Source organism: Anastrepha obliqua, chromosome 2, assembly GCF_027943255.1.
Source record: "Anastrepha obliqua isolate idAnaObli1 chromosome 2, idAnaObli1_1.0, whole genome shotgun sequence".
NCBI classification, from domain to species: Eukaryota; Metazoa; Arthropoda; class Insecta; order Diptera; family Tephritidae; genus Anastrepha; species Anastrepha obliqua.
In genome coordinates, this window is record NC_072893.1 from 91,862,285 (window position 1) to 92,150,642 (window position 288,358).

General features: G+C 36.2%; 12 protein-coding genes across 28 annotated transcripts; 7 read left to right on the forward strand and 5 right to left on the reverse strand.

The window, feature by feature from the left end:
- Window positions 1-2,314: 2,314 nt before the first annotated feature.
- On the forward strand, window positions 2,315-29,297 carry LOC129239671 (troponin I). Of its 4 annotated transcripts, XM_054875365.1 has the most exons (9): window positions 2,316-2,449; window positions 8,994-9,036; window positions 10,059-10,187; window positions 10,270-10,393; window positions 10,943-11,043; window positions 22,338-22,381; window positions 23,438-23,579; window positions 26,905-26,946; window positions 28,685-29,297. In XM_054875365.1, exons 2-9 carry the CDS (start codon window positions 9,022-9,024, stop codon window positions 28,709-28,711), a joined length of 624 nt encoding a protein of 207 aa, XP_054731340.1. In that variant the 5' UTR covers window positions 2,316-2,449; window positions 8,994-9,021; the 3' UTR covers window positions 28,712-29,297. The 4 variants fall into 4 exon arrangements, with proteins under 4 accessions (XP_054731339.1, XP_054731338.1, XP_054731340.1 ...); XM_054875364.1 differs by lacking the exons at window positions 10,943-11,043; window positions 28,685-29,297 and adding an exon at window positions 16,385-16,485 and having other exon boundaries at window positions 2,315-2,449; window positions 26,905-27,093; XM_054875363.1 differs by lacking the exons at window positions 10,943-11,043; window positions 28,685-29,297 and adding an exon at window positions 17,449-17,549 and having other exon boundaries at window positions 2,315-2,449; window positions 26,905-27,093.
- Window positions 29,298-30,900: 1,603 nt separating this feature from the next.
- On the reverse strand, window positions 30,901-81,024 carry LOC129238267 (E3 ubiquitin-protein ligase highwire-like). The gene is made up of 13 exons (XM_054873306.1): window positions 80,846-81,024; window positions 44,485-44,598; window positions 44,286-44,394; window positions 40,445-43,403; window positions 40,050-40,370; window positions 39,819-39,985; window positions 35,646-37,091; window positions 35,036-35,435; window positions 33,944-34,974; window positions 33,537-33,878; window positions 32,238-32,702; window positions 31,969-32,162; window positions 30,901-31,909 (listed from the first exon to the last, which is right to left on the reverse strand). The coding sequence occupies exons 1-13, from the start codon at window positions 81,022-81,024 to the stop codon at window positions 31,426-31,428; spliced, it is 8,211 nt and encodes a 2,736-aa protein (XP_054729281.1). The 3' UTR covers window positions 30,901-31,425.
- A 10,551-nt stretch (window positions 81,025-91,575) lies between these two features.
- On the forward strand, window positions 91,576-154,318 carry LOC129239680 (uncharacterized). Of its 2 annotated transcripts, none has more exons than XM_054875381.1 (8): window positions 91,576-91,649; window positions 92,267-93,324; window positions 142,279-142,555; window positions 142,653-142,795; window positions 145,668-145,853; window positions 145,923-146,026; window positions 146,093-147,360; window positions 152,805-154,318. In XM_054875381.1, the coding sequence occupies exons 2-8, from the start codon at window positions 92,560-92,562 to the stop codon at window positions 153,377-153,379; spliced, it is 3,318 nt and encodes a 1,105-aa protein (XP_054731356.1). In that variant the 5' UTR covers window positions 91,576-91,649; window positions 92,267-92,559; the 3' UTR covers window positions 153,380-154,318. The 2 variants fall into 2 exon arrangements, with proteins under 2 accessions (XP_054731356.1, XP_054731355.1); XM_054875380.1 differs by having other exon boundaries at window positions 91,582-91,800.
- Window positions 151,884-221,504, reverse strand: LOC129239679 (E3 ubiquitin-protein ligase highwire). 4 transcript variants are annotated; one of them, XM_054875379.1, is made up of 21 exons: window positions 221,180-221,504; window positions 218,739-219,735; window positions 218,235-218,618; window positions 217,707-218,154; window positions 217,052-217,652; window positions 216,270-216,992; window positions 216,062-216,201; window positions 215,457-215,998; window positions 215,265-215,401; window positions 214,878-215,047; window positions 214,085-214,819; window positions 213,779-214,021; window positions 213,590-213,717; window positions 213,059-213,511; window positions 212,659-212,991; window positions 211,637-212,593; window positions 210,963-211,567; window positions 210,684-210,831; window positions 210,518-210,620; window positions 206,012-206,147; window positions 205,829-205,953 (listed from the first exon to the last, which is right to left on the reverse strand). In XM_054875379.1, exons 1-21 carry the CDS (start codon window positions 221,248-221,250, stop codon window positions 205,929-205,931), a joined length of 8,079 nt encoding a protein of 2,692 aa, XP_054731354.1. In that variant the 5' UTR covers window positions 221,251-221,504; the 3' UTR covers window positions 205,829-205,928. The 4 variants fall into 4 exon arrangements, with proteins under 4 accessions (XP_054731353.1, XP_054731354.1, XP_054731351.1 ...); XM_054875378.1 differs by lacking the exon at window positions 205,829-205,953 and adding an exon at window positions 151,884-152,029 and having other exon boundaries at window positions 213,779-214,819; XM_054875376.1 differs by having other exon boundaries at window positions 213,779-214,819.
- Window positions 169,683-205,860, forward strand: LOC129239681 (uncharacterized). 7 transcript variants are annotated; one of them, XM_054875385.1, is made up of 7 exons: window positions 169,683-169,740; window positions 197,059-197,566; window positions 197,691-197,900; window positions 197,982-198,149; window positions 203,503-203,662; window positions 203,970-204,101; window positions 205,011-205,860. In XM_054875385.1, the coding sequence occupies exons 2-7, from the start codon at window positions 197,213-197,215 to the stop codon at window positions 205,562-205,564; spliced, it is 1,578 nt and encodes a 525-aa protein (XP_054731360.1). In that variant the 5' UTR covers window positions 169,683-169,740; window positions 197,059-197,212; the 3' UTR covers window positions 205,565-205,860. The 7 variants fall into 7 exon arrangements, with proteins under 7 accessions (XP_054731360.1, XP_054731359.1, XP_054731357.1 ...); XM_054875384.1 differs by having other exon boundaries at window positions 169,689-169,740; window positions 197,009-197,566; XM_054875382.1 differs by having other exon boundaries at window positions 169,739-169,755; window positions 197,009-197,566.
- A 1,525-nt stretch (window positions 221,505-223,029) lies between the features above and the next one.
- Window positions 223,030-231,191, reverse strand: LOC129237130 (dosage compensation regulator). 2 transcript variants are annotated; one of them, XM_054871606.1, is made up of 5 exons: window positions 231,025-231,191; window positions 230,425-230,920; window positions 226,096-226,417; window positions 224,812-226,038; window positions 223,030-224,664 (listed from the first exon to the last, which is right to left on the reverse strand). In XM_054871606.1, exons 1-5 carry the CDS (start codon window positions 231,101-231,103, stop codon window positions 223,123-223,125), a joined length of 3,666 nt encoding a protein of 1,221 aa, XP_054727581.1. In that variant the 5' UTR covers window positions 231,104-231,191; the 3' UTR covers window positions 223,030-223,122. The 2 variants fall into 2 exon arrangements, with proteins under 2 accessions (XP_054727581.1, XP_054727582.1); XM_054871607.1 differs by lacking the exons at window positions 230,425-230,920; window positions 231,025-231,191 and adding an exon at window positions 229,813-229,916.
- A 1,885-nt stretch (window positions 231,192-233,076) lies between these two features.
- On the forward strand, window positions 233,077-236,909 carry LOC129237862 (PP2C-like domain-containing protein CG9801). 2 transcript variants are annotated; one of them, XM_054872824.1, is made up of 3 exons: window positions 233,077-233,185; window positions 233,242-233,390; window positions 233,452-236,909. In XM_054872824.1, exon 3 carries the CDS (start codon window positions 233,694-233,696, stop codon window positions 236,208-236,210), a length of 2,517 nt encoding a protein of 838 aa, XP_054728799.1. In that variant the 5' UTR covers window positions 233,077-233,185; window positions 233,242-233,390; window positions 233,452-233,693; the 3' UTR covers window positions 236,211-236,909. The 2 variants fall into 2 exon arrangements, with proteins under 2 accessions (XP_054728799.1, XP_054728800.1); XM_054872825.1 differs by having other exon boundaries at window positions 233,082-233,109.
- A 977-nt stretch (window positions 236,910-237,886) lies between these two features.
- On the forward strand, window positions 237,887-242,306 carry LOC129239563 (nuclear pore complex protein Nup93-1-like). Its single transcript, XM_054875152.1, has 12 exons — window positions 237,887-238,128; window positions 238,187-238,367; window positions 238,432-238,611; window positions 238,687-238,934; window positions 239,000-239,233; window positions 239,293-239,434; window positions 239,489-239,849; window positions 239,907-240,153; window positions 240,244-240,367; window positions 241,524-241,650; window positions 241,721-242,025; window positions 242,090-242,306. Exons 1-12 carry the CDS (start codon window positions 237,968-237,970, stop codon window positions 242,207-242,209), a joined length of 2,430 nt encoding a protein of 809 aa, XP_054731127.1. The 5' UTR covers window positions 237,887-237,967; the 3' UTR covers window positions 242,210-242,306.
- Window positions 242,282-245,543, reverse strand: LOC129239564 (LIM domain-containing protein jub). The gene is made up of 7 exons (XM_054875153.1): window positions 244,273-245,543; window positions 243,811-244,210; window positions 243,609-243,749; window positions 243,387-243,556; window positions 243,261-243,323; window positions 243,030-243,195; window positions 242,282-242,974 (listed from the first exon to the last, which is right to left on the reverse strand). The coding sequence occupies exons 1-7, from the start codon at window positions 245,263-245,265 to the stop codon at window positions 242,724-242,726; spliced, it is 2,184 nt and encodes a 727-aa protein (XP_054731128.1). The 5' UTR covers window positions 245,266-245,543; the 3' UTR covers window positions 242,282-242,723.
- Window positions 245,544-247,582: 2,039 nt separating this feature from the next.
- Window positions 247,583-250,370, forward strand: LOC129239565 (protein SPT2 homolog). Its single transcript, XM_054875154.1, has 5 exons — window positions 247,583-247,827; window positions 248,072-248,422; window positions 248,493-249,636; window positions 249,704-249,827; window positions 249,897-250,370. The coding sequence occupies exons 1-5, from the start codon at window positions 247,768-247,770 to the stop codon at window positions 250,066-250,068; spliced, it is 1,851 nt and encodes a 616-aa protein (XP_054731129.1). The 5' UTR covers window positions 247,583-247,767; the 3' UTR covers window positions 250,069-250,370.
- Window positions 250,371-255,520: 5,150 nt separating this feature from the next.
- Window positions 255,521-265,378, forward strand: LOC129239566 (histidine--tRNA ligase, cytoplasmic). Its single transcript, XM_054875155.1, has 6 exons — window positions 255,521-255,897; window positions 263,034-263,462; window positions 263,535-263,747; window positions 263,824-264,252; window positions 264,322-264,921; window positions 264,983-265,378. The coding sequence occupies exons 2-6, from the start codon at window positions 263,178-263,180 to the stop codon at window positions 265,184-265,186; spliced, it is 1,731 nt and encodes a 576-aa protein (XP_054731130.1). The 5' UTR covers window positions 255,521-255,897; window positions 263,034-263,177; the 3' UTR covers window positions 265,187-265,378.
- Window positions 265,379-271,641: 6,263 nt separating this feature from the next.
- On the reverse strand, window positions 271,642-273,450 carry LOC129239567 (UV excision repair protein RAD23 homolog A-like). Of its 2 annotated transcripts, none has more exons than XM_054875158.1 (2): window positions 273,254-273,450; window positions 271,642-273,163 (listed from the first exon to the last, which is right to left on the reverse strand). In XM_054875158.1, exons 1-2 carry the CDS (start codon window positions 273,351-273,353, stop codon window positions 271,986-271,988), a joined length of 1,278 nt encoding a protein of 425 aa, XP_054731133.1. In that variant the 5' UTR covers window positions 273,354-273,450; the 3' UTR covers window positions 271,642-271,985. The 2 variants fall into 2 exon arrangements, with proteins under 2 accessions (XP_054731133.1, XP_054731132.1); XM_054875157.1 differs by having other exon boundaries at window positions 271,642-272,825; window positions 272,889-273,450.
- Between the last annotated feature and the right edge of the window lie 14,908 nt (window positions 273,451-288,358).

Below are 288,358 nucleotides of genomic sequence, written 5' to 3' on the forward strand. Positions count from 1 at the left end.
GGATGTTGTTCTTGAGCTCTTCTATGGTCTTTGGCTTATTAATATAAACCTTTGATTTTAAATATCCCCACAAGAAGAAGTCAGGTGGCGTTAAATCGGGCGAACGCGGTGGCCAGTCAAGATCACCATTTTTCGACATCAAACGACTAGGAAACAATTTCTTCCAAAAATCGATTATGGTGCGAGCTGTGTGTGGTGGAGCGCCGACTTGTTGAAACCAGAACTGCCTCTTACGCTTTCGACGAATAATTGGCATCACAATTTTCTTCTTTTATTCTTCTTCTTCTTCTTTTCACAATTGACTTCTTTTGTTGAATGTAAATTTCAACAATTTGGGAGCGCTCGCGTGGCGTGTACTGTTCCATGGTAAAAATCCGCTTCCAACGCGGTATGTCATTAAGCGATCTGACATCTCTGTCAAAAGATACAGGGTTGCCAGATGGGCCCATCGAATATGGGCAACCCTGTAAAAGATTAGTGGCAGTGCAATTTACTGGACGAGATATCGATGTTGAAGGTTGTTCGGCAACACTTTGCACCACAACAGCAAAATTCTCAAGAGAACGTCCAGTTTTTGGTCTGCCAGCCCTTTTTCCATTCTCGACAAAACCAGTTTCTTCCATTTTTTCAACCAACCTTTGAATTTATTAATTTATTTATTTAAGCCTATGAATTACAATCCTTCACACTATGATATAGAAATAACTTAGATGAACCTATTGTTAAATTACATGTAGGTAAATATTCAAAAACAACTATAATATAAGTTCAAGAGATTTAAAAAAGTAACTCTTGAAAGCGAACAACAACATTACTAAAGGAATTTAATTCACGCAAAGTACGATTAATGAGAACATTTCTATGCCAGAAATTTAGTTTTAAAGTTTTCCCCATGTAAAGGGTAGATGTTCCTCATAGGTCGCTATGGATTATTAAATCGAATCGGTCTATTTCACAAATAGCGAAAATAACATAACAAAAAGGAACCGCCAGGAATTATTCACTACTGACATCTTGGCGTCACTTTTGAAAGGCCCTTTATTTGTAATTGCGGCGCACACTTCTGTTAGGTGTTTGGTCGAGCTCCTCTCCAATTTGTAGTTTACATCTTGATGTTTCCCCACATATGGAGAGACCTACAATTTTTTGCCTCCTCTGAAGAGCAAACGGTTTTTTTGCGGTAGAAATGCACTTTTTCCATTGTCTGCCGCGAATCGACCGCTATTAGAAAAATCCTTTTTCTATCATTTAATATTTCGAACCCAGGCCATACCGAAATACCGAATGATAGTCATGAACCAACCCATTCAGCCGCGGTGGCCGCCTGGACTAGTATAGCGTTTTAAAAAAATTCAAAAAAGGTCGGATTGTTTCGGACGAGAGGGTTTATTTTATTGCATGTACATATGTATAGGTTACTATGCAAATATATGTATGTAGCATGTTTATTATGGTTTTTTTATGTGTCAATGTGTGTGACCACGGCAGTCCTTGTTTTTTTTTTTTTTTTGTCTTTCAATATTATTTATTGTTATTTTTATACTTTTTCGCATTTCAGTGCACCTTCAATTCGCACGTAATTATAATTTCAAGCAAAGAAAATCTGTAGTTAGTGTAATTTACTATTTACTTAGGTCTTAGATATATCAATACGTGTACATATGTATGTATATAGCAAGCGTTTTTCATTGCAGAATTTTCATTTTTCATGCGCGTTTTCTTTCATTTAAATGGAATCACACAAAATAAAATGTTCAACATCTATTTCGGTTTACTCGTATTAGCTATATTTAGCTGCCGTGCCCAGATATCAAACACACATACTGTGTGCATCCTCCGATAGACACTTAGTGCTTCGCACACATCATTCGTGGTACATATATATATATATGTATGTGTATGTTCATATCGCTAAGATACCAGAGGCCACATTCTATCGAAATGAAGAAATTCTGCAGAAGATACGAATATGCGAATATGAGCGATCGGCTCAAGTCTAGCAGTAATCGTATATTTATTTCTTTAGAATTCGTATTCGTACTCGCATTATTGCACTGTGTGCTTTTCGACATTTCCAAAGATTTCAACACAACCTGAGTAGTGGGTATATTCGGCTTCCCACGTATTTACGTATTTTTTGTCTACAATTGCTTATGCCATCAGTCTATGTGGATCGTGAGAGGCGGCGAATAAAATTCGATTTCGCCTCAACATAAAATGCTGCAATCGGCTTGCACACGAAAATTGTTCCGTATATCGGCTTTGTGTGTTCGTTCCGACAATCTTGGCTAACGTTAGCCAAGCCTACGCAGGAAAAATGATCTGGTGAGCGAATTTCGGCTAAAATATAGTCTGCCGTGGATCGTCGGACCGTTCAGTCTTTTCCCGTTCGAACAGTGTTCTCCGATCTGTGAGGTTGCTCGCACACCTATTTTTTAATTCCTTTAAGGTGAGTGCTACCAACTGCTGCTGCGAAGGAGTGTGGCAGGTGCAAATGCTGGAGTCTATATATACATTTGTTTTTTGGTGTGCCAATACAAATAAAAACACTTAACGAATATTAAAAAAAAAAAAAAAATATTGTACATGAACAAGTGCAATAACTGTTAAAAAAAGAATACTGTAATGTTTTTGGATTACGTGAAAGTGAAGCCTGGAAATTAAAAGCAAAAGACCAAAGACTAATTACAATAAAATAACAATTTTTGAAGCAATATAATTAATAAAAATTGTTAAAAATTTAGTGTATTATATGTATTAGTGTACGTTATACGCGTATCACGGGCGTATGCCACCGCAATTACATAAGTCTTGCTCTGTACTCATACATACACACGTACGCAAATACTTACGTAGACTTGTTAGTAGATCGGTTACCTGGCGTTGAAGGATATGCAACTAACTACATGCAAAAGCGCACATGCACATACACACAAAAAGATTTAGTCATACTTATAATATTTATTGTCTTATACCAGAAAAATAGACATACACGTATACATATGTGTATGCTCATACTTATCAAACGTCCATACATACATCCACACATACATACATATCCATTAGATACAGTATCATGACACACTCTCATCTATAACGCACGCAAGTAATGGTGTGAATAAAAAAAGTGAGAACCAGCATAGCTTTTCTTTTTCTAAAAAACTCGAATTCCTTAGCGCTTAAGTAAATGTAAAGCAGTAGTAGCAGCAACAGAACTGTGGTGTATTGAAAATTAAAAATATATATGCAAATACGAATATCTGAAAATAGAAAATTTCTCTATACGCCAGAAAAGTGCTTGAAAGCAACAATATTCGGTAGACGAAGAGTGATCGAGTGTGTGCCAGCAAAGCAAATTGTGCGGATATGAGCAAGTGCTAAGATTTTTATTTTTATTTTTCCAACTCGAATATGTATTTTGAAAATGTAGTATATTTTAAAATTGAAAAATTTACACACATGCACCAAAAGCTCTGCATTCCTGATCTTGAGATAACATCAACCTATTATAATTATATGTTTTAGCAAAATACTCAGACTGGAATTTTGAAATATTCCTCAGCATACTAACGCTGCAAGAAAAATTTAGCGAAGATATTAATTAAAAGCAGTAAATGATACCTCGGGCCATAGATTTAAGAAATGTATACTAGAAACGCCGTTTTGCTGCAAAGAATTTAATTTTTGAAAGAATTAATTAACACCTCGCTGGAAACTCGATCTTCCATAAAATCAATTTTTAGATGCTTATAATCTTTAACGTTATAAATTAAGTAATTAATGGAACACATCCGCTGTGAGAACCCATTGGGTATCAGGAATGCGTACGTATTTAAATAATAGGATGACCTTCAAAATTATAGATTGCCCGTAGACTATGTAAAACGCTTATGTTATAGTACTATCACCCAGAGTACGCTAAATAGAAGGATTTCTATACTTCGGCCACTGCTAACCCTCCATTGTCACATAAATACTATGAGTGTTTGCAGAATCCTATGGCATGCTTGTCATTAATCCATAGTTGACGGTCTTAATCTTAGAAAAATAGAAACTGCTTTTTCACTGATATACTCAATATACCCAAATATGCCCTGAATACCCATTTAGTAGAAATAAAGGGTATTTAAAAAGACGCACTATTACTCAAAATACGGCTCTTAACAATTATAAGTGAACAATTACATCATTTCAATGTCCACCATGAGCACGCCTATAAGTAAAATCCGACAAACAGTCGTTTCATAAATGCCTAATTTTATTTGAAGATTGCTCAGCAAAACTTTACTCTACAGCAGCAATTTTCTCAACAGAACGTCCAGTATTTGGTCTGTCAGCTCTTTTTCTATCCTCGGCAGAACCAGTTTCTTAAAATTTTTTCAACGGCCTTTGATTTGCCGACTCATTTGGTTGGTTATTTCCACCAAAAAAATCACACATTTTGCGATGAGCTGATCTTACAATTGATCATTGTCATAACAAGTGTCAATAATTTTAACGCGTGGATCTATTATTTAAAATTGTACATCTCTTTTCTTGGCTAATGTCAAAGATGACATAAAAAACGTAGCGTGTAGGAATTATTAACTGCTGACATCTTGGTGTCACTTTTGAAAGACCTTTTACAAATATTCGAATTGACTTTTATGTTTATAACTTGTATGTATTATACTGTCATGTGCACTATGTCAGTTTAAATTTTTTTTTCTATACAAATTACCGAGTACGTACATATAAATGCAACTGCAATCCCTTTTCTGACATCAGATTATTATAAGATAATAAAGTAATTCGACTTGAGTGTAACTGACCGAAAAAAGTTGAAAAACGGACACGTTTTGATGCTGTTCCACAATTGAATAGATATATAGGTTTATGCCGGCTTAGAAAGTCCTTAAAATTTACAATTTGTCATTAACAATTTCACTGCAACAACTGCCACTTGGAGCTGCACTGCTGATGAAGCATACTTTTCGGCGTAGTATTTATTAACTTCAGAATGCCATCAGCGGTTCCAGAGTAATGCATGCAACAATTAGCATTCAATTAATCTCTATTTTTTTCTAAATAGAGTGTTGGGCAATTAATTCGAAAATTTCTAAAGATTTTAACTAAATACAAAGGCAAGGGGAAGTAAAGAACTCATCAGCCAATGAACGCTTCATATATTTTATGATCTGCACGGATTTCCCTTACAAAAATTCAGCACATATTGTAATTAAAATATGAGGTCCGTCTCATAACTAATCACTAAGGTAGAGGAAGGCATTCCTCAACCCAAAAAGGTGTGAGCTTATTGGCATTTTCCCTCTGGCTAAATGCAGTAAAACCATATACTACGTCGGAATAGTTAATTAAGTTAGTCTAGTCAGTCAGCTTTCTGAAGTGTTCCGCATGTGTGATAAAGTAAATTATGCAGATGGCTTTTCGACATTCACTGAGTGCACTTAGTACACATAACTAGTTAGAATGCCGTAAACAGTAAGTTCGTCCACATATAATAGCATAGTATAGGGATGGTATAAATATCCCACATATATTATTCGTGTGGGTATGTATATGCTAGTATAAACCACAAGTAGCCGAAATAATGTATAACCCGTTTTATGACAACAGGCAAGGAAAATTAAATTAAAATAATGACAAAGACATTCAATAAATATTTTTGGCAAAACAATTGCCTTTCCTATTGCCTTTCGTAGCTACGCTACAAATGTATTTCAAAGATTAACTTCTTCATATATGCACATATGCGAAAATACTACATTTTCCCAGTCAAATTAATTGCAGGCTCTGGCAAAATAAAATATGTACAAACAACATGTATGTACTACATACAAGCATACTAATGCGCGAGTCGGTTTTGAGTGACGTTAGCAAAACAATGTGGCACTAACGGGGGCGAAATTGTTTTCTTCAAAGAAATATGCAATACTTATTTTTGGATTGTAAGATACAAAAAATTATTCCCCTGAATGCGGTTATTCAAACAAAAGGTTTCACAATCCGCTCCCATGTGTGTGATATTTATTATATTTTCTGTCTTTTGATGCTTAAATTATAACATTGTACTTGTGCTATTAAAATTTTGTTCGCAGTTTATTCTTATATGTATGTGTGCATATCATACGACTTACGTGCACTGTCATGAAATTGAATTTAGGGTTTCGAAATAATTTAGGCACTCAAGAGGTTTAAAATTAAATCAACTAAGTACAAGCCTACGTAAAAGGGAAAATTCATCTTGATTGCATTTAATTTGAAAAATTCTTTCTTGTGATTTTGGCAACTTTCGCTTCTGTTCATAATATAAGTATGTAAATATGTACATATCACCTATGAATACATTGTGATATATATTAAAAAAATTTATTTCATTTTACGGTTTTTGAGAAATTCGAATATATCCCTAAATTTTGTAATTCTTCTAAATTCTGTTGATTTTAGTGCTTTCAATCTCAAGTAAATATTTAGACGCTATGTAAACAAAATGTTGTAAATATTTTACTTTGCATTTTCTAAAAAACTTTCTATCATTATCAACATTTTCTATGATTTCCTCCTAAAATTTGAACTATGTTTTAACACGACCACTGAGGCAAAAGCTAAAAACAGGGGAACAAAATATTTTGTTTATAAAAACTGCCAGTAAGTATAAATTTATGTATCCGGGATACACATACATACATACATATATCAACTAGTTTCTGTGAAATAAACAACTATGATACACTCATACCCACACACCCACTCTTATTACGGCATAACTCGATCGGTACAAGGACGCGACACACATATGTATGTAGCTATTAGCGATTTTGGCCTTTTCATAAACATATTTGTACATAAATACCTCAATTTTTCTTTATAAAAAACAACAAAAACTTCCAGACCCATGTCGTTACTAAGCGCCGTAATCATTTGAAATTGGATATCACTGCGACTTATTTATTCTTTTCGACAGCTACCAATAAGCCGTTACTTCTACACTCTGCTCTAGCAAACACTATTGTGTTCTCTCTTACTCTCAGCTGTCAACAGCTTAATTGCAAATTAGTGGGTGATTGAGTGAATCGCATTTGCTATTTCAGCAAACACGTTGGTATGTAGTTGTGCACCACATTACTCCCACACTCATTCTTACTCACCCAAGTGCGAGCCGATACATACATGTCCCATAATTATTTCATTCTCGTTTTGGTGTGTGTTAACATGTATATGCACACAAACATGCTTTCATGAACGTTTTTATGAGTGAGTGATCGCACCACACACGGCGTATACATTACCTCCATTCGGTTGATCACTCGGCTTGTCAGCTCGCTCGTCTTTTATAGCAGCGTCCATATACGGATTGCTAAAAAAGCTATGAGCAGAGCAGCTTCGATAATGCCGTTGTTGTTATTTAGTACTGAAATGATGCGTGGAAAATTTACGTTTGGAATGGACTTTAGAATATGGAGATATATGTGTGTATGTGCAGTGTATGCATGCATGGACGTACTGAAAAATACATATATATATGCGCGTATATGTACGGATAGGAGTATTTTATTTATATTAATGAAAGAGCTGTTTTTCTTTATTACTAAACATTTGTAGGAAAAAGTTTTCCAAAACATTTACGAAAATTTGCATACATCCTTGCATATATGGTGTATGTACGTATCTGAATATACATTTGTATGTATATGCATATAAACGTATGTATGTATGCATGTGTATCAACGCATTATGAGAAGGTGTCTGTATTATCGAACTTGACTATCGGCAACTTTGACCTGTTTAATTTTATTTGGAACAATTTGTAATTAAGTCTATAAAAGCATCACAGAATGTGTTTACATTTGCAGATAGCCTATGCATATATAAGTATTATGTGTACTAAGAAACTATGCATTAGTACCAGTGTTCATGATCTTCTTCATTCTTGTTTCCTGCAATGAGTCAAGTGACTAAAATTTAATATTTTTAAGAGTACATACTTACATATATATAATTCGGGCTCACGTTCTTTCTAAAGTGTTTAGCCCAGCTTATCCTCCTATTTGTGGTGTACGTCTTGATATTTTTTTCCGCAAATGGAAGACCTACAGTTTCAAGCCGTCTCCAAATGGCAGATGGCTTTTAAGAGAAATTTTTTCGTGGCAGAAATACATTGGAAGGCTTATCATTGCTTGCCGGGTAGCGGCCACTATTAGAAAACACCTTTTTTCTATCAGTTGGAGTTTCATGGCTGTAGTGGGTTTCAAAACAAACCCCTTTCTGAATGATTCGCGTAAACCCACTCGGCGACAGCAGCAGCCATTCTAAATTTGCAAATAACTACCGCCAATTTAATAAAGCGATAAATGGGAAAATTTTACTGAAAGTGCGACTTTTCTAAGCATCTCAAAGTTTTATGAAACATCAGGTTCTATCTATCAGCTTGAACGAAAGTAATGTTTATTTAAAGGACATTTGGCAAACTAAGTTTGGTCTAAACCTTTCATGTTAGGATACAACAGTTTATTATTTTTATTATTATTATTGAGAAGATCGTCGAATATTATTCATTTACCATACCTCATCCAATAGCACCTAATTAAGCTAAAAAAGGAGCACAAAAAATTTTCAAATAACGTATAGAAATATTTAAATATGATATGTACGTACATGTAGCTATATTCTAATATTACTCTGCTAGATAGTTTGATATTATATATGTATATAAAATATACCAGAAATTAAGGACATTCTGCTCGAATGACTGCAATTCATATTTTATTTTTATTCCACAAATTCGGCCCTTATATATTATATCATTTACTTGTAAAAATATAGACAAAAAATGTAAATATGATATGATATCATTATTAACATTTGACTGTTAATTTGGATAGATAACTGAAATAATCGTTGCACCAATGTTTTTAACAAATTCGGTTTATTCTAATTATATAACTTTGTTAATTTTAAAACTATATTGAAATATATAATCTCTCTCCTTCCAGTTAATAAATCCAAAAGCACAAATTCAAAATGGCTGATGATGAGGTGAGGTAAGTATCGCTAATAATGCACCCGATATTGCCCTCCAAATTGAGTCAGCAACTCATACTTTATTTTTTCTTCTCACTACAGTAAATACGCGTATTCTAAATGACACTTTGGCCGTTGACACATGGACACATCGAAGGTGAATACTTTGGTTCCCTCATACTTCGCTTTTTAGCTTTCAATTTACCATTTTCTAAGCTGCTATTCTAAAGTTTGCTTTTAGCTTTTTTCGATCTCTTTGGCTAAACAAAAATAAAAGTAAAAACAAAATTAGTGACGACAAATGTGCTACCAAAATAGCAAGGCTAATGATGAAACTAACTGTAAAACGCTAAACAAAATTCTAAGCGAAATTATTGAAAAAAAAAACGCCTAACATTTACTTCAAACTCTCTGCATGAAGCTTTTTCAAAAGAAATTACTTAAATTACAAAAAAATTACTTAATCAGCTACTAATAATTTCTTTCTTCTCTCCATACTTTTTAGAAAAAAGCAGCCGAAGCAGCACCAGCTCCAGCACCCGCAGCTGCAGCTCCAGCGCCAGCAGCTGCACCAGCAGCAGCGCCTGCACCGGCGGCTGCGCCAGCTGCCGCACCAGCGGCAGGAGCAGCACCAGCTGCTGCCCCAGCGGCAGGAGCGGCACCAGCTGCTGCCCCAGCCGCCGGAGCTGCTCCTGCCGCAGCACCAGCCGCAGGTGCCGCGCCCGCAAAAGGCGCTGCACCAGCTGCCGCCGCTGCACCCGCCAAGCCAGCCAAGCCGGTCGATCCCAAGGAGGAGGTACTCAACTACGTGTGATCTACATACATAACTGCATATGTACCACAAATGTGTGAAGAGTACGAGTACTGTGATGTCATCGTTAATTGTCCCAACATTGGGTGTTCGATGTAAAGTGCAATTGTAATGCTGCTGGTGTTTCGATCGATGTGTTCATGTGTCTGTGTTCAACGTGTTTAGTGTTTCATACATTACGTTGGCAAACGACTAAATGCTGAATTTTTAATGGAAATTATTTCAGGCAAAGAAGGCTAAACAGGCCGAGATTGAGCGCAAGCGTGCTGAGGTGCGCAAGCGTATGGAGGAAGCCTCCAAGGCTAAGAAGGCCAAGAAAGGTTTCATGACCCCAGAAAGGAAGAAGAAGCTTAGGGTGAGTGGAAAATCATTACATAAGTGATATTCAATGAACATAAATGCCTAATTTACAATATATTTTAATGCCCATTCCACAGTTGTTGCTCCGTAAGAAAGCCGCTGAAGAGCTGAAGAAAGAACAAGAACGCAAAGCCGCTGAGCGTAGACGCATCATTGAAGAACGTTGCGGTAGCCCCAGAAATCTCAGCGACGCCAGTGAAGGTAACAATTCTGATTTTACGCATTTAGACCTTTTTTCATTTTAGAATCACAACAAAAATTAAATTCTTTGAGAAAGTTTACAAAAAATTTATTTTCATTAAATTGATTCAAATAGTTAGCAAGAATTAGCGAATCAGCACATTTACCCACATTTTGATAAATAAAATAAAACACAAACCCACATTCATATACACACAAAAACGCTCACGCATACAATTTACTGGCCTGTAAAGATCTCAAAAATTTCATATAGGAACAACCGCCATTTTTGCAATTGAAATTTTTAAATTTTTTTTCTAAAAATATTGTCCCTTTTTTCATAGTAGTTTTTAGCCCATATATTCCCATATAAAGATTTGTTTTTTTTTTGTATATTTTTTTGTATATTTTGTTACATACGTATATTTTTCTTTTCGTTTTAAATTTTTTATTTTTGTCATACATACATACACACATTCTTTGTTTTAAGCACGCAAACAAAAAAGAATATGTGAAATTGTGTTAATTTTTGTTAAAAAACGCAATTCTTTCACTTCCACTTATCTGCAGACACACTTAAGAGTTTAATCAAGCAACACTATGAAAGGATTTGTAAATTGGAGGACCAGAAATATGACCTTGAGTATGTTGTTAAGCGCAAGGATGTTGAGGTACACACAAAAACAAAACTTTTGATTTTTTTCGTTTTGAAAAAATCAGCAAGCAACACAAAGAATACTTCAAGCACTTAACTGCGCTAAACCAAAACTAGAAAAATGAAACAAACAAAAAAACGCATTTTTCTCGCCAAATTTAACTCAAAAACTAAATACGTGCGTTCGCACCAAATTAAGCAGTTTAATTTTTTTCACACACACACACACACACACTCCACTCCTGTTAGCTGTGCGCCGAGCTTGCCAAGTGACAGCACAAAATTAAACTTAAAGCCATTTAAAAATGTTTCATTGCAATTTTTGTTGTAGTTTAGCTGTAAACTGTCGCTTACGAATTCAGCGTCATCAGCCAAGGAGCGGAGTTTTTGCATTGCCGCAATTAATACGTTTTGTATAAAGAAACACTCGAAGCGAAATTAAGAAACACTAAACCAAAGCTTTTGAAAACTTAAAATTTTAATACAACACTTCTCTATCTCTTTCTCTCTATTTTACTTTTATACAATATTTAATATATACAAATATTTTTACTCTTACTTTTACTCAAACTCAACTCACTCACCAACGTTTTTTTAATTCTCACGTTTTTGCACAAAAATTTCAACAAAAAGTACTTATAATATTTATGTATTACAATTTTAAATTTGTAGCTTTACAAATTTATTACACTTAGCGTATTTAAACTGCACCCACTCGCCTGAGTACAACAACTTGCAACAACAACGATGACTATCACATCGAAATGCCCATACATATATATGTATACATATGTATATTTCTAGCACATAGTTAAAAGATCCATATTCTTTTTTTTTGGTTTTTGTTTTTGTCGAAACGCACAACAAATATTTTTTATTTAAACTCAAGCCACTTTAACAGTGGCATAAAATTTACGCAAATCACTCTTTTTTACACCCTAAAATTTGTTCACTCAGCAGTTAAAGAAATATATTATAAAGGATCCAGCAAAGCTGGCTTAGTGTATGCGAATTTATATAAAATTTCTAGTAAAAAGGCTTCAACTGAATTCAAAATTTTTAGTAAACGGCCTACTTGAATATTTTTGAGCAGTCATCCAAAAACAAAGGAAGAAATTTAATTTAAAAGTCACAGGCCTATAAGTCGTAGTTTAGCGACACAAGGCAAAAAATGTGTATGGCGGCATTCTTACTGAGCGCCTTTTGATTGCGAAAATAGTTACACTTAGCCCAAAACTGATAGCGTTGCCACGGAGTTTGGCGTTAGCACACTTTTATGACCATCCGATTCCTCAAAATCAGTCGTAATTAAGGGCGTCAGTTTTAGAAATCCTCTGGAGACGTTATGCCTCAAAATAGAGGAGAAGTGATTTTAATAACGGTCGCTCCGCGTCATGCAATGCTTCTCTTAAAAACCATTTGCCGTTCATTGTCGGCAAGTCTCCATTTGTAAAACAACAGCAAGCCACGAACAACATGCGTCTGTTGCATATATACGTATATTAGGGTGGGAAAATTTTATTCCACATATTACTAATTTACCATATTTTCATATACTGATAAAATAACAGTTGTTATTTCTTCGGAATTCAATTTGAAACTTTTCTTCGGCAACCAAAACACGCAGGGTGGATTCAGTGATGGGCCGAGCTTAGAGTAAATATGCACATGTGTGTATATATTTATTCACATATAAATGGTTAAATTCAATAATTAGCGTATTTCTCTGTCAGTTAGCTTTGAACGTTTATTAAAACTCACATTCGCATATTTTTAATTTTATTTAATTGTTTCATAAATTATTCGTATTTGTAACTTCAAAAGTTACAGGTATTTCACATCATATCAGATAAAAACACACACAACACAAGCCGTTATTTTCGCCCCCACCCCACACAACTCAACACACACTCACCAGAGGTTGGATTTTGTTTTTTTCTGCTATACATATGCCCATTCTTCACCCCTTATTTACCATCGATGGTAAATTTTAATCGAAAATGGCAAATATTATTTTTGTGGAATTTCCGCCCCTCCTCCTTGATCCACACCCATAGCACCCACACTCATACACATACACATACACGCGCGCATACTCTACCCCTGCACTGGTACAACCAATCGAAATCAAACGTTCCGTATTAACCGTTTTCTCAATTTTTAATTGCACTTTCTGCCCGCAGAAACACTTAAAAAAATTGTTCAGGATTATTACAATAAGATACTGAAATTGGAGGATCAGAAATACGACGTTGAATATCAGGTTGCCAAAAAGGAATTAGAGGCAAGAAATGAACAAATGAACTACATATATGCTCAAATATTTTTCTTTCATATTTTTTGCGAAACTTTTGTACTGATTGAGAGTTTCTTTTTTTGCGCTTATGAAGTATATTACACAATTTTTGGTATTATTTTGTATTCTAAAAATCTCTAAAAGCAACTCATTTTGACTGTAGTTAGTTTGAATTTTGTTGGTAATATAAACATATACATATTAAAAAGTCTCACACACAGTTGCATACACACACACACATTAAAAAGTAGCCAATAAAGAAACCTTTTTTGGACCAGGCTTGATAGCTGACAACACTGCTCTATTATTTTTGTTCAGTATTTATATTGTTTTTGTAGTTTTGTATTTTACCGTTTTTTTATTTTTTTTGTTGTCCGCTAAAACAACTATAAGTACATTGAAGTAAAAAGGAGAACCGAAACCCCTATATACTGTAAAGGTTCTCGTTGTTGGTGCTGACCCTGTATTACTTGGTATACAATACGCGTACTTTTATTTGTACTTAAACAAATACAAAAACTGAAAATTAAAACAAAAAATATGTTAAAGTAATTTTCAAACGTGTACGTGTAGTACTTACAGTTTTCTCTTTCAAGTTAACACTAAATAAACTATCCACTTTTTGCATTCAAAAAACTGTAAATAAACTTTGATTTTTGTATTTTGTACTTCGAAGCATTCCTTTCGAGTAAAGCTAACCAAGTAGCAAGTTTTTCTTATCTTTGCATTTATTTCTCACAAAAATATAAACTAAGTTGCGTATGCAGTTGAAAGCTTTATTCATTTTTGTAAAGAATTTAGGCTCACGGTTTTTGCGCTAATTGTGAACTGCACAAGAAAAACATTTTTTGAGAGAAACTGCTTGCCGCATTTGGCTTTTTTGTTACATCGTTCGCCCACTGCTTCTCACTGCAGTAATCTTGTTTTTATTAACCTTCCCGTTTACCAATCCTTTATGTACAAGGTAGAATCCCACCATAGCAAAAACAACTATTCCTAGAATTTAAAACATTTTTCAATTTTTTTTGGTTTTTTTACTTCTTTTATTTCGTTTTTTTATATATATTTTTTTTTTGTTTTTCATCCTGGTACAAAATTTGATTTTTGCAAACAATCTAACTTGTCTACAACTGCTAAACATAAATTAGATATTAGCTGTACAAGCATTGTATAAGCCGAGAATTTTGTATTTTGCCGAAGCTTTTACTAAATAAACTTGTACGAGTACTTATAATAATCTTTCTCACATCATTTTCATGGCTCTTTGTCATATCTGACAAAACTATTGCATATCATATAAGAAAAAAATAATTTTTACACAATTCGGTGTTTCCCACTGATTGTAATCTGAAGCAATGAAGGAATAAATAAAATCGTAATATACATATTTACCCATAAAAAACTAGACCTAAAAAGTCTCATTGTGCAATACAAACATAAATCATATTTTTGTCCAAACACACTAACAAGAATGATTGGGAGGAGTGCATATTAAAATGATAATTTAGACGAAGTAGAATATAAATACAAAAATATACAACGAAAATTCTAGTTTTAAATATATTTGTGATATCACACTTCAATCGTCGCTTCCATGGTGTAATCAGATAAGATGAGGTGAGATGCAGGAGCGTCATGTTTGTTGCGATGCGGTTTTGACGCGCTACGTGCTTTCTCCGAAATTATGCCAACCTTATTTCTGATTGCAGTTACATATATTGAACTTTTACCCCATCTTAACTCTTCATTAACTGGCACCAAAGAAAAGTATACTCTTCGATATTCTTAGTTCTCAATTATTGAAAATTTGTATGGACGACTTTGCAGAGTACCCCAAAATATTTCCACTTTCCTCCTGATGCATACTGACACAAAAAACGTATACCCAATTTGGGTATAAAGCTTGAAACTAAGATTTATTTATATTGTTTTTGTTAGACCAGAAGCTCAACCTTTTCAAATGTCGCTCTCTAATATTTGTCTTTCCGTTTCTCATATCAGAGTTCGCCCCTATATCTGCGCTTAGTATTCTCAACACAGTACTGAGCAACTACAACTGTTATGGGAATCGTTTATTCTCCTCCCCAAGCAATATCTCTATTCGTTTATGCATATTTTAAGGAATATATGTATTTTTTTCTATGAGCTTTCACATTCTTTGTGTAAAGATTTTACCTGAGAATACCCCTAGTGAAATTTTCCGCCGAATAATTTTGTAGGTCATTTTAACTCTCTATCTATCTCTCAAATAATATTTTCTACACTTCCCAAACGAGGGGTCTACCTACACAACTCTTTCGTGAAAGAATTTATGGGTTAAAATGTTCTACAAAATAAGTTCTCGCAAAATTCAGCATGTAAAAGGATTTGGATGTTTTACTATATGGCTCTAGTTATTTCATCCAGCTATGCTATTCAAAACAGCTGGGTAAATATTTTCAAATTTAGGCCTGCTAATGGAGCAAACATAATGTATGTACAATGTTTCGTTGCATTACTCTTTTGCCAGCAAAGATTGTTTCAGAATGCAACCATTGCTGAAGGATTATAAAACAGTTTCCACACTTAGGGTTGATCCCTAGGCTGTTCCACTTCTTATTCCTTGAGCCTCTCCCGCGTTATAATTTTCCTGTAACGACGTAAGAGCATATGCGCTTGATCTAGATAAACTGTGCAACTAATAGATACTCGATTAAGCATTTAAAAGTTTGTTGAAAGTGAAAATATGTCCCCCAATTTATTGTCCCCTTCATTGAACAAAGATATTATATCTAAATAAATTTTAGTATATAAATAAAACTTTTTAATCGTGAGTTTTAAATCAAACTCCCAGGCAGGTGGTTAGAAAAATTGTAGTACAAACGGTAGTAGAAACATGAAGCCGATCGACTGCTCAGGATAACACAACACTTGCATACATTTCACAAATCAAAAACATTAAATTTAATTCTCTTTTTTTCAAATAAACAAAATTACAAACAAATCAATTACATTTGCATTACAAATTTATCTCTATGTCTGTATGTATTGCATTGATTTATGTAAATGTCACGTGATTCAGCCGAACTACAAACAATTTGCAAACAATATTGGCAACGCCTTTTCAATTTGGAGGGGGACAAATTTGATTTAGAGCATATAGAAAAAGTCAAGGCACAAGAGGTAAATAAAGGCTGCACTTTGAAAACAAAAAATGCAACAACTATAATACGAAATTAAAAAGAAACAAAAAAACATACGCTGAATGTAAATTTTTTTTGAATAATTGTATTTATTATTTATTTATAAGCAAGCTAAAAAATTTGAAATAGAAAAAGAAGATGAACGTTAAACAGTGTTTATTTGTAAAAATATTAAATTTAAATTAGTAAAAGAAAACGAATTTAAACGAAAATCGGTTGTTGGTGCATACTTGTTTTTATTGGTTGATTGGTGCAATTCTTGATAAACAGAATTTTATAAAATTAATCGGCTTATATGCACACAACCGTTTTTGTTTTGGAAACTTTAAATTTTGCTTATCTTTTTGCGTTTTATGAAAACTATATAATTTTACTCTATCGAAATTCACTTCTTTTAATTTTGATTTAAAACAGTTTTTGAATTTTTCAATTATTTTTATAACGAATACAATTAAGTTAAGCATAAACTTTAAGCAAAGTTGAATTAATTTTGCAAGCAATTAATTTTTGTTATTGCTATCATTGCCACCTGGAAAAAGTGTTTAACCAAAAACAAAAAGTAACACATAAATTGGTGCAACTGAACCTGGCGTGTCCTCCTCTTTTCAAAAACAAATATATATATTTATATATAATATATATATATATATATATATATATGTATATATATCCATATACATACTTAAAAAGCAAACTCACACTTGAACACATAACATCATGAAGATTTTTTGACATTTGCTGATTGATACTCGTAAAAAGGTCATAACGAAGTTTGTAATGAGAGAAAGAGACTCATTGTAGCTTTAGCGTTAGTTCACACACGATTTGCAGCACGCTCTCTCTTTCTCGATCACACTCAATCACTCTCTCTTTCTACATATGTGTGTGTATTTGTATATTATGGAAAACTACAAATTATATATAAAAAACAAAATATTTACAGGCGAATTACAAGAGATTTGTGAAGAGTATTACGAGCGTATGTATATATGTGAAGGCCAGAAATGGGATCTGGAATACGAAGTCAGGAAAAAAGACTGGGAGGTACTGCAAAACAAACCAATTCGAGTTAAAATATATAAAATCAAAACGAATGAAATACAAATTCTTGTTGTTTGTTCTCTTGCAAAAAAGAGAGTAATTACACAAAGCAAAAAAAAAAACTACACAAACACAAGCATAAACAATACAAGCCGTGTATGTGGTTAATTGCATCTGAAATTCACAGTTTTGTTCAATGTATTTTTTTTATTCGACCAAAAAAGTGTAAAGTTTGTGACACCAAAAAAATAATAACAACAGCAATACACATTCATAAAACACAGAAAATATGATGCCTCAAGGAGAAACATTAAACAATTAAAACATCAATAAGCATTCGTCATTTCAAGTCGCCACATTACTCATACAAGTACTCTATGTAAACCCTATGCGTCATCTATAGTAGTGAACTCCTGCAGTAGTTGGCCGACCTTTTCCCATTTCCAACCACTCCTTTTGGCTTTATTATTTACAAGTAGTTGGTGTAAACAGCACTCGCTTTTGTAGCTGCCTCAAAGTATGCTATAGATTTGAATAAATACTTAATATAATATTTAAAATTGGAAAGCATCAAATTATTTGCGCATTCTTCAACGTGCATCTTTAGATTACTATACAATAGATATTTCCTCTCTCCCTTTGGCATTTCGCACTCTCATTCACCTTTTCTCACCTTCAATCACACATATTTACACCCAATTTTATATTAATATCGCAAGCACAAGCACTTGAAAAATATGAACACAATTCACACCCTTGAACACTGTTGAATTAAAAAATCGACACCTACACTTTTAAAATTTTCAAATTTGCACATTCTTTACTCTTTTTTTATTAAACCACAAAAAAAAAAGAATTTTTATTGCAACTCCACAATGATCATTGCATACGCACAAAGATTATTTTATATTAATTATTTGGTATTTCTGTCTATTAAAAATGCAAGCTGGTAAAATTAATTATGTTTTGTGTTTTTTATTTGTTCTACCCAACACTATTATTAAAATTATACACAACCAAAAATTCTAAATATTGTTTAAAATATGCTAAATAGTTACTAAAACCACACCCATCCGAAATTAGTCTCTTTTTCACTGGTATTGTAGTACACCTGGCTCTTATATCCCTCTGTCACACATAACCGCTAAAACGCACCTCCCCACACACGATGTACTCCAAACTACTGATTCCACTCTAATTAACTACATAAGTTCCGCTAAAATGTACCTCTACTATGCTTGAATTGTCACAAATATTGTTTAAGCAAATTATTCCTACTACGATACAACACTAACATCTAAACATGCAAAGGTTCTCCGCACTTACATCCAAATATGTATATACTGGCACTCCACCCTACCGCACTCTGTTAGCTATTTCTCTCTCTCTTGCTATCCCTTAATTTATATTCCACAGTCCACACCTCCTCTACTTAAACCACCCAAAATAAAATGTGTAGAATTGCGCTGAAGCAGCGCCTGCATCTGTAAATAATGTTCAAACGCAAGCGCGATCAAATTCAAATAAAATCCACACAAAATTCATGGCGTACGAAATTAAACGTGTGACTTCAAATCTAACGTTTTACAATTAGTACGTTATAACAAATGGAAAATATAAAGGAAATGGTTCTGAACGCAACATAAATTACAAAAAGTCGTTTTTGGTAGAAAAATAAAAAAATATCGAAAAAAGATTTGTAATATTCGAAAATAAAATCAAATACCATTTTAGTTCCGAATTCGACGATGAAAAGCATCAGTATGGCACATTCAATTTGTAATCGTATCATCAAAAAATTAGCAACACTCTACACTAAATACAATAATTAGAAAAACAAATTGCGTTCTGAAGTTATAAAAAGAGTGTACCAAATCATTGAAAAAATTTTATAAATTTAACAATTTACCATATCAATCATCATTCAGTCACAGAGGACCCGGTTAACTCGTAAACGTCAGCGGATAATTCAGCAGCAAACAACTAAACGATAAAAATCAAATACAAAAAATAAATTAACTAATTTTTAACTTTGCTATAACAACAAAAAATTTAGTAACCAAACTTTAATCAAGTTGTCAATTCGAATCAGAAAAAAAAATTGCATAGCTAAATGTACAACAATACTAAAAATATAAATAAATGTGTTACCCATTTCTTTCGCTAACCACTCGACAAAGAGTATCCTGACATCCATAACTGCCATTTTGTTTTTGTATTATTTTATAAGTCTGCTCTCGTTTTTTTTTTTTTTTGTTACTATAAACTTTTTTTGCGGCTCTCTTTTCTCACTCTCTTTTAAGACTTTTCAAAGCTTTTGGTTAATTTTTGTAAATGACAATGAACAATTGCTTTGCGTGAAGGCATTGGGTGATTTCACTCTTGTTTTTTTCCTTTTGTGTGCCAAAGACACTGGACCAATTGGAAATTTCCAGTGTTGCAACACTAATTTTCCAACTTATTTCTACCGAATTACTTCTATCTTGCTGATAGCAGAACACATAAAAATCGCTACCTTAACCTCTTACCCATGCGAAAATAAACCAAATAAAGTCGGGACTACAATATGAATAATTCAATGTTTCAACATTTGTTGTTTTTAGTGAAAAAATTGTATGTACAATACAGATTTTGTATAACGAAAAATAATAATTTTAGTAAACTTTGCTTGAAATTAACAGCAAATAACAACAAATCAGTTTGTGTATAGCAAAAAATATTTAAATCATTAGACTGAGAAACTGTTTTAATTATGGATATGAACTGTACTATTTTAGAAAATGAAGCTACTGGTTGCTGCAAATAAATACATTTTTGAAGAAATCTTCATCAATACAACTAATTTGGCTACTCATAACTCTTTCGTTCTTCTCACAAGTTTCTTAACTAATTGAATAAAACTAATCGATTATGTATTTGAAAATCTTCAAATTTTTCTTCAACTTCCTTTGATTCTATTGTACACCCGGCTTTAATTGTATGCATACAACCATTTACTTAAGATGTTTTTCTCGTACATTTATTTACATACTCGCATATTTTCTACTCCCACCCATATACACTCAAAATATTTACAACAAATAAAAAACACAACATTTTTAATGCAGTTATTATTATAATTGATATTGTAAAACACTCATGCAATGACAATATTTTTTTTTAGTTAATTACATTTTTTACATATCTAAAATCAATTATTTATCGACGCAAAAACACAAATTGTGTGCCATACTGTGTGCAGTACCTCAGTTTGACTACTTGTAATTCGAATTAAAAATATTCGCATAAAAAGTAAAATACAGTTGTTAGGTAATATTATAACCTATTAAAATAGTACACAAAAATCGAAAGTATTGGGAATAAAACGATGAGAAGCGGTCTGGAAAATTATTCATATCCTAACTGAACAGAGCGATGAGCGATGATTATTTAAAAGAAGAGTATTTTTGTTTCTTGTAATTAATAAAGGATATAATTTCTGTTCTTTTTTTTCGAATCATTAATATTTTATAATTCTAAATTTTTATGTGGAGGAAAGCCAACCGAAGTAGCGACAAATACCATACATTCCATACCATTCATTAAGCGCCTTAGGGTATGCCTTACCAGTTTTGTTCTGCAGACTCACTTCGAAATACATACTTCACGGCCCTTTTCAACTAAGAATCACCGAAAATTATGTGCGCTTTCATTCTCTACGCATGCTGTTTAACCTCTGCAACTAATTTCTAGTGAAAGCAGATATAATTTTCGAGTTTAGCTGAGAAGCAATTTTTTTGCGTAGTTGCACAGCAGAGATATTCCCTTTTCCATCTGGTATATAAATGTCTGCTCTTCCAGGTAGAATTGATTGGTTTTATATGATTGATTTATGTCATATTTATACAGTTAAAACAAAACAAATGTAGAATTAAAACAAAAAATTTTATTTTTTTTTAGTAAAAATTTTAAACCTTTACCACACAGATCGCTCTCTCATCGAAATTAAAAGAATCCCTTGAGCATTACACCTGGCTCACCGTTCGTAACGAACTTTTAGATGTTAAAGAAGAAGATATTAGAAATTTACAATAAAAACAAAAAAAATCGACATTTGGATGTTATGTTGTTCAGACGCTTTCTAAAACCAAAAAAAAAATGATATTTATCAAATTTCGAAACTATTTATTCGTAAAGTAACTTTACTACTTATGACCTTAGCAAGGAATCAGCTATAACGGTTCTGAACTAAAAACTCATATTTTTCTATTTCACAAGCATATGACTAAGTTTTCAAGCAATACAACTTAAACGCGCTAACAATATTAAAAGGCAAAAAACAAAATACTAAGCAAGCAACTATAGAAAATTTCATATAAGCGAAATGCTCCGCCTTCTTGTGGATTTTTACTTACTAAAAAACAGCGAAAGGGAACCCCTTCGTATAGCCGGAAATGCTGCCAACTAACGAGCGGTCTTGGTATTTGCTGCCAAAAGCGCATTCAAAGTATTATTGTTACTAACAAAAATTTATCTAGTTATATAAAATAACAAATAATGCGAGTCGTTATATATGTATGTATGTGCGAATATTTGTTATGTGTCAAAATAACGATATTTTCTTCCATCAAAACTAACCAACTTATATGGCAAAGCGCTTCCATGTTTTTTAAAAGCCATTGAAGTGATATTAATAATTTTATTTCATTTTTTTTTTTTTTGTAATTTTGAAATTTTTCCACCACCTAATATTTACTGGTTGATGCATTGTGGTTTGATTGGATGATATGATGAATCTGCGACGCGCTACAGATTAACGATCTCAATGCCCAAGTTAACGATCTGCGTGGCAAGTTGTAAGTACAAATGTTAAAATATTTTTAATTATTCACTAAAATATTTATATCCATTATGCCATAACATTCAAACAAAACCATTTGCCTGAGACCATAAAAAAGTGCAGTAAAGCAGCAAATAATAAAAATGGGATTTCTCCTTAATCGATGCACCCACCAGTGCTTTTAGGTAATGCAATCAACGTGACTTAAAATCATTGCAGTTCCATTAATTGAATAACAGTACCCAACGGCAGTACATATTTCAATCACTTTTGTGAATAAAGGCAGCAAAATTGTAGTCACTAGTCTTTCTTGTTATTCATGACTGGAAGGCCATTGCGCAGTCACATGTGAACACCGATATTTTGTAAGCAGACATTTGCTGCACTTGCCATAAAATATTTTGCTTCATAATTTAAAATACTCATACGAGAGTTGCTCTTTACATTTCGCACTCCTTTACATTCTCCTTGGAGAATTCACTTCTGCATTCGCTTGAATGAATTTTCACTTGCACTTTTGCCACTCAAAAGTGGATACCAGCAAAACGAGCTATTCAAAGGCATCAACAGCTTGAATGCCAAATCAGAGCTGTAAGGCACATGACACATTAATTCGATCGATTGAGTGCTTAAAAAATACTTGCGTGAGCCAATATATGACAGCTCGTATTGTCTTGGTGAAGGATAATTCATCTTCGGCGGTTAGTTTTGCTTAATTCTCAGAAAACTTCTGATAAAGAAATGATTGCGTACCACTCAGAATTGACTGTTTTAAGTTCCACTAGTGATACAGTTGCGATATAACCAGATTTTCCAAAAATTTTAAAATTTACTTTGAGGTGCTTCTTCCACGAACAACTTTTGTTGAATTAAGCTTGTCTTGGAACACCCATATCTCTTGATTACTGTTTTGTTTCCGGTTCATATGCATAGATCCAAGATTCGTCACTTGTTACGATGTCATAGACATAGTTTGAACCACCGCCGCTTTTTTCGACCTTTTCTTACACGATATCTTACGATATTTTTTATTTCCTTCATTAATTTTCTATGTTCTCTTGCCAAACTTTAGCGTGAAACCAGCCTTGAAGAAGGTGTCCAAGTATGAAAACAAATTCGCCAAGCTCCAGAAGAAGGCCGCTGAGTTCAACTTCCGTAACCAACTTAAGGTTGTAAAGAAGAAGGAATTCACATTGGAAGAGGAAGAGAAGGAGGTGAGTTGGAAATTTTGCAAAAATGTATGTTTTATTAAGGTTATGTGCGTATGAAAAGTTAGTGTAAATAAGTATATTAACTTATTTATTTTATTTATTGTATTTAGTGAAATAGATATTTAATTAAGATTTTATTTCAAAGTAGATATTATTTATTCAAATAAGCACAGGTGTTTAAAAAGATTTAAGGGAATAACTAAGTGCATCCCGGATAAGGGAGACTAGCAGTTAAAAGAATGGTTATATATATAATATTTTTCTTCCATCCCAGCAGATGAAAAATTTAAAGTCGAACAGCTCCTTCGAAATGATTTTGAATTTTTAATAGTTCTCAATTTCGATCATAGAATTCTGTATATCACACAGAGTTTTGAAATATATTCTGCTTAAATAGTTAAGTAGTAAGAATACTACATCAGACCATTTCGAAGTTAGAAGAATATTTCAAAGCCATGAATAAAAACAAAATCACATTTTATATACCCCGTTTGAAGAAAAAGCATTCTCGTTACGAAATTTCTTTTTATATTAGTATAAATTGTGTCTCCTTAGAGGATACCAGAGAATTAATTTCTAGGCTATTTTAACCCTCTAACGGCCCACCAATTCGCGTTTTCCAGACCGCTCAAAAACGGGCCAAAACGATACTTTTGTGAAGCAGTGAATAGATTGAAATAGCCTGCAAATATATTCGTACTCTTAATTTTACTATACACACGTATGTATATGTCGGGCAGGCATTTTAACTGCTTTCCCCTTTTTTTCGAAGTTATCGAAACAGACTCGGGGGTAATTTAAAACTTAATTAGGTCATACAAAAATTAGAACGAGTATTCAAAAACCTTCCGAGATTTTAGTATATCGGTGTAGAACGTTCAGCCTGAATTGCGGTCATTGAGTCCCCAAAATCACTGTATCACTGACAAAAAACAAACACAATTTCGAATAGCCCGGAAAAATGAGCAACGAGTATCCGCATACCCCGTTCGATGCTTTTTACTGGAAAATTTTCGAACGCAAGTTCGTGTATATCCAGCTTTTTCAAGTAATTCTTTAATTTTTACTTTTTTGTCAGCACTTTTTTTAAGTTTCACAAATTATTTATACACAATGCTAATGCCTTTGGAGAACTAAAAAAATGCTGATAAATAAAATTGACAATTTTCGTTCAGCTGCTGAAATTTTTCAAAATATCGCACAAACATTTGAGCAGTTAAGCAACGAACGAATTCAGAATGCGTATCGAGTTACTCGCACTGTTCGATGCCCAGGTATCTAGGGCTCTAGGTTAAATACATATATATTTTTGAGCGTGCAAGATATAATCGAAGCTTACTCTTTGAAATTTCACAATTCGGGTGATTTCACATTATCCTTCATTGGAGCTACACTGAAAGTTTTCAGTTAAATGTGAAAATATTTATTAAAAATATGGATTTTTTTAGTCTATCATTTTCATGCATTTGTTATTTGTCTTTTATTTATTATTCTAATAAATAATTATTTGCCTGTATATTTAATTAATTTTTTATAAAACACAATTGGTATTATAAAAATTTAATGCTTTCTTTTCTAATGCTAATCCCACTTCTTCGACGCTACATAGAAAAAGATAAAAGATGCTACATTAAAATCAACAGTAAAAAAGTGTAAGAAATTTGTGTAAATTGTCAAAAAGAAAAAAAAAACAAAAACGCACAAACACACACTCATAGTATGTGTAACATAGATTATTCGTGTGTTGTGGAGAAAATATAGAAACGAATTGTGATGTGGAATTTTTTGTTCCCAAAGTGCACATTCATTGGCATTACCTTTGTGCACCAAATTGTGAATGAAACCAATTTACAAATTATGTCATACACATATGTATGTTTATATTTTTCCCAAAATTCATTCTATTCCCTTGTACGGCATGCAACACTAGAAGCCTGTTTCTCAGTGCGGAATTAACTATCCTTTGTGACTACACTAAATTCGTTTAGGGTTTGGGGTAAAACTTAGTTCAAAAATTCGGCCGTGTTTAAACGGTACTGAAATGCTAAAAGTAAGCTCAGTTAGAATTCGGTTTCCAGTACAGCTGCGTAAAAATTCAATAACAATAAAAAAATCTAAGTCTACTTTTGGGCGCAGATTTTCAAAGTATATACTTAGAAGTAAAAAAGACACTGAATATTTATTGCTCAAACCAGGCCTAAAAAGAGTAGCGAATAGTTGCCTGAAAATTAGAATAAAGGATGCCGCCACCTCGAATATAAAATTTTGCGTTTTAAGCAAAAATGGTCTGTCATAGCATTGACAGACTGCGGCGTTAATTCGGATCACTGGGGCAGTTCAACTGATTAAAATTGTAAATTGAGATACTAAAAAGAAGTATTTATTTAAAAAAATCTTTAATTGCCTTTTGTTGAAGTGATGCGAAATGTCAAAATAATTAATGTAATTTGGCACGTGTGTTAGTGCAAACTAGCATTTCATACGTACTATCTCAGGAGAGAGAACGAGAAATCTGGAAAACTGGAAGCTTGATATTATACAGTTTTTTATATGGTAGAATGGATGACGGCAGATTCAAGGAGCACTTTCGCCTCGTATTGCTCCAGAATATTAATGCTGCAATGAACTTTTTTAGTCTGACGCAAATACTTATATATGTATATGGAATTGGCAATTACATATTTTTTGGGTGTTTGCCGAGTTTCTCCTCCTCTTTGTGGCGTGCGTCTTGATGTCGTTCCATGAAAGAATTGCTTGTATTAAATTTCGAATTTCTCTCTCATCCTGCGTATTACCCAGATTTAGCTACTACCGCTTTTCAAATATGTACAATATAAAGAAATGGCGTAGAACTTAGTGTCAAAAGAGAATTTCATCGATGAAGCAAACGCTTATATTGAGCACCTCTCAGGGCAGTACAAAATTTTACAAATATTTAATGGCATGTACGAGTATTAAGCTAGAATGGCTTTGTTTATAAAAGGTTCTTTATCCTATTGAATGTTACTTTTTCTAATTTTCAGGGGCTTATTGATCCACCCTAGTTTAATTCTATCTATTTCCAAATTTTCTTGTGTTATCTCACTACTCAATCCACCATTTTGCACTTCCTCATTCAAATCGCAAACACGCATATTACCTTCGTATGTAGAAGCACTCTTTTTGTAAAATTTTTATGTATTCCACAGTTTTTCTATTATTATTTTTTATTGTATTTACATACTCGTACATACATATATATGTATGTACAATAAACACTTTGTGTCTATGTATTATTCAGTGGTCACAATTTAGTTATTTATACACATTTTACCCTCTCTCCCCACAGAAAAAACCCGACTGGTCCAAGGGCAAACCCGGTGATGCTAAGGTAAAGGAAGAAGTTGAAGTCGATGCCTAAGTTCGTCCCAGACCTGTGTGTGACTCCCGCCCTATTATAAAATTTATTTAATTTAATTCAATTTTTTAATTCAAACAACATCAGAATTATGAATATATTTCATTATTTACAAATACATATTTTTTAAAAAGTAATTTTAATGGTCGCAAACCAAAATCACCTTCTCTGAATGATCAGCAATTCAAAAAGTAAAAAATTGTATAAAAATACTGATTAACAAATTAGACACAGCAATTAAACTGAAAACTGTACAGTTCTTGAGTTAATAACAACAAGAAAACAAAAAAAATCCAATCAATGAAAGTAAACTTTTTTAATTGTAATATAAACAAAAACAAACATTTTATTAAAAAAGAAAAACACAAAAAAATTTAAAACACAATCTACCTTTTTTATCATTTTTTTTTTTAGTTTTTAACAATTTTTTCTTTTTTATTTTGCTACTACTTTTTTTACCTTTACTCATTCACATTATCCTCGGTAGCATTTTTTTCAACACTCAGCTACAAGTGTAAATATTCTTATTTGTAATAGCCTATTCCACCGAATCCTTAACTGCAGTTAACCCGCGATTGCTCGAGCGGCATGTAAAAAATGATTTACCTTTTTTCCGAAATCCAGACCGCACCTATTCTAATATTTGGTAGATATACCGAAATTAAAAGTGGTTCATGTACTTATAACTCTCTATTAATTAGGGGTTTTTCAACAGTTGTGAATAATTCCTGGACGGTACCTTATCTTTACGTCATCTCTGACATTTGTAAAGTAAAGAGATGTACAATTTTCCACTATAAAACAACGCGTTAAAATTATTGAACCTTATTAAAAAAATGTTCGATCTTTAAGAACAACATATCGCAAAATTTGTAATTTTTTTGATCTAAAGAATTGTCCGAATGAACAAAGGTTGGTGAAAAAATTACGAGAAACTGGTTCTGTCTTGGATAGAAGAAGGACTGGCAAACCAAAAACTGGACGTTCTGCTGAGAATATTGCCGCTGTAGCGCAGTGTTGCTGAGAAACCTTCAACATCGATATCTCGACTTTCTCAAAAATTAGGCATTCATGAGTCGACTGTTAGACGAATTTTACTCGTAGACGTGCTCATAATTGTCATTTAAAGCATGTAATTTTTCACATAAAACTGCGAAGAGCCGTATCTTAAATAAAAATATTGAAACCTGCATTTAAATTTTTGCATATTTTCTTTTAAAACAATATCTAGGTTCGTTTTTTAAAATACCCTTTATTGCATAAAATTTTCTGTTAGGTCCTAAAGCGACTCAACTTCTTTTGAAAGTGGGTTAATGTGTTTTGACACAAAAGCAATTTGATGTAATGATTAACTGCAACTCAGCATAAACTGCAGTTAGGATCTGGTGGAAATGCCGTTTAAGTGATTTTTACCTCCTTCAGATTTTCAAGTTTTTCGCTGATTTTTCGTTTTTTACCTATAAATATGTTTGGTTTGAAATGAGTACGCAACACATGTATAGATATTACCTGCACGTATTGAGTTGAGTTTGTGTACGCGTATTTTTACATATATGTATGTATGTATATACTCGTGCATATGTTTTCCTATGCCATCCCCAACCTATGGAATGTGTATGCGCATCTACGAAGAAGTCATCCACTTGCCCGTAAATCCGCCATCTTCTAAGCATTTTTTCACTTAAAACTCACTTCTAATCGATTATTTTAGGAACACGCCCCCGAAACACCAGCATAAATGGGCGTCAACTAATATTGCATCATCGCCTCGGATAGTGTTTTTGGCATTGCGTCTGTTAGAAAAACACCAACTACGAGCAATACATATTTATATTTAAAGCTAAATGTTTATTAAGTCAAAAGATAACGAAACAAAATATTAGGAGAACCCTTTTTATTATAATAATTTATCAACTTTACCATCGAGCAAGAATGGAACTGGCAACTGCAGTGTACGAGTAAAACAGCGATTTCGTGGGAAGGCTTAAAAACGAGTCATTTTTTCTGTGGCGGGATACGGAGCTGAGCTGAAAAGAGTTTACCCGTGAAAATAAAATAATAAAAAAAAAACACAAATACAAAAATTCTTATTTAAGTTATAAAGAACTAAATAAATTATACTGTTACTTAATAATATCAGTTAGGTATCCTAAGATCAACAGAAGGAATATTGGCGTATTGTGGATTTTAAATGGTATCACACATTACTATTCAATTTCTATTTGTATGCAATTGTGTTAATTGTAAATTTCACTTTAATCAACAATAGAACAACTGAATAGAAAAAAGATTAAAATAAAGTAATAAGAACTTATTAAATTGTTGGCACAAACTGGAAAGCCAAAAATAATTGTTTTTATTTCATATACTTCTAGACTGGGGCGATAATCGCTGAAGAGATTTTGGATTAGTTTAGTAAAGCACACCAGTCCATGGGATCGCCGTAGTCGAATGTGTTGGTGTATGAATACCATTCGGAGGTGCGCAAGTTCAATTATTAGTGCAAGAGACAGCAACTGATAAAAAAGTATTTCTTAATGGCGATCGCTCCTCCTCGGCAGGCAAACTTCCGAGAGTATTTCTGCCATGAAAAAGCTTCTCATAAAAACTCATCTGCCGTTCGGAGTCGGCAGGAGGAAAAGCTCGACCAAACACCCAAAAAGGGTGTACGCGCCAAATATATATATGTATATGTATATGTATAGGTATTTATAAACAGCTTATCTTCTCGATAACGCCCTCTTTCTCTTCAATAAGCATTAATTTTGTGATATATTTCTCAACCAACAAAAATCTCTTTATACACAAAGAAATATAAAATTTGTTTTCCCGACAAGAACATCTGGCGAATCTATAGGGTTTTTCAATTGGCGCGGGTCGATTTTGGCGCCCTGTGGCAGCCATTTTGTTTGGTGACATCTGTCAAAGCTTTTGTTTATTATTCAGTTGTTTATGCCAAATCATCATGGCAAGTTACACGATTAAACAGCACGTTCAAATGATAAAACTTTATTGTCAAAGTAGGAATCTTTGGTCGCATCGTCCTTCTCTACCTTTGGGGCGTGGACGCAAATAAGCGAGATGTTAAAAAATCGCGCTTTAATACGGAGTATTGCGAGACGCTCGTACAACGGAGTGAACGACAATACTTGGCGACAAAGTCTCTCTCTCTCACAACAAATCCGACACCGAATTTGCGCTTCTTTACATGGCAGCTGTAGTATACGTGGCAAGGTCCTATAGTTGCCTTGCCCCATTCATCGCATCTCTTGGATGGCAGTGATGTCAGCCTTTACACTCACGAGTACATCAACCAGCCGGGCAGAGGCACCTCCCCCATTAAGGGACCGGACATTCCAGGTGCATGCCCTCAAATCATAGTCCTTAGTTCGTTTGCAGGGGTTATCATCAATGTTGGAAGTTTTCATCCGAGCCTTTGTGTGTTTTCATTGGGGGGTGGGATTTAAAGTAGCGGGTCCCAAACCTAGCGCACAACCAGCTATCCTTGAATGTTTCGCTTTCTCACGTTAGCTCACTCCCGAACGGGTGTTCGGAAGCTACCCAGAGGATACTTGGGCTAATCCCGGGAGTTGTGAGCTGCTTGAACCATGTGCAGAAGAATCGTCCTGGCTACTCCCAAGTGAATGGCGATCAGTAACTTTCCCCACTTGCGTGGACTTATACATATGCAACCATCCATGTTACTTACTTATGCGAAATGTTAGAATATTGGAACTGCTTATTGTCGGGAATGAGACTTCAAAACTTTATGCAAAAGCAGATTTGGCTGAATTCCAGTTTAGTTGGAAATTAACACCACTTTGCATTGAATCGCACTTTGTTAATTCTCCGAAGAATCCAAAACTCATATTTCATTTTCATATCGTTTGGGTGTAAATTTTTAAATGAATAGTGGATGCCTTTATTTATATTAATTTTATTAAAATTTTGATAAACTATTTTCCCATTTGAAATGCGAGTATTGTTATATATGCATGTACTAGTATATGTATGTGTAAATACGAATATAATAAGTATGTGTAAGAGTATATACTTAGTGGTATTTTAGCACAATTAATATTGCAATGTTGCACGTTCACATGTGAGTACTTTAAGTGCAACATAATTTAAATATATGTATGTATGTATGTATGTGAGTATTTACGTGTGTTTGTATGCAATTCTTAATTTAACGCTAACATTCAGATTAATTATAAAATTCGAATTTCGAGATCAAAGTAAAATACTCTACGTACATATGTAAAAACAAAATTCTACAAATCTTTTAAAATTTTATTCATAGCGATTCCCCTCGCGTTCATCGCGTTCATCTCGTTCGTCGGCCCGTAGTACCACCTCAAAACTGCGTTCATTGTCCAAATCTAACATTTCTACTTCTATCCACTCCTCGAGCGGCATTAAACCGCCTGCCTCCACCCCAAAAGCATCATGCTAAAACGTTTGCGCATTACGACACACACCACACCCCAGCGCGAACTCCTCGCCAGTAGCAGGATGTATGACATGCAATGGACACTCATCGCCCATTAGTTGTTTAGCCTTTGGGCCCGCCGGACATTGGGGCAATTTGGTTTTCGGTATATTTGTGAGACGTTGAAAATCATCGTGACACGTGTCGCAAAAGTGTGTAGTGCCGAAACAGAAAAACACCGCGACAGAGCAACAGTAACGACATTTATACTCCAGGAAGTCGGTGCCGTGTTTGGGACACATTTGGGCACGAGCGACATCCGAACAGCCACCACAGACAAGCTCTTCTGGATCAAATTTTTCACCGATTTCGGCATCGCAACGCGCTTCACCGCCATAGTAAGCCTTCTGGCATTTGAAGCACACATAGTAGGCATAACGATCCATAGCCAAGTTGGTGACATCCTTGGAGTCGGTATCCTTGACGATGCCCTCATATTTGAGACTGAAACAAATTAGTTCCCGTTATAATATATACATTTTTCTATATTATTTCATTTTTACCGCATCAGTGCTTTGCGTTTGACATCCTGTTTAAGTGAGTTAATTGGCTCCAAAATATCAGCGAGCAGATTGTGTTGTATGTCTGCTTTGCAAATGGGGCATAAAGAGAATCCAAATGTGATGCGTGGTCCAATCCAGCGCTTTTCCAACACAGCTTTGCAGCAGTGGTAGTGGAAAACGTGGCCACATTCGAGCTAAATATTCCAAAAAAAAAAAACGAAATGTTTGTTATGATTAAATAAATTAAATTAAATTTCCTTCATGCCCACCTGTACGGATGGCGCGCATGAGAGTGCTTCCACAAAACATATCATGCACATATCGTCCGCATCCTGCGTCAACTTTGGCTCATGCAACTCCTCGGCGATTTTATTTTCACGTGCATGGCATATATGTTGCAGACAAGGCAAGCATTTCTTCTCGTTGGCAACACCACCGCATGGATGATCGCACGATTTAACCTTCATACACGAATTGGCCGCATGTTCTTGGCACTGCGCATCGGCACAAACGTTGCCAATTTCAAGCAGGCCCGAATTTCCAGTAATGCCACAGAAACGACAACGACCCACTGCCTCTTGGGGTCCGGATATTATAGTGTGGCTGCCATCGCGGAATTCGACCATCGCTTTCAGGGTCTTCGAATCAGCCAAAGCCAGTAGCCAGAAAAGCTTAGTGCGGCCACAGGACTCATGCAGCTCGACGCGTATGGCTTCTTCTTCTTCTTTACAAACCTAATATTGGAATGGAATGTATGGATAGTTACTGAAGTACGAATATAGCATAATAGTTATGTAAGGAATGAGAGAAGTGCACAAATTCTATGTCCCACAATCCACAAATTTTATTTGTATATCAGCACTACTATTCAGGTTGTTGGGACTGACAACTGTTCTCATAATTAATTATAATTAATGGCAACATGCTGTTTTTGAGGTGGTGTTTGGTAAGAACTGTTCACATATTCATGAAATTCAGGTGAACCCCACTTCTGATCTGGGCATCGAGCCGAACCCCGGACCTGAATTTTAAACTACGTTTTCTCAGTGCAATGGATTGAACTATCTTAATACCTGCTTTTGGCTTACGGCACATAAAGAGTAAGCCAAAGGGTATGTATTGCGTGCAGTTCTCACCAACAGACATGCACAACCGCCAACGTCGCGCTATACGCCAGTGCTTTCACCTAACAAGGAACTTCCAGGTATGTCAGAAATCATATCTCGTCATAGGAGTCCAATCACCACCTATTCTAGACGAACAGCTTCAGCTGCCTTAAAGCTTAAAGTATCCAAAATTGACCACGATATACTCAATATATATCCGGCACACGCATATCCAGTACCACGAATGTCACTAGCCATCTCTTCAAATGCCTGCTTAAACCAACTCATCTAACACCACTCATCGGAGCTACGTCGAAACAACCGTCTTCCATAAGCCTACCGTTAGATGATATCGACGACGCTCTAGAAATAGTAGTTGGCCCTTACCCAAGGCAATTCCTCTGAACAAATTTTTCTCTAAAATTTTAATTGAATATCGTCCTTTCCCCTATTTTTACTAACCGTTCGCTTATGCATTCTTGTTTTCCGATTTAAATGCAAGAATCGATCACAATCGCCACACAAAGAGCCACAAGTCTCGCACTGGATAATGGCAGCAGTTTCGCCATCATCGTGATTTGTACACATGGGACGGGTATCGGAAACCTTTGACCACTGACCCGACGATAGCTTCTCTACATGGTCACGATCGAGTACACAAAGACTAGCAAGCGCTAGCCACAGAGTGGACGTCTTGATGCAATATTCTGGACTGCGAAAAATTTCATCCAAACGAGTTAAATTCAACACCGACTCAGCAATGGCAGCCTTGGTGATCTGAGACCATTTTTCGCTCAATTTACCCTAGAGAAAAGTAAAAGTTCATTTCTACATGAAAAACCAGCATTAATAAAATATTCATTACTTACGCTAGCCAAATCACGCACTAGACTGATGATGCTTTCCGCCTGCTTAGTTGAGATTGAACCATTCAAGAACCAACGCTGATTAAGATTTTTCTTATTGTCCTTCTTACTTATCTTCAACGTTGAACGACCTAGCTCATATTCAGCGGATTCCACTTGTTGATCGAAACGAAATGGGTGTGTTTTCCCGGCGTATTCAATAGCGTCAGCATTTCCACTGTTCTGCTCACACTCAGCATTCAACTTTGGTTTCTGCGTCGGCTTCAGAAGGTGCACCGATAAATCAAGCGAATTGCATAGACGTACAAAAGACGGTGTCTTCTCGAGACTCGGTTTGATCGAAGGGGACTTGACTTTGACTTGCAGTTGCAAAGCCTTAGCTATTACAGCCAAAAATATATCCAGCAAACCCAAGCGATTCATATCAAAATCAGCGGCATTCTGGTGCGCAATATTATAATCCGCCGGCGGCAAACGCTGTACGCCCATCAACTCGGCAAAACCCTCTGGCGAAATTTCAGGCAATATACGTCGCAGCAGCGCAGTTACCTGACGCTGGACACGATCACTGCCTGTGTGCAGCAGCGTCAACAGATCTTTAAGCAGCCCATATTGGTGTGAAAGATATGAACGGCCTACAACACTACCAGAGAGCGCCAACACCATGCTCAACATCTCGAAACAGTAGGTGTCCGGCGCTCGATAACGTTCTGAACTAGACTCACTCTTCGGTTCGCCCGTTGAGGTGGCAGATGTGGTGTTGGCATGTGCGTCCTTGAAACAATTCGCCAAGTTCACTATTTCCCAATCTTCTTTAGCGCGATGTGCTTCCTTCTTTATTGCGTGCACAATATGCACGATCACCTGCTTTTGCAAATGCGAGAGCTTGCTACGCGAGAAGAGTATACCGACCATGTGTTCGCGTAAGTCCAGCGAATCGGCGAGCATCGAATTACTGCTAGAATCCATGCCAAGTATGGATTGATGGCCTGCATCTGGGACCACGGTGCTGATCAATTTGCCAAAGACTTGACCTGTAATCAAAAGTGGTAAATTTTGTAAAACTCTTCATAATATTTTACAATAAGAACTCACCTGTTATTAACCGGAAGACACGTAACGTTTCGGACTCACAGATTTGTTGTTGTATTCGTACAGCATTAGTAAGCTTCAGATTAGATTTGAGTGACTGTATATGCCCTGGCCCCATGCCACCATTGCCACTGATACCAACTGCCGCTTGAAATTCACCGTATTGCTCATTAAATTCCTCATCCAATCCACTCATAACACTCGGAAGGCCAAGTAATTTGATTTGTCGCACACGCAAAGTGTTCTCAGGACCATGAAACTCCAAGCGGAAATGTGTGTAAGACTCGTTCGTGATCTTCGCGGAGATCCAGGCGCACGCTTTTGGATCAACATCCACGGATTTTATTAGATTTGTATCACCCAGCGATTGGCCAGCATAAAATACCACATTTAGAACTTTATTCTAAAAGGAAAAATGTACAAATTGGAAATATTTCGTCGCAAGAGATAGATTCGAATAAACAAAGTGGGAAGAGAAAGCTTTAGGGAGATTTAAAGGCGAACATAAAATACAAAAACATTTGCCTCATTTATCGAAGTTTCAGCTTTTAAAGATTTCGTACTATAGTATACTAAAAGTCCATTTTAACAAAAAGTTTAGTACATCACTCACCTGTATGTCCCGACTATTATCTATGTGCACCAAAACCACTTTACATGTGTACGTCAACTTATTCATCGATACCTCAATGATCTTGCATTTGTTGCGATCCTCCTCATCACTCTCCCAGAAGGTCTCGGTCGAGTTGTCAGTCAACGATTCGGCCATGGCTTGACGCGATGACACAGTTACTTCAAACATGCCATTCAAATCAGAATAGCATATAATTTTAGCACCTGCCGGCACGCTACCTGCAACTCCCACTGTCACGCCACTAACACTCTGGAAATTGTGTTCCACATCATGCATGCCCGTGGAACTGACATTCTCCGCTGCTACCGCACCAGCCGCGCCCATGTTTGATACTGCCATAACATCATCTTGCTCATCAGATTTGGAGAGTATCTTCGAAATATTACCGAATACATGGGAATTGTGTAAAAATTGATGATCCGTTTGGCGAAAACGTATACCGAAGCAATGTATAGCGATGCGTTGCAAAGGCGAACCGAGTGGCAAGTACAGTGTGAGATCGGCAACAGACTGTAGAAAAATATGCAAGTTTTGCGTAATTAAGTGCGAGAATCGACCGCTGATCTGTGTGTATGTAACGGGATGCTCCAATGCCGGCTCTACATCTTCGTACTTTCCATCGATCATCTCAATCGCAGAAATGGTCAGCGAACTAACGAACCACCACATCAGATCGTGCAGACAGATACTCTGTGTCACCGAACGTAGCAGCCAATTGAGCGCTTGCAGCGAGTAAATGCGGCAAGCGGCAATGCGTAAACTGCGCTTCATAGCGTAACGCAATTTTTCCAGATCATGTTTTTGTGTAATGAACGCCATGGCTGGCCGCTGCAGCAACACATTCACTTGTGTTGACAACTCTAAATCGAGAAGTGTAGATGATGAATCCTTATCGCGCACACCATTTGATCTTAAGCAGGCATTGCCTGTAGAATAGTCATATTCTTTCGTCTTAACACCAACAGATTCGGCCGTCTTTAGCCTCTCGTTATTTTCATTACTTTCCTGCTGTTCGGCTGACAGCGGTTTTGCAGTACCCATACCGCCCTCTATATTATTTAGCCGCTGAACAGCTGGGTGCACTATGGAGCTGTTCAAAATGCTTTCTGGCACTAGGCGCCGCAAATTCTCCGAAGGATAGCAGATGAGTAATGCTCCATCACTTTCGCTTGTGGAATTATTGCGACGCCTAAACACGACCTTGGTTTGCTGCGCTTCGTCAGCATTAGCAGCAAGGTTTTTCAATTGGAGTGTACCCTGCTGCTGAGCCATAGCCCAACCTTGGCCCATCGAAAAACTTCGATGGAATTTAGATAGCGTACCCGTGTTAGATCCACCGCCGCCTCCTGCCTGTGTATTCATTGAGCCCGTCATTATTTCGTAGTTATTTGGATCGCAGGATTCGTAAGACATTTCAGAAAGAGGCTGAAAGTAGGAATAAACGTAGGCATAATAATTTCCTTCCACAAGCCAATTTTCAGGGCTGATCTGTACACTACTGGACATATTAGGTGAAATAAAAAGTTCTAGATGTCTTTAGTGAGCCATGCAAAGAGAACAATTTAAAAAATAATGTCTGCTGCTTATGGGCCCAATACAGTATAGCGTGCAGCTATGGTTCTCTGGACTCCATTCTGGGAGCCCATAGTCGACAATGTTAATGCTTATCATATAAATCGTCGAGGCGAACCGGTGTGCGGGTACTTATACCAGAGTCCACGAATTGGAAATTAATCAGAAAACTGTTTAGAATCATTTACATAATTGCAACGATGTTTATTTGATCGTCGAAATAAAGCGAAAAAACGTTGAGATCTTTTTACTTCTTACCTTACGCTATTACATGACAAAAATCTTATAAGTAGTCAACTGATGGTGAGGTGAAAGCAGCACTCGAAATTGTAAGCCTACCTAGATAGAAAATCTAGAACGGGAAGCTGAGGCAACAGCTGCAATAAACCGCAACCGAGATCCTTAAAGAACAACAAGAAGGCTGACGTCACATAAAAGTTCATTCTCACCACCAATAAAAGACGCAGCAGGCGCATTCGTGACAAAAGTATACTAGAAGCTGTCCATTTCCACACAATCAGGCGCAGACTACAGATCAAGCAGAAAAAGGTAGACTTCCGGTCTCATCGTTCTTGCACTGACCAACAGCAACAGTCCCCCCACTTTACCTTACTTTTACGACTTCCAAAAAGCACCTGACACAATATACCATGTTGCTATTCGTAAAACTCTTGAATGCAAGCGAGTTCCACGTAAGCTGATCAAGCTCGTGCTCGGCATACACTCTACACTGAGGCAGAAAATCGCATATTGCACGAAAAACTTCTTGGAGAGAGAATAAAGTGCTCGTTAAGACTGTATACTATCAAAACTGTTTTTCAACAACTTTTGTCTTGTTGTTATGAAAAACTTTTCAAGCGGCTGAAGTCGGATTGCGCGGAGCTTACATTCCTAGTTCGACATGGCAATACAACTTGTGCAAGAAGCCGCCGTTACTAAAATAAGACATTTTCCATTTATTCTTGATTTATGGCTGGAGGGGTATCAAAAAACTCACAAAAGCTGACAGCATTCGACTCTCTACGTCCAATCTGGAATGTATCACACAATTAGCGACGCACAAAGTTAAAAAATTTTAATTTCAATGTCAAACCAATTTACACTATGGCTGCGAAACGTAACACGCAACCGCGCCTGATGATCTCATACATGAATGAATTAAGTCCTCATTAATCTCTATCTTCGTAAAATTTTCAAAATTTTCCTATAAACATCATCTCGAAAGGCAATTTTTGAAATTTGGAAAAGAAAATAGGGTTGGATGTTACGTAGACAAAATGACGGTGTAGTGGGAATCGTCAGCGACTAGAACCTCCAAAACAGCCGAAAGCAAGGCTGGCGTAAAACAAATCTGAATGAAGAAACTTTGTTACTGCCCTTTATTCCTGACTTGAACTATATGATTTATACACCCCTCGACAAACCGATACAGCAACACATTAACATTTTGACCAGTTTTTAACGAATTTTCACCTTTTTTTATGTTATTACTTTTGTAAAAAGATGTCTCTAACAAGAACCACTTAAATCAAATCTTATCCAAATATATGGGAAAATTCTACAAGATCTCCCTTTTCATAAAATTTTTGGTGTGTAGTTATATAGCTTATTAAATTTTAATAAATTGCAAACTTAAAGTTGCTAAAGAAATTCGGAATGAGATGCAGTGGAACAAGCCTTCTCAGCGCCGGTAACTAAAGATCCCACATATGAAAAGAGAGATATGAAACTAGCAACAACACGATATTTCTACGCCAAAACGAAAAGGATGGATAAACTACATCCACCACCCCTATACTACCACAAACCGAGAGCCTGTAGCCGCACAATACCCCACCAGTTTATGGAAAATACAGATAACATATAACATTTCGAATAATAATAATAAAAAGTTTCGTGGATTTTTTATAACTTTTTTCCTTGAAGGTGTTGCGCATTTTCTCGATATAATGAATGCCTGACATTGTACTAAGTGCGTACAAAAATTCGAATCGTTCCTTCATAACCACGTCGATGTACCATAAGTCATTTTATAAAGTTGTTATGCCCCATCAGGTATCACGACATCGTATTCAACAAATCTGGAATATGTCTTTAACCCCTCCCTGCTCAGAACAAGTCCTGTGCAAATATAGAAAATTAAATATCTCCGCAGCCACAAAATATAGTTGGAATTTCGCTCGCGGACATCATACTTTTTATTATATATATAATTGGTGCATACACCCTTTCTGGGTGTTTGGCCCAGCTCCTCCTCCTATTTGTGGCGTGCGTCTTGATGTTGTTCCAAAAAATGGAGGGACCTACAGTTTCAAGCCGACTCCAAACGGTAGATAATTTTTATAAGGAGCTTTTTCCAGGCAGCAATACACTCGGAGGTTTGCCATTGCCTGCCGAGAGGCGACTGCTATTGGAAAAAACTTTTTCTTCATTTTGGTGTTTCACCGAGAATCGAACCTACGATCTCTCTGAATTCCAAATGGTAGTCACGCACCAACCCATTCGGCTACGGCGAATAGTCGTTAAAATTTCGTTGTTAAGGGTACAGAACAGACCTGTTTCAATAGAAAATCTACTCACCCTTTCAAATCCATTGTCAGTTGTATTCAAGCCAAACATTTCATAGGGTAGATCCTCGTTATTTTTGACTCCTAAAGACTCTAAGCAAGCAAACGTTTCTGGTGCTACCCAAATGTGTTCTGGTGATGCAGAACTACCAACAAAACTCTTACGATACGGTGTCGAGCCTGAAACATTTCAAATTTGGTATTTAAACTTCTAACTCCGAAAAAGTTACTTTATATTACTCACTGCCAAATTTTCCACTCATCCGCAAGCCGATTCGACTATTACGCGCCGAATCACCACGACTAGTGCTCGGTTTATTCAAATCGGGCATATTGAAGTGCTGATGCTCGACCACAACGGGCATTTGTTGGGGTGATCGTTTGCTCGATGTCCCCAAATTGAGTGGGTTCATGCCAGCAGCGACATTACCCCCTGTAGTATTCAGAGTAGATGCGCTAGAAGAGAGCTCCAGCAAGAACGAGGCATTCTCTCGCATTGTGGTATAAATTTCAGAATTCGCGATCAGTGTAGTGGTTTTTACGCCAAATAAATTCATTTCATTACCTATGAAAAATATATGTGCAGATATGTGCTATATTTGTATGTATCTTTAAAACCACATTGTATTGTTATCTCACCTGAAAGTGTCACGCCCGGTGCACTGTTTACATTGCTTACATTCTTATTCGCTGTCACATATTTTTCTCTACATTCGTCACACATCAAAAACCAACTAGATGCACCCTTACCTCCTTCACCACAATTGCCAGCCCAACCTTCGCAAAAAATCCCCACAGAATTATACCCCTTGCCTTTAGCCGATTTGCCACAGCCAGGATGTACGATCCTCATATGATATGTCACGGGTATCGGTAGAAATACCTCGCAAACCTCACACCATGACCCATCATCCTTTTTCTTACGTCGCGTCTTCTTCGCTAACTCACGTTCACTCGATTCTTGCTTTTCTTTAGCGTCGATGCTTGGTTCTCGCGTCGGAGTACCACCGCCTGCCTTCTCTCGTTCGACTATATTCGATTGCATCACTTGCACACAATTTGTGCACACCTGCTCCCACAAATAGACGAGACAGCGCAGCGCGGGTGGCAGCACAGTCACCACTTCGGGTAATGTATGTAATTTCTGTTTCTCTCCACCTTCCGATTCCTCACCGTTACCAGTACCAGAAGAGGTTGCCAAATTTTTACGATGTTTGCGATTATTCAACGACGAGTTTCCGCTTTTTGTGAGTGTCTCCAACGTTGACGGTCTGATGTTCAAGTAGGTGCCCGCATTTGCCACCTCCACAGAGTGCCGCTGTTGTGCCTTTTGCTCGCGAGACAATTGCAATCGACTGTCCTTCGAATCTCGTCTAGTCACAACTGTGGCCCCCTCTTTGGGTAGAGATGGATGAAACTTCAGAAAACTGGCACATGCCATTGCATCGTGTACGAGTCCCTCGTGCCAAAGGAAAGCAGCGAAGACGGCACGTATACTCTCGGCAAGTGACGGAGGCATAGCGCGCTTGATTGGTCCAATTACACCATGCTTACTGGGCGACGGTTTAGGAGCGATAGTTGTTGTATTAAAAGAAGCGCCAGTTTGATTTAATGGTGGTGGCCAGACAGGCGGGCTCGAGTCGTCCGTACTTGCGGTAGTGCTGGCTGTCTTCATCTCGCCAAATAAAACTTGATCTTGCGTGGTCACACCACCACCAGTTGTAGTTGTTGTAATCTGCAACATACTCATATCATCTTCGAGTTGTGCCAAATCAGGTTCCTTAGGCGTTGCAGTGGATTCAACGGAACGGTTCGATGGGGATGTGGTACGACGAAGACTGGTTACCAATTTTCTAGGCGAGTGTTTTGGTGTTGAAAGCAATGCTGCCGTCTGCGATGGCGTGAAGCTGGTGACTCGAATTGTAGATATATCAAATGTGGCTGCAGAAGTTTCTAGCTGGCCCCCCTCTTCCTCCTTCGAGCTCTTGTGCGAATGACTCGAATCCTGAGTAAGCGAGCTGAGTAGACCAGATGTCTCTGATGTCTCAATTGATTTTACGCTAGCACTTGGGGAATCTGCAAAACCCCTACCGGCGGCTGGTATTTGCACAGGACTAGAACTTTGCGGCACACTTCCGTGAGTATGTGCATTATTTCCATTGCAACGTGCATCCTGTCCGCCCATTACACGCACTAACTCGCGTACCGACACCGAGGACATTACCTCCGTGACGTCGGAGCATTTACGTTGATGTTCCTTAGCGGGCGAAAGCGGTCCACTACCAGCTACGGAACCTGCACCCTCCAAGGTGTCACCTTTAAACCACTTCTGCAGCGCTTGCAGTTTAATAGCTCCACCGCCAACAACGCCCGCAATGGCCGAACCGATCTGTGAAGGGCTTGTGTTTTGTAATGAATGTAAAGATAAAATATCGGATTGTTGTTGTTGCGACTGCTGCGCTTGTTGCTGATGTTGTTGGGATGATGAGGTGACACTGGTTTGCGTCGAAGATTGCATGTCAAACACCCTTTGTAATTCACTATCTTCCGAGTCTGACTTTTCAACACTCGGAAACAAAAATGGATTTGTCGAAGCGTGTGAAACATCCGATGATTTAGGCGGTGTAAAGCGGCCATGCGAGAAATCGAATATCTTCTTGCTAGGTGATGTAGATTTCGATTTCGAAGGTGATTCAATTGGTACCGGCGAAACGGGTGGTTCAGCGTTGTCTAGCAAATTTTTATGACGAAGCTTAGACATCGACTTACTGCCACCACTACCACCACCAACTAACATAGCAGTTGAAGTGCCAACACCTACCGACGTATCCGTTGTGGATGTACCAGTAGCGGTAGTGCTTGTAGTCGTTACCGCTGTGCTTGTTACCACAGTCGTAGTACTCACCTCAGAGACTGGATGTAACAATGTCTTCCCAAAGTGCTGATTATATTGCAAGCACCACGCTTCAGTCGGATACCACCCCGTAGTACAATGCTGACGTATAGACTCTGTCGAAAGTCGCAGCCATATTCCATCATCGTTCTCAATCTCATCAATGAAAGAAATAATGCCATTCAGCTTGATAATGCCCACCTGCTCAGACTGTAGTGTTGGATGTGAGCGTATGCGCAAGCCCGCCGTGTTCTTAGTGAAAAATTTACGCAACTTATTTGGCGGTTGTGGTTTCTTCAACGCTTGTTTGTGGGAGGGTGGAGGCAAACCACCTTCTTTCACTTCTACCCGATATACTTCCTCTAAGAGAATTCCATCAATGTTAACTGTAAGGCAATAACTGCCAACTGAGTTGGGCGTCCAGTGAACGCTGAATGTGCCATCTTCCATGTCTTGGGCATAGAGTGTCTCAGTGACGCGCGTTTGTATGGGACTGCTAAAGCGCAGCTCTTCAAACGAGTAATTGCCGTAGGGTTTCATAAATGTTATGGCTTTAAAACACATTTTCTCTTTAATTGTCGGTTCGTAGTTTAGACGTGGTGGCGGAGATACGCCACCATATGAGGTGTTGTCGGTGTACGAACCGCGCCTCATTTTTATGTTGCCATTGCCAGAAGCGCCGGTCGGAATTGCTTTGATTTCAACCTGAAGGTAGACATTAACAAAATAAAATACACAAATGTACGTAGCTAAAATAAATGGTATTATTCTAAAGCTAGGAAATGGCGTAATTAAAAAAAAACCAATTTCCCTCAAATAATAGTTTGAGGGAAAAGAAATCCATTATTTTCTCGATAGATGGCTGTAATCATCGATATTTTGCAAAGTATTGATCAAACAATATAAAATATATGCTCGTTGTCAATGTGACATTTCACATTTATAATTCACACAGAACAACGCGTTAAAATTATTGAAGCTTGTTATGCAAATGGTCGATCTTTAAGAACAACATAACGCAAAATTCGAAATTTTTTTGGTAAAAGCAATCATACGAATGAGTAAACACTTCAAGGGTTGGAGAAAAGATTTCAAGAAACTTGTTCTGTCTAGAATAGAAAACGGACAGGTAGACCAAAAACTATACGTTCGTTGAGAATATTGCTACTGCACCGAACTGTTTGGTGTGGTTTTTATACTCGTTTTTCTTCGAAGATGAAAATGAAAGAGCTGTTACTGATTGAAGACTTTATGTGGCCTGAGCTTAAAAGAATAGACATAGACGATCTTTATTTTCAATCGGATGGAGACACAAGTTACACACATTGCATTATTCCAATCTAAGTTTCCCAGTCGATAAATTTTATGTAATCGTCGCATAAACTGGCCACACAAATCATGCGAACTAACTCCACTAGACTACTTTTTGTGGTTTTTTTTTTAAAAGTGAAGTCTATGTAAATAAGCCAATAACGATTCCAGAGCTGAAACACAACATTCATATCGAGATTGTTGAACTCAATGAGCGATTCCTTGAAAATTTTAATGTTTTCATTTTTCACATATAATTGTTTAAATCCAACTCACCTTCAATTCAGGCACCAGCACAGCATCACCATATTGATCGCGTATCGTCACCGTAATCTGCGTTGGCCAGCCATAACGCAGCGGTTCAGTTATTGTATTCAACTCGCATCTGATTGGAAGTCGCGTTAGGAAAAGAAACATCAGAAGGAGAAAGGATTAAAAAACACTAACAAAATGCAAGTGTATCAAGGTTACTTACTTATTGGGATCGAGGCGTGATTCCGGTTGCAGCCAAGCAGCCAAACGAGCACCGGACGAACCTGGTGCGCCACTAATGAAATCTTTAAGAAATTGGCGTTCATTTGATTGAGAACTGAAATGCATGAAACAAAAAAAATATACAAATCAACACATGTTGGAAAATGCTTCACGCAATCGCTAATGAAATTTATTTGTTAAGTGCATTAAGTAGTCTGCTATTAAGACCGTAGCGAGCGCGCATTAAAAGAAAAAACAACAATACAGAAATGGAAAAAAGCTATTAAAAATGCGTGCTGATATTGAAAAATATTCGAATTAGAAAATTCATTTATAATTCCAAGCGCGACTGGACCGCTCAATATGGACAGCAATTTGAAAATCATTTCTCTAACTGGCTTTTAGCGGTACTCGCCTTTGTTCTTTATGGTTTTTTTTTTATTCTGAGACTTAATTTTAATTTTTGTTTAAGATATTAACTACCTTGACTTACGTGTAGATTGCTGTGAGAATAACAAAGCCAACCTTTTTAGCCCTATCTGCGACATGATAACAATACAGGCAGCGCATTCGCCTTCACTTCACCGCCAAACTGTCTGCTTGCCGATTAACTCTTTCCAGACCAACACAAACGGCAATTAATAAAACTGCGGTGAAGCCATCAGCTATGTTACCGCACTTGTAGGAAATGTGTACATACGTGCATATGTACATACATTCATATATGTATGTACAATACATCAACAAATTGGTAGTTATGGGTAGCTTTATGGCATGTACGTCACAAAGTCAGTTCAGTTAAAGCGAACAATTTCATTGAACGACGTGCATCCCGGTGTGCGCAGGCGCTATTTGCTTTTCAGCCTATTTTGGCTTTGGCTCATCACCGTGGTGCACAACAGTGCGTTATTCCTCAAATGATCAGTCTGCAATGTGGGAACGTGTCGTACGTGCGCTCACAAAGCCAGTAAGCAGTGGGAAAACAGGGAAGAACGACGTGCTGGCCACAAAAGCAGGAGCAGTTATCTTGTACGCTATACACACATCAATATATATGTATATGTATGTGCATAGGCCAGACAATGAATACATGAATGAAGGGAGAAGAACGCGCGTGTGCGTAGCTGAAGCTGATCTCAGCTGGATACGTGTCCAACAAATCTGTTTTTATTTACGACTTTTTGCTAAAAGAGCAACTCTATGGCTACAACTACACATACCTATAGACATGTAGATATGTACTTATACATTTATTATATGATGGCTTATCGTAAGTAGATATTTGCGTTGTATTGTGTCGAAAAAAGTTAATATGAAATCATAAAAGAAGTTTTAAATTCTCCGAAAAGAATAAATGAAGTCCATAGATAAATTTGTAGGTTAGGTTAGCCTTGCTTTATCCCTATGTCAAACTCTAGTAGTTAAATTCTGTAACAATTCTTCTAGCAAAACGAACACTTACTTATCTAGTGTACATACACTATTTTTATTTACAGGGTGGTTCAATAACCTGTAATAATAGGCGTTAACAACCGTGCTATTAGTTCTGCCTTTTCCAAACTGGATAAAGAAGCAAAGCGAATGAGTCTGGTGGTGAACGAGGATAAAACGAAGTACCTCCTATCATAAAACAAACAGTCGGCACACTCGCGTATCGGCGCCCACGTCTCTGTTGGCAGTTATGGTTTCGAGGTTGTAAAAGACTTCGTTTATTTAGGAACCAGCATTAACACCGATAACAATGTTAGCCTGGATATCCAACGAAGAATTTTCTTGCCAACAAGTGCTACTTGGACTAAGAAAGCAACTGAATAGTAAAGACGTCTCTCGACGAACAAAACTAACACTCTACAAGGCTCTCATCATGCTCGTCCTAACGTATGGTGCAGAAGTGTGGACGATGACAATATCCAATGAAGCGTCGCTTGGAGTGTTTTGAGAGTGACAATTGTATTAAGAAAATTGACGCTCTGTGAAAAGTGTTCATCGCGCGCTCAGGTCAACAATTTTGTGGTTACATTAATAAGCAAAATTGCCGTATTTGGGCTGAAGAGCAACCTGAAGCCATTCAAGAACAGCCATTCCATCCATTGAAAACAACCGTTCATCCGCCCATATTTCTTCAAAGAGCAGGCTGGCGCCAATGTATAGTATCAGTGAAAGGCGAACGCTAACGCGCCATGAAAAACGACTTTCTGATGCTTGAAATTGAAGCCCGTGATCTCCACAACATTTGGTTCCAACAAGACGGCACTACTTGCCATACATCCCGTGAAACATGGGTTTACTGCGTTACTTCGGTGAGCAATTTATCTCTCGTCTCGGGCCAGTGGATTGGCCACCAAGATCGTGTGAAATCACACCATTGGACATTTTTCCACATTCCAGAATTTTTCTCAACATGCCACATTTCTCAAGTTACTTAACATCTACGGCCTTCAGAAAATTGAAAATTTAACAACCTGGCGGATAACAGAGCAAATACGAAGTTATTGCAAGAAAAGAAAGCAGCATCAGTCTCAGTTCATCTAAGGTGTATCCACCAAGATTCATTAAATATAGTAAATCATTATAAATACATTGCCTAAAAGTGCTCATGCAACATAACACAAAAATTTACCCTCCGTCTTTTTAGGCATATGTTCACATACATATGTACATATTGGCGGCCTCCGCAGCCGAATGGGTTGGTGCGTGACTACCATTCGGAAAAACGGAGAACGTAGGTTCGGATCTCCGCGAAACACCAAAATGAAGAAACAGTGTTTTCTAATAGTGGTCGCCCCTCGACAATAGCGAACCACCGAGTGTATTTCTGCATTGAAAAAGCTCCGAATAAAAAATATCTGCTGTTCGGAGTCAGCTTAAAACTGTGGGTTCCTCTATCAACACGCACACCACAGATAGGAGGAGAAGCTCTGCCAAGCACCCAAAACGGGTGTACCCGCCAATTATATACATATGTATATCACATGCATACATACATATACATACATATACATACATATGTGCGGATATGCGAAGCTTAACATTCTTTAAGTAAAGATCTAACTCCAAATCTCTAAAACAAAAGAATTTTTCAAGGGTTCATCACGATATAAAATCACATCAACAAAGCTCAGTCGGCCAGTAACTAAAATAAAATTCCTTAGCTGACAGATTTAAAAATTGTTCGCGGCTCAAACATTCATGCACAATCGCAGTCATACACATGTAAATATTTTTTATAAATTTACATATTCATATACACTCGTCAGAGAAAGTTAACGTACCCGGCCCGGTACGGACTTTTCTTGGCTCTGAATGATAAGATTCTTTATAAACAAAACTTTTTTTAATTTCAATACCATCACATAATATTGAGTAATCATTCAAATGTAATTTTAATAGAAAAACTGTGGCAACTCTTGATTTAGCGATTAATATTTAAAAAATGTGGCATTACCACCGCAGAAAAAGTTAACGTACAGCACAAAGCACGGGGCTTCCCCTATTACGTTTTAAACAAAATTGAATAAAAAGCATTTAAGGTGTATATCTAAACTATTTTCTAGCTAGTGCGTGTAATATTCAGCAGTTTTGTAAAATGGCTCCAAAAAGAAAAGCAACAAGCTCCGATGAAAGGGATATCATCATAAAACTATGGAATGAAGGGAAATCTTTACGCGAAATTGGAAAAACTGTAGGAAGGACTCATTCTACAGTCCAAGGAGTTATCAAAAACTATAAATCGACAGGCTCCACAACTTCCAAGCCGCGTTCAGGACGCCCTAGTACGCTTACTGATAGAGAAAAACGCCATATTATTAATGAAGTTCAAAAAAATCCAAAACTTACGGCTTCAAAAATTGCAAAAGACGTTGAGGAAAGGTTTCGAAAAACCATTTGCAGTGATACTGTGTGTAAAATTCTAAAGAAAAGTGGCTATCATGCCCGAGTTGCACGCAAGAAACCGTTTGTGTCATTAATAAACAGACAGAAACGTATTGCTTTCGCCAAAGAACACATCAGCAAGCCCCTAGATTTCTGGGAAAAGGTATTATTTTCCGATGAAAGCAAATTCTGCATATTTGGAATTACGGGACGAAAACTGGTATGGCGAAAACAAGGAACAGCTCTCGACAGACAGAATCTTGCTCCAACTGTTAAGCACGGCGGCGGAGGCGTAATGGTATGGGGGTGTATGGCATATAACGGAGTGGGTAATATTGAATTTATAGAATCAACTATGGATAAGTACAGATATTTGGATATTCTGAAATCGAACTTGAGGCAGAGTGCTACCAAAATAGGCTTAGAGAACGGATTTGTGTTCCAACAAGATAACGACCCTAAGCACACTGCAGAAATAGTTAAGCTCTGGCTCCTGTATAATGTACCCAAACAATTGCATACACCTCCACAATCACCAGATCTCAATCCTATTGAGCATCTTTGGGATTTATTAGAACGAAAGATTCGGCAGCATAACATAACCTCAAAAACAATGCTGAAGGACGTAATTACTGAAGAATGGGGCAAAATTACGTCAGAGGAAACGTCAAAGTTGGTCAAATCTATGCCAAAACGTTTAGCAGAAGTTATAAGACGTAGGGGATACCCTACAAGCTATTAATAAGTTTTATTATTTTATTTACTAATTTTTATTTTAAAGTTATGTACAGTGTACGTTAACTTTTTCTGAAGTATTTTTCATATGATTTTTGTTTTTATTATTACTTTGAAACTTAATTTAAATTTATGCTTTTTAAATCATCTTGTGCTAAATGACTGAACTCTAACCTGTAAATAAAGTACAAATTTTTTTTATTCAATCCAAATATAAATACATTTTTTATACTTTTTTAATGAATGCATGCAGTGTACGTTAACTTTTTCTGACGAGTGTACATATGTATGTACGTATATATGTATATAGGTAAGTAGTACATATTATATGTACGTACATATGGTATGTTCGTATGTACATATATATTTAGGTATATATTTATGTAGGTATGTATGTATTTTTGTAATTATGTACAGATACCTATATTCAAATTTTTGTACATACATGCATACATACATACGTAGTTATGATCTGTGTAGCAATCACAAAGAAATTCCTCCATAAGTTATGCAAAAGAAATCAATTCACTGAATAGTTTCCGCATTTACCATAAAATCTCATTAGATTGCATTGTAGTAGGCACCTGTTATCAGGATAACTCGTCAGACAGTACGTGAATTGAATTTTTATGAAGCACAAAAAGAATAATAACAACATACCATACATACACACATACATATATGTATTCGTATGTATGTAAATACCTAATAAACGCTTTACCATAAAAACATGTTAGGACAAGAAAGAAATAAGACACAAACACAAAGAGTACTATCAGCTGAATCAGTAAACAAACACAGAGAGAGAGAGAAAGAGAGAAAGAGGAGAGAGTACTTGATATTCGAGTAATTGAGTTTTTAAGTGAAACGTTCTTTAAAAGTGCTCTTCTCTTTTGCTCAATTTCTGCATACTCTTCCTTTTATGATCATAGCCGATCTCTTGCGCTCTTCAGCACACGAGTTTCAACATGTAACTTTTCACATGTATATATATGTACATACATACATTAAATAAATAAAGTTTAGGTACTGCAATAATTTGCCCTTTTTTTAATTTACTTTATTTTAATTATTATTTATTGCATTTCTGCCAACATGCCTTGTCTCTGACTAAATGGAACTACTCCTTGAAACAGTTTGAAATATTTTCCATATTTCACCCACATAAATTAGAGTTAAATGTTATTAGGTTTTTAAATTGAAAATAAGTGCTGCAATTGCTGGGGGCTTAATACTTTCGCTCGCGGTGCTTAAGAAAACAAACTTTGCATTGTGTTCAGAAAATAACACTTAAGATATCGTAAGACACAAGATTGCGCACAAAAGATCATAAAGTCGAAGTGCAGACCTCGAAAAAATCTTAGAAAAAATCTAAGTCACAAGAGGGTTTATAAGTGTCGTATTGTTGTAACTATAAAAATTAAATGGCTAAAAATAGGTATACATACATACCATAAAAGTCATATTATGAAATTTCACTCAATAAAAAAATAGTTGATTGTGGCTTCAAGTCCTCTAAGCATTTATGAATTTAACTGTTAAAAAAATGTGTAACACGTAAAATGGATAAACTTATACATTCGAAATTTGTATCCAAGTGGGCAACAAATGGGACTCGAAAATAGCCGCTTCGTTTTCGGAATAGTAACAACAGTAAATACATACATATATTCTCTATCCGGTAAATGAATTGTAAGTAACTATGAATAGTTCCATACTCTACCACATAAGGAATTTTTTGGAAAGGAGGATCCGAAAATATGGCTATTCGTCTAAGGAAGCATTGAAAACCACTAGAGCAACTGAATGAGCTAAAACTACTAAGTTTGACACAGATGTGCTGGTAAAAAGCATGCCCGTCGCTCACAAACAATATTTGCAATCAAAGGTTGAACCAAAAAAAATTAATTAATATTTAATTTTAACTCCGTATTCTTAGCAAAACATATTTGATTTAAGCTCATTATTGCATTTCACGTTTCTGTCATGCAAATACAAAAAAAAAGAATCGTTGTTTTGATAAATATTTATTCAAAAATTTACCTTCACTGATTTTGATGTAGAAATGGCAACCTTATTAAGAAACATTTTTTTGAAATTGTTTTACATTTCCTTTTTAGGCACGCCCATTGCGCATATCTGATTGGAGTACTGTTGAAGTGCGTAGCGCATATGTGTGGATTCAGTTTGGGTACTTAGTGTGGAAACTTGTTGACTCTATTTGAGTTGTCATAATGAATTTTCTATCTTATATTACTTTCTATTTTTATATCTAAGATTTTCTTTTATACTCTTCGTTTTTATTCTAAGAGGTTTCAAGGAATTTCTCGGAGAAACCATGTCAGTGATACACCACTGACATTGCAAGTGCTTTAAATGCACACACACATATATACATATTTATATAAATTTAAAGCCCCATAACCTAGGTAGGTTTGCCAGATCCACAGTGATATATGAAATATGTACATACATACACACATTTAAGTGCATTTTATTTTCGAAGAACAATTAAAGCGAAGGGGAGAATCAATAAAATCTACATACAACAACCATTGATAAAGCAGTCATATCGCGCAGGCGATCACGCACAGGTACAAACATACTTATGTAAATACAGATACATAAACAATTGAAAATTTTTATATGGGAGCGGGTGGTTAATAACTGCGGTTCGGATATGAAAACATGTGCGTGTATCTATATATGCATGTATTTATGTGTGCGTATATGTATATATGTCAGTATTTATGTATGTATGTATGTATGCACGAAGGTATGCCTAAATGCGTGTGTCCACCGTCGGAAAAAGTGGGGAAGTCAACGCCTCAATGCTCGCTAACAACTGTTACAATATTAAATAGAGCACTTGGGCCCTTCACTTTGTTCGGAAGGGCAAAATAATGAGATTCTAAATAATATAAAAACATTATAAATCGACAAGTATTTCTTTATGCCAAGTAAACCGTATTCTGTGTTTTGGTTTTTTGTTTTTTGCTTTTTGTGATTCAAAGCATACCACTCACGCAAACTTACACACCAAAACACTTGATGCAGTCAATGTGTTTTAGTTGGGGGGAAAAGTAGAGACAACGCAGCAAAGTGGACCCCAGCCAGTATGCGCCATGTGCAGCTATCGGACAGTGCTCCCGTACTGCAACACACACAACAGATAATTTTACATGTCAGTAAATATGCATGAACGCTTTTTTATTATTTTTTATTCAATCGTTTGGCTTAACAACAGCAACAGAAATAATATTTGATACGATTGTGGCAAAGGCTTATGAGTACCAGCTCTGCTTTTACGCTTGTTGATAATTATCGTAACAACTAAAAATTGGGGAGTTTTTCTTAATTCCTATGTTTCACCCATATGACAGTAAGAGAAGAGATTTTATTTCAGTTTTTATTGTACGAATATTTAATAAAATCAGTTTTGGTTTGAAAGCAACGATTCCAACTTCCCTGAGGGCATATATTCCCCGGTTTATAGAAAAACTAAATATCAAGGAATTCTCGGTACTTTTAAACTCAGCATCACACGATTTTTGTCCTGATTTTTGTCGGCTTAAAACTGTAGGTCCCTCCATTTGTGGAACAACATCAAGACGCACGCCACAAATAGGAGGAGCAGCTCGGTCAAACACCCAACAGAAATGTACGCGTCAATTATTTATTTTATTTTTTATGGTATAATGTTAAAATATTGTAATCTTTTATGGTGCATTATGTTTACTGGAGTTTTAGATTAAAATAAAAGAAATTCATTAAATTCAATCATTCACAGTTTCCTATATGAGAGGAAATAATTTTCTTTTCTTTTTTTTATTTATACAAATGTTATGTTTTTGAATTATTAAGGATTTATAAAAAACATTTACATTTTCTTCTTAATTTACGCAAGAACTGACAAGTAATAATTTAACTAAAAAATTTCCACCACGAATTTATGTCTTCTCTGTTTTAATTGTTAAAATAAGTTCAACTTTATGCATTCAACTTTAGACTTAAAGACACGGCAAAGGTGAAATTAGAGAAAACAATATTTTTTTTATTTATTTGATGATCTCAAAATAGATTAATTAAATCATTTCTGATAAGTGAAAGTGACTCAAAAATCTGCAACCCCGAAACCACCGAGTAGCGAGTTTCAATCGAATTCGTTCCTTTAAAAAAATTCTTCCCCCATACCACACTTGTGCTATATAATTAAGTTACTTATCTTTTTACAACATTTGCAATATTTTTCATTAATTGTTTATGAAAATTCATAACAAATTCACTAAAAATTAACAAATTTTAAAAATTTGTCCTTCCATAATTTTCAACTTTTTAATCAAAATCTTTAGGAAACTTCTGAACATGCAGTTTCATTACCTATTCAATTTTATTACAACTTACACTTACACTTTAAGTTCGAAATCGCTCAAAAATTGCGTCGATTTTTGACAATTTTGTTGAGCTTTTTCTTCCAATTGGTGCAGTGATCGATCAAATGCAGCTGCATGCAGTCGAAAATGTGCTCAAACATCGGGTTCATCGTATTGCATGCTGCATAGCCAGCCTTGGAAGCAATTTGAAAGAACTAGTATTCCATAATTAACCGTTAGGATTGCACTTTTCAAACAAGAAAACATTGAAAAAAATGTTTCGTTTCGTAATTGAAATTGTTTCAAGTTTAAACCCTTAAATGGCCCAAGCTGTATATGAATTGGAGATTTCTTACCCAGATTGGTTCGGCCGTTGTAGCCGATTGGGTTTGAATGTGACTACCTTTCGGTAGAGCCCAGATTCGAAGAAACCTACTGGGGACGTGCAACACTAAAGCATGGAAAATGTATTTTTTTGTCGCCCCTCGGCAGGCAATGAAAAATTTCCTCATAAAAAACCATCTGCCGTTCGGAGCCGGCTTAAAACTGTAAGTTCCTCTTTTTGTAGAACAACATCAAAACCACAAATAGGAGGAAGAACTCGCCCAAACATCAAAAAAGGGCGTTGGCGCCAATTATATATATATAAGGAAAAGTAAAAATTTTTACTAGCAAACTGAGTTGTGAAATCAAACTCTATGCCACATCTGAACTTAAATTAGTATTTGATCTGGTTGGATGGTGCGTCCGAAGCGACGCGTGCTCAACTAGATGGATGGCCATCTATTGTGGCATTACTTGTAACAGAGATACGACAGAGATGTAAAAAATCAGATAAATCTGAAAGTCATATAATCTAAAAACGTAAATTTAAGGTACTATTAAAAAAAACAACGCCGTCAAAACATACCAAGCTCTTGACACATAATTTTATAATTGCAACTGATTGAAGTTTATTGTGCTATTTGAGAAGTGGGCTGAAAACTCATAAACTTCAATATAAACATGCTCGTGTGCTTCAAGTTTAAACCAAACAATTGCATAATATTTCACAACGAATATTAATGAAATAATGTATATGTTTGTATATATACGATAAAACCGGTTGTTGCATGCAACAATATAAATATGCATATGTATGGGCATATATAAGTGTTAATTAACCCATTTTCAGCAGCGTAAAGCTACAACTGAATAGCACCAACAAAAACTCACACTTCGTAAGTATGTTAATATGTACATTCATATATACATACATACAGACATTATATTTGTATACATACATATATGCAATTATAGTTTGTAAAACATCTTCATACTTACAACAACATATTTGATATTCACTACGTCACTGTCACGGTCAATGTACCATCCCAACAACCCACCGAAGAATAGTTGAAAATTCCAGCCCATGACCAGCAACAAGTACATACATACATACATACGTTCATGTGCATAGATGCAGAGAAATAAGTATTAATTCACATTGAATCTCAGTTGGAATGAATGAAATCCATTGTCATAGGCAACTAACGAATTTTCAAATAATTCAATGCGATTTTCAGCTTGGCATGACGGGGCAAACTCTTCATCTTCATTGTCAATAAATAAGTTAAATGATTTTATTATATATGTATCTATTTAAGTTATTGTTGATTTTTTTTTTTTTTTCAATTACGAAACAACCCTTAAATGACACACGTCTTACAGTGTACCGCTGCCGTTCCAGCTCGCTTCGTCTTATCAGTCAGTGAGTCCAAACGCTACACTCATAAAAATTGATATAATTTCAATTAAAGTTAGGGTTCATTCATAACACACACCCGCTTTTACCGCATTTTAATCAGCGTGAGTTTAGTAATGGAAAGCATACAACAAAATTTACCAATTAATTCAATTGAAAAATTTTAATATTTCAATATTGTGCCCCACAAAAACCACACTAAAAATAAATTTACATGGCAAATGAGAAGAAAAATGTTTTCCTCCTATTTATTACTTTATGACTCTAACTCAAATAAAACAGAGACTTTTGTAATAAATGAAATGTACATTTCCATATTTTTAACAGATTAGAAAAAGAGTATGCTCGCATTGGTGTTCATTAACCTATACTCTAGCGCATAACTTAAAATATACTATAACGATAAAGTGTACTTTAACCCACACTTTGGTCAATACTACAAAGCAAAGATACATCAAGATATGTACATCAATGCATCGAGATGATTAGAGAATATTGGATCGGCAAGATACTACGACAGGGTCAAACTCTACAAAAGACTTTGGCTATCGCCCATAATGTTAGCAGGAAAAACCCTCCTCCAACAACTCTGGATAGAAGACACAGATTGGGACAAAACTGTAAAACCCAATTTACTCCTTAAAGGGGACTCTTTCCGGAAAAAATCTCAAGGTAATCGAGGATATTACGATTCCACGATAGGTACAATTCACTTAGGATAAACCAATCCAAGTACATGGATTTTCTGACACCTCTGGACAGGTCTACTCTGCCTGCGTATACTTGAGGGTACAACAACAAAACCAATACGGGCGAAAACCCAAAATATTCACTGCGAAGTTCAATACCGACTTCGAAAAATAGTAAAAATATGAGTTTATTCTTTACGAAATTTTAAGGAATAGAGCAAAAACATATATTATAATTGTTCGATGTTCATGTACATATATGGCATTGGGTACTTATGAAATAAAATCTATACGTATACATGTCTGAATGATATCAGCAAACACAAGAAAAAATATGATTCATATTTTGATAACCTAAATCAAGTTGAACTTCAGCATTCCTTCTCTTTTGATAAAAAACATTTTCTCAAACCGTATTCCTTGTGCCGAATGTGAGGAATATTTGAGCAGCACTTTTATTTTCGTTGAAATTTTATTTTATATACAAAACTTTTTTAAATGAAAGATTAAATATAACTAAATTTAATCCAAATAATTTGTTGAAAGTATTGTGAAAAAACAAGTTTAAAGTATTATAGTTAAAAATTATAGTTTCATAGTTAAAAAGAAAATTAAAAGAAAATTAAAATAAAAAACAAAAATTATTCCATTCCATTATTCCTATATAGTCAAGTGGAATATTGTTTATAACATACCTATGATCAGAAAGTACCGGGAATATATGCATATTTAAATGGCGCTTACACACTTTTTGGGTGTTTGGCCGAGCTCTTAATAATATAATAATATCTCAACTTGATATCTAAGAAATGATCCATGTAAAAATAGTGCATTGTGACATAAGTTCAGAATAAAGTTCAGAATAATATAACTTGTTGAGATGCTGTTGAAAGTTAACGTTGGAGACTTCTAGCCCTCTGTCTTCGTAACAAATGCTTCTTTTGGGATATGTCTAAACCTATACTTAAGCTTATAAGATTTAGAAAATGTACTGTCCTATAATTTAGTTGCTGCTTTAAGAATCCTCTATATCTGTTGTAAGTATTAATTAATTTACAGAAGCGAGAAGTACAACAACCGCAAGACGACACTTTACGCCAAACAGCTAGTACAAGTAGCTGATAGCATTTTTCCCACGTGCATTTCTACTACAGCCGCGCCAGTTTCGTTATTGAATAACCTCATCTCGCATTGGATGAATAAAAAGAGCACTCCCAACATTTGAATTATTATTTCACGAATTTACTCTTGAAGCTACAAAATTTGTTTTACTCTCTATAATTTAATTTGCAACTGCAATAAATAAAAAGTAAAGGAAAGAATTCGAGAAAAATGAGCATGTGCACTTTCAAATGAACAGAAGTATGTTATGTATACATACATTAAAATTTTTGGGTGACATTTTATTTGTTAACACAAATAAATGAGTCAATGACCGAATCACTGGCAGCTGTATTTGTCTCAATCAACACTTCAAGCTGACAAATATCAGTAAACATGTTTATATGATTGATATGTACTGGCAAATAGTAATAGTGCATTCGTTCCAACAAACAATTCTAAACTAATAATTTAGATAAGCGTAAATAAAATTTTGGTACGATGGATATTAATTCTGGATTGTTGTAGTTCTTCACACGCGAGTACTCAAAGTCCTATTAGCGTGCCATTTTGTTGCACTTCTCTCTAGTTAAGATTTCAACCTTTAATAATTAATAATTTTGTATCTGTAGTGTACCCAAGGCCGACACTTCGACCTAAAAGATATTTTTTATCCTACTCCATGTTTAAAAATAGCTAATACTAGAGCTATTGACTTCAGATCAGATTCTATTTAAACTATTAAATGTCCCCTGCCTCAGATTGGGAGTTGGTTGAACGCCAAATTCTTTCAATAAATTTTTCGCCTTACGGGCAAATTTCTGAATACCTGATCCAGGAGGGATCCATTTGATCTCGATGAAAGACATGCAGTCTTGTCTTTGCCAATGAATACAGTTATATAAGATATGCTCTGTGGCTTCATCATCCTCCAGATAGAGTCTGCACTCTGTCTCATTCCCAATGTGAACTTTTGAGAAATCGTAGTTTAAGTGAGCCCTCAAAAATTTTAAAAATTTATTTTATCAGCTATTTCATATCAAATCTTAATAAAGTAACATAATCTGAAGAGATTAAAAGTATTCCATTCCAATTAACTCGATAAAATGTGTTCATTTTTTGGTTGGTAAACCAAATACGGTTACTGTTTTTTTTTTTTTTGATAGTGGTATAAGTCAGTCTGTTCACAAAGTTTGGTATATGGGATATGAAACAAAAGAGTCTAAGCATGTGAGTGGTAAACTTTTCGAAAATAAAGATTGCCTTTAATCCAAAAAATTTATAAATGGAATCGGATATGAAGACAGGAAAGCTAATTTTGATTCTTTTTGGAAATTAGCAAGTTTCGAAAAACAGAATTTGTTTCTGTATGGTACATCGTACATCGGTTGAAAACTTGCCTTATGAACGTCGTCCAGCAACATCAGTAAACGACGAAAACATCGGAAAAGTATAGGAAATTGTGCTTGAAAATCGCACAAATCGCAAAATCGGTTAACGCTAAATATTATTTAGACGTTTTAAAGCGTTTGCGCGAGAACATTCGTCTTAAAAGGAAGGAATTGTGGGACAACAAGTCATGGTTCTTGCATCACGATAATGCACCAGCTCACACATCACGTCTTGTTCGCGATTATTTGAACAAAAATAATGTTAATATCGTTCCTCAAGCACCGTATTCGCCTGATATGGCTCCATGTGACCTTTTCCTGTTTCCCAAGCTCAAGTTGCCACTCCGTGGAAAACATTTTGAGACAATTGAAGTCATAAAAGAGAATTCGAAGAACACACTCGAGCTTGACTTGTTTACAGTAGCACAGAAAACAAACTATGTGACATATCACGCTGAAATTTGCCATGTAAGCTTATAACAGTCCAACCAAAAAACAAAAAATTTATTTTTGCCATATGTCATCCGCGGACCGTTTTATTGATACCGTCTCGTTCATATTTGAGTAGAAGGTAAATCTAATTTTCTACCGCAATCAGCCAATTAGCGCCTGTCTCTTTTAAGCGAGATTGCAAAGTTGAGTCAAACTTGCACATACATACATACATATAAGTATGTACTTGTATATGAGGTCGTGCATTTAAGGGGTTAGGGGTAGTCAGAGGCCCGAAAAAATGATGATTTTCACGAATTTTTTTTTGCTACTTAATTAATTTATTTAACAAAAATAAAAACATAGCATAAAAACATCATGTTTTAACTTGACTTCACCAAAATTTAAAAAAAAAAATTAATAATTGCAAAAGTTATCGCTGTTTGTGTGAAGCCCGTTTCTCCAGAAGTCCCTTGCGGTGAACATCACAAGTCCTTGCAGATTCATCTAAAACCAATCGGATAAGAAAAATTAGTTTTATTAATAGATAATCTTGTGCCTGATCGAAGCTTTTTTTTTTTTCAAAATGAACAAAATGGCGGCCTCAGAAATTTTTTTTCCAGATTTAAGAGCAAAAAACCAACAGTTAATTGTTAAAAAAAATCGAAATTTTTGAAAAAAAAAAAATCCTTCGATCAGGCACAAGTTTTTTATGTTTTTCAAAAGCTGTATAAATTTTATTGAAATCTACGTAGCGGTTTTTAAGTTACAGTGTTCACCAGTTTGAAAAACATAGTTTTGAGAAAAACGCATTTAAAGTTTTGCTATCGGCTCCGGAGCGGCCGAGCGCCCTTTGTTAATTGTTGAATAACTTGAAAAGTATTTGTCGGATTCACTTCAAATTTTTACACAATATTTTTAAAACATTATACTTTAAGAAAATGCAAAAAAAAAATCAATTTTTTGAAAATTCTGACTACCCCTAACCCCTTAAGATATTTAAGCAACTATTTATTTTTTTATAGAAATCTGTTTTCCGCCTTAATGTCAATGGCCATGAAAATTCTCAAGACACATGAAAATCTGTTTTTGCCTACGAGTGCAGCGGGTTATTTTCTCTACTGGTCTAATGCGATCTTCAGCAGGTCTTTGATACAAATGTGAGTGCATATGAAAATGAAAATGCGTATATACAGTAGTGGCAATATAATTGAATCTGAATTCCATAATAACCAACTGCGTGAACTTTTTGTATGTACCACCTTAATTATTATTATAAAAATTTTATAAATTGCGGTAGTTATAAATTATATAAATAGCGGTATTTAGCGTATTAGCCCAAACCAGCTAAGTGGATATTGCAGACCTTTTGACATACTTTATTCAGAAATTTAAGGAAATAAATAATGTCGATGTTGCAACATGAAATCTTAAAAGATGTCTTTGATAGAATCCAATTGAACAATTAGCAATTTGACACATAATGATTTCTTTTTGTTTCCGAGCATCTAAAATAAATGCTAGAGAAACGTTTTTCAAGGTTTGAAGAAGCCTTTGAAGCCTTCAAACAGCTCGTTCTGGCGGTATCCCCCTCTGAGTGGCAAATGTGCTTTGGAAATTGGTTCAAGCGAATACAGAAGTGGATTGACTTCCAAGAAGAATATTTTGAAAAGCAATAAATCTATTTTCATTATTATTTTACAGTGCTCTCCTTTTTGGACGCAAAATGAAAAGGCAACCCTCGTAAAATGATAAAAATTAAAATAAATTCAACGATAAAAAATGTGTATAGAATACGAAAGGATCATACAAGTGGCCAAAATATTTAATTGGTATAAGAAATAAAAATTACTCCCTTAAATTTTAAGAATAATCAAAATATTTTTATTTCCAATTGTGTGCCACGACTGTATGTGTATCAATGCAGCGGAATTTAGCAAGGCTTTTCTTATAATACAAAATCAACTTGCAACTGCCTTCTTGTGCCACATCAATTGACGCAGCAACAGACAACAAGGCATTCGTCAGCCACTGAGCCTTCATTACATAGGTCGACGGTGGCAAACGGCGATGGCAACAATATGAAGGCATCGAACATTGGATGATGGAATTTGAAATTCATAACACGTCAAAGTGTCATTATGCGTGTTGCGGTAGTCAATCACGCAGAACTAAAGCACGATGCACACGTCCGATCGCAATCGTACATACAAATGCACACACCCACCATACAGGCACACGCAGGCGCAACGACATTTGCTATTTATTTATTACTAAATTTCAACTAAAATAGTTGAAGACACCATTATATATATTTTGCAACAAAAAAGGCAAAACGCCAGCCAGACTTAGTAAATGGACAAAAACAAAGCGGCAGACCCTACGTCAGCAAAAAATAAAATAAAAGTAATATAATAATAAAAAGCCACAATAACCACTCAAGCCAACGCATTGCTGTGCATTTCCAGCGAAATTCAATTGACTTCCCTAACCAGAAAATTGACAGTTGCAATGAAACTGAACTTACTAAAAATAGCAAATGCACACTTCGCGAAACCGCCAACTTCAAAAAAAGAAAACGAAAACAAATAAAGTGAGTAAAAAATGTGTGTTTTAAAGGGTTGGAATTGTTGGGTACTGGTATCTGAGAGTGGTGCTACACGCGGAAAATCCACAGCCAATACGCGTGACTATGACACTATGCATAGAGACAGAGACCGAAGTAGTGACGCACCGAAATACTTTTAGTGAGTTGTTTAAATTAATTGTGAGTGATTTACACGCACTTTGAGACAGAAAAATATTTATAGTTTTTCTTTTTACATGATTGGAAAGAAAATAAAGGGGATGCCTGTCAGCTGGCAAGCCACCATACAGAAGACACACTAATGGTGGCCCCCCTCAAAGCATGAGAAGTATTCACTTACAGTGCACGCATAAATCTATAAAAAAGATTGGAATGCAGTATTAAGCAAGCGCCAGCTAAACGGCAATTAGATGGTTTTTAAAAGAAAAAACAATTGCTATTACAATTAAAAAACGCTTAATAACTCACATATGTGTGTATACACTCGTCGACAAAAAAGGACCTACGCACGTCTTTGTATTATAATATAAATTTTAACATCTAATTTTTTTAATATAATTTTAATTAATTTTCTGATGCTTTTCAAAAAAAGTCTTATGAATCAAAACACATTTTTAAATGGACGAAAAGTTCAAAACAGTAAGCAATAAAGAATTACGCAAAATCAGCGTGATTTTTGAGGCACTCTAAGCGCTCACTTTATTGCACTAAATTTGAATGGGCTATAAAACTGCATACTCTAATGTTTTCTAAAAATTATGATGAAAAAGATGAACATTTTGATTAATTATCGCTTTTCTGTAAAAATAAATTCAATGTCGAAATTTGCAATCACAAGGGGTGCGTGGATTTTTGTTGTCGACGAGTATATGTTCCATTTTAGTATTTCGAAATATAAATAATAATATATATACACATAATAACTACGTGAAAAGTGAGCTGGTGTACCTCATGGCAATGTTATAGGCCCAATCCTATACTTGCTATACACATCGGATCTACCAGCTTCTGAAGAACGAAAAGTCGGAACGTTCGCGGATGACACTACCGTACTCACAATTGACTCCCACCGCCATTTGGTCTCCCAAAAACTGCAGAAAGTACTGGATAAAATAACTCATTGGTTGAAAGAAATGCGCATTAAACCAAACGAGAGTATTGTTTACAAGAGCGCGGAAGCATTTTGCCGAGAGTAAACGCGAAAAATGAAAATCACAACCATGTTCGTGAGCACGGGCACCTTAAAGGAAATAAAGTTTTTGTTCATCGCAACATTACTCGTTACAATGATAGTGGTAGCATCGCGAAACGTTATGGAGGTGGTCATCAAAAGACTGCAACGGTCAAATGGTTCAAAATGTGAAAAAGCACCTTGAGCGAAATCCCCAACGAAGTGCCAATTAAATGACGAAAGAACTGAAAATATCTGGCCGTAGCATCCGCCGCATACTGAAACTTTGATCTCAGAGTCGAGCCTTACAAGATCCAACAAGTCAGACTTGAGAGAGTGAAGGAGTTGCTTCGCTTGGTCAAAAGCGGTCAATTTCCGAACATTGTGTTTTCTGACGAGACAATTTTTCAAATTGAGCAATTCGTAAACTCCCAAAACTATAGGGTTTATTTGTCCGACCGTTCATACGAGAAGGATTGGCCACTAGGATGCAGCGCTCTCCAATCGTTTTCATCGAACCTCGCGTCAAGGTGAATGCGAAATATTATCGGAGACGTCATGAGGTTGCTTTGAAGCCGTGGGCAGACATTTCGGTGGCAGACCATGGACATTTCAACAGGACTCGGCACCGTCTCACAAAGCTCGAATGAATCAAGAACGACTAAAAAACGACGTTCCGAACCTCATAAGGTTCACACAATGGCTCTCAAATTCAACAAACGCTGGATTCTTTTCTTTGGCCCATTTTGGAGAGCAAGGTCCGAACTAAAAGATTTACCAGTCTCGAGGCCCTGAAAAAAGCCATTGCCCGCGAGTGAGCCAAAATAACTGTAAGTCACATTTGGGCAGCTTTCGATTCGTTTCTGAATCTTCTCAAAGCCATAGTCAAGGCAAAAGGTGGTTATATCGAGCAAAAGCAAATTGTTTCTTAATTTTGTATTATTTTCACACATTTTTTACTTGGAATTGAATAAAAGTAATTTTCCAAACTAAATTTATAGCCTTTTTAATTGGTTAGACTTCGAGTGCCGGACAGTGTATAAATTGATTTTGAAAACCATTATGCATGTTCTATTAAAAATGGAGCATCCGCCGAAAGTTTCGCAAAACTATTTCTGGGTACTAGAAATGAAATAAAAATCAATTAATCTTTACAAAACATTGTAAAAAATACTTTTCCAGGTTCGCTTCCCAGATGAGTCGCCATTTGAAACTCAAGACGTTTGAAATTCTAGCTAACAAAATTAAATACTTTCACCATTTGGATTGGTGTGTTTTAGCTAACGCCATTAGAGTGTTTTAAGCCCGAAGTTGGACCTTTTATCTATAAGGCGGGGATAAGAACGATTCCAACTCTGAAGGTTGCATTCGCAAAAGTTTTCGCTATCTCGCAATTTCTTATTTTTGTGTGAATTCAAATTTTTAAATATATCACATTATTTTTAATAGCGTGAAATTTCTAGTTTTTTTTTAGTTTTCTTTTTTTAAATCTTTAAAACCTTTTCAAAATTATTAGTGTTTGTTTTTCAATACTAAATTCAAGCGTAATTCATACAATTTTTAAGCTCATATCTAAATTTAATAAAAAATAGTTTACTTATACGTTTTAATTATTTTTCATAGTGGGGAATATACCCAAAAAGGATTTTTTATCATATATTTATTAAAAAAATGTGCAAGTATTTGCCGCTTTAATAGGCGAAAGAGTAACAAGTGTTTTATTTTAAAAGGCACACACTTCCAATAAGGCAGCGTCTAATATTGCATGCAGCTCTTACTACTTCACCTGTATAATCCCACCATGATGCATATCCACACACACTCGAATGAATTAATATAATTAAAAGACACTTTGAAATTAAGACTATTGAAATGCACAAGTTTCAATAAAACTGGCACAATGTTTATTGAATTCCATGATTACGAGTTTTTTCGTAAGCTAGTAAAATATATCGGTAATGCAAGAATGCGTAACTACGAAGTCACAGTGATACTCTAGCAACTACTTCGTATTCGAAACATGGCGGTGTCCCATGAAGCGTCAATGGCCAGCCTCTGTATTAGCATTTAACTGGTTCAGCGTTTTACTAGTTAGCCACTGCATCAGCAGTCTATCAATTGATGAATTAGTTCGTTATAGACACAAAGCATACCAACACAATATGTGCCGAAAATCACACTACGGAAACGAGTTGGAAAAATAGATAATACATGCACGATTAAAAGATATTTTATTATACAACATGTGACGCAAATTGATCACACAATTTTGTTTTTGAATAATTTCTTTTACTAAAAAATAGGATTTTGTATGATGATCGCTATATGAACAAATCAGACCGATTTCGTAAGGTTTGCCGCGAAAAAAACATGTGGAACGTTCTGACATCAGAATTTATTCAACAATTGCAAGCGATCATTGACGATAACCTTTCAAAATCAATGATGAAACTTTGTTAGGGAGCTTAATGTTTCTGAGGGACTTTTCCGTCGGATTGTTCATGAAGATCTCCGCTATAAATTCTACGTTATGCGCAAAAGACAGTTTATGTCCGAGCAAACACAAGAACAGCGAGTAATCTGATCAAAACACCTTCTAAAACAATATTAAAAACCCTAACACCCTGAAGCACTTGAGATGCTACTACGGTTTTGTTGATGAAACAAGTTTTGACCTGTAGGTCGATCAACCGCAGAAATCAGAAATGACAGATGGCGATGTTCCAGTCCTACAGAGGTACTGATTTGGCTGTGCAAAGATGTTATTATGAAGTATGCCTTAATGAGAAAACGTTGCCTTCTTAAAATATACACTAGAAACCTGACTTTTAGCAGTGTGGTGCACAACAGAAATTAAACCCAAAATTGAGGTTTAATAGCAACACAAAAATATTTTATAAAATTTTTTTATTTCAATTAATTTTAAGCTGACACTATAGAGAGCTGAATAATACGATGGAGATTATTCCCAAAACCAATTATATAAATGCATATATGTATTTACCCGTGGAAGGTTAAAAAATGATTGAAAGACTATTTGGCAAACATTTTCGCATTACATAACGCAAGCAGAATGAGTACTGCATACACTTATCTTAGGAAAGCATAATGTATGGGGTACTCATATTAATATTAGGGTGAGGAACTATAACATTTAGTATATCTTAAATCTTCCACCAAAATATTTGGAAAAATATTAGGATTTAAATGACGTGGGCCGAGTTTATGTTAGCGTAATTTCATACAATTTATTTGCTTTGACTTGTAATGAAGCGAATCGAATTTTTTACATATAATTTGGTTTCAAATCTTATGTCTCTGCGCTTGTGCCCAAGTTTATCATAAATTTGTTCACATCACCGTTGTGATACCAAAAAGGATTCAAGATATATAGATATAGACATATGTACATATGTTAAGTAAAGTATACTACATATACCAAAAAACTCAGAATGATGCAAGAAGTCGAATTGGGCATATCTGTCTGCCCAACCGTTCGTCCGTGCGCACGATAACTCCAGCAAAACTAAATATATTTCAATGAAACTTGGCACAGGCATTACTCTTTGCCCTACACTCTTTTGGGCGATATTAATCAATAACCACGCCGCCTTCCCATATAACGGCAATTTTCAAAGAAAGAATAAAAACGTGATATATTTGGAGAAATGAAGAGCTCAAATTAATGCCCAGGAAAAGAAATACGAAACTCATGAGTAAACTCACCCAAACTTGAATTACAGACCGGTTCACTTGATTAGAGGCAAAGATTTTTATAGAATGAAATAGTTACTAAAACAACCGAATTTGATTTAGTAACACAAAGGTTTCTGATAATTCAAGTGAAGGCTGTACTTTGCACGAAAATAAACATGCATCGAAATACCATTCCATCTAACTGTATTTCGCAGCCGTAATACTTCAACAGCTGTATGATTGTACTGGATTTATGGGTTCACTTGTATAGAGGCACTAACCAAGTAAGAAAAAATATAAGAAATTTGTCTTTTTTTTAATTTATTATTTAATGCTTACTAATGCGTACTGTTCTCCACCTTATTGAGATCCGATATATGAAAAATATTATATCGGGTATGGGAATAAGTTTCCGCCTTTTCTTAGCCAAAGTTACGAATTATTTAAACAATTAAATAATAAATGATATTATGTGAAGTATGTGCCATTGGAAGCTATAACTTTACTCCATGTTTCAGGCAGCATACGGATTCCTCTGATAAAATATTCGAGTTCTTTTGACTTGATCCATTCATTGAGCCAGTTTGTAATGCTCTCGTAAGAAGTGAACCGCTCTCCAATAAGGGCTGACTGCATTGATCGGAACAGATGGTAATCCCATGTGTCTGGGGAATACGGCGGGTGGGCCAAGATTTCGCAATTTAGTCTCTCTAAATATTTCTGGACCAATTGTGTGGTCTGACGTTGTCATGCAGCAAAATCAGTTTGTCATGTCTACTGTCCCATTCCGGCTGCTTTTCTTTGAGAGCTCGATTCAAACGCATTAGCTGCAGTCGTTAACGAAAGCCAGTGATGGTTTCAGATGGTTTAAGGAATTCGTTTCTTTTGTTCAAGAAGCATCTCACACTTCACCAATCGATATCCGTTTCCCTCAATTGATGTGGTACCCAGTTACCTGCTTTTTCTACCATTCCCATCGCGTGCAAACTTTTACCGACAGTTTATCTGTCAACATCCAACTCTTTAGACATATCATCCAATAATTGTTGTAGTTGAGTATCTTCGAATTTTTTCGGTGCCCCTTCGCGATTTTTATCACTCACGTCGAAATTACCACTTTGGAAGCGTCGAAACCACTCTTCACAAGTTGTATTTGATGGAGTGTGATTGCCGTAAATATTGATCAATATACGACACATTTCAGCCGCACTTTTCTTTATAAGATAATAAAACAGGTCAACAACGTTTTGTTCTAGGAAAGTGTAGGGTCATTTTCGAAGTAATTTTTTGCGTAGAATCCGAATCCGGGAAATTGCTCTATCACGTCAGGATTTTGAGATATCCTAACCTAAAAGCGCAAAAACGCTGTTTTTGCCCATTTTTGAGGTTATGTAGCTACGCAGATTTTGCTCTTCATAAAAAAAGTAAACATAGTATTTAGTATTTAACATAAGTCTTCCTCTTTTAAATGCCGTTGAATTTGCTTAAATATCTTTATTTTTCACTGAGATATCGCATTTTAAAGTTTCCATGTTTGTGAATTTTTCGATATTCGAAAATCCATTGAGATTCATCGATCAAAAATACATAGGGATATATGGGTCTAGTTGGCTATTTTTTTGTGCGACTATATAATCGACCGTATCACGTCTCATGTTATCTCAATGGATTTTCGTTATCGGAAAATTTCGATAACGAAAAATTCACAAACATGGAGACTTCAAAATGCGATATCTCAGTGAAAAATTACAATATTTGAGCAAACTCAACGGCATTTAAAAAAGGAAGACTTATAATTTAAAATACCACGTCTACTCTTTTATGAAGAGCAAAATCTTCGTAGCTACATAACCTCAAAAATGGGCAAAACCAACGTTTTTTGCACTTTTAGGTTAGGATATTTCAAAGTCCTGACGTGATAGAGCAATTTAAACCCCGGATTCGGATTCTACGCAAAAAATTACTTCGGAAATGACACTACACTTTTATAGAACATTCCGAGCCCATTTTTTTGCAGACCTGTGTAATGAGCGCATGATTTCCCGCAGATGCTGTTTTCTCGGGACGAGCGCAGACATTTACGTTTCACGTTAGATAACAAAGGATCTTTACGCGTCAAACGAATGTCAACTACTGCGATCGCGACCTCACATATACATACACCTTCAAATCACCAGTATGTTACTAGAGCGAATACAAACATAAAATCAGCAGCGACACCTCTTTTACGAGGGCGAAAACTTATGGGGAATAATTGGGGATAAAAGCCACGCCCACATTTTTACATTAAAACTAAATTTCCGTCCGCCCGTCTATCATCTTCCTTACTTGTTCCTCACAAATTTGTTTTTTGTTATTAAGCTGGTTTTAATAATTTTATTCCAGACATTCATTTTTTTAAAGCATAATTTTCAATTGAAAATCGTAAAATCGATCACCCTAATACGCACGCACGCTCATGCACTTAAACCTGCGCTTAATTAATTCATTGTATTTTCATTTTGAGATCAAACTAAATAGCCTAACACAAATCACTGCCTGCTGCAATCGACTTAATAAGGCTTTTCCTTTCATTTTCCAACAGATTTTGAATGAATTTCAACCACGACATGGTTTTACTAAACACAAAATGTTTGTCTATGGACGAATTTGCAAAACGCAACAATAGAAGAAAACGCAAGTGAATCGCATGTACAGATGTACATACATACATACATATTTAAGTATGAGTACGTCCATTCATACATATATGCCTGTATAAATATCTATGCTTCTGCATAAGGGCCATTAAACACAGGAATGAGATGAATTAATAATAGGTTTCAACACAACAATAAAGTCAAATAACGATAAGAGCAACGGGGATCTCTAAATGTATAATTATGTTTGCTTAGTTCAAGCGTTGTCTGCTGCCATATGCATGTGTATCCACACATGCACGCATATGTATGTAAATATAGTACTGAGTATGAAAACCGATTCAAAATGCATTGATATTATTATTCTTACTGTTATTGTTGGGCCCGTTGCTAAGGACGTTCTGGCTGTTGTATGAATGTTTTTCCTAAATATTGTTGCTTACTTTAATATTTAACTTCCCCGTAGTGAAAAGTTAAACTACATAGATTCTGGGTCATTAAAAGATAATTGATGGAATAATCTATACTAGTTCGAGCGTGGGTAGATTTGTACCAGTTGCAAAATTACCAGTTAGAGTTTTCTGCAAAACAAATATTTTTCTATTAGTAAAAATAAGAACGATTCAAACGTTGAGGATGCACGCTAAGTTGACTAGGCGAATATAAATGTTAGTGCATTCAATCACCTGCTCTTTTTTGTCCATTATGAACGATACTGATGAATATGCTAACTAATAATATGTACAATAATACTAAAGCAGAGACTGCTTGAAACGAAATGGAATTGAGGATGGTCGAAGTTTTCCAAATACTCAGGCGATATTGGTCACTGTACTTAAGTCCTAGAAAGAAGATTGAAAGGATGGGGAAAGGCAGCGTCTTTTATAAATCTTAGCAGTTCGCCAAAGGAAATCGTCCCAAAAATGTGCCATTTAAGTCTGACGAAGGCCGGAAAGCGGCGCAGAATATGTTCTACACTATCCTTATCTATTTGGAGGATGCATCAAGTGGATTGTCTATGAAGAATATTATAGAGACCATGTATCGTCCCAATGGATTGTGCCCCGTAATTACTTCCACCAAGGCTGGTAGATTACTCCCTCTCTGTTTGAGACGAAATTTTGCTGCCTCTTCATCAGGCCTTTTCGTAAATCACTTGGTTACTTTGCAGATTTTGGTAATACCCCAACGGCTATACCCGCTATGTTGATCCCGAATTGGATCCGGTCCGATTCGACACTTCCAAGAACCGCGATTCGTCAATTCGCCGCTTTGAACATCACTGTGTGTGCGTTTAGCCTCAATTTAGGACAGGTTAGGTTGAATGGTTGCCCGAGGACTTACTTGGACGAAAGAAAAAAATAAAATATAATGTACCATATACGCGTATATAATATAAATAAAAATAAAAAATTTACGAAAAAAAACCAAACAAAAAAATGTATTAACTTACATTCCTGGACTATTTTTAAAGTATTATGAGTGGTTTTTAAAACTTTTAGCGCAGTTTGGCTGCCCCTGCAGATCCTGATTTTATGTCCTCGCCACGTAAAGCGTTTTTCAGTAAGAGCGCTTCAACTATTTTTTGAATAAAACACAAACGGTTTTACTTTTTTAACTATTTTTTTTTTATTATCGAGTTTGAACATATACATTTAAGTTTAAATTCGATTTCTTTTGCATGACCACCGCGTGCACGTTTTACGAAGTCCAATCGTTGAACCCAATTTTCGACCACTCTTTTGCATAAATCGACCGAAATTCCAGCAATTTCGCGTTCAATATTGGCTCTGAGCTCACAAATCGTCGCCGGCTTGTTACTGTAGACCAATGACTTCACATAATCCCAAAGAAAATAGTCTAGAGGCGTCAAATCACACGAGCGCGGCGGCCATTCGACCGGTCCATTTCTGGAAATAATGCGCTCATCGAACTTACTCTTCAACAAATCAATTGTAGCATGTGCTGTGTGGCTTGTGTCCCCGTACTGTTGAAACCACATGTCGTCTAAGTCCATACCATTCAATTGCGGTCAAAAATAATCGTTTATCATGTCGCGGTATCGATTTCCATTCACAGTAACGTGGCGATCGTTCTCGTCAACGAAAAAATATGGGCCAATTACGCCGCCGGCATGGAAACCGCACCAAACAGTCACTCTTTGAGGGTACATTGGTTTTTCGGCAATCTCTCTTGGATTATCTTTCGCCCAAATGCGGAAATTCTGCTTATTGACGAATCCACTGAGGTGAAAATGTGCGTCCTCACTGAAGATGAAGTGCGCGATATGCATTTTGATTTGAACGCCCGTTTTCATAATAAGCCTGAATAACTTTAACGCGTTGCTGAAGTGTGTAGCGTTCCATGATGAAATGTATACTAATGAAGTTTACAAATGACAAGCGAAAAACAAAAAATATTGCGTCGTTCGCCCTCCCTATCGGAAAAAAGTTGAAGCGCACCTATTGAAAAACGCTTTATTACCAATTACCCAGTCTAATTATTTAAGTATTGCAAAGACTTTCAATTGAAAAACCATTGTTAATATATCCGAAGCAGTAAAGCATCTGAAATTACTGTTGACATCTAGCTTCACTACCACTTTCAGTAATGGAACAATCAAACTTCCCAAGAGAGTGTCTGGAGTTCGCCATAGCTTCCTTGTAGGACATATGCCATTAGCTAGTACATCCTTTGTTGAGCGTTTGGACGAGACCGGGCTCCTCCCCCGATTTGTGGTGTTCGTTTTTACGTTTCACAAAGAGACCTAACGTCTTACCCCGCCTCCGAATGACATACCTACATATGGTTTTTTATGAGGAGCTTTTTGATGGCAGAAATGCTCACGGAACCTTACCATTGCCAGCCGACAAACAACCGCTATTGAAAAAACATATTCCATAATTTTGGTGTCTCGTTTCGCTAAATAATAAAATGCTGATGCAAAGGTTGACAATTGACATTTCGTAGAATATCGCCATCTTTTTAAAGTATGAATTGGTGGCATAGCACTGCAAAACTTTAAAGGCGAACTACTTCAGCTACTAAGCAAACTGTTAGTGAGATAGTCCAGAGCTACTTAATTGGTTTGACTGCAGAGTTACTATTTGTACACACTCATACAAGTATACATATATGTACATGTATGTATATGATATAGTATATTGTCCTCAGGTCTCGACAAGTTCATACATACATATATATATGTATGTAAATGTTTGAAGTTATCAGCAACTCTACGATAACAAACAAAGCCACAACATTCCATTTTATTTACTTGTACAACCATTCACCGATATTTGCGGTCATATACATATAGTACATATGTACATATACGAGTACAGCATACAAAACTATTGCTCTGAATTCTTCTCGATTTGTCATGATTCTGCTGTGGAGCAGTATATGCAAGTGCGATTATTGTTTTTTATTGAAGGGAAAACTTCTTTAGAATCGTTGGGAGTGATTTGAGACTCGATGAAACGAAAAAGCGACACTAAAAAGAGACATACATATAGATCTTATAGTATATAGCCTGCGAGAGAATGAGATAGAACACAGTTATACGGCGTTCCCTATTTTCCGTCTCCTCTTTGTGCGGTGCTTCGTAGCCTCCCCACTCTTGGCTACGAAGCGTTATATGTTGATATACGTATATGTGGGTGGCTGCGTACTGCTGAGCCACGCTAGTATAGTGAGTATTGTAGTATGTATACTACACTGCCTATTACTTGCTTTGGTGTTTAGTTCAAGCGTCATACGTATGTATGTTTGTATGTATGCTAGTACGTATGTGTGCGCTCCTGCGTATTACGGAGCCACGGTGAGCGAGAAGGCATTATGTATACCTATACTACACTATCTAATACTTGCTTAGACCAAGCGTCCTACGAATGTTTGTGTGTATGTTAGTACGTCTGTGCAATATACGCGTTACGATGCTCATAATAGCAACCGCGTGTGCTGTATTGCGTCCGTATTTTTATATTCGTAAATATTTTCATTTTTAAATATTTACCGCAATTATGCCGAAAAATAATGCAGAAAAGTGTCGTGAATATCGACAGAAAAAAAAAACAAAAAGAAAATAAAACTAAAAAAACCGCAAAGGTTCAACTTCTATCGCGTCTAACCGTTAGACTGGTATTTTTCTTAATACTAGCGGACCCGACAGACTTCGTTCTGCCAAATAGATTTCGAATCATCGCCAAATAGATTATCATCATGCTCACGGTTCTGTTCAGGAGAATTAAAGAAAAGGGTCAGCTCGGGTGACCTAAGTATCTTCGCTTCCACGAACTTTGGCCACCCTTTTGGGGCCCACTAAAAACCCCGACTGGGATGTTTGCCAGAGGCCTTCAAACTAAGAGGGGAACTTAAGGTTCAAACCTGATTGAAAAATAATCTAAAGGGATAGTGGGGACCTAGGTGACAAATATTTTACTAGGAAGATCCTGGGGCCTCAGCCCTAGCATGGCCCTCTGGATATACACCCAGATGGTTAGACCAATCATACTGTATGGGGCACATGTATGGTGGAGCAAATCTATCCAACAAACAGCGATCACCAAACTGGGAAAAGTACAAAGGCTTGCTTGCCTATGCATCACAGGGGCTATGAAAACTGCCCCAACAGCTGGCATGGAAGCACCCCTTAATCTCCCACCACTTCATATAGCAATCCAAGAGGAAGCAGCTACGCAAGCACTCATGCTACACATGAAATAAAATTTCAAATTAGGCAACCTTACCGGTCACCTAAGTATCCTAAATAAAATCAAAAGCACCATAAGCATGGCTCAAGTTTCAGATCACATTGACTCAACCCTCTGTTTCACAAAAGGATACACAGTTACCTTTCCTGAGGGGATCGAGTGGAAAACAAACCCGAAATGGATGAATGATGACTCACAAAAATGGTACACTGATGGATAAAAAACACCTTATGGTGTAGGAGTAGGAGTAGTGGGGCCCAGAATCCACAAATCATTCACTCTCACCAGGGACACCACCATCTTCCAAGCGGAATTATACGCAATAATGGAAGCAGCATACATCATGCAACATAGAAACCACAAGAGAGTAAAGATTAAAATACTCTCGCACAGTCAATCAGTTCTAAAAGCTTTAGATAGCTATACCTACAACTTAAAAACTCTCTTAGAATGCCACAAGGCACTCAATAACCTGGCATCCAAAAACAATGTCTCATTAATTTGGGTACCAGGACATGAGGGATATGACGGCAACAAAAAGGCAGACTTTCAAGGCAAAAAAGGGGCAGATGTAAACTTCATCGGACCTAGTCCCATGTTTGGATTCAACAAAAACAGCCGAAAACAAAAAGTAAAATACTGGGCCAAAACTCTATTAAATCAGCATTGGAATAACGTAGAGGGTCTTAGACACTCCAAAAAGTTCCTAAGTTTCAACGCTAAAAGAGCTAACATGGCCCTCACGTTAAACAAAAAGAGCATTCGCACTCTCACACGCGCCCTCACGGGTCACTTCACCTGCAACAAACACTTACATAAATTAGGCATAACTAACACCAGCACCTGCAGATTCTGCTGCGAAGATGAGGAGTCTATAGAACATGTCATTATCGAATGTCCGGGGTTAACGCATAGAAGGAAAAGGTTTTTAAACAAGTTCATGCTTACAGATGAAGACCTTCAATCACTCACTCAGAAGGAGCTGGTACAATTCATAAGCATATTTAACAGTCAATAGACAGCATAGGGTGCACAATGGATCAATATGGCCGCAGTGCTAAAAGGCCATACCTTAACCCTTTACTACCATTAACCATTAGGTGACAAATATTTATAAAGTGGGCGCTTCAATGGCAAAACATAGAGATAATTAATTATTTATTATTATTAACATAGGGTTAATAACCGATATAATAAAGAGTAATGAAATAAAACGTGTATAAGTATTTTCAGTAATCGCTTTATTGTAAATCAAATGAATCATAATTATTAACGAAAATCTGTTTTATTTTTATTGTAGTTCTTTTTTTGTTTGATTACCTGGTGAATATACAAACAAATCTGATGGTTTTCCAACACGGGAACAGGCAACATACAATTGACCATGTGAGAAACATGGGCTTTCTAAATTAATTAATAATGTTCTTCTTAAAATATGTTTGTCTTTTGTTCTAAATTATTATATGTTTATCTGTTGTTATTCTTTAAATATGTTTGGATTTGTTCAGCCCTGCATGATTATTCTTAGAATTTACTTAACTATTTTTATTTATTGTTTGTGAATGAAATCATTCTTTAACTGGTTCTAAACTAAAAGAAAAGAAAGAATATTGCGAGGCCAATCAAATCTATAGCTCTAACATTTTTTTTACTTTTCAATTTGGTCGGGTTCACGATATTATCACTTTTGTGTGAAGGCATTAGATCCTCCAACGCGAACACACACACGAACGCGCTATATTTCTATGGGAAAAAGAAAAGGGCTGTTTTAGGGTTTTCCCGGAAATTATTCAAATTTTTCTCGCCGTAAAAACCATCTTTAGACTTCAAGGAACATTTTAAAAACAGAATTGTTAAGATTGGTCCATGCGTTGTTGAGTTATGCGCTTACCAACACATTTTGCGATTCATTTTTGTATTATAGATATGTACATAAAAGTAAGTGTTTAAAACTAAAACAGCTCATGACAAATTATGTCACAGAATAAATGTACAATAGCAAAATAATTAAATATGGGAGACTAGCCACTCCCCGACGTTTATTGCTACGGTTACAATTGTCTTGTTGTTTTTGTATTTAAACTTTTCAGACCCTTGGAACACATTTGCACATTTTTATTTTTCCTCTAACAGGCTTGTTTAAATGGAATGTTAACGACTTCAAGTAATTTAAACATTGTCGTCGATATTTCTGAAAATTAGTTTATATGAAAAGGGTTGAAAAAAATAATTAATTTTGATATTTATTCAATGTTGAAAATTTCGGTATATAGTTTTTAAGGTGAAATATTTTTAGTGCGTTTAAGCAACTTAAAATATACTTTTTCAAAAACAAAAAAAAATGTATTAAGGCTACAAACGGAAAACAAATCCTACCAATCGGTAGAGTGTTCAACAGATTGGCGCGTGTGTAGCGCAGTTGACAAACCGATCAAAAATTGACAAACATTTTTAATTTCTTTCGAAATTTTGAAGTCTGCACATAAGCGGACAGATGGCAACATTAAGCAAAACATTTATTGAGGCAGACCCATAGCCTTATCTACTTTATTACATTTACATTATGAGTACTTATATTTTTAATAAATAAATAAGTACATTATTGAAGAACTTAAAGATTTGTCCAAAAGCTAGCCATCTTTGTGGAGAAATAAGAGCTATGAATATAAAGAAGAAATGTAAAGTTAATACTCTACCCTTCTATTCAAGCGCAAATAAATACCATACATGACAATAATTTCGTTACGTTTCCATGTTCACTCAGCAACGAACAGCGTGAAACCAAAATCATCAACAAATTCATACGTGTGTGGCAAAATGAGTTTGAACCGATTGTTCCGATTTGTTTTCCGGCTGTGGCCAGCATAATGTATAATGATTGGATCGGTAGAGCAGTATTTAATCAGTGTCACTCTGTAACTATTATATTTTGAATTTATGTTTTGATGTCTTTCCACGAATGGAACGACCTAGAGTTTTAAATACATTCGCAGGTTTGAAATTGTCTGCCGAGCAGCGACCGCTATTGCAAAAAACTTAAGATCTGGCTCTGTAGCTAAAAGTTAATGTGGAGGAGAAATCAACTGGAAAAAAGGATGTGGAAATAAATAACATCCAAATTAAATAAACTCAAAGGATGACTAAAATATAGCAAAAGGAAACCAACCAACGCTTTGACCACAGACGACAGGCACTCACGGTTTACGGATATTTTCGACCCTCGAGATTCCAAACAAACACACAGATTTTTTATTATTGTAACTATTTTTGCATCCAGTTGTCGGACATTTCTTTCTAATTCCCATATGTAGGTATTTGTTAGAAACACTCAAAAACTTGGAATGCAGTCGCGAGCGAACAATGGAATGGAAACAAAATCATAAACTTCAGAAACCCTACCATTAAGCTCTGGCGTATTTTGATCCAAAAACTTCTTTCCATGGGCTTATAAGTAAAAACGTTTCGGAACTGTCAATCTCATTTTCAATAATCCACAGAATACATGTTCGAATCCAGTTTATTGCATTCACAATCCGGTCACAATATTGACATTGAATCCTGCATTTGGAAACAGGCGCTCTTTTAAAGGAAAAAAATTCTTGCTCATAACGCCTTCCTAACTTTGCTGAAGTATAAAACAGTACTGACACTCCAAAACAAAACAAGTTGGAGCAAAACAACGAAATGTTTACTGAAAAAGTCTGATAAGTCTGGTCTGGTAGTCTTGATAAGACGAATCTATGGGGACGACATATGATCACCATCTTTCCGGTCATTCACAGTTCCATCCCATTCTATTGCATTGGATAGAAAGCGAAACTTCGGATTATTTGCTGAATTCGTTTTCATTAAATTAATTTTAAAATCCTGTTCCAAAATTTTTAGTGATTCCTGGTATATATATTTTTTTTCATGGTAATGCTGTTGAAAAAACCGATTGAAATAAGTTGATACGCTTGAGGCGCCTCTCAAGACTTTCTATTGATGTCCCATTCATTGACAATAAACTGCTGCGGTAATGCAGTTTTAACAGTCAAATTACATTCTGAGCCATGGTTTGGATAACTGAAGTGACATTTAAAAAAATAAAATGCATTACCCGAACTGTTACCGTCATTGGTGAAAGGGTGAATTATCGTTGGAATGCCAAAAACACACAAATTTATCAGCTATCACAAAAAGCTGAAAGACACAACCCAAAAGCCAAATAAAAAAACCATAGAAATATAACAGCGTTGCCATTTTTATGGTTTTATTTTTTTGCTTTTGAACAACCTTATTATGCTATCCTTCAATTACAAGCATTAAGTATTTCTATGTAGATAATTTCGGTGACAAAAAAATTGTACATACAAAAGCATTTGAACCTAAGTACATAATTATTATTTTTACACGAGATTGCATGCCACGCACATGCACATACATATATGTATCTCATAATACGTTCACATATGCATTAATCACCTATAAATCCACCAAATTAATCTACCCGTTCACATATGGCAGATTACCTCCAAAATCTACAATCAGCTGTCAATACTGCTTTGAGAGGTTTTTCTTCATAAAAATTATTTTGGTGGAATATTTCGATGTTTTTGTTTTCTTTAATTATTATTAATGATATGAAGAAAAACAAGGACAAGGAATAGCGAATTTAATTGCGCATTTATCTGCTAATAATAAACAGTTGGAGGAAATCCGTATGCGACGTTTACTGAGGTGGCAAAAAATTATGGCAGTAATACGCATTCGAAAATCGATATTATATTTTAAAGTAAGTAACAAGAGGTCGAAACTTTTATGGACACTCGCTTTTTTCTGTAAAATGAATCCCTTATTAATAATATTTAACAAAAATGTGATTAGAATTATGTTTACAGACCTGTTTGCTTTGCCGGCATACATTTCATTTAGTTTTTATTTTGATTTTTCCTCTTACATTCGTAATCATCATCAATCATCAAACAAATCAAATAAATTGAAATTATTTTATAATCTCAGATTTTGGGAGAGAAATTTTGTATGGGAAATCGTGCTTTTTAATTACGGATTTTGAGTTAAACGCGAAAAAGTAGATCATCTACTTATATGTGAACATATTATAAGTATTTGCCATTTGTACATTATTCGTATTAACATCCGCATGTATGTATACGAGTAGGTACACCGAGTGCGGTCAGTCAGATTAAGAAATCACTGCAGTGGATGTAGAATAAATCGCCGCCAGTTCGTAAACAAGCCACTACTTTCATTTTCAAAGTCCACAGATATGAATAGTTCATACACACATGCCTTGATGCACACACATATGCCAGTTGATGCAAGCATATTCCATAAGTATGTACGCACATGGGTATGTTATTTGTTAAGCCAGCATGCATTGCCTTTACATTCCGGTACAGACTATCTAGGTAGACGATTTATTTATTTTTTTGCTTTCCATTGTTAAGACTTTGTGTCCCCATACTAGCGAATGTTTATTATGCCACACTCTGGGTGCTTATGATTGTAACCCCTGTAGTGATATCGAGTTGCTTCTCCATCATCAAAGGAAGCTAATGCAACCTTGCAGATTATTTTGGACTGATTCTGTTATATCGTAATCGATAGGTTTATAGACCTCTATTTAAATAATTTTAAATCAATAGCTCGTACATTTTGCGTTAACTTACCTGACACAGAAAGAGCTTTCCTTGGACAGAATGGAGAATGAAACAAAATTTTCCTTAGACAAAATTTTTGTATCAACTCTGCACAATGAACACCACCAAATAAATATGAAATATTTTACTTTTAATTCTTTAAAACAAATGTAGTTGTTTATATACAAGGTGGCGCAAAATTAATTATCCTATGGGAAGATTTATAATTTTTCTTGTTTGACACTTGTGAACGAGACAGCTGCAGTATACAAACATGCAAGTCAAAATAAAGATTTCCATCACTCAAAATCTTTTATTTTTATTCAGTACAAAAACTGATTCAAAAAACAAATTGGATGATTAAGTTTACGCTTACTTAGTTTATATGAAATCATTTTTGTTAGTTTCCATTACAAGAAATTGTTTACATTTTTATTTTTCCTCAAGTAACGATTTTAAGAGATATTAACCGTTAACGCTTTACCGCATATGAGCCCATATATGGTATTGCAGTTTAAATGCAATTTTATTTCCAAATTAAGCGTTATAAAACAATTCAAACTATTTTAATCTATCAAATATATATTTAGCAAAAGTAAAACGCAAAATGATTGTCTCTGATTTTATGACATTTCGAAATAACCTCACTTTTGTGCCAGTGAGTGAAAAAGCAGAATTAGGTCCAAGTGATTCATTTTCAAAAAACCATAACAGAGTAAAACGTAACTAATCCTTGACAAAAACAACCAACTTTTATATATGATTCCGAAAAAAAAAAATTTTAAACTTTTTTATTATTTTTCTTTTAATATGTCTTATTGATAATTAAATAAAGCTATTTCTGCCATTTTTCTTAAACTCTTTATTAATTTATGCAGTAAAGGGTGAAACGCTTTTTGCCTATATTGCAGTTTCAAAATTAAAATGTTTGGGTTAAAATAATTACGTTTTTCCAAATAATATGCATAATTAATAGTCGCACATTTTTACTGACCTAATTATTTCCGAAACTTGCTAAAAAAAAATAAAAGGTGTTTTTTTTTCATTTTGAGGTTCTCCCAAGATTGTAAAACTGCATATTTCTAAGAATGCAATACGACGATTAAAAGTGCATTACATAATTAGCCACTATTTTATCAAGTATTTATTTTCGATATTAAAAAAAATTGTTTTCGAAAACTTTATCTCGGCCTGTTAATAACCGAGAACGGGCAATCGTAGGTCCAACAGTCTGTATGAAAGAAATATTCCAAGTTTCAGTCTACAGAAAAGTGTTAATAATGTTAATTTGCGCCATACCATTTTTTTAATAGATACTAGGGTTACCTTTTAATAAGGTCACCTTTCCAACACTACGTGTGATGAGCTCTAACTCGATATTTTTATCGAAAAATTTGATAGATTTTAGCGTTCCCTTCCATACACCGTTTCCACTTACGAGCTTTATTTGTTCTTTTTCAGTGAGTTGAAAAATGTATCTCGCTCAAAAGAAGGAATTAACTCGTGAAAATTTTTGTGCGATGGTTTATTAGGACTTTCGAAGTAGATTATCGAGACAGGATTGATCAACTTACTCTGACATTTTGCGTTGAAGCACCACACTTAGCCATTGTGAGACGCTGATAACAAGAGTTCTAACGTGACCGTCGATCATTGCAGCATGAATTTCGAGAAAGACGCCCAAAACCGCTTTTTCTTCCCGAAACAATCGACACTTTACGTAAAGTGATAACGCAAGATCATCATGTGACATATCGCGAGATAGAGTCATGACCGATTCTTTCACTTACATGATATTACTTAGCAGGGAGACGTCTACAGTGACAGCGCTTTCGAACGAATGTTGAACTTGGCTTGATTGCTACCTGCTTCTTTAGCTGAGCCTTTCGCAAGTTCTGCGGATATTTTTATCCCGATGTCACTGCAAGTACAGCTTCTCTGTTGCAATAGTCTGTAAGTGGACGAGAATCGTGTCGAATCTATAGGATATACTACAGTTGCTCCCCTTGATACATTTTTTTGAGTGATCGTTGATGCCCATTGTTAAGTTTCCCAGTTTTGGGCTCCTTCCATCTAAGTACTCTCCACAAGTGTGTACACAGACGCCTGTTTTGGGTGATGATGAGGAGCCTCGTTGTTTCACCCTTGCTCATGGTAGTTACAGAGTCGTAATATGCACATACGGTATATTGCCCATGTTATGTCATATGATCCTAACTCTTCCCAGCCGAACAATTCTGGACGGATCCACGCAAACAGTTGACAGCTTCCTCGGATGCACAATACTTCGAATTTTGGTTTGGATCAACATCCCTTATGCATCTCTTCTACGAGGAGTTCCTCAACCTTTCCATACCATGGGAATATTTACGTAGAGAAATATTTGGGTAGAACAGCTAGTCTTATAGTCCTAATGATATCAGGATAGCTAAGTTTCCTGGAGTCTTCTGCGCGGATTTTTGGACAGACTTTATAGCTGGTTTCAGTAGCACCGCAGTTCCAAAAAAAATGAGCTTCTGAGAGAAAGTACTTTGAGTAAAATAATATATTTTTATTTTTTAATAAATATTCAAATTCAGGAAAAAGTCCTTCAAAATATATACATATGTATATATATGGATACATTCGCATCCACATTGCAAACCGCAAGGTGGCATAGAGCTTTGTGCTCAGGCTCTTTTCGACGAAAAACTTGCTAATACTGCCGGAAGAGGGAAATACGAGGGGTGCCTTTTATATGTCGGGATTTGGCAACCCTGGTGTTGCAATCTGGCAACTGACAGCTGTATCGCAAAGTTTGACATTTTTTGGCTTCTACGTACTCAGAACGTTTTGTTTTTGTTCTCTAATCCCGAAATATAAAAGGCACCCCTCGTAATATTTCAGTTTAAAATCAAATTTTAAACAACAGTGAATCAGGTTTTCGACGACGGTATGAATTTTCATTAAGGAAATTTGATTAAAAACAAATTCACGTTCCTCGATCAGAAAAGATGTCCTATTCACTAAAAAGGCACCAGTTCGAGATGTTCCTGCAGGGTATGTACTTAGATAAATATACATATGTGAGCCTAAGTTCAACTATCTGTATGTGAATTATAATGATGCTCCAACTTATACATAGGTCTTTTATGCTGCCTCAAATTTAGTCAAGCACAAAATAGATACATATGTAAGTGTATTATGAAATGTACGCACATACGAGTTTATCTTAACTCAAGCGTATATACGACAGCGTAGTACGAATGCACATTGAACACTTTAAGATTCGTATACGAGTAAATATACATATATACATATGCAGGTATGTATGTATGAACATTCAGCCGATTTTCAAACTGTGGACAACCGTGTCTATTTGCATGCACATTTTAATGAATATCCATACAAAAATCTCTAATAAACGACGATGCGGCCTTCGTATCTACGCGAACATTGTGAGTTGCTAAAATTTTCACATTTCTTATCGTTTATTTTTGTCCCTCTGGTGTTCACTGCCTTCCAATGGATGCGTGTTGATTGGTATTAAGTGCTCCAGTGCAGATTAGCGATGTAGGGAATTTGATTTTATCTGAAATGCAGCAGGCAGAAATATGTATAAACACCCGACATGTGTTTGGTTCGCCTTTCAGCAAAAATAATATTTTTATTTACTATATTTACTTATTTTTTTCAGCTCTTCGACTTTTACTGTGCAACGATAAACGATTGCAAGGGGGTAGGCCATATCCAAGTGATTTATGCGTGACAACCTTTCAGTTAGTTATAGGTTCGGTGTCCACTAGAGACATTAAAAATTAAATAATGCAGGTTTGTCCATATAGTTTTTTTTTTTCTATTTCCAAAATTCAATTGCAAAAATCATATTTCTTTTTTCATTTATCTTATTCATAATTTATGGATCACGCTTTCATTCACGTGGCACAGTTTCCCTAGTTATTGGTGACGGCTCCTGGCTCTATCTCAAAAATGGCTTGTTCGATATTCGCCATAATATATAAGATCCTTAAACTCCTAGTTGGAGCATAGGTCGCCAACAGCCCCTCGTCGCTTTCGAACACGGTTTTGTGCAAGCGCTCTAAGTTCATTCCAGGTCGTATTCAATGAACTCATTTCACCCTTCCCTGAACGACGCCAGATGGTTCGTGTACTGCATACATTTCGTGATGTCTGTTGGAAAAGCCTCCATCGCAACGCCAATTTGGCGATGTTGTCACTCTTCTTCTGGGTGTGGCCAATCCATTGCCATTTCCTTGTGCGGATTTTAGTCACCACGTCGGATTGATTTGCCTTTCTCTGTAATTTGGTGTTAGATACAGTTCGAGACCAGATAATTTGAATTATGCGGCGCAGGCAGCGATTAATGAACGTTTCGAGACGGCGGTGTGGTCATTGCGGGCCTGCCATACCTTAAGGGGGTCCTCTAGTTTCTCGTCTGTTTTTTTTTCGGGTTATTCAATAATTTTTAACGGGCAAACGATCAAAATAATAAATCTCATTGTGTTCACATAATCTTTAGTAACATTTAAATGAGCTTTACAAATTTTTTGAAGACAAAATATATAATAGAATAAAAGTTATAGTGGCCGACAAGAAGACATAAAGTAAAAGAGGTGCTTGACGGTGACCAAGATTGCGGCTGTTTGGCTTATCTGAAATCGAAAAACCAAACGACATTTTAATCTTCATATTTAAGACTAGCGATTGAACTAGAATGAATTCTTAATTACAAAAATTAATTTTTGTATACACTTTTGAAAATTAAATTCTATTTTTTACTTATTTTTTCTTAATTTTTTCGCTCATAGGAAAAAAACTATCGAAGCAATCATGATAATCCTAGTTCAATCGCTGGCTTATAATATATTAAAGATGAGGTATATATTTGAACAAGATCGGTTCAGTAGTTTTTGAAATATCGTGGTCACTATTTTGAAAAATAGTGTTTCGAGAAAAACGCGTTTCAAAGTTCGCGCAGCGTTGAGCGCGCTAAGTATACTTGCTCCGTTCAAGGCCGTAACTTGTGAGCCACTTCGAATATCGAAAAATCCTTCAGCACATACTTTTAACACATGTTGTAAATGTGATTTATGAAAAAAAAAAAATTCGATATTTTCGACCCAAGAAACTAGAGGACCCCCTTAAAGGCGTACGATTTTTCGCATTACATCGGTCCTTCACGGCACCTCATAAAAAAGTCGAAAGACATTAAATCGCAGCTCCAAGCTGTCCAATTAACATAGTTGAGACGATTTTGACGCGCAAAAGGTCGATTGTGGCCTGTAGGCTGTGTGGCATGGCGCACCGTCCTGCTGAAACCAAAGATCGTCCAAGTCCATATCTTCAATGTTCAATCACAAAAAATTACTTGTCATGCCTCTGTAATGCTCACCGTTAACTGAAATGGCTTTCCAGCAGCGTTTTCAAAGAAAAATGAACCAACGATGCCATTTCTCCAAAATCCGTACCAAACTGTCACCCTCACCCGATCACATGGGGGTTTCCAAACCTCAGCTTTGGCAGTTTGTGGCTTGTTAGTAAATTCGAAATGAGAATGCCCTCCGTCGGAAAAGATGAGATTGACTAATTTTCAATAAACGCATTGTAAGGTCCACACAAGATTGAATTTGGAAATAAGTTTGTAATATTTCCCAGGGTTGTTCAAGCGTAAAGCAGTTAATTTCACTCCGCAAAGGTGTAATACTGATTCTATTACCAAGATTTCCAGCGGGAAAGAACTCCCACTGTTAAAATAACATATGATTACAAAAATACTATATTATAATAAATGTATATTGACACAAGTATTTTTTCTAAACGCGATCGCCGGTAGGCAGGTAACGGCAAAAATTCGCAGCAGCGAAGCAGCTCATAAAACTGGCCTTTAGTTCGGAGGTGACATAAAACTGTATTCCTCCGCATGTTGCAAAACATAAAAATGCACACAAAAATTGGAGGAGAAGTTCGGCCAATCATCTAACAAAGAATTTGTACGCCAATTGAATACATGCATACATATGTATGTGTAAATGCATAAGTTTATAAAGTCTATTTATAGGCATCAATTTTTCTGCTGCATAAAACTGAAAGTGGTCGAGCTGCGATTTGGAATTTTCGATTTAAAATCAGGAACTAAAATTGATTGTGTGAAATTTTTATACATTACACAATATTTATTGAACTACTAGCACACCTCAATCTGTAGTGGTATTACACGGTTGCTGTTGTTCCACAATTGGATAAACCTTAGAACTGTAGGTTGACTCCAAAAGGCAAATATTTTTTATGAGGGGCAGAAATACACTCAGAGGTTTGCCATTGTCATTTTGGTGTTTCACTGAGATTCGAACCGACGTTCTCCGAATGGTAGTCACGCACCAACCCATTCGGCTGCGGCTAAAAACAGTTAGTCAATAAAAATTTTTAGACATTTTAAATACTTGCTAAACATGAAAACAATAGCAATAGCGTATAAAATTTTTTTAATGAAAACTGAATCTCTTTACTATTTACGGAATAAACCGTACAACGGACAAAGTAACAGCACTTGTAGCTTTTACTTTTTCACATTTCCAAATAGCGAAAAATTGATTGGCCTGATTTTATACTCAGCAATAGAAGGGGAAATTAATCTTATTAAAAACAAAATCTTGATTAGTTTTAAAGTGGAAACCGTCGAATGTTTGATATCTGCAAGAAATGTAATTAAAACAAGTTGGCTTACCTTTAAGTTTTAAAACATTATAAATATGTGTGAAAAAGTAACTTATATACGGGTTAAAATATGTAATTTATTTTTGTTGTGCTATTTGTTGCTTTTTTTAAGAATAACAATAAAAACCTACTCTCCAAATTTCATTTTTATTACGATTTTTCGAATTATTTACTATGTTGCGCAGGTTAAAATTTTTAAATCAAGTTATCTGAATTATGCACAGGTCTTTATGCATAGATCTTTTAGGAAATTAATAAAATTTTTAATAGTCATGATATCGATATTGCCTTCCCATATCCCTATTTTTACCTAAGCTAGAATCAAATTGTATACTTTTAAGTCTTGTCTCTAAATAGTATATGTGTTTAAGTCATTTTGAACCTATAGCCTCCATGGATAGGATTAATAAATGAAAGCAAAATGAATATGAAAAAATTAAATGGAATCGAATTGCAGAGATCTGAACCGTGTGCCTGGTCAAAACCTTAACTTAACAACACCTTAAAAAATTTGCTAACTTAAGGATATTCCACATAGAGATTTTCCATAATCGTATGTTATTTTGACGGTGACAGCTCTTTTCCGCTGGAAATGTTTACTGAAAGTCAGTGTCATATCTCTGCGGAACGAAATGAACTGCTTTACGCTTGAACGAGGTTGAGAAATTCTGCAAACTTATTTCTAAGTCAGTGCTGTGTAGCCCATACAATGCGTTTATTGAAAAGAATATCAATACTAGTGTCATCCCCTCTGACAAGGCTCATTTACCTCTCGACGGCTATGTTAACAAGCAAAACTGCCACATCTTGGAATGGGAATGTTTGCTCTTTAGAATAACCTAATAATATACCAAAAAACAAATTTGTTTAATTTTTTAAAATAATCTACATAGGATATGGATCCCCCTGTAAATATCTCTTTATTTTGTTTTATTTGGTTGCATTTTACTTTGTTTAATTTTTTTAACTAACTTGAATCAAATTGAATTCAAGTTAATTTAATTATAATTAATTGTTTTTTTAATTTATTCTTAAATTTTTTATATTTTATTTTTGATTGAATTGAATTTTATTTTATTTTATTTTGTTAAACTTCATTTTATTTTATTTAATTTTTAAGTTATGTTTTAATATTTTTGTTTTGATTGAATTTAGTGTATGCATTTAATTTTACTTTAGTGCATTTTTACATTTTTTAATATTTACTTTTAATTTAGTTTAATTGTATTGGCGGCTTTAAGTTAATTTATCTTAATTTATTTTATTATATTTTATTTTATATTTCTACTCTTTTTTAATTGACTGTAAATGAGTTGAATATAATTTTTTTTATTTTTAGTCTAGGTCAATTTAATTACATTAAATTTATTTTTCTACTTCATTTTATTCTACGTAATTTTTTTTTTTTTAATATTTCTTTTTAATTGAATTGAACTGTTTTGAATTTAGGTTATGTTAATTTAATTTAATATATTTTGCTTTTTTTATTTTATTTAAATTTAATTTAATTTTTTTATTGTACTTATTTTAAAATCTTTTTTGAAACTATCTTTTCAATCGAATGGAATTGAGCGTTGGTTAATTTAATTTATTTCTCTATTTCATTCTAATTGAATGTGATATAATTAATGTTTCTATATTAATTCATTTGACTTTAATTATTATAATATTTATTTTTTACTTTTTAGAATTTAATTTTATTAATTTTATCCAGTTTCACTTAATTTTATTTAAATTTTATTAAGTTATTTAAGTTATGCTTATTAAATTTAAGTTAGCTTAATATACTTTTATTATTTCATTTTCGTCTTATTTTTTAATTTTTTAATATTTCGTTATTTTAATGAAGTCTCATTTTATTAAAGTATTGAATTTTTATGGCCGCTTTCTTTAAAATTTTAGTAAAACTAATTTTTATTTTGACTTGCCTTTAATAAATTTAATTTGAAAAAATCTTAATATAACGCAATAGATTATCGTATGTACATATTTAATTACAACATACATATGTATATACATGCATGTCTATGCCGTTATATGACTGAAACTACACGTGTATGTGAACTTCTTTTGTATTCTTTAATTTTTGCGAACATTCAGTTCCAATTATCGACACTCAAATGTAATAAATAATAACGAAAAAGAAAACTTTAATTGGATGCATCCATTTTTAGTTGCTTGCATTCAATTAAATCGTCGATCATTTCTCTACACGACTGCACGTTTAGCTGCACTGCCGTGAACAAAGGAAGCAAGAAGTCAAGTGAACCTCGTTACATTGGATTGCAGTCGCACAAATGCAATCAAATGTGTACATATGTATGGTATACATGTACATATATACACAAGCAAGCATTTGCACATATCTCGCTCTATCGCGTTGCCCAATGCTAGTGTAATATTGGAATGGAGTGAGGCGCTTGGAAGTGGCAACTAACCACTAAAATTTACTATAAACTTGTAAAGTGTGTACAAAAACAAGTTTTCAAACTTGAATAACGAAGAAGCAATGAAGTATAAAACAACATTAATAAAAAAAACTATTCAAAATAAAGGAAAGCAACCCACAAATAGAGCGTAAACAAGATCAGCTGTAATTATGAGTTTCCAACTGCAGCAAAGGTTGCCCCAAAGAACCCAAAACCAGGCGAGGTTCATTAACAAGATTTTATTTAACTAAGCATTTCCCAAAGAGCAAAGCATAGCTGGCTTTAGAAGAGAAATGGTCATGAGTGGAGTGAGAAACAAAGAAGCAGCAAGAAGAGAGAAGGCCGCTGGTTTGTGTATGAAATATATAAATGTATGAAACGGGACGGAAAGTGACGAAAAGAACTGTTACTTAATTAACTATTGCATGTAATTCATTTGGCGGAGATCGTAAAGATATGTTAATTTTAGATTCTTGCGATTTCTTACGCCAATTTGGCAGTTCTTTGTTGACAAAAATTTAAGACACTTCAAATGCAAAATTCAATTTTAAATTGGAGGAAACTTTAAGTTAATAAGAAAAATTTAAGATTTAGATGAGAAATGGATTAACGTGGTGCGTCGTATGTATACACTATGCATTTGTAGAAAAACATAATATAATACTAACTAATTAAATGAATAAACAACTTTCATACTATTTAAGAACAGGAATGCATACATGGGCGAGCCTACGTGATAGGTTCGCAAGAGAGTTGCAGAGCTGGGAAACATCGACAGGCACCAAGGCCACCCAAATGGAGATATGGACGCACCAGCGCCACACTTGTTGATTCGTTGCTTGCATTATTTGGAAATATAGTGTACAAGTGTATGCAAACATGAAACTACTAACTGATTCAACTTTTTCAGTACGTAATTCTTTAAATAAAAACATATCTTCAAAGAATAACTGTTTTTACTTAAGCTCTCCAATACTTTTGTGGCTACAAATGATAGCAAACACAAACTTTGAGAATTATTACAGATGTCAGCGGCGGAACGGAACGTGCCATTATAACTGACTTAAATTTGTTTCCGTTTTGTTACTCCGTCCTGTTCTTTCCATTATAAGCAGCGATTAAGCAGTACATTGATACTTAACTAAAAGTGCTCAATGCTGAGACAAAGAGAATAAGAAGAAGTGGCAGTAATGAAATGTTGTTGCTCTTTGCTTAGGCTAGATCTCTTACTTTACTGAATTTCATAAGTACATACGAATTGTCTGATGTAAAATTGGGTAAGGTGAAGTCAACTTAATCAGTTAGTTTACTCATCGCTAACCCATACTGGAAAATTGTTATTATGAATAAATGAATGAGCCCAGGTGGGGCGTATGATATACTACTATGATATATCGTATGATATACTACTTACATATATATTGTATTATAATAATTAATCTGTGTCTCGGAGCTATAAAAAGTTTTACTTTTACCCCACATCTACACATTTTACTAAATTTAACATCTATCAAATTTTTGTTTTAGCTTTCGACAAGTCTTTTCATGTGGGATAATGGATGTAAATGGCGCGGTAAAATGAAAATTGAGCTGTCAAACTACGAAACAGCAGCCGATGTTAAGACAGTTATGGCCAAAATTCGGTAAGGCAGATTTGGTTTAATAGTGAAATTGGCGGCCCAACCTCACATTTCCATTTTAACAGAGCTTTGTAGAAGGTGCAAAAGTGAGGTTACTGAACTTACTTAAATCCATCTGATAATTGCTTGAGAGTCTCCGGACATACATTTTTGATACTTAAAAAGAAATATAAGGTCTCTCCTATTCGCCATTTCCCCGCTCACTACCTCTATTAACTTGAAAATTTGCATGCGAAAGCAATAACAAAGTTATCGAGTAAAATTCGCCGCTACCGAGTACGGCTATAGCAAAGTAGTAAGCAGCTCTCTTCTCGCGTTGCAGACATGCATATGTTCATTTGTACCAGTTGCTTCATCTATTCGACACTTGCTAACTCTTGGCAAAAAGAAGAGGCCTATAAGAAAATTCTTTAAAATAATCGTTGTAATCGTACACCGAATGATTCAAAACTCATATGGTGATAATCGTTTCTCCCATATGCAAATTTACGAATGGTACAAACAATGTGAGACGGATAGAGAAACTTTTAACAACTACGAAAGGCCGACCACAGAGTGCATTCCAACAGAAAACATAAATTTCACTGAAAGTAATTTAAGAAAAAAATATACAAAAATCATTTAAATGGAAATGAAGCTTTCGCGCTTTTGTAGTGCTTTTTAAAAGAGCTGGCAGGCGACGTTAATGCACCATCTCATCGGTAAAGAGTTGTGACTAAATTTCTGAATAAATAGGAAACTTATTTCGTTTCATCACTCGCCCTATTCACTAGACTTGGCAACCTGCAACTGCTACTCGTATATATTCCCGAAACTGCATTTTACAACAAGAGAAAAGCCTCATTCATCGATTGAAGGTATTCAAGTCGCAATGGCACAATAATGATATACATATGTATCTGTATTCTTTAGTCCGTGGCTAAGATACTGTCTCAAACAGAATTCCAAAACAGGTCATAGATATCTCGCTTGATAGCTTGAAAAAGGGTGTACAGCTGTCAATCAAAGCAGAAAGCGAATATAGAACTTAGTAAAAATTATTTATCACAAAATATAGACAATTTGGTTTTATTGGAAAAAAGATCGCTTTTTATTCAGATAGACGAAGTACTTTGAGAATCTGCTTACTTATAAAGAGGATGACTTCAGTGAGTGATGAACTTCCTGATTAGAACCGTCCTATTATTTATCTGCATAGAAAATTCCGTACATACTATTACAAAGTGGAGCCACTGCAACTTCATTAGCCTGAGCTAATACTGTGGTTTCATTGAAAGATACTCGAAAAAGAAAAATTCATATTATGGTAAATAAAAAATAATATCCGAAACGCATACGCTGGCATCGCCATCGGGCCAATTATAAAAAGAGAGCGTAACTCACGATTCATGAGTGCATTGCGCACACACCGTTCGGCTTACTTTGCTCAAGAGCGTACCATTTTGGTGTTGATGAGTGAGAATTATTCCCACTGATCGTGTAACGTCAGACAGCAGTGTAGCTTTTTCAGATGGTGTTTGCCTTTTGTGAAGTGCAGTTGAGCATTAATTAGTTGAGTGTTAAAGCTGTCGGGTACGTGCGCGTGCGACTCATTGGTAGCGACTTAAATTTTTTTTACATGTATATATATATTTAAAAGTGGTCAAAGAACCGTCACAAAAAATCAGATAAAATATTTATGCCAAAATTTACTTATATACATATGTACATACTAAGAGTGCGCAGTTTGGACAAAATATGTGAAAGGTAAACTTAGTTCTGAAGAACTGAACAAAGGAATCAATTAGCGTAAATTAGAGCGAGATAAAATATACAAAAAGTAGCGGAAATTATAGTTACTAATGCAAGAAGATTTGAAGAAAACAAATTAGTAGAGGAAAAAAGAGTATGTCAAATAAGTGAAAGCAACTGTTGCTAAATGAAGAAAATGTAAAAATCGTCTGCACTACTGTTAGCGGCGAAATGTTAGCTACTGCGATGATGATTGAGCAGTAAAATTATTTTTGTGCTTAATAAATGAAAATTTAATGCAAAGGAAAATGATTTAAAAAATACACGCGGCAAACCAACGCAGGTTGAAAAATTAAAATGTTTGAGTGCAAAAATTAGATAATAAAAAATGTAGTGTTTTTACTACTTGAAAATTAAAAACAAGCAATCAAAAAGTGTGAAAAAGTTTTAAAAAAGTTTAAATTTATATTTTATTGTTTAGTTTAAAGCCAAACCGGTGTTGGGCCTAATACAGTGCAAGTACTCATAGCAAGAAAGAAAAAAAAAATAAATAAATAAAAGCAACAATAATGTGCAGCACCACTTAACTCGGTGAATGGCCAACTGAAATCAAAAATCAACCGACCGATGAAATGAAGTTGAAAAAAATGTATTTTCAAGCAATTAAAATCTAATATTAAATTAAAAAGTGCAAAAACAAAATATTTTGAAGCTCAAATGAAGAAAATTTGTGGAGAAATAAAACAGTTTTGTAAGCCAGTTTTATAGATTCATATGCAGTATAGCATTAACAAAATGCCTCAACAAAATACTGAAGCCCTCCGCCACTACGTCACCGTAACACCAACCACAACCGTCGTAACAACCCCAGCAACAGAAGCAGCAACAACCCAAATGCACATCTTGCCAACTGCACTATTATGCAGAACACTTTTAATACCCCTCGTACTTTGTTGCCTACTCCCAATTGTGCATTGTGATCTTGCGTCCGCGACTTTGTTTGCTTCTGAAGCAACACCCGCGCCGAACTTTCCACTACCGCATGCCTTGCAGAGTATGGAAAATGATGATCGGCAGGCCTTTATGCCACCAAATGGACGTCTTAAGCGCACGCCCTATACTAAAGCCAGCAAGCTCACAGATAAAAGTAACACTACGCCAATTACTGACGTCGATTACGACTACTACTACGAAGATGAGGAAGTGGTGGACTCCGGAAATGGGAGTGAAAATGTGAGTGGACGCGCACGCCGCCATCATTTGGAGTCACCGCCTGCTCGCTTTGGTTATGATGGCAGCAAAATCCAACCACAACAATTCTATACGCAACAAATGCTTGTGAACGAAGTGGGTGGAAGTGCCAGCGAAACACATTTAGCTCAACCGCTCAAATCGCCGGTGGCCGTACGTGTTAATAATGATTTGTCCATATGGAGTTTTATGGACGATGAAAAACGCACGAATATCTGCGATGTATGCAGTTGTAGCAGTATTTCCTTCGTTACGATAGTTTGTGATTACAATCAACGAAATCCGAGGGTGAGTTAGTTGCTTAGTTTTGTCATTGTTTTTGGTTGGGAGAAAGAGAAAGGGGGTGGTACGCTAGATAAGTGTGCCTCTTTGACTTAGAGAAGGAAAACTGTTATACTATGTAAGTTTTCAATACTTACGCCCTGTGTAAGCGAAATATTTGAAGTACTATATTTTTATTATATCGAAGTTGTGATCATCTACGAATTAATGTTTAAGAATTACTTATATTAAACTAATGCAATTATACAGCTAAAGATCCCTTTAACTGCAAGCACCTGAATACGATCGACATACAGACAATCATAGCAGATTTGAGCTGTCTGCCTTAAAGAAAAAGAAACCTATTCTATGCGTCTGTCCTGCACAATAATAGTTGTAAATATACGAGGCTTTTGAGAAGATTATGATCTGAACTCTTCAGATGAGGATCATTTATTTTAATTAATTCATAATCGGGTTTAAATGAATGAAGTGAGCTACAGTAAGCTATAGTGGTAGGATATTAGACAGAAATCAACGCACAACCCGTAAGAATTACAGTTACTTGCGGATTAGGCATAAAATCAGATAATATTACTATTTGGTGGGGTCCGGGTTTGAAACCCGCCGTGAACCTGAAAAATTAAATCATAGAAAACATTGTTTCTAACAACGGTAGCCTTTCAGTAGACAATGGCAAATCTCCGAATGTATTTCTTCCACGAAAAAGTTCCTCATAAAAAACCATCTGCCGTTCGAAAGCGCATAAAACTGGAACAACATTAAGACACACACCACAATTATATATATTACACATAGATACCATGTATACATATTACAAAGTGTCAAGTGAAGGATTCTTCTATGAAGGACGCGAAGGTGCAAACTAGGCAATATTTCCCAAAATGCTTCAGATTCCATTCTCGTTTCGCCTACCAAACAGAATAACGGAAGCTAAAATCTTAAAGCAGATATGACCCAACAAAGACAAATCAAGAACAGTAGCCATTATTCAAAAGTTAATAAGCATGTATTTAGCCCATGATCATGAGATATTATGCAATCACTACTTTAGCTAAATCTTGAAAAATATCTGTGTTAGTGTCCATCTTAGGTGCACAACTGTCGCAAGACATTCAATTGCTTATCAATGTGAAAGTAAAGGAAATCTAGATATCCGTAACAGGAGCAGCTTAATCGAATAGTCCCATTGCAATCCAAGCGCTAATTACATCCCAGTTCAGATACTCCGATGACTTTACCACCAACTAACGAACTAGATTTCTATACTATGGTTCGGGCGATATATTCAACTTTCCAGGTCGGATTAAGTATAATACCGCGTGGGCAATTTTAGGCTAAGTATAATGATTTATCTAAAGAAACTTGGTGGAGAAGTTAGGAAGTAGTTCATGAACAACCGTTACAACTTCCTAATATTCCATAAATAATAGTTTTGCAATTATTTGCCTTCAAAGTGGCTTCAGCAGCTATAGTTTGCCACATTGTAATATATTTTTTTCTAAATTTCAATTCACTTCACAAAATATACAGTCACACACGTGTTTTTAATTGTTTGTGTACTTGTATTTCTATGAAAATTAAATGCAAATGCATTTATCAATATGATCACTTTCCAATTTCAAACGAGAATAACAATTCATTGGAATTGATAACAATATTGCCATAAGCCTCCAAATGAAAATAGAACTACGAAGAAAAATTAGGTATTTCAGTTCGGTATTGGTGATGGCGGCCGCCGTAGCCGAATGGGTTGGTGCGTGATTACCATTCGGAATTCACAGAGAGGTCGTTGGTTCGAATCTCGGTGAAAGCAAAATTAATAAAAACATTTTTCTAATAGCGGTCGCCCCTCGGCAGGCAATGGCAAACCTCCGAGTGTATTTCTGCCATGAAAAAGCTTCTCATAAAAATATCTGCCGTTCGGAGTCGGCTTGAAACTGTAGGTCCCTCCATTTGTGGAACAACATCAAGACGCACACCACAAATAGGAGGAGGAGCTCGGCCAAACACCTAACAGAAGTGTACGCGCCAATTATTTATTTATTTTATTGGTGATGGAAATGGGGGTTACCGTGCCGCAATACTGCATACATAAATATGATGTTTTGATTTATGAGGGCTATTTTTTTGAAGCGTGGGCGAAGGCCGCTTACGCGGAAAGGAGTTCTATGCAAGCATACTGTGGATTGCGTAGCCGGAGTTGGACTGATGAGGGTTACTTTTTTGATACGCGGCCGAAAGCGGAAAGGAGTTTTACGCAAAAATTCTACAAATTTACAAACACCCTTCATGTCGAACGTCTCTGTAAAATTCTACCTGCCTACAAATTTCATTCAGTTTTGAGATGTCTGGCAGCACTAATCTTTCGCTAAATTACACAACTTTAACAATAAATTACTTAAAAACTATAAGCCTACGGAGGGCGCGGTTTACAGTTTTCGGATGGGGATACAGCTCTATATCCCCCCATTACATCCTTTTTTTTCAAAGCGTGCGGCATTATACTGAATATTCCCCAAGTTTCCAACTACTGGGGAGTCCTGTCAATGCTGCCTTATGACACATTTTACTCGTACCAGAATATAGGCAGCAAATCGTATGGAAAATTCGGTCCACGTATTTCTCAACAACAATTAAAACAAATTGCTCAAATTTTATAGAAGGTATGATCTCTCAAAAAGAAATATGATTATTTAAGAACTTTGGATAATGAACGGAACACCGCCCACATTTAAGTTAATTGCTTAATCAATCAATCAAGAAGCTTGGTAGGAATGATAGTCTTGTTATAGGGTCTATAAGTAACTGTCATTATCAATACGCTAGGACACATGCGAGGATCGTTGGAAATGTCTGTGCAAAGTCAGAGATGACACTACTGTGCTATCGATGTTATGTTTAGCTAGTAGCATCTCTTGGAAGAACACACACCAAAGTCATCCAAATCGGTATATTTTTTTCTGTTTGACATTCGTTTGAAACGAGGAAGTCGAGTGATTTTCACAATCATTTCACAATTCCACCAATTCCCTAGACTTGGCTCCCTCGGATCCCTCGAACTACTGTTTGTTCCCCAATTTGAAGAAATGGCTGGCGGAAAAAGATTTTATTTAAATGAGGAGTGATTGCAGAAACGAGTGGCATTTTTCAGAATTGGTCAAATACTAATATTCGGAAGAGACCAACAAACTAGAACAGCGTTGGACGAAGTGTATAAAGCCTCAAAGAAGACTATGTCCAAAAATAATAATTGTTTACCCAAACAATTGAGTAGTTTTTAATTTTACACGGACTTTTCAAATGAGCCTCGTATATTATACATATTTCCAAAAACAACAAGTAAGTAATAATGCTAGTAATAAGAGATAGCTGCTCCTTCTTTAAGCGAAAAATTGGCAAAAAACAAGTGTCAGATATCATAGTTCAATTCCGTCGGAACACAGTTTTTTTTTGTTTTTTTTTTTCTAACGGAAAATGTTATATGCAGTGAAACCTTCCATAACCGAACTTTCATAATTCTATAGTTTTTGCATGCTTATGCTATGTGGTTGTAGGAAAGTGAACGTTAAATATGGAACTTTCTGAATGAACAGACCTGGTGTTGTCCTAAAAGAACAAAATTCTCCTTTTGCTCAAAGCTGAGCAAAGACTTCCTCCCTACGGTTCCATTGTTCACACTACAGTAACGAATTAAAAATTTGCCATTTACTAATATCAAATGTTTTTTTTTTCAAATCCCACCAAACACACATATACTTTTCCGACCGTTAATCTTGGCATACCCAACGTTTTTGCCTGAAGTTGTTATAAATATTCCACCCTTCATTACTAGTTACCATCGGCTTCATAAATGCGTCGGCGTTAATGCGAAAAAGTACTTGCATGACGATAGAAATCGACGATTTCCATTATTTTATCGACATTTTCGACAATTAGCCCCGCGTCGCTGAGCGTGGTGCATCTTTGGCATCAAAATTGCGCATAATTGTCTCTGCTCTTCAGGCTCAAGAATGTAAACACACAACAATTGCAAAAATATATTTAGTACGATTGAGTTTTGTTTATTTTTATTTTTTAATTTATAAGCATTTTTTGCTGTTTTTTGTTTGGCAACTCCGTTTTTGAAACTTCAAATTGAACAATCATAAAATGGCAACAATCGATAAATATGAGGCAACTAACTTGTGACCTAAAAAGCACAATTATGACGTTTAAGAAGGTAAACTATTCCTTTATTAGTTCCTTTATTAATTATATAGGATGCTGCACGTCACTCTTCTTGAAAAAAAAAATAAAAAAACTCAGCTGAAGTTTATCATACGCCCTCGTGAAAAATGCGGGTATTTTCCCTTTTCACTAACTACTTAGATGTTCACAAGCAACTCTTTTTTTGTTAAAAGTTCTAACTTTTGAGGGCACTTGTTAGTAATTTAGAAAATGAATGCAATGGCAGCCTCTCTATCTGCTCAGTTCTTTGTATTAACTCACATCATAGCTTAATATGTATACATATACATACATATAATTGCATACTCATACATGTATATACACATACTTGTATATAAAAGTTTCCTATGAATTACCACTTCAATTACCCACCTTCAAGGTACGAATCTCTTTAGTTGATCATCGCTGACTAATCGACAGTTACTCTGTTTTAATCGAAACAATTAATCAGTCGAGTAAAATGTTCTTTATTTACATACTCGTACAAAGCGTGCATATTATTTCACAAGCAAAGATTTTGCAATTCTTTCGAAGAAAAAGTTTAAACAGAAAGAAGAAATAAATTCACGTCAACTTTACCGGCATTGGTGTTGTTCTTTACTAACTCACACTCACACACACTAGTGAGTGAATTGACGTATTTTTTATAAAACGAAAACTGTTTATAAACAATTGCGTCGCGACACGACCGCGATCATACATACATATGTATGTAACATGTGTGCACATATAGAGGGTGTTTGTTTAGAAGCATAGCACTTTCAAAAGAAATCAAACAGATTAGATGGTATTCGCTTTATTGTTGTTTATTTTATACCATTTCAGCTTAAGAATAAATCTGCGCTATGGACGATAAAGGCAGTGTAATCAGGAGGTCTAATCGAAATTTTTTTTCTTCACTCATCTTATAGTAAATCATTTCAAGAATGTTGTGTCGAAATTTTAAGTGGATCGGAGCAGAACTCTCAAAGTTATAGCCTTTGTAGGCACTCTACCTCGAATGCGGAGCATCGATAATTTCTCAGAGTCATTTTTTCAAACGCGTTTTTCCCGAAACGACTTCTTAAAAGTCGGTGCCAATCACAACTCCGAAACTATTCAACCGATTCTTTTCAAATTTGGCACACGTTTTCTAAATCAAAAATACCTCCCCCCTATCCTGTTTTTTTTTTTATTTTTTGTTTTTTAAGGTTGTTTTTCACTTACAAATATGGCGAAATTTTTCGCCAAAAATGCTCGTTTTACGTTTTTTTGCCACCAAAACTACAAAAATGAAAAAAAAAAAATTTATTAATGTAGGGGGGAGCATTACGTCATACTTTAACTGAAAAATTCGACTTTTTTAGTTTCAGATGATTCTACGACGAATGCCGATTGGCACCGCAGAGCACCTCTCGAAAAACATATCTCCAAAAAAACTCTGTCATGGGCTTATTTGTCAAAATTTTATTATTAATATTTTTTAAAAACTTATTGAAAAGATGTACAATAACATGTAACTGATTTTATTAAAGTATCTTAAGCCATATTTCTGTAAAAAATTCACAAAAAAAGTGTTTTTTTTTAGCGCTAAACCCTACCTCCCCTTAAGCGCATTTTCGTAACAAAATATGGGTAAGCTTTTAAAGCACACCCGCTTTTACAGCATAACTATTTGTTCAGCTTTTGTGGTTATAACGGCGTCAAAGTAGTGCCTTCTGGAATATCTCCACTGTCATTGCCAGTGGGTCAAAGTTGAGGCTCATCACTGAGAGCATATTGAGGCAGTATAAGTTTCGAGTACTAAACCGTGATTTGGGAAATAACTTTGTTGTGAAAAATCAAAACTTAATAAGCACAAACTAATTGTCACTAAAATCGCTTCTGTCAAGTCCAAAATAAACCACTTAACAAGAAATCAAGTCCAAAAAAACCTCTTAACAATCAAATGATAGAAATAAGTGTTTTCCAATAGCGGTCGCCCCCCGGCAGGCTATGACAAACCTTAGTGTGTATTCCTGTCATCAGCTCCTCACGAAAAAGACGCTCCTGAAACAAAAATTGGCGGCCATTTATATGTTTATCAGATATAGTGGTTTATACACAACCTCTTTAGTAGTTACTATAAAACTTTCAGAATTTTTTAGGCACTGCCTATTTATTTTTAATTCCAAAATAGCCACCCTATATACATATGTATATCTGCAGGTACATGTCGTGGCTTGCTGAAAGAACTTCTTAGCCCAAAAAAAATCTAGATAAGTATGCAGAAATTACCACCAGCTTTTCTTTTACGCTCGTGACGTTATCTAATAACTAACTAACTTACTTAGACAAGCATAGTAAATTGAAACCCTTGAAGCCTTTTTTCTCGAAATTTTGATTTTTGACTTATAACGTTCTCCCACCAAACGAGCGATATGTGTCATTTGTTTTTCGCACGTTTTAGGCGAGTCTACAGCGTGACCGTTTGGCTTTCTTTGGTGTAGATATGGCAAATTGGATTACATTGCATGATCAGCTTTTCATTATCACTTTTTAAACAACCAAAACATTTGCGACTGTTCACTTCTACTTTTTCCATTGTTTTTCTTGTTGAGGTAAATTGCAAAACTTGCATTAAGTAACTGCAAAGCAATCAATGTAATGAATAGTTGTTAATTTGTTAAGTGAATGAAATAAAAGCAGCTGGCAATAAAACAAAAAATAACAACAAAAGCCACTATTAAGTAATATAATAATAAATAGACTTTTGGCGTACCAAAAACGGCTATTGAGTTTGGCCTCAGTAAAAACAGAAGCTGATCTCTGTGCTAGCACAGCCATCTGTTGTTACTGTTGGTGTAATTCCACTAACTAAACAACCACACAGACAGTCAACCGTCAACTAACTCACTCACTCACTAGCCGGACAATCAGAGAACAGACTCAACCAGTTTGTCAGGTATGTTGACTGACGAAATTAGCATCGGGGAAAAGTGGCGTCAGCAACACTTAACAAACGTGAAAAATGCACATACATACATACATACATTTGGGTGGATGGACTTATAAATAAAAACAAACCAGCTATTGCCGGCGAATATATGAATGGTCGTTAATGTGGTAATGTATGTATGTAGTTATTTTTTAATTTATTTATACAAGCATTTATTTTTATACGGTATGGACACATATTTGCGTATGTATGTGTGCGTTTAACATTGAAGTAAATGATAATAATACGAATTTCGAGGAGTGGTTCCACTTTGCGTGTAATTGTTGGAGCTGAACGTGAAAATTGCAGTCGCAAGCGGAAAAAACAAAGCAAAAAGGTAAAAATTATAATACTCACATGGGGTATTCAAACTTCGATATAGTACATAGAAATGTTCAAAAATGATTACAATTTTAACATATATTCACTTTAGCTCGATATGACCACCTTTTTCCTTGACTATAGCCTTCAAACGTTCAAAAAATGAGTTGCATGCTGCACGAATGTGATCTTGAGGTATTTTGGCCCATTCTCGTATAATCGCTTTTTTCGGCGCATCCATACTGGCATATTTTCTAGTCCTCACCTGGCTCTCCAAAATGGACCAGATGGAATAGTCCATCGGATTTGCGCCTGATGAATTCGAAAGCCATTGTGTGGACGAAATGAAGTGTGGAACATGATTTTTTAATGATTCTTGGTTCACACGAGCTTTATGAGATGGTGCCGAGTCCTGTTTGCGTGTCCACGGCTCTAAAGCAGCTTCTAAAACATTTTCCCGATAATAAGTCGCATTCACTTTAACACCAAGCTCGATAAAAACGATTGGAGAGCGTCCATCAGCGCTCACTGCGGCCCAAACCATTACTTGCGATGGGAAATTGCTTCGAGTGGCCATACGTAGGCTCAAATTCTTGTATGAGCGTTCGGTCAAGTAAACACGATCGTTTTGAGTGTTTATGAACTGCTCAATTGGGAAATTTTTTTCATGAGAAAACGCAATGTTAGGAAATTCGCCCCGTTCGTGCAAGCGCAACAACTCCTTTGCTCTTTCGCACCGAACTTTTTTTTTTGCTGAGGTGAAAGATCGTGTGCTTTTTGGAACTTGTAAGCCTTGACCTTGAGCTCATTTTTCAATATGCGTCGTATGCTGTCTTGCGATATTTTCAGTTCTTTGGCCATTTTTCTTCCACTTCGACGTGGATTTCGTTCAAGTCGAGCCTTCACTTTCCGAACCATTTTTGGCGTTGTTGCGGTTATTTTCGGTCCACCTCCATAGCGTTTTGCAATGCTACCAGTATCATTGTAACGTTTTATAGTGCGATACACAAACATTTTATTCACTTTGAGGTGACTGAGCTCACGAACAATCGCTGGTTGTGATTTTCCAGCCAAATATAACGCAATCACACTATTACCTTTAAATTCCATCACAGAAAAAATAAAAATTTAACAAAACTGAGACGCAAATGCTTTTGATGGCTTATAGACAATATATTGAACTGTCATTAGAACAATTTTGACGTTAACGTCATGAGCTGTTTTACAGATACAAGCAGTGTGAAGTTGGTAACACTTCATATCGTTCACCCTATACAGCCGCTTTAATAAGTTCAAAAAAGGCATCTAGTTAGAGCAATATATTAATCTTGTTTTCTCATTTTTGAATACCTTAGAAGTTTGTTTCTATTTTTATTTCTCTCAGTGTAAGCAAAAATTAATTCAATCTTGACTAATTGTCGTTTAACCAAAAACAAAATTATGTTAAAAATTCTAAAAAAAAAACAAAGTTACAGCGGAAATGATTTCATCATTTTTGAGTGAATATGTGTACAGTTTTTAAAAAAATTATCTTAACAAGAGAAAATATCTTTTTTTTTTGATAATTTATTTAGCGCAGCGTAGCCCATCATCTAGCAATTGGAATTTGAAATCTCGATTTTTCGACTTTGGCATCGATGCATCGATGTTTTTTACGGTGATACACCGATCACTGTCAATTCATCGAATGGTTTTCGATATTTCCAAACAAATATCAACAAATTGTAATTTCACAAAAATTTAAGTGCAAGTTCTCAGTTCAACAATTTAGTTAACTCCTCATCTGCACCTTCTACTAAATGTGTCTGAACATCTGTGAAATTTCTGTTTAAGCTTTGTCCTGCTTTTCCATATGGGCAACTTGCTGTCTTCATAATTCAATTTTCGAAATGGCATCAAACCAATCAGTACTTTGTAGTTGCGCATTCAACTAAAACAATTGAAAACTATAAAAATAAGACTATTAAGTAATAAAATATTCACAAATTTGTTTAAATTGTTCTGTAATGCAAATAGCGCAGTAAAATTAACCCTTTCGCATCTTTGACGGAATAATCCGGGAAAAAACTCTCTCTTATCACCAATAGTGGAATAGTCCGCGCGAACATAAACTCTCTCTTATCACCAAGAACGGCATAGTCCGCAATAAATTATTTTTAGTTCAACTTTGAAGAAAGTAAACAATTTTTGTAATCCTGTAACATTTTTTTTTTTTTCATTAGAACAAACAGTAAAAATCTTGCCGACAATTTTTGTAATCCTGTAACATTTTTTTTTTTTTCATTAGAACAAACAGTAAAAATCTTGCCGACGCAAGAGATTATGGACGCAAAGTATCTTGAGTACATCGCGCATTTCGAGCAAAAGATGATGCAAAAGGGTTAAAATCGAGTTGTAAAACCACAAAATGTGAAACTATATTACAAATGTGATAAAACAGATACAGTGGCCGACAGAAGTCTACATACACCCCTCCCTTTCGTTGTTTACAAAGTACAAACAGTTTGCTTAAAAATGTATTTATGCAATTTCATTTGAAATATTTTTCTAATCGACTTAACTAAGAAAAATCCATTCTTTAACATAAAACAACATAATTATGCTAAAAAAACGCAAAAACAGCGTTGACAAAAGTGTACATACAGAAGCGGTTTCCTAGGTTGTACTCTGACATCCTATGTTGTCATAACGGTAAAATACAGTTTGCCTATTTCTTTTCTTTTCTTATGTTTGTTGCTTTGCTAATATTGATTTTAGTTGCAATTTGAATACTTAAGCATCTCCTCGAAAAGAAATATCAGTTGACGTTAGAAATTTAGTTATTCAGCACAGGAAAGAAAAAAAATCATATGGCGAAATTTCAAAAATCTTAAACTTAAATCGTGCAACAGTCCAGACCATTGTAAAAAACTTTAAAAATAGTGGTTCCGTCGAAAATAAGCCGCGAAGTGGCCGCCCGAGCAAACTATCTCGCAGAAACTTCAGCTTGATTATAAAAGTAGTGGGCAAAAATCCAAAAGTTTCTGCTCCGAAATTGGCCGAGGATATAGCAAGCTCATCCAACAAGGGTATTCATCCAAGAACAATTCAAAGAGCTTTGAACAAAAACGGCTTTCATAGTAGAACACCACGAAAAAAACCTCTTATTTCTGAAATCAAAACCCTAAACTTCACCTCGAGTTCGCCAAAACACACAGGGAAAATGGGATGGATTTTGGCAAAAAGTTTTGATTACAGATGAGTGGAAGTTTAATATATTCGGTAGCGATGTAGGAAAAAAATACTGCACTGAGTCCGAAGAATTTGGTATCAACAGTCAAGCATGGTGGCGGCAATGTAATGGTTTGGGGAGCTGTTGCTCCATCTGGAGTTGGAAGATTGGTATTTATTGAAGGTAATATGGATCGTTATAAATACAAATCACTATTGGAAGTCAATCTGAAATCTTCGGTGGAGGATTTGGAGCTTGGTCCAGGTTAAATCTTTCAGCAGGATAAAGATCCAAAGTACACAGCAAACATTGTGAAGGATTGACTGCTTTACCATGCTCCAAGGCAATTAAATACACCACCACAAAGCCCAGATTTTAATATTATTGAACAAGTCTGGGAAATTTTAGGTCGAATTTAGAAAAAATCCGATTTCAACCGCTTCAGTACTCAAAGAACGACTAATAGAAGCTTGTGAACAATATAACTTCTGCAGAGTTAACAAATTTAGTCACCTCGATGCCACGCATAAACATTTTCAGATGAAGCGCGCTCATTTCACCTCGGCAGTTATTTCAACAAATAATTGCATAGGATACCATGGACAGCTGTGATTACATTGCATTATTTCAGTATTCATTGGCTGAGTAGCTTAACCTTACATTCGATATTTTGCGCACTGTCTTCAAAAATCTAAGAAAACGCAGCCGAGGCATTGGTGTCAATTGGTCTCTAGAAGCTGCGCTTTGGCTCCATTAGACTATTATTGTAAGACACAAGCGCACAAAAATGTACAGAAAAATTGTGGTTAATGGCCGCCAGAAAAGCCGGTCACGGGAAATTTAAATGAAACTGTGTGTTACATTTTTAATGGTAAGGTTTACTTTTTCCTGTAAAGAAAAATTTATTGAAAAATACTCATGGATATTTTATTTAATTATATCCGAAGTGAATTTCAAACTTTAGATGGACCGCCCTGAAAATTGTTTTTTTTTATGAAAAATTAGTTCTTTTTGAAAATTCTTATAATTGCTTATGGTATTTAGAATTATACAGTATTTAGAAAATATTGGCTGTAGTAAGTGGAATTATTTAAAGATTTTTAAAAATATACTCTCAATTCAAATTTTCAGGAAAGTGTTTTTACAATGTTTTTTAACTAAGAAAATTTATTTAATACTTTATATCGTTTCCCTTGGCAAGTCTACTATTCTACATATAATAACTATTCTATATAAACTATTATATATCGTTAAAGGTGCTTTTCAAGAGCTTGTGAACTTAAAATAATAATACAAAACAGAAATATTGCTGGAATGAATTTTTTTTATTATATTCTGGTAGATAATTTCAGGACATTTATTTTCTTAATATGATATCTGGCATATGTTCGCCGCGGATACGAGTAATCAGCAAAAATGCAACGCAAGCGATGTTTGGCTTAAATTCTTGCACAAGCTAACTTTTATAGGCACGTAAGCCAATATCCTTATGTTCCACGTAGTCGAAAAACAAAGGCCAAAAAGTTGATAACGATGACAAATCGCCATTTCGGCATCTTCTTCAACATTTCGCTCTAAGAAACTTCGCGAACAGATTTTTCCAAATTAATTTCCACAATTTGGAAGCATTGTTCTGGCGTTAAACGATTCATGATGATGTGCCCAACTTTACTGGAGAGAAATGTCAACACAATTTGCCATTCTCAGCTCTCATAGCTATCGCAGCTAAAAAACACCCGATAGTTACTTAGAGTCGCTGATATTGCAGTTTCATTTTTAGTCACTTGTTTTTTCAAGTGGCGCCACACTATTACGTTCTTGTCAGCCTTAAGAATAAAGCCGTCATATTGGAGTCTGGGCTTTTTGTTTAAAATCGTTATTTTTTCGAACTCAAGAATTATCTGCTGACTTAAAAAAGCACAAATTATATTGCACTCCTTCTCAAACGGAATTTTGCCTTATACTGTATGCATATATGGCATTCATGGTATATTTAATAAATGTCAACTTCTCAGGCCCTCTGTAATGTAAATAAAAGATCTTGTCCCTAATCAGCACCGAAAGTTTGTCATATTTAACAATTGGTATTATTTTGCGATTTTTCACTGATTTTAAATGTTTTCGCCAAATTTTAGTTGAGCCATAAGACAAGCCTACATCGATTTTGCAGAATGAATTCGACATATGGTAATATTTTTGAAGGGGACTTTTGTGATAAATGAAAATGTCGAGTCCAAAATACTCCATCTTGTAAGGTTTTGAAAAATTCTACGACTCAAACCTGACTTAAAAAAAAAACTATTAAGAGAAATTAAGTCTTAAGTCAAATCGTTGCAGGGGTGTTCCACAATGCTTTGAAGGTTATAAGACGAGCTCGTTTGCCACGTTTCTTTTTTTTTATTTCTTCAAAATCAGTATTGCATTGTTTCCAGTAAAGAAGAGATTTCTTTCAGCCACAATGTTAAGTAACATAAGCAATCAGAAGTCATCTTTGCGGATGCATGGCTCTTAACATCTACTAGTCTTCCATCTACACTTGAGAGTGTCAACAATTAGTTGGTGGTGTTTCCGTTATATGAGCTTATCTGATTGTGGCAATCATACAAAGCATTAAGGGGGGAGCCTGGTTTATGAGGTCTAAAAATTGCATGTCTTTGCGATTTTTTTTTTAAGGAAAAAATTAATTTAGCACTGCAAAGTTTTTTCTATCTTTTAATGAACATTTAAAAAGTATAAAAAATGTTGTACTGGTTAAAATAAGTTGAAAAAAATGTTTAACATAGAAATTAGTAGAGCGCTGCAACGCTGGAGTTTCCAACTGGCGTACAAGATACAGCTCGTAATTATTATCTAAAGCAAAAAATTCAAATGGATTTCTAATTATCATGATTTTTATTCTAGATGAACTAAGAAAACTGAGAGAAATTCCAAAATTTCAACTTTTTGGAGGTTTTAAAGAAAAAAATGCCTTTCTATAAAAAAAAAAATCACTTCAACTTGGTATAAAAATCTTGAAAATTTTTTTTTTTTATCTATTTTGTTAGTTCAAATAGAAGAGAATTTAATACTGAAGGGAACAAGCTATACATAATTCATTTGAAAAAGTTCATTCGTTTTTTTTCATTCATGTACGCCAATTCAAAGAAATCATAAAAATGAAAAGTCGAGAAAAGAAGATAAAGTTTGTACTATAGCTGTCCGGTCACAGCGTAACTACCTAACGCTCGCCTACCTTTGGCTTTGTATCTACGGAAATATTGAGAATTAGGCTGTGTAACTTTGTGTGAATATTCTGAAATATATTAGGAATCGCTTAAAACGAAAAAAAAAAATTGATTTTTTTGACCTTATAAACCAGGCTCCTCCCTTAAGGGGGGAAGCTGGTCTAGAGCGCAAAAAATAGGCATATTTTATGAATTTATTTTGACTCAACAAAGGAATCAATCGAAAATCTGTGAAATAGGTTTAATAATATAGCTTTCATGGTACAAATACAAAATTTTTCGTCTGAATTAATTTCAAAATGGCCGCTGTCCAGCAGTTCTCCTAAGGCGCCTTTTTTTCTAGTGGGTCCATTGCCGAATACGTAAACTCCTTAATTTTTGTCCTGGATCAAAAAATAAAATTTTTTTAGTTTCTATATAACAACAGAAAAACCCTACATTTTTTCGATATTTTGTTTTTTCGCGAAATGGTGCACGTTTGAACAAAAAGTTACAATTTTCACTATAAAGAACGACATAAAATTGTTGATTAAAAAAAAACTATGTAATATAAATAAAAAATCCTACGTACGTCTCCGGAGAAAGGTATTTCGAATGTATTGTCAAAATTTCGTAAGAATCGGTAAAGATTTGTTCAAGTTATGTCTTCGGCCAGTTTAAAAAAAGTGATTTCGAGAAAAACGCGTTTAAAGTTGTAAGTAGCGTTCGGGGCATACCTGCGAGGCACTGCCGTCGAATGAAAAATTTGGGCATTTAGACATTTTTGCTGGCATCCCTCATTTGGTATATTATTTCTAAGACCCTAAAGCACCTTTTAAGACAAAAAAAAAATTTTCGATTTTTTCAAAATTCTAGACCAGCTTCCCCCCTTAAGGTATTTGTCTTCGATACCATTACCGCAACAACCTGCATACTAAGATAGCCGAGAGAGGGACAGTTTTAAGTTTTCAGTTTCCCAAAGTTGCTCAAGGGTAAAGAGACTGTTTTTTTGAATGACTGAACTACAAAATTTTGAGCGTTGAGAAAGGTATCAATATGACATATGATTCAGGAAGATATCTTGATTTGAAGCACATTGTATATATACTTCTGTATATACATACATATATATAATATATACAAAGCATGAAAAACAAAAAAGTTTTACTTGACTTTAAGGCAAATATGAGTTTATTTGCTTTGAAATGACGGGTTCAACAACTGATAAATAACTTTTTGCGATTCTATTAATACGAGTAGGAACGTAAACTCCATGTACATAAGTATGTATGTGTATACGTATCAGATAATTGTGTAACGCAATGGCTGCTAACAGCGGTTCAAATAAGAGCAGCAAATAATTTTTCGCAGATACTGCGGTACAACTTATAAAACGCAATGCTTTGGTGGAATGCAGCGCTAGTCACTTCGTATTTTTGGCTAATTATAGCACAAAAACTCATCATCCGGCGGTGAGCATTTTGTTATGTGTGAAACAGATTAAAAGAAAAATGAGTTTTACAAAACTTAATGAATTTCACTTAAGTGTAAGAGGAATTTGTTTATTCATATGGCTTGCAACACAACGAACATTTTTAAGGGAATTTTCAAGTAGTTTTAGCACAGAACTGTGCATTTGTATGTGAATTTGTTTGTCTAACGACTGTGTGGGCGCATATTTATCATTATTTCATAACGTTGTGTCATTTTTTATGTTTTATTATATTATTTTTCTTGTATCTTTTTACTTGTATCTTTGTGCTATACACTGTTTATGCCCTACTTATGTATGTATGGCTATATTTACACACACTCATATACAAATGGTGATACGGTGAATGACGAATCAATGTAAATAAATGTAGAAAAAAAGTTTAAATGTTAGCACCTCTTTGTAGTCACAGAAAAAAATTCGAGCATTCATTATATGGAAAAACAGAATAACACCTTCTCCAAAACAAATATTATAGGAAATCAACGCGAACTTTGAGCCACTTTAAATTTACAGTTTATTGTACTAAAATTCAATTAGCTATAAAACTAATAATAATAATAATAATAATAATAATAATAATTGGCGCTTACACCCTTTGCCTTGATGTTGTTCCACAAATGGAGGGACCTACAGTTTCAAGCCGACTCCGAACGGCAAATATTTTTATGAGGAGCTTTTTCAAGGCAGAAATACACTCGGAGGTCTGCCATTGCCTGCCGAGAGGCGGCCGCTATTAGAAAAATGTTTTTCTATAAAACTACTTACACGAAAAAGTTTGAAGTGTTAAAAACACATTTTTTTTTAATTTATTCAAAGTTTCGGAGCTTTAATTTATATGGTTTTTGTCGCAGTATTATATCTTTATGACTAAAAAATTTAAGTAAATTAAATTAAAAATATATTGAAAAAATTAAATAAATAAATAATACCCAAATTGAATAGGCTACAAAACTTTTGGCCAAAAAATTTGAAATTTTGACGAACATTTTTTGAATTTTTTTCTTCAATTTTATACAAAGTCACACAATTGCCTTCTCTATATCTACACATAAATTTTCCGGGTCCAAAAGACGTAAATTTCACTTGCCAACGTAGCCACCGAAACAGCTTACAAACTTATTTTCAACAAAGTACACACTTATTCAGCACTCCCTTCGAAAGAAAGTTGTTCAAGCATTTCGTACTGTATAGATATAACACTGAGTTTCCTAAGCCACAAGACAACAAAATTTCCGTTTTGCCGCCTTCTTCTGATCGTATGAGCTCTTTGATTTTTCATCGCCCTCCAAATTAAGGTGATCAGTATAGCCTCTTACAAAGAGTATTTCTAATTTGTTCAATGCCTTAATTGCAGCTCTTTTATTGCTTCGAAATTGTAACTACTAAGCGAGACGTGCTTTCCAGGATCCGAACGGTCTAGTGTTGTTGTCAATAAATCTTCCGCGACCGCTGTAGATGAATGGGTTGATGCGTGAATACCATTCGAAAGTGCACAGGTTCGAACCCCGGGCACGAAACACCACTTCATAGAAAAAGTTATTTCTAATAGCGGTCACTCCGCGGCACACCTGAATTTTTTCCAATAAAAAGCTCCTCACAAAAACCATCTGCCGTTCGGGGGCGGTGTGAAACTGTGGGTCCCTCCATATATGAAAACCAACAAGACGCGCACTACAAATAGGAGGAAGAGCTCAGCCGAACACCCAAAAAGGGTGCTCCAACGCGGAGACATGCTGACTGCTTGCTGCCGTTGTTTAGACGTGCGCACTAGTCGAGAACCTAAGATCAATTCGGCTCATTGTTTTGTTGCTATCAATATTTGACCTTGAAAAACTGCAAATCCAAGATACAACTAACTAATTTGATTGACCTTTCATGAATGGTAAAATACAGACTCCTTTAAAAAACAAACACTGCTTTGTGCGATCAACCAACAGTTTAGCTGATCACAGATGGTTTTCCGGAAGAAGTTCCGTGTCGGTCAATGACATGCTGGCTAAATGTTACACACTCGTACAAGAAGGAATTAGCAGAAACTATATTAAAAACTTAAATTCTGTATAGTATCAGGTGTTTTTTTAGCTAAATGACAACTATTGATATCGATAACTATCGTTTGGTGGTTGAGAATAGCAAAATGTGTTGATATTTCTGTTCAGTAAGGTTGGGCAAGTCATCATAAATCATTTAACTCCAGAACAAGGTTCCCAAATTGTGGAAATTTACTATTAAAAAAATAAATCAGTTCGAGAAATTATAGCGCACTGGCGGTATAATTGGTCCTTATTCTTACGAAATGAGAAAGAAGCTGCCGTTACGGAATGGCGAGCGCTAACGAGCCATGATCACTGAATTTTTGTTTCCAAAAATTAATCAGCTAAACATCGACGACATAGCCGCGGCGGACAAATTCCGGATATCATATTCAAAAAATAAATACATACATATGTCCCATCATGCAAGTGGCGAATAGATGAAGCAAATGATATAAACATATATTGACAGCGCTGGAATAGAGCTGACTGAATTACATTTGTTTGTAAAATAGTAAGTCATGCCAGTTTTATGAGGTATAGCCATACTCGCTAGTGGCGAATCTTGCTCAATAACTTTGTTGTTGCTTTCACATGCAAATTTTTCGTCAAGTTAGGCGATAGACGAATAGAAGAGGTCTAATATTTCTATTTTGAATTATCATTTTAAGTTCTCAAACTCTTAAAAAAAACACCCAATATTTACAAAATTGTGCTTTGTTGAACTAATAAAAAGAAAATAATTGTTTATTTATAAATATGAATTATAATTTTTTGCCAAGTTGAAGTACGCCGAAATGATTTTCAATACTTTCCAGACAACGAGCGTCGACTGTTCATTGACATCGACCTTCAATGCCCGGTTTCATGCAACAGTTGATTTGCTTATTTCGTTTTGGTTTTTGTTCGCATGCGGCACCCCGCGTACAAAGCGTACTTCAATACACATACGCATATAAAAATACATAAACAAATGGGGAAATTATTAAAATCGAAACAGCGAGTTTGCATTGCCGACAAAGTATTTCCTGTTATGGTTTTAGTTTTACTTGCACCAGCGACGAGTTGGAAGTGCACTGCTTTACAAACAGAATATAGAATCAGCTAAGCAAGTGCATACATACGTACATACATACAAATACACACATACAGGCATGCCCATGCACAAAATCTAAAAACGAAAGATAGTTGCACGCGGCACCCAAGCAGCTGGCATCTGAAAACTGCCAAGAGCAAAGTGCATAACTTGCTGCGATGGTCTGTGTGTTCGTTAGCTGAATTAATTGTTCATTGCAAACTTACGCAACCAATCAACGCTTTGACGCTGTGGCGGACACATTCGTCATATCGTCGGTGTCATTTGAGAGCATATTTAAAAAAAATAAATACATACATAAAAAGAAACATAGTATTAGGCGCATAGCGTGGGTGGGTGGGTACGGCACAATTGACGATTTTCAATGACACTTGAAACTATTGCGCTTCCTTTTCCCACCATGAAAACGCATGCTTTTAAGAAATTCTAAATGCAAAGCAAATTTAGAAGAAGAAAAAACTAATCACAACCAAATAAATTTACAGTTCTCTAAGAGCCACAGCAGTTGCGGCTGTAGTAGTAATAAAAAGAAAAAACTTATACAGGAAGTGGCTCACACGATGTTGTTTACAACATCGCGCGCCGCCAACAGCTGAGCGGAGCGAGCAATAATCAATGCAATGGAGGCGCTGCCGCATGACAATGTGTGAAGTTGTAAATTACGCATCGTCACCGCTAAAAGCAAATGGAATTGTGTATGTATGTTTTTATGTGTGTATATGTATATGCATGTGGCAAGCGAAACCAGTATGAAAATGCACCAATGGAGCAATATAATTAGAGGATATTGGTTCGGCAAGATTCTACGACAGGGTCGAACTCTGCAAAAGACTTAGTTAAGATAAGTGGAAAGATGGTACTGGATGGTACCATACTATGACAGTGAGTATTATTTTCGATCACCAAAAAATACAAAGTTAAAGTAAGGAATCTGTCGAAATATACAGAACACGAACTGGTTGAGCTGAGGAGTGAATTGGTAGTATTCTGGTTCTCACGTAGTATTTTTTCCTGCAGGGCATCTAAAAAGTATGCTTAAAGAGGTGTGTATGTGTATCTCGCTGTGTGTATATATGTATATACATATATACATTTGTGAAAAAAACGCAGCGCGACAAATCATTCAGTGTGACAATCTCCAAGAATTTCTCAACTTTATTAAAATAAAATCTTCCACATGGCCCCTCTGCGCCCCTTTTCTCCAACTTCTTCTACTTATTTTCCTCCTTGTCCCGCATTACACGAATATTCCAGTATTGTTGTCATCTCACTTCCGTAATCTTAAGCGGCAGCCATTAAAAAGCTAAGTTGTTACTTACTACGCCACTTGCCTTAGCGATCGGTCGCTTGTTTACTCACACTATGTCCTAATTTTCTTGATTTTTATTACTGCATATATACACATACATACATACTAATATATTGTGAGTCGATTTAGCTGAAAATTTCAAACCAAACTTTGTTTTGGACATTTATAGATTTTTATGTCATTTATAAATTGTGAAATTTTTTAGTATATACAAAAACAAAAATGCAGCTGTTTTAAAATGCACCCAAATTTTTGAAAGATCTGCTCTCGTCTGCTTGGGTATATACATATGTATGTATGCAAGTGGATATGTATGCACGCATTTGGAGTGATTGGGTGTGGTTTGTAAGTAGTTTTCATTTTGGCCTGCTGATTTTATTTGGCATGAAATTTTCATGAAAATGTTACCATATGCTTGCTATTTCATAGATAAAAGTTGTTGGCCAAATATTTTATTATTTAAATATATTTTTTGTGTTCCATTCAATTTGTGTATTATCTGTGCCGAATATGCTTATTTTTTGGTTTGCTTACGCAATATTTTCGAGCTAATGTAGCATCAAAAAATGATACTGGAGTTTACCTTCCTCTGTATTTTACAAGTGTGAACCACCCAAATCCTCTGAACAGTTAAGTTTTTTAACGGACTTTTTAGTACCAACATTGTATCCGACCCGAACAATGGCCCATCGTGAAATCTGGTTACCTTAAGCCCTCAATGATGCAAACTGATGCATTGCTACTCGCTCATTAATCCATTAAAGGTAATCTTTAATTATTCGCTTTTTTCTGGACTACTTTTGCGGCACTGGAAAAAAAATCATATAGACAATGAGGTAAAGGAATAAGCTAGGAAAAACGTTGAGTTGAAGATTCAGGAATCATAAAATACTTCAATTATAAAACATCAAAGAGTTATCATTTGATGAAATACGAACCATCTGAAAAAGGCTTGGGCTGTAAAAAAACATCCAACTGTCGCACCTTTTTGACACTTTTCACAGTCACAAAACAAAAATTGGTATTATCGCTTGATTTCTTTACAGAATTCAGGTTAAACCTAGCAACAGGATATTTCCTATAAGTTTTATTTCTGTCCAAGGGACGGCGAGTTCGGAGAGGTTGAATTTCAGTTCAATATTTTCTTGAAAAAGAGGATCAGTCCGATGGGATAGAGCCTCAGTTATATGGATCTAACTAATAGAAACCAGACCTTTGGACTATTCGAAAGCTGTGATAAGGCCACTTCAAGAGAAGCTCTGATAAAGTACTGATAGCATTAGAAGGAATTTTATGTAAAACTTTAGTATCAAAATTACTATGAAGAAGACTTAAAATCACTTGACGATCAGCCAAAAATTTACTCTTGACTACAAATAAACGTCAAAGCAGCCTGCGGAAGAGGTCTGCAAGAGTAGGCATTAGCGGTTATATATATGTATATAAATGGCGCTTATACATTTATTAAGTGTTTGGCCGAGCTCCTCTTCCGATTTGTGGCGTGTGTCTTCCACAAATAGAGGGACGCACAGTTTTAAGCCGACTCCGAACGGCAAATGGTTTTTTAAAAGGAGCTTTTTCCTGCCTTTAATTCAAATGCAATTATCTCGAAAATACGTCTTAAACATAACAAGGCGATTTTTAAAATATAAACTGGAATTTTAACTTTTTTTTCCATGGGCATATATATCACTTTTACAGAGCCCAATCGTAGCAGTTTCGGCGCTTCAAGTAATCGTGTAGACTCATTTTTTAAAGTAATATTTTATTTTATAATGGCATAAGCCTTAAAGTTTAAGCAAAATTCGCATCGATGTGGGCTGAGAAATTACAATTCCTGTGATGGAATGGAATCAACTGAATTGGAATGAACTGAAGGCGAGCTCTTAAAAGATGACTGCGGTGGAGCAACAACAACATTTACATACATGAATTTTGTTTTTGGAATTTGATTATTTTGCAATTGAAAATTTCAAGGGTAATGTAAACAAACAAGCAAGACAGAAGCAAATAAGCTAATATATTGAAACCACTTTGTGTGGATTTGTTTTGAGTGAACCTTTTGGTTAGCACTCACAGCTACCCTTTTTGGTGCGACGACTGAAATAAACAATCGAAACTAGGACCGCCAACTCGGAATTTTTAATAATTTTCAAACATTACTCGTTCTTGAATTTCGCAATCACAAAAATACGAACTTTCTATGAGGTTTTGATACCATCAAGTCATAAATATAATCAATGCTTAATTTTCATATAACTACAAAATTGTTATGTCTCCATTGAGAACCCCGTTGCTTTGAGAACTTCTTATTTTCCTCCTTTTAATAATTTAAGAGTAAAATCATTAGAAGCAAAGTACAGATAAAGAATTTCGAAAATATTTGATGGCAGTAATTGAAATTTCTTACTGAAAAAGAAAGCGTCGTAGAACCAACTGAAAAAATAGCAAAATCTATAATTTTTAGAGGCCCAGATTTCAATATTCGCAACTGTAGGTAATACCAGGTGATAATTTCCAGGTGCATACTTGAAAATACATTTATGTAAATATTAGATTAGCACGAAATCTCATGTGAATATTACGTAAAGATCGCGCTACAAAGTGTTAAATGTCAAATTACCATTTTTGTATAATAATGTGTTGGTTTACATAAGTCACATAGAATTTTGATGCAAACTTCACGAATAAAAATTCATATGTAAGTATACATGAATGTGGCTTGCTTTTTCCACTAATTGTGCGCATGTCACGTACCTCAAACATAAGTTTTCACTTTCTTGTGGCCGCTTAACATTCGTAGAATATACGCCTCTTAGCAATGAATGGCAAAACCTTCGAGTGTATTTCTGCAATATAAACTGTAGATCCCTCCGTTGGTGGAGAAACAACGATCCGATAACAACCAGGGATCAAGTTTGTTCTGGGAACGATTTACTTTAAGGGGCATAATAATGAAGTCTTCTACTTAATCTACACTAACCTAGGAGTTAGAACCTTGTTAGATAGTTACAGCGGACTTATGTATATTTAGATCGTTTTGGCATTTTTCTTACAGCTGAAAGCTGCTAGACTCGAATCTTCATGCCGGTGACTTTCCATTTTATCAACGAATTTTTTTTATAAATTTAGACCAAAACGAAGTTTTGTGTTTGGCTTTTCCCATTCATTGCTATCGCCGTAGCTATTATAGAAATAGAACAAAACTACATTAGAATGCAATCACAATGTGCGTATGTATGTATGTAAAAATGTATTTTCATCTTGTTAGATGCGGTCGATGAATTTACAAATTTCGTAACAAAGTCACGTTTCAACATGATGAATATGTGCTAGGCGTATTCCAGTAAATCTTAGCACCAAGGAAGCAACAATTACCTAGAGATTTTTCATAATTAGATAAACGTCAGCATAGAGCACGCACTCGCACCCGCAGCGACATTGTCCACATCATCAGCATTTGGTATCGAGAAAGAAGCCAAGCAAAGACCAATTTCGTTCGTAGCGAAGAAGACACTTGGAAAATCCTTTCTTCTGCACTGCGACTAACCGGCGACTTCCTCTGGCTTCCTCTTCAGCAAATGTTTACATTTCAAATACTTGTATGGGGTCTCCTCCTCAAACACTATGAATGATTTTTGTTGTGGAAGTGTGTCTTCTTTTTATTGTTTTTGTTGTTTATGCATTTATTTGTTTATTTGTAGTACGTGCATGCGTCGCGTATGCATACATTTTCACCACTTCTGGTGGGTATGCGACGGCCAAGGCGACCCGTACTGGTACTTACATTGTGGCATGTTAATCACATGTTGAAAGACTGTGGGAAAAGCAAAGCCAAAAGCCGTGGGCAGACGAAAAAGAACACCAAAGGCGATAAATGCCGAGTGCAGAGATCTTTCAAATTGTTGGAAAATGCGCGTAGAATGTTTTAGCAGGTAGCCATAATCTTTCTATGCCGCTATACTGAGCATGAGATTAGATAAATTTGAGCTAGTATGTGTCTGCATGTACGTACATATGCATGTACATATGCACACATGTGTAGCTTTGCAATCAACTTTTATGAATGATTGCATTCACTTCAAACATTCTTTCGTGTCTGCTCACTTAGTCACAAATGGATTTCTAATTTACTGCGCACATTTCATTGCCTCTCTAATGGCATTTATAGTATTTGCTAAGCTATTAGTCATGCGCAAGCATGGATACTGGCTGAAAATGCATTAACTAAAAATCGTTTTAATTAAGTTTCAATTGATGTTCCGAAAAATCAACATTTACGAGTAAAGTGTAAACGATTTTCGGCTTGTTAAGAGAATCAGTCAAACATACACACATACATATGGTTTATAAATGTAATAATTTTCATACTGTGAATCCCCCAGCAACAAAATAGACTTATACCAACGCCTTTTCCAAGTCTCGAAACAGTTGTCAAACTGAATTTCTAAAGTGACCTTCAGTACCATCGATTTGCTTTGAATCTGGTCAAAACCAGAAGGTGCCATACGTTTTTTGCACTTAGTCTCACGCAGAGAATTTTTTTTGATAAAAGAGAAAACAAGTGCGATGATCAAAGAACGCTTGTGCTCTAAAGTTAACTTTTTCTCGCCAGCCTGTCCCGATTTTTCACTGCAAGGAATCTCCAGCTTTCCCCCACTAAATCCACGGCGACTCTCTTTACCACCTGAACGAAGGAGGTCAAAATGCAGCGAAAGATAAAAATCGCTGGCACACCAATATCGACCGTTAACGACCCGAAAATGTGGGATGTCACCTTCGACAGTTTGCTCTCCTTCCCGGCGCATAAAACGGCAATTGCCATTAAAATCCAAAACAGCAACAAAGTCTTCCAATCGCTAGCCGGCAGCACTTGGAGCAAAGACAAAGAAATGTTGCTGGTGACATTTAATGCAATTGCCGGTCGGTTCTAAATTACGCTGCTCCCGTCTATTCCCCTGATACTAATGATTCGCAATGAACAAAGTTTCAGACTTGTCCGAATACTGCTTTCAAGACAGCCATGGGATGCCTCCGGATCTCTCCCCTGCAACACAATGAGGCTTCCACACTCGAGCTTAAGGAGCAGAATAAGATGTTAACCAAGCAATTCATGCTAGGGTATTACCGTAGGAACCAGGTAAGCAAGAAGGAATATCTTCAACTACTGGATCGGAAAGTATACAAATAGACTTTAAACAACATTCATCGCGACTCGCTTTCCACCTTGCTAAACTCCCGACCCCTGAATGCCGTTATCGGAGTACAACATCTACGCATTGCAGACGAAGAGTTTCAGCTGCCTCGTGAGACCCCCGTTATTTTGATTCAATCCCGTTCTGGATATTGTAGCAGGATAACCTCTTACTTATTCAGAATCTACACCGACATACTCAATATACGTTCGACATGTGAAGGTATCCCGCACGATACTAACCAACTATGCACATGCCCTCTTAAGCCCACTCATCTAACACCCCTCTCCCTCTGGATAATTGAGTTACAATTCGGAAAATGGCAACATTACGTTGTTCGTAATATCTGGAAAGAGGAGATCTTTCTGTAGTTCCAGTCGAGGATCGAAATCGTTAGCAAGTTTGCGTCCTGTTACCGGCATCTGTTCTTTCATAGATCTACTTTTTACCTCGGGTTTATTTTCAATAAAAACTAATTTCTGTTATTGATTATGTCATTTAATAATATTTATATGCATTTTTTTCAATAAGCACCACCATCCACCACTGCAATCCTTTCGTAAATAGAGACAATGCAATAGCCACACAAATCGAGGCGAACCAGCCAGTCAATCAGTCAATTAAGAGCTTTTAGCTCTACAAATATACTCACAGCACTTTATGCTAATTTTCTTTCAAATACTTCTAATTGATCTTTGAGCGAGTGAAAGCAAAAACAAAAAATTGATTTTCACATATCAACCCCAGCCCAGCCAGCAGTCAAACAATTATCCGACAAAGGCAAATATGTTCAATTGACTCAAGGCATAATCGTGCTGGAACGCATTATTGGAAGCATCATTGAAAAAGTTTCCCCAATACATATGTAGGTATGTATGTATGTATGTATGTATGTGCATATGCAAGCGAACGATCAAGCGCTCTGCCAACTGACGTCTCAGGGCAGAGCGGCTGGCCGAGAGTTCCAACGTGTTCCAAACGAACTAATCCATAATTTATTTTTAATTATCTGACAGCAGACGACAGACGTGCGACCATGTTTTCGCGGCGTTCCCATCTACAATTTGGAGTGTGAGAGTGTGTTGGAGGCATTCTGTGCTCATAAATATTGCTGGATTTCTCCACATTTGTACAACTTTTTGGGTTTTTTCTATATTCCTGTTGGCTTTAATGTTTCCGGTGTATCTGATTTTGTGTTTTCTGAATTCTGAATGGCATCAAATTGTTTCCCAAAATAGTTATTAATACGTGCCGCTGAAAATTTCTCAAAACATCTGACTGCTCAAAAGCATTAGACATCGAAATTCGAAAACTCAAACAAATGCACACCCCACACAAGACCGCACACATTATATGTATGTTACATACGCGTATGTATGCAGTTAGATACGCGACAACTTGAAGGTTGCACCGAAAATTCTTACTTCATACATCACTTTTGACAAAGCGAGTGCCTGGATGAGTATGTATGTATGTGTGCGTAAAGTACGGCATGCATTTGCCATAAAGTTAAAAGCAACCAAAATAGACTTTCAGATTTTTTGAAATGCAGCAGAAAAACCCATCAAGATCTTTTATAGCCATACAATTGCTGCTGCCTGCGCTAAAAGTTCAAATAATCTGGAAACGCTCGTGTGCACACTTAGAGTTCCCTTCAGCTTTCGACAATGGAAATATAAACCATAAGCATTTGATAACGTTAAGGTCAAAACGTAACGCCAAAGTGTGAACAACAAAACTGGCCTTGTAGCGCGAAAACAGAGCCAGAAATGTTCCTTCGACTCTGTACGTTACCTTGTTTTTGACTTACAGCTGCTGTCGGCTTTACTCGAATTGGATGAAAGCAATTAGTGTGATGTCCATACCATAAATTTAAGGTGAATTATATTGTATTTGAATATAAATTCGTAATTTTTACAAATGTTCTAAAAGCTTTCATTTGGCTTCCAAATAGTCAATATACAATATATCTTCCGCAAATGCATCTAAATCAAAGCAGAAAAAGTGTGCTTGTCATCGCTTAATATATTAAAAGCTTATGCACGGAAAATGAACTAAAAAATTACTCCCCTAAAGTGTTAATTGTATGTCTTGTTTATTTTTCTGGGTCATATAAATAAATCGTACTCTGAGAATCATAAATACATTTAGTTTTTGCGTTTGTTTGGAAAATATTTCGAGGTTACTAAAACAGCGGCAAATAATTGTTTTTAAAAGCATACAACGCTTCATATATTAACTTTATAATAAATGAGGTATGGATTTTACAGCTCTTACATTATGCACTTAATTAATATTTTACCACTTCTTCAAGGCATTTAGTCATCCTACACACTCCAAAACCGAAAGTTCTGAGGATTTTGCCGCCACTTTTCTCAAACTCGGATGTGGTAGGCACTGACAGCGACTGAAGAACCCCCCAGTGCTGATGTTTAAGAACTTAGCTTCATTTTCGGAAGTTTTGTTCACCCTATTCGATCTGCCATTTTGAGTTTTTTAAAAAAATTAACTTCATATTCATAATTAGGTTAGGAGAAGTGGCTGTCCTTCGACGCATCTAGGCCAGGTGGAGGCCCCTTGTGATGCTACTGGAACTATCCTATTCTTACTCTACTTAGCCCCCTCTAAGCGAGTTTAACAAAAAGCGCCAGTCGTTTCTTTCCCGTGCTAACCGACGCCAATTAGACACTCCAAGTGAAGCCAAGTCCTTCTCCACCTGATCCTTCCAACTCAAAGGAGGCCTTCCTCTGGTACCACTAGCTGGTACCGCATCGAATACGTTTAGAGCCAGACTGTTTGTGTCTATTCTGGCATGACCTAGACAACGGAGTCCCTGGATCTTTATTCGCTGCACTATGTCTATGTCGTCGTAAAGCTCATACAGATAATTGTTCCATCGCCTATGATACGGGCCATCGCCAACGTGTAAAGATTCAAAAATTGTTCGCAGAATCTATCTCTCAAACACTCCAAGGGACGCCTCGCATGAAGAGAGCTTTATAGAGTATTAGTTTTATTCGTCGAGAGAAGCCTTTACTACTCAATTGTCTATTTAGTCCCATGTCGCACTTATTGTCAAGACGGACTCCCCGTTTGATTTCAAGGCTGACATTATTAGCAGTATTAATGCTGGTGGCTGGTTGACCAGTTCAATTCTGTTTATGTAGTTTTTGTGATTTGGTTAATAAGTAAGGTTTGGAGTAAGAGTCAGTGAATTTGGTACTTTTTCACCTCACAAACCCTAATACAGAGTAAGCTTTCGAAATAATATGACTCATAGATATTTCTATTAAATTAAAGGTTACTCGAGAAAATAACGCCAAGATCTTTAATTTCACCCAAACTTTGTGACGAAGAATGAGAAATGTTGTAAGATGCCGGCAAGTTTTCGAATAAGTAGCTTTAAAGCATTTTTTTTATGTTTAAAGAAAGCCGAGAACGAGCACACCATAATTCCAGGGCGTCAATGTCATTTCACAGCTCAAGTGCAATACAGTATTCACCAAAAGCAACAAAATACAGTATGCACTAAATTCGAAACTGTAGATTGATTAGAAACAAAGGGAAATTAGAAATTTTGATGCAAAATAGATGTTATCTTTAACGGCACTCTCAAAGAGTTTCGACACAGTAGATAGCTTAGAAATAGGTCTATAATTACAAACATCATTCTTACTTCCGCCCTTCTAAGTTAGACTAATTGAGGTAAACTTCCAATCACCTATGAATATTCCAGTAGAAAATAAAAAATTAAAAATTATTTGTAGGGGTAAAATGAACACAGGAAAATGTTTCAATAAAGTAATTGAAAGCCCATCAATATCTGTTTTCACATACGCTTTAAGATTGTTTATGTGAGTTATAACATCTGAAAGAACCAAAATTTATAGCAGAGCTAAAGTTATGGGTAAAATAGGGCGAATAATTAATTTCTATCCTCAGCAATAAAATTGGAACTGAAAAATTCCGCAAATAAGTGGGCAACATCATATGTGTTGCTAGCAAACTTAAGGTATGATTAAAATTGTACCTGAAGCGTACTTAGGCCACTTGAGGAAAATGCGAAATTAGAAGTAATTCATTCATGTTTAACTGATTTAAGATTTAACTCCAAATTAACTGAAGATTCATCAAAGCAAGCATAATTGCTCCGAAACACTCAACCTAAAAAAACCATTACTTAAGTATTTATTATCCTAAGCCGCTGAAAGCGAGTATTAATTAACACCGAATAAACTAAAATTCACAATTCCATTTTCCTCTCTTTCAGAGATAAGGACATAAAAAATATGTTATTTCAAACAAAAATAAACACTCATTAAAAATACAAGGATCGCTTTATATACTATTTGTCAAAAAAAGATTGTGGATTTGTAAATTGATTTTAGATAAGCGCACATCTTTTAATAAAGCGGCCCAAACACTCCATATGTGCCATAACTTTTCAGCTGTCATATTGAATAAAAACATTTGTATGAACAAATATACGTGTGTAAGTACAGTGCCGGTAATAAAATAAACTGCCTATTAATTTTCACAAAAGTACAATTTTCTGTTTCCAAATCAAATTTCTCGCTGAAAAGACAGCCATTTATGTGAAATGATAACGGTTCTATTTTTATTAAACCGTTTATTGAGCGTTACACTAACACCTTTTTAAAAATATATGTTTTTTAATATTTTTTAACAATAATTTGTTTTTGTATAAAAATTTGAAATCATAAATTTCGTTAGCAGTCCCATAGCTAAAAAATTAAATCATAAAAATTCAAATTAATTAAATTTTCAAAAACAAAGTCTGAGTGTCTGGTTATTCCAGCAAAAATCCATAATGCTATAAAATTTGTTCCAAAAGCCGAAACTTATGGACGTAAGGGTACCATTTCATCGTTATAGGCCACGCGGTGCCACGCCCACTTTTGGTTATATTTGTGAATCTCGACATATATATTGTATAATTGGCGCTTACAACCTTTTTGAGTGTTTGTCGGAGCTCATCCTCCAATATCTGGTGTGCGCCTTTGCAGTTGTTCCACATATAGAGAAGTTTTAAGCGGACTCTGAACGGCAAATAGTTTTTTATGAGAAGCTTCGAACCTATGCACTTGCGAATGGTTGTCACGCACCAACCATTCGGCTGCGACGGCCGTCGAATGTCTAGATAGTCACTTAATAATTTGCCCAACTTATATATATAATTGGCGCGTACAACCTTTTTGGGTGTTTGGCCGAGCTCCTCCTCCTATTTGTGGCGAGCGTGTTGACGTAGTTCCACAAATGGAGGGGCCTACAGTTTCAAACCGACTCCGAACGGCAGATATTTTTTATGAGGAGCTTTTTCATGGCGGAAGTACACTCGGAGGTTTGCCATTGCCGCTATTAAAAGAAACTTTTTCCTTATTTTGATATTTCAGCAAGATTCGAACCCACGTTTCCTCTGAATTCCGAATGGTAGTCAGGCGCCGACCCATTCGGCTACGGCGGCCGCCCTTTAATTGGTGTAATTCTGACTTCATTAACCCGGGGTTTGTCGCTAGGTAAATACAAACACAAACGGTCGCAACCGGGTAAAAATTACCACATAATATATAGGTGTAGATATAATTAATTAAATATTTATTTTACGTAGAGAGCGCGTCTTTTGTTTCTATGCAGAAAGGTACCTCAAGCGGCAGGTCACGATATTTTGTAGAAAAGAAGTTAGATGTGGTTTTATTACCTCCGGGTTAAAAAAGTATAAAATTAATAGAAGCCAGAGATGTTTAGACTTTTGTTGCACAAAGTGCATGGCTCACCATTGTGATTATTTTCCCCGATACTGTATACCCGAAGTGATACTTGTGGAAACTATACCATTACTCGTTGAAACTGACGTCTATCACACTTGAAAACTCTATTTTAGTCCTACTTCAAATAACATATAGCGACAGAAGAAGAAGAGGAAGAAGCAAAAAACAAATAGAATGTGATTCACTTAAGTGGAATTCCTTTTTTCACCCATTTCCTCTCTATGTAAGTGGAAATCAGTTTCAAGCCACATAAATGCCAATTGCTTGGCTGCTTTCTCCTCCACCAAAAGCACACAAACGTGCGCACAAATTTTCGTAAAAATATATGTATGTATGAATTTCAAGTTGCCTACTTTACATTAGAGAGGAAATTTGATTTTATTCTAACTGTTTGTTAGCTGTGAATCACGCGAGTCTTTAGTGTGTCGAACGCAACGGAGCGATAAGAAAATGTTTATGGCTTCTGGGCTTCTAGGCATTTGCCGAGAGAACAGAAAGAAAGTCTGTGCATACATCACATACATACATACGTTTACATATATCATACGATGTACGACAAACATGTTGATGTGTAATTGTATGTACTAATTGCAAAAGAATTGCAGGCTTGTAGAATTTCTAAAAGTGGTGTAATTTAAGTATCTACAAGATGTTTAAGTTTCTTTGATAATACAGTATACACACGCATGTGCCCACCACACTAAAGTAAAATACATGTATGTATGTAGATAAATAAATGTATGATTCTTCGTACAACTCCCTCCTATCTGGCCGCTTTTGTTTCGCAACCCATTTTATGGTATTATGCTGCATGCTTTTTTCTGAGTTGTGGATCACATCTTGAATTTAGTGATACGCTACAGAAGCCTTTCAAAACGATCGAAGCGGTCGTTGGAGAGAAAACTGTATGAATAGTGAAATTCCACACTTTGTATTAGATATGATGAGCAAAACAAAAGAGCGCCGGGTAACCAAAAGAATACTACACGCACTGCTGCTGATCAGTTACATGGCACGCCAGTATATTCGATGTAATCGAGTTGCTACCCCAAATCCAAGATTTGTGGATACATAAAAGGCTCCACATACAAGCGTAATAAACTTTAACTTATTGCCATACCGTTGTTGCGATAGCACCCTAGACCCAGTGAATGGCAGACGAACACAAAGCGCACAAACCGCATGTTCAGCCGCTTGACTGACTGATTGCTCTGTTTTTCTTGCCCTGCACTTTGGAATTGAGTTGTTGTTGTTGTGCTGACTGCACATTTTAATGCTCTTTGCACTTCTGTGACATTATCACTTATGTCTGCCTATCCGGTTAACCGACCGATTTATGGATAACACAGCGCCAGGATTGATATGTAAGAATAGCAATGAGAAGGCAACAAAAAAGAAAAGTCACGCATAACAGCAAATATTGAAGCAAAAAAACAAAACAAAAAACTCCTGACGAAACAGACGACAAAAGACATTTCAAATGACCACAAAACAGCAATAACAATAATCAGCAGTCAACAGCATCGGCAATCAGTAGTCGGCAGTAGTCAGTCAATGGAGTCAACGTTACCCAGGTTTCGAACGACACCAACGACTACTAATTGTAGATGCAGCACTGACGGCCCTGCACAGTGTTCAATTTTGGTCTTAAATTTATTTATGTCTAAAATTTTAGACGTAAGTCACAAAATTCATAAGTATTAAAGTTAGATAAGCAAGTGAGGGTGAATCAAGTTACTATTTTTGTAGCTAATTAAAATACTCGTATGAGCTCGCATCAGGACGGAATGGCTCTCACGGCTGTAACGGTTTTTTGTATTTATTAGCTCTGATGTCAAGTAATTATAATGCCGCAAAAACGTTATGGTCAATAAGCTAGTCCAACGAATTATTTTAAGGAGATTTAGTGGCGCATTGAAAGAATTCAAGACTTTGTACACGGGTATAAGCTACTCGCAGCTAAACGAAATTATTTCTTTGAAATCCCTTCTATCAACTCTAATCACCCCAAAAATGATAAATGACAGCCTGGATCTTCTTAGCACATTAGGGATCTTCAATACAGTAGTATTAGGTTGAGTTCCCGGACATGAGGGATTTGAGAGAAATGAAATGGCTGGTCATCTAGCTAAAAAAGATGGCAAACATGCCTCTAATTGGTCCTGGGTTATTTTATTACTCCTTTTTTCTCAGAAAGTTGGAGGAGAACAAATTCGTTTAGCACTGGTACATCCATCGGTCAGCGACAAGCGAAAAAATTCCTAACACCGGACAGAGGATATTCTGATAAGCTACTTTCGCTCAGCATAATAGACTTAAGCCTTATAACTGGTTACTTTACAGGCCACTATAGCCTGAGATATCACTTAAACAAGATTGGCCCCTCTGAAACCATCATCTGTCGATGTGAAATGCACTCAGAAAATTTAAAACACATTATTTGTGAATGGCCTGCAAAAAGCAGAAAAAAACTACCCGACCTTGGTAGTAATGCCATGCATTCATATAATGGATCTATAAGCCCCAGAATGTTCTAAAATTTTTAAAAAGCCTTAAAATATAGGGTATCTCAGCAAGCTTTTCACTATGGATATTTTTCGGTCGCAGTGCACAATAGCCTAATAATAATAATATTAATCATATCTTCAGAATTACCCGCATATAGACCCTTTCTCAAATCACAACTGTTACAGTTTATCTTTCAGTATCCCGAGTATTTGACCTTGGAATGTAGTGGAAGTACCGTACCAATAACAGACGGAACTTTCGAAATTTGTCTTTCACTCATTCAGTTCGTACACACATTGCACCGTCTCCACATCTTATCTGACAGACAGGCTCAGAATTACGAACGAACGTATAGATATATGTATGTATGCGTATATGTATGTGTGTATGAATATGTCGTGGACTGTCGTTTAGGTCGTCGACAAGTGTCGAGTGCAATCTTTTAATTAAATTCAAATTAAAGTGGGGACTTATTTAATTTATTTATTCACTTTCTTCTTTCCTTTGCCTTTGTATGAGTATTTGCCATAGCTTGGCTGTTGACATCTTCAAAAGTCTTTTGTTATTTCACAACTTCGTTTTAAGCTTGTTTGCTTTCTATATACATACACACATACATACATAATTGTTTCTGCTGTAGCTACTTAGGCTGATAAACTGCACGTAGAGCCATGATTGAAAAGACTTGCTTGAGAGAAGCTTTATCCGCGCCTTCAAGTTTATTTTATTTTATAAATGCATACAAACACACGTATTAACGAATACAATAATAAATTGTGTACATATGTACTTAAATATATGCTTACATACGTTTACCATATTCTCAGTCTCATCTACACTTTCGTCATATCAATTCAGTAAAATATCCAAAATTGGTGACAGCGTAAGTAATAGACATTCAAATTATGCTGTCTGCGGAATTTCCGCATGCGGGAAGGTGCACATATACATACACAAAAAACACATTAGGGCAGTTATGTGTATGTATCTTCTTATTTAGTACTATGCATTCGCACAGGAAGCGTCAAATCTCTTACTGGAACCATTATGGCGCTGTCATTTATTAGTCCGAATTGATAGTCTCATATCGCATTAATAGTCCTGTGAGAAGCCGTAGATAAACTTCTGAGAGCCTCATCGAGTTTTGACGGTAACAAACGCGATATTCTGTGGCGTGCTGCTGTTGGTAGCTGTCTTGGTAGCCTTCTCGTCCACTTTTGAAAACGGAAAGCTTGCATGCTTAGACTATTTTCATGAAGTCGAGGGAAAGGTTTGAGTTCTCTCGCATACTCGTCTGCTCCTCATTTCCCGGAACACTGCTACGTCAAAGGACTATGTACAGATTGACAATATGTCATCTTAAGAAGCTTCGACATTCTTGAACACAATTTCAACTAATTATTTCAAATCTCGGTGTAAGATCAAAAATTATGAAGAAGTTTTTTTTAATAGCAGTCGCCCCTCGGCAGGCAATGGCAAACCTCCGAGTGTATTTCTGCCATGAAAAAGCTCTTCATAGAAAATATCTGCCATTCGGAGTCGGCTTGAAACTGTAGGTCCCTCCATTTGTGAAACAACATCAAGACGCACACCACAAATAGAAGGAGGAGCTCGGCCAAACACCCAAAAAGGGTGTACGCGCCAATTATACATACATACATTTCAAAGCTAAGGGGTCTGCTCGCAGCAAGATCCGAAATGCTTATCAGCTTTGCCGACATTTCAAATGCACGAATCTCGACTTGGGAAAAGCACTGCAACAGTTTGTAAGTCATTCGGCTCTTCTCAAAAAAGTTGCTCTACGCCAGATGTCAGATTCTGTTCTACTGTGCATTAAAAAAAAAAAAAACAAAACAGTGCTCCGATCGCTTTTATAAAATATTCCAAAAGTATCACAAATCTACTCACTCAAAAATACTGCAGCTGAACCTAGGCCTACGGCTACCAAACTACTGCAGTGTCATTCAGGCTGAGTTAAAGCCTATAAAAGAGGCTGCATTGTGAGTCAGGAACTTGACTGTTGAAGCCCACCCGCTAGTATCTACTATTACAGCTAAGCTGTCAAAAAATCTCTGCACTTTCTCTATAGAAGCAATTAAATGCAGAGTTATTCTTAATGAGCTAGCTAAGCGGTGCGCCGCGAACATTGTCTGCATCTCGGGACACAAAGATATTCCTGGAAATTCCATCATTGCAAATTCTGGATCAATTGCGCAAGCCAACAATAGATGGGTAAGTTAACTAAACAGGTCTGACTTGCAAGGAATGAACACAGAACGAGGTTCCTATTCAATCTCGACCGTCCTTTCATTAGTACACTGTCTGGTATCATTACCGGGCGACGCAGAAGAAAGCAAATGGGTTTCCCTCAAGCGGCTTCTTGTCGCAACTGTAGAAACAAGGAAGAAGTGGAGAGTGTTGAATACTTTCTCTGTTCTTGCCAGAACGCGGCTCGCTGTCTAAACTCTTACTCCTTTGACTATCTGGCAGACTTGGCATACGCAAGCATCAACAATATTTCATTGTTTATCTGAGAGACGAAGTGGTTGCACCACATCGAGAATTAGAGGGCGAAACTTGCTTGAGCTCAATCAAGTACTATCCCAATGGGCTTCCAAGCTTAAGTGGGCACCCCTACGTCCTCTTGGCAAGCGTGGCAACCACCGTAAGCTATCCTCATCTAAAGGAATATCACTATGTGAGCACATTAATTAATCGGAAAAAGTTTGACTCCGCTTGCCTCCAATGAACGTAATAACCTTATCCTCGAATTCGAAGACCAGGTTCTATTGAATGTAACATGACAAAAAGGAAATTAAAAAATAATTTAATATTAAAAACGAAGCTTAAAAAACGTTATATGAATAGGGGCATCCCTAATGTTCATGTGTGCATATGAATATATTTTCATGCATCCAAAGCTACGCATGCGCAGCATGGGAACCCAATCGGTCAAAGCAATAATAATTTATAATTTATTTCACACTTTTGGAAGGCGTTAAAACAAAAACAAATATAAATTATGTTTGTCGCGGTTTTGAAAACGTAAAGAATGAAGCGCGACAAATGAAAAAAAAGCGAAATATTTCAACATCTACATACATATGTACATATATATCTGTGACGGCGCGTACACCTGTGTTGACATTTGCCACTCCATTTTTGGCCAATTCGGCATACGCTTCAATTGTAAGGAAATAACCGATAATATAAAATAATAAAATTTAATTTAGTTTTTTTTTTTTTTGATTTTTTTTTTAAATCACTTCGCAATAAAAAAGCATAAATATTTTAGCGGCTGTTTAAAGTGATTCGAAGTGAGATTGAGAACGAAGCGAATGTATTCATTGCGGAATGCCATGCGCAGCACAATTATGTGTGTGAGTATGTGTGGATTTATGCATGTATGAACACTATGTATGTATGTGTGTATTAACATTGCATGCGTGCTAAGTATGTTTTCGAACACATGTGTGCACTTGGAAAATTTCAGCATTCCTGGCACGCAAAAATAACACCCAGTCGAGAGCGAAAACTCAACTAACACCATTGCAATCACAGCGACCGTCATCAGCAGTCGTTCAGCCACCTCAACCTAAAGTCTAGACATTTTCAGTGATTTGTACATAAATTACTTTTTTTTATTTTTTCGCATTCGCAGTAATTTTTACATTGCATTGCGCTATGCAAAAGCGAGGGTTTTGTATTGTAGTTGTAGGTGTTGCACATACAGACATCTAAATATAAATACAAATATCTTTGAGATATTACATCTATGCAACTACTGATATTTTATATGATTTTTCCTTATAAAACTGTATTCCCATTTGGTATACACTTTGTGGTCTAAATCTAAATATTCAAAAGATAAAAATTTTGCTCACTAAATTTTCCCACAATCGCCAGAAATGTTCTCAGAGAATTATTTAAATAGTTGTTAAAACTTTCGCCTAAATTTCTTACTATCCCAGCAAACATTCCTGAAACCAGTTCAGTGATATTGAGATATCGTCAAATGAAAAAGCTAGTCAAGAGAACCCATGGTGAAAAGATTTTTAGCGGTGTGGCGAAGATCAGACTGTTAACCGGCTCTCGGCAATTTTGAAATTATCAGCTGATTGGCTGACATAACCAGGGTGGTCGTGGCAGCGTTTTGTTAACGAAAAAACTGAGATTGTGTTGGTGATATACGAAAACATCAACACAGTTAGATTGAACGTGTGTGTGAAATGAACCGGCAGAAGTCGGCTGTCAAGTACCCCATGACGTTTTCGTTTTTCACCATAGTTGAAGGTCAAGCCTGGTAATCATCCGTGAAGCGAGCCGAGTGAAGAAAATAAATCTATGGAGCATTGAGGTCAACAGCTATCCGGCTGAAGCGACTTCTTATGGCAGTGCGAAAACTTGTTTTGTGAAAGGCATCTGGAATACCATAAGCATGTACCAATGTCTGGAGTACCATGAACAACCTAACTTAACGTTTCGACACTAAATTTTGATGTTCTTCCATGGTCAATTGCAATGAAATTGACAATTCATATCATGAAATATTTTAATTCTTATATTGCCAACATCTGTGCCGCAATGGGCTGTGATTTTGCATGTTTGACAGCCAATTGCCATTTTTTGGTGACGCTCACATTGACAACATCTTTGATAATTTTAGTTTTCTAGACTAAACTGTGCAATTCCCTTCTTTGCAAAAATGGATATCGGCGCCATTCGTGCCTCTTCATCGTATAAATCAAACAATGCTTTCAAACAATCAAGAGCGAGAGCACAACGTACTAGATTACATGACGACATTTTCAAAATAACGATAACATAACGAAACAATGCCCACACATAAAATATTTCCATTAAATTCAATCAAATGACAGTTTTTATAAAATGAATAATTGAGTGTCGAGATGTTGGGTAAGGTCAGCGCAAGATGCGTGTCGAGATCGCTCACCCCACTTCAGAAGTAACAGAGCGTTCGATGTACAAGTAAGTTTTTGAAACTGTACAAAAATACCAGGAATAAATTATATACAATATTAATTAGCTGTATTAACGTTGGAGACTCAACAATCACGAAAAAATCAAATTAAGAAGTTTGAAATTTTGATTAACAGTTTTTAATTCTTTTTAATTTGTGCAAAGTTTGAAATCTGGATTTATATGGTTTTTGTAGCAGAATGAACATTTTTCAGAGAAAATATTAAAATCAAATGTGAAACAAATAAATTGCTAAAAATTGTCGATAAGATCCTATGTTATAGTTACTCTATATATTGCTATCGCATCTAAAAGACCCGTCAGGAAAATAGTACCTAAGTAAAAGTTTGGGCTCAGGTGTGTCTTTTTTTGGTGAAAAATGTGTGGAGCACTCTTCAGATATAAGAGTATCAGACACCAGCTACAGGATGGGCCATGTAAAATTTGCTTTTTGAATCGGCTATAAAAAAACTAATCAATATTTTTTCAAACTTTTTTTTATTTTGAAGATTGAACATTGTCATTTATGAATGAAAAATAATATCGTTCAAATGACTGCCACGACTGACTTTACACTAGGCCATTCGATCAACCCAATTTTTAAGCACATTTTCGATGTTTGGGTTCCAATTTCATAAATGGCAACTTCGATTTCGTGTTTTAAAGCATCAATGGTCTCTGGATGGTTCGCATACCATTTGTCCTTAACGGCTCCCCACCATAAATAGTCCAACGGGCTTAAATCACAGCTCCGAGGCGGCCAATTGATATCGGAATTTCGGCTAATTATTCGGTTTTCAAAAACGGTAGCCAAAAGTTCGAGTGTAACTCTGGCAGTGTGACAAGTTGCACCGTCCTGTTGAAACCAAATGTCGTCCATGTCATCCTCTTCAATTTTTGGAAACAACTCGTTGAACATGTCACGGTAACCGCGGCTCCTCGCTCATTTTCGAAAAAAAATGGCCCGATGATATCGCTAGACCAAAAACCGCACCAAAGAGTGACTCGTTGTAGATGCATTTGCTTCTCTACAGTAACGTGTGGATTTTCTGAGCCCCAAATCCGAAAATTTTGCTTATTGACCTAGCCACCCATGTGAAAATCAGAAAAGAAGAAGAAGACTCACCACTTTGGAAATAGATTTTCAATATTTCCCAATTTTGTTCAAGCGTATAGCGTCCCATTTCGTAAATGTCAAACCTTTAAGTAAATTATGAACACATTTGACATGTCATTTATGTTACCATTCTCAAAAAAATAGGTGGTTCAAAAAGCAAACGCTATATGGCCCTCCCTGTAGTTTTTCCTTTGCTTGTTGAGACCTAATTCCAATAAGCTATGCATTTTTAAAATCTAAATTGGATTTGGTACATTCAGTTTAAATGCGGTAAAATGTCGTCTGCCAAGGGTATAGAAAGTTTGCATAAGTAGTTTTACTACGTTTCACATATTTTCTGTTCGTTTTTACATGTCAGGCCGTTACTAGTGTTTCAAATTCTAATATCGTATTTGTGAAAATTGAAATTACTCATTCGCTCAGAAACTCACATATAAGCGAACAAAGGCCACTTGCAAACATGACTATCCAAGAGATATATATTTAGTATATACATACATTAGGCTGGGTCGGTCTTCATGCCAAAGCAAAGAATTTAAAAGGCTTATGTGGAGAGTATCTCGGAACAAATAAATAAAATTAAATATGAAAATCGCCAAACCGATTTTTTGTTTTTTACAAGTTTAGCATTTAAATACCGACAACAGAATATTTCTATTTGTGGAAAGTTGTACTATTACTTTCTAACACACATACATATTAAGCAAGTATTTAAGTATTTAAAAGTAAAATTTCACCAACTTCACTTGAAATTAAACGAAAAAGTGCACAACTCTGAATATGGAACTTTAATAGTAAAATACGATTTCGGAGATGACCGTGTTCTGAGCCCGTTACAATGTCGTACGGTTTAAAAAAATCTTCAATTTGCTGAATTTTCTTTGGTTTGCAAGCATCTTTTATAAAAACAAATGTTTTATAAAATTCGTGTTCCAAAAGCCAAAATTATGATAAAAAAAATGTATTAGAGTGGCTAAAAAAAAACATTATTATACACTATTTTGATATGGTGTTTTGCCGAGCTGCTCCTCTAATTTTACCGAACGGCAGATGTTCTTTTTATGAGGAGCTGTTTCATGGCAGAATACACTCGGAGGTCTGTTATTGCCTGGCGAGTGGCGACCGTTATTAGAAAATACTTGTTTTTATCGTTCGATGATTCATGCGCGGCTCTTCCAACCCAGCCATTGCCGAATGGTAGTCGCGCGCCAACACATTCAGCTACAGCAACCGCCTCGTCGAAAGCACAATATAAACATAAATATCCTCTGTTGGAGGTTCGCCAGAGTTCCTGCTCCAATTTGTGATGACAGTTTTAATGTTGTTCCACAAATGGAAGAACCCACAGTTTAATGCCTCCACATAGATACTCTTCACATAAACTTTAAATAGTGGAACTTTTTCAAACCTTTTTTTTGTCCCACTCTAGCAAACATATCTACATTTAAATAAAAAAAACGAATATAATCTAAATACCAAAGAACAGCAACAGTTTTCGAAAGCAAAACAAAGGCAGATGTTCAAGAAAAATAATCGTAAACCAATTGAATCAAATAAAATTAAGAAAGAAAATTAAAAACAACAACAAACACCGAAATAAGATTATTAAAGGGAAATGCCTTGGGGGTGAGACTCGAAGTGGTTCTTCATCAATGTATTAAAATTCGAGTAACCACTTCTTGCTCGTATGGCGCGATAAGGAAACGGCATGAAACATTTCAATTTGATTAGAGCAGAACAACAATGTACGGCACAATCGCGTGTCCCATGGAGCGATGTTGTGCGTTGCCGCGATAAATCGCTTTGAATCGCTTTGAAAACATATTTAATTGTACTGCTTTATCTACTTTATTTTAATTTGCTCCGCATATTTTCTATTTGTTTTCTTATTTCTTATCGCTTGTGAAATAAATTATTGAATTAATATTATTGAGTAATTAGTTGAGGAATTGATAGAGAAACACACAGGCAAATAAATTAGGTTTAAAATTTTCAAGTGAATATAAAAACTATTTTCCTAGATTTTTGCAATGATTTAGTAATAGAATTTTTTGGAGTATTTATTAACTACTCACATATGCATACATGTGTACAATTTATTTAGAATTTGTTTATCCAACATCTAACAGTATGAAAACTAAAAATAAATTTGCTTACTTTATGGTTTAATACCTTTATCTTTCATTCAGTGGAATGCTATCGAATGCTATGAATCATGTACGTGTATGTGTTTTAAAGCTAGCAAATTATTACCATCAAATAGCTCTAGGCATAATTTGGCAACCATCTACGGTGAGTAATATTTAACGCCATGAGTTAGAATAGACTGTGGATAAAGTTAAGTTTGTGCATAAGATGCGATAAAGCAATAGTAAATTAGTTAAATTTTGTATGTTATATTTTATTATGTAGATAGATACAAGGGATGCAGCAGAACGAAGCCGCACGTAATCTAAGAAATCTTTTGTAATCCTATAAAACGCCCTTAATCCTGGTGAATGATACTCTATAAAATAATAACCGGAACTCTTAGAACCTTGAAAGAAAAATGCCTAACATTTAGGCTATCAGCAAATTTTAATATCGCTTTCTGTTCAAGATCGGACATTTGACCGAGGTTGTTTTGCCATTTGTGGCATCTTGATTTTGTTCCACAAATGCAGTGACCTTCAGTTTTAAGCCGAGTCCGAACGTTTTTTATGAGTAGCTTTTCCGTGGCTGAAATACACTGGGAGGTTTGCCATTGCCTGCCAAGAACCGACCGCTATTAGAAACAACTTTTTCTGTTTTGTGTGTGTTTTTTTTTTTTGCTGCCAAAAACTGAAAAGTGGCATAGCACTAGTTAACAAGCTTGAATACTGGTTTACTAGAATTTCAGGCTGGAGAGTTTTCGGACAAGTTCACATTCCATCACCCATCTTTGGCCGGGTATGCCAATGTACAACCTAGAGACCCATTTGTCCAGCTTCCTATATTAATTGAAAATTCTCTCTTTGAACTTTCAGGCGAAGCAGGAATCGGAAATCTTGCACTTTTCTAAAGTTGGAAACTTTCCCAATATGCCTGTTGCTATTGAGCTAAGATCTGGGAAGTTAAAAACCTAAATAACCACTGATTAATTTTTGCGTTTCGTTCCCACGATCATCCATATAGTATTCTGTAGGCTCACATAACTTGATTGTACGAGTATTAAGGGGTTACATGGGTTTTGTCAGGTAAAAAAAGGTCTATTTTAAATATTTTTTTTCTGTGTAAAAAAATGTTTATTTAATTCAAACTTTTTTTTGTCTTATAGATACATATTTAAAGAATAATTTCTGAAATTTTCAAAAAAAAAATTAAAACTCCTCCATTGTGACGTCAATTCCGGTGACCCCTCGAAAAAAAGGTGCGTCCGCGTTGTCAGCATAACTCCTGACAGGCTCATCAAAAATGAAAAAACAAAAATAAGTGCTTTCGTTAAGACCATAAACTCGTGATTGAACGAAGGAAAGAAAAAAAAGTAAAAATTGGAATTTTGGCAGACATTTTTGCAAAAAAATGAAAATTTCGGCCAAATTTGCTTGAAATTTTGTTTTTTTTTTAAATAGTTGTAATTAAAAAAAAACAAAATCCTTCGTTCAAGCACGAGTAAATTGTATCTCGAACACCTGTGTAAAATTTCATCAAGATTGGTTGAGTAGTTTCGAGAACATTTGAGAAAAACGCGATTCAAGTTTTGAATAACAATAAAAGTGGCTTGGAACGCACACATTCCAAAGGCTGTATCTCCGAATTTATTATTCGGATCGACTTGAAAATTTAGGATAATATTCCTGAAATGTTGTAGAAATTAATAAGCCAAAAAAAAATAAATCGATTTTTTGAACCAACGAAACCCATGTAACCCCTTAACGAGAGTATGTTTTGTTGCCAATGTTAAGTTGTGCTTTGCTATGCTTTGTTATGTTGAATGGTGTCACGTTATGTTTCTTTATACTATGTTCTGTTGAGCTAGATAAACGAGTTTTGAAATACAAATTTCAATATAGGACTGCTTTGCTTCGGTATGTTACACAGTGTCATATTATTTTTGCTAAGTTATCTTATGTTATATTATATTATGCTACGTTATTTTATGTGTTACTAATAGCAAAGTAGTCAGTTTAAGAATTACTGCGTTAGTATAGTGATTGCTTAGCAATTATGTTACATTTTATTCTTGTTTTGCCTCGATTGCTCCTCAACTAAGATGAGACATTTTGAGCCAATATGTTTCTATGTCAGGACATAGTTGAATGTTAGCAATAATTTGGACATTACTAAACTGAGGAAATTTAATGCTCATATTTTTCTTAGTAACTAATTCACTTTAATTGCACTTAGTTGTTAGCAAAGACTCCCCAAAAATCCAGTATTTGTAATCAGACGGATTAAAACAATGGCAAATTTGAAAACTGATTTTTTTCTTTTCTCTTGTCACCGAGAAGCTTCCCAATTCCGCATGGTTGTAAGTCATACGGACTATGCGCCAGCGCTCGAGGATGAGAGCATATTGTAAGGCTTGTACTTGGGATCATTACCTTGGTATGATTTGAATAACAATTTGTTTGGATTTTTACACTGTTACGTTTTTTCCAATTGTTACGTAAAATGTCTAAATATATTTCTTTTATTATGTTTCCTCCAATAATTTTAATTTCACCAACACTTTTGCTACAAATACAACCCCATACCATACACTTAGCTTACCAAATTTCACTGTGGGAATAATTTTCCTGTTTTTTAGGGCTGTTAGCAGCTTTCCTATTAAACTATGTTGGATCCATCGCGGTTAAGTAGCATTATTTTTCTCTCATCAGTCTCATCACTAAAAAAACATTGTTCTGGCATTCCGAATTGAGTGGGAAACGTGAGTTAGAGCAAAAGAAAATAGTTTGTCAACGTTAGCATGCAATAGGAATGACTGTTTTCTTGCACTTCTTTATGAAATTTGAATTTTAAGAGAACTCTTCGTACTGTTTCATGACCTACTTTCACACAATGGCAGTCTTCTAATTAAATGTGCGGTTAACACTCTAAAGCTGTTTTGCGATTTTTCGTCAATTTGTTTCACTATTGACCTTTCCGTCTTTGGTGTGATCGAATCCACTAAGAAAATAATGATACTGTACAATATTGAATTCAATCTAGTTCAACTAACTACCTTTTATCTAAAAATGGATATCTATAGAAAGGATATTGCTTTAAGTCGGAAGAGCATGCTCTAGCTACCGTTAGCTGTTGTGGAATTGGTATGGTTATACGAGTAAGATGTAAACAGCGTCCGCATTCAGTAAATTATTTTATTAAATTCGATGGAAAAAACAAAAGCTTGTTATTCCTGAAAAGCCAAAGTTTTGTAAGTATAAAAAAGAGGCATAAAACCTTAACCCTTCCATACACTTGCACTTAACTAATATTGCGGTCTCGATTTCGCGACGCAAATTTCCTGGAACCGAGTATATGCGACATGTTTTTGGAAATTCAAGAAGTATACATTGGACTTGACACACTTTCGCACTCACAGAATATAGTTTAGAGTAACAATTTTGTGGCCACAAGCATAAACCGGCTAAGTCCGAAAACATAACTCCAAGAAAAAGCTCTTTATGCATACATTTATCTGCATATGATATGTAGGTATATAAAGAAACCGATACGTTCAGCCAATATTAGATATGTGTATATGCACAGAGATTTCTAGTACACATATGCCTTTGTCACTAGAATACGGTGGCATACATATGAGTGCAATTTAATTCTTCCTTAAGTTGACTTAAGCGGTTATTGCTTGTGTCCACAGAATTGTTGGTTTTGTTTGCTAATTCGATATTATCGCGTATCAAGTATGATTCATCAAAATAATAAGCGAAGTAGTATTTTTTCAACATTCACACTCACGCAAGTGCATGTGCAACATACATACATATATGCGAACTTTTCGATTGCTTGCTTACAATTGTCGCTGTTGTTGTAACGGCTTATCAATTACTCTTCAGGTTTGCACATTAACGCAAAAAGCAAAAGTAATGAAGTCAGAAAGTATTACTTTGCATATAAACTATTTTTTTTTACAAATTCGCTCAAGCTGGCGCACTGGCTTACGAGAAATTCTTGTAAATATAAGTATATACTATATAACAGGGTGGTCCACATATTGGTTTGGTTTTAAAAATTCACAAGGATGAAATTTTTTTTTTGTTTTTGGTATATTATTACAACAACTTCAAACTTACGGCCATGTAATTGCTCATAAGACCAGTCGAATTTTTGACTACTTTTTCCAATAAATAAAATAATTTTATTTAAAAAAAAAAATTTACAAATTAAGTTAATTAAAAGAAAATATTTAAATACCAAATGAATTAGGTTTAAAAGAGCTTTAAATTGAGTAAACCGGTTTTTAGGCTAATTAAAAAGCAAAGCAAAATATTGTATTTGCCTTTGTGACATTAAAAGAACTATAGAACAAGTTTTGGATTCAAATCCTTGAATACGTATATATACTTTGTGGGCAAAAAGTAAGGTGCATTTGGTTGTAAAATGAAAAATCTTTATTTATTCTTGTAAATCAATTTCATACCCTTCAAAATAATCCCCTCTCGATGAAGTACACTTATGCCAACGATTTTTCCACTCTCCGAAACATGCCAAATAGTCCATTTCCGGTATAGCCATCAGCACCTTCTTCAATTCAGCTTTTATCTCTTCAATCGACTCGAAACGCGTTCCCGGAGTGGTCTCTTGAGTTTTGGGAATAGCCAGAAGTCACACGGAGCCAAATCAGGCGAATACGGTGGTTGCGGAACGATATGCGTGGAATTTTTGGCGAAATGGTCACGAAGAACGAGTGCAGTGTGAGACGGTGCATTATCGTGATGCAAAAACCAAGAGTTGTTGGCCCATAATTTTGGTCTTTTTAGACGAATTGCTTCACGTAAACGATGCATAACGCTCAAATAATATTCCTTATTAACAGTTTGGCCAGGTGGAAGGGATTCATAGTGCACCACACCACGAAAATCGAAAAAAACTGTCATCATGACCTTTATTTTTGAACGACTTTGACGTGCTCTTTTCGGTCTGGCCGCGCCTTTAGCACGATATTCGCTTGATTGGTCGGTTGTTTCAGGGTCGTAAGCATAAATCCAAGTCGCATCTCCCATAATGATGCATTTGAGCTTGTCCTGATAGTCTGAAAGCATTGTTTCACACACATCAACGCGACGACTTTTTTCCAAGAAATTGAGAGTTTTCGATACCAAACGAGATTTGACTTTTCGTAGGCCCAAATGGTCTTTCAAAATGGTTTTCACAGATCCTTCTGATATTCCGATCATATCAGTAAGGTCTTTAACAGTCAACCGACGATTTTTGAGCACTAACTCCTTCACTTTATTGACGTGTTGGTCAACTGTTGACGTCGATGGTCGTCCGGAGCGCTCCAAGTCATCAACACGTTCTCGACCCTCTTTGAAGTCTTTGTACCACTTATAAACACTTTTCGGGGACATGGTCGAATCGCCAAATGCCTTCTGCAACAGGCTAAACGTTTCCGCAGCTGAAATTTCATTTCGCAAACAAAATTTGATGGCACTTCTCTGCTCAATCAAATCAGACATTGTAAAAATCGAAAAATGCGCTCTTGGTCGTTTGGTAAACACAAGCGTAAATATATTACTGATAATGACATTCACATGAAAGTTGGCCCAAATGTTATTAACAGTGCTGCGAACTCATGAAAAAAATAACTAGAGCGAAATTTTAATACGGCGAAGTTTGACTTCAGGTATGCACTCTATGGGCACAAATAAGAAAACGTATCCAAAATCTATGTCCGTAACTATAATTCGGATTTAAGAATTAATTAGTTTAAATGTACTACTCCAACTAACTTAGGGATATGGTAAAAACATAATATAAATATAATTATAATTAAACAACTATCGTGCAAACGCTTTATATGGAAAATGTGTACCAGGGGAGAAAATTATCAAAAATCAAGAAGAATTTGGAACAGCTTCACTCTTGCACTCTTTAATGGAGGATAAAATGGCATGCCCACATATTTTTATATAATAAAGATCGAGCAAAATTCGGTCGCCCAGGTACCATTACCTTCGAGGAAACCATTTGAGTACTCGTATAAAGAGTGCGAGATTGGACTAACGAACTTGCAGTTTCTAATTTTCGGTGAAAAAACCACATGTTTCGATTGTGAATAGCTGTAGTCCTACAGTCCATTTTTTTGGTGCACCGATTTTTGCAAAAACGATGGGTAGCCCCGAAAAATGTTTATATAAAAAATTATATATGTAGTATATCGAACAAATTTGTCCGCACTTCCTTATAAAACACAATTGCAAATATATAGTTTAAATTTCAAGTAAATGGGTCAAAGTTTGTTGGAAAATGGGTCCGACCGTCGAGAAAAAATGCATTCAAAATTTCCAGTGCGATACACATCGGAGAGGTGCTGCGTAAAAATTCGAATTCTTTAGACATCTTTCCACCTTAAGGCCAGGTTACCCTTGATTTGTGTGCTTTTTTAAATAAACTTTATTCATAGTACAAAATATATTTATTAATCAATTTTTTTACATGTGAAAAAACAAATATTAAATTGCTTAAAAAAATTTTTTTTTTTTTTTTTTTTTCAAATGGTGGCTTTCAAAATGGCTGCTAAATTTTAGCTGATTCGTAGTTGGATGCCATCATATCTCGAAAACGAATTATCTGAAAGTAAAAAATCAAACGGTTTCATCTTCTGTATTGAATTGGTTATAGCCGCAAGCAGAATCACAAACATTTATTGTTATTTAAAAAAGTTATAAACAATTAAAAGTGAAAAAATAGTGGCAAAAAATTCAAAAGTCCGCCATTTTGTTTTTTTTTTTATTAAAAATATTTGATTCTGCTTGCGGTCATAACCAATTCAATACAGAAGATGAAACCGTTTGATTTTTTACTTTCAGATAATTCGTTTTCGAGATATGATGGCATCCAACTACGAATCAGCTAAAATTTAGCAGCCATTTTGAAAGCCACCATTTGAAAAAAAAAAAAAAAAAAATTTTTTTAAGCAATTTAATATTTGTTTTTTCACATGTAAAAAAATTGATTAATAAATATATTTTGTACTATGAATAAAGTTTATTTAAAAAAGCACACAAATCAAGGGTAACCTGGCCTTAATCGTTCGGGAATATTATTTTCTTTTAAACAAAAAAAAAAAAATCTTTTCATATTTCGACAGTGACCGACAGTGAGTTGCGTTGTCTACTTATAATTTGAATATTTCATTAGATGTGTCTTTGCACCTTTACTTTTACTTAGGGAGGCAGTAAATTAAATCGAATTCTTGACTTTTTGACGTTATGACGTTCTTTCGTTCCGTCGAGTATTGTATCTTTTCTTCACATTACTTTTACTTATTACTTATTTGCCGCCATTAATAAATTATTTTTATTTTGTTCTCTTTTTCGCACAAACGCAGTTGAGTGACATATTCGGAACGAATTACCGTGTACCGCTTACGGCCATATCAATTACAATTAAATTGGCATCAAATACTCATTTCCGCTTGGAGAAGGATTTATTCGTTAACAATTCGCGCATGAATAGTTTCACTATTGTTGGTTCTCATCGGGATGGCGAACAAGTGGAAATCACAACGGGCGCTTTTCCGGGTGGTGATGGCACTATTGGACCGTATCCAGAAATATTGATGCAAGATGTATTTTCTGTGGTGGTGCGAGAGGGCGCATTCGCAGGTGAGCATTGATTGACAACTTAATTTATAATCAAATTCAATTTAAATTGTGTTGTTTAATTAAATTTCGTCAACATTTTCATGTTTTTTGTTTATAGGTAACAAGAAATTCACTGTGCGCAACAGCAATGACTTGATTTTATACTCAAATGCCTTCAAGAGAGCCGAAATTAACGGACGTTTTGTGGGCGTAGCCGATTTGCGTATCGAAGAGAAAGCGTTTAATTCAGCAAATGCCACGGTAAGCAACATTTAGTTGAGTGGAACGATTTCGCAGCATAAATATGTGCGTAAATATGTATGTAGTACCGTACACAAAAAAGATTGTTTGCCTTTTAAGGCGTATGAGGAGTTTGGTCAATGAATTTCCAATGTTAAAAGGATCGATAATAAATATAGATAAAATAGGGAAATATAGGGAGAAAAAAGTAAACAATTTGGTGATTTTAACTGTGGCTGACTTTCGCAAAACATCTGATCTTTTTTGTTTATGAATGCAATCCTCATAACTGTAATTGGTTATGCGGAGTACTAAAAGCCAAAAGTTTAGTTCACATGTACTTCCTCGGTCGTCAGCCCGACGCGCCAAATGAGACGGAAACGTTTAAAGAAGCTTTACAATATAAAACAACTAAGTTCTTCAGGAAGCGGCCTGAAACTGTAGGACCCTCTATTTGTGGAACAACATCAAGACGCACGCCACAAATAGGAGAAGGAGCGCGGCCAAACACCCAAAAAAGATGTACTAGCCAATTATATATACATATATAAGTTCTAAAGAGAAAAGCTACCTCAAAATTTTGTAGCTCCTCTTATCGATGCTTTATCTAACACATTTCACACTGAACACTCTGAGATGACATTTAAATCGTTTAACAATTTTTACACCCTTTTCGTTTTCTGCACACAATGCCTGTGGGAAAAAGAATTATAGAAAATTCAAAATTCCATTAACCGACTCTCACCGAGTTTGAAAGAATCAGCTGATTGGCTTACGTAACATGTGTCATAACTGAACTGAGATAATGTTGGTAATATATGTTACTTCATTGCCGTCTGAACAACGGCTGTTCGGTCCAGTGAGTGCATACGTGCGTAATGAGCGAGGAGAATTCTGCTGCCGATTTCCATGTGATGTGGCAGTTTGGTTTTCCACCATAGCGGATGGCCAAACCTGGTAATCTAATCATCCTTGGTTATAGCCAACTTTGTCTACACTTCGTTTGGTATAATTTGCACTAAGTAATATCAACAACTCGGCTAGAATTTTTCACACTCTTAAAAGCGTTACTAGCGTTAGAGTTGCGATTAAAAGTACAGCTTTCTGTAATAAAACTTGAAGGCTACAAAATTTCTGATAACCTTGCAAGTCCGTGACTCATAAACCACAGGCGAGTTTAACTTTTCATTCCATACATAACAAAGGGTGTTTCATCAAGCATGATATGATTTTTTAATAATATCAAAATACATTAGCTGTTCAGGATATTCACATATTCTTAATTAAGGGGGTCTTCTGGTCTCGAGGCCCTGAAATGAAGGGTTTTTTTGGGGATTGATTGTGACAAATCCTGTGAATATTTAAAAATTTTTTTTTTTTTATTTTAAAGGTACATGTCTTGGCTTTTAAAAAATGGTTTTGACTTTGAAAAAAATTAACACCCGCGACCTTGAAATGGCGCTGAAGACGTCCACCTCCAAACGAAACAGGTCTCCATTTTGGTCACGGTTTTTCCACCTGGGTAATCAGAAAGCAAAAATTAGATATGCGTTGTCTTCAGAGTTGCCCTGGTTAAGTTTTCTCGTGACAGATTTTTTTTTTTTTAATTTTTTTCAAAAGTTATGCAACAATTTGCAAAAAAAATTTTTTTTTGCTCATTTTTTGAACTTTAAAAGGTTATAAAAGTGGAATGAAAAAAAATTTCAAAAATCGTACACGGGGAAACTTAGCGGTAAGTTTTCCGAACATTTTAAGACCAAAACCATTGAAATCGGAGTATAACTACTATGAAAAGTGTGACCAAAATGCTTAAAAAACACGATTTTCGGGGAAACGCGTTTAAAGATAAAGTTTATGATAAAACGGCCGCAGGAGGGTACACTTCGGTGCCCAGAAAAATGTGAAAAAATGCGATTTTCAAAAAATCCTTTCTGTGGCGTATTCTCGCATACACATACAACAAAATTATGCAAAAAAAAAAAATCGATTTTTTTTTCGCTGGAGACCAGAAGACCCCCTTAAGTTTTGAATATGACACCACTCAAATAGCCTGCATTCTTCTATTGCTGCCTTGAGTCCGATGCACCCTATTTTCAAGCAGTTTTTCCACTAAATCGGGTCGTACGTCATTAATAGGAGTTAAATATTGGCCTTAAAAGAACGAAGAGCGTCTGATTTATTCGCAAAGGCCAATCATTTTAAATAACCCCAGAAAAAATTGCCTCATTTTGTTAATCACAAGTTTTTTAAGGCCATTCAATGCTAAAATTTCTTTAAATTATCGAATTGCCAAACATTTCCAATAATTCGATTGTTTCCCGTACCGTGTGACACGTACTCACGTCCCGTTGAAACCAGATGGTATCAAAATCAATTTATTACAATTTTGACTATAAAATGTTGGTTATGATCGATCCTTAACGATCTCCACTGACAGTGACAGTGTCACCCCCTTTATTTCTGACGAAGTACGGACCGATGATTCCACCTTACCAGAAACCTCTTTACGGAGTAGATGATTATTGGATAACTGACAAAAGTGCACAAATAGTTGCAACCAGAAAACGATTATGTTGATAATAAAATTGAATGTTTCGTAAACACTGTTGAGACGTAAATCTTTGCATTATAATATTTTAATCACAACTGAATGCAATGGAAAACTAATGGCAGGTCTTGGCACATTAAATATGGCTGAAACGTAATGGAGAAATCATACCACGCTTAATGGCAACCGTTTTAGTAATACAGTAGGGAATGGTATTGAACAATGGGAAAGCGTATTGTTACATGTTTTCACTGGAGAAGAGAAATTGCTTTTAAGAATTAAAATTAGGTCCACTAAATCCAGCGAATAAATAAATAAGTTTCACAAATTTCAAACTCATTTCAGCTACACATTGAAAACTCACACATCGACAATATTTATCGTTTCGAAGCATCGCTGCGCGAGATAAAATTCAGCAATTGCAGCATTGGCACCATCAATAGTGGCTCTTTCGATGTCAATAATATCAATTTTATTGCTTTTGTAAATAGTCGCATCGATGTAATCAAATCGCGGGCCATTACCGAGAAGGTGAGTGTACATGTAGAAAACTTCGCTCATTTTAATTAAATTTCAGAATTTAATCCACGTTCTTTTTAGTTGTTTAGTATGCACGTGTCCTTCATCGGTGGCGTTATCGGCTACATCGAAGGCGAGGCTATACACGGCAGCGGCATAAACGAGCTGATTTTTCGAAACAACAGGTAAGTAGCTCAGCCAGCTATTCGCCTATCAATTCAAGTATTTCGCCTCTCTGTTTCTCTTGACAGGATCGACACTATCCATGAAAATGCCATACATGTGAACGCCATCAACGCGACTATCGCCGACAATCGTATTAAGCATCTCGGTCCGAACTGGTTGCGTGTCAAAGAGTGGTCCAATATTGTGATTGAGAAAAATGTTTTCGGTGATTTTGGAGGCATTATACTGGAGGAAACAAAGAAGCCAGGCATTTGTCGCTTCGAAAACAACTCGCTCACAGTGCCCCAGCAGGGCAGTTTAAATATCACAAATCGTCATTGTATATTGCGTGAGATCTCCGTCCTTTTACCGTGTCGATGCAATCGAGATTGGCTGACCAATCTCTCCGACCGCGATTTACGCTCCGAAATCTACTGCACGATCGATACGAAATTGGGTGCGTGCTTCAATGCAACCACCTTTAATATGCTCAAGTATGAGAACGAAGTGTGTGACGAGACGAAAACAACAGTAGACTGTGGCGCGAATCGTAACCTCAAGAAGGTGGATGGCAAATTCTTTACACTCGAAGAGCTCGAACGTCAAGATTCCCAATTGATATATATTATCTACCTCAGCGTAACCATAGTTTTGGCCGTCGTAGCAGTCATTATATTAGTTTTAGTTTTACGCTGTTTATGCCGTCAGAAAAAAGGCAACAGTGGTGGAAACTTAAGTCAACATCATCGTCATGAGTTTACCGAACACGAACAACAAATCATTGAACGCACATTACAACTCGTACAAAAGAGATATCCCAACATTCACGCACGCGTAGAACGCCTGTGCCAAGAACTGCTGCAAACCAATCGAACAGAGAAGCAATGCATTAGAACTGTCACAAAAATTGAGGATTTACTTAATAAGATTGAACGATCCGAAGATCTGAACGACTTTTGCAGCGTATTGGCGCAGCACCTGCAACCGCAGTCGCAAACTCTTCAGCATACCCCGGAAGTGGTCTATAGTACGAATAGTTTCGTGCAAGTGCAGCATGAGAATTACGGTGGACCGCTCTATGCTGTCCAGCGTATAGATACATCACATACTATTGCCAGCATGAGGGAGCGTGAGCGAGATTGTGAACGCGAAAGAGAACGTGAGCGTGAGCGGGAGCAAGAGTGCGCGAACAGCGCTATGAATGGTCACAACGATGAGACGCTCAATGTGCCCAATGAACCTTTCTACGAGGAACTGGGCCAGCCATTACTGCCCGATTATGCTTCGCCGCAAGATCATACAGCAACGGGTCTGAGCGGCGAATTGGAATATGCCGAGCCCATCAATAATCGAGGTAATTTAATGTACTAAAATCAAAATTTGGCACGCGCAGCACACAAAATTACAACCGCACCATTGTCTCCAGCACTAAAAACAAATTTAAAAAATTATAAAAAAAAAGCTCTGCGAGTTGAGTAGATCGATATTCTCTACACTTTAACGCACTGTAGGCTGTGAATTTATAAAATGCTGAAGAATGTGTAAATATGTATGTTATATGTAGGTGTTTGTTGTATTGGTTTGAACTGCGAAAGCTTGCATTCGATAACATAGTCACATGAAAGCTCAAAGTGAAAGCTTTTGAGTTGTTTTCTCGTTGTAAGGGCAGGAAAAACTTTTATTTCAAAGCCTATAGCAAGTTCAAAATATTTCTAATTTGAAAAGTAAGAAAATTTCCTGAATTTCAAAAGCTTCTATTCAATACACTAAGATTGAAAAATGCTTTAATTACGGTTGATAAATATTCTTTAAAGTACTCACGTTTATATATTAAATCTTACAAGTAAACCCAAATTCTTTTTTTACGAGGATCAAAGGTAAACAAACGTGTATATAATTTTGACATTCAGAATATAAAAACACAAAAAGGTGTTGTAGACAAAAATGTTGAATAAGAAAATCTTACAATGCAGAAGAATCAAAATCTCGAATTTCGCGCCGATTCTCTCGCTTAGAAAAAAATTAAGTTAGAGCTCTTAAAAAAATTGTTTTCATACATTTACGTACTTACAGCACTTACGTTACTTACGTACAACGTATTTAACTATCAAATCTAATGAAAAGCACAATTTTCACATACAAATTTATGAAAACAGTAATTTTTAACTATTTTTAATAATATATAAGTATGCAGTTTCACACAAAGGCTTTAATAAAAGCAGATTCAAAAATTATGGTGTTCACGAAAATATTAGTAATCATGATGAAAAATAGAAAATCAAGTCAGGGTAATATTTTTCACAAGAATTTGAGCCCATGCTCTTTTAAACCGTACCATAATTTTCAGTCCATCATGTTTAATCTGATAGCTATGTCTGATGGGCGAGGTACATCCTTTTTGAAGTCTATTCCACAAAAAACCCTATTTTGCTCTCCGGTCTCCTCTGTTGAGTCGGGATTATTGAAATGTTCTTTGACATCAGCCTGGTCCTTCGTCAAAGAGGTGAGCTTCCTGCTACTTTCCCCCTTAAAATTATTTTCAAACGAACTGTTACAACACTGGAGTAGTCAATCCCGGGATCCCGGTGGTTTTTAAGTTACATAAATGTCGGGATTATTTGTCAATAGTCTCGAGATTTTCGGTATTTGTAATTTTTCACACAGCAAATGAAAAAGCAACATTGTATTAAAGTCGATCACTTTCCGTTCATACCGCTTAACCCCAAAAGACTTTTGTTTACTTTTGAAATTTTTTTGCATCGACCGTTTTTCGACATACCTTAACTTACTTTATTACAACGCTTACGTAAACGCTTACGTGTTACGATGTGCATATAAATTTAACTACTGTTTTCTGCTTTTATGTTTTTATTAACGAAATATTTTCACTTTAAATACAAAAGTAGGTTTATTCATTATTTATTACATATCAAGGGTGATTTTTTAAGAGCTATAGGAAAATTTTTCAAAAAAACACACGTAAAATTCAGAAAAATACATGAAATTTTTATTTAAATCGATAGTACAGTCCATATAATTTAATGTTTGAAGATTATTTCATGCAAATCTTGACCGCGACTGCGCTTCAAATGGTCCATCCGCTTAGTCCAATTTTGGCATACTCTTTCCAATATTTCGGCCGGTATCTCACATATAAACGCTTTAACGTTGTCTTCCAATGCGGTAATTGAAGCAGGCTTGTCTGAATAGACATGAGCTTTAACATAGCCCCACAAAAAATAATCTAAAGGCGTTATATTGCACGATCTGGGTGGCCAATTGACAGGCCCCGAACGTGAAATAAAATGTTCACCGAACTCGCCTGTCAATAAGTCCATTGTTACGCGTGCTGTGTGGCACGTGGCACCGTCTTGCGAAACCACATGTCATGCAAGTCAAGCTCTTGCATTTTGGGCAAAAAAAGTTGGATATCATTTCACGGTAGCGCTCACCATTCACAGTTACGTTACGATTCGCAGCATCTTTGAAGAAGTACGGTCCAGTTATACCTCAGCCCATAAGCCGCACCAAATTGTGACCTTTTCTGGATACAGTGGTAGCTCTTGCAATTCTTCTGGCTGATCTTCACTCAAAAAATCGACAATTTTGCTTATTTACGTACCCATTGATCCAAAAATGAGCTTCGACGCTGAACACAATTTTTCAATAAAAAAGTGGATCTTCGACCAACTTTCCAAGAGCCCATTCACAAAAAATTCTGCGTTGCGGTAGGTCGTTCGGCTTCAATTCTTGCACCAGCTGTATTTTGAAAGGCTTCACACCTAAATCCTTTCGCAAAATTGTCCACGTTGTCGAGTAACAGAGGCCCATTAGCTGCGAACGGCGACGAATTGACAATTGATAGTCATCATTAACACTGGCTGATACAGCTGCGATATTTTCTTCAGTTCACACTCTACGTAAGCATACCACCAACATTGATGTCCAATAATGTAAATTTGGTTCTAAATTTAGTCACAATAGCTCGAATAGCCGCTTCAGTTGGTCGATTAAACTGGCCATAAAATGGAAGAAGCGCGCGATAAACTTTCTTAACAGAACACGCATTTTTATAATAAAATTCAATGATTTGCAAGCGTTGTTCGTTTGTAAGACGATTCATGGTTAAATTATAGACCAAACTGAAGATGTTTGACAGTGAAACAAAACACGAAACGTGCGTCAGCTGTTTAAACCAACTGTTTAAAAAGATAATAGCTAAAAAATCACCCGTTATAAACGATATCCCGAAAATCTCGAGATGGTAAAAATCGAAAAAATTTACTTACTGACTGAGAAATTTATATATATGTTTATAAATGGTGCTTACATCCTTTGTTGGCTGTTTGGCCAAGCTCTTCCTCCAATTTGTAGTGAATGTTTTGATGTTTTAATACAAATGCGGGGACCTACAATTTTAAGCTCACTCCGAACGGCAGAAAATTTTTTGTGAGGACTTTTTTCATGATAGAAATATACTCGGAGCTTTGCCATTATCTACCGAGGAGCGATCGCCATTAGAAAAAACTTTTTCAATCATTTGATGTTTCATGCCCAAAACTAATCAATATTTTTTCAAACTTTTTTTTTTTATTTTGAAGATTGAACATTGTCATTTATAAATGAAAAATAATATCGTTCAAATGACTGCTTTACAGTAGGCCATTCGATCAACCCAATTTTTAAGCACATTTTCGATTGTCTGGGCTCCAATTTCATGAATGGCAACTTCGATTTCGTGTTTTAAAGCATCAATCGTCTCTGGATGGTTCGCATAGCATTTGTCCTTAACGGCTCCCCACAAAAAATAGTCCAACGGGCTTAAATCACAGCTCCGAGGCGGCCAATTGATATCCGAATTTCGGCTGATTATTCGGTTTTCAAAACCGGTAGCCAAAAGTTCGAGTGTAACCAAATGTTGTCCATGTCATCCATGTCATCCTCTTCAATTTTTGGAAACAACTCGTTGACCATGTCACAGTAACGCTCGCCATTTACTGTAACCGCGGCTCCTCGCTCATTTTCGAAAAAAAAAATGGCCCGATGATGCCGCTAGACCAAAAACCGCACCAAACAGTAACGTGTGGATTTTCTGAGCCCCAAATCCAACAATTTTGCTTATTGACGTAGCCACCGATGTGAAAATCAGAAAAGAAGAAGAAGACTCACTACTTTCGAAATAGGTTTTCAATATTTCCCAATTTTGCTCACGCATATAGCGTCCCATTTCGTAAATGTCAAACCTTTAAGTAAATTATGAACACATTTGACATGTCCTTTGTGTTACCATTCTCAAAAAAATAGCTGGTTCAAAAAGCAAACGCTATATGGCCCACCCGTATTTTCGTGAATAGCAGATTTCTCAAGTAAATACCAAAATTTACGATTCTTACAAAACTAACGGAATTTTTTGCATTTCCGTTCTTTACATCCTATTCTATGAAACCGTTGCAAAACCAAGACAGAAAATGTCAGAAAAGAAAATAAAAATATATTTCTTCATCAAATTTTAAAATAAATTTAATTAAAATTTAAAACAAAAATCACATTTTCTTCTTTGGTATAAATATTTTTATAAATTAATATATAAAAAATTATAGTAAGAGATAAAGCGCTTGTCAAAATAATAGCACCTCAACACCTTGACTATTTTTTTTTTGTTTTTTTTTTTATATTCATTTCGTACAGAATTTTAAATTTTGTTCCTAAAAATCCAAATTTGAAACTTTTTATCTAAAAAAATCAAACAAATTGACAAAAATCTAGCAACATTTTTAGGTTTGTAATATAATTAAGCAGTTTTATAGCTTTTCTTTAAGATTGAAAGTGCACAACATTAGAAAAAAAAATCGATTCGATTATATGAAGTGAGTAATATGGGCGAAATGCATATCATTTTGTGAGATTCGGCAATGACAGATGCACTACGTAAATTTGTGTATATCTTTAATTTTATTATAATTTAATTAATTGTTTTTATGTTTTATGTTGTATTATTGTTTCTTGATGTTTATTTATTAGTTCTGTAAATAAAACGAAAACATGGAATTAATGTTTAAGTAAATAATATATTTTAACGTATGAATGTATTTTATGTACAAATGTGTTGTCGTAGGCTAAGCATTTTAAGAAAAACGAGATAATAAGGAACTTGGAGTTTCAAACGAACATTGAAATGGCATTAAAAAATTATAAATAAAACGCTGTGAACTAATTTACACGGTTAAGAATAAATTTTGTGTTTTTCTACATTACAATAAAATTTAACTCCTCTTCAGAAAAAAAAATCTACGCAAAGTAAGAAATTATGTTTCGTTTTTAAACATTACTTGATTCATATGAAAGCACTTTTTAATTTGAATCGAACGAATCTAAATGTTAGTTAGTCAACTGCAATAACTTAAGTGAAAAAATATAATTTCTTCCTAATTTATGCGTTTTCGGGCCTACCCCTCTTCTAAGCTAGCACTGACTCTCCGGTTCCGTGTGGATAGAATTGGAATCACAGTAAAAACAAAGAAAACATGCACATCAGGTATTCAAAAACTATATTTATCTATGCTTCGTATAAGTAGCGGTATTTACTAAGTAGTAAGTTTCAAAAAATCTAAAGATGGTATCGGTAGCTTTCTCGTTGTGATCTCTCTGCTTCTCTTACGGGCGACTGTAGATAACACTCACTGCATCTCATTTCCACAACACTCAACAAAACTACTAAACACACTTTTTATCCCCATAAAAATATATGCATGTTTATTAATTTTCTTATTTTCGGTTTTTTTTTCATGATCCGCACAGCCGACTACGCACAACGCTTGCCACCCTATGCGCCACCAAAGCCCACCCAAAGCAACAGCAGCAGAAAACTGCCAGCACAACCGTCCACGATGGTGCCTACAGCAGCGCCACGTACACATCTTCCGCCCAGTAACAACAACAATAACATCCAACACCCACTCTACCAGAGTCATAACAAAATGATTCCGACGTTCACGTCTAGCAGTAATAATAATCGCGACGGCGGTAGCAGCGGCGAAGATAAGAGGCCAGCACTGCCACCATCAAACGTCAAACGAATGGCGTACGAACTGCAAAATATGCCTAACTTTCACCTGCCCAATGCCGCTCGGCATCCGCCTAATAAGCATTTAGTCGCTCCGCCAGTCTATACAGCACCCGATATTAGTCACAAGCGGCCAATGCCTACGCCTGCCTCTACCTTTGCACGTCTAGCCACGCCCGAAGTGGACGAAAGCGAATATGATATGCGTGGCGCTGCTGCATTACCACCCGATACTGGTTCGGATCATTCAGGTGGTAGTAATGAGACTGTTAAGATCGATGATGTATATATATTGTATGCGGATGCATGAGGTGTGTGATTGAGCGGAGAGCTGAAATGAGAGTGACTGACTAAAAGCAAATGCATCAAACGCCTTACAGCAGAAGCAATACAATTATCCTAAAAGTATGCTTAAGCAAAAGTGTCAGTATACAGTACTAAAAGTGTGCGTTTATCGCCCATTTGCGCGAGAGATTTTCACTGCAGTGAAACAAAGCTGTTAAAGCGGTTATATTTGTTGTTGAATTTTTTGTATTTGATTGAACTCAATCTCTGTAGTCACATATTGTTAAGAATATTAGCTTTAGAGAGGATATATGTATATATATGTAAGTATATGTGTAGTGTGTACTTTGTGTATTAAGGATATAATCGAAACCAGGATTGTTGAGTAATAAATTAAATTTACAAGGCAAACCGCGATTGGATTTTCAAAGTCGATAGTCCTAAATTTATAATCGGAAATCAATTATTGTGCGCCTAAAAGTTTACATCACCTCAGTTTAGGGAAAGATGAATTTGTTAATTGAATTTTGTAACTACTAGGATGGCAATAAATTCATTTCGCGATGTACATATATTTAGCAGTAACGAATTTCTGAATTTCCAAAAAAACAATAATCACCATGTTCTTCGTACTAGTTCTCTTTTTTAATTAAAACTGTTCAGAAAATTGAAGTGTTCGTATAGAAAATCGTGTGTGAATAATGAAAAAGAATATGCAAGTAACATAAAACACAAAAAAAAAATCTAAGAAACTTTTAAAAAAATATTGTTAATTGGATTTTAATGCATTTTATATTATATTAAAAAAAGTACTTAATCTTAAGATTTACGGCAAGAATTATTTTTATGTTAATAATGCAATCAGAGAAATTGGAATAAATTCAATATTTTATAGTGGGTCGAAAAAAGTGCAAAAAACAGAACCTTCATTTAAAAGATTAATGAGAGAGAGAGATAAAGAAAGAAAGAATACAGAAAGCAAATTAAAAAGAAATTATGTTTTTGAACTTATTACGGTTGCCATCATTGCCTCGCGCCCACACCGCAGCGCCTCTAAATTGGCCGCATTGACACGTCTCCGGTAATTTAGCGTTTCATTCAGACAACAATTTCTATTTCATATTTTCGCATTTTTATTTTGCGAGCTCAAAGCCGGTTTAACAATAAAATCAAGAAACTAAATTAGTTCTATTATTTATTTGTCGACATTGCAGCCACAATTACAAGTCATCCTCAAGAGTTCTTGGCGAATTGGTATACCGTAGTTTGGTTTCTACCGGCCTGGCTTCATCCCGGAATTTTAAATTTTATTTTAGTTTGCAATGAATTAACCAATACCAAATATGTATTGAGTGAGCATAATCTTCCGATTGTCAAAGTCAACGTGGTCCATAATTATCAATGACGACTACACTAATACTAATTTTTTTGTCGAGCATAAATTTATTATATTTTTTCGAGCCGATATCGTAACAGAAATTCAAGTATACTACTGACCCTAGAGTAGACGCGTGATAGCGTGGGAGGATTTTCTCGCCTATATATAGAATAATTTTTTTTTTTTTTAATTTGAAATTGTTTTCTAAGGATAGCATGAAACATACGCTAGGCGAAAAGGTAACATTTATTCAACTTTTGCAGTTTTAAACAAAAATAATATTTTGAAATAACTTAAGTAAACAAACTTCAACTACATATAACCCGTTTTGCGTGTCAAAACGTCAATAGGCAATATTTAACATGCGCATTCTTGTTTATTTGAGAGTAATTTGTATCAATTGCAACAGAAAAAATAATTTCAATATTGTGGTGAACCTTATTGGGGATGCACAGACCCATAATGGCAGAAATAGGGAATATATTTTACCAAAGTGATAGCGACATTTTTGAAGAAAGTAGTGATTTTAATAAATGTAATAAACAACTTTTTAGTAATCCTTTAATCCTTTAAAAAAATATCATACGCTTCAAAATTATTAAAAATTTGGTTTTTGTTATAAATTGAATTTATTTCTATTAATTTTTGTTTGTTTTTGTAATAGTAATTGCCCAAACTTACCTACATATAATTCAGGAGTATATATCATAAAAAGTATGAAGTAAATGAATTCTGGCATAAAATCTGCTACTTTTAATTGTCCACAAAATTAAATACACTTCAAACGCAGAATTTCTATCAAAAAAATATGTACGCAAATGATTAAACAACTTCACGCGAGCAGCAAAATGCTCATAGTGCGAGCACTCTAGGGTTTCAAATACAAAAAAAAAAAACACAATATATCAAAACTTTTTGAAATAATTGATTTGTCAAAATGTAAACTGTGTTTCAGAAAAAGCACTGGCTTCAACGCTTGCTTTTTTTTTTTTTGAAATTTAGATCTCATTGGCCGAAATTTTTCAAATGGAGTTTCCTTATGAAACAAATAGGCAACACATTCGACCCATCGTTCATCTACTGTTTTCTCCCTGTTCCACATCTCGATTTGATCGTGATTTATAAGTCCTTATGCGCTCGTAAAATATTCAAAGTCAGTTATCGCAGCGTGCTCTGTATGTTAAACGATAATTCCTAAATCCCTTCATACGAGTACTGTGAAATATTTCCCAATTTATATGGGTAAAAACCAAATTAAAATAGAAAAAAAATAAAAAATTTAATTAATGTTATGAAAGTAAATATAAAAAGATGTAATTAAAAATATAAATAAATATTAAAAATAATTGATTTAAAATATAAATATGAAAAAAATTTAATTAAAAAAAGTAAAAAATAAAAACAAAAATTAATAAAAAATATATATATAAAAATACCAAAATTAAATAAAAAATATAAATAAAAATAAAAAATTTTAAATCATGCAAAATCGGTAGATTTCTGGAAATCGCAGCGCGAGCAAAAATTTTACCAGACAATATTAATACTATATATTAGTCCAGCATCATCCTATCACAAACGTCGACGACGACGGCGTTAATATGGCCGATTAGAATTCGAGTTTTGGGCGCATTACTCATGCATTCTACTAAATTTGAAACTGTTTTAACTATACGTGAATTTATTGTATTAAGAATTTATTTTAAAGATTTCCACACCCGCCCAAATGAAGCGCTGCAATGGAGTATTATTTATATGAAAAGGATTGTTTTCATAAATTTCGATTTCGAAATTAAATAAATATTCCGTCAAAAAGCAATACTTCAGCAAAAATGCCAGTAAATTGTATAATTTTTTATGTAATTTTTACTATAAGCGCATAAAATGCATCACAAAAGTGTAATTATTTTTCCCACAAATAAATGATATTGAAATATTAAACTAATAATTTAAGAAAATCACTTTATTCAACTTAAAGTCACCGAAATATTTGTCTCCCTTTCGTCATATACAATTAATGTATGAACTTTACACTAAAATATTTCTTTTAATAAATATAAAAGAAAACATAAATACATGCACATATACATACATATTTAACAAATACAAACATTCTAAATGTTGGCATTTGCAAATCGCGCACACACACCAATGGCTTGTGATTAATAATAATAATAATTTATATACCGTAACTAATACATTAAGAAAAGTATGTAAATCTTTCATTACTTATACATACATACATAAAAACTATACGAATACGAATGTATTTCGACCAAACTATTTTTGCTTTATAGATCGTAAGTAACTTAATCGTAATATTGTACATACCGACATATTTATATTTGAATACTTTTAATGCATTCGACTTTTAGAGATACAAAATTGATCAAAGAGAAAAGTGAAATAAAGTGTAAAATAACGATGAACAACGAGGCTTGCGCCACTGTATATATGTATGTAGTTTGTATTTAATATTCTATTGGTCTTTGATAAGCCGTTAAACTGATGTGAAATGTTTTATTATACATAAATAAGGTTATACGATTATTTTGAAATTATTTAACGAAAATAAAATAAAACAATACAAATTTGTCCGATGTACTATTCATGAATTTTTTTAATTTTGTTTTGGAGGTTAGGCGGAGTTATACTTAACCGGCGAATATACAGGGTGGGTCATATAGAGTTTGCTTTTGAACCACCTATTTTTTTGAGAATGGTAACACAAAGGACATGTCAAATGTGTTCATAATTTACTTAAAGGTTTGACATTTACGAAATGGGACGCTATACGCTTGAACAAAATTGGGAAATACTGAAAACCTATTTCTAAAGTGTGAGTCTTCTTCTTCTTTTCTGATGAAACTCATTTTCACATCGGTGGCTACGTCAATAAGCAAAATTGTCGGATTTGGGGCTCAGAAAATCCACACGTTACTGTAGAGAAGCAAATGCATCCACAACGAATCTCTGTTTGGTGCGGTTTTTGGTCTGGCGGCATCATCGGGCCATTTTTTTCGAAAATGAGCGAGGAGCCGCGGTTACAGTAAATGGCGAGCGTTACCGTGACATGCTCAACGAGTTGTTTCCAAAAATTGAAGAGGATGACATGGACGACATTTGGTTTCAACAGGACGGTGCAACTTGTCACACTGCCAAAGTTACACTCGAACTTTTGGCTACCGTTTTTGAAAACCGAATAATCAGCCGAAATTCCGATATCAATTGGCCGCCTCGGAGCTGTGATTTAAGCCCGTTGGACTATTTTTTGTGGGGAACCGTTAAGGACAAATGCTATGCGAACCATCCAGAGACGATTGATGCTTTAAAACACGAAAACGAAGTTGTCATTCATGAAATTGGAGCCCAAACAATCGAAAATGTGCTTAAAAATTGGGTTGATCGAATGGCCTACTGTAAAGCCAGTCGTGGCAGTCATTTGAACGATATTATTTTTCATTCATAAATGACAATGTTCAATCTTCAAAATAAAAGAAAAAGCTTGAAAAAATATTAATTAGTTTTTTTTTATAGCCGATTCAAAGTGCAAATTTTACATGGCCTACCCTGTACAAGGGTCGTTTGAAAAGTCCGTACGAAGTCAGAGAGATGGCACTTCTTTGTGTTTGGCATTCGTTTCAATCTAGGAAGTCGAGTGATTTTGCTTTTCCATCACGACAACGCACCAGCTCACGGCCCAGCAGTTGTGGTCGCAAAATTAATGGAAATAGGGTTCAAACCCCCATTCGCCAGGTTTGAATCCCTCCGATATTCATCTCGCTGGCGGGAAAAAGATTTTATTCGAACAAGGAGGTGATTTCAGAAACGAATGGCTATTTTTCAGACTTGAACAAATTCTATTATTGGGAAGGGATCAACAAAGAAAACGAGAGAAGAGCGTTGGACGAAGTGTATGTATAAGCCTAAAAGGAGACTGTGTCTAAAAACAGATCCACTCGAAACAAAAAAGTATTTTTTTTTGCACGAAATTCGTAGGCCCGAACCGCACATTGATTTGGTCTGTACAGTTATAACTACGGCATTATGGCATGTCACCTCTAATCGATTACTCTGTTGCTCATAGATTGGGCCGATCAGCAGATTTATATAGTTATGATTATGGTACCTCCAACTGAGCTTTTACTGTATTCCATTAATGGAATGCAGAATATAAGGGAAATCAAAGGCTGAATTCGACCAAATATTCATCAAACGCATCTTTGCTGGAGACGAGACGTAGGTTTACGAGTACGACAAGCAATACAGACATCAGAACGGATGAGTGGAGAGCTCCAAAAAAGAAAGCGATGCTCACAGTTCTTATGGATTTCAACAGTAGTCAACGCCACGAATTTTTGCTAGAAGATCAGACATTTAATAAAGGCCTTTACTTGGGCGTTATGAGACATTTACGTGAAGGGATTCGCCAAAAAAGAAAGGATTTGTAGGAAAACAACTCGTGGATGTTGCACGAATTGTTTGACGAAGAATGAAACGAATACATTCCAACAGCCACCTGAAATTGGTTTTTGGTTGGTTTTTTTCTATTTGATCGAGTCGAAAAAAGACTTCGGCGTTTTAACAGCCGGAAGGAAGTAATGGAAAAATCGAGTACGGCTCTAATGGTTATACCGAAAATAGAGTTCCACAAATGTTCTGAGAGGTGGATCAAATGATGCGAAATGATTTGAAGGCGATAATCATGGTGATTATGTTAAACGACGGATGAACTGCGGCGGGAGTTGACTCGATCCGCACTCGACTCACTTTTTTCTTTAAACTGTATTATGAACACCGACGAATGCACTGCATTACAATCCGTAAACTTTGTTATCAACACAATCAGCTGTTTAAATTTTCAAAGCACAAATAAATTATTGTTTAGCGCAAAATATGGATGCTATATTCTTTTACTTGGATTTTGGTGAAAATACAAGAGGTAATTTAAGGCGAAGCCGCCAAAAAGTTAGGGATACTGCTGATGATGTACTCCGGTTGCCTGATGATGTGTAAGCTTTTCGTTGCGGTATATGTACGTAGAGTTACGATAATGTGAGCTCCTTTTGAAGGTTTTTAAAACAGTTTCGGCTTAATAAAGCAGCCTTTGAATATATTTTGAACATATTGAATGGAAAAATGCCTCCCGTTCGAAGATCATGGTCGATATCACCAAAGCTTAAGCTTGAAGCATGCTTAAGGTTTTTGGCCGAAGGGGGCTATCAAAATGGTACTGGACAAGATTTTAATATAGGAATGGCGCAGTCAACAAAATCTACAGTACTTTCAGATGTTTTAAATATCTTAGAGGCTACATTATGTCCTAGATGGATAAGCTTAGTCATGACGGACAGTGAAAAGCTAGAGGCCAAAAGATATTTTTTTGAAAAAACGACAATTCCGGGAATAATTATGTGTGCAGACGGTACCCATATAAAAATTTTAAAACCATCTGGAGAGAATGCGCACCTTTACTATAGTAGAAAAGGATATTATATTATAAATGCAATGATAGTAAGTTAATTGTTAAAGTCAGACTAAATTAGTTCACAAATCTATTGTGCGGCTTAAGATATGTGACCATAAGCAGCGAATAAGGTATGTAAACAGTAGGTACGCAGGTGCAAGCCACGATGCTTTTGTTTTGGGAAAATAGTGATGCTCCGACTTATTTTCAAGCCTTGTATGAAAGTGGAGAAAGAAGCACGAGATTGTTGGGTAAATATACACCAAATAATAAAAAAAAAATAATATAGTTTACTTCGCAATATTTTACATAGGAGACTCCGGATATCCACTTTTACCCTGGTTGATAACACCCTTTCGTAACACTTGAGCAAATACGCCAGAAAGTCGGTTTAATAAAAGCCATAGCAAGGGCCGCAACATTGTTGAAAGGACAATAGGGGTCTGGAAGAATTGGTGTCGATGTTTGCTTTCTGCTCGCCAACTAGACTATGCTCCAGAAAAAGTGGCGCAAATTGTCAACGTCGCGGCTGCACTTCATAACATTCGCATTCATTACAAGATTTCCGACGAATATTTAGATGGGGTTGAAGAAAGTGATGAATATGTAGGCGAACCTATACAAACCCAACGGTACACAGCTGAGGCTACTCAAATTCGCAATGAGATGTTACGCAGCTTTTTGTAATAATAACTACATTCATCTAAATTCATATTCATATATATTTCTTAAAAATTAAATTAAAAAACCTCCATGGTATGTGCTAAAAACTAGTTACAAAAAAAAGTTATCCAATAAGAAAGCTAGTATTCAGTCATTTTATCAGTTATTACAGACCCAACTGTTTATCTATTCCTCCAAGCTCCAAGCTCTCTGTTGGTTGTGCGTCTCCTAAAAAATATAAATTTTGCCATTTGTATAAATTTTGCCAATATATATTATATAATCCGAAAAAAAACAAATAAAAATGTTTTTCCTTACATTTTATTGCTCTCCATCTTTATTATAATAATATCCGCAACACAATGACCTGCGGATGAGAAACGAGTAAATTTGTTTGAAACGCGTATTGAATGCGTTGTTGGTAATACCATTTTTTTTAATCGATCCGTAAACCACATTATCGATCCGCATACTGCTTTATCCGACGTTTATTATGATACCGAATACTGTCGGATCGAGTATAACTCCCTCCGCAACCATCCGGCGGATACCATAATAGGGGTGAATATCACTTTTGGGAATAAAATTATATTTTGAATTTTCGGTATGCATTCCAAAAATTTTCGATCAAGGTGGTATGTGTATTACTCGTATGAGGTAGAATAGATTGTAAAAGTGAGAATTCATATGAGATACTTATGTATGAAGACCACTGTGACTGTTATAACTATGTATGCGTATGAATCCAACAGAAAGAGGCAAACCTGTCAAGATATTTGATAATGCAGTTCCTTAGAGTAACTCTTTCAAAAAGTGCAGATGATTAAGCGAGCTGTGGCATATATGTATGTATAAGTATTATAAAGAGTATTTCAAAAGACACGCCTAGATATTGTTTTAAAATAAAATAAAAATATAGATTCCTCAGGTTTCACTCTTTTTATTTAAATTTATATGTGAAAAATCAATCATTTAAAAGTCCACCATAAGCACATCTACAGGTAAAATCCGCCTAACAGTATAAATAAATAAATGTCTAATTGTTAAGAACGTCGAGATATCAATATTGGAGGTTGTACAGCAACACTTTTTGCGCTACCGCAGCAATATTCTCCACAGAACGTCCAGTTTATGGTCTCCCAGTCCTTTTTATAACCTCGGCAGAACCAGTTCCTTGAAGTTTGTTCACCAACTTTTGAATTGTCGACTCATTCGGACGATTATTTCCACCAACCAAATCACGAATTTCGCGATATGTTGCTCTTAAAAATGGTCGCTTGGTCGATTTTCATATTAAGTTTCAATAATTTTAACGCGCTGTTCTATGGTCTAAAATTGTACATTTTTCTACTTGACAAATGTCAAAGCTGACATTAAACAAAGGTGCGGTTTAGGAATTATTCACTACTGACACCTAGGCGTTACTTTTAAAAGACCCTTCACTTTAGATATGCTTGTAATTCTCAACTCGCTTACACATATATATAAAAATATTCATATATAACCTCCACCAACACTCTGGTATAGCAATCGCTGCCTCGCAAACTATTACAAGATTTTCAGAAATTTTACAAAAAAAACTTCATGCTAACAAGTGCAAAATTTCGCTTGCATTACAGATTTATGTGTCGACTGCTGTTAACATTTAATGGATTAACAATTTCTTGAAGTGATTTTCATATCTCTCTGTAATCTGTTCCCATTCGCAGCTGGTTAACCTTCCGCCAGCAGTTAGCAGCCACGCAACCAGCTACCGAACAGCAGCAGTAAATTCGTGACTCGTACAAATGCAGAGTTTACGTCTTACTACTGACCAATCTGCCAGTATTAACTTGAAACAGTCACCGCTTAGACGTACCATAGCTCTGGTGCAGAGTGGCGCCAAAGTGATTGCGAGTAAATACTTACATACATACATACATAGATAAATCAGAATCGTTAGACGCTGCGAGTATTCAGAATTTGCATGCAACTCAATGAGAAAGCAGCCAAATGGCGTGATGCTAAATGTGTCTTTCATTCATGGCAGCGGCATGACTTGTGGTGCAAGCTTTTAGCAAGCTATCACGCCACTCAACAATACTCATGTATGTATGTACGTATGTATGACCAATTGTAAAAACACTGCTTGCAAACGCCAGAGTTTAATGGATGGAGCGACACAAATTGCTCGCACCTTTTTGTTCTTCTTGGCATTAAAAATTAAATAACAAATAAGTAATGTAAACACGTTTTTAAATTCTATCAGTTCTATTACAAAATCTGATTCGTAAGCAAAAAGTGCAAGACAGCATATAAACAAATAACGGGTTTAATAACCACCACTGTTTTTGCAATATTCATTTTTGTTAAGTCACTTTTGCTAACTGCTTCTATTCATCTTTTGCGCTTTAATGTTTGCCAACAGCACATTTTATGATTACTTTTATCTATGTTTACTTAATGGTTTTCATTTTGCATTAAATTACATTCGAAATAATTTACAAAAATAAACATAAAACTATGCATGAATCACACATCTTATGGTATCATGTAGCCAATTGGGCTTCTATTGTAAGTTTTGCGTCTACGTTAGTCATAAATAATTTTGTTTACGCAGATAAAATGTTGGTCCCTACTTTTAGGAACACCGAACGTGGGTAGAACTTTAAAGAATGGCAGAAGTTTGTTTAAAGATTTCACAAAAAACGAATGTATGTAGTATGCAGCAGTGGTTCCTAAATTTATTGAAACGCGCTATTTTGATCTGGAAGCGGTAAAAAGAGGCTCCCAAGCACGAGGTGGCACAAAATTAGAAGATGTTTACTTTTGCAAATGCCGTCGTACGTCAATCATAGTTCACACATGAGCTAGAATAGCTGCAGTATACAAAGGGACAAGCAATGGAGCTCGTAAGGGTCGCAATAACGACTTCCATCACTCAAAATCATTTTTTTTTTGTTTAATAAAATAGTAATTAAAACAAAATTGGATTATTAATTTTGCGCAACCTTGTACTATCTGCATTCGACATACATATATAAGGGACAACTGTGTTAGGCAAGGCCTAAAGAGAACATTTTGTTTTATAATGCCTAACATACGAGTACTCTGCCGTAGCCGAATGGGTTGGTGCGTGTCTACCATTCGGAATTCAGAGAGAACGTAGGTTCGAAGCGGTCGTAAGCCTCCGAGTGTATTTCTGCCATGAAAAAGCTCCTCATAAAAAAAATTTATCTGCCGTTCGGAGTCGGCCTGAAACTGTAGGTCATTTGTGAAACAACATCAAGACACACACCACAAATAGAAGGAGGAGTTCGGCCAAACACCCGAAAAGGGTGTACGCGCTACTTATATGTATATATGTATAACATACACAACGCTAATATTTAAAATTTCCATATTTTATTCGAAATACATATTACGAAATACCACAGATTGATTTCAATTATTAGTTAAGATGATGCCGATGCCGATCATATGGTTATAGCAATCTGGGGGTAACACCTTCCAACATGATGCGATCTTCAACAAAGATCCCTCAACAGACTATCACTTTGGTGTAAAAGTCGAGGACTTGAAGTAAATCCGGAAAAAACGGATCTGATACTATTTAGCAGAAAACATAAAACACCTGCTCTTAAACACGTATTCTTAGGAGGGAAACCACTTACGAGTAACAGAAAAGGCGAAATATCTAGGACTTATACTAGATAGGAAGCTAAATTGGGGGCTCACAGTCGCAGATAGAGGACGCAAATCTATGATGGCGTCGTACTCCTGCGGAAGGCTAATTGGAAAAAAATGGGGATTGGAACCCAGAATGATCCACTGGCTGTACAAAGCAGTGGTTAGGCCTATTCTCTACTATGGTATTGTAATATGGTGGAATGCACTTGAGAAGGGGTGAACATCAAAAAACTTGACAAGCTTAAAAGACTTGCATCTTGGAATAGAGTTAGCCGAATAGTGAGAATAAATGGTAATTGGATAAGTTTGCTTATCCTGATATTCTCAAAGATACAATGGAGCCATATTCCTTCAATTCCATACCATTAAACTGGTTATTCATTCATGATAACGACCTCAAGCATACAACAAAGAAAAATTGGCTTTCAAAGATAAAATTGCAGTTCTGTATTGTACAAAGCCCCCCGAGGCGATCTTAAACGCATTGAAAATCTATGCAGTGATATTAAGGTTAGGGTTGAACAAAAAATAAATAAAAATGCCAGTGAACTATGGCAAAGAGTACGGAAACGTGGAACTCTATTCCTTTGGAGAGATGCCAAAAATTAATAGAAAGTTTACAGTTTTAAAAAATAAATATCAACAAAATACTAATCATGTATGAAATTAATAAAAAAATTGAACCCATTTGAAATAATTTGTTTTTCTTCTTGTTGCAGATCGATAAAAGTGCGCTATTTCAGTGTCCAGTTCAATGTGGTAAATTCTGATTTTTCGAACTCCTTATAATTGTACTTATTGAATTCTTATTTATTTATTTATTTTTTATTTTTTTGATAGTACTGAAATAAAAGAATAGATTTATGCAAAAATCACTGTTTTAAAAGGTTATTGTGAGGAAGAGCTCTATTTCTCTGTCCATAGCTGTACATCTATTATAAGTTAACTGTATTCTTTTGAACAGAATTCAGAGTTATCGATAATAATATGGTGTTATCTTTGGTGCAGAAAAAGGTTGCGTACACTAGTAAAACGGTGTTTTTTGCGTTAATTTTAATTAACCGTAGAAATGAGCATACAGGTGAAGGCTAGTAGTGAATACAGCCAGATACGCTGGCGAGGCAAGAAAAGTGTTTTATCGTGCAGTCCGTCCAAAAAATTCATACATGCATAAGTGATGCAAAAATGGCTAAAGACGTCAAAGAAATGTTTCAAAGAATACAAACCCAATCACAAAGTGGTAATTCGATCGTAAAAGATTATTTAAAAGATAATTGCATTTTAGTTAATATTTTATTCATAAATATTCAGTTTAAAATATTTTACTTTACATGAAGACGAATCAGTCAGTGCGTTTGTCAAGAAAATGCTTAAGGGGGAAGTCTACTGTGACAAGGGAAAAAACAGGCTTATTTTCCGGATTTTATTTCTAGCAAAATATTGCTCGTACATAAAATCTATTTAAACTCTTATCTTTATTATATATTTAAGTTTTTGAAAAAAAAATTTTAAGTCAAAATATTCAAAATGGCCGCTGTGGCACTTCTGCAAGCGCAGGTCCGCTTTTCTATACGGTGTACACGATATCTCGAGTTCTGATAAATGAATCAGCTTAAAAATTTAATTATATATCGAGCCATAACCGCCGAAAAAATGTATCCCACAAACTCGAAATTTTACAGGAGAAGGTTTTTTTTAAATTAAATCAGTTTGAATAAAGCCATTATTTTAAAATTTATAATGTAAATATTTTTTTGTGTAATACATTTAATTTTAATAATTTTAAATAGATATTTGCATCATAAGGGTTGTTTTTGTGGGATACATTTTTTTTGCTTTCCTTCTGGCAACCTATTATTACCTTTTGCAAGTCGAAACTTGTACATAAATAATCCGGATTCTCTTTGCATAGCTTTTGGTCCTCCAAAAATATTTGCTTACATATCTCTTTGTCCTTTAGATGAATTTGATACTCTTCTGATGAATGCAATTGCTTTTTGGATTCTGTGTCTATATTATTGTAATTCTCGCCTAAGATACATTTATCTTTTTTAGGTAAATGAAAGCCTAAATTGAAACTGTTTCTAAAAATATTACGGAATACTCTTAACGATAACTGACTATTTACTTTATTAATAGTTTTCAAATGTTCTACATAATGCTGATATACAGTTTTTATGTTTCGAAATTCTTGAGGTAGATATAATTTTGTACTTTCATTCCTGCAATAATGTGATGGAACCGCTGGTAATTGTTCTATAAAGGATTTTACTAGCGATATGCTTGCTTCCTCAGATTTGTTGTGTGCAGTTGGCTTTTTTATATTTTCAAGGCAAGTTTTATACGAACTTCTATTTTTTATTACGGATATTAAAATCGTTTGTGAAATGTTCAACGTTTTCAATAAAAATTGTTCACAAACTTTAAAACTGCTATTATTGATATTGATAAAATAATTAAAGCTGCACTTTTTTCTGTCACTTTCTCCATATCGCCTTTTAATATCGACTTGTTTAACACAAGAAGACAGCCAATCTTTCTGTCTAATTTTGTTGCCGATTCCCCAAAAATGTTCATTTATTCTTACTCTTTCATCTTCAGAAATTTTATCATGACACGAATTTGGATATTTTTTCTTTAAGCACGGGTTGGGCAAAACACTCGTATTTTTTTCCTAACTTTTTGTAGCCGTTTAGGTATTCTCTTTTGCTTTCTGCAGCCCCTTTTCCCAACACACGTTTCCTCCTCGACTTCTTTTAAACTTTCCAAACCATTTAAATCAACGAAAGATTCATCTGAATCGCTATACGGTACCAGGGAGAGCTGTAAAAATATCCAATAATTGAAAACAAAAACATATTTTGCAAAGAAAACAAATTCATACCTTCGACATATTGTTTTAAAGCTTTATCTTTAATTAAAGTCTCAAAAATTGTATTTTTTCCCCCCTTGTGTTTCAATAATTTTAAAAGAGAATTTAATTGTATCCTACACAAGCGTTCAAAGAAAATGTAAACAAGTCACCATATGCATTTACATTAAAATTGTTTTTGTTATAAAATCATAACGGTTTAATCTACAGCCATGAAATTTTGACAGATGATGCAAATGATGTTGAACTATCGATTTCGATAACAAAACAAAAATCGATTATGGTGTGGGATACGTTATTTTGGCGGTAATGGCTCGATATTCTCTGTAATAGTGTCTCTCGTCTGACATAGGATTTTTTTGATATCGTTATTTGTTAAATTGTTATAAACAATAGTAACATCAATTTTAGGCAAAAAAAAAGAAAAAAATTTCAAGAATTTTTTTTTCAACGCCAAAATTTTTTATCGACATAATCCTATGTCAGACGAGAGTCAATACTATGTATATGATAACAATATTTTGTTTTTTGTTTTAGATCACCGAAACGTAAGATTTCATGTACACCGTTTAGGCACCTAAGAAAAGCGGACCTGCGCTTGCAGAAGTGCCACAGCGGCCATTTTGAATATTTTGACTTAAAATTTTTTTTTCAAAAACTTAAATATATAATAAAGATAAGAGTTTAAATAGATTTTATGTACGAGCAATATTTTGTTAGAAATAAAATCCGGAAAATAAGCCTGTTTTTCCCTTGTCACAGTAGACTTCCCCCTTAAATACAGAAAAATCAGAGCAAATTAAGTAACTGCAACTGAGTTCATGTTGTTCAGGGCTGTAAGGAAAATATAACACATTTTGTTAGCTCCGGTTGTGTTATGCGAAACACTTTGCATTACAAGCGATCTTACAAGCTTTTAAGCTATTTCATGTTGAGAATTATGCTAATATGGTGTTAAAGCCGATCATTATCATAACGGCCACGTTGCTGATTGCTCACATGTCACCGGTACTGGTTATGGATACAAAACTTATGGCATAAAACAAAAAAGGAAAGTTTGAAATATACTAACGGCAACTCTTGGTAGTTAATGGTTCTTTGAATATAATTATGCCTTGAACTAACTTCTCATAAAAATCATCCTCCGGCCAGCGGTGAAGGGACAGCCTTTGGCTAAATAAATAGACTCGTTCCGACATGGTATAACTGTAACCGGACATGGTATAACTGTAACTCCATTGCGTATTGAAACTGCTTCTTTGTCATTGAACTAAGCAGACTTGATTTGAGTTTGCTTTACTACAATATATAACTCTTGTAAAAACTTGTAAAATATATTCCAATAAGAAATATTAGAAAAAAGGTATTTTATAATTTAAACTGCGTTTTCCAAATTAAAACTCTCTTAGCATATTATGATAATTTACATAAATATTTTTTTTCACAATTACCATTTGTTGTAAAGTGTATTTCTAGCTGCTGAAGTATGTACCTCAATAGAATTACAAATCTACATGGATGTTTACCTTAGCAGCACCATCACAATTTCTCCCTCTCCCTAGCCCTGCTGTTTACTCTCTATTGTTTATTGATCATTTATTATCCCATGAAGAGTTTAACAGGAATTTCAGAAAACTCGATTGTATAATATGGACCCAAAAATCCAAACATATAAAACCGCAACAGAACCACAAGTGGGGAGAAAGAGAAGTATACGAAAAATAAACAAACAAAAAAATGCTTCAAAAGCTCATAGTGTCCAAAATGTACAAGCCAAAGTAGCCACACATCTTTCATGTGTCTGAGAAAAGGTGGAAAATAAAAAGTTGGGAGCAGGCAATTGAAGAGCAAACAAAAAGTCAGTAAATGTAAACAAAATGAATAAATGCAGAACTAAAGTGCAACGTGCGATAAATGAACAACTTCAAACGAACGCGCAGCAGAGATACACAACTACATATTTGAGAGCGGCAGGAGTAACGACTGAGCTGTTGGTGGGCTCACGTACGAGAGCTTAATTGAGTTGCCGCCAAGTCGTCACAGCGTTTTAAATTTCTTCTTTTTTTGTGTATGATTTTTGAGCAGAGCGGGAAGTGGAGGCGGCAAGTCGGTGGCCCCAACCGCAGCAGAAGCAGCATTTGTTATAGAAGCTTTTATGCGCGCCAAGCGATCTACACAAGTGGTGTTAATATATATATACGTATAAGTACATGTACATATACATACATATATATGGCCGCTACTGCCGCTCGCCGAAGTCAGTATGTGATCAGTATAGAATCTGACGTCGCGGCCGGTAGATCAAGCGGGTTCGAGAGCGGGTGTTATTTGTGATGTGTAAGTGTGAAGGAGGTGTGCGCGTGTCAAAAATAAAATATTTAAAAGCATTTGAAGAGGAAAAATTATAGTGAACAAAAACAGTTAAAACAATTTTTTAATACAATATTTTTTTAGTATTTGCTCAAAATTGTTATATGTAAATTTGTGTAATTTTCCACATCTTAAATAGCAAAAAAGCTAAAAATGTAAAAAATATTTTAAAGCAATTATGCAAAATATCTACTTATTGAAAATAATAAATTTGAAAAATAGTATAAACAAAAATCAATTATAATGAATTACTAAAACGCTTAAAGCACGAGTCAATTGGGAGATAAAAGCAAAAACCCATAAACATACAGACATAAACACAGGCATGCAAGCATATAAATGATCTTGTATAGAAATTCAATCAATCATACATACAGACTTTAGCAAACAGCCAACGGTCAATGTTATGAGCGCAAATTTCTACACTTAATTACTGAGGGAAGGACAGAAACAAACAAAACAAAAATAATTTCAAATAAAACGAGAAAAAAATAAAACTTAATAATATTATTTTTTAAGAATGAGAAATAAAGTAAACAGCAGTAAAAATAAGCCAATAAGACAAGTCGTTAATGAGACAGCATTTGAAAAAACAAATTAAAATAGCAGAACAAAATGAAAACAAACGTTTACACACAGAAAATCTGACACTGCATACACATACTTACATATGTTTGTATATACAAAGGTTTGTAGATATGCACAGCAGTCTTCTAAAGCACAAGCTAAGATGCAAATTCGTTGCGGCAACACAGCGAGCACGTCGATCGGTCGGTCGGTCGCATGCGTCAAGCCACTGGCTTCCTATTGTAAACGCTTGCACAGGCAAGTGAGGCTGCCGGTCGCCATAGTTCAAGCCACCACTGTCTAGCCAACATTGGCACAAGCGCAGATTTTATTTCGCATTCAGCAAGACGCAAACACACAGCAGGTTAAACGCAAAAAAAGCAAATGAGAAGAGGCAGTATACTCTGTATGCGGAAGAAAAGTTCAGGAGGTTCAACGTCTGAGTCTACTCCTGCTCCCGCTAAGTTCCGTCTGGAATTTCACGCGCTAGCTGGCTGTGTGTGTCTAACTCCGGCAAGTGGATGCACGAAAAGCCATTTCAGAATATACAAGAAAACAAACAAGAAAAAAGCGTGGAAACGTTACCGAAGTTCAGTTTGCAAGTGCAAGTGGCGAAGACCAGTGATCCTCGTAGAAATTCATAACACAAACTGAGGAGTAAAGTAAAACTGAGGGGTTTAGTAAAGTAAACGTGTGATTTGTTATAATAAAATTTCATATAAAATCGGAGGAATTATAACAGCTATTAGAAGCCACAGGGATTATTAATCTATCTCTACAAAACCGAAAGATCCACGATTTTTTTTTTTTTTAATATCTTACTTAGAAATTTCGTGATCACAATAAACATTTAGTTTCGACATCAATTTGAGGTAGAGTTAATATCTCAAACCGCAAATCACCAACTTTGATTTTAAACAAAAATGATAGAATACAAAATTGCACCCATCAGAGAGGAATGATTTCTGTGTGTCGTCACACTGGTACAAAAATGAGAAAACGTGAACAAGAATGCAAAGAAAAAAGAAATTACGCAATAACAGAATAAATTGCTGGGTTTACAATCACCAATTGCACCAGTGTGACGTCACACACACACTGCCACATACAACGTGGGTTTTAAACCGTACTTCCACCAAAAATGAGTTTCTCAATTTCAGAAAAATCTTTTTCCAAACTTGACCTCAAATATGATTCTTCAATTGGTCCCGGCATTATAATTCGAAAGGCCATAAATATTATTTATTATATATTTTCTTATTTTTACTCTGAGAAATGAATTGGTTTTAAAATTCAGTAAATATTCACATATAGTTATATTCATATATAGAAATTAATTAATTTAGTATTCTGAAGAACTGTCGTCGATACTGAAAATTTTGTCCATTTGAGTAAATTGAAGCCAATTCTCGACGCCGAGGCAGTCTCGATACGGTTTCGATCGTAGGTTCCCGTCCTTTAGTAGTTTCCTTTTCGCTATATATAGGTATATATCAGTTGTTTTTTAAGAGCTTGTGAACATAAAATGTTAATAGAATTATTTGTGGAATGAGGTAGAAGCATGAAATCCACTTATTTTTTGTTTTTTATATCAGACATAAGTCCTCCGCAGCTATGAGTTACATATTCCATTCGATCAGTCAATGGTGATTTGAATATTGCAACATATCGTTTGTTACGCGCGCTGTATGGCAAGTTGCGCCGTCTTGTTGGAACTAAATAGCGAAAGAAATAAGAGCCGATGAAGTTCCCACAATATGGAAACGTTGTTTTGAAGTTAAACGATTCATGACTTGCCAAACCTCACTAAACAGAAATGGCAACAACATTTGCCATTGTCAGTTGTGAAGCCGTAGTTATCGATTGCGATAGTTCTCATGCAGCTAAAAAAACCACACAAAAAAAACAAATGAGAGTTAATATAAGAAACCAAGATAAATAGTGTCTGCAACCCCCGTTAGATTGAAAAGCATTCCCGAACTGACCTATCAACAGTCTTTAGAGGTAGTAAATTTTGAACCGAGTAAATAAGATCAAGATGCATAGTCCTTCCTATAATTTTTCTTACAAGAGACGGAATATATCTTATGATATCTCGAAAAGTGAATCGCTGCTATCCTCAAGTATCGAAAAATAAATGCACATGCATACAAAAATATGCACATACATAAGTACCCCTGTTAGAAATGAAGACAACATTTTTTTTCAAAAAACAATTTTTCTTCAACATAGTCCCCTTTTAGAAAGATACACTTCTTCCAATGCTCGGGCCATTTTTTAACCTCTCCAAAAAATGGTATTTGTCCAAAATATGCCTCTGTCTCGGCGATGACTTCATCGTTTGAACTAAATTTTTTCCCGCGAGCCATTTCTTTATGTTAGGGAACAAGAAAAAGTCGCAGCGTGCCAGATCGGGTGAATACCAAAAGTGTGCAATTCATGCACTTTGGCGGCGACATCTCCGGATTAATGTGCGGATCGTTCTTCCTTTTTCTAAAAAAATGCATGAAGATGACGCCGTTCGCACTCCAAAAAGCCGTCGCCATGACCTTTCCGACCGATGGGAGTTGCTTAGTTTGTGGTGTGTAATGATCAATCCAGGGTTCGTCACCGTGACAATTCGGTGCAAAAATTTCTTCAGATCTCGCTTAAATGGCTTCAAACACTGCTTCGGAGTTAACAGCCGCATCAGTGAATTACCGTTCGACACTGCTCTTTTTCCATCTTAGCAAAAATCTCGAAACACGTCTTACTGGAATAGTTGCCAAATCAAAACTAACCTATCAATCAGTCTGAAATTTGTTTTGCAGTTGAAAAGTAGAAACGATGTTCAATTTCGTTAGCCCCAAAAACAGACACAATAATTTTTTTTTTTTTTTTTTTTTTTTTTTTAATTAGCGTTCTTACGATTCCCAAACTGGGAATATTTTATATTTTATCACGTTAAAACAACAACAGAAATCAGAATTCGAAGTTCGAACCGTGTTTTCTTCTCATTACGATACCATCAATTATTCTAAAACTTCCTACTGGGTTGTTATTCCTGCATCAATACATTCCATTGACAATATGCACTCACATGGGCATAAACAGTTGGCTGCAACTGTACTGACTTGTGGCATTTATGGGAAAGAGCTTAGAAGTCACGTATGTATTTATAAGTATATAACAAATCTCAGAATTTTACATACATATTTAGCCTTTGCCTTGCATCCACAGCTGCATTCGCTTCTTCTACGCCTGGATTTACTGAATATTCATTTTATTGTATTCGCATTCACTTTCGCGTTTCATTTCATTATTTTCGCATTCGAAGCGAGGAGGAGTGGCAATATGAGACGGTGCAAGAGAGTAAAAATACTGTTCGAAGCAATGTAGACGAACTGGCTGTATTTTTTCGCATATTCAAAAATAAATAAATGAATACTGAAATCTATGGTAAAATTAATAATAAAAAAACGTAAAAATAGCATTTCGAAACATTTTGAGTTTTTGAAAATTTTCTCAAGAAACCATTTAAAACGCGAGGGATTCATTGCTTTTTAGTGCTGGTCCACCAATGGAAATTGTTTCTCGTTGTAGTTTTTTGTATGAATAGAATGCACAACGCTATTTCAGATATTTTTGCCATCTTCACAGATCATTTGCTAGCTTTTTTTTTTTGGGTATCATTTATTTATACTTTTAAACGTATGCCACACGCCCCCAAATTTAATGCTTTCGGACGTCGAACCGCAATTGAATTCAGCTCAATTTTGATATAAAAAGCACAGAAATCTGCCAACGCAGCGAAAATGCGGTTACAATTGCAAATAATGCATCCCGCACTTCGCTCCGGCGAGCATTGAAAACGATTGACGAACTGCACAGATATGCATAGACCCAAAACAGACTCAGCAGCGCGCGTTGGCTCATTACGTAAACTAAACGAGCGTAAAATATGGCAAACAAGCTGATTTTACAGGCGCACTGGGACTGATAGACTATTTCACGTGGTGGACTGATTGACTGACTGACTAACCATGTGATAGCTATTTATGCAAATGCCGAATGAAATTTACACTTGCGGAGATAGAGCAAGGCGCAAAGAGAGAGGGAAGTACGTGGTGGAAACGGAGGTGCAGTGCTATGTTGTGTGGCCAACTAAGGTGTCACTTTCATTTATAGAAACAAATTACAATTTTATGACACTTTAATAAGTCGCGCACAATATTTTACTGCGTCAGACCGTCAGTCAGCAAACAATCGAACAAGTCAATGTAGTCGTCGTGCATTTAAAAATGAATTTGAATAGTGATGAGAGCACAAGCCGATGCTGGGAATATGGAATACTGAAGTCCAACCGGACTGGCTCGTAATACAAGCTGAATGCACACTTAAAATGTTGAGATAAATAACACACTCATATGCATACAGAGGTATGTATGTATATCTGTAGATGTTTTTCCCTGCCTTAATAGGCGCAAAGGTGCTTATTTATGCTCGAAGTCATAGAATTGTTCTAGTAATTGAACAAAAAAGAAAAGAGAACTCCAAAAAATTTACGAATTTGTTTTCTAAGCAAATGAGATGTTACGCCCACATAAAATGTGCACTTACCTGTCTACCATACTCGCCTGTCTCTTAGATCAAACTATTTAAGGTGATGTGGATATGTTAATTTTAGAATGTTATTCACATTTAAGATTATCAAAAACTTTTTTCTAAATTATTCATTACACAAATACACATGTTTGTGTACTCATTAACACATTTATCTTAACATATATATGGTACATGCATACATACATATATCACATTCACTAGAGAAGAGCATCGGCATTTGTTCAGATAATTTGTGTTTAGGGCTACCTCTCGAGGGTAAGGTTTACCTTGCGGAAGTATTTTGAAGCTTGAAGCAATATTTTCGAGTACGTTCATATCCTTAATGGTGCTCACACTCATCAACGTAAACATGATGAAACAACGATCTACGATACTACGGAACGGAACGGTGGTGAGAATTCATTTACATTCTCTCATTAGTTCATTAGTTTCATCGTGTCAGCTGATACGGGCGTACGTTTACGTTAGTGAGTGTGAGCACCATAAGCCGTAGAATAACTCTTTCTTCCATTACGCAAGTGGAAGAGAACTTGAAGCAAACAAATCCTGGAGCAAGGTGCATAGTGTATTTTTCACAAGTACCGACTGCTCTTTAGAAACTGCAAATACCATTCTCTTCACACATCTAAAATTTCACTTATCTGCAGTATACTTTTTAATAGATTGCTATTGATATTATTGGCTAATTTGCGATACGATTTTACTGATCAATTAAAATTTTAATTTTTAGCATGGACTTTGCGACTTTGTAGAGGACATTTCCAAACTACAGTTTGCTTTCCACTCATAAGTCTTATTTAATTTATAATTTAAATAAATTTAAATTTTCCATATTTCGTTGGGAATGAATTATTTTCACAAAATGTTGAACTAAATTTTTGGCACTGCCACTCCCTTGGTGGAATATTACGACTTCGTTCGCGGCCGCCGTAGTCGAATGGGTTGGTGCGTGACTACCATTCGGGAATGCGGAGGTTCGAATCCCCATGCATGAAACAGTAAAATGAAAAAGTTGCTTCTAATAGCGGTCGTCCCTCGGCAGGCAATGGCAAACCTCTGAGTGTATTACTGCCATGAAAAAGCTCCTCTTAAAAAGCCATTTGTCGTTCGAAGTTGATTTAAATCTGTTGGTGCCTTCATTTGTGGAACAATATCAAGACGCATGCTACAAATAGGAGGAGAGCTCGGCCAAACACCTGACAGAAGTGAACGCGCCAATTATTTATTAAATTTTTAATATACTAAAATGAATTTGGAATTACAACTGAAAGTGAGTCTATATCGTATTCTGCACATGTTATAAGAAAAATATATAATTGAGAGAATGTGGAAAGAAGAGAAATAGACTCTGGGAATACAGTTTTCCCAGTTTTCAGTTCGGTTTTTTCTGATATTGATGAAGTTTTACACACTTGTCAAAATATAAAAAATATTTCATTTCATTTTTGGTGTTCTCAAGACTCTATGCTTGGATCATTATTATTTAGCTTATTTAACAATGGTGTTGCTTTTTTTATTTTTCTGTAAGTCAAATCTGTTTATCACTAAATAGGTTGGCTGAAACACACAAAAAATTGTATCTCTATCTATCAATACATCCTTTTGCTTGGAATTTATTTAAAGTTGACTTATGACTTGTGTCCACTTTTTTCAATGGAGTGAAAAAAATGGTGATTTTTTAAACATGAACCTTTACCGGATGCTTAACAGTTCGCTGAAGTAATCGATTCTCAGCAGTACACCACGACCGACGTATGCAACTATTTACCTAAAGGAAGAATCAAGATTCATTCTTTGGCTACATTAAAATTACTTTTTCTTCGACTTTATAACAAAACAAATCAATGATCTTCTTGCTTTCGAGTGGTACTTTTTTTGAGCCTCGTCCGGGAAGTTGTTAACGTTTTTAGCTTTTTCACACGCGGAACTCATTTTATAAAAACAACGAACACTTTCTATATTTCTCACAAAACTCACAAATAGCACAAAAGCGTATTGCAAAAAGGATACGCCTATTTAGCAGCATTCCTTGTTTTTATCACGGAACTGTAAGTTTGAATTTTGCCGGTCACGTTTCCATTGGACAGACTGTATATGAATTATGTGTCTTTCATCCACATAAAATGACACTTGATGGCTTGTTACAGGAAAACTGCTGTTTTAGTGTGAAACCCACCGGAGGCACTGAAGACGAGAACTTTAGAAAATTTATCAATGTAGTCCTATTTGGGAAATATCCAGAATTTGGGTTTGCAAGGAAATACCACCACCAGGAAATAGTTACCAAGATTTTTCGTTTCTTTACACACCTCTCAAGTTTTCTGTAATCAACAAAAACTCATATAAAAAAGTCCGATTTTCCTAACAAATCATAAAAAAATGTATGGAAGCATTGACTGGTTATAAATAAGAAAAACTTTTTCTTTTAAAAATTGTTTTTCAATGTCAGCAAAACACGATTTTAGAAAAATACATGTTTTCTTGAGTAACATAGAAAGCCTCTAAGTGCACCTACACTATAGAAATGGACGGTAATGCAAGCATTAAAAAACACTAACTAAACTTATCCCTAAGCACGAGTTAAATTTGCATTTACCTTTTTCCTTCTGTTGTAAGGTACAGAAAAATGTGACTTGGGGCCTTTCTATATTGAGATAACGATATACGAGGTGTGTTCAAAAAATATCGCGAATTTTGAATTTTCGCAGGTTACGTATGTATATTCGCATTTCGATTTTTTTGTGGCGATGGTTGGTCTCTCCCTCATGCCGACGAGTTCGGCCATTTTGAATGTTCAGTTAATTGTTGACAGCTGCCATGCTTGCACGTGTTTCGGCTCGTCTCCGATTTTTACCTATTCAAAAAGATGGATCAAAGAACGTATATCAAATTTTGTCTGAAAAACGAAATTAAGTGCGCGGATGCATTCCGAATGTTGACTGTGTCATACGGAGAAGCTTCTTTGGACCAAAGCAACGTTTATCGGTGGTACAAAATGTTCTCAGAAGGCCGAGAAGATGTGAACGAACAGACGAAAAAATTCATGAAGTGAAGAAAATGGTATTGGCCAATCGTCGAACCACCGTTAGAGAAGTTGCTGAGGACCTAGATATATCGATTGGCTCGTGCCATTCGATTTTTTTCAATGATTTGAGCATGAGATGGGTCGCCGCAAAATTCGTACCAAAACTGCTCAATTTCGACCAAAAGCAGCATCGCATGAACATTGCTAATGAGATGTTGGACTCTGTCCGCGACGAGCCAGATTTGCTCCAGAGGGTTATAACTGCTGACGAATCGTGGGTTTATGGTTATGACGTGAAAACAAAGCTCAATCATCCCAATGGAAGCTGCCGCACGAACCAAGACCGAAAAAAGCGCGCCAAGTTCGGTCGAATGTAAATGTTTTGCCTACCGTTTTCTTCGATTGCAGGGGTGTTGTGCATCATAAGTTCTTGCCACAGGGTAAAACGGTGATTGAGGAATATTACCTTGCATCACGATAACGCCCCTGCTCACACATCGTTGCTTGTGCACGACTTTTTGGCCAAAAACAACACACTAATGATGCCACAGCCACCGTATTCCCCAGATCTGGCCCCCTGTGACTTTTTCTTGTTCCCGAAACTGAAGAGGCCCATGAAAGGACGACGCTACGCTACGATTGATGAGATAAAGACGACATCGAAGGAGGAGCTGAACAAGATAAAAAAATAATTTTTTGAAGTGCTTCGAAGATTGGAAAAAACGTTGGCACAAGTGCATAATATCTCATGGGGATTACTTTGAAGGGGACAAAAGAGATATTAATGAATAAATAAATAATTTTTGAATAAAAACACAAAATCGCGATACTTTTTAAACCCACCTCGTATACATTAATATTGTTAACTTGGAGAAACGCAGAAAATCTTTGAATTAAAAAATCAGTAAACGGTGAACAGTAGCTTAAATACGAAATTATTTTAGTGCAAAGAAATAATGATTTACATATATGACCTATCAGCTGGTTGTCATGACATTAATTCCGACGTTGAAAATATCACTATTTTTGTTTAGTACTAAAAATGCGAACAAAAACGATCATATTTAAATATAGCACTCGCAAGTAAGCATCAACATACACACATGCATATGGACGTGTGCGAAATAGTCCAAAGACATGCTAAATTTGAAACAAAATAAATTCAAAAATTGAAGGTTAAGCGCGTCGCAAGCAAAATAAATTGTGAGGAAAGAAGAAAAGAAAAAAAACAGTTGGTCAGCGGGCGGCAATCGTAACAGCAGTAGTAGGCGGCAAAGTTGAAACAGGCGTCGCACAGTGGCACTGGGAGCTTGTTACAAGTAAATATTGTTTGTGTGATGAGTGATTATATTGAGTTGACTTCGATTATCAATAAACACGAAGTCTGTTCTTTTTTTTTATTTTCTCGTGTATTTTGTTTGCCGTTATTAAATTTCATTAATGTGCGAGACCCAAACAACGTGGCGGTAAAAAAGTATGTGGTCAACTTGTTGTGCAAGCAAAGCACATTGCAAAAAATCGTAAACGGATTAGTTGGCGTAAAGTAAAAAAAGAAAAAAATAAACGCATTGAATAAATAATTGCCGTTAGCATTTCACATATTCTATATTTGTAAAGTAAATGAGCCAGCCGAATTCAATAAAATACACTGTAAGAAAAAAAATATTTACAGAAATGCAAAAGTATGCAAATTTTTTTGGTTTCGTATGTATCAGGCGTTCCCAAACTCCTGTGCATTGCGGGGTTCCAAACTTTTTTGTACCGCGTCTGTCATAGAGAATATATGGTTTTCGACGCCCTTCTGAAAAAATGCTGATCAAAATAAAATACTATGTAAATCATACTGTTATAGTGGATATTAAGATGACTTCATTTATTGCTTAAACTTTAACGGCATTCTTGTTTTGAGTATTTATTAGAAAATATAATATAACAGTTCAGTCATTGAGAAGAATGAGCGTGCTTTTCTGAACATCATTTCTCGATATAAGTACGAAGTGGCAAACGGTAAAAGAATATGCAAAGCTATAATACTAGGAGTGGAGCATTATTGGTATACGAGTACCCTGCACCTACCGAACTTTAGTTTTAGTAGACAGCTTTACATGTTGCCCCGTTCAATTTTTAAAAATGCAGATGAGGGGGGTTGTTTTGCAAAGATCTCAAATTTAATCGTATTGGTCAACATTATCTTGAAAATAATTACGAAAATGGATACTTAATGTCGATAAGTGTTGGATTGATATCAATTGCAAATTACTTGGACACGTTTTTTAGCAAGAAGTCTTTTAAACAAAACAAAACACTTAGTAATTGCTCGCTCCTGTTCTACTTTTCTTTTCCATAGTAGCAACTTCTTTTTCAATTTTATTAAACAGTTGAGGCATTTCCTTTCGCCACTGCAATTTATTAAGAATTTTTATGTTTTCTAAAGCGTCGATGAGCATCTGGCAACAATAAACTATTGTTGGGTGTTTGGCCGAGCTCCTCCTCCTATTTGTGGTCTACGTCTTGATTTTGTTCCCAAAATGGATGTTTAACGCTGACTCCGAACGCCAGATTGCTTTTAATAATGAGTTTTTTCGTGACAGAAACACGCTTACAGGTTTGCCATATAATCTGCTGAGCGGCGGCCGCTATTAGGAAAAACCTTTTCTATCTTTTGATTTTCCATGTCCACGCTGGTTTCAAACCCGTGTACGTAGCCGTTCGCTGGATGGCAGTTCGGCTACGGCGACCTCAGCTCATAATAATGTGCAGTTCGTTCGTAATCGCTGAACCTTAAAGGATTGACCACATTTTTTTTTTGTTTTGTTTTAAGCTTTCATACCATATGTATATGGAACTGACATAATAATATAAGATTAAAGATTTAATTTGAATATAGGTTGAAATACCGAGCACGTCAAATTTTTGAGAAAACTCTCATTTTTATAAGTTTTTACTCCCTACGAATAGCCAATTTTAGATTACAGAATTTGTCATTGTCTATCACTTATTAATGTTAATTCAGAATATAATTTCTGCTGCAGAAACAATTGAGTAAAGCCATGTCAAGTGATCCTCGAAAATTTCACTAAGTCACGGATTTGAGCGCAAGATGTCTCGTTGTGTAGTCAAAGTCATGTTAACGCTGTTCTATAAATATTTCGCGCAAATTCCAGTTTTAGCAATTGTTATTAACAATCAAAGTTTTAAGCAAAATTAAATTGAAAAATTAATTACTCCAAAACTACAATAGATAATGACGTGAAATTTTGCATACCAGTCAAGTATTGTCTGTACTATTTTTTAAGTGTTAATAACTCTTTTTATTGTGACAAATAGATAAATAAATAATAACTTTTTGTAATCAGTTGCATTTTTTCATGTTTTCTTTCTTCAATAATCTGAAATTAGAATTTTGTACTTTTACTCCATTCCCGAGATATTGACAGTTTTGTAACTTGATGCGCTTTTCAGTCCTACTCAAAGTGCAGAAAGTGAGACGTAGTTGTACGCTGCTTCAGTTTGCGCGGTCCCTCAAGCCGCCGCGCGACCGATCAGCCGATGGCAGCAATGCCACCGTCGAGCGCATCAAGTTACAAAACAGTCAATATCTCGGGAATGGAGTAAAAGTACAAAATTCTAATTTCAGATTATTGAAGGTAAACGTTTTCCGCACAATTATTCGTAAGTCCGATTGTTTAACAGCGTGAAGAAAACATGAAAAAATGCAACTGATTACAAAAAGTTATTATTTATTTATCTATTTGTCACAATAAAAAGAGTTATTAACACTTAAAAAATAGTACAGACAATACTTGACTGGTATGCAAAATTTCACGTCATTATCTATTGTAGTTTTGGAGTAATTAATTTTTCAATTTAATTTTGCTTAAAACTTTGATTGTTAATAACAATTGCTAAAACTGGAATTTGCGCGAAATATTTATAGAACAGCGTTAACATGACTTTGACTACACAACGAGACATCTTGCGCTCAAATCCGTGACTTAGTGAAATTTTCGAGGATCACTTGACATGGCTTTACTCAATTTCGAAGTAAAACAATATTTAGAAGTGGTTCAAACAAAAACAGTTACACATAAAGCAAATTAGTCCCAACAAAGCAGAGAAAGTGTGGGCGCATTTTTTTAATATTTAAAGAAAAGTGTGATCTCAAGCACCAAGAATATCATTAATTTAGTTCAGATTGGAATCTCATCATATCTGCGGATTCCTCAACTAAATAAATCTTCAGATCGTCGGCATTTAACAGCATGTTGATGAAAAAATAAACAGCAATGGACCCAGAATGCTACCGTATTGCACGCCAGGAATTGCAAAAAAAGATTGAAATTGAACATCACCGAGTGCGAACATTAAATTGTGTGAACAATTTGAACATCATCAGCCTTCAATTCAAAATTAGATTTCTATAAGCCAGAGAAGTACATAGAATGAAAACCCAGGCAAGCGAGTTTGTGAAACTTTGTCGAAGGCTTTAGAAAAGTAGGTGTACATGCAATCAACTTGCCCCCCTGAAGAGAATGCTGAGATACAATACTCACTAAAGACAGCCAGACTTGGAAGATTGATCATAAGAATGTGCCGAAAGTGGGAACTTTTACCGCTCATAAAAAAATGCAGATGATATTTTGTTTGTCCCTTATACGAGAATCGATTTATTGATTTCCAGTTATCATTTGAATAAGCTTTTTGGCCTACCATACCCTCTTACTTTTGCACAAAATCTACTATTTGAAAGTACCTGGGTACCTCGCCCTCAGAATAACTGCCACGAAGTCAGTGAGAAACTCAAAACTTCTCGCTGCTAGATACAAAACCCAAACGTCAGAAAGACAGTACTTGGTGCATGTGACTCGACTTTGGAATTTTCTTCCCCAAAATTTAGTATCTACATATATGTAGCATGAAAACATTTAGACGCGAATTTCAAAGATATAAGGTTGTCAAAAAAATCTAGCGGTATTTTTATTGAATTTTCAATTGTTCATAAAATTGGTTATAATAATGCGATTTAACGACGAGATGCCAACTTCATAATGCCCCTCTTATAGAAGCTCGCTTCCCTATTGTCAAAAAACTCGGAGAGCCAATTTTCACAGGACTCTCTTGAGGGCAACTTCTGACTACCAAGCTCGTTCGCCATGGACAGAAATAGGTGGTAATCACTTGGTGCGAGATCCGGACTATACGGTGGATGCAAAAGAATCTCCCATCCGAGCTCCCGGAGCTTCTGGCGCGTCACCAAAGATGTGTGTGGCCTGGCGTTGTCCTGATGGAAGACAATTCGGCCTCTGTTGATCAAAGATGGCCTCTTCTGCATGAATGCTGCATTCAAGCGGTCCAATTGTTGGCAGTACAGGTCCGAATTGAGCGTTTGGCCATAGGGGAGCAGCTCATAGTGGATGATTCCCTGCCAATCCCACCAAACACACAGAAGAACCTTCCTGGCCGTCAATCCAGGCTTGGCCACCGTCTAGGCAGCTTCACCGCTTTTCGATCACGACCGTTTACGCTTCACGTTGTCGTAAGTGACCCACTTTTCATCGCCAGTCACCATCCGCTTCAAAAACGGGTCGATTTTGTTGCGATTCAGAAGCGATTCGCATGCATCCATACGGGCAAAAATGTTTTTTTGCGTCAAGTCGTGTGGCACCCATGCATCGAGCTTCGTTTTGAATCCAAGCTTCTTCAAATGGTTTATAACGGTTTGATGACTCATGCCCAGCTCTTGGCCGATGCTACGGCTGCTACTATGCCGGTCTCTTTCGATCAATTCAGCGATTTTATCGCAATTTTCGACGACAGGCCTTCGGGACCGTGACGCATCTTCGATCACCTCTGCACCAGAACGAAAACGTTGAAACCATCGGTGTGCGGTGGAAATGGAAACTGTATCGGGTCCATAAACTGCACAAATTTTATTGGCAGCATGAGATGCATTTTTGCCTTTATCGTAGTAGTACTGTAAAATATGCCGTATTTTCTCTTTATTTTGCTCCATGTTTGCGACGCTATAACTCACGAACGACTAAAAGCAAACAACAATTAATCAAACACGTGTTAGCACGTGAAAAGAGCTTTCCAAAAAGCTCTAGCGTGAACCGATGCGACGAATACAACTAGAACTACGCGCTTGCAAAGACATGCTTACGGAAATACCGCAAGACTTTTTGGCCAACCTTATATATTAGTACTAAGAGAGATAATTTTAATTTTAATCATAAGTAAGTTAACTTGATTTATTTTTCTTTGAAACTTGAAAATTTTATTTACCAAATGGTATTAAATTTAAAATTATGCTATTTATGTCCATAAACATGACATTTCATGAAAATCATATACTGGCTTCGGTTCCTTTCGACACTTAGACGCTTCTTTACTTGTTTTCTACATTTTCATACAACGCATTCGTGCAATTAAAATTCGTAAATTGTAGAAAGTGTCAGACTTACTATAACATAATAAACTTTGCGAAGAAATAATTAAAAAATACTACTTATATATAAATTTTTTCTATCGTATATTTTTTGCTCATTTTAATTACAATTACAATTGAATTATTTTTTGCAACAATTTTGCAAATAATTTTTTCTACGGTGAGTTATCGCCAGTGCAGCAATTCAACGTAGTCAATTTGCGCTTCAATTCAACTGTATGCTATAAATTATACATATGTATGTACATATATGTATGTATGGAAATTTTTATTTGCATTTTATTGCAACCGCAAAGTGTGCTATAAAAGAATGCAAAACACGTCTTAATATTTGAATATTTCAAATAACTTTCGCAATATTTTTTGCATTCCCTGCCAATTAAAAAATAATTAGTAGAAACTTGCAACAATTGAAGAACTACCTCTGCTCAAAAAGTACCAGGGATTTGTTAATAAAATTAATTGATGTTTATTTTACTCCATTCATGGTAATCTCCATGCGAACCAATTCACATGCTCCAACTCGTTTTTCAATCTTCAAAACACTTTTCATAGGCCAATTTTCGAATCGCTTGCAGCCCCATTCAGCGAATTCTCCTTTATCGCTTCAATCGTCGTCGCTAAACGTTTCACTAAGCTCAAATAATACCCCTTATTAATTGTTTGGCCTGGCGAAAGGAATTCGGAATGAATCGCACTACGAAAAGCAAAGAAAACGGTCAACAAAACCTAATTTTGTAGCGACTTACTCGAGGTTTTTTTGGTTTAGGCTCTTCTACGAAACTCCATTTCTCTGATTTCTACTTTGTTTCGTTGCCAGATTCCCTCAATATTTTGGCTGCATCGATGCGGCAGAGACGCCAATATTGGTCAATATCTCCCTCATGCTCATAAGACGATCTTTCAATATTTGAGTAAAATATTCAATACTTTTCAGTTAGTTTCGTCACAGAGATAGATGGATGACCGGGACACTAGACAAATTGTGAAGCAGAGCATATAGTGCACCTTAAACTCTTTGTCCCATTCATACAATTGTGTTTTTGGCATTGCCGAGTATCCATAGAAATACAAAATTACAAACACTCTTTGTTGTACTAAATTTGAGACACCGAAATTCGTCGAATACACCAAACAATGACTAACTGTCAGATTGTACGCGAAAAAGGCTCGTGCTATAATATCTCAAGAACGATTCAATCAAATAAAAAATTTCGGAAACTTTTGGAACAGAATATGGGCAGATCAAGTTAGACAAATTAAACTGCTTAATCAAATCCCAGAAAGCATACAACCTCAGAAACGGTACACATGTTCACATATTGCACATACATGCATACCTACATACTCGTAGTACAACAACACAACTGTAGCTCTGATTGCGATTGCAATTGCCACAAGTACAGGAAATGCGTTGCAACACAAAACACAAATTCGCGTTAATTTAATTTCCTCTCATCAAATCATTGCAATGTTGACCAGATACTCCGCGCTGCTGGTGACGGATACCACCACACACAACTGACAGTCAAGTCAATCGACGTCACTCACGCAAAGGGCACTGAAAAAAAATAATGAAAGTAAGCGAAAAAAAACTGGAAATCAAGTTTTTTTTTTTAGCCACAGTCCTCCCTCATCCTCCCTCATAGCGCCCCCGTTGTCTCACCTCTTCCGCTCGTTTCTTTGGAATATAATATAAGTATGCCATATACTGCATTTCGTATTTCAGAGTGCAGTGTTGTGTCGTGTCGTGTCGCGACTTTTTATTAACTCTACCGCCCGGTCAGTGATCCAAGCTGATCAGCCTCTAAACGACAGAGATCGTTTAAATACTTAATCATAGCTTTTAACAAAACAACCGATTGTCACGTACAACAATTACGACCTATAAGACGGCTTATTTGCTTTTGTTGAAATGTTAAATATTTTTTAAAGCAGCAAATATAGCGGCGCTTATTTGACAAGCCATCAAAATTTTTCCATATTCACATTCATATACGAACGCACTCATAACAGAGTTGAAATATTTTGGAACAAATATTTACTCACTATTTAAATTTTATGTAGTTCAAAATACAAATACAGATATATTTACAACAATACAAAAATGGTATGGGGGAAGGTAATGCGATGTACGAAGATGGGTCACTAAATCCCTGAAAATGAATAAGGAATGCAAACATACGTTTTATTAATCAGCAAAGCGCCCTTTTAGCTCGATGTACTTTTCAACCCATTTCCGATTTTTTTGAAACCCTGTTTTATTTTTGTTCTTACCGCTGAACCATTTCTTCATATTTGGAAACAGAGTATAGTCCCAAAGGACCAAATGTGGAGAATATGCAGGATAAGAGAACAATTCATGGTCTAAATTATATATTTTTTCCAAAAAAGTTGCTTAATTAACAATTAATGAGTAAAATATATTTCTTACGTCGTCGATAAGAGTTATTTTCCAAAGTCATGCAGATATGGATACAGGCAGTATATTGCAATTTCGCTTTCTATGCTTACAGCTACACAAATAACGGTTGGAAGAGCATTTTGTGGCTTATAAATGGTGTTAAGTGATTGATGATATAATTATATATTTATATATATATATAATTGGCGCTTACACATTTTTTGGTGTTTGGCCAAGCTCCTCTCCCATCTGTGGCGTGCGTGTTGATATGCCGCAAATTTTTTATAAGAGGTGCTTTTTCATGGCAGAAATACAGTCGGAAGGTTGCATTCCCTGCTGAGGGCCGACCGCTATTAGAAAAAACGTTTTCAATCAGTTGGTGTTTCATGAACGGAGATTCGAACCCGAATTGTAGTCACGCACTAACCCATAACGGCGGCCGAGGTATAATTAGGTGATGAAAAATCAGTGAGTACAATGTCCGTAAAAGCTAACCATATAGCTTTTGAATAAATTTTACAAAAACTTCTTAGATTTGTTTTAATTAAGAATTAAAAATAAACGGTAAACATCTGCTTTAACTTTATAAAACATAATCAAACACTTTCATTAGAAATTCAAAGTTCTGAATCAATATGGCATTTGCCATACAAATACATATTTATGATTTAAAATCGAAAAGAACTTTTATTCAGAGTCTATTTTTATAACTGTTACAAAGTAACCTACAAAAATTTCTTCCGCGTAACAGATATCGGGCACGAAGAATATACTTCGCGTTAATAAGTGTAAGAACACAACTTTTTAATGTCAAAGTTTGGGCAACTTTTTAAGCTTTGAACAAGTTATTTTTAATCTCAGCAGCACAAGGCGGTCGACGCAAACGCAACACAATCATCGGTTGTAATCCACACACTCTAAACCCACCCGCCTAACCATTCATTTTGAAGAATGGGGATCGTCATCTTAGGAAATACATATCACACTGGAGCCTAACACTCATATTAATTAATTATTGCTTACTAAAGGGTGTTTTTTTAGAGGTTAGGTTTTCAAGATGAAATAAAACGTATATAATTTAACGTTATGGCCAAGTATTTAGCTTTATTATAAAGATAAGGGTTTGCCATTATGTTTTAAAAATGATTTCGGGCAAGTGGCCGCCGCGGCTGGCTCGAATAAATTCCAGCCGAGCGGCCCAAGACGTCAATCGTCTCGGGCTTATCTGCGTAGACAAGCGACTTCACATAGCCCCACAAGAAATAGTCCAGCGGTGTTATATCGCACGATCTTGGAGGCCACGCCACAGGTCCACGGCGCGAGATAATGCGCTCACCAAAACTTTCCTTCAATAAATCGATTGTTGCGTTGGCTGTATGGCATGTAGCGCCGTCTTGTTGGAACCAAAGGTCGTCCACATCAACATCGTCCAATTCAGGCACGAAAAAGTCATTAATTATGGTTCTATAGCGCTCTCCATTGACTGTAACATTATGGCCGGCTTCATTTTTAAAGAAATATGGACCAATGATTCCCTCTGCCCATAGAGCACACCAAACAGTGACTTTTTGAGGATGTAACGGCGTCTCAGCAATGGCTTGTGGATTATGTTCACTCCAAATGCGACAATTTTGCTTATTGACATACCCATTCAACCAAAAGTGAGCTTCATCGCTGAACAAAAACCATTATTTTCGAACCGCGCGAACCGAACCATTATTTTCGTAATAAATTTGCACGATTTGCAAACGTTGTTCAGGTGTAAGTCTATTCATTATGAAATGGCAAACCAAACTGAGCATAAACCAAGTGACAGCTGTCAAAAAGACCATCTACGAAAAAAGTAGTGCCAACTTGAAAACCTAACCTCTAAAAAAACACCCTTTACTTAATAGATCACATACCGTTGGGTTTTCAAGTAGTACCAGTAGGTCTTGATGAATCCAGCTGTAAACCAAACCAAACATACAAGCATTTGATGGCATACAAACTCGATGATGACTTAGACAATTCGACATTTCTTTGTGATGGTAGACTGTTTTTGTAAAGGTTTTCTCTCGGAGATCGTTGATCGCCGTTGAATGGATGACAGGAATAAGAAAACTCATTTCGTTGAGTAAGTGGCTTGTAAATTTTTTTTTAAGAGAAATTTAAAATAATTGAAAGAATTTCGAGCAATAAAGCTCAATTTTTGGCCCAGCCAAAGTTAGCAACAGCCCAGCAACAAGTTAGATCTTTCAAGAGGAACTGTAATGATAGCAAAACTCGTATTTCTCTATAACTCCGTGGCAGCTAACTCGAAATGCGTCTACGAATGTATACAATATAATTTACAGCACAGAGTCAGTATAGATGTTGTCCCGTTAAAAGCGCTGACGGAGTTCTTCATAAAATCTGGATAGTTTAAGACCCATGAAGAATTAGAATTCAAAAAACTTTCTTTCCTCTTAACGTGACTATTTTGTCATTGTCAAATTTTAACCGTCACAATATATAAGTAGAAACACAACTAATAAGCACTTTTTTTAACTAATCGAGTACTATGGAACTCAAAAGCAACCCGAGGATTTATATAAGTACTTTCAAAGCCTTAATATTTTCACAATTAGGACTAGTCGACTTCCCTAACGGGGTCTGCAATTGATACATATTTACTAGACTCCTAAGTAGAGTCAATAAATGAAATGAAGTGATACAATATACAAACAAATAAATGAATAAATAAATAAATGCATTGCTAGTGAAAAAATCACAGATTGTTGAGGAGCTTCGCAGGTTGCCAATGGCAGCTTTGCAGTCGCGTATTGTCGACCCATGAAAGGCCTCGAATTCAATTAAGCCTATTAGGAAGAGTTTGTACGAGTGATTTTGATCAGTGATCGTTGGTTTGTTGCATTCTTTGAGCTTTCATGAAGTTATTAAGTGAATGTGGATGTGTGTGTGCCTGAAAAGTGAGAGTGAGAGTAAGAGTCAAAAAATTAAAGTGCACTAAATTGATAGGAATTGCAAACAACCAGTGAGCAATTGATGATGATATGAATGTTATGGTCAAGAAGTAAAGAAAATTTGAATGAGCAACATATATGTAGTTACTCGGCTGCCATTGAAGTTTTACTCATACATCTTTAAATTTATTATTATTTATTTTTAATTATTTTAGATGTAACAAGTTACAAATTTGTCTCTATTGTACCCAAATATTATTGCGCTAAAAACTTGTGATTTTAATTTTTCCATTCTCGTACGTTAAAGCTAAAAATTTGTTAATGTTAGCACTAAAATCTTTTGAAGGTAATAGAAACAGTCACGCATTTTCTGTCTGCGTAATCTTACAAATATATTTTTAATAGATTAATTGACGTGGATTTTTTAAAATAAAGAAATAAATAAAGACTTAAGTTATTAGAGGCTTGAACGACAGCAAACGGGATGACAGGCAAATTAAGAATTGAAAATGGTCTTACAAATCATAGCTAAGCTTAGTAGAAAAGATAATCCGCATCTTCGGTTTGCACATGAGGCTACTACAACGCAAGTATTATACTGAGACAATGCAAGTTTTGGCCATCCAAAGCAAAATTATGAGAGTTACTTTGGCTGCAACGTCACGGTGGTTTTTGCCAGCAGAATTGTGTCAGCTCATTTCACACGTATTCTTACGCTCTTCCAACCAGTCTTTGTTCAGACAATAACGAAGTATTATAAGCATATTGATTTAGCTTTTTTTTGTTATTTAGCCTCAGAGTTTTAGTTCTTTCTTCATTATATTTTTCTAGTCCGTTATAATTAAAAGTAGTGTTTATAATTTTGTAAAATAAATATTTTTTTTAAATTAGCTCAATAATTCACTCAGTTTTATTTAGCTTTACTTTTTTTAACATCTGATAGGATTACCCGCTATTGCAGTTGTTGTTTGTGTTCTTCTGCTTTCAGCAGTCAAATCTCTCTCTCGCTACTGCAGTGTTGCCTAGCTTTGGATATAAAAACGCTCTGAAATGCTCATTTAAAGAAAATAAAACACCCAATTTTTATTGAATTACTTAAAGAACTTTGTATGCGTCACAAATTGTCTTTAAAATGTGCGTTTTTTTTTTTTAATAAATGTGTTATGGATATGTACAATTTAATTTATGAGTTTTTTGTTAAGATAAACTCTTTTGTTAAGAAAACGACTTTTTTACAAGATAAGGTACTCTTTTTTTAAAAATGTCGTTATAGTTTCTTCAGTAGTATTTTGTTGCTTACTTTTACAATGAATACACCTCTTGATGCCCTATGTCCCACTAAGGATTCAGGACCAGAAGACACGATTACACCTCTACGGTTTTAATTCGCATTCAGTAAATTCAAACGCTGTTTAAAATGTGTAAAATGGTTTTCAATGGTTTTCAAGAACATTTAATATTCTAACATAACCTTAAAAGGAGCAAAAAATTAACTTTACACTTTCAAAATATCAAATTTTATAAGAACCAACAAATTTTCATTAACATTCACAACATTCTTTTGTTTAACAATAAAGTTTTTTTTTTACTTTAGTTTCGGTAGCTTTAAATTTAAAATAAGAAACAAACACCAACGCACTCTCTGATGGGCGCAATCTTGTTTCTATCATTCTTGGTTCTGTGGATTTTTTCGTATATAGCCAACACTATCCCAGTTTTTGACGACCTCTGTCGTAAACTAACCGCTGTCATTACACCTATTACGTAAGCAAATCAGCTGTTTAGTGAATTCTGTACATCGTGCCTACAGCGTATGAAGTTGAAAACTCGAGTCGTTAGATTGCATAAGCATTATAAATTAGAGCAACGGTGCTTATCGAAAAAATTCTTTAGCAATTTCAGATATTCATGATGTTCCACTACAGAAAATAGTCAATAGGAAGAGGTAAAAATGTGGTAGATATGGTGAGAAAATTTACTGATCATTAAGTGAGGATTTGGGATCATTGAAGTAAATAAAAGACAAATCCCCTCATTCGGGTTTCTGTAGAAATAAGAAGAATAAATGACCTACCTATTTGCGAAATTACAGGCTATATACTGGGAATCAGTATTAAAATTTTCAACAAAATTATAAATATGAGAGTCGGAGTGATTTCAGTAATTGGTATAATAAAACGAGAAACTACTTTCGGAACAAAATTATCGATAACAAAGAGTTGCGTACAAGAATTTGTCTTTATAATTTAACATTATATCTTAATTTGTGAAATTTTGTAATTACGGAGTAACCTCTTGATGTCTGAGACACGTCATTACACTTGTTTGCCCTGAGAACGAATGACGTGTCTAAGACGTTGTGTTTAGACAATATTTAATATGCACATTATTTATTAATATTTATTTTAGTTTTCGAGTTTTTCAATTATAAAATTTAATTTTATTATCTGTTTGGAAATTAATGACCATTTTTTCAATAACAGAAAATCAATCAGAAATTAGACTTCAAGAGTAGTCGCTCGACCCGACCTCGTTCCAAAAGCCTTGAGCCTTGGTATCATTTTACGACTTTCATCAAATAATGATTGATATTGTTGTTGCAGCAGTAAGTATTTTAACTTCCCATAATTGGTTGCTTGGTATATGTAGTTACATGCTCCTACATGCCGGGTTTAGATAGCGAGTCCAAAATTTGACCATCTGGGGACAGAAGCGAGATTGGCTTATATGAATCTCTCGTTTTCTTGTCTTATTTAAGAAGATAAGATCCTGTTTTAGATAGGTAACTTTCCTCTGTCCATCTACCAACAATACAGCTTTTCTAGCTCTTAAGCAAAGACTCCACGTGACAAAATTAACACATGGATGGCAGTTTTGCTCAGAAAAAAAAATTTACGAAATAAGGCATACTAGTCAATATTATAAAACAAATTAGGAAATAATACAACAAATATGTTAAAATCCAAATAGATAAAAATCCAATATAAATAAAATGTATACAAATACAATACTTTTTCACAAACAATTTAAATACAAAATATAAAAATTCCAAATACTTAGCACCGCCACCTATGCAGAGCAACAAGGAATTGATATACCACCTGACAACACTGATATTTTATAATTTTGTATATCTAAATACGTAGGCTTTCAAATAATTATACTATATTCATTTTCTGCACTCAATGTTCTAACTAAACAGCTTGCGATGATGCTACTCTGAACTTAATCTTGACCTTTCAATTTGGCTTACTGGGATGCTTTTTAAAGGGGTACAGTTGAAATTTGTTCTATGAATAATTGAATTGGCTTTCATAAGTAACTAATAATTTTCGAAGGAATCAAATAAATCAAAGCAATTAACTTTCAATTTTGTTGATCTAATTTCACAGAAGTAATTATCAAGATGAATAGAGGGAAAACGAATTTTTAGACATTTCAAAAAATTCATAAATTCATACCAATCAAACCCACTTGCAGTGATCTACAACAACGATAGATTACAAGATTGCGCCTTCCCAAGTGCCGTGACATCAGAATATAAATAAAATAAACAAACAAAGAGAAGAGAAAGAGTAAGCAAACGTGAGTGGAAGGCCGAAAATATAAAATAAATTGGGCACACATCGCATCTGCACGTGCATACATTTGCACACAAAGGTTTGCTTATTTTCTGTACTGACGTTGCTCAAATGTCAAATTTGCCAAGAAAAAAGCAGCGGGTTTCCAAAGGTGTCACCTTCTGTATTCTCAACATCTTGATGTAAATATGTATGTAAATATAATAGCTACAATAAATTTACGTACCAACATACAATCTTGCACAAAAGTTTGACATCATCGCAGTTTTTATAACCTTTGTAATTTTTCAGCCATGCAGCCATTGTTATGTCGCAAAACATTCACTAAAAAAATTGCTTTAGTTTAGAAATTTTGAAAGGATTTTGAGTAGCAATACCATCACCAAAAGCTTTCCAGCAAATCTCAATAATTTTAAGATTCGAACTTGATTGTGATCATAGCAGAACATTAATGTTTTGACTCCTTAACAGATTTTGAGTATAAAGAGCCATGTGCGATCTTGAATTGTTCTGTTGGAAGATTGTTTCTTACAAAGAGATAACAAATAAAAGAGATCTTCAACAAAGGATAACAAAAATGACGAAGTGTTTCGACGTATTTTTCATGGCGTATTTATAACAAGACATTCAGAGTATTTATAACAAGACAAAGCTTGACAGCCACTTGAACTTCTGCTGAGAACGCTGCTCAGAGGAATCGCTCATCTTCCAAACGACACTCGCATTTTTTCAATAGCTGCAACTGAAATGTGTTATCCGCTAACAAGTTTCCACTAACTAAATCTAACTAAGCACATTCGCTTTTAGCCGCAGTGCCACTTTAGTGGCTCATGCCAATACTTAGATGTTTCGAAAATGCTCGTCGGGAAATTCTTTACCAGAACATGTGGGAAATTCGTGATTCATTTCTCAGATATAAGCAAATTTCTATTTTTTTCACAATGCATCCTTACTTATCCTGAAAATTTCCGACGACTTTCCTGAATGTAGCTTTTGATCCACTGATCCTAAACTTTTTTTGCACAGGACTACGAACAAAAAGTATTCAATTATTTCGGTGGCATGTAAGGAATTTATAAAGAAATAAATGTTTCTAATTTGTATGTATGTAATATTATGTATATTATATAACATATAATTGGCGCTTACACCCCTTTCCTCGGTGCTTTGGCCGAGCTCTTCCTCACATTTGTGGTGTGTGTTTCACAAATGGAGGGACCTACAGTGTTAAGCCGACTCCGAACGGCAAATGAGGAACTTCTTCATGGTAAAACTACACTCGGAGGGTCGCCATTGCCTGTCGAGGGCGAGCGCTATTAATCATCACTATCATTTGGTGTTTCCTACCCACACTGGGTTTCACGCACATGCCCTATTGGCTTGTGTTTTACATATGGACTGTTAGACAAATTATTGTGGGTTCATTCCCAATTGGTTTTGCCGTCGATTATTAAATAAGCCTGCTCACGTACGTCATAATTTTTTATAATTACGTCAAAATATCAGAATTTGATGTTGGTTTTCGATGGTCGATGTCGAGGTAATAAAATTTTCGAGCAAAAAAAAATTTTTTTTTTAGTTTTTTCTGAGAAAACTTCAAATTACAGTTGCAAACGATTTTACTTATAAGAATTTGCAAAAGGAAGAACAGCTGACAAAAGCCCAAAGCCCAAGTTATAATTTCGGCATATAAGAAAATCAGCTTTCAAAATTTTGACATTTTTGTTTTAAAGATAATTCCTTTCAAATGTTAATCGCAACTGCGCCGTAATTCGGCCATCCGTATACACCAATTTTGAATGACTCGCTGGAGGACTTCGATCAGTATCTCGTTAATAACTTTAGTAATGTTGGCTTCCAATGTCGCAATCAAAGCTGTTTTATCAACAAAGCTTTTAGACTTTACATACCCCCACAAATAAAAGTCCGAAGCTGTAATATCACACGATTTTGGTGGCCAATCCACTCGCTCGAGATGAGAGATAAATTGCTCAACGAAACGACGCAGTAAACCCATTGTTTCACGGGTTGTTTGGTAAGTAGCGCAGTATCGTTGGAACCAAGTGTTGTGGAGATAACGGGCTTCAATCTCCAGCATCAAAAAGTCGTTAATCATGGTGCGATAGCACTCGGCATTCACTGTTACATTGGCGCCAGCCTCGTCTTTGAAGAAATATGGGGCAATGATTCCTTCAGCGTATAGACCGCACCAAACGGTTGTTTTCAATGGATGTAATGGCTGTTCTTGAATGGCTTAGGGTTGTTCTTCAGCCTAAATACGGCAATTTTGCTTTTAACGTAGCCATTATGCCGAAAATGGGTCTCATCGCTGAACATCATAAGTTGGCCCGAGCGCGCGATGAACACTTTTCACAGAGCGTCGATTTTCCTAATATAATTGTACGTTTTGTAAACGTTCCTGACTCTTAAGTCTTTTCATGATGCAATGTCAATGAATACTGAAAAAAATTATATATTATATTTAGTTCGACAGTAGTCACGCGTGATCTGTCAAAAAACCCCTATTGGAAAAAGTACCTTCCATCTGATCACCCTTACAAACAAACATTTTTTACTCTTTGAAAATTAATTTGGGTGGACGAACTTCGACTTCGGCCTCAGCGTCAGCCTCGACAATGCTCGGCCACATAAGTTTAGTTTGGCTTCGGTAGAAAAACCGCACTTCGGCTGAACACTTCTTTAAAAAACATGTTCTTCATAAGAAGTGTAAACTTTAAGTATAGTAATTTTTTCATACACATTACATATTTAGTAAACATATTTCTTTTGTTATTTTTGCAAATATAAGTATGTTGTGAGCTGAAATAATGAGTTCGATACTTACTCGTATGTACCTTTTTGCTTTTTTATACATAAAAATAGTGCACTTTTAAAAAATCATTGTTTAATGATTTTTTCTCGGCCTTAAAAATCGATGTTCGATTGTTCTCTAGCATGCATATTGAGAAAATTATATACTCAATTTTTTTGAATATATATGTATATAATTGGCGGGTACACCCCTTTTGGGTCTTTGGCCGCGGTCCTCCTCCTATTTGTGGTGTGTGTCTTGATGTTGGTCCACAAATGGGGGCACCTACAGTTTCAAGCCGACTCCGAACAGCAGATATTTTTATGAGGAGCTTTTTCATGGGAGTAATACACTCGGAGGTTTGCCATTGACTGCCGAGGGGCGACCGCTATTGGAAAAAAGTTTTTCTTAATTTTGGTGTTTCACCGAGATTCGAAACAACGTTCTCTCTGTGAATTCCGAATGGTAATCACGCACCCATTCGGCTACGGCGGCCGAGTACATATGTATATAATTTGCGTACATATGTACCCAGTTATATGTACGAGTATATGTATTGTCGTTAATTTTTCTTGCTACAAATAACCTTAAACAAACCATCTGCGAAAAATTCAAATTCTGCTAGTTACCAAATGAGTACTCGATAAAGAAGGTATGAGAAACAAGGCAAACAATATTTCCCCGTATTTGATTCGCGCTTTGTCAACAAAAAAAGTATGCGATTAGATAAGAAATAAACCGTTAACGGGCATGCATGAGCAATGATACAATTCACCAATACACGCATCAACCAACTAATACAGCAACTGCAAAATGATATCGAACAACAAAAACAATTCTATTTGTAGGTGTTTAGTAACAATGAAGTGACACTAAGCCAACCGAACAATCTTATCAGTATTTCAGTTGTCGGTGAGACCTCGAGCGAAACGATACACTTACAGAACAGTTTAATGCAAAAGATATCGGAATTTTGAAATTAGAGTGTTGGAGCAGTGTAAAAAGTTACATGTTAAAGCTATGAAAAATTGTGTGCAACAAAAAACGTTACAATGGCCACCGCATCGCTGATTACCACCGAAGAAATAAACTCACGAACAAAGACGCACAAAAAATGTAAACAACAAATATTGTTAAATCATGAAACACAAAATAATTGGCTCTGGCGAAATATCCCAGGCAATCAACAGCAAATTAGCTCATCAACATATTGGTTGTTAGTGATGACATTGCTCACACTGTCTGCATGCCATATCCGTGCGGATTACTACAGTAACGGTGGTAGCTGGCAACCGCTACCATCACCCCCACTACAACCGCTCCCGCCACCCTTTGGTCCATTGCAGAACGTAACTTGCATAGCACATGACACCAAATTCACTTGCGATTGTCAACATGTGAATCAGGTGGGTTCATTCGTCGTATGTAACTAATACTATAGCGGGTGTAGCGATGACTCATACGCTAAGTAATTTGTAACTTCCTTTAATTTAACATGTGTTTTTGACGCTACTTTTTTATTTTATTCAGCGCCTACAACTGCCTCACCTGATCGGCTATGTGTTTCAAATAGAGATAAGTAATTGCAGGTTCTTGACCATAGAAGCTAATGCGCTGGAAGATACCCAAGGCTTGCGTACAATTCATTTTACGAATATCGAAAATTTGGTATTGAATAAGTATGCGCTAGCTTTTCCGCGGTATGCAAGTAATACACCGCTTATTATCGATTTCCATAAGGTAAGTTCTTATCCATATAGGGTCCAATACTTGTTGAAGACGTGTAGATCTGTGGAACTGTAATACCCCACATTATTTCAGGTGAATTTCGAGTTGATTGATTCGCATGCAATCAACGGCAACATAGAAGAAATTTCATTCATTGGTGGGCGCATCGATGTGATTCATCCTTTTGGTTTCACAACGCTCAAGGATCGCGCTATTTTGCTGAAAATGGACAATGTGCTTGTGAAGAGAATAGAACCACAGGTAAACTGCATCAAATTTATTTTTTACTGAATTCATATTCTGGGGGGGAAATCCCATAAAATTACGGTCTCTTGTTTGAACACGAAAATGCTGTCAATGTGATTTTAAAAATCAGCCAATGACACACCCTTTATATCTAAAGATAATGATATATTAGGTTGTTAAAAATGTGCGATTTCTGTAACTTTTGGGTAATTTTTGTTTATTAAATTTAAAATCTCTCAAAGTAGATATGCAAATATTATTTATTTATTTATTTCAGAAAGTGTGGGTAAAGCATTAAGTCTTTTCAATGTGCATATTTGGCAAATGAATTAGAAAAATTTACGTAAATTAGCACTTGCAAAAGTTTCGCTTTTACATAAAGCGTCTAGCCAATATTATATATTTACGTGACATTGGTTCAGGCGCAGCTGAGCTTAGATAGAAGAAGCATATCGTCCCCTTAGTATAACAATAGCCTATGTGCTCATAGGCTATTATTTTTTTATTGAATTTTTTGATTCTCCATCGTCGATTTTATATGTGGTCAAAATTTTCTCAAATTCTAGTTCCACAAAGTGGGTCAAAACGTCAGTCAAAAAATAATAAATATTTACAGACATAACGAGATTTGAGTGAGAGCTACTTTAGACAAAAAGTTTGAAATTCATTTTCTCAAAACATCAAAAAATTTATAGGCTATTTTAATACTAAGGGGACGATATGATGTCTACGTTAGCTTCAACAAGGTTTCATTGTTCATAACTGTCATTGAATGAATTGCCATTTTCAGAATCACGGCTAAATTCAAAAACTTTGGCCTAACTTAACTCTTGTCATGATTGTTTTATGTAGGTTTCTAGCTTTGTTCTGAGTTGTTATCGAAACTTAAGCACTATCTGTCAATTCGTTGACATTTGCTCTTTTCACGGATAGATAGTACTGCCAGTTACTTTAGATTTATCGTGATGTAGTGTGCTTCGAAATCGTGCATTTGGAACGAGCAACTTTTTAATTCCTTTATTTCAAACCATGATAATTTGATTTGCAAAAATTTTTGTCAATTAACTCAACGGTTACTCTCATTGAACTTGTTTAAGCCACTTTGGGAAAGAAAATTCGTTGAAAAGGCTTTTAGCCATACTTCACTCAGTCTACATAATTCGTAGATAGAACATAAAAAACAGCCATGTATTGGAAATCGTTTTCGCAAAGACGAAATGATATGTGCTAAATTTCATTATGTCGCTTTGAAAATTTTTCGAACATAAATTGATGCGATTTGGCATATGCCCATTTGAAATTCAGGAGTATGAAATTGTGCAAAACTATAAACAGCAAGTTATTTATATTCTATATCGTGGTTCTATAAAGTTGGATATGTGAATGTATCCTAATAGATTACTGGAGTCCTCCTTCGGCAAAAAATTTCCTTTATTTTGTAAGAAGGGATGACTGTTTCACGAAGCTATTTCTTCTTCTTCTTAATTGGCGCGATACCCGCTTACGCGATTTTGGCCGAGTTTAACAAAGCGCGCCAGTCGTTTCTTTCTCGTGCTAACCGGCGCCAATTGGACACACCAAGGGAGCCAAGTTCTTCTCCACCTGATCTTTCCAACGCAGAAAAGGCCTTCCTCTTCCTCTGCTACCACCAGCTGGTACGGCATCGAATATTTTCATAGCTGGAGCATTTGTATTCATTCGGACGACATGAGCCAGCCAGCGTAGCCGCTGGATCATTATTCGTTGCGCTATGTCTATAATGTCGTAAAGCTCATACAACTCATCGTTTCATCAGCTGCGAAATTCGCCGTTGCCAACGTGCAAAGGTCCAAAAATCTTGCGCAGAGCCTTTCTCTCAAATACTCCAAGCGTCGCTTCATCGGATGTTGTCATCGTTCACGCTTCTGCGTCATACGTTAGGACGGGCATAATGAGAGAGAGGACTTTACTATTCAATTGCCTACTTAGTCTAAGGTAGCACTTGTTGGTAAGAGAGACTCTACGTTGGATTTCAAGGCTGATATTGTTATCGGTGTTAATGCTGGTTCCTAAATATACGAAGTCTTTTACAACCTCGAAATCATAACTGTCAAGAGTGACGTGGGTGCCGATACACGAGTGCGCCGACTGTTTGTTTGATGACAGGAGGTACTTCGTTTTGTCCTCGTTCACCACCAGACCCATTTGCTTTGCCTCTTTATCGAGTTTGGAAAAGGTAAAACTAACAGCGCGCTTGTTAAGGCCGATGATGTCGATATCATCGGCATACGCCAACAATTGTACGCTCTTATAAAAAATTGTGCCTGAGCGATTAAGTTCTGCGACACGACAGCGAGTCACCCTGTCTGCACCCTAGTTTGGTATCAAACGGCTCGGAGAGGTCCTTCCCAATTCTGACGGCGCACAGTGGTCAAGTAGCCCGACGTTTTGGCCAAAAATCCCAAAATCGAAAGTTACCGTTTGAGGTAAAGCTTCATATATTCGTCAACAGATGGCACTGGAGCATTAAAATCCAAAGGGACAGATGTTTACATTGAACAGATGTTCCGTGGTGAACGCTCAAAAGTGCCATTTGTCGGGACTCGTTTTCGAGCGCCACACAAAAATAGTGGCAGATTCACCATTTTTCAACGAAAAAGGGCAAACTAAAATGGATGTTGTTCGGAAAGGTATGTACATTACGAAAATACTTTACTGTAACCATATTGCTGTATTTTTAGAGGCAATATTAATGACGCAGTATAAGCCTTTTTTCCCCTTTTTTTCAATTGCACTTCTTCTCGTAGATAATTATTTTTATTGCCACGAATTGCCACGGAGATATTTACGTTTCCTAGTGCAGAAAAGTATACAGATTTCGAATACGTTTAGATCTTGCTCCCGCGCTATCCCCGCTCGTCAAAAATACGCTTTCTTTGCAGAAGGTCGCTCCCGAGCTTGAAGCGCGTGTTGGGGCATTTGAGCCGAGGGGGCGATCGAAACTGGTTTTATTTGTGTGTATGCCTGGGAAATGTTAGGAATGAATGTAATATATGCAGAGTGTTTATTTCTACTTTTATCTCAATTTCTATAGTGAATATTGTTATTAAAACAATAAATAATTATTAATAAATGCAAAAGAGTGGTAAAAATCATGTTTTGATAATATTAAAAAATCATATAATAATAATAATAAAATAATTAATATAATAAGTATTTTTAAATGGTAATTAAATTATTATTTTAAAGTAATTTTTTTTTTTTTTTTTTTTTTTGAATAAGATTCAAGAGAAAAATTTTTTCATGGACAAGGAGGAAAATATTCGATGCCATCCATGATGTTTTTCTGTCAAAAAAATTTGATAATTTAATACAAATTATCTGTAATAAACTAGTGGACGACGCAACACCTTCATATGTTATCGAAGAAAAATCAAAAATGGCTTTGATAAAAATTATTTCTGTTTTGAAAAAGAAATGGAAAAATGCTCGCAGTACGAAAAATCGTTTCCTGGAGAATAATAAAAGCTGGTTGGACGATTCAACGAGCGTAACGGTGAATAGTTTACATAAATTTACATTAATATAAATATATTTATATTAATTTATATACATTAATGAAGTTTTCAGACAGCATCCTTGATGTGAACAATGACGAGGAGATATGAATAAATGTATGTTCTTCCAATTAAAATTTAAGTTCATTTCATAAATAAATCTATGATAGTCACTTTCAGTTCAAGTGTATTATTTTTCACGACATATTTTCCCCCCTTTTAATGTGGCATATTCTTTTGAAAATCGTACGTCTACTGTCGAAATCAAAGACTCCAAAAACCTTGGTAATGTGAACTTCAGTAAAAACTGAAAACTTTTCGCAAAAACTGTCCGCCATTTTGGGTCCGCCATTTTGAATTTTGAAATTCTGATCTCATATTCACAATCAGCGACCCCAAAAACCTTGGTAATGTGAATTTTAGTAAAATCTGAACACTTTTCGCGAAAAATGTCCGCCATTTTGAATTTTGAAATTCTGATTTCATTTTCAGAATCAGCGACACAAAAAACCTTGTATGTAAAAATTTCATCAAAATCATACTATTTCTCTTTGACTTATTGTTTTCTGACCAAAACGTCGGGCTACTTGACCACTGTGCGGCGCTGCTGGTGTTCAGCAACGTCATCTTGCATAGCCGTATTAGTTTTGCGGGATTCCAAATTCACACATCGCAGCATACAAGTAACTGTGTGTCGATTCTCCTTTCATGGGTCTTTTCCAAGATTTGGCGTATTGTGAATATTTAGTCTATGATAGGCTTTCCAGGTCTAAAACCACACTGGTAAGGCCAATCAGTTGGTTGACGGTGGGCTTCAGCCTTTCACACAATACGCTCGCCCGAACCTTTTAGGTAATATTTAGAAGACTAATCCTGCGGTAGTTGGCACACCCTTCTTATGGATTGGGCAGAGCACACTTAAATTACAATCGGCAGGCATGCTTCCATGATTACATCCTTGACTAATAAGGAAAACTTGTAAGAAATTTATTTACTAGTATATTACATATCTGGCCGCCGTAGCTGAATGGGTTGGTGCGTGATTACCATTCGGAATTCACAGAGAGAACGTTGGTTCGAATCTCGGTGAAACCAAAATTAATAATAACATTTTTCTAATAGCGGTCGCCCCTCGGCAGGCAGTGGCAAACATCCGAGTGTATTTCAGCCATGAAAAAGCTCCTCATAAAAATATCTGCCGTTCGGAGTCGGCTTGAAACTGTAGGTGCCTCCATTTGTGGAACAGCATCAAGACGCACACCACAAATAGGAGGAGGAGCTCAGCATATCTAAAAGTTAAGAATAATCTTTGAAAACTCTGCGCATAAACTTTTCTTTGTTTTTGAATTGCTTTGGCTCCACAAATATACAAAAAGTTCTGCAACACTAAATTTTACTGTGCGGCAATTCGAGCTTTGAATCATATTCAACGTCACACCAGTCGTGTGAATACCATCACACAATAAAACGATTCATAAAAGGTGGCGCAAAATCAATACTATCGGAATATTTATAATTTTTGCAAATCCAGTATACAAACAGACAACCAATGGAGCGTAAGGGTGAAAGTACAGATTTCTTTTATTTAGTAAAAAATGTATTCAAAAACAAAACTGATTATTAATTTTGCGCCACCTAGTGCCATTAAGTATAAAATCGCGCGATTTCCAGAAATCGGAAAATAAATTAAACAAAAATTAAATGGCATTAGGTACTAAATAATTTACCATATGGGAATCAAGAATACATATTTTTTTAATTTTATTATTGGACTTTATATTTTTGTTTTAAAACTAAAAACAAAATTTCAATAAATTTCACACAAATCGCAGGCCTTCAAGAAGTTCGCTGTCGAACAACTGGAAATTCGGAACTGTGTATTCCAGACAAATGTGCCATCGAAAGCCTTTTACGAACTTGAGGTGCTCAACTCTCTGCGCATACACAACAACAATTTTCAAGAGGTGCATTCACACGCGTTTTCCTTTAAAAGTGAGTAGCAAATAATATTCAGAGATAAAGAAACTGATGTTCAAAGGTCTGGTTAGTGAAAGCTCAAAGCCAACCTGCACTATGGCAAGCATGTATATACATATATAAATTATTAATCCAAACGTAAGTTAATTTAAAAAACTTACGAATCGTTTATTTTTATATTTACATCATAAAACAACAAGACGGTAGAAAGACGTTATTAAAGAAAATTTAGTATATTTTTAAGCAGTTAAATTTTTAATCAATTACTTCCTCGCGAAGCTTTTGATACCAATTTTTTATCATTCTTTCTTTTGTCTATTAGTAATCAACAAACTCAGTATAACGGACAACTATTTTGCGTCCATCGATGCTGAATGGATTGAGGCATATGTGCGTGAAAGCGTACAGATACGCGACAACTATTTTGGTCTCACGAGTCCGATAGCGTTCAAGGGTAAATAATAGGATGCATGCACCCACAAAGCCACGCACATTAGGATGGCCCAACAAATACTTTGTTTCTTGATTTTGTTCTTTGAAACTATGACATGAAAAACTATGAAATTTGTTCTATGGCGAAAGAAATTATACACCTATTTTTTCTTTTTTATATTGCTTTTATGTAATATTTATCCGTGCCGCTAACGCTGTAAAAATTATCATTGAAATTTCATGGTACAAATACACTTTTCAGTAAATTTGGTGTAAAATGTTAACATATCGATATTATTTAATCATTTCTTATTTTTCCTTCACAAAATTATACAAAAAGCTTATTAAACAAAAGCTTAAATATTTCGTAAAATTTCAAGAAATGTCAAAAATTTAAAACAAACCCACATATCTCGTTTTTTTATTTTTGCGCTAAGAAATTTTTAATAACAAAAGAATGTATTATTATCTTGTTCTTAAAGGTTTTTTAAATTGTTCAAATAAATAATTGTTGATATTTGTGAACTTTTTTATCGTACTTAAACAGTTTTTCACGGTGCCTATAAATAACAGTTTAAATAATTTTATTTATTTAAATAAATCATTGTTTATAATTGACAAATGTGAGGTGAAATTAAAAGAAGAGATGAAATATTATTGATCCATAAATATTTTATATCGAATTTTCGGAAAAGAGAATTTATCCCATAGGATATCAATGGTAGTTTACAAAGCGTTGACGGTAGGGGTATATATTAAAAATTAAAATAAAAAAAATATATTATATTTGTCTCATTTTTTGGCCTTAGAATAAAGTTAGGAGGTAGCATCAAGAAAAAAATTTGTTTGGCCCATCCTAATGTACACATGTATATGTATGTAAATGCAGAACACGTCTAATATAAAACACATATCCACTCTCTCAATCTAGGCATCCACATCCACCGGGACTACATGCACAGTGAACTTCTCGAGCTGCAATTCAACAACAACACTATACAGCTACCATTCGAAACACGCCCACTCGAATTTAACGATCGGTTCGCGCTCAATCTCAAGCAGTTGCGCTACGAAAATACCTATGGCTGTAACGATTTGGATACAGCACAAACACCACCGATACCCAAACAAACATTCTTTCGCAATAATGTGGATAATATTTATGTGTTGGCAATGGCTTCAAAAAAGGTAGCAGCACCAACTAATGGGCAAATAACCACATCCAGCCGGTCAAATGATTTTGTCTTACTTAACAAATACATCGAAACAAATTGTCAGCCGCGTTCGTATTTGTCATATATACTTTTAGGCGTGCTAGCGCTGGTGTTGGTGTTGCTCTTGATTGGCGTAATTGTTTGGCTGCAATTGGCCAAACGACGAAAGAAGCGGAAATTGGATGTCGTTATGCCCGACCCACGCACCTACAAGGAAACGCAAATCGTCTATCAGATCGAAAATGCGGGACTTCTAAAGACTGATCTGTGAGTGCTAGCCATGTGGAGGCTGCATAGTGGAGTATATGGAACGTTTAGAGATGCTATGCAAACTAATTGCCACGCCAAATAAATTTTAACGTATAATGTAAGCAGAAAGAAATCTAAACAGAAAATATATTTTGTAGTATACACGAAGTAGGACGATGATTTACAAGGAATCCAAATACGCTGTTTTACCAAATTTTAGAATTTACTTTTATAAACTAATATAGGCTTTGTATATATTATGTATATATGAATTAATTAGATATTTAAGAATAAATTAAGTTGTGTGTTAAATTTGAATCGAAATGGCTTTTTATTCAAGCAATCAAATGTCCTTTCCAGTTCTTGAGAGCCATGTTATTATTGTTTCAGTTTTTATAGCGCATTAGTCTGCTAAGCGAACTTCATTGTTTGCGAATTTTTTGATAAAATAAATATTTCTTCTACTCACCCAATTGGTAGATAAGACTCTAATGCTTGATTAACTGTTAAAAAGGGATCAGACAGCGCAAAGCCCTTCGATAATAGTGCATGATGAGTATTTATTGTCTCTTCAACGCCACCAAGGTCCTCCATATCTTTGTCATCTGTCAATATAAGTCCAGAAAAAAAATTGTATGAAGTAACTTGAAAAAATTACAAGCTAAGCGATTAAAAATAACGCAGGAGGCAAGAAAGTGGTATTAAAAGAAAAATATTAGCAAACATTATTATAAAATACAAATACAATATATGGTTCATAGATATGTACGTATGTATGTTGTTCAAACTAATTATTAAAATTTCCAGCGACAAAAATCAAATTAATTTATTCAAAGAAGCCCAATCATCTATTATTCAAACATAGCTGAAAAAACTTCCTAAAATAACTTGCATAAAAAAATGTATTATACAGGGTGGGCCAAATAAGACCTACTAATGTTAAGCACAAATAACTTTTTTATTTTTCGACATATTTATTTGTCTCTTTTTGTAGGTTATAATTGAATTGTTGGAAATTTATTATGGAACCCTACCGCAAGACCACCAACAACGACTACAATACGCTATTCGTTTTACACAATTAGCTACACAAATAGATTTTTTAAATAATGTTTTGATGTCGGTTGAAGCGCATTTCCATTTAAATGGTTATGTCAACAAACAAAACTGTAGATTGTGCGGCTCTGAAAATCCAATAGTTATCGGTCTATATTTCTTCGAAAATGAGGATGAAACGCCGGAAACGATTTCAGGAGCTTCTTACAGAACATTGATTGAAAACTTTTTGCGGCCAATGGCGGAGCAGTATCCTAGTTTGTGGTTTCACCAAGATGGAGCAACTGCGCATACTGCTAGGCAAACTATGGGTCTGCTGCGTGAAATTTTTGGCGAACGTCTGATTTACAAAAATTCAGATTGCCCTTGGCCACCTCGTTCGTCAGATTTGACTGCGCCCGACTTCTTTTTATGGGGATATTTAAAAGACAAAGTGTATGCTAATAAACCAGAGACTATTAGACAGTTGAAGCAAAATATTCGAGACGAAATACTGATCCTTCAACCAGAAACATTATGTGGTGTAATAGAAAACGCCTTAAAAAGAGCCAATATTGTATCGAGAAAAATGGTGGACATTTGTCTGATGTAATATTTCACACATAATTTCCATAAAATATATTCAGTGTATAAAAACAATTAACCAAAATAAATGATTATTGCAAAAGTTATTTGTGTTTAACATTAGTAGGTCTTATTTGGCCCACCCTGTAGTATAGGGAAATATTTACATACGGGGAGCATATCCGATAATTTAAACATAAGTATTGTGCAGTTTGACTCTTTTCGGGTGATCGCCAATCTGGTCGTATGGCGTCAATGGTCGCTTGAATATTGCAATAAATCGATTGTTAAGCGCACTGCATGAGCCATCTTGTGGAAATCAAATGTCGTCGATGTTTAGCTGATTAATTTTTGGAAATAAAAATTCAATCAGCACTGCTCGATAGCGGCCGCCATTCACCGTAACGACAGCTCCTTCCTTATTACAAAAGAAATAAGAACTGATGATGCCGCCGCTACTCTACATATGAACTTCGCTAACAGGTTTATTCTTTTTTTTTTGTAAATGTCCACAATTGGGAATCGTTGTTCTATCGTTAAACGATTAATGATGATTTTTCCAAACTAATTGAACAGAAATCAACACAGTTTGTCATTCTCAGCATTCTCGGTAGCAGCTTACCAAACTCAGCTGGAAGTGGTTGCTGTTGTTGTTGTAAAAACACTTCCTTCCATTTTTCAGAAAAGTTCATGACAACTACTCTAATTTGAAGTTGTAACAGAACTTATGGCATAGAACTTATTTAGGTCGAAGATTAGCCTCCAATAATATCCAGAACTTAATTTTGCCAGAGCAACGGCAAGTTGAAGCTTTTCGTCTCCGATAACGGCATTCAGGGCCGAGATCTTATAATAGTGGTTATATACAATGTAAAAGTCGTTAAAGCTCAATGGTCTATATTCCGTATTCCCAGCAGAAATTGGTGTTATGCTCCTTAACTCTCTCACTACATAAGTGGCAGTCCTGAGCGCGATGTTCAGACAGGTCTCCTCTTCATCGAGTGCGTGCAACTATTCCCCGACGACCAAGTGGGCTCTTCAAGCCGGCTGGTTGATTGCCTCAAATGTAGTCAGCACCGTTTCTTTGTCCTTGCTCCAAGTGCTACCGGTTAGCGAATTGCAGTGTTTGTTCCAGATATGGGGTTAAGTGGTGATCACGATTGTATGCGTCAAAAAGAGCAAACTGTCGAAGGTAGCGCCCAGGGGTTGATAGCATTCGAAAATGGTGTGTCATTGTCGTGCACATTCAGTTGGTGTTTGACCTCGTTTAGCTATTTTGTAAATAGGCCGAGGACTTTGTAGAGGAGATGGTTAAACTCCTTGCAGTGAAGAAGCGAGAATTATCGAAGAAATAATCGCTTGCACTTGGATATAAACCATCATTGAGATCAGATTTTACTGATCGTAAAACCAAACTCCGCCGTAGCCGAATGGGTTGGTGCGTGATTACCATTCGGAATTCACAGAGAGGTCGTTGGGTGCGAATCTCGGTGAAAGCAAAATTAATAAAAACATTTTTCTAATGGCGGTCCGCCCCTCGGCAGGCAATGGCAAACCTCCGAGTGTATTTCTGCCATGAAAAAGCTCCTCATAAAAATATCTGCCGTTCGGAGTCGGCATGAAACTGTAGGTCCCTCCATTTGTGGAACAACATCAAGACGCACACCACAAATAGGAGGAGGAGCTCGGCCAAACACCTAATAGAAGTATAAGCGCCAATTATTTTTTTTTTTTTTTTTTTTTTTAAACCAAACTCCGCGAAATATAGAAATTGAACAGTTGGTCGAAAGAGCACCACTAGCAACCTATTCAGCCGCAGTGGATGAAAGGAGTTATCCATAGCGTTGGACAGTTCGCTCACAGGGCGGCCGACTTTGGCTAATGTCACAATTTATTTGTGTGTTTATGGCGTTATGTATCCTTTACGGAAGCCATGTTGATACGTATGTAGCTGGGGTCAGGTGTTTCGTAAAGAACGGTATTAGTAAGACTGAAGTATCTTCACTGCTAGATAAAAGAGATAAATCGGGTAGTATAACTCCGCTTGATTGAATTCAGTAGTGGAACCACTTTTCCTGCTCTCCACTTTTCAGCGATTATAGTGTCCATTGACACAGCATACTTAACAGCATACTCCTGCTAGCGCCAATTTGGTCGAATACTAGTGGAGCGCAGAGCATGAACTTACATACCTGACAAACACCGCACTCAGGACCGCATTGGAATACCGGAGACAGCTACGTATAAAGTAGGCCCTACTGATTATCTCCAAATTCAACTTCTGCCTATCTAGAATCGATTCCGAATTCAGTATGTATAGTATGTCCTGGATGTAATAGCTTTGCGCGTGATATGACCTCTAACACTCCTTTTGCTTTGCTCAGCAAATTTCTGGAGTCTACCGTATAACTTATCTAGAGAGGGATTGATGAGTTGAGAGAATTACGCGCCAAAAACTTTGATACAAGTCCTATAAGCTATCCATATGGTACGGACTTCAAGATGGCAAACGGTTGCTGTGGGCCTAAACCTGAATAGTCAAATGTGAACGGATTTGGGAAAATATGGTTATTGGCAACAATTGTTACATGCGAGCATATACGATTTCAAAAAACCGTTATTGAAATAGTTGTGGCATTATACTCGTAAGAACAAGCCTAGAAGCAAATGCTCCCACTAGAAAACCATTGTATCAGTTGCACAGGGCCTCTTGTGTTTCTTATATGTTTTTTCATTATTCCCAAATATTACGCTATGACCGAGCCGATTACCGACATAATGTAATTGAATTGCGGCGTTGACATAGAAAACAGATTTTGGATATGGTAAAAATGCATAGATCTTATAATAATGTGAACCACCTCCGAGTTGTGAAAACACAAAAAAACAGAGGAAATGTTCCTTTCACAGCTATATCCGTATAAGCGAAACCTACTTGGATACTTTAATATCATCACTAAGAAAAATGGCTTCCGGAGCAAAATATCCACCATTTTTCTTGGACAAAAATTTGCGATGCCTCAGTTTTTCTATAATTAGGAGGGTATAGGGAATGAATAGAATTATGGTACAATGCATGAAAAACAGTAAAATATATATCTGGCTTGGGCCTATGGGAAAACGGATTTTCACGCAAAAATCAGGCAAGCAGGCACACAAGAATATACTCGAAAACTTGGTCAGAAATAAGAAGGAATGAATGAAGGAAATTGATTGAACGAAAACATATGGAACAAATCAAATAAGAGAATATGGGTAGAAAGCAAAATATTACATATGCGAGTAACAAATAAATTCTTTCAGTTATATATATACAAAAAATGTAACAAAAAAATGTAATGATCGCTATTTTTACCTGGCAGATTAAGATCTTTTTTCATGAGGTTAGCACTGCACATTCCACCCAAATATGCTAATTCCTGCTCCAGACGTATCAAGCATGAATTTGCTGCACTGAGCTGTATAAAAATGAGATATAACTGGGTTACATCTGCACTTAACGCAAGAATAGAAAAACTCACTGTTGATGGATTATCATAACCCACGACCAGACATTTAAAGCCATATCGATTAATGTGTGGATCCTGTGCGTACAGCGAAGAAGTTTCTAAAGAAAACTCAACACAATTACCAGGCAATATCATAACATTCTGCATCCAATTTGAAGAACTGCAAAACAACAATGAATGCAGGAAAATATTTTTGTCAAATTTAAATTATGTAAGCTACTATTGAAAGCTCAATAAAAGAAGACACATTGATTGTTCTTTATGGAAAATTGGTGAGTAATTTTTACTCACGTATTAAATTTCTTCACGACAATCCAATCCCGCTCAACAGCCACACCAACATCCACCTCTTCTTTCGCACCAGCAGTTTTATAACAACTACTAATCAGTGCAGTGCCTACGCATCCATTTGGACGTCGCATATTATTATCCAGCATATCAAAGTAATCCTCATTCGATGGACAAGATTCCGTTACTACCGGACGCATGGGTATAGAAAGCAATAAATAATCCTCCAATTGAGCAGTGCCGCATTGTGAATCGAACTCTATAGTTAACCACTGTACACATGGAGGAAATTCGACACGTTGACAACTGATTGTAGCGCTACGATATGGATGTTCGCTCTCCACAACACAATAATGATTGCTGGTAGTTATGGTTTCGCTAGCATTTCGATCCCCTAAAACTGGCATTTCACTTTCGCTCTTTTTACGCGATCGAAATTCGCGATTATCCACGGCAATAGCGTTGCGTACACTGTGCGCCGCCGCCACAGGACTTATAGTAACTGCGCCGCAGACTGTAACGTTTTGATCTTTAGTAGCGTAGAGTTGATTGAGCGCAGCAATGTGCGGCAGAATCTCCTTAATCATACTAAGTACTTGAACAGAGCTCTGTTGAGGAAAAGAGAGTATTAATATTAGACATTCCGATGATTACTATTAGGAAGCGGGTGCATTAACCTTTGGATCGCTGCATGCCAAATTGGCTATATGTGCATAAACCAAGGGCAAGAGTGTGTGGAACATATTCGACGATGCCATATTGAATACTTCCATAATCTGCACGACAGTCAACTGCGTAACCGGTACATCTTCCGAATCGGAGCGCAACGGACCACCTATGCCAACCTGATTATTTTGGTGGTGATGATGCTGCACATTTACAAACTCCTCTGCAACCTCATCTTCATCATCCACCCGCTCATTCCCATTCAGTTTAGCTATTTGCCCGTTACGGAAATTCAAGTCCTGTACTCCTGTACTCTCCTCAATCATCAAATCTTTTGGATGTATCTCAGTCGCACCTATTTCGATTTCCATTTCGAATGGATTCGTAGAGCGCTTATCGAATTTCAGTGTCTCTATGATACCTTTTGAGAATGATTCAATACGTTTCGTTATATCGCGCGCAGTAGACATATTTGCATCCACCGGCAGCACAGAAGTACGCGAATTATTCGCCCAATTAATGTCCATATGCTCCTCAATGGGTGTGATATTGTGTTCCGAATCTATCGTCTGTGTATGATTGGATGAATTGTCCGAGGGCGAGAGGGAAGCAGCCAAAGCATTACGAGCCAAAATCAACAGCTCAGTACACTTCTTGGTAATATCGCTAGCAATTTGTAAAGCAGTATCACGCGTAGTCACTTCATTGGAGGGTGGCACACCATTGGTACTATTGCCACCGCTATCACTACCACAACCACCCCCCGACGTATCACTCTTAACCGGCGTGCTATAATAAAGTATGCAGGGGATTTGACCGCGTTGTGGAGTGGTGCCATTGAAGCTCAAATCACAAGAGTAAAACTGAAATGTAGTGCCGCAAGGCCCGCGTATCGAAGGCACACCTGCGTCGCCGGAGCAGGTGCGGGCGCCTTGTGAGCACAGACGAAGTGCATACCGTGTATTTTCCTAAAAACAGAGGTGGTTAAAATAGTATTTATTTAATTATTTGATTAAATGTCAGATGTCTATACTTTAATATGCACCGGTCGCTCAAATTTGATTTCAGCCATGTCATTATGCACCACATCCTGATCATAAGAGCCCGATACAGATTCGAGTGTTTCCCATTTATGTTGCGACTGTAAGTCCACGGTGTTGTCATATAACAATTCCAATTGGTAATCGTAAGAGCCGGACCCAGAGAAAATCATGGCACCCGCAATTGCAATACCAGCACGATCCACAGTAAATCCAATAGCGTCGGGTCCGAAATTACCAGTGTTCCAGGTGCGACTCTGGTCGCAGCGTGCAAAACGTGAACCAGTGGAGTGAAGACTACGAGGCGGCATAAACATTTTATCATACTAAAATGTTAAAATTAAAAGAAAACGATTCGTTAAAAAGTAAACTCAATGATTTATTTAAACTCACATCGCCCAACGATGTGTGATACACTATTTCGGCCAGCACACGTGCCAACAGGTGGCAGCAGTTGTCGATTAAGCCTTGATTAATATCTTTGCTGCCGAAAGAGCCCACATAATTCAATTGCACACTGCGGTTATAAATATTCTCGATACGTCCGCGTATCGGATTCGCAATGATATCCAACAACCGTACGAGCACATCTTTGAAAGTCCATGAATTGCTGAGAAAATCACTTTTCTCCTGCTGTGTGCGATAAATCATTTGTTCCACAAGTATGGGATACTGATGCGCTTCGGTGGATGAAAGCATTGGCAGACCGGAATTGTCGCTTGGGCTGATTATCGATTGACGTTCGTTGCCCGGGTTAAGCAATGAGAATGTAGTACGCAACTTCACCGAAGGAGAACAAAGACCAGCGAGTATGGCGCTTAGCAGGCGTGAATGTAAGGTACCTTGCTGTAAGGCGAAAGATGAAGATAAATGAGGAGATTAATTAATACCGCGTTCACAATTGAATACAATTAAAGCTTTTACTTTATCCATTTGGGATAGCAAGTCACACAAACAATTCCATTTCAACGACGATGTGGGATAGAAGGCGTCAAAGCAGGCCACAAAGCTGATGTGGCATTCTTCCAAAATTTCAAATGCCATAGCGAAACCTACAATTTTACAAGAAGAACATAATGGATACATGCTAAAGCATATTTTTAGAATTTTCACCTCTTTCACTGCATATATCTTTGAAGATATCGTCACAGAAGATGCCAATTAGGAGTGCTCGTACATTGCCAATACACTCGGCCAATTGTATGTTCTCCATATTGGGCTTGCGAGTTGACGACACGCCGTTGGCGGCTCCTGATATAGATGTTGTTGTGGCAGAAGCTTCACCAAAGTACTTGGCCACATTGTTCGCGATTACAGTGGAAGCAGAATTGCTCAGCGCAGATTTAGAATTTTTATCTGAAAATAAATAAGAGAAACTAAAATTAACTACAACGCTTTTTAAACTCAATTCGCACACACCTCTGCCATCTCCTTTTGCTGTACGTGCCTGCAACTTCGTCAGTGCATTTGCAATGCTACTCGCCGTCAAGGTATTGGCAAATGTTGCCGATGCGCGTGGCGGATATATTTCATTCGTATATTTGCGCAGTAGACGCAGACAGGATTTATTCACATAAATCAAATATGCCAACGTTTGTTTTACTTGCAATTGTCGCCCTTTATCGCGCTGTTCGCGTAAATTCGTCTTAAATGATTCCCAAGACCAATTCAGCAAAACTACTAAACTCTCAAAACACTCTTTGCTCACTGTATTCGCAAAGGACTTGGTAATTTTTTGCACCGGATCCACATCAACCGGAGCAGCTGGCTGCTTTGATTCTTGTGTAATGAGGCGATAGAGAATGGATGGTATTTGACCTGAATTCACATCAGTGCCATTATTAGCCTTCTTCGATGACTTAAAGGTGAATACTACTTGATCTTCAGTTGTCACAGAAGCCTGTCCGCAAGAGCCGCAATCAGACGAGGGTCCAGCAATACGTGCCCACACCAAATACCAGCGACCTGCCGCAGCATTAATAGGCTTCGACAACATTATATGATGTTTACTACGGGCAGCGCACTCAAATGGTATCTCTTTTGTTTCAGTAATGAGAATGCCCTCTTTCTCATAACCGCCCCCATCAGTGCCTAGGTCGAATAGTTTCAATTTGCAAGTATACTCTCCACGACCGCCAAACATGCCGAAGCCACCTGTAGGTAAAAGAGAGAGTAATAAATTGGAAAAAAAGCAACTAATTTAAGAGCTTACAAATCATAACATCAGTATCGGCGGAGAAACGAATAGCTTCTACACTGTGCCCTGAATAGCCCCAACCGCCGCCAAAATTATCAAAACGGTTCACGATCTGATACTCGTTATTCAAGGCTTCTTTAGTATGGCTTTGTTGCTTGGGTACTGCTTCTTCAAAGCATGCGGGGCTTTTGAATTATTTGGAAAACATTTAAAAAATTTAAATTCACTAAATTAATATTTAGAATCAAAATTATAGAATCATAAAATCAAATGTACATAAATATTTTTCAATTATCTTAATTACTATTTCAAATGCCTGGAAATGCTTATGTATGTAAGTCATTTGGTATAAGTTATCAATTTATTTGAATAATGATTATTGCCAATGCATTATATACTTACATAGCATCTTGAGCTGAAGTAAGAATATCCAAACAAGCCAGCAAATTCAACGAGGCTTGTGAACGCGATATGCGGGCATCCACTTTGTTGGGCAAGGCCAGTTCCGGTGATAATATCGCGCGAAAATTTGATGAATTCTGTTTCAGAAAAATTACTTAAAGAAAAAATAAACCAATTTGCTTCTCAACTTACGACACCACAATTGGCAATTTCGCTGGCCATTACATTGTAACACTGTAACTTCCGCACCCCGCCATCGTATACCCACAATATATTATAGTGGGGATCTAAAGCGAACGCGATTTGAGGTTGCGGCTTATCCATGATGGAGCTGCCATGGCCTCCGCCACCGCTACTACTTGCCGAGACTCCAGCAGGGCTTTTGGCCTGATCGCGTCCGCGTTGGCGCCGTCGCTGTTGCTGTTCCCCCAGCTGATTTTCTTGCAAATCGAAAATTTGATTGCGCGCCTCGTGCATGCTACGCGACATCTGGTCGTTTATAGGACCCGCCAGGACAGGTTGCAATGGCGCCATCGCAGCGGGTGCACTGCTAGCCACTACCGAGGGGCAAGCACTAGCGGCAATATTTTGATTTAGCTCCGGCATTACTTTAGCATTACTATTTTGTATGATTTGTACAAAATTTATTTGATTTCGGTAATGAGCAGTGCAGCTGCCGTCACGACGGTTGATCGAAAGTGTGTGGAATGTGAGCGGAATAGTAGGTATGAGCACTATTTAAAAAAAGAAAAAAAAAATTAGGTAAACTGATTTTCAAATAATTTATTTCCACTCACAAATAGTTTTCTTATTGGCGACTACATTGACTTTCGGCAACATGTGCGTAGTGATGAGCGACTCATCGATTTTTATAAACGTCTGATCACCACTTGCGCCAATCCAAGTTGCCTTCTTACCGAAGCTGGGGCCCAAACCGCTGCAAAGTAAATTCCAGTAATATAAATGCATAAAGTATTCTGTGCATTATCAAAATATATCACTTACAAGACAGCCCCGGGTGCGCAATGCCATAGAAATTTCTGTCGTTGCGTCAATAAACTTGCAATGCCGGCATCCTTGGTTGCTCCACCAGGGCCTGTAGGAGTTGTGTTATTTTCACCGCTTGCTTTTTTATTAGATGCTGCACCCACATCCTCGCCAACGGCCGTAGCTTTATCTCTTTGAGAATCGTTTGGCAAACGACCTAACTGGCCTTTTTGGTAATTGCCAAAAGTGTACACCATGCCTTTGTAGGTCATCAGCACTGTGTGATTACTACCAGCGCTTACCTGGCTAATTGCGCCTTGCACATTCACTTTAACTGGTCCGTTTACGGGTTGCAAATCCCCCGTACCCAACTGACCATATTGATTACTGCCAAAGGTGAAAACTTCACCGGCTAGCGTTAGTACGACGGTATGATGAAGGCCGCAGGATACTTGCACCACTGGTGAACTGCTCGGCAGATTTAGCATCTGTGGCGCTAATGGAGCAACGCGTGGTGGATCCTTGTCTGAATCAGTCAATTGCGTTCCAATATTCTCTTCTGCAACTAATTTCTTTTCCTTGCGCCGCATTATTAAGCTCTTCGAGCGTTGACGATTTAATTCACTATTCAGCTGTTTGTTGTCCTTGTTAGCATCGTTTTCTGCCTCTTGCAGTGAAATGCAGGTGGAGCAGAGGCCACATTTGGAGCAACCGGCGTCGCCATGACCACAGGGACAAATCCTAAAATGAATGTGTGTCTTTTATATATTCTTATTAAATAACTATTTGTATCCACTTACGCTCCCGACAAGCGTTCTTCAACGGGGACATTCAAAGTCGACACACAGGACACATTGTAGCCGGTGCACTCGCGGCACATAACACATACGCGGCATTGCCCTTGCACCAGTTGATGATCATCGTAATCGCAGAGTGTAGAAAAATCAAATTTCAACTTCTTTCCACCCAACAAACATTTGCCATCTGAGTCAGCAGCCGGCCCTATGCTTAAAGCGCTAGCACCACCACTACCTTGTAGGGTTACGCAATTATCCTTACTAGACTTGCTAAACACACGCCCGCATTGGCCTTTGTTATTCAGCCCGAAAGTGAAAAGTTGACCTTTAGAATTTAAGGCCACACAGTGCGCTTTACCCAGCGCCACCTTTGTTATGTGCTGATCAATGAAGTCACTAACACAACCACCGGTATCACAATGCGCTGTGTCCTTGCCAAACATAATCAGCTTACCAGTTTTTGTTACAAAAGCAGACGTGCCATTGTTGCAAGCCGCATGTATGACTACGTGACCATCGATTTTCGACATTTTTTTGGGCTTGACAGCTTTTGGCTGTCGTCGATTCTTGGAAGAGTCACCATCTTCACCACGGCGTGCGGTACCTACGACCAAACAAAATTATTTTACTACTAACACATTTTTCTTTTTCCGCTCACCCGTAAAATAAACAGTGCCATCATCATTTACCAACAATGCGTGTATACCATCATGACCAACCGCGATGTGCACAATATTCGAAACTTTCGAAATAATCAACTCAGTCATTTTCATAGTTGGTGTTCGGCCGATAGATTTTAAGCCCAAAGATGCCGACTTGCCGTAGTAGTACACCTTGCCATTTGATGCACGCACAAGGCCAAATTCCTTGCCGCATACAATCCCCTGTACCTCTATCTCACTGGGCAGTTTCGGCTCGAAAATATTGTAGGAAGATTGAATTTTTTGTATTTGGTTTTGATTGAGCACCTCATCCTCGAAAGCAGCGTAGCCAAGTGTACGAAATTTTTTACGCGCCAGCTTTAAAGGAATCTCGAATGGAGGCGATAAATCGCTACCGTAAGTATTTGAGGTATTGAAATTCAATTTCTTTACAACAAGCGTATCCTGAAGGAAAAATGTATGTCAGTGCCTAGTATGTGTGATATAACCATTCTGGAATTATAGCTCTTAAATTTTTCACTTACATCTCTATTGGTACAAATTGCATTGATGGAGTCTTCATCCGTGAAAAGAACATAATTGAATCCCTCACGTATGGGTACGAGATTGACAGAATTGATGCCCTTAATAGTCAGCGTCTCTGTGTTTACCAGATGCAGGTGGTCTGCTGAACGCTTGACATTACGTCGAAAGTATAGATTACCGCCGAAGTAGCCCAACCAACCAGATTTTTCCTTGGTGAATTCATCATTTTGGGCATAAACATGCCCTTTGAAAGAGCCACTAAAACCAGTGCCGATCTTAAGCAAGGAGCTCCCAAGTAAGAGATACAGATAACTGCCATCTGAAGCCATAGCGGGTTGAGTGTAGAGGCTGCCGCAAGCGGTCACAGAAGTTTTTAATGTGAACTGGAAGAATAACAATTTTTAATTATTTATTTACACGAAATAAGGAGCTCTGGCTGCCAATGCTTTCGGCTCGATAATTAATAAAAAATTAAAACTTCTCTATTATAAATTTAGTCAAACCTCATCGATAAGCGAATTCGTCGGCACGCCGTTCGTGTGGAAATCTGGTCTTGTGGGCTTATTCAGCGCTGCACTCATTACAGTCTTTTGAAGGGTTGATAGTACTGAAGGCAGTTGTATAATTTGTCTGGATAGCTGTTTGGGAGACATTAACATTGCTGCAATAGCTTTCAGTATCTTGCCAGTGTCACCACGTGCAATGCATAGTCCAATCAATGCCGCACAAGCCATTGCAGACCAATTCGCTTCTGTAGTCGCGTTGGAAACCATTGCGGCCGGCATTGTAGTTAAATCAAGCAGTAAATCATACAACGGATTGATCAAATCATCTGGCTCCAATTTAAAAGACTCCGGCTGCTGTCCTTGTATGACATCTAATAACGCTTTTAGTGCCTTGGTGCATAGTGTCGGCTGTATGTGGCGTGCGTCGGCAATTAGCTCGAAAAGGCTACGCAATCCGGCGCCAACAATCAACGGTACACGCACCACCGCAAGCTCTTTTTCGGTGGCATCGTCAGACTCACTTTCCGCATCACTGTTTGCTGAATCGTGACGAGAACGCTTTTCCACCAGCAGTCCACTGCCGCTATTCGCGCTACCAACTACTGCTGACAACGTTGTGTGGCAAGAACAATCAAGCAGATTTGTAGCGATGCAGGAGCCGGCACAGATGAGGCAACAAGAGGAACTTAAATTGTGTAGACGACGCAGAGCGCCACTGGTATCTTGGAAAAGTGCATAACGGGTCTCCGCTTCTAAGACTGTGGAACGTATAACAGCAAAAACAGCGAATTTGGATGCGTTCGCCTCGAGCTCTATATGTGCTACAGGAAATGCGGGAAACAGTAGTAGTTGATCTTTGATTATGGGGGGATCCATGGGATTTACAATGGCACCCGCGTTGCCTTCAAGAACAGCTGCGGCAGCCGCGAGAGCTGCTGCCTTTTTATCCTTACTTTTACGTTTCGACAACGATTTTCGGTCATTTTGAAGTTTTCTGAAATGGTTGAAGCTTTACTCACATATTTACTTTTAAAACAAATAAATAAGCAATACACATTGCAATGCTATTGACAGAGCAATTTTTAATTTCTCGAAAATGGTTCCATGACCGTGTGGTTGAATAAGCTGGTTGAATAATTTTTAAAAAAGTAAGTAAAGTAGAGGCATTCAAATTACTAAACGAAGATTTAATACAGATACGAGTTTGGTACACGTTCGGGAAAAATATAGATAGAGTGGCTCACACAGGTATATTTATATGTGATTTAAATTAAAATAAATTGTTATTTTTAATATAAACTTAATAATACATAAAAAAAATTATAATTCATTCAAAGAGTTTCTATAGGGTTTATGACAGGACTTTGAAGAGGTGCTTTCTGTTAACGAATTTCTATATTTACGCATCATATGGGAAACTGTATATATAAATCCATATTTATTTTTGTGTAACTCTGCGCACTGTCTCATCGAATACTTGGGCGTGAGTGTGGTCTTAACTTTGCCGTTAGTGTTTGGGACTAATATTTTGGTTTTCTATCATTTGGCAATGTCGACAAAGATCTATTATTTTCAGCTGTAGTTAGGCCCTTAATAATTACCCATTAGCTAATATAAGTAATATTAATAATAATACATGCTAGTGGCCCCTGGTACGACTAATAAGTAAATTAAACTCGTTCGAGTAACAGTTTCAAGAGAGCACAGACTTCCACACACGGTTTTTGTTACAATTATTGAACGGCTCAATACTTATTCTTGCTGGCCAACCAATCTTTTAAGGTAATGCGCAAACGCATACAAAAAAAGTAAATTAAACAGTAAAAATAGTAAAGAGTAAGTAAAAAGTTATTAAAAAGTAAAAATGTATATATGTAAAAGATACATTCCAAACTACTTGTATGAACCACTGTATGTATCAAAGTGTAACAACTGTTAAAACAATTTCCAATATTTTTTTTAATTAAAGAAAAGGGGTATAAAAACGTATTTTAATAATGCATAGGTATTTCATTTAACATACAGACATACATACTATAAATATTTGTTTGTTTTCTCGTATTAATTCCAACGTCATGAATGGGAAAGCAAATATTCGTGTTATTGGTCCCGCGTGACCTTGGCCCAAAATGTAAACATAAACAAGCCGTAGGTATTACTCATTTACGACGTCAAAATAGTAATCAAAACAGCTGTGCGCTATTTCCCGGCTTTCTGACCCACTAACCACTTATCGGCGTATCTTTATTGGCCATATTCTTACATTCCAGTTGGCAGCTGTGTCGCCTTCAGCTGACTGGTAAGATGTCAATAGCCTTGATGTCATTTAAGGGTTGCTTATCATTGCATTTTTGATAAATCGATACTTTAGAGCAAAGCATCGAGACAGCGGTGTCTCAAAATTTTTAACTGCATCTTTTCATCATATTTTTACTTACCGACGTGTATTACTGGTGTACAATTCATAAAAATGCTCGCCATATTTCAATGGATCCAGTAGGCCTACCATTGTTTAGCAAATAATGCTAAAAATTAGTTTTCAAAAACTCCGCCAGTAACTATCGATTTTCCGTCCTAGCGACGATGTGATTAGAGTTCAATCCTAATTTTTCACTATTTCAAGCAAAGCTCGCTAAACTTTTAGCACATTTTTAAACACTGGGTACTCGTGTATAGTTATAAGATATTTCTGGTTAATTTTAAGAAGAAATATCACTAAATTTAAACAATTATTACACCAGTATTTACGATTCACGTTTGCCGCATCATTTCCCAACCTGTGCAGTTAATTGACAATAGAAAGGGAAGGAATTGCAGTTAAATACGGTGATGCCAACCACATAAAAACTAATCCCTGCATTGCCAGGGATCCTTTCTTGGTAATGATATATGTATATACATGTAATAAAATGGAAGGTTTCTGATTTTTTGGTCTCCCTTGTTATTTGAAAAGTATTCCAATGGTTAATAATTGGGATTCGGATAAAAAATTTGCAAGCAAATATGACTACAAGGATGTGATCCTGATACAAATCTACTTATTTTTATGATTCGATCTGTTCGTTTTGTTTCTCGTCGTTAGTTTGGCAGCACAGCTTTTTATTATTTGTAGAAGTGACAAGTGAATGTATACATAAACAGGCAGTTGTATGAAGTAAATTCAAAAGGCTTTAATTTCAGAATTAGTTATAATGTTGAATAAAGTTTTTGTAGAAAAATTTAATACTGCGTTATTACGCATAAACTATTACTGCAAATTGATAATATATGAATTGGTTATTCAAAAAAAACAAAAAACAAATTGTTTATATTTCTTAATCATACTACCAAAATAAAACAGAAGTTTCATCAGAGAACGTAATTCATGAATGAATTTACGTTCTCTGGTTTCATATCAGTGCTGCCAACACCAATAAAATGATCCGGATCGTTCCTGTGGAAACTGATCGGGATATAATAGAGCCAAATGCCAAAAAATCACAGCACCTATTGTCATTAAATTTTTTTCCTTTGATGAAATTACATTTCATGTATCAAAGAGATGGCAACTCATATCTAATAAAATCTTTTTATTATTTTCTTAGTAGACCACGAAAAATATTTCAATTATTCTGGACTTTTTTCGCCATAAAAATGTACCAAAAAATGTATTATGACGACTCCGTTTTGATTGAATCCAATCAATCCTCTCCAATTACTTCAACTGACACGGGATCCAATTGGTCCAGACCAACTAAAAAGAAGCAAAAAAGAATGTGGAAAGTTGCAAAAATTCCTAAGCGTACAAGATCGTCATTTGCAAAAAAGACAGTTGACGAAAATAGGTTAGAAGATAATTGTTTAACAACTAAGGGCTCGCATTTAAGATTGCGTCGTTACTGTTTAAAAATGAGGAAACCAGCACATTTAAGTATTAAGCAAACGAAAGCTTTGATCGAGAAGATTAACGACCAGTCACGCATTGTGCATTACCTGTGGCCACGATGTCAAAAACAAACAACAAACCTAGAGGCTGAAGTGGCGCGTTTACAACAGAGATTAAATGAACTACAAGTAGAACAGATTGAAATTAAAAGGAAATGTTGGTGTCGCGTCTGCCAGAAAGAAGCGACCTATGTACATGATAAGCGGTTCTATTGCAGCAAAGAATGTGAACGAAAATATGGCATACTGCAGCAACAGAAATAACGGTAGTAATTTTGTAAGACATTATCCAAAAAAGGAATATTGTTTAAATTTAACGTATTTTATAGTGTATCAAACGATTTTGAAAATAGAAAATAATTACTCTGTGTTGTACTCATAAGACTTTATTAGCAATTAAATGTATCGTCATATTGTTATGGGCATTTAAAATATCAGATACTAGTTACACATAAATTTAAAATCTACCTCTACCGCCACCGCCACCGCCATAACGGCCCCATTGGCTTGTGCCACCACCGCGTCCATATCCTCCACGGCCCCAGTTGCCGCCACCACGATTCCAGCTTCCGCCGCTGCTACCACCTTCAAAACGTCCTCGTTTGTTTGGTGGTCCACCACCGCCGCCGGCGCCATGTCGGGTCTGGAAGGGCAACACACCCGCCTCTCTAGTTACACCAAAGTCACCAGCATTCATGACGCATAAATCTTTTATAACGTTTACAAGCTTTAATAGGGGCTCTTCCAGTTGCCCAATTTCGGATGGGTCATCACATGCTACGGTTACTAAGTTTTCTATAGCAGGCTTCAAAGCTGCCAGCATGGCAGCATGCTGAGGATCCATTTCTATGTTAAGCCAATTATCCAAGCGTACTATGTTGTCCTTAATATAATCCACCTTGCGGCAGCCAAAAAGTAGCAAATGTAGGGGGGCTACCATTGTCATTTGTTTGCAGGATACCGCGCGTGTTCGTATCTTTTCGCCGAACACGAAGAATGGGTAGGGAAATGTGACCGCTAAATTGCTACAATTCACAGAGGTCTTGTGCAGAAGTGCAGCTTTCGATTCTGTAGTTAAAACCTTACGTTTCTCCTTGTGTACGCAAACATTTGGATATAATCCCAAACAAAGCAGTGCAGTAGCTATATCAAGTACGGGATCATCGGAATTCGCATCCACTTTGTAAGAGATCATTGACTCCTCTGGAAATCCAGTTTGTTGTAACAGATCCAAAAGTTGGCCTTTTGCTTCAGACATAACTCTCATAGTTGACAACTGCAAGCCCTTCCACTCGCAAAACTTTATCTCTTCTTCCTCTCCACGATTCTTTGCATTTTCCCACATTTGCGTAGCGATAATCATAGCGACATGATCAGAACATTTACGGCCACCCAACTGCTTCTGGTGATTGGCTAAACGTCGCTGCCCAATATCCAATGCAAATATCTCGGAGAAAGTGCTTGAATATGATGCCATACTCGCTAATATATCTGCGCAGCCGAAAACAGCTCCTAATATCAACATTTTACCTAGTCGAGGTTCAATAGGCAACCGTGCCAAAATGCGGCCTAGTGGTGTCAACTCGTCATTAGCATCCAAGCATCGCATATCACGGAGAAGCACCTCAGCTTCAATTACCGCATCAAGTGGTGGTGGCTCCAACGCCTTTGAGAGAAACTGATGTATGGAACCCAGGCGCAACAATTTAATGGAAAGAGCCAATTCATGTAATGGAGTGCGAAATATTTCTGGCGTCATGCTTTCATCCAATTTCTCAAAACGAGCTCGAGAACAAAGAGTGAAACAGAAACCCGGACGAACGCGCCCTGCGCGACCTTTACGTTGCTCTAAATTTGACTTAGCCGCCCACACCGTCGCGTAACTAGTCAGATTGTTGTGGGAGGTGAACATCTTCATACGTGCCTTACAGATATCAATTACGAAAACAATGTCATCAATGGTAATAGACGTTTCGGCGATGTTAGTGGACAAAATGATCTAGAAGTAAACAAAAATCGTTAATTCCGTTTTAATTCATTACTTAAAAATAGTTAAGTGCATAGGGATGAAAAAATTAGGGATTATTCTGTTATAATTTCGTCTTTTATATACAAATTTCGATAACAATTATTTGAAATAATTCACCTTTGTAACACCATTTGGTACTGTTTCAAATACTTTTCGCTGGTCCTCCCGAGGTATTTGCGAGTGACATGGTAATATGCGATACTGTGGTCCGCCAAACTGGGAATTTTGCAAATATTTCATCAGGGCGAAGATCAAATTCCAGCCGGGCAAAAATACAAGTACCGCACCTGGTATATTCTTTGATTTAATGTGTAGCAACAGCGCTTCAATTAGTTCGAATGAGCACTCGGACTCAGACAACAAAGACATGGCTTCTTTTGTACTCTGCGAATATTTCGGATCGCAAATTTTATTTAAGTTTTGATCATTGGCATCTTCGCCATTCTCAGCAATCACTGCCTTCTCCTCATCGTCACGTTCTTTGTTTTTCTTTCGCGACTCGGGTGTGGGCATAAATTTAGTCATTTCTAAGCAATCTTCCAGAAAGAATTGTTGTACTGGAAAAGCGCGTCCAGGTATTTCTAGAACAGGGCAACGCCCAAAGTATTCTGAAAATAAGGTTGTATCAATTGTAGCAGACATTAATATGACATGCAGTTCGGGATATGTATGCACCATATCACGTAGAATAACCAGTAAAAAGTCACTATTCACATCACGTTCATGTATTTCATCTACAATAATATGCGAAATGCCACGCAAACCGCCTTCAAGCTTGCGTAACAACACACCAACGGTGCAGAAGAGAATGGCACCGTAAGGTCGCGGTGTTGCCGTTTCAAAGCGCACTGAGTAGCCGACAGATTCACCGAGATTCTCACAACGCTCGGCGGCGACACGTTCTGCTACCGAAATCGCTGAAATACGACGCGGCTGGGTCACATAAATGTTGCAAAATGCACCTTGACCAGATGTAATGTAGTCTTCTAATATATATTGAGCAATTTGTGTCGTTTTGCCGCAGCCAGTGTTGCCGCGTATGATAACAACAGGATGCTCGTGTATGTTCGACATTATTTCATTGCGCATTGCAGCGATTGGCAGACATTCACGGAAATCTACGAATTTCTGAAGTTCCACGTTATCCATCCTCTTTTCTTTAGATGTAGCTTCGAGGTCGTCACAAAGATCATCCAAACTGGCTGTGGCCAGGTAGCCCTCGTCGATGTTACATGCATTCCATGCATTCCAGTTGGGTTGGGGCGGAGCCCAAGGTATGACAGTACCTTGCATTTGTGAACCATCGTCGTTTTCTTGACGTTTTACATCTCTTTGGCTTGGCACCTTTGAATGCAGCATATGTATGAGAACTATAAAGTTTTAATTAAATTATTTACTTACAAGTAAGCTTACACCGGCGTTCTCGTTTTCTGGTTTTATGTTAAACGGATTGATAACTGGAAGATCAAGATCTCGGATGCAATCATCAACCTTTTCAATTAGTTCGGGTGAAATCTTTACTGGATATGGCTTCATGTCCTCATCGTCTTTCCGCTGCTTCAGTGTGCCACTAAACGCTTCAATTACGCCCAAATGATACAGTTGGCGCACCAAAGACAAAGCGCACGATTTGCTTGCCGATTGTTTGTTGGAACCTGTCTCGCGTGCAGTAACTGTCCGCTTCAGCTGACGTACGAAAATATGCATTTCAGCCATGAAGCTCCTGTAAAATTTTATTCAAATAGAGAAAAAAAACATAAAACATGAAAAAATTCCAAATTGGAATTTGAAAATTTTTTTCCCACAAATCTTTGCTTGGACTCTATGAATACCCTACTTTAATGAATTCATGGACTTCCCAGGAAACTAGCTGTTTCGACGGGTTGGGTCCAGAGAGAGAGGGTTTGATGGGGCATGTGAAAAGGTGGTTAGTGTCGTGCGGGGTGCCTTCACATGCTGGGCATATGTTTAGTATGTCGGGGTCGATTCTGGATAAGTAGGAGGTTAACCTGCTACAATATCCAGAACGTAATTGTGCCAAGGTTACGCGGGACTCTCGAGGAAGTTGGAGATCTTCGTCTGCGATTGGTGATGGTTGGACCCCGATAACGGCATTCGGGGGTCGGGAGCTTAAGAAGGTGGTGAGAGTCTCCCGATGAATGTCGTTTATGGCTTGTCTGTATACTGTCCGGAGGAGAGCAAGCTGTCAAAGGTAACTTCCAATATTTTGTTGTTGTTAACCGTCGGAATTTGTGTGTCATCGACTTTTACCTTGAGTTGTAGCTTGACCTCCTTTCTCCAGGTGGTGAAAAGAGTAGACGTGGATTTAGGGGGAGAGAGTTGTAAGTTCCTCGCAGTGAAGAAGCGAGAAAGGCTGGCGAGGTAGTCGTTTACCTTGGAGCATAGGCCATCAATGTCATTGCCCGACGCCATTATCGTGCAGTCGTCGGCGTATGATACCAGGGAGACTCCCTCTGGTGGCTGGGGGAGTTTCGAAATATAGAAATTGAAAAGCAAGGGTGAAAGGACAACACCCTGCTGTACTCCTTGCTTTATTTTCATCTGTTTCGATGTTTGGTCTCGAAATATCACCGACGAATGACGACCACTCAGGTAGTTCGCGGTCCACCTCTTCAGCCCTGGCGGGAGTGTTGACTATAAAATATCATCTAGTAGCGTGGCGTGGCTGACTGTATCGAAAGCCTTTTTTAGACGGTGAGTGCCGTGGTGGTGCTATGCACACTTCGCAAACCATGTTGGTGTGAGGCTGGGGGCAGGTGTTTCGTAAAGAGTGGGAGTAAAAGGTCCTCATGAGTCTTCACTACTGGGGAAAGGAGAGTTATCGAGTAGTGGGACCACTCTCCTTAATTTCCACTTATCAGGAATGATGCGAGTGGCCATAGACAAATTGAAGACCTTGGTGAGATATTCTACTCCCAATGGACCCAGCTTTTTTGAGCATCAGCATGTTTAGTCCGTCAGGACCAAAGGCTTTGTATGGTTTCATGTGTTTGATGGCCCCCTGAACCTCATCGCTGGAGAAAGCAAGTGGCGCACTGTTGTATGTCAGTTTGTGCAGCCGTCTGGTGGCACTACGTTTGGATCTGTAGGCCGGAGGATGCAGAATAAATTGCCGACTAAAATAGCTCGCGCATCTCTTCGAATCCGACGAAGCACGACCGTTCAAAGTGATAGCCACCTTGTCGTTGTGCTTCGTCGGGCTCGACAGGGACCTTACGGTGGACCGAAGCTTGCTCCCACCAGAGGTGAAGTTGCAGGACTTCAGATGCTCTTCCCATTTGTTCCGCTTATGTCGGGTTACAGGTTGCCGAATCTCGGAATTTAGATCCTTTATCCGAGAATCCCTGGGATCGGCCTGGCGTAGGCGATCACGTTCGTTCGCCAGAAAAGCTGCTTCAGGTGGGAAAGTTGGACGTATGTCCCGGATCCTTCCAGCGGGTATAAAGCGAGCCGCGACGGCTGTGATCGCCCTGCGGAATATGCGTTCGCCTGCGCGCACATCGGTGGGAATGGGGAGAGCGGCGAAGATGTCTTCAGTAAATTTCGCGAATCTGGTCCAATCAGCTTTGTTAAAGTTGATGTCTGACCGGCGATCCGCGGAAACAAAGTCGGCAGGTTTCTCGATCGAGATGATAATGGGCAAGTGGTCTGATGCAAGCGATAGCATAGGTCGCCAGGTTATGCTATTTCTCAGACCTGCGCTGGCAATTGTGATGTCAGGCGAGCTGCTGCAATCGCTCACTATCCTAGTGGGGGCGACGTCGTTTACAGTGCTGAATGTTGAATCGTCTATCTTCCGTGCTAATAGCTGTCCCCTACGATCATTTGGCAGGCTTGACCTACTACCAATCGGTTTTCACCCCTGATGAGCGCACCAATATCAGGGTGTCTCTTAGACCGCAGCTATCTTGACACCATGTCGTCTCATGAAGTCGACTATCTCGTCAATCTTACTCGTAAGTCCGTTGCAGTTCAGTTGTAAGAGTTTAAAACTCCTCGGGAGGGTGAGGGACGCGTGGTGTTGTCTGCGTTAGTCCTGCTGTGCGTTCCGCAAAAGTTGTTGTGGCCTGACGTTGACGGACGGTGGCGCCGCCAGTGGCGGTTGCGGGTGCGGAGCTCTGCAGCAGAGGGCAACGAAGTCGCATGACCACTCACGGGTGGTGCGCAGGCCAGAGCACCTCCGAAAGTGGCACCAGCCATTGCACTGGACTGTTGTCAGGTTCCGAGGGACCCTGGTCTCACACACGGAGACCAGGAGCTGCTGGTTTGTCCCCGCACTGGGACAGGGGCAGGAGCGTTGTGGGTCAATGGGAGAGTAGTGTTGCGCCTGAGGGCTCCTTACCGTTGAGGTATTGTTGGTGGCGGTAGTTTGACGCGCCGGTACTGAGGACGGTATCGGCGTTGAGGCAGGGGCCACCTGATGGCGGGAGCAACACGGGGATTGCTCCTGTGACGAGAGATTGGGGGTGGGATACGGTACACTAGACAGGGCTAGTTTACTGGGGCGGCAGCCCTTGGTTGGGAGAACCCGAGACATTCCGGTAACGTAGAATGAACGTAAGGCCTCGATACTATTGCTTTATATTACAATTAGCTTATAAGATTTACTCTTTAAGTGAGTTTTATAAAAAAAAAATACACTCTTAATGGTTCGCAAAAATTAGGAGCATCAGTCAACTAGGATACTTAAGAATATCCAAGTAAAAAGAATACTACTTAAATATTTTACACTATTTACTCTAAAAATTATAACATTTCTATTTCTGAAGTTTACTAAAATTTCTACTGCCCAAAAATTGGTTATTTTACGGTGAAAACCTATCGATGGGGCGATAAGTCGTCAGGTCGACATAAACATTGTTAGACCTTGTCTTTGGCCTTGAAAATACATGTACATTATGTTATCTAGGAGGCAACTCAGCTCCTAGCAGTTCTCTACTGATGCTATCACTTCTATGTATAAATAAGCTCTAAATATATTTCAAATGAAGGTATCTCAAATTTAGATTAAATCGCGATATAAATGTTAGAACTATGTGTAATATGTGTTTAGGTTTAATTTATTTATCTAAAATTGTTCTTATTTTATTCACTTACCCAATGGCTATTTATTTTGGTGGTGAGTACAGGCCATAGAAGTATTCATTTCAATGAATGTGGAATTATGCGTTACTTTGCAAACTGAAGAATACCCAATAACTACATAGATTATAAAAAATCATTTAAAATGAGTAAATAAAAATGTTGTTCAACGCAGAAAATTCTCAACTAAAATTGTAAAGCTGTGTTATTCTACTGATAATGGAATTGTTCATATACAATACAACAATGATATGAGCTTTCGCACAGACAATGAAGTCAGATCCTAATTCAAAAGTCCATGCAAATTTGTTAGACAAAATCATTGCGAAAATTCTCAACCGCTGAAAAGGTAGAAAATATTCGCATCGTCCCTTTAATAAATCCAACCAAATTCATACACAAAATATTTAGAGTTTGCAAAATAGCGCACAATGCCACATTCGCATTGTCTTTATACACTCGATTTCAGTCGCATTTACTTATATGACTGCCACCAATACTTGGAACTTGCCACTGGTAATAAGTATAAAGCTCTCCTCTTGGATTTATCGATTTAAAATGGAAGAGGTGAGCTAGTTTGAATTTATAGTTTTTTAATAAAACCATGATGGAAATCAATGATCATACCTGGCGTGATCAGGCCCTACCGGTGTGTACTTATAATCCGCCGTAATCTTGTTCATTTGCATGAACTGATGTAGCTTCGCTTTGGCATTTTCAATTGTCCAATTGCCATGTATTGCGGCATTCACATCAACTGACTCGGCTTCTTTCATTTCTAATTGTTCTCGTGCTCTATCAACTGGATTGATTTCGCGCTCTAAGGGTCGATAAGCTTGACCTAAATCCTGCGGTCCCATGCCACCATCGAAAAATTTGCGTTTTGATCCATATCTATCACCGCCGTCATCACCCCCATCAGTAGATGGAGGTGCAATAGCCGCTAAGCCCGGATCGGCGGGTAGATCAGCCGGATTTACTTTACCGGTACGTATCAAAAAACTCATGAAATCACGAGCTGCGTTACGCTCGGCATCTTTTTTATTAGTGGAATTACCAGCGGCCACATAGGGATAATTTGGCACTCGCACTTCACACAAAAACCGTTGTCGATGTTTCGGACCTTTATACAATTTAGGTATACAAGAAAATATATACAAATTAATTAACGTCTTTGGCAGTCACTTTATATTCTGGATTTTATGAACCAGCTCTGAAATAATTTACCTGTCGGGCGAACTTCGAATTTCGGATCTACTTTATTCTTCGAACACCACTCGTGGAAAACTGATTTCATGTCCGCCATTGCACCCAGAAATAATTTATCACAAATTTGCAAAATATTCTTCAATACAATTTCTAATACACAAAATGTGGATGAATACTCAATCACACAAGCGAAAAGAAATAGTTCTTAGCGTTGCCAGATTTGCTGTTTATAATGCAAAGTATACACTATTCTATCTGCTGGATGAACATATACAATTATTAAGAGCCGCCACACAATACAAAATTTTAAGTTGGGCAACTATTATTTCGGGTGTGTTCGTACTAACTACAGTGAAAGCTCTCCTAACGGACACCTCTATTACACGGCCGTCTACTTGGGCTGACACCTTTTCCTACACCAAGTTTTAAGTATAAGTTTTAGAATAAATTACTCTCTTTAAAGCGGACACTCTCTTGCTCAAATGCCGACAATTATTTTCCATAAAATTGACACAAAAAAAGGCATTAAGATTTCTTTTTATAACAAATCCAACAAAAACATTTGTAGAACGGTCGCGAATTCCTGATAGGTGGGCAAAATATAAAAAATGTAAGTGAGCAGTTAGGTACTTAGTTAAATTTAGTTTGATTGGCGCAGGGATTTATTAGTAAGCTTAGATACTGTCTTTACTCAAGAAATTATAAATGTCTTAGAGATAATACATTTCCTAAAAGAAGTCTGGGCAAGGGTTCAAACGGAAGCCATAAAAAACTGTTTTCAAAAAGCAGGGTTTGACAAAAATTATAATGTATAAACTGACTTGCCGCTAGCAATGCTGACTTCGTTATTTGAGTTATTATTTAGCAAAAATCCTTGGAGAATCTAATTAAAATTCTGATGAATTTTAGATTTTGTTACTGATGAAAATATGGAAACTATTGACGAATTTGAATGCAGAGTCAAACTTAAAGCGATTTTCCAGCGATGGCTACTGTTTTCGAATTGTTAAAAAAGATCAAAAAGACTATTCAATTAATTAAAAAGTTAAAAAGTTCTAAAATAATTATTGTAAAAGTTCCAAATTTAATTGAAATTGAATTGTGATCTGTTTAATTTTTAATATTTTACATATTTATTTTAATCTATAAAAAATTTAAAGTTATCATTGTTAATTTGCTTGTTATGTTACGAATTAGATTTTGTTACCCACTTTTTATGTTATATTATGAAATTACTCTATTTTTTATATGTCTTTAAAATTATGTTTTTCATCTTTATCTTGTGTTTAAATTTTGAATAATTTCATTTAAATCTTAATTTCTGCAGTTTTTGCTTATGTACAGATGTGTTTATTTTTATCGCATGAATATGTATATAAGTGATATAGGACTACCGGGGAACCGAGTACCCCATACTAATTTCCGAAACGTTTGTATACTTGAATGATGGTGTGGAAACGGAAAATTTCCAAATTTTATTTTAAAAATATCAAATTAATGTTTCTTAAAGTTATAAAATATGCATACTTTTCATCACGAGGAAAAAAGTTTCACATCTAGTTATCTAAGGCATGAAAGCTACGGAAATACATACTAACAACCGCCAAAAAATTGGGCGTTCTTAAGTGGTGTTAGAGGGGGGAAAAATGAACAAGAAGCAGAGAAAGAATAAATATTTTATTTTTTTTATGTGCTGACGTCACACAGTATTCTGTCAAATGTTTAACAAAGTAGTGACACTGCGATGGGATGTCTATACTAACTAAATCTCACTCTTAAATGCCCTAGGTAGCCCCATGCAGTCAAAGAAACACACCAATTCCCAGATCGATAGCCGCAAGTCCACCAAACGACATTTCATCAGTGGTGCATATATTTCATAAAGGTAGTGCAATTAAAGTTATTTATTAAAAAACGTAAAATATATCAAACCATCAATATAATCGTATTTGACAATATTTTCATGAACTATGATTCACCTGAAAATTGAGAACATACTTTTTTTCCTTAAAATATCGAATACTATTTGGGATTTCCTATCGTGGAAAGGCAACACTGGCGGAAGTGAACTTATTCATAATAAGCTGGTTGTGTAGTGAGTTGGTAAAAACAATCGATAATAACACAATTGAAAATAAGATATTATTAATAGTCTTTTGCCAATTTTGGATATAGAATAGTAAGTTCTAGGTATTTAATTAAAAGATAGTTATTTTCCTTTTTATTATTTTACAGATGATAAATGAAAATATACTCGGAACGTAATCCGATGAAATGCCGTATCCACCCCTTCGAATTGTAAAAACAATGTCTTACAAAGAAAATCAAACTTGGCCTTGCGAATGAACAAAACCTTTGTTCTTAATCACACAGACATAAAGAGGGTAACACAATACATATACGCCTATACTGTTAAAAATAATAACGAACAATATCAATTTACAGTCGTAATCATCATATGGAGCTTCAGCTTTGTAGACAAAAGACATTCGACTACATACAACCTCCCTTAAGGCATTTGTTCTCTTAATTATTGTAGTAATTAGTTAGAGGGCAATGACGTTAAATTGATCTCAGGCCAGTGATTATTTTCGTCCACAGTAGAGAGCTTACACAATTTATACGAAAGAAGTTATCAAGAAGTAGAGCAACAAAAAAAGTAAAATAAAAACCATAACATAACGAAGATGCCGTCACTACGTCAAAAGGTCACAACATATTTTCGCCAATTAAGTTTCATCGCTGAGCCGCGTGATAGCCCAAGAGGAGCTCGTAAAGTGCCAGATGATGACAACTTTATCACAAAATATTTAGAAGGTCGCATGGAGCGCCAGTTTCTGCCTGGCCCCGAAATTTCAAATGGACAAAATCCAACTGACTTGCCAGATTTGAAAATTGGTGTCTACCCAACTGGTCCCACCACCATAACTGCCGCCTGTACCGGCCCTGACGAAGGACTTACGGGCATAAAGCGCTCAAAATTGCATTTAAGTGCAAGTTATGCTGACGATATTGATTTCATTGATACTACTCAGGAAAATGACTGCTTCGAGATTCGAAAAAGTATAAACACCAACAGTCGTAATCAAAATAAATTCAATCGTTTTGGGGGTCCACCGCGTAAATTGAGTAATAGTGGCATAACGCCAAATAGCGATCAAAATGCGAATAAGTCATCTGGCATGCGTTCACGGAAAAACTCTCGAACTGGAATAGCCAACCTCAATAAATTGCAGAGCAATACAAATTCAGTAGGTGCTTGCAAGGATTTAAATAAGTTATTGGTATCTGAAACAACCGGTTCTCCAACAACAGCAACTATAGAAACCAAAAAAGTCCCAGAAAATGCTAACAAATCCACAACAATTGTTGTAAGCATGGTGAGCACAAAGTTTACTACTAATGATGCAGCTAATGATCAGAACAACAAGAACATTCTAAATTTTTCTATTAATGATGGTCTAACAACAACCAAATCGGTGGTCGTTTCTACAAATGCAATAGATTCAGAAAAAAAGGAATCAGTTCATAAAACACAAGAAGTTGATAATTCCACGAAGACTTTGCTAGATAATACCACAGAGCGTTTATTGCAAGAAGCGGTTTCTAATCAGACTGATATAACCAGTTGCAAGGATATTAGTGGCTTAATAGGAGATGTCGTTGCTGGTGTGTCAGATTGGCACATGGAGACTGATTATGCATATGGAATTTCAGTGTCTCTGTATGAAAACAATATGTTGACAAAAGAGCCCATGGGTAGTCCTATAGCTGATTGCTATGGTATAGTTGTACGTGGTGATGCTGCAGCGATGGCGCTTGCAGACGGCGTGAATTGGGGTGATGGTGCACGTTTAGCTGCACGTTCAGCTGTACATGGCTGTCTTGACTATTTGGATCGTGCAATTTTCGGACTGGCGCGGGAGTGTATGGCAACATCCACCACGGAAGTATTCGTCAGTCTTCTACGTAGTTTATGGGAAGGTCATGGCTGTATTCTGGAGGTGGGAGGTTCTCTAAGTACCCTTACAATAGCCTTGGTGTTACCGTTGTCTGAAGAAGGCAACGGTGAAAGTTCTGGCAAGTATGTTGTATGCGCATGCAATGTTGGTGATTCATTAGGATACGTATATTCGAAAAAATATGGTGTACGCGAGTTTACACTAGCATCACACGACATAACCTCTATGCGAGACATGCGGGATGCGTTGGGTGCTCTGGGACCCGCTGATGGCAACAAGCCGGAACTTGGAAATTTAACATTGTCTATGACTGTTATTGAAAGAGGTGACATTGTTTTTTTAACTTCGGATGGAATTAGTGATAATTTCGATCCCGTTGTTGGAAAGTTCGCCGAAGCATGGACTCCGGACGTAAAGGTAATGCCAAACTCAACGTCACAAGGACAACATCACTTGGCACCAAAGCGACAAAATAAAAGTGCGTCATCTATTTATGCGCGTCTTCATCACTCACATCACAACCAACAAAGGAACGAGACTGAATCACTGCCGACATCACCAGCAAACGCACCAATGCGACCACCGCGCTCGAAAAAAACCTCTTCACCAGAAGCAGTCAGTGCAAGTACTACTACTAATGCACCTAGTCGACCAAAGTATATGCGCTCGCATACTGTGATAGAACCAAGACGCCTTTCCGCGGCTGGGCAATCTGCAGCAAGGCAAGCACAACTTGCTTCCACACTTTTACCAAAGGTACCGAAATCGGTTTACGGCCTACCGTTAGTTACTGGGCCACAACGTCATGCACTCACACTCTATCGACTGGAGGATCTTCTAAGTTACGGTATAAACGGAACATTTTCCCCTTGCACATCAGCTAGACGGCTGTGCCATCTACTAATTGATTTTGCTCGAATGATTACGTCAGCACGTCGAAAGACTCTAGAGCAGCGGGAGCTATTTTATAAATTAGCAACAGGTCCAGATGGGATCAAGCGCGAGGTGGAACTCAATCGAATACAGCATCGAGCGGCTCGCAAACGAGTCGTAGACAGCAGTGCGTTTGCAGCTTTGCCGGGAAAGTTGGATCATGCAACAGTGGTGGCTTACACAGTTGGAATTGGACGCAATAGATGCGCTAATGATGATAGCGGTAGCAACTGTGAACAACTTGCCGCATCGACGTCAACGGCTGCAGCGTTGTTGCAATCAAAAAATTTTAATGAAACTAACTTTTAAATTAAAAAATATCGAATAGATCACAAAAGAATATTCGTAATAATGTTGTAGTGCGTAGCGCAGGGGTAATATATTCTGAAACTTAAGGAATTAAGCACAACTGAGAATTTTAAGTATTATGTGACCTGCAGCCATTTGAAACAATGGACGAACTTTACACCAATACTCCATGCTCGTCCAAATCGCACCTTCAGAAATGTATAACATAATAAATATGGCTTGATGTAACGTCCGAGCTTGAAATGCGGCCAATCAACCTTAAAATTAACCATAACCAAATTGTATCAGTCTATTGATGTATGTACATTGGAGTTCGTATTTTAAAGTGCCATGCAATTCGAAGTATTTAAGCATCTTACAGTAGAAATGAACACTAATTTCCCTGTTAAGTGGGCGATTTAGACATGCGCGCATTTGTACATGGCATGAGCGACAATATTCACCTGTGGACTCGCGCATCAAGGAACAAAATACGTATCAAAATGTATCAATGGGGATTGTCTACATACGTAACAGCAAGATCTTTTACCAGTGCTTCATACATAAATGTTTAAAATACTAGTGCTATTGTCGCTCGTATTAGTGTTCAGTTCCCGGAGCAGTCCGTTATATTAAAAATTCTGAAAAAAATAGACCAAAAAATGCATTATGTATATTTGATATAACCCAATATTTTTTTAATAAAGTACTGCAACAGTATAGATAATGTTTTCTTTAATTACAACCATCAGTTCATTCATCCTCACAATTTGATACTTTTACTTCACGAACCGCTTAACTAAATTACAAAATATTTAATAGGAATTTATTCCAACTATTGTAAAATTGATTATTCGTTTTCTTGAAGTAATTTAACTGTAAGAATAATTTTCCTTTACTGAACAATTTCATAAAAACACTTGTTTTAATTTAACTGTGAGAGGGAACCATAGTCTACTTGCAAAAATGAAAACATTTATTCATACAATCGTTTTTATTTAAATTCGTATCAAATAATGGTCCATACTATTCGGACTTAAAATTTTTTACCACTGTACTTTTTATACCAGATTTTATTATCAATCCCGTACTCAAACAACTGTTAAAATAGAGCGCAGTTGAAAGATCAAATAAGACTCTTCCAATGTCAAAACTTACCAGAACATGTGACACACGATCAGTTGTAGTGCAATTTGATAAAAGAAGGCTACATTTCGAATTTGCATATTAGAAAATAATAACAAACTTGGAAAAGTTTATATTTATTGATGAATAATTATCTGAGTTAATTAGTATCGCCCTGTACAGAATGCAAAAGTGTGGACAACATCGAACCGTTACTCTGCTCTCAGTGAATTTCAAGGAATCAGCTGATTTACTGACGCAACAGGAGTTATGACAAAAATGCTCAAATTAAAGCAAATTGAATGCAGAAGGTGGTATCTTCCGAAAATCGTTACATGGTTGGGAAAGTTCAATGAGTGGCTTGGTAATATTGTGGTTTGTGAGATTTAAACTGAACAAACTAATAAAAACGAGCTGTCGCAATTTCCTTTTATTTGTTTATTGATGGACTTGTCGTAAGAGTCGGCGAATTCGGAAGGCGTAATCTGTATTCTATCATTCTTCGGAGAACAAAATGTTTTCAAATTGGAAATTGGCAACACTGGATGCTACCGCCAAAAGCTACAATTCTCATAGGAGTTTGATAAGTAAAAAAAGTGAAAAGTTGAAAGTTAGAATAAACTTAAGAATAATAATAACTATAATAATAAAAAATGGATTTTAACTCATTGCTGCAACAAGCACAGCGCTTAACGAACGAGACTCAGAACTCCGAGGAGTTACCGCGTGTTGAACGAACGATTTCGCAAGTTTTACAAGCAACGCAGGAACTACACTCACGTGTCACTCAAACCGGCGCCCAGGATATACAGGCGTAAGTAGTTTTAACACCAATATAGTTTTGGATATCTAATAACTGTTCGAAAATCCAGGCACATTTTACTCGGATCAAAGGGTATTGATCTGCCAAAAATTTCGCAGAAGTTAGAGGCATTAAATGCACGCAAAACTTTTGAACCCCTCGATCCCATTGCCGATACTGATGTGCGTAGTTTTTTGAAAAACGAAAAAGAAAACGCTATATTGTCCATGATTGAAGAAGTAAATAGAAGTGTAAGTAATAAAAGCGAGATTTATATGAGTGCATTCATTGTTCACACTCATTTTGTATTGACAGACATTTGAGGCAGCAGAAAAACGTCGGTGGGAGTGTGTGCGTAATGAATGGCAGCAGGAGAAAGTGAATCTACTAAATTCTTTAGTCGGACCATCACAGAACTGGATCGACATTCAAAAATTACCGGAACAGACAGTTCTCAATGAAACTTTTGGATCGCGCTCATGTCTTAATCGAATTGTGCGTACTTTTGCCAGCAAAATTTACCATGCGAACATTTACATGTGAATTCTATGTTTAATCAATAACTTACAGGAAATGGCCTACGCGCGCGAGGTATACGAGTACAACACGAGCGTCATTAAAGGAGCATTTCGAGCTAATCTCGTGCAAAAATTCGCAAAGGCAGCAGAAAGTTTCGAAGATCAAAAAGTGAACGAAATTTGGGAAATAATGAAATATATGGTCAATATTGCACCAGTTTCTCGAAATCGCGATCCGATACAAAATCGTACTCAAGTAACACAGTTCATAGATCAAGCAAAAAAATACTTGGAGAATAGGTAAAATGCATGTTTCGCTGACCTAGGTATAAAAATTCATTTTGTGTTGTATTCACATCTTACAGATATAAATTATACATGTCAACAATCATTAGCAGCAATTTACGAGAAGCACAGCGTGGTGGCGTACCTAGCACTTTCAATTTAGTTTCTTCATTTGTGGGTTTGACTTTCAACCAAGCAAATTGCTTTGGTTTGCAAGATGCCAGCATAGATAACAAACCTCTCTGGCCAATGGTATATTATTGCTTGCGTTGTGGTGATGTACAATCAGCGCTGCGTTGTATGCAAATGGGCGGGTATGTAAAATAATATCCACCTCTATCTTCAATCGGATAATATTTCATTCTATGTGCAGCGCGGGTCATGAGGATTTCATACAAGTACTCGAAGACAAAATAAACAAACCAGAACAAAAGATTAACTCCAAATTGGAGGGTCAATTAAGGCTACATTATTGCAACAAAATTAAAAATTCGACAGATCCGTATAAAAAGGCGGTAAGTGTATAATTAAAAATTAGAATGTAATAAGTGTCTACTATATCTATTCAGGTCTACTGTATAATTGCCGGATGCGATATAAATGAGCAACACTTGGTAGTTGCAAAAACGACTGACGACTTTCTTTGGATTCAACTCTCTTTACTGCGTCCCGAGTCCAATGACAATACCGAAGTGCTAACGTATTCTGGCCTGCAGACTATGATACTCGAAAAGTATGGAGAGAAGCATTTCAATGCCACTGAACAACGTCATCTTTACTTCCAAGTACTCGCATTGACGGGGCAATTTGAGGCAGCTATTGAATTTCTGGCGCGCACTGAACAATATCGTACGCATGCAGTGCATATTGCTTTAGCTTTGAACGAGATGTTCCTCATTGGAGGGCCACGTAATGTGCAAGAGCCATTGTGTAAGGAATATATTGCATTGATTTTCTTCCGATTACAATTTTCTTTTCTTTTTTTAGTATCTGTGGACATTGAAGACCCAATGCCAATGCGGCGTTTGAATATCGCCCGTCTAGTAATGCTGTATGTAAAGAAATTCGAAATCACAGATCCCGCTGAAGCTCTGCAGTATTATTTCTTCCTACGAAATCTGAAAGATCCGGAGGGCCGTAATCTGTTTTTGGTTTGTGTTAGTGATTTAGCCATCGAATGTCGCAATTATGATTTGATATTTGGTAAAATGCAACCAAACGGTATTATGTCCGGGTAAGTTACGTAATCAAATGTGAAACTACAATCAACTTTTTATGCATATAGTTTTCTCACTAAATTTGTTTTTATTTTCATCTGCTTCAGTGGTCTCTTTGAGCAATTCGACTGTGTTGAGTTCGACACCCGAACTGCTGCCGGCATGGCTGCTGAAGAGCTGGTGAACAAAGGGATGTTCGAGGATGCTATCAAATTGTTCGACATTGCCTGCGTAAGTTTAAAACTAATTTAGGGGGAATATACAGTAGACAAAAAAAAAACTTGTACGCCAAAGAATTTTTCTTTGATTTGCATTATCTCTGATACCATTTAAACTTCAAAGTTGCAAGCAATAGTAACTAAAAGGCTATTTTCCTTTAATAAGTGGAAATAATTTATTTTGAAATTTCGCGGAAAAAAAACTTGCACGGTATATATTAATTAAAAATATTGCAATAATTAGTACTTTGTGTGCCCACCCAATTTGTAGTCTTCTTGTCACAGAATGTACTAAGTTTTTTATAATACCCCATATATCCTGAACAGTGACCTTAAATAATTTTTACTATTTACGTGGCGCTCACATAACTGTGTACTATGTGGAACTGTGTACTTTATATAACAACTTGTATTTAATTATTACGACGGAATTTGGAACTTATCCTGCACAAGTCAATAATCACCATTAAAATTCAGATTTGCAGCAGATCAAGCCAAATTCTAGATATTCCAATTTCTTCATTATTCCGTTTAAGGCAAGATTATCTACGCCTTTAGGTCCATGCTCTACCGTCTTATTGAGATATTTGTTTTTTAGCTATTAACCCTTCTTGCGCCACACAATTCGTTGATAAATATGACTTGTTGCACGGTATATATGCCCTAAAATCAAAGGAATGTCAAAATTTCGCAGTTCGAGAATATGCTGCTTCCAACTTTTTAACTACAGTGACAGTTTAGCGGTCTTTAATAAAACAAGCAATTTCTCTTACTGAACATTTTTTTTGGAGTTTCCGCTACCACCTGGTCTTTCTGCTTCACGGTTTTCTTGTACTTAGTAATAATATTCTGCAACGTTGTGTCTAGTTTTTTTTTTAACAATTTCAACTATTTCGCGAGTGCTCTCTCGCTCTCTATTTTTGAGGCTGTTTTATTTGATAAGAATGTGATAAGAAAATAAAATAGCCTTTTAATCACTTTTGGTTGTAGCTTTAAAGTTTAAATAGTTTTAGAGCTAATGCACGCCAAAGAAAAATCCCTTTGGTATATAAGTTCCGATTTCGTCCACTCCACGAAAAATATTGGCAAAATATTTAAAAACTATTTTAAATAACAAGTGTATCTATAGTATATTTCCTGTTTTATCTCCTTTGGATATCACTTTCTAGATGCAAAACCAGTCCCTACGCTACCTTGCTATTCTTCTTTCTCAAGTCGTACATCAAAGTTCGAAAAAAGACTCCCTGCGGGAACGTTTGACAATTATGGCAGCCGACTTCAGAGAACGCATGCGCGGTAAAGCCAACTATACGCAACATTTAAATTTGTATTTATCACATACGTACTCAAATATTTTCCCTTGAAGGTAATCGCATTGAGTGCGAAGCGCAAGTCATATCCACCTTTAATTTACTATGTGAACTAGTTTCGTTTTTCGATTATTATCACGAGCAGAAGCATCAATTGGCATTGGAAGTGCTCGCCAACACCAAGCTCGTGCCGTTGTCAATGAGCGAACTGGAAGAATGCTTAAACAACTTCAAGCGTTTGGGTGGTGAAATTTGCAAAGTGTATCCAGATATATTGTTGGCAGCAATGGACATACTATACGCTCAGTATAAAAGCGTTAAAGGACGTGACACTGGCATTGTTGATACGGGGCGTGATCGTGTAAGTAGTTGAGTAGTAATACAGTTGACAACTTGATAACGCTTCGTATGCTTGTTTTATACAGCAACTACAGCATCTGCGAGAGAAGGCGAAAGCTATTACCAATATGGCTGCCACAGTACCTTATCGCATGCCTGGTGACACAAACAAAAGGCTTGTCCAAACGGAAATTTTAATGCACTAAATTTACAAAGTACGCTGTAGGTGTTCAAACTAAATGTAATTTATGTAAAATAAGGAATAAAAATTAACTAGATTTTGATTTATATATTTAAATGCAACGCTGTGAAATTTCTTTTATTTGTTTACTAAATATGCATATCTACACGTAAATGCAATGACGTGAGCATTAGAAAGCGTATCCAAAACCGTTAATACAATAAATACCACAATTATGTATTGCATGTATGTATAGAGTACACATTAGACATATGTATATAATATTAAAGGAATTTCTCAGATAGCAGTTTATGTTGAGTAACTTTGAGGATCACACTTCAGTTCCGCGTGTGTCCTCTTTTTTTTAGCATTTAACAAAGCAATAAATGCTGTTTTCTTAACTTTGTCAAAAAGTTGTGCGCTGAATCTTGCGACTTAATTACTAATTTTTGATATTTTCCCTCGCGTATTGTAGTAGTAGGAATGCATACAATTATAAGTAAATAATGTATATGGACTTGTATAGCAGCCTTGTAGCTTTAACCCATGTACTGGTATGAGGCGCATACAGGCTCCTGATGTCGAACGTGAGGCGATGACTGCTGCATGGCCAGACGCTGCAAGTGACAAGAGCGACATAGTAAGCGTCCATCTAATGGATAACAGCGTTTGTCGGGCTCATCTGTAAGTTGCATACCACACTCTTCACAGATGTAACAATCCACATGAAAATCTTTGTCCATTGAGACTACACGAACAGTTTCATCAGTACCTTCCACAGGAGTTATGCCTAATAAAATATTGTTAACGTTTACATAAGAGAAACGAAAATATTTATACGTTACCTTTGCCGCAGCTGGCGCATTTCGGTGCAAACATACGATGATAATCATTTACGCAATAAATTTTATGATCCACATCCACCGTGAACGGTACACCGTCTAAACATTCGTTACAGATGCAACAGCGGAAACAACCAGGGTGATACGATTTGCCCATAGCTTGAAGAATCTACCGATAAAACAAAGGAAATTAAAAATTAATTTCAATAATGGTGTTATACAACAAAAACATACCATCTCCATTATTAAATGCCCGCAGATTGCACACTTTTCTGCCGTTTGTTGGAAACCGGAATACTGGTAAAAATTACGTAATATAAAAAATTAAAATTGTTTGGAAATTTCGGTTATTTTTTTTACCATGTAATCCTCTTCGCAATAAACGCGCCCATGAACATTATAAAACGCCTTGCCTCGCAACGCACGTCCACATGAGCAACAAATAAAGCAATTCGTGTGATATAAATTCCCCATAGCCTGACATGCCTGGCCAGCACCTTTAACCTTATCGCCACACGTATGACAAATACCTAAACCCATAAAAATTGGTATACTGAAAACATAAACAATGAAACTGCTTACCAAAATATTCGCCCTGCTCTTCACTTTGCTCGATTTCTTCCTCCAATTGGCGAGTGAGCTCTTCGATTTTGCGCTGCGCTTCAGTGGGACCAGTGGGACGTGGTGGAGTCACGCTATAGGGTAGTAAATTCTTTGAGAGACCTGAAGTAAATAATATGCATCATTATAGTAGCAAGCAAATATGTTGAACACAATATCTTACCAGTACTATTTTGTGAGGGTGTTGGCGATATAGATGATGCTGCCCCTCCACCTGAAGACATTGGCCGTTGCGGTATTGCCAACGGCGATTGTGTGAATTTACGTTCGCTCATTGGCGAAATTTTACGTGCACCAGCTAATGAAGTGAGCTTTTCCGACTCAACAGCACCACTGTTGCCTACATAGACTGGAGACTCATTGCACATTTTCCGCAATCCACTACTGCTCGATGCGAACGCCGTCGTATTTGAACGTAGTGAAGACGCGCCTCCTGTTGGACTCCTGGCTGGCTGGCGATGCAAATTGGCCGTCATGCAAACATAGTCAGAACTGTTGATTTCTTCAATGTAATTTGGATTAACCGATACATTGATGATAGGATGATGGTTGGGAATGTGATGCTACAGTGTTTGTGCAATTAAATTAGTTATGGAAAATCCTTCAGAAATTTACATTTACTCACTGCGTTTTTAATTGGTGTGTGTTGGAGCAATTTGTAATCGTTACTGCTTGTTGTACTGGATGCCAACGATTTTGCGGGGGAGATTTGAATGTTGTTAGTATAACTGGGCAAAGAGAGGTTGCGATAACGCTGGCTTGGCAATGATAAATCGCTTCCACCACCAGTAGCAGCTGCAGTGCTATTGGAAGCCACTGTTTTCAATGAAGAATTTGATGTGCTACGTCGATGCATCGGTGAGGCCAATACCGTGGACATATCTAGACCAGAGTTCTCGCGTATATGATGAGGTGCTAGTGCGATTGCTCCACCGCTGCTAACACCACTCAATTGAGGTGATATCTCCACATGTTGATATATTGTAGCAGTCGCCGGTGAAGCCTGGGGTTGTGCACGTTGTCCAGAATGCGGTATATTTTCATATATAGGCGTACTATCAGTGTGATGATCTGGCACTGGGGTGTGCGCAAAACGACCACTACTGGTACTAGCATGCATCACCATATATTGGCCTCTCGAAGGATTCGCACTCGGACTTTGGGGCTGTGCACGCTTGTGTGCCGAATCAAAATATGTTCCCGATGAGATCCCGCCACCACAAAATTCTAGATTCTCATAAACAGGCGACTGTTGAGATGAAATTTTTGGTTCATACATCAGATTGCGACCAGCATAATGTGGTTTATTTCCTACAGCCGCAGCACCCCCATTTGGTGTAGGTTGTAACGGTGGAATACTGTTTGTGTTTGCATCAGCGGCCAATTGTTCAATCGCACGGGGTGTGGCATATTTAGAAGATGCAATTATATTTGTACGCTCATACAACTTGTATTCCTCCGCAGAGTGTTGCTGTTGGTTCGATGTATTACCAACATGCTGCCGAATGTAATTTGCAACAACGGGATATTTGGGAGAGCTGAGCCCAATTTTATCCTCCCCTATTTGCAGGCGTTGCATTACTTCGCTAAGGTTTTCATTGTGGCGTTGACTAGCCATCGATTAAACTTCGCAATTCGATTAGTACGGTTTGAACTGAGGTACTTGATTACATCGATAGCGCAAGTAGTTGAATAAATATACTTTACGCATTAGCTTTTGACTGATTTGGAATGCACTATGATGCGTTTGATTTAATGATGACCGAATCTACAAAGGAATTTCCGGAATTTTCAGGAGACAATAATGAAGAAGAAAGAAAAAATGAGATCCCTCCTTGGAGTTGCCACTATAGGCGCAAAATAGGCTACCCACAATTTGAAGCAATGAAAGGCAATGAAAGGTAAGAAAAGAATTACCGGCAGAAAGGCGAATCTATAGACGGTGCTATCAGAGGAACGGCTGACGTATTCGCCTTGGTACAAAAATGTCAAAATTATGTGTTTTGTTTATATATTTCGTTGTATACCTTTTTATTGTTAATTAAAATTTCTGATTTGGAGTTTAATTCATTACAAATAAGATAAACAGTACAATATATCGAGTGTAATATATTGTAAATAGTAATAATAAACTTAAAATTTTGTAAATTAAAGTATTAGAAATCAAAAAAATGAGAATAAGTGTTTGTCCGTCATTATTGGTAATTAATACATATGTGAATGCACTTTAAAGTAATCCATAAATCCTTGATCGACGCCTACTGAGGTTGCAAAAAATTATGGCAGCAATACGCTTGCCAAATTCGATATTACATTTTATAATAAGCGTCTATGAACACACGTTTTTTTCTGTAATATAAATGCATAATTAATAATATCGAACAACAAATTTATTAGAATTATGCTTTCAAAACTCTTTTCTTTGCCACCGATTTTATTTAGTTTTTATTTTTATGTTTCTCCTTACATTTGTAATAATAATTGTTGATAACTCAGAAAACACAGAGTTGTACAGCAAAAGATATTTGTATAATCTGAGATTATTGGGAGTTAATCTCGAAAAAGTGAATAATCTAATTGTATGTGAAGGGTTATTATTTAGGGTTTTGCCGCCGTAGTACTGCAGACAATTCCGGAAGTGGATCAGAGTAACTATAACAGTCTATGATCAGCAATAAAGGGGCGGAAAACGTTCCAGATGGAGCTGACGAATCGATATCAGAAGACAAATGAGACCTTGCAGGAATATGTAAAGAGATCGAGCAAGTATTGCGTTTGGCAAATGCGCCCTAAAGGCTTTCGGCTAGCGATTTGATGACCTTGTTGCGGTTTTAGATCTTAGTGGCAAATGTGGCTGAATGTGCCGAGAAGGAGAGCAAACGGTAGAAGGAGACATCCAAAATTTTGCGGTTATTAACGGTCGGTATTGGTATATCATCGACTTTTACCTTTAACTGCAGTTTGACCTCTTTAGTGGAGGAGGTAAAGAAGGTCGCCGTAGATTTAGTGGGAGAAAGCTGAAGATACCTCGCAGTGTAAAAGCGAGAAAGGTTCGCGAAATAAACGTTACTTTCGAACACAAGTCATCGATGTCATTGTTGGATACTATTATCGACCAATCGTTAGCATAGGAGAGGAAAGAAGCTTTCTCTGGTGGCTGGGGGAGCTTGGAGATATATAAGTGGGAAAGCTGCAGCACAGCTTACTATATCCTTCTCTGTATTGGGCTGTGGTTTCGAGAGGATGACAGACAATTTCCGACTACACAGATAGTTCGCGGATCACATCTTCAAACCTGGCGGGAAGGTCGGCTGTTGGATATCATCTAAAATCTTTCGACAGATCAAACGCCCCTAGAACAATCCGCCTACATGTGCTCACACTGATCAACGTAAACGTACACCCGTATCAGCTGACACGATGAAACTAATGAGAGCCCCATGTAAACGAATTCTCACCACCGTTCCGTTCCGTAGTATCGTACTGCATAAACGTTATCGAAAACGTATCGTCACTTCACAAACAAGTAATTCCCCTCCTTTTATTTGTTTATTGATGGAACTAATAAAAACGAAGTACCACGTGTTGAATTGTGAAAACCCCAATTAATATAAAGCCTCCAAATGCAATTTGTTTGCGATTTTTTTGCAGAAGACGCCGTGGCAAGAAAGGGTGTGTGTTTATATTATATTTTTATAATTCGGGCGTTCACAATTTAACACGCGATACTGGATTTTCACAAACATGCAAATTTTCCTACTGACTACAGACTTCTCAAAATTGTCAAAATTAAAGTAACTGTGTCTGGGAAATCACCACTATTAGTTTTCAGTTCGCCTTGCTGCCACCCTGTACTAATTCGCCTTAGTTTCTGTGTTTATTGTGGGTACAAAAAAACAACCCTGGGGAAATTTATCCATCTGTTCATCGGATCGCAACAAAAAATGAGAAAATCTGCCAGTCGTCGTAAAAATTTTGTACGTAATTGATCAGTTTCATTTTTTCTGAAAACTTCAAATAACACGATTGTTTTCAAAACATACCATTGTCACATATTTAGTGCAACTTCATAGTTAAACAGTCGAAATCAGTGGACAATAAATACAGAGCATTGTTCAAAATGGATTTTGGAACTTTGTTGCATGTGGCGAAAAAAAATAGTGAAAATTCTAAAACTGAGGTAAGAGAAAGAACAGCACAGCTGTTTATTGTCTTAAATTCCAATCCTAATTAATGTGTAACTTAACTAACAAGTGGCTGGAGCCTGTACATAAGGTCGAAAACCCTAAAAAACGCCTTCGTATGCTAAAACCACACTTATCAGTTTTTTTTAATTTGTATGATCGGTTTATCTAATTTTTCCAAAATGTTGAAGCATTAAATTTAAGTAATAAATAAAATGTTGTAATATGTCTGCATTCCAGGGTAAATATTACACCACTAAATTTGCTCCTCCAAAAAAAGAGTCAAAGGAAAAAAAACTATCTGCAAACATACAAAAATTTCTCCAAAAACGTGAGCAGCAGGAACGAGAACGTGAAAAGGAGAAGCAACAAAAATTGGCGAATTTGCTTGCAATGCGCGATGAAAAGTCCAAAAATAAAATTAGGAAAATGCTTAAAGTTACAAAATCTGCCAATAAATCTGTATTAGATGATGCAGTCAACAACGACCACACAGCTGTTACGATGACAGGTCCGGATCAACCCGATCAGGACGATTACGGTTATGTTTCGACTGAGGCAAACGCTTTTTATGCTAAATACATTGAAAAAGTATGTACTTTGTCAACAATTTATAATATATGTATATATATATATTTTTTTTTATATTTTGTTATTGTAGGTAAAAGATGTTAAAGAAGACAAAGGGTTTGCACCAAGTAGACCGCAATCTCTCAAAGATCTTTCAGGAACAAAGGAGCGCGTGAAAGCTGCCATTACGCGTGAAATTGAAGAAAAGAGGGGTCACAAAGGGCAACGAATATCTACTAGCAGCACTAGTTTAAATAGCAGTAGTAAAGAGCCAAGCATAGTACGTTCAAGTTCATCCAAACCACTTTATGACCCCGAAAACGAACGACGTGAAGAAGAGCGGAAGAAACGTGAAGAGGAACAACAACGTAAAAAAAATCGGAAACCACCACCACCTCCTATGGACTTTCAAGCTTTACTTAAGTTAGCTGAGGTAAAACAACATGAACCTGTTGAGGTATTGCCAGTTGTGAAGAAAAAAGAACCGGAGCGTTTGTTGACTCTAAAGGAGAAAAAAGAACTAGAGGAGCGACAACGTGCAAAGGAAGCGCGTGAACGCAGAAACCGTGAACGGGAAAAAGAGCGTACTAGTGGTTCAAGCAACACAAAGGAACGACGAGATAATGGCAACAGTGGATCAACATCCAGTGTACCGGCGCGTATGGAACCGAATGGTCGTATACCTAAGTTAAGTCAAACAACCAAATCAAATTCAGCAACTACCGCACAATTACCAAGTACCAAATCTGTCATTACATCCGCTAAAAGTTCGACTGCCATTAGCGGGCCAAATTGTATGAAGAAGTCATCTTCTTCGGCTTTAACTTCATCATCGTCACAAAAAGAAGCTGGGAATTCGCGTGAGAGATGCTCATCATCATTAGCTGTGCCACCCGCATCAACAAATGCCAAACAATCGTCTTCCGTTACAAATAAATCAGTGGCATCTTCCTCAATAAATTCAAAATCGGCATCATCGTCCAGTGCCTTAGTCAGCAGCAGCAGCGCTAAAAATTCTCATGGTAGTTCCTCAAGTAAAAATCCGTATACCGGCGCACCTCGCGAATTTCCACCACGTGATATGAAATCGGCGAAACCGCGACAGTTCCCTCCACCTGATGTGCAAAAGATAAGGCAGTTTCCCCCGCCAGATGTGCAAAGGACACGACAGTTTCCACCACTAGATGTGCACCGAAGTCGTGTGAAAGATACCAAGAAGCCCCAATCAAATAAAAGTAATTCGAATTCAGAATGAAATTTCTCATATAAATACAAATAATGTTTTCTTAATTCTCTCAATAGGACTGCGTATAGAGGATGATGATTCTGAATACGATTCGGAAATGGACGATTTCATTGACGATGGGGACGAAGAAGAAGATTACTCATCACACATACGGGCTATCTTTGGCTATGATAAAAAAAAGTAAATAGTTTTCTGTTACTAATTGTATTGAGATTTTTCAATTTATTGATTTATGGTTATGTTTTATAGGTATCGTGATATGGATGACGAAGATGATGCCGCAATGGAATCAAATTTTGCTCAAGTACAACGCGAGGAGTATATTAGTAAGAAGATTGGCATACAAGAGGACTTGGAAGACATGAAATTGGAGGCAATAGAAAAGCGGCGTAAAATGTTGGCTAAAAAACGAAAAGTCTAATTAAATGCTTGTGAATGCTGGAGTACACATTTGTTGATCTTTACGTGAATTTGATTTAAATTACTTTTGATTGGTTGTTTTAAACTTTATGTCAGCCTACTAACTTTGTTACACATTTTATTTGTTTTCAGTGCGAATCGCATTAATTTTGCTTAGCATATTTTAGCCGCAATATTTTTATATCTACCTATTGTACATAAATATACATATGTAAGTTACCCATAAAAAGTATATTTGAAAAGTATGCAGTACATACATATATACATAATGGAAAGTGAGAAAATAAAAGTACTCGAAAATGACGAATCTAATTTTAATAGATGGAATACCAAATGACCCCACTATTTAATTTGTTTTACTATTTCCAGGCTTCCGAAATACTCCAAATTGTGGACTAATAATTTCAAACAAAAAATCGAATAGATAATTTAAATAGTCGCGGCATTAACTACTTCGTAGCAGCGATATTACCGAAAATGTTGCTCTTCTCTCGCTCCTACTCTGAACTTGAACAGATGAGTAGTGGAGCAGGTCCCGCAAAACGCGCGATCAATTGGTTTACTCCGCTCTAAGCTGCGTTTCGTTCCTACTAGTAGCTCAGAGTACTAGTCAAAAAAAATTTTAAGTACTCTGTAGTTGGAATAGTAGCAGAAAACTTGGGATCGACCGGAGCGCTATTTGTGAAATTATTCATGTGTACTCTAGTTACCGCTACTACTCTCACTTCTCTTGCGCTACTACTACTCTCATAGCTGCCACTTGAGCAGTGTTTGTTTTTGTTTTGTCATATGCATTTTGTATGCGGTTTTGCGGTGTTACACTGAAAATATAACTGACAAATTAGGTATGTCCGTATACTGGAGATTGTAGGAATGGTTGAATACAACTTAAAATTATATTTTTTTATAGTTCCTGAACTCTCCAACTTTTATATTGAAAAAAACAAAAAAAAAAAAAGTCCATTAATGTATGATATATATTTATATCTTAAACGGCTTATTATTTATGTATGTCTATAATTTGGAATATGGCGCTATACCACATTCTATGTCAAATCACATTTCGTATGTAAATATATGTACTTCGGAGATGTTAAATAATGCTAATGATGCTAATTAACCTTCTTTTGTGAAATTTTCTAATTCATTAAACAATTAGAATTAGCTCAACTAATTGCCGCCGTAGCAGAATGGGTTGGTGCGTGATTACCATTAGGAGTTCACAGAAAGGTCGTTGGTTCGAATCTCGGTGAAAAGAAAATTAATAAAAACATTTTTCTAATAGCGGTCGCCCCTCGGCAGGCAACGGCAAACCTCCGAGTGTGTTTCTGCCATGAAAAAGCCCCTCATAAAAATATCTGCCGTTCGGAGTCGGCTTCAAACTGTAGGCCCCTCCATTTGTGGAACAACACCAAGACGCACACCACAAATAGGAGGAGGAGCTCGGCCAAACACCTAACAGAAGTGTACGCGCCAATTATTTATTTATTTTATTATTAATTCCCATTAGATAATCGAAATTTTTATTCCAATGGTAAAACTAATTGCAATCTGCTAATGCAATTAGATATTCAATTAGCTCGAATTAGAATCAATTATTTTGATATTTTGAAAAACAAAAAAAAAAACTGAAATATTCATAATATGAATTTCACACATATATATATTACTTATGTACATAATTTGAACTAATATTATTACATACATGAACATCTATTTAACGTATGTATGTACTAACTGTTTATTAACTAGAATGACCGGGTATATTCGATTTCAGCAATACGAGCTTTTCAAAAGAAGTCAGTCAAGCGACGGCACACTACACAAGTACTTTAACAACACAACAAGGACTTTCGATGTATAGTTTTGTAATGAAACTTTCATACCTTCTTAACTTTAATATAAAAATTCGAGGTGAAAATTATATTGCCAAAAGTGCTTTCCATACGTCTCTTCACAAATTGTTCACCATCTCCATTGAACACCTTCCTTTTCTTTAATTCTTTCGATGGCGTGTATGTAACATCAAAATCCTCATCATCACCAGAAAATTCAATTTTATTTATTTACTTTTCAAACAATTACCGGCTGATAACAATTACGGTACTTGAATAACCATATGTTTCCACATACAGTGACTTGCATAATGTAAGTTACATCATTATTCTTCACTTCACTTTAATAATTCTTTGCAAAAAATTTATTTTTATCAAAATAATTAATTCTAATTCGAGCTAGTTAAGGGGTAATATACCTTGTGTTTTTCAAAAAAAATCAAAATAAATTTTATTTCTTTATCGTAAAGTACAATCCCTTGAGAACATTTTCCAAAAATTTCATAGAGATCTGAGCAATAGATCGAAAGTTACAGCGTTTTAAATTGTGCGTCGTCACGTCCTGAGCGTACGGCCTGATGCGGCGCTTGAAACTTTAAACGCGATTATCTCAAAAACGTGTTTTTCCAAAAATGCTTTTGCGGTGGACGCGATTGCAAAAAAAGTATTCAACCGATTTTTATAATTTTTTTTTTAAATTGTTCGTAATTGATGTCGCCTCTTAGTGAACGATCAACTTTTTATGTATAAATTTTTATTTTGCAAATATGAATTTTTTAATGCCAATTTTAGGACTGTAGAAGTGGAGCTTTTTAAAAACATGTTCCTATTTTCACAAAAATCAAAATATTTAATATATTGATCGTTCACTAAGAAGATATAACCCTATACTAATGAAATCTTTTCGATTTTTTGATTTCAGTTGACTTGGTGGACTTGAATCGCGTCCACCGCAAGCCTCTTCCAAAAAAAGGGTCTTGGGGGAAAACGCCATAACTCCACCATTTTTAAATATTTTTACACAAACAAAGCCTTTTTTTTCTTTAAACATTGTAATATCCAATAATAAAAACTTTTATACAATAAAATTATTGCTACATATCTTTAAAAAAAACCCAACTTTCGCTAATTTCACCGGACCACAAGGTATATAACCCCTTAAATATCTAATTGCATTACCAGAAGTCAATTAGATTTCTAATTGTAAAGGTAAACCAATTTTTTTTTGCTAACGACAACTAATTGCAATTAGTTTTACCATTGGAATAAAAATTTCAATTATCTAATGGGAATTAGTTGAACTCATTCTAATTGTTTGATGAATTAGAGAATATAAACCAATTGCTAATTCTAATTGGAATTTAACATGTTTGATGTACTTACAACTAACAAAATAATGTTTATACTTCAGAGTTTTATTTGAATATTTCTTTTTTTAAATATTGAGCAAGCAGCAACAGTTGTAGATGTAAACAAGCTGGATATTTCCTTCAAACAATGTCTCTATTTTAAAGCATGAAAGTACAGACAGACAAGAAAAATCTAAATTTTTATTGGTTGTGCTCGCATTTAATTTAGTGGCCTTGAACCTTTTCTATTTTTTATATATTTTGGGCAAGTCACAGCTGCACTATTTCACTAAATCAGTATTTGTAAAAACCAAGCCTTTTACAAGGTTTTTCCAGTTTGTTAATAGCCTTGGTTGTTGTCGCATTATTATGACACGCCTGCTTGCTAAAATTCGTGAAAAAGAAAAAGGTGCATCATCGACGAGGGAAACCATAACAATGCAAGTTTAGATTTTTGTTGTCTGTCTGTACTTTCATGTTTTAAAATAGAGACATTGTTTGAAAGAAATATTAATAATTTCGTGTATTCCTGGAAATATCCAGCCTGTTTACATCTACAACTCTATATATGTATGTATTTAAATATGAAATGTGATTTCACAGAGAATGTGGTATAGCGCCATATTTCAAATTGTAGACATATATATGTAAATAAGTTTAATATATAAATAGATATCATTTAATAAAAAATTAGAGAGTTCAGGAACTATAAAAATATATAATTTCAAGTTATATTCAACCATTCCTACAATCTCCAGTATACGGACATACCTAAATTGTCGGTTATATGTATGTATTTTCAGTGTAATACCGTAAAACCGCATACAAAAAGCATATAACAAAATAAAAACGAACACTGCTCAAGTAGCAGCTATGAGAGTAGTAGCGGTAACTAGAGTACACAAATTTCACAAGTAGCGCTCCGGTCGATCCCAAGTTTTCTGCTACTACTCCAACTACAGAGGGTACTTAAAATGTTTTTTACTGGTACTCTGAGCTACTAGTAGGAACGAAATGTAGCTTGGAGCGGAGAAAAACAATTGATCTCGCGTTTTGCGCTACTTGCTCAATTATCTACTCATAGTAGTAGCGAGAGTAAAAATGAAAACTAGGAAGTAGTGGAGCAATTTCAATCCGTGGACATATTCTGATATTAGACAAGTTATATTGCTAACACTCATTTAGAGTGTTTACTTTGGTTGGCCACCTCAGTATCCGGATCATTCTGGTGAGCGTTGGAAGCGCGGAGGGGTGTAACCCCATCTGAAAACTGAAAACCGCACCCTTCGCAGGCTTATAGTTTTTAAGTAATTTATTTTTAAAATTGTGGAATTTATCGAAAAGTTGGTGCTGCCAGACACCTCAAATAAAAACGAAGTTCGCATGCGGAGACGTTCACTGGAAGGTTGTTTGTAAATTTGCAGTATTTTTTGTTTTAGTTTAGAACTGACAAGCATTTTTAAAAATATAAACAAATAAAATTTAATTTGGCAGGAGCGTCGACCCTTTTTTTTTGAAAAAATTTGTAGACATTTCGCATAGAGCGTTTTTCCTCGTGGGCGCTTCAAAAAACTAACCCGCATCAGTCCAACTCCTGCTACGCCAACCACAGTATTTTTGGGTAGAACTTCTTCCCACGTTAAAATCTTTAAACCAAAAATTAAAACGTCATATGCGTGGCTATAGGAAGGATGCACAATCACCTCCATCCCCATCATCAACACTGAACTGAAATACTTAATTTAAAACCATGAACATTATTTACATTTGCAGGCATCCGGCAACACTAACTGTGGTTAATTCCAGTGAATTGTTATTCTCGTTTAAAATTGGAGACTGATGATATTGCTAAATGCATATTCATTTAATTTTCATTCAAATATTTCGAATATATATTATAATGTGCCAAACTATAGTGAAGTTCCCGACGGCACTTTGAAGGCAAATAATTACAAAACTATTATTTGCGAAATAATTGGGAGTTATTAATGTTGTTCCTGAACCATTCCCTAACATCTTCACCAAGTTTCATTAAATAAGTCATTACACTTGGCCTAAAATTGCCCATATCACATTATATTATTCCCGACACCTTACAAAAGGATCATTCTTATTTAGCTTATATGGTTAACATTATTTTTATTAAAATGCCAAACTAATGGGCAACTCAATGAGAGTTTACTCGGTCGAATATTTTCCTCTGTCACCCTTGCGATGACAACAGTAAAGAAGAAACGTCAAAAATAAATGTCAAACAATCTACCCTTCTCACAGCAGCAGCAAATTTATTCAACTTGCATTTTCCACCGCGTGTGCGTTTTGTGCTTGAGAATACATTTCTGAGTTATTTCTAAAAAAGTTAAGTGAAATTCAGATGGAATAATCTAAATAGCATTGAACTATTACCAAACATAGAATAAAGAGAACAGTGTGTGCACATTTTAAGTGAGAAATAATTACACCTAAATTGATTTAAAAAATAAACTCCAATTTTCTTGAAAAAAACCAAACTGTGAATTAGAACAAAATTGATAAAGTTTTGTGTGGAGTAGAATGAGTGAGACGCGTGAACAGATACTCGAGGAAATTAAAATTCAAGGCGATTTGGTTAGAAAACTAAAAGCGGCCAAGGAAACCAAAGAAAAGGTAAGTGTGAGCACAACTTTTCTTTCTGACACTTGATTCGTATTTATTTGTTACTTTGTATAGTTCAATTCCTTTTTTAGTCATGTCAGCACACGCTTTTAAACAACTGCATATTCATACTTTTGTCCGTGTATTATAAGTATGCAACCCATTAGCCATACGATTCAAAATGTTTCTTAAACAAGTTCGGTATTTCATCAGACATTCAAACTAATTTGGAAAAAACTATACGATTAACCAAGAAATGACTGATGTGTTGTTGGTTTTTGAATATGTACTTACTGTGCTCGGTGATTCATTGCTGTAGCAACATTGGTTCGCGTCTGCCATAATTAATAATAAATGGGAAAATGCGACCGTTGGTGGGGGCAAAGATGGTTGAGTGTTGCATTTGTGCAGACTGCTTGACTACCGACAATCGTTTTACACAAAATATTCAAGACAAAACTGTTGTGTTGGCAGACTTACGTGAAGCACAAGGCTCTCCGAACCTTCACTTTCCAAATAAATTTGTTTTTTTCTTTGTGAGCCCGTAACTACAATAAGTTATTAGCGAGTTGTTTGAAAACTTGATTGTGGTGTAATGGACCGGTTTCTAGTTCTCTCCTTTAACTGGTTGGTATACTGTTGCCCTTCTAACAATACTTATGTATGTTTGCAAGTGCACAAAAGTCAAACAAAAATAAAAATTTGGCAAGCACCGACATTTTCCATAGAAAATCGGTGATTATGTATAACGGCATCATGAGTATTCACACATCAATGCAAGTGGAAGTTCTGCATACATATGCACGTAATAATTGCTAGCACCATTTGGGGGGCTTGTCGTTATAATCTCATATCTTGTTTAGGTATATTATTGCGAACAGGCTTTTATTTCTGCATTGCTACTCCTACGATTCTTTTGAACTTGAATCGATAGCGAATGCAATTTAACTGCTGTAACATAATAATTTCTGGATTCTTTTATTATGTAGAGCACACACCTGGTGCTCCAGTTGCCTTGAAATGCTGCTGATTTAGGTTACCTTGAGCAACAATTACCTCACACTTCAGTTATACTGGATTTTAACATCTTAACAGGTTAGACAAGCGTTGTCATAGTAAAAATAAAATTAAAATTAATTGAAATTGTAAAGGGTGTTTTTTTTTAGAGGTTAGGTTTTCAAGATGAAATAAAACGTATATAATTTAATGTTAGGGCCAAGAATTTAGCTTTATTATAAAGATAAGGGTTTGCCATTATGTTTTAAAAATGATTTCGGGCAAGTGGCCGCCGCGGCTGGTTCGAATAAATTCCAGCCGAGTCCCAATTTTCGACCACTTTTTGCAGCAATTGGGGCCGTATGTCAGCAATAACGCGCCGAATATTCTCTTCCAAGACGTCAATCGTCTCGGGCTTATCTGCGTAGACAAGCGACTTCACATAGCCCCACAAGAAATAGTCCAGCGGTGTTATATCGCACGATCTTGGAGGCCACGCCACAGGTCCACGGCGCGAGATAATGCGCTCACCAAAAGTTTCCTTCAATAAATCGATTGTTGCGTTGGCTGTATGGCATGTAGGGCCGTCTTGTTGGAACCAAAGGTCGTCCACATCAACATCGTCCAATTCAGGCACGAAAAAGTCATTAATCATGGCTCTATAGCGCTCTCCATTGACTGTAACATTATGGCCGGCTTCATTTTTAAAGAAATATGGACCAATGATTCCCTCTGCCCATAGAGCACACCAAACAGTGACTTTTTGAGGATGTAACGGCGTCTCAGCAATGGCTTGTGGATTATGTTCACTCCAAATGCGACAATTTTGCTTATTGACATACCCATTCAGCCAAAAGTGAGCTTCATCGCTGAACAAAATTTTCTTCGATGCGTCGCGCGAACCGAACCATTATTTTCGTAATAAATTTGCACGATTTGCAAACGTTGTTCAGGTGTAAGTCTATTCATTATGAAATGGCAAACCAAACTGAGCATAAATCAAGTGACACCTGTCAAAAAGACCATCTACAAAAAAAGTAGTGCCAACTTGAAAACCCAGCTCTAAAAAAACACCCTTTATAATTATTTTCAAACGTCAAAAATTGACTATAATTATATTCCGGATTCAAACAAATATCAATGATATATTTTAGATTTTAGAGTGTAATAATCCAAAATGCCGAAAATAACGGCTTCAAAAATTTTCAATTTACTACGACTCCCTAAGTAAAAAAAAATACACATTTTCATCTAGAGTGTTACTGTTAATAGAAATCGCCATGCATTTTTGCACAGGATAAAGGAGCTAGTGGTCATATCTGCATATACCTACATACACATATATATCTAAAAAAAAATTATTTGCGTGGATTATGACACCCTTGCTCAAAGGGTCAGATGGGTAGGACACGTGACGCGCATGGAAGCTGATAGATTGCAGAAGAGATTACTGCAGACGAAAAAGGCATACATATGAGAAAGGCAGAGTAGCAAAAGGCCTTTTAAAAATGTTTAATTTCTCATTTATTTATTTAAGAGTCAAAAACTCGGGAAAGACAGCTTGTGTACGTCAAGAATGGAAAAAAAATCGTCTTACAGACCAAGGTTCCTGCGACAAAAGAGCGATACGACTTCGGAAGTTTTTTTTATTTATAAATACCGACTTTCTGTAGATTGAAAATTACGTTTTAATTCAGAGTTCGTCTCATTTCTTGAAGTGACTCGTTGAATACAAATTAAAAATTCAATTAGAAATTTAATCAGTGCAGATGTGGATATAGTGGGAACTATAACTTCATATTTAATATATTAGTTAGTGGAAAAAGAAATACATTATTCTTAAAGTAGATGGCTGTAGTGAGCGATATATCGTAAATTATCGATCTAACAATTTAAAATTTATGCTCGTCGTCAAGATGGCATTTCACACTAAAAAAATTTTTTGTTTGTTCCATTCAGTTTTAAGTTACAGGGTGTTAACAAACGAAGTCAACAAAGAGAAAATTCAGTACATTTTGTAATTTTTCTTTGATAAAGGCGAAAATGCAAGCCAAGCCACTGGAATTGTGAATGGTGTTTATGGCGCCAATCACAGAAATCTAAGTTGAATTGCATGCCAGTAGAGCTAAAGATCGACCATAAAATAGTTTCAAACCCTTTGCGCAAAAATTTCACACAAAAATAATGGATTTCTGGTTTTCCAAACTAATATAATAAAGGGTGTTTTTTTTAGAGGTTAGGTTTTCAAGATGAAATAAATAATTTAATGTTATGGCCAAGAATTTAGCTTTATTATAAAGATAAGGGTTTGCCATTATGTTTTAAAAATGATTTCGGGCAAGTGGCCGCCGCGGCTGGTTCGAATAAATTCCAGCCGAGAGGCCCAATTTTTGACCACTTTTTGCAGCAATTGGGGCCGTATGTCAGCAATAACGCGCCGAATATTCTCTTCCAAGACGTCAATCGTCTCGGGCTTATCTGCGTAGACAAGCGACTTCACATAGCCCCACAAGAAATAGTCCAGCGGTGTTATATCGCACGATCTTGGAGGCCACGCCACAGGTCCACGGCGCGAGATAATGCGCTCACCACCGTCTTGTTGGAACCAAAGGTCGTCCACATCAACATCGTCCAATTCAGGCACGAAAAAGTCATTAATCATGGCTCTATAGCGCTCTCCATTGACTGTAACATTATGGCCGGCTTCATTTTTAAAGAAATATGGACCAATGATTCCCTCTGCCCATAGAGCACACCAAACAGTGACTTTTTGAGTATGTAACGGCGTCTCAGCAATGGCTTGTGGATTATGTTCACTCCAAATGCGACAATTTTGCTTATTAACATACCCATTCAACTAAAAGTGAGCTTCATCGCTGAACAAAAACCATTATTTTCGAACCGCGTGAACCGAACCATTATTTTCGTAATAAATTTGCACGATTTGCAAACGTTGTTCAGGTGTAAGTCTATTCATTATGAAATGGCAAACCAAACTGAGCATAAATCAAGTGACAGCTGTCAAAAAGACCATCTACGAAAAAAGTAGTGCCAACTTGAAAACCTAACCTCTAAAAAAACACCCTTTACATATATATCATGAGAATTTGAGTCTAATCGGTTGAGTTATGTTTAATTAAAATTTTTAGCAATTAAAATTAATCTTTTCTCAGTTTTTAGATGAACGAGTGTGAAAATAAGGTTTGAAAAAACTTATCGACTTGAGGAAGTTCAGCTTTTAGATTAATAAATCATGGTATGCCATTAATTAAGCGTACGAATTTTTAATACCTAAGTTTACTTAAGTTATCGTGCCAACAATCTTTTGATATATTGGAGTGAACCATTATTCTATCAGTTAAGAAATGGTAGCTTTTCGAAACGAAAAATTAGCACAACACTAGATTTACTAGCTATTGAAACATATCTACATATTTCTACCAAAACCAGTAAAATGATTGGTGTACAGGAAAAATGCTTATTGTGACTTCCAGTCCTTAAAAAATGACAAAAAAGTTGAACCATATTAATTGTAATAGATAAATGGATTTGGTATATCAGTTTTGAGTTGTTTTTTCCTTCAAGTTTGAAATTCTGAAGTAAATTCTTCTGCTATTCTAAACAGAAAGTCTTTCGTCCAGCTATTTATTCTGTTGAAATCTAAAATATTGAAAAACACTTGAAGTGGCCAACTTCTGGAATCCGATTTCACCGTATTTTTTCACCCAATAATTAATTATATTCTTAGCAGCCTTATAAATTTTGATGTGGTTATGTTTTGTACTTAGTATAAGTACTTTTTTATTTGGTTTGCTCTTATAAACGGTAAGTGCGCATCCATTGGAATCGTGCCATTCTGTCTTTTTTCAGTTTGAAAGTTTTCGGCAGTTCCCTCCTGTTTACGCATGTTGTTCCAAGCAAAGAAGTATATTTAGATATTTAATTTTAACGCAAAGGGAATACTTGTAAAAACTTATATGTTTTTGCAGTTCTACCCTCCATGGTATACGGTTCAAGAAGTTTCATTACAACAAATTTGCTGTGGATGGTTGATGAATTTCGAGCCTCGTCTGTTCATAAATACGGAAAGCCTATGTTTCGTCTCAACTTTAGACGCCAGCCAAAATTGTATGCCAAATGTATAGGGTACTGCTTAAATCTGCATGTGGTCTTCAATGGAAAAATTTGCTTATCTGCGGCAATATACATAAGCTCCCGGTTTGAAGAAATGATGACTGTATTTAATAAATTTAATACAAACTGCGAAACTAAAGCGAATTTGTCTGTTTGCAAACGTTGACTCCTTTGATTTTTTTTGTCGAAACGAATGTATCCCAGAATCTCAGTAAAATCACGTCTACTCATAGTGCTGGGGAAAATGATGGTACCCACTTCTTGTTCCACAAATATTGAAGCCTCGAAGTATTTCCTTCTTAGCCCCTCGTGCGTAAAATATCGCAAGAAATGCCTTCAATTTTTCTAGCGTTATTGCCCACTTTTCTTCCGAAACTCGAGAAGCTTTTAACTCTGTAAAAATTCTTATATGCTCCAAAATATAGTTATTAATTAGCTCGGTGCCGATAACGGAACGAACAAAAGGCGCATGGGGCTATATATACTGTATCAGTCTCATGATTCTTCCGAAATCATGCATTTTTTCATAGAAACATGTAAAAGTCATTTTGACTGATACTGGTATAAATGTCAAGCACGAAAAATATAATTGTTACTGATATATATATATAGAGTAACATTAAGTTCATAAGACGTATTCTCTATTTATAGCTAAAAAAGTCATAACATCATTTCGGAAAGCAAACGTTGTAGGAAACGATAGGAATTTTGAATTGTAATTGCACGACCAGTCAAAATGACTGGTCTGGTAAATTTAGTTTTAATTGCTGTGAAGTTTTTTACACATTGAAACAAAGGTAGTATGAATTTTAAAGGTTAGGACTATATATGGAGTAGAAAAGCTTTTAAGCCAAGCTCTTTCTGTTTAGGGTGGGTCATTAAATATGTCTGTACGGAGACTGGCGCTCTGCCTTTGAGTATTCTGGCTACCTCAATTGAATCGATTTCCTTATCTTAGCTTTTGACTTCATCGACCTTCACGTCGTACAATTTATTTGCTACAATTTCAGAATCTTCACCCCACTTCGTCAATGATCCGATCTAAATCCATCTAAATTCACAGAAATTCTAACATTCAATATTGCATGCACTTTTATTTGTATGGAGTCATTCGCTATTTCGATGGCGATTTGTTTTTATGTTGTTTTATGTAAATTTCACTTGAGTTCAATTTTTCTCATCATAAAATAGTATTTTATAACTACGTAGAGTTTATGTTTCAATTCATTACATTTTTTTAAATGCAAATTCGTTTCATTACTGTAACCATCGAAACCAAATCTAGTTAATAAGCCCAATATCTAGTTCTGTATATTTTTAATTACCTTATTTGGCAATCTATTGCATATATGTATGTATATAAAATCAGGGAGCCATGAAAATTATTAATATGTATAAAAATATTAAATCACAAAAGTTGTATTTATAATGCATCGAAGTGCTCCAGCGCAGCAATTTGTGGCCGATGGAATGCAATATTTAAAAAAACCAAATTTTAACTTGCCCAATAGTCATTTTGTAGTCATTGGTTATGTAAGTTCAAACCAAACTCATTTAATTTCAACACTCATCTGTAGGCAATTAACTCATTCACACACGCTGCACCATTTCATTAGTAATTTAGTTGATACTTTTGACCAGTGCTTCAAAGCGAATTTCAGACCAATTTAGCAAAAAAAAAAAAGAAGAAAAAAAACAAGATGCCAGACCTAATTTCTGCAAAAGTTACGCCTAATCGCATCATTCTTTATTAGCATTAATTTCTTATGATTTTCTGACATGTACAGTATCCGAAATATCACATCATACCATATTTTGTTCCACGCTTAGCAATGCCTCATTTTCTGTATTAAATAATTTTCCTAATTATATTTTTAAAAACTATTTGTTGTTGTTTGTGCGCGTCAACTATTAACAATTTTAAACATTAACTCCGCAAATGGCGAGTTTTAACTAGAATATGATTTTTTTTTATTCGGAGACATTTTCTAATCAGTTTCATTATTGTTGTTGTTTAGGTTTAAACAAATCGGTGCGTGCTCTTAAATTATCTCAAAATAATTTCAATAAATGGTTGATTAAGAAAAAAAACGAGCTTTTAGTAAACAAATAAACAAATCTGTAAAACGTGAGAATCGTTATTAAATCGAAAGAAGAAAAAAATGTTGCGTTCGATTGGCCGTCAAATTGTATATTTTATTGGACATGCAAGAAGTCGGCCAAAAAATAATTGGCCCGCATTTACGTGTACAACAGTCAGCGGCGAGCGTAGATTCGGGTTCGCAGATCAGCAACAGTGTCGTCACTGTGCCACCAGCCACAAGGTGGGGCAGTTAGAAAGTGCTTCAACAAAAGAAAATTCGTATAGGAAAAAGAAAAGCCACACAATCAACAGCAATAATGAGACTGATGATGAGGCATCTCTGCTAGCACAACAACTGGCACAGGTTAGCTTTAGTATTTGCTTAAAATTTCCTTTCTTTGTGTAAAAAATCTGTACTGCTTCATTATATTTACAGATCGATGAAGAGGTCGCACGTTTACTAGCCTTGAAGGCGAAACTCGGCGACGGACCAGCAACGCCACAAAAGTTTACTCTGAAAACACCAAAGGGAACGCGCGACTACTCGCCGCAGCAGATGATGCTGCGGCAAGGTGTGTTGGATAAGATCGTGGCTGTTTTCAAGAAGCATGGGGGCGAAGCGATTGATACGCCCGTATTTGAGTTGAAGGTATGCTACATTCCTTTTCTTTATATGTAAATAAAAATCAGTTTTTAAATCAGCTATCTTCTTTGTTCACTTACAGGATGTTCTTACTGGCAAGTATGGCGAAGATTCCAAGTTAATTTACGATCTTAAAGATCAGGGTGGTGAGATTCTGTCGCTGCGTTATGATTTAACGGTACCGCTCGCACGTTACCTAGCTATGAGCAAAATTTCCAGCTTAAAGCGTTACCATATCGCCAAGGTATATAGGCGTGATAATCCTGCTATGACTCGTGGCCGTTATCGTGAGTTCTATCAATGTGATTTCGATATTGCCGGGACATTTGATCCCATGTTGCCCGATGCTGAATGTGTAAAAATTGTTGCCGAGGTGCTGGACACACTGGACATTGGCGAGTACGTAATTAAAATCAATCATAGACAATTGTTGGATGGAATGTTCGAGGCCTGCGGTGTGCCTGCCGATAAGTTCCGTATAATTTGCTCGGCAGTTGATAAGTTAGATAAGGTAAATCATTTGGAAACCAGGAATAACGCTTTTTTTATACCTTAATTTTTATTTTATTATCATCTCTAGTCGCCATGGGCAGAAGTACGGAAAGAAATGATCGATGAAAAAGGATTGGATCCCGCTGTTGCTGGTAAAATTGGTGAATATGTGCGTCAAAGTGGAGGCACCGAGCTCGTGGAACAGCTGCTAGCCGACGAAAAATTGAAAGTAGTTCCCAGTGCTCTTAAAGGCTTGGAAGGCATGCAGTTGTTACTCAAGTACTGCAATGCCATGGGACTGTCGCAGAAAATAAGTTTCGACTTAAGTCTTGCACGCGGCCTCGACTACTATACAGGTGTCATTTATGAATGTGTGTTAAAAGCTGAACCGAAAATAACACAGAATGGCGCTGATGCTACAGAGGAGCAAGGCACTGTCGGTTCAGTTGCTGGTGGTGGTCGCTATGATAATCTCGTTGGCATGTTCGATCCCAAAGGCAAGCAGGTGCCCTGCGTTGGTGTTTCCATTGGAGTGGAACGTATTTTTTCGGTATTAGAAGCCAGAAATGCTGCAACTGGTGTGAAGACTCGTACTAACGAAGTGGAGGTATATGTGGCCTCTGCACACAAAGGCTTGCACGAAAAGCGCTTGAGTGTTTTAAACTCGCTGTGGGATCAGGGCATTAAGGTGGACAGTTTTTATTTTAACGTTATGGCACATAGTAAATTTGTATATTTTTCTTCTCTAGGCCGAACACTCATACAAACTGAATCCTAAGTTACTGGCGCAGTTGCAATACTGTGAAGAAAATCAAATACCATTGGCTATTGTGTTCGGTGATTCGGAATTGGCAAAAGGCGTTGTGAAGCTACGTGAGGTGGATACTCGGAAAGAGGAGGAGGTACAATTGACTGAGTTGGGAAATGAGATAAAGAAACGTTTGCGCGGTTAAATTAACTTGGCTATTAGTGTGATTACTATAAGGCAGGCTTACGATAGATCCAATTATTTATTTATCACAAACTAAAACAATTCAAAATGATATCAAATAATAAACACTGTGAAAGAGGAAACTTATCCAAATAACGAATACGATTACAAAGTGATTAAATAAAAACGCATTTACTGGGCAAAAAAGAAAAAACTGAAGTTTTATTTAAAAAAAAAATTAATTAAAAATTAAATAAAAAAATAATCTTTTTTTCAATAATTTAAATATGTTTTCTACAGAGTTTTAAATTCTAATTGTTCCTCAATTGCAGCTTTACAAAATTCGAACAATTATAGAAAATTAAATTTATCTACCTACCAAAACTCAACTAAATTATTGAGGGAAAAATGCCCGAATACTTAAATGCAATGACGGGCCGGTTCAAGAATACTAATAATACTGGTGGTGTTACGACGGTAACACCAGCGGCTCCTTTCGATGCGAGTACAATCATCTATGAAACTATGCAACAAACACAACAATATCAGCCGCAGTATCCACAGCTAGAACTACAGCAGTCAAATCTTGGTAATGTTATGCCCAATGCGAATACATTTGATTACATGGGCTATGCGCCAGTATCGGCACCCGTACCGCCGCCACCGGCGGTAAATGAGCATGAAATTGAATTTCTCAATTGTCGGCCAAGGCGTTACAAACGCACCAAACGTACATATACGAAAAGAAAAAACAAAACCACAGCTAAACAACAAGCCAACGAGAAAGCAACAACAGCAACAACAACCAATACGAAATCAATGCAAATGCCCGCAATCAACAATCCGCCGAACGTACAAATGAGCTTTAAGGTAGGTGGGATCATAATTAAAATAATATTTATATTTTAGAAGGAAACGATTAAAATACTTAAAAATTCGAAATTAGAAATTCCTCATCTAGACAGTTTCTGCAGAGGTGATGTGTCTGCGCGTCTATCCTCTGGGTCTATTAGACAGTTCGGATGTATCCATTCGACCAGGCCCCGCGAGGGGGGGGAGGGGGATCGGGTACTTTTTCCCTCGGGCCCGGAGTTTTCAGAGGGGCCCGGAGTTTTCAGAGGGGCCCGGACTCGAGGCTTACTATAACATAATACGCATTTTGATAAATAAAAAAAATTTGAAGGGGTCCGCATTTCAAGTTTCCCCCGGGGCCCGAATACTCTCTCCACGGCCCTGCATTCGACTTTTATTATTATTTTGACCGAAGTGGATTCAAAAAAGTGTTAGAGCTTTACATTCTCTTTTGGCTTAAGACGCACTAAAAATTGAAGGATGTATTCATTCGATTTTTATTATTATTTTGACCGAAGAGGATTCCAAACGTGGAAGATATCTTGATTCTCTTTTGTATAACCCTAATATCCTAAATCTGCGGATACCAACTACTTTTATAACAATGCTTGCTAATTGAATATTTGAAAGATTTCATTATTAAATATGTGCCTTATTACAGATGAATTTTCATGGTGAACTGCTACCATTATTTCTTATGTCTTTCTATCAATAATAAAAAAATTGTATCCCAAATTTTACGCAAAATAATTTAATTTAATTTTAAGGGACAGCAGAATAATATGTCAAAAAGCTATACCTGTAATAGCACTTAGCAGTAAATATATGCGCCTTACCAAATCAGTCAGTAAAGCATCGGTCACAAAGGCTTTGTTTTTTAAGCTATTCTTGGCCGAGTGTTGGGACTCGTACTTCTCTGTTATCAGGTTTCCACCTTTGCCTTTCCAAAAAATCAATCCGGCTGCTGCCTTTTATTTTTTCTTGATTGAATTTGCGAGTTCGCTTTCTGGCAGTCAGTATTTCAAGACCTTTTTACTAGATCGTTTTCTCATTCTCACCAATCCCCGAAAAATGTATAGCGTTTTTCAATAGGTGCGCTTCAACTTTTTTTCGATAGGGAGGGCGAACGACGCAATATTTTTTATTTTTCGATTGTCATTTGTAAACTTCATTAGTATACATTTCATCATGGAACGCTACACACTTGAGCAACGATTGCAAATCGTGCAAATTTTTTATGAAAATTTATAAATTTTCCAAAAAATCATCTTCAGTGATGAAGCTCACTTTTGGCTCAATGGCTTTGTCAACAAGCAAAATATGCGTTACTGGGCAGAAAGCAATCCACACGTGATTCATGAGGCACCGTTGCATCCCGAAAAAATCACTGTTTGGTGCGGTTTACATGCCGGCGGCGTAATTGGCCCATATTTTTTCGTTGACGAGAACGATCGCCACGTTACTGTGAATGGAAATCGATACCGCCACATGATAAACGATTATTTTTGGCCGCAATTGAATGGTATGGACTTAGACGACATGTGGTTTCAACAGGACGGGGCCACAAGCCACGCAGCACACGCTACAATTGATTTGTTGAAGAGTAAGTTCGATGAGCGCATTATTTCCAGAAATGGACCGGTCGAATGGCCGCCGCGCTCGTGTGATTTGACGCCTCTAGACTATTTTCTTTGGGGTTATGTGAAGTCATTGGTCTACAGTAACAAGCCGGCGACGATTTGTGAGCTCAGAGCCAATATTGAACGCGAAATTGCTGGAATTTCGGCCGATTTATGCAAAAGAGTGGTCGAAAATTGGGTTCAACGATTGGACTTCGTAAAACGTGAACGCGGTGGTCATGCAAAAGAAATCGAATTTCATACTTAAATGTATATGTTCAAACTCGATAATAAAAAAAAATTAGTTAAAAAAGTCAAACCGTTTGTGTTTTATTCAAAAAAGTACAAAAGTTGAAGCGCTCTTACTGAAAAACGCTTTACAACAAGAAGCTTATTTCCCTTTTGACAAAACGCCTCTCGATTTTCTGTTCGGCATCGATTAATTATAGTCCGCCACAGCATTATGGCAGTATTCTTTGCCAGAGCAGAACTGAGAGCTAAGTGCGAAAACTCTTGCATACCCATTTTGATTAGAGCTTTTTAACACCGAGTCTTCATTGCTTAAAAACGGCCGTTTAGGCACACGAAACATATTTTCGATCTATTACAAAGTGATTCTATTCTATTCTATTTTTCGTGATTTGATTTTCAGAATCACATAAACTCACACAGAGTGATTGCTTGGAAAGTTAGAAGATAGCGGACGGACAATTAGTCTTAGCATATAAAAAGTAGACATGGTTTTTGTCCAATCTCAATAATATTTATGTCGGATCTAACTGAGGTGGGGAGCAAATCTAAGCGATTTTTTTTACTTTTACCAAATTTGAATTATGTTGCCTCATTTATAGCAGAGATATCTCATTGTTTTCCTTTTTTGAGAATTACTATTGTGCGACAGGTCGGTGTATACATTTATTTTTATTTTATTATATTAATTTAATTGTATTTGTTTAAAGCTACCACAATTTGTTGTTATTCTTAACAAGTTTTTTCTTAAGCTGTGCAGAATATAAATTGATTAGCCTTAAAATATCATGAAATTGATTTAAAGATATTACCAAAATTTCAGTCTCGTTTGCATTTATAGTTCGAGTAAAAAAAACGCCATCCTTCTTATATGCATCCCAATTAGCTCATGTGATAAATGTGCTTATTTCCTCCCTTGTATTTTGTACCTCTTTGTATAGGGTGCCCAGATGACAACGGTGTGAGATTTCAAATTGATTCTGACTTTATTTAGAAGATATTTTCATGCCATTATATATGGAACAGCATATCATTTGGCGGTCGCCGTAGCCGAATGGGTGGGTGCGTGATTACCATTCGGAATTCACAGAGAGAACGTTGGTTCGAATATTGGTGAAACACCAAAAATTAAGAAAAACTTTTTTCTAATAGGGGTCGCCCTTCGGCAGGCAATGGCAAACCTCCGAGTGTATTTCTGCCATGAAAAAGCTCCTCATAAAAATTCGGAGTCGGCTTGAAACTGTAGGTCCCTCCATTTGTGGAACAACATCAAGACGAACACCACAAATAGGAGGAGGAGCTCGGCCAAACACCCAAAAAGGGTGTACGTGCCAATTATGTATGTAAAGGGTGTTTTTTTAGAGGTTAGGTTTTCAAGTTGGCACTACTTTTTTCGTAGATGGTCTTTTTGACAGCTGTCACTTGATTTGTGCTCAGTTTGGTTTGCCATTTCATAATGAATAGACTTACACCTGAACAACGTTTGCAAATCGTGCAAATTTATTACGAAAATAATGGTTCGGTTCGCGCGACGCATCGAAGAAAATTTTGTTCAGCGATGAAGCTCACTTTTGGTTGAATGGGTATGTCAATAAGCAAAATTGTCGCATTTGGAGTGAACATAATCCACAAGCCATTGCTGAGACGCCGTTACATCCTCAAAAAGTCACTGTTTGGTGTGCTCTATGGGCAGAGGGAATCATTGGTCCATATTTCTTTAAAAATGAAGCCGGCCATAATGTTACAGTCAATGGAGAGCGCTATAGAGCCATGATTAATGACTTTTTCGTGCCTGAATTGGACGATGTTGATGTGGACGACCTTTGGTTCCAACAAGACGGCGCTACATGCCATACAGCCAACGCAACAATCGATTTATTGAAGGAAAGTTTTGGTGAGCGCATTATCTCGCGCCGTGGACCTGTGGCGTGGCCTCCAAGATCGTGCGATATAACACCGCTGGACTATTTCTTGTGGGGCTATGTGAAGTCGCTTGTCTACGCAGATATGTCGGAGACGATTGACGTCTTGGAAGAGAATATTCGGCGCGTTATTGCTGACATACGACCCCAATTGCTGCAAAAAGTGGTCGAAAATTGGGCCTCTCGGCTGGAATTTATTCGAGCCAGCCGCGGCGGCCACTTGCCCGAAATCATTTTTAAAACATAATGGCAAACCCTTATCTTTATAATAAAGCTAAATTCTTGGCCATAACATTAAATTATATACGTTTTATTTCATCTTGAAAACCTAACCTCTAAAAAAAACACCCTTTATAATATATATGTATATATCATTTTAACCCGGGGCTTGTCGCTAGGCAAATACAAACACAAACGGTCGAAACCGGGTAAAAATTACCACATAATATATAGGTACTTGAAGCGACAGGTCACGATATTTTGTAGGAAAAAAGTTAGAAGTGGCTTATTACCTCTGTGGTATTTTTTACCCCGGTTTAATGACCGTTTTGGCTTTGCTGGTAGTGATTCAAGCGTCGGGTCCAAGGTGGTTGCCTTGTTAGTGTAGTCTAAGGACTGGACGTAGGCTCATCGAAAATAGTCGAGAGGTTCGAAGTCGCATGATAATGGCGGTCAATTGATGAACGCTGCCGTGAGATGATCCACTCTTCAATATTCTCCTTCACTACTTCGAGCATTGCGTCGTTTGTTGGGCATGAACCAAGACGAATCTGTCAAGGTGATATTACTTGTCGCGTGACTTTTTATTTATTTATTTTTTTTTGTCTTGATGAGTGTAATGCCAAATTCCCAGACAAATTTCAGATTTTGACGTTACAACCGAAGGCAAATTCAGATTTTTTACTTTAATCCCACCAGAACGCAAAAACCAATTATTTGGAGGTTTTGTAGCTATACTAGTAGTACCATTACCTAGATAGATTTTCTTGGCATGTATACCGTTCATTGACAGTAGCGGTATCATCATTTCGAAAAATTAGGCCCGTTGATGGTGCCATAAACCATACCAAGCAGTATATTTTTGTGGATGCATTTTTGTTTGGATGAACGCTTGTTGATTGTGTTCGTTGCATTAACAGCAATTTTGATGGTTGCCATAGCCGCTGATAAAAAATGGCTTCGTCTGAAATGATTTTTGGGGCTAAATCCGGATCAGCGAATTTACAACTGAGTCGTAATCTCGATATCTTTTAAATAATATTTTCATAATTTTGTCAACCGTTAAACGATGAATGCTAAATTTGCAAACCTTATTGAATATCTCGTACTTTTGATAAAACAACTTATCTAGACTTAGCATTTTTTTCTGAAAAGCACTAAATTCCTTGCGTTCCTCTAAATATTTAACACGTTAACTATTTATTGCCGTAGTTGGCTACTTAAACTTAAAAGTTAAAAAAAAATACTAAATATTTCTATGAAAAGTCTGAATTTATTGACCCCAAAGCAAAACCTCTTTAAGTCAATAAGTTGTTTTGTTACAAGTCTACAATAATTTCTACAGCGGGTAAACAATTAGAAAACTATTATTGCTATATGGCCACCTTATACCACAGTATTGAAAAAAAATAAATGACTTTTCTGTTAAACTTGTGCGTTGTGCATAACAACTACAAAAACGGTGGTGGCTTCAGAGAGCGATAATACGAATGAATGGAATGTCTCACCCCTTTAAAAAAATTAAGGCAAAGTACAAAAAAAGCGGAAACAATTGAGTAGATAGGATTAAGAAGCGTTAAGCGCAACGAGTCCACCACAAATTCAATACGTGAAAATCAATGAAATTAGTGCATATTTTTATTGAGTCTCTGGTGCTCACACAATTTTGATACCCCAATATGCCAGGAAATTTTAATTTTGGTAACTTTGTTGTTGCTTTCCCCGGAGTTTCGACTCAACTAATTATGGGTCATGAGGTTTTATGCTTCTGGAACAACGCCTTTCGGTGTATCGTGGTAGCATTCAATCCTGAATTTTATTAGATTTTAAGAGTAAAAACACAACAAATTTGGTCTAAAACTAACGCACTAAATAAATAAAAATTAAAATTAAAAATAAAATTAAACAACCTACACTAGCTGAGCATAAATATACTCCTTAATATCTTAGTTTCCATCTATTAAATATGAATATCGCTGATTCGACACATATAGTCCACAGCCTTTTCTACATTACGGCCGCAGGCGATAAAAGCCAATATGGCCATCCGGCGCTTGAAGCCCATTCGAACCAAACGCGCTATGATTTTAGCTTCCTCTGGCGTGATATGCATTGCCTTGTAACTACAATCTTCATCTTCTGAATCCATACTGTTCTCATGCAGCAGCTGCAAGAAATCATCTTCATGCTCCTTCAAAAGAAATAAAAGTTCGGGGTGAGACGCGCCAATCCGCTTTATAATGATCTGTAGCATGTTCGGGCGCCTACGTAAAAGACGACGTAGATTTTTAAAGTCTGGGTCGTTTCGTAAAAACGCTATGGCATTGGATTTATCAGATTTCACTGGTTCGATTAGGCTACAAGAACAATTTTTACGTTTTTGCCGCTGCTGCGGTTTCTTCCTTGCTGTCTGCTGCTCGATGCGCTCTTGCACGTGTTGTATGAGGTAATCGACAGCTTCATTGGGGTCGTTGAAGCTAGCGATTAGAGCGCGTCGGACATCAGTCTCATTATATCCCATTGCAACAATTTTACGCAGCAAAAATTCATCACATTCCTTCTGCTTTGATTTCTTCAATGTAGTTTTTTTATTTGTTCGCATTTTACTCGCCCTATTTTTTGCCATTGATCTACTGGTACTCAACAAAGATATGGTTGACTTTACCGGTTTAGTTTTGTATAATTGTTTGCCCTTTTTGTTGCGCATCAATCGAGATTGAGGTCGTCCTGAACGTTGTGAATCGGACGTTTCCGTAGGACTAGATGATGTTGGCTGATGCCTATTATTAATGCATTCCTGCTGTGTTGTGTTACCCGAAGACGTTATACTTTTACCCACTACTTTAAAATTATCTGCAGGTACATGTGCCTGTACGTCTATGCGTGGTTTATTTTTCAGAGATTTCTCTGCTGTGAGTATTGTGACAGTTTTCGATTTTTTTCTTTGCTGTGGTTTTACGTTTATAATTTCAGCCACGTTTTTTTGGACAATATTTGTCTCGGTATTCGGCTTTTGAGCTCTTGTTTCAGGCATTCGTTTGCTTTTATTCTTGATGGTGGCTTTGGCATGTTCGGCCATTCTCGTATTTAACTCCTTCCACGGTTTTCGCGCCATCACCAATAGAAACTTACGCTCATCTATGGAGTAATGAGAAAGCAAGTTATTGTCTTTCAATACACGACCCGCATATATGAGCTGTTGCCGTTCGGGAAGAAGATTTGTATTGCCTGTTTCGAAGAGTCTTCGTTTTAAATCGCCAACAGTTCTCAAGCCATAGGCTTCGATATGGAAATTCTTTTGATCTAATGTTTTAATTGTAAGTTTCATACTAAACACCAAGTTTTCTGCACTTCTGATTTTGAATTTATTAACTGAAATTATTATAAAATATAAATGAAATAAAATCGATTGCTTTAATTTTTCGTTATACTTGGATTGACATAATAATACAATCGAGGTAGGGTTGTGTAGCTCTTCACACTGAAAAAAAAAGATTATAAAGTTAATGCAAACTCAAGACAAATTTAGTTATTTTAGTTAGCTAGAATATGTAATATAATATATATCGAGATTATTTAGAGTGCAAGATTGTATTTCAAGATTGTGTTGGACTGGGCGAAACTGTGTGATTAATGAATTTTCCATGTGTGCAGTTTTGGCTTTAAAAACCTAAATAATATGATACTATAGGGTTTTTCAGTAAGAGCGCTTCAACTTTTGAACTTTTTTGAATAAAACACAAACGGTTTGACTTTTTTAACTAATTTTTTTTTTATTATCGAGTTTGAACATATACATTTAAGTATGAAATTCGATTTCTTTTGCATGACCCCCGCGTGCACGTTTTACGAAGTCCAATCGTTGAACCCAATTTTCGACCACTCTTTTGCATAAATCGGCCGAAATTCCAGCAATTTCGCGTTCAATATTGGCTCTGAGCTCACAAATCGTCGCCGGCTTGTTACTGTAGACCAATGACTTCACATAACCCCAAAACGGGACGGCTTGTTAAATGGACCGTAAAATGGCCGTAATGCTCTTAAAGTAGCAGCAACAGAACGATTATTTTCATAAAAAATTTGCACGATTTGCAATCGTTGCTCAAGTGTGTAGCGTTCCATGATATATATGAAATATATACTAATGAAGTTTACAAATGACAAGCGAAAAATAAAAAATATTGCGTCGTTCGCCCTCCCTATCGGAAAAAAGTTGAAGCGCACCTATTGAATAACCCTATAGTACGCGTCGCGTTGTTTCGAAGGAAAGAAATTCAAGAAATTCAATATACCTAAACATTCTTTTTCTTGATATGTGGGAATTTAGCAGAATACGTCCATTTGGACACACCAAGGGAAGCCAAGTCCTTCTCCACCTAATCTTTCCAAGGCAGGGGAGGTATTTCTCTTACTCTGATACCACCAGCAGGTACCGTCTCGAATTCTTACACAGCGGGAGCGTTTGTATCTCTTCGGACGACATGACATAGCCAGCGGACTCGTTGGATATTTATTCGCTGCACTATGTATAGGTATGTCACCGTAAAGCTCATACAGCTCATTGTTCCGTCGTCTGCGATATTCGCCGTCTCCAACGTGCAAAGGTCCGAAAGTCCTTCGCAGAATCTTTCTCTCGAGCACTCTAAGAGACACTTCAGCGCTTTCTGCGCCTTACAATAGGTCGGACATACTTGTAGGTTGTGTAATTTTTACTGAAACTTATGCTTGTGGATACATTCGTCCTTTTTTCCAATATCAATGGGACGCAACAAGATTCAAGTCAGCGTGCAGTGACTGTCTCACTTCTCATTTCTCAATCGTTTCATTCAAATGGATTTGATTGGCTTCAAATCTTGATTCACGTTGGTCTCTTGTTTCATTTGAGTGTGTAACTTGACAGTGTGTAATTGAACACCTGCCCGTCACGCTTTCCGTAGCTCGTCTATTACTGAAGCTCGCAATGCCTTTTTGTTTCTCGCCTGAGATGTAAACCGACGTAACTATCGACGATGCTTTTAAATTCGCTGAGAAAAATGGAAATAATTAGTATTCTAAAGTTTATGAGAATTGAAACTGATTAAACTCGAAGCGAAATGCACTTAAAATGTGTATAGAAGTATGGAGCTAGAACGGAGAAAGGAAGTTCATAATGAATACAAATTATTTTACGTCTCACACACAAAATAAACCATCACTATTGACGATATCGAAATAATAATGTTGATGTTAAAAAATTCATCCACCACTTATTATGGCCGCTCCTATGTCGTTGTCTTTCCAGACTTCCAGGCCGTTCAAAACACAGGTCCTTTTGTCGCTAGTTGATAATCATTTGCTGGCACCTCTCAACACGTAGTTCACAACTGCTTTCGCTCAAAACTTCCCTCCAACACCTTCTTACAAAATGACCCTTTTGAGGTTGAATCGCGAGCACTTGAAGAAAACGTGGTAAAAGTCTTCTTCTACGTCATTTCCACAATGATCACAACAGGAATCAGTTTTGTGATTGACCTTTCCTTAAAGCAGACGTGCCCTATCAAAAATTTACATACATAAAAGTCAACTTCGTCGTGTATTCTGCTTATCCAACATCCTAGTTTCGGTATACAACAATATGTCCAACGACATTTAGTTGTATTGTCCCATTCGTTTTGTCACTCAAAGCTGTCTCTCTAAAACTCGATCGATGGGTTCCGCCTAGCGGTTGATGAACTGTTCACAAAGCGGCCGCTTCTTTTGCTTCTTGGGATATAGTTCTAAATGCGTTGCAAATTCGGAACGCGCACATTCGGTATATTGCGTTGGTTCCGCAGTAGTACTCGTATAATGAGTTTTCAGCTGCATTGGTCTAAATTGGAGTCCCGTAGAGTATTTGGTTGGTTCTTGACTACAGTCGCTAAAAGGTATCGATGCCGCTGTTTCGATTCATAAAGGTTAGTTTAATTTGTTCGTATATTAAAATTTGCCCCACATATTCAAAGCCTAACCTATTTTCTTTGATGTTCGCTTTGTTTATTCGTAATTTGTAATCTGAGAAATGTAAACTCTAATGTTTTAGGAACTATATTTGAAGTTTATATTGCATTAAATTCCAGATTTCAATCAAATGACTTTTAGGTGGCTCTCAGAATTTCGCCCTCTTGTAACATTTCCGCTACATACATGCCCATGAGTAACTGAATGCGCGGTTAGTGCTTTGATTTGGATAAATTTCTGCATGAAGTTTTTATGCTTGAATGCATTTGTTTGAACCAAAACAGTTGGAGTTCAAAGCAAGAATTCCATATTACGATAAATGCACGCCGTCTGAGTGCGTTGTAGAACTGCAGTTGACAGATTTCGTTTAGCGCGCACCACCTTTTCCCCTACCTCACGACTCTCGTAAACTCTCGTAGTTGTTAAATTCAAATTTAATATCAACTTTTCGCGTTTTAACGGGGTTTCCTTTGCTACCATTTTTTACTTCATTTAGTTCAGGGTTTGTCTTTCGCTTCGTCTCGTTAAATTTTATTTCTAATATTTCGTGTGCTTATCCATACGTTCCATTTAAACAACAAGAGCACTCCAGTTTCCACTGTGCAGATTTGGAGAATTCTATATATGACTTCAATTAGGGGTTGACTGGTTTCCTGTGTCCACGCTCTGATTTTCTATAAGGGGTTCTTTCGGTGTGTATTAAATACATATGGCTTTGTATTTAGGCGTGCATGTGTGTGTCAATACATATTAATAATATTTATTTATAATGCATTACATACATACGGCGGCAGTTGCTCGTTTGTTGGTCAACGCTCTGTTCTTTGTTGCTCCTCCATGAATAGTTTTGTTCAAGGATGCTGGATTAATGAAGAGGCAAAGTTGCGTTGAAGGATGTGAATATGTTGTCCACTAATGCCCAAGCGTGGGAAGCGTTATTTGTGAAATAGTACTATTAGTTTAATAAATGCATTTCCACACGCATGTACACATATTCGTACATATATATGTATACATTGACGTTTGCCACAATGCTTTGTAGATTTTGTGGTATTTTACATCAAATGTCATTTAAGTCATAAATTTGGGATTTGTCAAGCTTAGTGAGTGCTAAGCCCGATTAGCGGACACGTAAGTGACCAAACTCACACGTGTGAATTTATTTATACAAAAAAGCTTTAATTCCACGCTGGTAGCTATAGAATGGTAATGTACATATGTAAGTGTAGCATATGCATATGTATGTATATGTACATACATATATGAAACTGGTGTTGGATAATAGGACAGTTATTATGAGGTAAATTTAAGCGAACTGGGTCGCAATCATCATTGGCGCATACACCTCCTGTTAAGAGTTGGTGCAAGGTTCTCCTCGAGTTGGTGTTGTGCGTGTTGATGTTGACTTATGTAAATTAGAAAATACGAATTTTAATTTTTCACTTAATTTGATATTGTTTTCCATGAGTAATTATCAGCTGATTGTCAAAAAATGCTTGCAACTCGGTCACCATCTAGAGAATACCGAAGTTGGCACATTCCGAAAATCGCTACTTTGTTTTTGGTGAATTTGACAATTGAGTGACGTCAGTACAAAAAATAAATAAACCTTTGTCCGCAAATGTGTGAACATGGAAAAGTATCTGTGCACGATTGTATTCTTAGTTTTCCACTCACTTCCTTTTATTCTCCCTCCCAGTTTTGTTTGTTTATTTTCTGTATTGGCGTCACGATACTTGGAAAGGCGCAATTTTTTATTTTATTGTTCTTGAGTTCAGATGACCTTATTTCAAAAAGTTCCTTCCTGTAAAATGGTTGCCTTAAAATGTTTAATGTTTGATCGAAAAATCGTATCAAAAAGCTCAAAAATGTGGTACAAATTTAGACATTTCTCAATAAAAATCACTATTATAACTAAGAAAATATATGTTATTGGAAATTTTTTTAGCCAAACATATTATTTTGTAGTTTTTTTTGTTGATATTCAATTGTTTTTATTGTTACCATGAAATGCAACACTGAAATTTATATGCAACACATAATACAAAATTGCATATAGTGAAAGCTACCATCTTCTTTGGAAATTTTTATCTATACTCCCCGCGACAAAATGGGAATTTTAAAATTAAAAATGCAATTCTTTCACATTTTTTCTACGGCTCTCAGAATTTCTAGAAAGATTTTTGGTATGTAGTTTCATAGCTTTTTAGTATTAAGTTTTAGTATAATAAACAGTGAGGTTGAAGTTGCTGAAAAATACCGCTGATTTAAAAAAAAAAAATTCTTATATTTTTTTCCATATAAGAAACAAATTTCGTGCATTCGTTATATGCTTTGGAATACACTTTTTGCTCTAGTATTTTGCATAGCAAAATCTATTAACACGCAAACTTGGGATTACATCTCTTTATAATTATTTTAGAGGTACCACATATCGACAAGTTTTGACTATTTACTTATTTATTTTTTTAATTTCAATAATTTTTTTTATAAAAATATAGTTCATTCTATAACAAATGCCATCCAAGATTCAAACTTTGTTCCAGATTTAAAAAAATCGAGAAATTTTCATCAAAATCTAAAACTTTTTAATTAAAATTTCTGAACGCAATTTGAGTACGCAGTTTCATAGCCCATTAAATTTTGGTATAATAAAATAAAGTTTGAGGTACCTCAAAATTCTCGTTGATGTTTGATAATGTTTTCCTCAGGTGAAACATTCCGGCAGCATCTTTTGCTGATCTTGTTGAAGACAGCTGAGAGATCTTTTCAAAAGAACTTTATATTTTTCTAAAACATTAAAAAAAGACGCATTGCCTTTGTCACTCGTGGCACAAGAATATACGACTTTATAAAGTAAAAAAAGCTTGCATGTTTTTTAAATATTTCTGCCAGCTGGTTTGGCAGTCACACATGTCGTAATACTCCAGCACTAGCAATGCAGTACTAGCAGAGAGTTATTCACATTTTTTTGTAGAGTAAACTTTTCGGCAAAGTTAGTGCTAGTACTAAGTAGAGTACAGCTCCTTGTCAAATTGCTTAACAGTAGGTAATAGAGCTTGGTTAATTTCCGTGTTCCACTTAATTTTAATATGAAACCATTTTTTACCGGGAGACCCAAATTAGCGTTCTACATTACATCACGTAATTAGAAGGGCGGGTCGATTTAAAAATCGCTCATTGCTCTGTGAAAATCGTATTCTAGGGATCAAAATAAGAAACTTTGCCGAAGGAATTCTGATGTCCCCCAATTTAAAAATATCACCATTTTTGGCCTTTACATGAAAAAATCAGCTAAATGGCTATGTTTTTTTCTCTATTTTTATTTATTTATAATAATATTTATTATTTATTTATAATAATATCTATTTTTTCTCTTAAGAAATTTATTTAGTCAGAACATATGTAAATGAAAAAATTAATTTAAGTGAGTTATAGAAAAGAAACTAAAAAGTTCGACCCAAATTGGGGGGCATCAGAATTCGTTTTAGAAGTCTGGTTCCTTCGGCAAAGTTTCTTATTTTGATCCCTAGAATATGATTTTCACAGAGCAATGGGCGATTTTTTTTGCCTCCCCACAAATCGACCCGGCCTAGTAATTAGTTATTAGTTAGTTGCACCCGAGTTGGCGTGCAATGTACTGCCTGGTAGCGAGCTGCCATCAAGTATGCCAGCTGCAGTATTTTTTTGAATTATATTTTTTAACAATTATAAACATTCTTCTATATTCTATACTCCGCGGACTAAATGATAGACAAGTATTAATTAGAAAATATAAGTGCACGCATTGAATGAAGTGTTATTGATAAATTTCGAATGATCGTGGGAACAACGGCATCGCCTTCTACTAATAACAAAACAATAAAAAACAAAAAAATTGATAACAACAGCTTGCAATAGATGCGAATTGATAACGGCAACTCAAAAACAAAAAAACGATGTGAGAAAGCATTCTAAACCAAGGAAACATTTAAAAATAGTAAGGGATTAAATTTTTTCCGGCAAGCTAATCACCTACCCTGTTAGAAATCAAAATAGATTAACCAAACCAACGCAAGACTGAGTCTTGTGGAGGCCCTGAGCTCCCCAGAGGAGTGCACAAGTAAACAAAAAAATTTTTCACGTCGAATCTATACAAGTCGATTCTACAAATGCAAGAAATTTGTGGGCTATTGCCACATTTTTTTGCTAGTCCTCCTTGAAGGAAACAAAGAAGAAGAAAATATACTTTCGCTTTGCTATTGAGTCCCCAATCACCACCATGTACAGAATGCAAAGGTGCGGTCAATGTCTGACTGTTAACTGGCTCTCAGCGATTTTGAAGCGTTCAGCTGATTCGCTGACGTATCCGGGAGTTTGAGAGTAGTTTGTTTACGAAAAAACTAAGATAATGTTAGTTATACATGAAAAAAAATCAAACCAGCCTACACTCATGTTACATGAACAACGACTGATTGGACGAGTGTATGAATACGTGTGAAATGAGCGGGCAGAATTCTGCTACCGAATCTTCGATGACGCGCCAGCCGAAGTTACTTGCACATTTTTACTTCGGATAACCAAACCTTGCAATCTATCATCCAATCACCACCTTTTATAGATTCGTTTTGATTTTTATGTTTTTAAATTTGTTTCAAATTGGTTTAAAGGAAAATTTGTTTTGCACAATGTTGAATAAATAAAAAAAAATAGTTTGCTGCTTGTATTGAAAAGTTTTAAAATGTTAAAAAATATTTTTCTTCAAAGTAGGCTTTGTATTTTAGTAAAGAAAAATATATATAGGTGACACTTTTTGTGATAAATAATAACAAAAACTAACATTCAAGATTATATCTAACTAACTTTTCACTTAAATTTTACTGTATATTAAAAGTCAACTTTCAATAGAAGTCGGAAGTATAATTTCTTTCACTAGCATCAATGAATTGAGGGCATCTACTTTTGAACAATTTTTATTTGAAGTTTTTACGTAGCTTGAGAAAAACGAAATTTGTTGATGCACTGCTGGGAATGAGCTTAATTTGTAATTCTTTTTAAAAGATTATATTTTTATTTAGTAAACATAAAAAAAAGAAATTTCAGATGAAAGATTATTTAATTTAAATTTAAATTTATTTCTGATTTTATTTTCTTAGTTGAAACTTTTACGACAATTGCCACTAAAAGTTGCAGATAATATAATTAATTAAAATACCTGTTTATTTATATTTGTATTTATTGTTCCGACGATATGCTCAGAAAACGAAACCCTCCTTTATATATAAGTATATTAGGGTTGGTCGATTTAAAAATCGCTCATTGCTCTGTCAAAATCGTATTCTAGGGATCAAAATAAGAAACTTTGCCGAAGGAACCATGCCTCTAAAACGAATTATGATGTCCCCCAATTTGGGTCGAACGAAAAATCCCACTTTGACCCATTTAGAGTGCTCCAATCGAGTCCAAATGTATGACCGACCCCCACTAACTTTGAACGGCCGATCCACCCATGCCAGTGGCACACCCCCTGGAACTCCCCTGGGGGTTCCCCATACAATCATTTCAAAATGTCACCATTTTTGGCCTTTACATGAGAAAAGAAACTAAAAAGTTCGACCCAAATTGGGGGACATCAGAATTCGTTTTAGAGGTATGGTTCCTTCAGCAAAGTTTCTTGTTTTGATCCCTAGAATATGATTTTCACAGAGCAATGGGCGATTTTTTTGCCTCCCCACAAATCGACCCGGCCTAAAGTATATATAGAAAACGTTTTCTATCATTTGGACTTTGGAGCCCGGGGTTTTGAGCCCGAATGGTAGTCGACTGCGCGACAGTCCTTTACTTTCAAATAATACTCTGTATGAAGTTTTTCTGTCCTTACTTCCACGAAAGGTGTTTAGGCCAAGCTTCTCCATCAATTTGTGGCAGACATTTTGATGCTCTCCTATGAATAGAGGGCCTACACATTTTTTAGGCAGTTCTTGCCAGAAATGTACAGGAAGGTTTGCAACTGGCTGCTTTGGTTGCAAATTAGAACAGCCTAGGACGAAGTGTATACAAACCTAAAAGGAGACTGTGTTGAAAAATAAAAGAGGTTTAACCCAAATAATTAAGTTATTTTTATTTTTGTACAGATTTTTCACACAACCCTCGAATGCATGTAGCGCCGCTTCCTTTAATAAGTGATATACATAACTCTGCAATATTTGGAAAAGCTCACTAATTATAAATGATAAGCATCACCACATGACACATGAAAAGTGTAGACTATGAAATTTTTATGACACTAACTGCCATTCAATAATAAATATACATATATACCTTGTAATGTCAAGCGTCTGCATCGAGAAGTCATTTCCCTTTGTATTCAGTACAATCGATCTTATCGTAGCCAAAGCATTCAAAGCTGTTGACAATTATGCGTCGCTGCTGGTAAACTACGTCAAAAATCACCTACGTACCTACATACATATGTATGCTTGTGCTTGAAGTATTGGTGTTAGCAGTTCGTCAGTGACCGCGTGCCGCTTATTTCTTATCTCGGGTCACCAACGAAGAAAAAAAGAAAAGAAATACAATGATTCATTGACACGACAGGCACGTGACTGTTGTTTGTTGCATTTTCAGGTTTCTATATATTTCAGCAGCACTAATCATAATGGGTCATCCCTAAAAGCAGACTACATCTGAGCACTATATGCATACAAACATATGTATATCAACTGTGGATATAAAGTTGCCGCAGCGGAAACCAACAAATTTGCGTGGAAAGCGCATGACTTTTTCACATCAAACTTTTTTGCGGCATTGAAGGTGCAACACGCTGACATTGATTATAAATTTGTTGGTGGCCGCTGTATTTAATTCGATTACGGCATAATTTTCAATAAACCTGCATGATGAAGGGTGAGAGGAGTGGGGCGGAGAGAAGGAAGCGAACGGCAAGCCACGTATGTTGATTGAAGGGTTGCTTGGCTGCAGGCAAGGCGAGGGACAAATAGGACAGTACATTTTTGTGTGCGTTTTTAATTATGAGCAAGTTGCACACTTGCAGTATATTCACATAGTACGCACACACATATGTATGTATGCACACAGCCTTACATGCATGTTCATTTATTCATTTTCTCTTGTCCTATCGCTCGGCTACGTGATGCACTCATGTGTACTTAATGTGGGTGTTAACGGCGTGCTAAATGATTTCGAATCACTTTTTTCCTCACTCTATTAAATTTGTTGTATTTTCGAAAATCACTTTGCTTTTTGCCAATCGTCCGCTTGCCCGCTCGTTCGCCAGGCAGCGCTTGCTGGCGATAAATCGATAGAGATAAGTATCTGCAACACGTTTTCCACATATTTCACATGATTTACTTTCTGCTTGGCTTTCGGCAACCTTGGAGTTTGGAAATTTTAAAACTTTGCACGTGTTTTTTTGTTTGCGTAACAGTGAGATTTCCGGTTAAAAAAAAAAACAGGAAATAGCGATATGAGCGTAAAGAAAGTGCTAAGCATCTTATTTTTCACGCTTGTCGCAAGGCACATAAGTTCCGGTTTAATTGTAAAATGTAAAAGTTGAGAAATAAATCAACGCTAATGCAGTTATCCCATTGTATGCCCGCACTTCGCCTTGGTTCCCCTTCACCAGCATTAGCAAATATAAATTTCATTAGACTTACTATTGCTTCGCTGTGAAATCAAAATAATGTTTCGTAATTCTTCTCCATTTAGGTAACACTTTTTTCCACAAAAAACAACAACATTTTAATGGAAACTAAAAACTTCAATTACCAAGTTTGTAAAGGGAAACATCCTTTTTTTTCTTGAAAAAGGAACAAACAAAGAAATGCTGTTTTTAGATTATTGTGATAGATGAGGGTCGTTTGGTGCTGCCGTACTGGGGCTGTCCGAAATCCGCCTCAAAGTGACCAAAGCAATAAATCAGTGTTCAAACAAAAAACAGACATGGAAAACGAAAGCTTTGCGCTCATAAACAAACCAAATAATTATCCATATAAGAGGCAATGCTTTGAATATGTTTCTTCTGCGAAAGGGTTTGGCTGTTACACGCCAGAGATTTCCCAATGGCGTGATTATTTAAAATTGTAAGCAGCTGAAATATAGCCGGCCCCATTAGTGAATGTTATAGTCTCATAACTACTTTTGCAATAGTTTTGCTTCACATTTATTTCTAGGTAATATATGTATTTTGATGGGCTAATATATGTGCATGTACCCATGTGTGTTCATATATTTACATATACTTATACATATGTATGCGCTAGAGACGTCCATATTGACGTGATTGTTGAACCCGGAACTTCGACATTTTGAATGTAATTTCGAGAACCCGCCATTGGTCCCGGGATGGTAACTTTTTTTAAATTTAGTAAAAATGCAATATTTATTTATTAAATTAGTAATATTACAATTAAAAGGCACTGGCGACAAGGGTATAAGGGGGCAAAGGCAAGAGCGTCCTATCTAATATGTTATGTCAATTTGTAAATACTATACATTTAAGGCGACGTATGTTCGTCCGATGAAAATGCAAAGGTACTTTTGACAGTGGTTATTTAAATTTATTACTGTAAAGATATATATTTCAAAATATAAAACAAACATATGTAAATAAAAAAATTAAAAACTAAACTTCTTTCACATTTACTCCACAAATTGAAAAAATCAAGCCAAATTAAAAATAAGCCATAGCAAAAAAGTTCCGTTTTAAAGGTAACTGGGTACGTACATATAAATCCAACCTAAAATTTACGTACTCTGGCAATTTACGGTCACTTATTTCGTATGCTAATACAGGGTGGGCCATATAGTGTTTGCTTTTTGAACCACCTATTTTTTTGAGAATGGTAACACAAATGACATGTCAAATGTGTTCATAATTTACTTAAAGGTTTGACATTTACGAAATGGGACGCTATACGCTTGAACAAAATTGGGAAATATTGAAAACCTATTTCCAAAGTGGTGAGTCTTCTTCTTCTTTTCTGATTTTCACATCGGTGGCTACGTCAATAAGCAAAATTGTCGGATTTGGGGCTCAGAAAATCCACACGTTACTGTAGAGAAGCAAATGCATCCACAACGAGTCACTGTTTGGTGCGGTTTTTGGTCTGACGGCATCATCGGGCCATTTTTTTCGAAAATGAGCGAGGAGCCGCGGTTACAGTAAATGGCGAGCGTTACCGTGACATGCTCAACGAGTTGTTTCCAAAAATTGAAGAGGATGACATGGACGACATTTGGTTTCAACAGGACGGTGCAACTTGTCACACTGCCAAAGTTACACTCGAACTTTTGGCTACCGTTTTTGAAAACCGAATAATCAGCCGAAAACCCGATATCAATTGGCCGCCTCGGACAAGTTTAAGGACAAATTCTGTACGAACCATCCAGAGACGATTGATGCTTTAAAACACGAAATCGAAGTTGCCATTCATGAAATTGGAGCCCAAACATTCGAAAATGTGCTTAAAAAAGGGGTTGATCGAATGGCCTACTGTAAAGCCAGTCGTGGCAGTCATTTGAACGATATTACTTTTTATTCATAAATGATAATGTTCAATCTTCAAAATAAAATTTTTTTTTTTTTAAATATTGATTAGTTTTTTTTTTATAGCCGATTCAAAAAGCAAATTTTCCATGGCCCACCCTATAGAACTGTAATTGAACCAACCTGGTTTGGATGGCGCGCGTAAAAAATTATTCGGTTTCCAAGTTTTATTTGCGTGCATTTGCGATTCGATGTGGACACGATGTTGACATTCACATTTGGGAGATTATTGTGGTACCGCTACTTGACTCTCATCTACATTTATGCCACGACAAAGTTACTTTCCTTCTTCCACTTCAATATGCGCAATCTTGCAATCATCCTTCATTGATGCCTTGAAAATGTGGTTAAGAACTAATTCAAGATCTAATTTATATAAATCTTTCAACTTTGTAAATAATAATGCTATTATTATTATGAGAAGATTTAGTACTACCTCCTGAAAAATCTATTGTACTTCAGAGTATTTCTTTTAGCCCAACTTCCTCAATAATATGAATATAATGACAAGTCGTTTCTTGTTCTTGTTTCGCTCAGCCTATTAATACGCATAACTAACAGGCTGACGAGTGTATTTTAGTCGCCTTTTACGACAGGCATCTGTTAGCGCGACAAATTCTAACCTACTAACTTGCAGGGGGATCGCCTTAACCTTAAGAACAACAAAAATATCGCTTAAAATGTTTTTTATTATGTAAATTAAAATATCAGATTTCTGTTTGCTTCAGCAACCACTAGTCTACTCAGCCCACGTAAAGCAAAGTGTTTTTTACCTTTTTCTTTAAATTATTTATTGTTTTTTATTGGAGTTAAATTATTTTTAATATATTATATATTGTTAATTGATTTTAGTAAAGTTAATAGGAAATTTTTGTTCCTATATTATGTTTTCAAAACATATGCTTGTTCAAGCTCATTAACTAGTTAATTAAATTATCCAGGAACTTAGTTGCCGCTAAACCAAATATTGCTATTACTTAGTGTGCCGCGTGAAAAAAACTTGCCATTATCACATCTTCTCAATGAAGGTCATTCGCGCTATTAAGGTGACGGCTTCATTTCATTCATTCATTGTTGCCGTAGAGAGTCATTTACAAAAGTTGCTTTTGCTCTTACTACAGCTTTATCACTCTGAGCGTAGCTAAGCGTAACCAATAATTAGAAGCTGATAATGAAGAAAATAGCCAGAAGCGGATTCAACGATCCCTTAAAATGAGTTAGGAAATGGAATAGATTTTGCTAATCCACTAACTTGTACAAATTTTCAAAATTGAAATCTTCAATTTAATATCGATTTATCAAAAAATCTAATAGATTGCTACTCTGAGGAACACACACCCACGAATGCGTACAAGAGGAATTTCTGCAGTGCGTAAAAGAATCCCTCTCAAATTTTCAACATTTTCAACATCATATACATAGATGTACGGCAAAAAAGAAAAATCTCTTTCATGAGAAACACCACGATCCCGGAATACTGAGATTGACATCCCTAGTATGTACATATGTCTATCTGATGGTGTTCTAAGGATAATAAGAACTACATAAATATGAGCTAAGAACTACATCTTTTGTAGAAGTCAATATATATAATTCTTAACATTTTCTTATAAAGTTATCTGCACAGTCATTTTGCTTATTTATTGTAGCTTTTATTTAAAAAATTCAACCGTAACTGGTGTTGCGTATGAATGTAAAAAATAAGTATTATTTTCATTACACAAACTTATTTCCTAAAAATATTCGGAGTTAACAAATAAGGCTCTGCCACATTTCATAACTAATGAAGGGTTATGCTACTACTTTAAGATGGAGAGACATGAAAGATTTCATTTCCGCCATGCTCATATTTCTCAAGTCTGCTGCTTGTGTTGACATTATCGTATATAATAGCTCCTGATGACGCTCAAGCATGTATGTCCAGCAGCTTATATGTATGTGAGCGTGTCGGGTGCATGACGCTAATATCTAAAATTTTTGATTTTCATCATGCAAAAGACGACAACAAGTATGTGTGACACGAAGCAAGTACGCATGCCACCCGACACGCACACATATAAGCTGCTGGACATATATGACCGTCTCCAGGAGCTATAATATCGGGTGTTTTTTAGCTGCATGAGAACTATCGATATCAATAACTATGGTTTGACAGCTGAGAATGACAAACTGTGTTGACATTTCTGTCCAGCAAGGTTTGGCAAGTCACCATGAATTGTTTCATGTTTAACGCCAGAACAACGCTTTAAAATTGGGGAAATATACTGTGAAAAAAATAAATATGTTCGTGAAATTATAGAAATATGCCGATTCGTTTTCGCTTTCAACTTTGCCCTTATTTTGGCTTGGATTGAAGCCAAATTACCAGTTTTTCGCAGTTTTTCTGATTGGGCTCATTTAGATTTACTATTCAGATTTATTGGAAAAAGTAACTTATAGCCGCAGCAGACATACGAGTATACCGGGCATTATATTCAAAAAATTAATGCCATCAAATTATCTACCAGATTATCATTCCAACAATATTTCTATTTTGTATTATCAGTTTAAGTTTTGAAGCTCTGTGTGCTTGGAAATATGTATGTATGCTTATGTTAAAATTCTTAAATCTATTTTCATTTCGTCTGGCATACATTATTGGGGAATAAGCCATATGTATTGAGTTCCATGGAAACCATAGAGCAACGATTAATTTTTGGTGGGAGGCTGTTTTGCTCCTACTCATCTGGGATCCATGTATCTATTCATGAAAGTGTATTATGAGGCTAACAAAAACATGTACCAGCTTTGTGTATCAGAAGTTATTAGCT

Excerpts from the sequence above, each read along its gene's own strand:
- LOC129239564 (XM_054875153.1), bottom strand. The coding sequence starts at position 245,265 with ATGGCTAGTCAACGCCACAATGAAAACCTTAGCGAAGTAATGCAACGC. Across the intron at positions 243,196-243,260 it reads GGCATTTAATAATGGAGATG|ATTCTTCAAGCTATGGGCAA; the intron begins GTATGTTTTTGT and ends TTTTATCGGTAG. Across the intron at positions 242,975-243,029 it reads ATGCGCCAGCTGCGGCAAAG|GCATAACTCCTGTGGAAGGT; the intron begins GTAACGTATAAA and ends ATATTTTATTAG.
- LOC129238267 (XM_054873306.1), bottom strand. The coding sequence starts at position 81,024 with ATGTCACATGATGATCTTGCGTTATCACTTTACGTAAAGTGTCGATTG. Across the intron at positions 44,599-80,845 it reads CTTCAACGCAAAATGTCAGA|TTCTCAATCAAATGAACGCC; the intron begins GTAAGTTGATCA and ends CATGCATTTCAG. Across the intron at positions 31,910-31,968 it reads AAACGCAAAGCACTGATGCG|TCTCAAATATGAGGGCATCG; the intron begins GTAAAAATGAAA and ends AATTTGTTTCAG.
- LOC129239567 (XM_054875157.1), bottom strand. The coding sequence starts at position 273,353 with ATGAAACTTACAATTAAAACATTAGATCAAAAGAATTTCCATATCGAA. Across the intron at positions 272,826-272,888 it reads GCATAGACGTACAGGCACAT|CAGGAATGCATTAATAATAG; the intron begins GTACCTGCAGAT and ends AACACAACACAG.
- LOC129239671 (XM_054875364.1), top strand. Across the intron at positions 16,486-22,337 it reads AAAAAGTCAAGGCACAAGAG|ATTAACGATCTCAATGCCCA; the intron begins GTAAATAAAGGC and ends GACGCGCTACAG. Across the intron at positions 22,382-23,437 it reads AACGATCTGCGTGGCAAGTT|CGTGAAACCAGCCTTGAAGA; the intron begins GTAAGTACAAAT and ends GCCAAACTTTAG.
- LOC129239565 (XM_054875154.1), top strand. The coding sequence starts at position 247,768 with ATGGATTTTGGAACTTTGTTGCATGTGGCGAAAAAAAATAGTGAAAAT. Across the intron at positions 248,423-248,492 it reads ATGCTAAATACATTGAAAAA|GTAAAAGATGTTAAAGAAGA; the intron begins GTATGTACTTTG and ends TTGTTATTGTAG. Across the intron at positions 249,828-249,896 it reads TTTGGCTATGATAAAAAAAA|GTATCGTGATATGGATGACG; the intron begins GTAAATAGTTTT and ends TATGTTTTATAG.
- LOC129239679 (XM_054875376.1), bottom strand. The coding sequence starts at position 221,250 with ATGGTAGGCCTACTGGATCCATTGAAATATGGCGAGCATTTTTATGAA. Across the intron at positions 215,048-215,264 it reads ACTTCAGCTCAAGATGCTAT|CCCCGCATGCTTTGAAGAAG; the intron begins GTAAGTATATAA and ends ATAATTCAAAAG. Across the intron at positions 214,820-214,877 it reads CGATACTGATGTTATGATTT|GTGGCTTCGGCATGTTTGGC; the intron begins GTAAGCTCTTAA and ends TTTTACCTACAG.
- LOC129239566 (XM_054875155.1), top strand. The coding sequence starts at position 263,178 with ATGTTGCGTTCGATTGGCCGTCAAATTGTATATTTTATTGGACATGCA. Across the intron at positions 263,463-263,534 it reads TAGCACAACAACTGGCACAG|ATCGATGAAGAGGTCGCACG; the intron begins GTTAGCTTTAGT and ends TTATATTTACAG. Across the intron at positions 264,253-264,321 it reads CAGTTGATAAGTTAGATAAG|TCGCCATGGGCAGAAGTACG; the intron begins GTAAATCATTTG and ends TATCATCTCTAG.
- LOC129237862 (XM_054872824.1), top strand. The coding sequence starts at position 233,694 with ATGCCGTCACTACGTCAAAAGGTCACAACATATTTTCGCCAATTAAGT.
- LOC129237130 (XM_054871606.1), bottom strand. The coding sequence starts at position 231,103 with ATGGCGGACATGAAATCAGTTTTCCACGAGTGGTGTTCGAAGAATAAA. Across the intron at positions 226,418-230,424 it reads GTAGGGCCTGATCACGCCAG|GAGCTTCATGGCTGAAATGC; the intron begins GTATGATCATTG and ends AAAATTTTACAG. Across the intron at positions 226,039-226,095 it reads ACGCCGGTGTAAGCTTACTT|GTGCCAAGCCAAAGAGATGT; the intron begins GTAAGTAAATAA and ends CTGCATTCAAAG.
- LOC129239680 (XM_054875381.1), top strand. The coding sequence starts at position 92,560 with ATGCAGTATAGCATTAACAAAATGCCTCAACAAAATACTGAAGCCCTC. Across the intron at positions 93,325-142,278 it reads ACAATCAACGAAATCCGAGG|TTGAGTGACATATTCGGAAC; the intron begins GTGAGTTAGTTG and ends GCACAAACGCAG. Across the intron at positions 146,027-146,092 it reads CTGATTTTTCGAAACAACAG|GATCGACACTATCCATGAAA; the intron begins GTAAGTAGCTCA and ends TTCTCTTGACAG.
- LOC129239681 (XM_054875385.1), top strand. The coding sequence starts at position 197,213 with ATGGCCACCGCATCGCTGATTACCACCGAAGAAATAAACTCACGAACA. Across the intron at positions 197,567-197,690 it reads ATTGTCAACATGTGAATCAG|CGCCTACAACTGCCTCACCT; the intron begins GTGGGTTCATTC and ends TATTTTATTCAG. Across the intron at positions 198,150-203,502 it reads TGAAGAGAATAGAACCACAG|GCCTTCAAGAAGTTCGCTGT; the intron begins GTAAACTGCATC and ends CACAAATCGCAG.
- LOC129239563 (XM_054875152.1), top strand. The coding sequence starts at position 237,968 with ATGGATTTTAACTCATTGCTGCAACAAGCACAGCGCTTAACGAACGAG. Across the intron at positions 238,129-238,186 it reads GGCGCCCAGGATATACAGGC|GCACATTTTACTCGGATCAA; the intron begins GTAAGTAGTTTT and ends TCGAAAATCCAG. Across the intron at positions 238,368-238,431 it reads TTGAAGAAGTAAATAGAAGT|ACATTTGAGGCAGCAGAAAA; the intron begins GTAAGTAATAAA and ends TTGTATTGACAG.